Genomic DNA, 287,771 nt, shown 5'->3' with positions numbered 1-287,771 from the left:
TGTAAATAGAGACAGTGCAAAAAAAATGTAATACAAGGGTCAACTCACATAGGACGTTTAGACATGTTGTTAGCTATTTGGCAGTTGTATGGCTTGGGGATAGAAGCTGTTCATAAGCCTGTTTGTCAGAGAGAGAGAGAGAGAAAGATATTCATAAAGTACCTATCTAATGGTCAGTTGTCTTTTCTTCACCCGAGGGGAATACATGAGTCTTCAGACTTGTGGTTGTTCTTCTAGTAAGTGCACCCAACTGACTGGTTCTAAGCCATCAGAAGCCACACATCACCTGGACCAATTTCATCCTCTGACAGTAAGCTAATGTATGGGGACATGAGTGACAGTTGCTTAGATTGAGGTCGTTTTTTCAAAACAAAGTGTGGAGTGAGTGTTAATGTATGACTGTGCAGTGGATACTGTAGGGTTGGAAGATAAATTATCAAAAATGAGAATAGGGATCCATGTTCATGTACAACATGAGTGTGTGTGTGAGTGTTGGGAGGACCAGGACACCCCTGGGCTTGTGCCGTGACCTACATTGGGGCCTGATGCGCCCAAGGCTGGTAGGGAGTGTGTGTGTGTGTGTGTGTGTGTGTGTGTGTGTGTGTGTGTGTGTGTCTGTGTGTGTGTGTGTGTGTGTGTGTGTGTGTGTGTGTGTGTGTGTGTGTGTGTGTGTGTTTGTTTGAGTACACATGTGCGTGCGTGCAGTATGTACTGTACTGATGAGATGAAGCTGCATGGCTGCATTAACTGTGTGACTAAGAGGCTCAGCTGGACAAGATACAAAGGGATGAATGTGCACACGCTAAGAGGGATCGTACAGATGCATATAAACACTAATGCAAATGAGTACAGAATACTGAAGGAAAATTCATACCTAAAGTTAACTGTACAGACAAACCACAATGGTACACAAAATCATTAAGATGATAGTGCATATATAGCAGTGTGATGTTGTTCCCCTAGATTATGCACCAAGTTGCACACAAGGACCAATTCAAATAGGCCAGGTCAAGAGGGGATGTTAATAATTTGATAATAATAATAATAATTCTGTGTGTTTTTTCAAATTTACTTACAGCATAGCTAATGCTATTTTTTGGTGTACAAACACTTTTTCATATCAATATTGTACATAGACATGATTGTAAAAGTTTTGTATATTTTGGTTTGGCCCATCGCGGCTTATCTGTATTTCCGTACCCCCTTATTATTCACTTTTGCCTGACCTTCGGCTAGCAAGGTGCCTGAGAGCTGTGACTGCGCCAAGGGCTAAAATATTGTGTGTTGTCTCTTCGTGTGCAGGGCAAATAAAAATAATCCAACCAGCAGACCTCCAGTTGTGGCAGTGTCCTAATTAAAAGTACACAACGCAGAACGAACCACGCTACAGATACATAAAAGTACATTAAGGGTATAACACACCCAATTTTCTCTCTGGAATGCCTAGATACAGTATTAATCTGTAACTCACACTCTCAGATCTCCTTGTGCGCTTTCAAACATATATGAAACACAGACCTGGGTCAAAATAACATTATGTTTTCTTTCAATTCATTTAGGTGCGCTTGATTTAGCTCTGATCTGCTGGGTGGGCAGTGTTTGCCCCTTTGGGACAACTTCATGGGTTTCATTGGGCCATTTACCACTTTTAGCCAAGTCCTGTAGCCAAAGAGCACTACTATAAACCACTAAATCTTTCGGTTATACTGTCCATGCAAATATAAATTACTTTCGCACAGGATTGTGGTCAATTCCATATCAAATACCAAATACAAATATACACCTCCTTACAATATTTAACTTTATAATCACTCCACGCAATAAAGCGTTTATAATGGGTTAGTAAATAGTTTGATTTATCACTGCTCCATTTATAAGATATTTAATATAGGTCCTTATAAACCATTTACTAATCATTAGTTTAGTCTTTTTTGCGTGGCCTCATCTAAAGTGTGGGCTACTCATATTTTATAAAAACGAATTTTTTTTCAGTGTAATTTCTCATAAAAAGATGAACATGCCACTGGTAGACATTCCAACAGTACCTGATGCTCCTTATGGTCTCAGAATAGCCTAGAACATATCAAATGGGAAATTAATAAGCACACAACACAGGATGTTCAAGGAAATATATTGAACATTTTAGTCACAAAAACTGTTCATAAACTAATCATAAAACAGGTATATGCAGCCTACACACAACAGTTTTTCTCTAATGGATTTTTATTCCTTCATTTACTACTGATATGTATGATTTGTAGGTAGAAATGTTAAATGTATAACACTTAAATGCTTCCAGAGCACTTTTAACTGGAGACTATTTTCACACATGGCTTTGTTTTGTGGCACCTTTACTGGGCCTTTAAAGGTAGTAACTCTTTAAACATAATAATATATTCAGATGTTTTGTTTCTTTGCCTCGTAAACAGTCTATGGACTGCTTTTAAATCTCAATGCAGAAAATTATCAGGTATTTTTTGTCTAAGAGCTGTTTGAAAAGACCGCCTGAATTTTCAGCCTGTTTTGGTGGGATGGAGTTTTGGCCTTCCTGGTGAAATTACCATGCGGTAAATTAGTTAATAGACCAATAAAAATATAGTTCCAAACCTCTCTGCCAATAACAGCAAATTTTCTGTTTCCCCTCCCCGCTCAGACTACTCCCACCCAGACAGTCCTAGCAAAATTCTTGCTTTAGAAATTGTCCTTTGCTAAGAAGCTATTTTTGTTAATTTTTTTAACATTTGAATTGAAAACAATCACAATAAGGTACTTAATTGTTACCCAGAAATGATTTCAGGGAGGAGACTTCGCAAAATAGAACTCTCAATTTCTAACACGTATGGACCCAGAACTTAATCATGCAGCAGACTAAATTCCTCCAGATTTTATTTTTGGGTTAACCGAGATTAGACTGCTCTAATACCCTGACAACACCCACACCGCGCGCCAATGTGCGTCTGCGTTGCCAAGGGCTAAAATAGAAATCATTCCTATTTCTGACGCAGATCGCCCTGCAAGTCCTGCCTCTCCCATCTCCTCATAGTAACCGGAAGGTTGCAAGTTCAAATCCCAGAGCTGACAAGGTACAAATCTGTCGTTGAACAGGTAGTTAACCCACTGCTCCTAGGCCATCATTGAAATAAGAATTTGTTCTTAAACCTGTTAAGGCTATGGCAGAATACTGCCCCCTTCGGAGGAATGCGTGCCCATAGTAAACTGACAAAAAATCTGTAAAAAATTGCTAATATATGCATATAATAAATATTATTGAATAGATAACACTCTAAAGCTTCTAAAACCGTTCAAATTATGTCTCTATGTAAAGCAGAACTCACAGGGCAGCCATTCTTCCAAACTCTTCCTGTCAGCAGAAAAGTTGGCCCAACTTTGACGTCATCGCCCCCACCCTTCCCAACCAGCTACAGATCTGTGAACAGTTCCTATCTCTTCAGCGCGATGTCCTCTTTCAATGGGGCGCTTCATTGTGAAGATTGCGCGCTCCCTCACCCTTTGGCGGGAAGAAACCCTCAGGTCACGCAATAATACGTGCGCGCCTCGGCCTTTTTCTCTCTCTGTTCCAAGATCCACCAAACGATATAGGCTTGTCCTTTCGGGCTAAGGATTTGTATGTATGATTATAACATGTTTTAGCTCGAATCTGAACTTAGTTTGACCAGTTTAGTCGACATATAATATGTAATTTTGAAGTTTTGATGCGCAACCCATAGAATTTTGAGTGCATTTCAGCCGAAATTAGTCGCGTTTGATAACCCAAAGACACACATTTGAAAGGCAAACGCTGGTTTGGTAAGTATGACTTCTTCCACGACTTCTGATCGAACAACGGCAAAGGTAAGGGAATATTTATGTGGTTATTATGTGTTTCTGTGGACTCCGAAATAGCGAAGCCATATTGCTAATCTATGAGCGCCGTCTCATATTATTGACAAGTGAACGAATTCTGTAACGTTAAAAATAAATGTAACACAGCTGTTTTATTAAGAAGAAGTGTATCTTTTTAACTATATGTAGAACATGTATATTTAGTCAACGTTTATGATGTGTATTTCTGTTATCTGGCAGAGTTATCATAATTTCTCCGGACATTGTAGTAGCATTTTTTGAACATGACGTTCAATGTAAACCGTGATTTATGGATATAAATAGCATATTATTGAAAAAAACATAAATGTACTGTATAACATGTCCTATTCCTGTCATCTGATGAAGATTTTCAAAAGGTTAGTGAATTATTTTTATTTTAATCCTGCTTTTGTGATTGCATCTATTGTTCTACAAAATGGCTATGTAAATTAGCCTATCTTTTGGTGGTGGTTTGACATAAATATGTGCTATGTTTTCGCCGTAAAACATTGTAGAAATCTGACTTGCTGGCTAGATGAACAAGGTGTTTATCTTTCATTTGAGCTATTGGACTTGTTAATGTGTGGAGGTTAAATATTTCTAAGAATATTTTTGCGTTCTGTGCGCCACTGTGTCAGTTGAGCAGTGGGGGATGGTACCCCTAGAGGTACGTGTGGGGCCATGTAGTTTTAACTTACTTGCCTAGTTAAATAAAGGTAAAATAAAAATAAATAAAAAATTGGTTTATAGAAATCAGGTACCCACGTGCCATCTCCTCATTTGTTATACCCACGTGGGTGATTGAAAAACAAACTGTATAGCCTGTTGTCGTGGTAATACTATGAAAGTGTAGATGCCAATCCCCATATAAGTTCAAAGATGGAAAATCCTGGAAGGAGGAGAGATGACTAGAAATGATTTGGTTGACCGTTTTATGTGTGGATATCCTGTATAGGGGGTAGGGGGCAGCATTTTCACGTTTGGATGAAAAGCGTGCCCAGAGTAAACTGCCTGCTACTCAGGGCCAGGTGATAATATATGCATATTATTAGTAGATTTGGATAGAAAACACTCTGAAGTTTCTAGAACTGTTTGAATGATGTCTGTGAGTATAACATAACTCATATGGCAGACGAAAACCTGAGAAAAATCCATCCAGGAATTGGGAAATCTGAGGTTTATAGTTTTTTAACTCATTTCCTATCAAATATGCAGTGTCTATGGGGTCATATTGCACTTCCTAAGGCTTCCACTAGATGTCAACAGTCTTTAGAACCTTGTCTGATGCTTCTACTGTGAAGGAGGGGGGAATGGGAGCTGAATGAGTCAGAGGTCTGCCAGAGTGGCATGAGCTGGTCACGCGCACCCACGTGAGATTTAGTTCTGTTCCATTGCATTTCTACAGACAAAGGTTGGAACATTATTGGAGATTTATGATAAAAACATCCTAAAGATTGATTCTATACATCGTTTGACATGTTTCTACGAAACATGCGCGTCGTGAGTGGATTTGTGAACTGACCTCAAAAGGAGGTATTTGGACATAAATGATGGACTTTATCGAACAAATCAAACATTTATTGTGGAAATGATATTCCCGGGAGTGCATTTTGATGAAGATCATCAAAGGTAAGTGAATATTTATAACGCTATTTCTGACTTCTGTTGACTCCAACATGGCGGACATCTGTATGGCTTGTTTTGTTGTCTGAGCGCTGTACTCATATTATTGCATGGTTTGCTTTTTCCGTATTTGTTTTGTAAAAATCTGACACAGCGGTTGCATTAAGGAGAAGTATATCTCTAATTCTGTGCATAACACTTGTACCGTGTATTACTTTTTCTGTAAATTGATGTGGCTCTCTGCAAAATCACCGGATGTTTTGGAAGCAAAACATTACTGAAACACGCCTATGTAACACGCCTATGTAAACTGAGATTTTTGGATATAAATATGCACTTTATCGAACAAAACATACATGTATTGTGTAACATGAAGTCCTATGAGTGCCATCTGGTGAAGATCATCAAAGGTTAGTGATTAACTTTATCTCTATTTCTGCTTTCTGTGACTCCTCTCTTTGGCTGGAAAATAGATGTATGTGTTTTTGTGACTAGGCTCTGACCTAACATAATCATATGTTGGTGTATTGCACTTGTGAATGTATGAAAGTGACATATTTCAAAAAAATATTTTTGCATTTCACCTTTTCAGCGGAATATTGTCGAGGGGTTCTGCTAGCGGAAGAAGATAAGAAGATATATTGTTGGAGTAGATGACCTTGTGCATTTCAGGTAAAATAACAATTCAATGTCCACATCGACGGGACCATACTGGAGAAGGTGGAAATCTTCAAGTTCCTCGGCATACACATCACTGACAACCTGAAATGGTCCACCCACACAGACAGTGTGGTGGAGAAGGCGCAAACAGTGCCTCTTCAACCTCTGGAGGCTGAAGAAATTTGTCTTGGCACCTAAAACTCTCACAAACTTTTACAGATGTACAATTGAGAGCGTCCTGTCGGGCTGTATCACCGCCTGGTACGGCAACTGCACCACCAGCAACCTCAGGGCTCTCCAGAGGGTGGTGCAGTCTTTCCAGTCTACCGGGGTCAACCTTCCTGTCCTCCAGGACACCTACATCACCCAATGCCACAGGAAGGCCAAAAAGATCATCAAGGATAACAACCACCCGAGCCACTGCCTGTTCAACCCACTATCATCCAGAAGGCGAGGGCAGTATTGGTGCATCAAAGCTGGGACCGAGAGACCGCAAAACAGCTTCAATCTCAAGGCTATCAGACTGTTAAACAGCCATCACTAGCACACTAGAGGATGCTGCCCATATACATAGACTTGAAATCACTGGCCACTTTAATAAATGGAACACTAATCGCTTTAATAATGTTTACCTATCTTGCATTACTCATCTCATATGTACTGTAGATACTGTATTCTATTCTACTTTATCTTTATGTATACCGCTCTGACATTGCTTGTTTATTTATATATTCTTAATTCATCATTCCTTTACTTAGATTAGTGTGTACTGGGTATATGTAGTGAAATTGTCAGATATTACTGCACTGTCGTAGCTAGAAACACAAGCATTTCGCTACACCCGCAATAACATCTGCTAAACATGTGTATGTGACCAATATATTTTGATTTGAATAACTTCACCATGCTCAAAGTGATATCATGTCAGATTTTTTTTACCCATCTACCAATACATGCCCTTCTTTGCGAGGCATTAGCAACCCTCCCTGGTCTTTGTGGTTGAATCTGTGTTTGAAATTCACTGCTCGGCTGAGTGACCTTACAGATAATTCTATGTGTTGGGTACAGAAATGAGGTAGTCATTCAAAAATCATGTTAAACACTATTATTGCACACTGAGTGAGTCCATGCAACTTATTATGACTTCTTAAACAAGTTTTAGTCCTTAACTTATTTAGGCTTCCCATAACAAAAGGGTTGAACACTTATTGACTCAATACATTTCAGCTTTATATTTTTTATTAATTTGTAAAAAATAAATAAAAATAATAATAATAATAATTCCACTTCGACATTATGGGTTATCTCAATGTAATCAATTTTAACACAACACAACGTAACACAACAACATTTGGAAGAAGTCAAGGGGGTGTGGATACTTTCTGAAGGCACTGTACATGCTCTAGGATATTACGAACTTGCATCTTGGATGATAAAAATAGTCTCTGACAGAAAGCGATGTACACCTGATTACAGTAAATTATCCAGGTCCCATCTGTAAACACAGTGCCTTATTTATTCCAAACAGGAAATAGCCTGAGCATCGCCCAAATTCCAAAGTGGTGGACAGTAGAATAAATTATCTTGACCACAGTGCTCCTGAGTGGCACAGCGGTCTAAGGCACTGCATCTCAGTGCAAAAGGTGTACAGACCCTGGTTTGATTCCAGGCTGTATCACAACCTGGCTGTGATTGCAAGTCTCATAAGGCGGCGCACAATTGGCCCAGTTTCGTTAGGGTTTGACCGGGGTAGGTCGTCATTATAAATAAGAATTTGTTCATTTACTGACTAGCCTAGCCTCACTTAACCCTGACCGTGACCACTTTACAGGTAAGCCATCAACATCACCCAGCAATATTAAATTCAATCGGGAAGGCAATAACATGTAAAAAGACAGGACAAATGTCTTTGTGTTTAAGCACGTCTCGGTGAAGGACTATACTATGTCAAACAGTGTTCAGGTTTGTCTGAAGGTGGCCAGAACCGGCCTGGCTGACTGTAGGACCATGCCGTGTATCCAATGCCGTGTATACAATGAATCCTCACCAACTTCTACAGATGCACCATTGAGAGCAGTACAGGCGCATCAAAGCCGGGACTTGAGATGTGCACGATTAACAAAAGTTTATGTGCAAGTCTCCCATTGACGTCATTCAATAATTTACACAAAAATCTTGCCTCAACTTTAAATCGATAATTGGGCCATGATCACCACTCTGAATAAGATTCTCTGTACAATATCTTTGTTCAGATATGCTACATCAAATCCAGAGGCCACTGATTCATTTGTGCAATTCATACGCTGTAAACCTTTCAGATAACAGCTTGCAAGTACTATTACATTCTAAGTTCTATCAACCTGAGTGATACAAAACGTTGAGGGTTTGTGGGAACATTTTGTACAGTTACATGTGTACCCTGCGCCTTTCTAGAACTCGGCAATGTCCAGTGACAAAGCTCACTCTGCCAGGCCCCTGCACTCATGGGGGGGGGGACCCTTCCATTGTCGTGCTCTTAGTGGCCACCACTGCTGTCCTGCCAGCTCTGCCATCCTGGCTGTGATAAGAGATGCCGGGGTGTGGAAGCATGGCTGCCCGCCAATATTGTAGGTTGGCCACGGCTCGCCCCCCAATCTGGCTAGGGGAGTTCCCCTTTATGCTCTTCACATTACAGGAAATCTCCACGGAACCATTGTGTGAAAGAGCACCCCTGGTAGGCCCCCTGATCGCCATGGCGTTGCTGCGCCCAAGAGCCAGGTCCTGGGTATCAATGGTGATGTTACAGTTGATGGTCTAGGGACACGCCTGCATGTCAATGGTGAGGTGAAAGGTCACAAATCAAACAAAAGGTCACAAAATGGTGCAAACTAAATAGTACAGAGATGGGTCTATTTTCAAATGTGCCCAATTAGTGGTTACACTCTGGGTACACTCTCCCTGTTCCGTCATAAGACTTTAATGTGGGGGAACTGAGGGACTGTCTCTTTAGAATGAAACTTGCAAATGGAACCTGATCCTCTTCAAAATCACCTCACATTTCATCCAATGACATGTCAATATTAGCCCTAAGCCGGTGCTAATCTCTGAGGCCCTATTGTCTCTGTGGCAGGAGCCCAACATCGGGTTGGATGGTTCACGTGTCTGGATTCTTCCTGAACCAGCCCATCTCCTTGCGTCTCACCAGGCCTCAATGCTGAGGTGAGTCTGCCCAGCCAAAAAAGAAAGCACTGGTGCCACTTACCCACTCAGTCAGTCCAGCAGCCACCGCTGGACAGGGTGAGAAGATGGGTTAGCACACATACCTTACATACATACACCACCAAAAGAGACGTCTCACAATGTACAGTACATACAGAAGGTATTCAGACCCCTTTACTTTTTCCAAATTTTGTTACGTTACAGCCTTATTTTTTTTTATGGATTAATTTGAGTTTTTTCCCCCTCATCAATCTACACACAATACCCCATGATGATAAAGCAAAACATGTTTTTTAGAAATGTTTGCACATTTCTAAAAGCCTTTTTTCACTTTGTCATTATGTGGTACTGTTTGTAGATTGATGAGGATTTGTATTTTTTAAATCCATTTTAGAATAAGGCTGCAACGTAACAAATGGTGGAAAAATTTAAGGGGTCTGAATACAGTGTAGCTCAGTTGGTAGAGCATGGTGCTTACAATGCCAGGGTTGTGGGTTCAATTCCCATGTGGGACTAGTATGCACTTAGTCTAGTATGGATAGTCTAGTTGCTCTAGACAAATAGTATCTGCTAAATTATGTAAATGTTCTTTTCAAATGCGCTGTATACTGAGATGAGAGGATGGCCATATGGAATCATGTAGTATCCCAAAAAAGATTTAACACATTAAAAAGGAAAGAAATTCCACAAATTAACTTTTAACAAGGCACACCAGTTAATTGAAACGATAAGAATAAGAAATAAAAGTAACAAGTAGTTAAAGAGCAGCAGTAAAATAACAATAGCGATACTATATACAGGGGGTACCGGTACAGAGTCAATGTGCGGGGGCACCGGTTAGTCCAGGTGATTGAGGTAATATGTACATGTAGGTTGAGTTATTAAAGTGACTATGCATAGATAATAACAGAGAGTAGCAGTGGCGTAAAAGAGGGGGGCAATGCAAATAGTCTGGGTAGCCATTTGATTATATGTTCAGGAGTCTTAACGTTTGGGGGTAGAAGCTGTTTAGAAGTCTCTTGGACCTAGACCTGGCGCTCCGGTACTGTTTGCCGTGCGGTAGCAGAGAGAACAGTCCATGACTAGAGTGGCTGGAGTCTTTGACAATTTTTAGGGCCTTTTTTTCCAGGTGACTACCTCATGAAGCTGGTTGAGAGAATGGCACGCGTGTGCAAAGCTGTGATCAAGGCCACTTTGAAGAATCTAACATTTAAAATATATTTAGATTTGTTTAACACTTTTTTGGTTACTATATGATTCCATATGTGTTATTTCATAGTGTTGATGTCTTCACTACTGTTCTACAATGTATAAAAGAGTACAAATAAAGAAAAACCCTAGAATAAGTAGGTGTGTACAAACTTTTGACTGGTACTGTTAATTATGGCTGCCTCTGCCCCTGTTTCTACTAGGTCTTTCCTGCGGACTTCAGAGATGTTGAGGAGACAAGCGACTAGACACGGCCCATGGCACTGTGAGCCACCCCCCTGAAACAGACAAGGAACATACAGTGCCTTCATAAAGTATTCATACTCCTTGACTTATTCCACATTTTGTTGGGTTACAGCCTGAATAAAAAATGTATTACATTTATCCACAAACAATACCACATAATGATGAAGTGAAAACATGTTTTTAGAAATGTTTGCACATTTATTTAAAATGAAATACAGATATCTCATTTACATAGGTATTTACAGTTAGAATCCCCTTTGGCAGCGATTATAGCTGTGAGTCTTTCTGGGTAAGTCTCTAAGAGCTTTGCACACCAGGATTACGCAATATTTGAAAAAAAATTATCATATTTACATAAGTATTCAGGCCCTTTACTCAGTACTTTGTTGAAGCACCTTTGACAACGATTACAGCCTTGAGTCTTCTTAGGTACAACACTACAAGCTTGGCACACCTGTATTTGGGGAGTTTCTCAAATTCTTCTATGCAGGTGCTCTCAAGCTCTGTCAGCTTGGATGGGGAGCGTCGCTGCACAACTATTTTCAGGTCTCTCCAGAGATGTTCGATCAGGTTCAAATCCGGGCATTGGCTGGGCCACTCGAGGACATTCAGAGACTTGGCCACTCCTGCGGTGTCTTGGCTGCGTGCTTATGGTCGTTGTCATGTAGAAGGTTCACCTCTGTAGCAGTTTTTATCAAGGATCTCTTTATACTTTGCTCCATTCATCTTTCCCTTGATCCTGACTAGTCTCCCAGTCCTTGCCGCTGAAAGACATCCCCACAGCATGATGCTGACACCACCATGCTTTACTGTAGGGTTGGTGCCAGGTTTCCTCCAGACGTGATGCTTTACATTCAGGCCAACGAGTTCAATGTTGGATTCATCAGACCAGAGAATCTTGTTTCTCATGGTCTCAGAGTCCTTCAGGTGCCTTTTGGCAAACTCCAGGCGGGCTGTCATGTGCCTTTTACTGAGTGTTATGGATACAAGTATCCTGTGTGTGTGTCCTGTGTTTCTTTTCTCTCCTTTTCCCCCTCACAGGTGACAATCATCATTCCCCAATCAGTCATCAATCAGAAGACACCTGCTCCTTTTCCCTTACCCTATCACATTCCCTTTCCCTTGGTTTAAAAACCCTGTCAGTTGTTTTCTTAGGAGCTCGATCTCTTTGTGTTTCAATCTCTCTATGTCTCAATCTCTCGCAATCCCTCGCTCTCTCTGAGCTCTCGTTTGTTTTTACACCGACATGTCACTTTGTCCCACCTGTGAGTTTTGGTTATGGTGTTTGACTGTATGATGGTGGGAAAAGGGGGTACCAAGCCAAGTCGCTCATGGGCATATATTACCCGTAGGAATACTTTGTCTTAGAACACTAGTCAGAACTGGGCGGTGTAATTTTGGTTAGTTAGTTAGCTGTATTGAAGTAGGCTAGTCTAGTTTAGGGGTGTTTTTGGATATTTGTTTCTTTCCTTGGGTCCAGCTCAGCCCCTTTTCCTGCCCCCCCCCCCCCCCCTTTTTACAGTGTGTTTAAAAATTAACCATGAGTGTTTGACGGTAGATTTAAGTTGTCTGTGGTTATTTGTTCCCGCTGTTACTTTTTCACTGTTATAATTTGCATGAGTTATGTTACGGGTCTCATTACCATCCCCCCTAGACTGCCGGGCCAACGAGATTCGTAACACTGAGGAGTGGCTTCCGTCTGGCCACTATCATAAAGGCCTCATCGGTGGAGTGCTGCAGAGATGGTTGTCCTTCTGGAAGGCCTTTATGGTCTACACAGACAAACTCTGTATCTCTGTCAGTGTGACCATCGAGTTTTTGGTCACTACCCTGACCAAGACCATTCTACCCCGATTGCTCAGTTTAGCCGGGCAGCCAGCTCTAGGAAGAGTTTTGGTGGTTCAATACTTCTTCCATTTAAGATTGATGGAGGCCACTCTGTTCTTGGGGACCTTCAATGCTGTAGAACTTTTTTTGTACCCTTCCACAGATCTGTGCCTCGACACAATCCTGTCTCGTAGCTCTACGGACTATTCCTTCGACCTCATGGCTTGGTTTTTGCTCTGACATGCATTGTCAACTGTGGGACATTATATAGACAGGTGTGTGCCTTTCAAAACCATGGCCAATCAATTGAATTAACCACAGGTGGACTCCAAGTTGTAGAAACATCAAGAATGATCAATGGAAAGGATGCACCTGAGCTCAATTTTCGAGTCTCATAGCAAGAGGTCTGAAAACGTATGTAAATAAGTTAAGTACATTTGCTAAAATTTCCAAAAATCTCTTTTCACTTCGTCATTAAGGGGTATTGTGCTTAGATTGATGAGGAAAAACATGTATTTAACACATTTTAGAATAAGGCTGTACCGTAACAAAATGTGGAAAAAGTCAATGGGCCAAGAATACTTTCCAAATATCCTCACTACACGCAAATACAAGCATTTCTGCATCTCACAGGTACATTTCCTGGTTATGATAATATCCAGAACTCGTAGCGATTTCGGAACGTGGAGGACTGCCCCTTGGAGGAAATAACAAAATGTATGGGTTTGTATTTGTCACTGTCAGACAGAGTATTTCGAAACAGAACTGAAGTCTCAACTGATGGGGTTGCCATGATGACAAATGATGAATAGTGATATTATTGCATTGATTTCCCCCTTCGCTTTTAAAGAGGAAGGCATCCGATATGCCAAAATCAGCACAGAAAAAAAGAGAACAAGATGAGGTAAGGTAGCTAACGTTACATAGCTAACTAGCTAGCAAGCAAACTACATTTGTTTATCCAAACAAAAATCTAGCTAGCTGTCATAATAGGCTGGCTAGACATTCCAAAGCATATCCATGTCATTTGCCACCTGCTATCTGGGGATGTGATTTGTAACTTTGCAAGCTAACATTAGCTTTGTTAAGTTACATTAGCTAACCATTAGCTAGCGAGCTAACTAACAAGGCTAATGTGACAGCAGTCGTGGCCAAAAGTTTTGAGAATGACACAAATATTAATTTCCACAAGGTTGCTAGATATTTTTGTCAGATGTTACTATGGAATACTGAAGTATAATTACAAGCATTTCATAAGTGTCAAAGGCTTTTATTGACAATTACATGAAGTTGATACAAAGAGACCTCAAGATCTCTGCAATCCGCCCTGGCAGGCTGTCAATTAACATCTGGGCCACATCCTGACTGATGGCAGCCCATTCTTTCATAATCAATGCTTGGAGTTTGTCAGAATTTGTGGGTTTTGGTTCGTTCACCCGCCTCTTGAGGATTGACCACAAGTTCTCAATAGGATTAAGGTCTGGGGAGTTTCCTGGCCATGGACCCAAAATATCTATGTTTTGTTCCCCGAGTCACTTAGTTTTCACTTTTTCCTTATGACAAGGTGCTCCATCATGCTGGAAAAGGCATTGTTCGTCATCAAACGGTTCCTGGATGGTTGGGAGAAGTTGCTCTTGGAGGATGTGTTGGTACCATTCTTTATTCATGGCTGTGTTCTTAAGCAAAATTGTGAGTGAGCCCACTCCCTTGCCTGAGAGGCAACCCCACACATGAATGGTCTCAGGATGCTTTACTGTTGGCATGACACAGGACTGATGGTAGCACTCACCTTGTCTTCTCCAGACAAGCTTTTTTTCGGATGCCCCAAACAATCGGAAAGGAGATTCATCAGAGAAAATGACTTTACCCCAGTCCTCAGCAGTCCAATTCCTGTACCTTTTGCAGAATATCAGTCTGTCCCTGATGTTTTTCCTGGAGAGAAGTGGCTTCTTTGCTGCACTTCTTGACACCAGGCCATCCTCCAAAAGTCTTCACCTCACTGTGCGTGCAGATGCCATTTCTGAGCAAGCTCTGTGCTGGTGGTGCCCCGTTCCCACAGCTGAGTCAGCTTTAGGAGACGGTCCTGGTGCTTGCTGGACTTTCTTGGGCACCCTGAAGCCTTCTTCGCAACAATTTAACCACTCTCCTTGATGTTCTTGATGATCCAATAAATGGTTTATTTAGGTGCAATCTTACTGGCAGCAATATCCTTGCCTGTGAAGCCCTTTTTGTGCAAAGCAGTGATGGCACGTGTTTCCTTGCAGGTAACCATGGTTGACAGAGGAAGAACAATGATTCCAAGCACCACCCTCCTTTTGAAGCTTCCAGTCTGTTAATTGAACTCAATCAGCATGACAGAGTGATCTCCAGCCTTGTCCTCGTTAACACAGGTGTGTGTTGACGAGAGAATCACTGACATGATGTCAGCTGGTCCTTTTGTGTCAGGGTTGAAAGGCAGTGGAAATGTTTTTGGGGGATTCAGTTCATTTGCATGGCAAAGAGGGACTTTGCAATTAATTGCAATTCATCTTATCACTCTTCATAACATCTGGAGCATATGCAAATTGCTATCATACAAAATGAGGCAGAAGACTTTGTGAAAATGAATATTTGTGTCATTCTCAAAACTTTTGGCCACGACTGTATTCTATTTAGAGTCCGATCCCATCAACATCTTCAGAGACATTAACAAAAAGCTCAGCACCAGGAACTACTGTAAGTCAAATTATCATAGCTGTTGTGTTTACACGTAGGCTACAACTTCTACTGTAGTAGGTTCTCTGTATTATGGAGGCTTAGTTTAGTTGATTGTTCATGCAAGGCTTGAAGTCTACATTTGAGAAAAGAAGGTACAGTATTAGTAAGGAGGGGATGGTGTGGGTGAGTGGGTGACTGATTGGTCGTGCTGAGCGATTAACCAACATTTCTGTTATTTTTCATTTTTTCAACTACTAATTGATCAATGTCAATTAAATGATTTGAATTCCATTTTTTTCTGTGAGCTCAATGTACAGTTTCCGTAGAGATAAATCTGATCAAACCTCAATTCTGTGATGTAGTAAGGCCAATATTCTACATAGTTTAGCGCCGACGAACGTGGTAATTAACTACAAAGGCCATATTCCATTGTGTGCCCACTTAAATTTGTCTGGTCTGTGCAGAGCAGAAACTGCTGAAAATACATGATCTAAGTGATTGATAGTTGGTATTCAGCAGTCATAAAATGATGCCTTGTTTACTTTGAAGAACTACTAAAATAGTGATTTTGTCAGACAGCATAGGCAGCAGCTCTATAGAGATGAGATGATTACTTGGAATGAAATAAAGTCAAACAAAACAAAACTTCTAATATAATAATAAAAGCATTAATAAAAATGATTTCCCATTAATGCTTATCACTTACAGTGGCTTGCGAAAGTATTCACCCCCGTTGGCATTTTTCCTTTTTTTTGGCCACGACTTACAACCTGGAATTAAACTTATATTAAACTTAAAATAAAACTTAAAATATTTTTTATTGTGAAACAAGCAAGAAATAAGACAAAAAAACTGAACTTGAGCATGTATAACTATTCAACGCCCTTTAAGTAAATACATTGTAGAGCCATCTTTTGCATCAATTACAGCTGCAAGTCTCTTGGGGTATGTCTCTATAAGTTTGGTACATCTAGCGACAGGAATGTTTGCCTAAAACTGCTCCAGCTCTTTCAAGTTGGAAGGGTTTCGCTGGTGTACAGCAATCTTTAAATCATTCCACAGATTCTCAATTGGATTGAGGTCTGGGCTTTGACTAGGCCATTACAAGACATTTAAATGTTTCCCCTTAAACCACTCGAGTGTTGCTTTATCAGTATTGTCCTGCTGGAAGGTGAACCTCTGTCCCAGTCGCAAATCTCTGGTATACTGAAACAGGTTTCCCTCAAGAATTTCCCTGTATTTAGCACCATCATTCCTTCAGTTCTGACCAGTTTCCCAGTCCCTGCAGATGAAAAACATCCCCACAGCATGATGCTGCCACCACCATGCTTCACTGGGGATGGTGGTCTCGGGTTGATGAGAGGTGTTGGGTTTGTGCCAGACATAGCGTTTTCCTTGATGGCCAAAAAGCTCAATTTTAGTCACATCTGACAAGAGTACCTTCTTCCATATGTTTGGGGAGTTCTCACACATGCCTTTTGGCGAACACCAAACGTGTTTGCTTATTTTTTTCTTTAAGCAATGTCTTTTTTCTGCCCACTCTTTGGTAAAGCTCAGCTTGGTGGAGTGTACAGCTTAAAGTGGTCCTATGGACAGATGCTCCAATCTCCACTGTGGACCTTTGCAGCTCCTTGGGGTCATCTTTGGTCTCTTTGTTGCCTCTCTGATTAATGCCCTCCTTGCCTGGTCCGTGAGTTTTGGTGGGCAACCCTGACTTGGCAGGTGTGTTGTGGTGCCATATTCTTTCCATTTTTTAATAAAGGATTTAGTGGTGCTCCGTGGGATGTTCAAAGTTTCGGATATTTTTTTAGAACCCAACCCTGATCTATACTTCTCCACAACTTTGTCCCTGACCTGTTTGGAGAGCTCCTTGGTCTTCATGGTGCCACTTGCTAGGTGGTGCCCCTTGCTTAGTGGTGTTGTAGACTCTGGGGCCTTTCAGAAAAGGTTTATATATACTGAGATGATTTGACACTTAGATTGCAGAGGTGGACTTCATTTAACATATTATGTGACTTCTGAAGGTAATTGGTTGTAATTGGTTTAGAGGCTTCATTGCAAAGGGGTGAATACATATTCACACAGCACTTTTCTGTTCTTTATTTTTTAGAATTATTTGAAACAAGTAATTTTCACTTCACCAATTTGGACTATTTTGTGTATGTCCATTACATGAAATCCAAATAAAAATCTATTTAAATTACAGGTTGTAATGCAACAAAATAGGAAAAACGCCAAAGGGATGAATACTTTTGAAAGACACTAAGTCAAGTCCCGTAGAATGCTCTAACCTTATCATACTTCAAATGTTCCATAAAGGGACCACTCTGAACATTCAACAAAATACTTTTTCACCACTTACGTACATCTACGTGTGGGTGTGCAAGTTCTATATTATATTTTTTTATTGTTACTTCATCAGATCATCATAATAACCCATTATACTCAATATTATGCTACTTTAACTCTAGCAACCCATTATACATTTGTGTTACATCCCAAATTCCTCCTTTTGACTAGTGTTCTTTTCATACAGGGGTTTCGATATTTACAAGTTGTTCTATTTAACAGCATATTCGGAAGTAGTTCACTTCTTTCATATCTCCATACATAATAATGTTATACACCAAACTCCATTGATGAGACATGTTATCATCATAGTATCAGAATGAGTCATGTTACCCTCAGAAATGTTATCCTCATTACTAATCTCGACATGTAATCTAAACATGGTATCCTTGTTACTAATCAAGACATCATCTGAGACATGTTATCACTTATAAGATTTCCAACACGTTATCCTCTACTGTAGATAACATTATAGATCAGCTCACACAAAACTAGAAAACTCTGCTCACATTCACTCCATATTCAAACTGGAGCTAGTTCCCTTGACAGCGCTCATTCACTCAAAGCCGAATAGCTAAATTTCAATCTCTTGTTATTCAAATTCCAATCCAATCTTAATAGTAATAATTTCAATCCATGTATTATCCACATTTCAATCAGCACTTGTCAACCAAATATCAATCTTTCAGCTTAATATGTCATATCTCACAATTTTCCCATCCACATTCACTTAGTACTATTCCCAAACACACTCTATAAATCTCCCTTATTACCAATGTACAACTTCCATGGTTCTCTTGCAGCTACTTGCTATACATATACAGTGGGGAGAACAAGTATTTGATACACTGCCGATTTTGCAGGTTTTCCTACTTACAAAGCATGTAGAGGTCTGTATTTTTTTTAATCATAGTTACACTTCAACTGTGAGAGACGGAATCTAAAACAAAAATCCAGAAAATTACATTGTATGATTTTTAAGTAATTAATTTGCATTAAAAATCATACAATGTGATTTTATGGATTTTTGTTTTAGATTCCGTCCCTCACAGTTGAAGTGTACCTATGATAAAAATGACAGACCTCTACATGCTTTGTATGTAGGAAAACCTGCAAAATCGGCTGTCTATCAAGTACTTGTTCTCCCCACTGTAAACAACACACCATATTAAAAAATACCTTTCCATGGTACCGTTACACTCACTCTATTTTTCTAATAAAACTATGAATAGAACACAGAAATGAGTTATGTGAAAAGCACATCTACAAAATTTCCATCACATAAGTATTGTGTGTAGATCAGTGACACAAAATCTAAATGTAATCCATTTAAAATTCAGGCTGTAACATAACAACATGTGGAATAAGTAAAGCGGTGTGAATACTTTCTGAAGGCACTGTATTAAGCGATCTTATGTGTTATGTTACCAACTGTCATAACCTGGATATCTTGCTGGATTCTGATAGTTTCAGCTATCGGCTCAAGCGCTAGCGCAAAGGAGAAAGGGGACAGCCTTGTTTTGTACCCCTGGCCAGGGGAAAAGGAGCAGAGCATTGGCCATTAGTAATACCACAAGCTGCTGGTGGGTGACATGAAACCTGTATACTTTCAAGGAAATCTCCTCAAACAAATAATCCCACTCCACCCTATCAAATGCCTTTCCAGCATGTTGGCATACTGTCTTTAAGCAATAATATGAAATAGTTTCCACTTTACCCCTTGCAAGGCGATCAAGAAGTCTGCCCAGTTTATTGCTTGATTAATAGAGCCTTTGCCTGGCAAAGAAACGAGCAGATTAAGCTCATCTTGTTAGAAGTTGGTCTGAAGCTGAATTTCCTTGACAGTTTTAGAGAATTTGGTTTGAAATTCTTTCTCAATCTGAATTGTATTCTCTAGAAACAGTTGTTTTTTAATAGATTCCTTTTTTTGAGCTGATGTATAATAGCCCCTCTCATGTAAGCGTTTGGCTGTTTCTTACAGCATTGATGGGCTGACATCTGGTGATATAAAAAACATAAAGGTTTCATTGAATTGTGATATAATCAGTAAATGCCAGGCTGCTGAATATTGAGGGATTAAGTCACCAATAACAGCAGGAGAAATCATTATAAGGAGGACTGATAGTAATGGTAAAAGACAATGGTCAGATAGAGTACATATACCAACAGTACACATACACGTATACCACACATACTACATACACCCACACAAAAATCCATAATGATGCCACGCAAACAATGACACGTTATTCTGTCAGAGCTTTAAACTCAGGCAGTGAGACCCTCTCCTCCAGTTAAGTCTTTTGTATTTTGTTCCAAGACCAAGGAGTGTTGTACTGTAGGAGAAGGATTGTTTCCCAATTTCAGTCCTTGCCCTAGGAACTGAGAATGAGAGCACTGACTGAGAGCAGAGGCTGTAGGATGTTGTTGTTAGTGAGGAGCAACGATATGTAGGGAGTAGGCCAAGCACAGCCTTGTACACAGATATGTACCAGTGCTTAAGCCTTCTGGTATTCACTGTGTATTTATTCCTCGTGTCATTATTTCTCTATATATTTTTTTAAATCTTTAACTCTGCATTGTTGGAAAAAGGATCCAGTAAGTAAGCATTTCACTGTTAGTCCACACCTGTTGTTTACAAAGCATGTGACAAAAAACATTTGATTTATTCTAGAAATAAATCTGGTGCGGCTGAGAAAAGAAGGTAAAATCTCTCCCCCCGGGATGAATTATTCTCCAGGCGTCAAAACAACTCAATACATAGCTCTTAAGACTGGCACTTTTCCTAGCAGGCGACTGGTCAGGCAAGCGGTATGTAAGGAGTGGTAAATGAGGAAATATCAGATAATAATCTAGATTATTCTTTTTTTTTTTTTCAAAGAGTCGGGTGCATAAACACAGTCTAAGAGAACATGTTCTCCAAAAATAAACCCTGACATGAGAATGTATCAGCCCTCATGATCTTTAAATTTGACATTTGTCATTTAGAAAGTGAACATTATTAATAATAAGGGTTACATGGAGAAAATTGGACCTCTGAAATAAAAATAGATGGCCCTCCCTTCAGTAAAAAATATTTTACCTAAACCCTCCCTGAAAAGACAAGTGACCCTATCCTATACCCCAAATAATAATTTAAACAAAGTGTATAGCAGAGAACATGTCTACCATAGACCAGAGCCTTAGATATGCAGTTTAAGAAACTGTTTTTCATCCATTAAGCATAACATGCAAACGCAGGCATTTTTAAGTGCACAGGCCTGCGGGCCAGACTGTTGTAAAATTGCGAGTAGGGAGTAGGGATGGAAAGATCTCCTATATAGTAAAAGCATTGCATGAGTCTATCATCGTATTTGCAGATCAGAGAAAAAAATGGTATTTTATAAATATTTAATGCAACTCTATGTAATTTTACAAATCTGAGACATCATTAGGAATCTGAGCATGATACTTTAGGCCTACATTTTCAACCCAGACAGAGTAGGCCTACCAATGCAGAAAAATGTCATCTTTAACGGTTTGCTACTCTTCTTCCATGGCTTAACCCAACAAGAGGTCACAAGTGTTCACCTAAAAGCTGTCTGGGTTTGAACATCTTCTATTGTACAGAAAGTGACTAGCTTAATCAATTGATAATAACATAATTCGATTATTTTCTACATTGTAGAATAATAGTGATGTCACGCCCTGGCCTTAGTATTCTGTGTTTTCGTTAGTATTTTGGTGAGGCCAGGGTGTGACATGGGGATTTATGTGGTTTGTTTTGTCTGGGGTTGTTTGTAGTTAGAGTAGTACTCTAGGTAAGTCTATGGTTGCCTAGAGTGGTTCTCAATCAGAGGAAGCTCTTATTTGTTATTATTATTCATTTGTTTATCGTTGTCTCTGATTGGGAACCATATTCTTTAGGTCTCTTGTGGGTGATTGTTCCTGTCTTTGTGGCACCAGATTGGACTGTTTCGGTTTTTTCACGTTTCTTGTTTTGTAGATTGTTGTATTTTAATCTTTATTAAAGATGTACAAAAAATAACGACGCTGCATTTTGGTCCGCCTCTCTTACACCAGAAGAAAACCGTTACAAGTGAAGATATCAAAACTACGAAATAACACATATGGAATCATGTAATAACCAAGAAAGTGTTAAACAAATCAAAATATATTTTACATTTGAGATTCTTCAAAGTAGCCACCCTTTGCCTTGATGACAGCTTTGCACACTCTTGGCATTCTCTCAATCAGCTTCATGAGGTAGTCACCTGGATAAATGATGCCCTCTGGTGTATTTTGGACATTGAGAGCAGGCTCCTCCCGTCTATGATGAGTCACATTTATTTATTATGCAGTTAATTCTTTTAATTCTTTATTAATCAGTTACCCAATCAAATCAGGGTCCCCCAGTTACCCACGTGGGCCCCATACTTCCTCTCCTACCCCTATATTTTGATGTTATACAGTAGTTCCAAAAGTGCTGAACAATTGTCCCTGGAAATATCTGGATATTATACTGAACAAAAATGTAAACACAACATGCAAAAATGTCAATGATTTTACAGAGTTACAGTTCATAAGGAATTCAGTCAATTGAAATAAATTCATTACACCCTAATCTATGGATTTCACAACTAGGCAGGGGCGCAGCCATGGGTGGGCATAGGCCCAGATCGTCTGTAAGTCAAAGTCCATTCTGACAGCCGTACAAAATGAAAAAGCAGTGGCGCACTCACAAATATAATCAAGTTGTACAAGTCCACTACTGTGCCAATTGGTCTCAGCGAACAGCAATACATAACAATGGTGTTACAACAGTGAATCTCCTACAACTGTAATCAAGTCCATTTTTGTCACATGAACAGCTCATAATAATGTCTGGAACGGCACAAATGGAATGGCATCAAACATTCCGCCTATTCTGCTCCAGCCATTATCATCACACCATTCTCCCCAATTAAAAAGGTGCCACCAACCTCCTGTGGTAATCAAAGTCATACACCAGTTGAGCTCCTACACATAATCAAGTTGTACAAGTCCACTTTGTGCCAATTGGTGACAGCAGCACCTCAAACGTCTGTGTTTTCATTTGAAATGTCTTTGAACTGATGGTAATGATTACCAAACCAATGTAATGATGTAGCGGTGTTCAAGTTCTCCGTATGGATGACAGCATACATTGAGTGCTTGGCCGTGACTGGAGAAGTCCCTCTCCAAGACAAAGGCTATTGTGTGTGCCAGGCCGGTGACATCTCTATGGTAAACCTTGAGGACCACAAACAAGAAAGTCTTCGCACCTTTTTTGAACTGACATGTTCAGTTGAGGTCGACTGGCAGTTAGGCTTCATAACAATCCAGATTCAATGATCAATACTGAGAACCCCTTGAAGCATTTGTATATTATTTCATAACTTCACAGGTAGATGGGCTTTCATGTGAATGAATGCTCAACAGAGCACTTCCATTTCATGTTCTTCACTGTCAAAAGTGTGCCGTACTAGGACCGTCCATATATCCCAAAAATAATCCTCCTCCTGGTAACACTGTACAAATATCTCAAATGTTCCTGTTCATCGACTGCATTACTAAAAAGTTTCTGTCCATGATTCAGTGAATTCCATAACCTTTACCCACATCACTTCCGTAACCCCAAAATGTTTATCGTCCTCTCCGCAAGCATCTCAACGGCATATCCTTTCCTCATAACCGAAACCCATCTTTTCTATTATAAATCAATCTCTAATCACTTTGCCAAAGCTTTCACGCATATCAAAACATTCACCACTTTAAAAGCAAAGCATATTTAAATTTTATGTCACCCGTTACCAAAAACATATTTTTGTTAAGAGATGCTATCAATACTATATCCCATATATTCTTAATAAACTATATCCCATATAATCTTAATAAACCCATCTGAATCCAGTTAAATAAAAGCATGTAATGTAAAAAAAGCAATGTACATCTAAACAAACAAAACACCATCACATTATAGAATTATATTGATAATCAGGTTAGACAAAATGTACATAAAAAAGGGCATACAATAGTAATGACCAAAGTGAAAGGTAATTTGCCCTGAGACAAGGAGGAAATGGAATGGAGGGGATAGGACGGAATATATTCGCCTCCATACAGAGACAATCTGTTATGACTCCCAATATACAGTGAATTCGGAAAGTATCCAGATCCCTTCCCTTCTTCCACATCGTTACATTTTAGAATAAGACCAACGTATTAAATCAATAAAATACCTGATGACAAATCCCCCAAAAAAGAACTTATTTATTTATAAAAAAATAGAAATACCTTATTTACATCACTTTTCAGATCCTTTGTCCGTAGCGCTCCGAGAAAGGATTTTGTTGAGGCACAGATCTGGGGAATGACACAAAAACATTTCTGCAGCATTGAAGGTCCAAGAATAGAGTGGCCTCCAACATTCTTAAATGGAAGAAGTTTGGAACCACCAAGACTCTTCCTAAAGAAAGGCCTTGGTCAGGGAGGTGACCAAGAATTCAATGGTCTCTTTGACAGAGCTCCTTTGTGAAGATGGGAGAACCTTCCAGAAGATCAACCATCTCTGCAGCACTCCACCAAACCAGGCCTTTATGGTAGTGGCCAGAAGGATCCCACTCCTCAGTTAAAAGGTACGACTGCCCTCTTGGAGTTTGCCAAAAGGCACCTAAAGACTCTCAGACCATGAGAAACAAGATTCTCTGGTCTGATGAAACCAATATTGAACTATTTGGCCTAAATGCCAAGTGCCAAGGAAACCTGGTGCTATCCCTATGGTGAAGCATGGTGGTGGCAGCATCATGCTGTGGGAATGTTTTTCAGCAGCAGGGACTGGGAGACTAGTCAGGATTGAATAAAAGATGAATGAAGCAAAGTACAGAGAGATCCTTGATGAAAACCTGCTCGAGAACGCTCTGGACCTCAGACTGGGGCGAAGGTTCTCCCTTCCAACAGGACAACAACCCTAGGCACACAGCCAAGACAACGCAGAAGTGGCTTCGGGACAAGACTTTGAATGTCCTTGAGTGACCCAGCAGAGTCTGGATTTGAACCCGATCGAACATCCCTGGAGAGAACTGAAAAGCTCCCCATCCAACCGGACAGAGCTTGAGAGGATCTGCAGAGAAAAATTCCCCAAATACAGTTGTGCCACGCTTGTAGCGTCATACCCAAGAAGACTCGAGGCTGTAATTGTTGCCAAATGTGCTTCTAAAGACGTGTTTTTGCTTTGTCATTATGGGGTATTGTGTGTAGATTGAAGGGGGGGAACTATTTAATCAATTTTAGAACAAGGCTGTACATTAACAAAATGTAGAAAAAGTCAGGGTCTGAATACTTTCCAAATGCACTGTACCTAATTCCCATTAAGCTTTAAAGGACTCCTAGCCCTAAAAAAATGGAATAGCTTTTTAATGCTGATTAAAGGATGCAGATTAGATTACTTTGGTGAACATCAGAAAATACGTTGTTTTGAAGTTATACTTTAAAAAAAACATGGAATTAAAAACACTTCAGAGGACATGGTTATTTTCCAGTAATTCATAATGAATACCCAGATGATAAATAGAAAGTGCTTCAGTCACATTTGCCTTAAGCTAATAATTAAAGAGGAACTGACAACTTTGCAGAAACATTTGAGTAAGCATGGGTGTGGTGTGAACTGTCCATGAGTCACCTTTTTTAGAGCCCTCTTAAACCACTTCTATTACTGTGGAATTGTAAACCAGGAGAGTTCAGGTAAACAATAAATACTGCAATAGACAGAAAATAGCGTGACTCATTGGCTTACTTATTACGCAGGCCAAGGCTGGGTAATGTGTGCATAGAAAACCTGTCTTCAATGACGTGTTTTCAGATGTGGTGTGTTGTTGAGTGCCTAAGAACTAGACAAGGGAATGTCAGATGGAATGGAATGTAATATGCCACTCGGCATAAGCCATGGCCCGAAGCTGATGCTTGTTTGAGAATAGGGAGGTAATGCACATCTTGGGTCAAGCAATTAAGCATATAGTACGAGGATACTTTACTTTCACGAACTCAAATAGACTGATTTAGCTTGTATATGCACAGCTCAGTGTTCTTTTGAATGCTTTTAGCACAAAGTACTAAACACTTTGGGGCGTCTAAGAACACTTTTACGAACAACTTATTAGCCTTCTGGCAAAAATGGTCAAGTAATAACAATTCGCTGACTGTTTAAAATGTCTCTTAAAAGTTTGTGGAAAAACAGAATAGCATAGATATACCTGGTCACCCATTCTCTGTAAATTCAGGGACATAAATGAACCAGACAAAACAAAAGACAAAAACAGCTCACTATAAAATACTATTACTCATTAGATCACAAAGTAAGCTGGTTAACTTTGGTTTGGCCGGACACACTGGATACAAGTGAGCGGTAGAACAGAACAGGACTGAATAGCTCTTGGGTAGGCAACAGTGCTGCCTGCAGGTTCATTGCTGCATAAAACCAATAAAATCATAAGGGCAGGTCGCAGGAGGGGGGCGCTTGCGTCGCTCTTTCCCCCTCCACCTCAAACCGAAACCGTTTGGCGTGGGTGTGGTGCGAGTCCAAGGTGAAGTTCTCCTTGTCTTCTGGGTCCTCGGGTGGGGCGGTCCACTTGTTACCGCTGCTCCTCTCGCGGGGTGTACGTGGCGTGATGGGCTCGGTAATTGGGTATTGATGCCACAGCCAGGGGTGGGTCATGCAGTCGGCTGCACTGGACCTGTCCCTGTGTGGAGAGGGTGAAGACAGACCAAAGTGAACACCAAGAGGTGAAAGTTCTAGCTGAATTTATATCTCACAAAACACAAATATTTAAAATTAAAAAAGGTATAGTAAGTACAAAAACAAGAATTCATTAATTATCATCTGTATTGCTAAACACAATTTGTGACAACACTTCCAGTCAGTAGCAGTACTTCCCTTATTTAAATTGAATTCCCTGACCTTTTACTGGTCTGCAACATTCCCACTTACTCTGGTGTTTTGACCAGCAGCTTGCGGATGAAGTCGACGGCGAGCTCCGACACCCTGGAGAAGGCCTCTTGGCTGTAGTCCACATTGACTTGGGACACATTCAAGTACGTCTCCTGTTTGTCGTCCCCTGCAAACGGAGACTCGCCCGTCACCAGCATGTAGGCTATCACCCCCACACTCCTGAGGAACAACACACCCAGAACACAGTTTGACACATTTGTACTGAGTACACACGCGTGTTGACCTGCAAACACACAAGTGCCTCAGGCAGGCAGGGAGGCACATATCTATCCACAGTCACTGAATTTGATAGTGTTGATTGTGATGACTCACCACAGGTCAGTTGCTGTGGTGATAGGCTCATAGTTTAGAATTTCTGGAGCTAAGCTCGTAGTTTAGAATGGAATAACAAGGGAGAAAGAGAGGCCAGATCATTACATCGCAACATTGATAGTGTAGAAAGTCAGACATATTTGCAACTGGTTTAGGGAATGTTGGACGTAAGTTAAATGGACGTTGCCTTACCAACGTACTCGGGCGTGCCCAAGATCTCTCGGAGCTCTCCGACTGTGCCCAGTTTGCGCGCCAGGCCAAAGTCCACAATCTTTATGTCCCCCAATGGAGCCAGGCTGGTCAAGAGAATGTTCTGGGGCTGTAAGAAAGAGGGAAGAGTAGTCCAATAGGGTGACATAAGTTTGTGCAGGGTCAAAATACAGCTGTATACAGCACAATCCTTTCTGCATGTGATCATGTTTACAGGGGAGAAGTGGGGCGGCAGGTATCCTAGCAGTTAAGGGCGTTGGGCCAGTAACCAAAAAGTCACTGGTTTGAATCCCCAAGCTGACTAGGTGAACAATCTGTCATTGCGTCCTTGAGCAAGGCACTTAACCCCAACTGCTCCTGTAAGTCGTTCTGGTAAAATGTAAATATGCAGGTGGTGATGTAAAGATTAATAAAGGGAGCAAATAAAGTTGAGAAGTGTATTTTAGGTGTATGCACGTGTTGTTGTATGCGTGTGTGCGCAGTGCACTTCTGTTTGTAAACTAGTCTGTGTGTGTGTGCATTAAGAGGTGTGGAGGGACAGACCTTTAGGTCCAGGTGCACTACGCTGGTCTGGTGGAGGAGGTGGATGCCCTCCAGCATCTGTCTGATCAGGCGTGTGATCTGGCCCTCTGGGAGCAGCTCATCACAGTCACAGTAGTCAAAGATCTCACCTCCCGCCGCACTGTGAAACACGGTTGTCAGTACTGTCACAGTGTCTAATGCTAAATATCATAAATTGTTGCATTCTTACATTCATAAAACCTAGGTGGTTTTGGCTCTGATGAGCGTATAAGTCGGTTTCATATTATTTCAGGTTTGGCAACAGATAATTGGCTATTTCTAATAGTCTATTCCATCCCTTTCAGAGTTTACAAGGCACTCTGCTTTCATGGAAGGATTAGTAAAGCTTTCTTCAAAACTCAATGAAACAAATAGGGAGGGTTGAAACGTTTCTATTAGAGTTGGCGCTCAATACACAAGAGTGCCAAGGGTGGAGTTTAGGAACAACAGAACTTTCCAACCTAAGGACAGAATGTGGATTGAATTCTTTATCTCCAATCTACATTCTAGTTTCTGTTTTGCTGGATTCAGAGAAAAGGTGTACTCGTTCCAATGAAGTTCAAAGCGCAATCACTAGGGATTGTTAATGGTTAACTGGTTAGCCTCTGAAAATACATCTGGTCATGCTTAACGGTCTATAGGTTAATTTGTATAATTTTGTGGAATTAAATTGGCACGTGTTTGTCAGTCGTCATGTATAGGGCTGTTGCGGTGACTGCAGGGCTGGGCAGTCTTTCAAATGAATGTATTCCAAATGTCTGTATTGCACAAATCAAGGTTGTGTTATTTTTCATGTTTATGTCCGCTAGTTCTCGCGTTGTATTTTTAGTCTCGTCTCCTTCGCTGTGTGCACCTTCCCATTTACACCAGAGATCTGTGTATCTATCTCGTCATTATACACGTCTCCGCCCTAACAATGGGAATCATTGTCCAAAAGGCAGCAGACAAGCTAAGGTCCAAAATAAGCCCATACTGTAGAAATGCATTGGCCTTATTTTGGACAGATTTTAGCAAGAGTGAAACCTCTCGGTTTGCCTCTTCCTCTATGGTTTACACACACACACACACACATCCACCCTGAGCCCCTCCCCCTACCTCTCTCACCAACACAGTTGAGAGAGAGAGAGATCACGTCATCTCTAAAAAGCGGTTTCAACTCGCTATTTGCATTTGAGGTTTGGTCCAACAGAAAATCACATGGCCAAACACATTGAAACATTATTTTACTGTAATAAAGGAGAAGTTAAAAAGGGTATCATTATGAAAGTTGTCTCAATTACTCAAATTGCGTGGAGAGTAGTGACTAAAATGAGAGTATCAATGAATATTGATGCTGGAAAATGAATGCTCAGTTTGTCGCACTGCATTGGGGCACCAAATAACGTTATACTAGCTGTCAAGTCTGTTTTACAAATGTGCAATAAGCATAAAACACAATTATATATGGAATTGGCAACTCGTTCTCATTCTGAGAAATAAGGTAGGCGACTTGATTTCAACATCTGAACAGTGTACAGGCTAACATGCTTTTCAAACAGTTGGAGACAGACAGAAGGGTATGTTCATAACAATTCAACTGTTCAAATAGATCCAAGTTGGCTAAACTTGAAATACAAAGATTAGCTGGCTAATCACTAGCAAGTTGGCTTGAGACATTGTTGATGAGACCTGTGTTAATTTCTATAGTTGAATGCCTGCTACAAGAAGTTATCATTAGTGAATGTGCATTATGCATGGTTCTAGTTACATTTGTGACAAAAAAAAGGTGCATTTTCATAGACCGACTTGAAGGCCAGAAAGTGCTTATTTCAAAAGAAAAAGCAGGTTAAACTATTTTGATACAATAATTAAATTGGGACTAATGGTTGTGGATGGCTTATATTTAGGTAGAACTTCACAAGCCCTGATTATTGCTGACTGATTCAAATGCAGTGTGGTTGACCTTTAAAAATGCTTATTTAGAGAAAATATATTAAGGTGTACAGTATCATTCAAAAACATTTGGACACCTCATTCCAGGGTTTTTCTTTATTTTCTACATTGTAGAATAATAGCGAAGACATCAAAACTATGAAATAACATAAGGGATCATGTAGTAACCCCCCCCCCCCAAAAAGTGTTAAACAAATCAAAATACATTTTATATGTAGCCACCCTTTGAAAACTCTTAGCATGATCTCAACCAGCTTCACCTGGAAGGCTTTTCCAACAGTCTTGAGAGTTCCCACATATGCTGAGCACTTGTTGGCTGCTTTTTCTTCACTCTGCAGTCCAACTCATCCAAAACCATCTCAATTGAGTTTAGGTCGGGTGATTGTGGAGGCCAGATCATCTGATACATCACTCAGCCTGGAGGTGTGTTGGGTCATTGTCCTGTTAAAATACAAATTAATCTTCCCCCTAAGCGCAAACAAGATGGGATGGCGTATCGCTGCAGAATGCTGTGGTAGCCATGCTGGTTAAGCATGCCTTGAATATATATATCTTTTTTAAAGACAGTTTCACCAGCAAAGCACTCCCACACCATCACACCTCTTCCTCCATGCTTCACGGTTGAAACGACACGTGGAGATCCGCTCACCTACTACGCATCTCAAAAGACACAGCAGCTGGAACCAAAAATGTCAAATTCGGACTCAGACCAAAAGGATAGATTTCCACCAGTCTTAATGTCCATTGTTCTTGTTTCTTGGCCCAAGCAAATGTGTTCTTCTTATTGCTGTCTGTTAGAAGTGGTTTCTTTGCAGCGATTCGGCCATGAAGGCCTGATTCATGCAGTCTCCCCTGAAAAGGATGATGTTGAGATGTTTCTGTTACTTGAACTCTGAAGAATATATTTGGGTTGCAATTTTGAGGCTGGTAACTCGAATGAACTTATCCTCTGCAGCAGAGGTAACTCTGGGTCTTCCTTTCCTGTGGCTGTCCTCATGAGTGTCATCATAGCGCTTGATGGTTTTTGTAATTGCACTGGAAGAAACTTTCTTGTTCTTGAAATTTTCCGGATTGACTGAACTTCATGCCTCAAAGTAATGATGGACTGTGGTTTCTCATTGTTTATTTGAGCAGTTCATGCCATAATATGGACTTGGTCTTTTACCAAAAAAGGGCTATCTTCTATGTACCACCCTACCTTGGTCACAACACAAATGATCGTCTCAAACATTTAACAAGGAACACCTGTTAATTGAAATGCATTCCAGGTGATTACCTTACAAAGCTGGATGAGAGAATGGCAAGTGTGCAAAGCTGTCATCAAGGCAAAGGGTAGCTACTTTGAAAAATCTCAAGAATCTAAATTTTTCATTTGTTTAACACTTTTTTGGTTACTACATGATTCCATGTGTTATTTCATACAGTGCCTTCCAAAAGTATTCATCCCCCTCTGCGTTTTTTTCTATTTTGTTGCATTACAACCTGTAATTGAAATAGATTTTCATTTGGATTTCATGTAATGGACATACACAAAATAGTCCAAACTGGTCAAGTGAAATGAAGTCCCTAAATAAGATCTGGTGCAACCAATTCCCTTCAGAAGTCACATAATTAGTTAAATAAAGTCCACCTGTGTGCAATCAAAGTGTCACATGATCTCAGTAATACATACACACACACACATAAATACATACATACACACACACATACATATATACACACACACATACACAAATACACACAAAAATACATACAAACAAATACACACACATATACATACACACAAATACATACATATACATACACACACACACACAAACACTGCTCAAAAAAATAAAGGGAACACTAAAATAACTCAACCTAGATCTGAATGAATGAAATATTCTTATTAAATACTTTTTTCTTTACATAGTTGAATGTGCTGGCAACAAAATCACACAAAAATGATCAATGGAAATAAAATTTATCAACCCATGGATGTCTGGATTTGGAGTCACACTCAAAATTAAAGTGGAAAGCCACACTACCGGCTGATCCAACTTTGATGTAATGTCCTTAAAACAAGTCAAAATGAGGCTCAGTAGTGTGTGTGGCCTCCACGTGCCTGTATGACCTCCCTACAACGCCTGGGCATGCTCCTGATGAGGCGGCGGATGGTCTCCTGAAGGATCTCCTCCCAGAACTGGACTAAAGCATCCGCCAACTCCTGTGCAGTCTGTGGTGCAACGTGGCGTTGGTGGATGGAGCGAGATGTCCCTGATGTGCTCAATTGGATTCAGGTCTGGGGAACAGGCGGGCCAGTCCATAGCATCAATGCCTTCCTGTTGCAGGAACTGCTGACACACTCCAGCCACATGAGGTCTAGCATTGTCTTGCATTAGGAGGAACCCAGGGCCAACCGCACCAGCATATGGTCTCACAAGGGGTCTGAGGATCTCATCTCGGTACCTAATGGCAGTCAGGCTACCTGTGACGAGCACATGGAGGGCTGTGCGGCTCCCCAAAGAAATGCCACCCCACACCATGACTGACCCACCGCCAAACCGGTCATGCTGGAGGATGTTGCAGGCAGCAGAACGTTCTCCACTGCGTCTCCAGACTCTTTTACGCCTGTCACATGTGCTCAGTGTGAACCTGCTTTCATCTGTGAAGAGCACAGGGCACCAGTGGCGAATTTGCCAATCTTGGTGTTCTCTGGAAAATGCCAAACGTCCTGCACGGTGTTGGGCTGTAAGCACAACCCCCACCTGTGGACGTCGGGCCCTCATGCCACCCTCATGGAGTCTGTTTCTGACCGTTTGAGCAGACACATGCACATTTGTGGCCTGCTGGAGGTCATTTTGCAGGGCTCTGGCAGTGCCCCTCCTTGCACAAAGGCGGAGGTAGCGGTCCTGCTGCTGGGTTGTTGCCCTCCTACGGCCTCCTCCACGTCTCCTGATGTACTGGCCTGTCTCCTGGTAGCGCCTCCATGCTCTGGACACTACGCTGACAGACACAGCAAACCTTGCCACAGCTCGCATTGATGTGCCATCCTGGATGAGCTGCACTACCTGAGCCACTTGTGTGGGTTGTAGACTCAGTCTCATGCTACCACTAGAGTGAAAGCATCGCCAGCATTCAAAAGTGACCAAAACATCAGCCAGGAAGCATAGGAACTGAGAAGTGGTCTGTGATCACCACCTGCAGAACCACTCCTTTATTGGGGGTGTCTTGCTAATTGCCTATAATTTCCACCTGTTGTCTATTCCATTTGCACAACAGCATGTGCAATTTGTCAATCAGTGCTGCTTCCTAAGTTGACAGTTTGATTTCACAGAAGTGTGATTGACTTGGAGTTACATTGTGTTGTTTAAGTGTCCCCTTTGTTTTTTTGAGATATATATATATATATATCTCACACACGTTCTGAAAGGCCCCAGAGTCTGCAACACCACTAAGCAAGGGGCACCACCAAGCAAGCGGCACCATGAAGACCAACATCTACAAACAGGTCAGGAACAAAGTTGTGGAGAAGCACAGATCAGGGTTTGGATATTAACAAAATATTAGAAACTTTGAACATCCCATGGAGTCCCATTAAATCTGTTATATTTTTTTTTTTAAGAATATAGCACCACAACAAACCTGCCAAGAGAGGGCCCTCGCCCAAAACTCAGAGACCAGGCAAGAAGGGCATTAATCAGAGAAGCAACAAAGAGATCAAAGGTAGCCTTGATGGAGCAGCAAAGCTCCACAGTGGAGATTGGAGTATCTGTCCATAGGACCACTTTAAGCCATATACTCCACAGAGCTGGGCTTTACAGAAGAATGGCCAGAAAAAAAGCAATTTCTTAAGAAAAAAAAATAAGCAAACACATTTGGTGTTTGCCTAAAGGCATGTTGGAGACTTCCAAAACATATTGAAGAAGGTAGTCTGGTCAGATGAGACTAAAATTGAGCTTTTTGGGCATCAAGGGATGGCGCAAACCCAACACCTCTCATCACCCCAAGAAAATCATCCCCACATTGAAATATGGTGGTGGCAGCATCATGCTGTGGGGATGTTTTTCCATCGGCAGGAACTGGGAAACTAGTCAGAATTGAATGGATGATGAATGGCGCTAAATATAGGGAAATTCTTGAGGGGAAACCGGTTTCAGTCTTCCAGAGATTTGAGACTGGGATGGAGTTTCACCTTCCAGCAGGACAATGACACTAAGCATACTGCTAAAGCAACACTTGAGTGGCTTCAGGGGCAACATTTAAATGCCTTGGAATAGCCTAGTCAAAGTCCAGACCTCAATCCAATTGAGAATCTGTGGTATGATTTAAAGATTGCTGTACACCAGCAGAACACATCCAACTTGAAGGAGCTGGAGCAGTTTTGCCTTGAAGAATGGGCAAACATTCCAGTGGCTAGATGTGCTAAGCTTATAGAGACACAGCTGCAAGTGTCTTGGGGTATAATTGCTGCAAAAGGTGGCTCTACAAAGTAGGGGGGGGGGTGAATAGTTACACACAAAAAAACAGAACTTGAGCATGCGTGTCTTCTCGTTTGTTTCACAAAAAAATATTTTGCATCTTCAAGGTGGTAGGCATGTTGTGTAAATCAAATGATAAACCCCCCCCAAAAAACAATGTAGAAATGGTCCATAAAAAATAAAAAAAAGATTTAAACCCTGGAATGAGTAGGTGTATCCAAACATTTGAATGATAGTGTAAATGATGAAAAGATATGGTCATATCACTCAACCATAGATGGCTGTATTAGCGCCACACCGGCAGTAATGAGTCATAACTACAGTAAAATTCCACAGGACCGTTGAGCCACGGTAATCTCCTTTTATGCACTCTGGACTAGAGGTCGACCGATTATGATTTTTCAACGCTGATACCGATTATTGGAGGGCCAAAAAAGGCCAATGTCTATTAAATCAGCCGAGTTTTTTAAATTTATTTATTTATATATATATATATATATACACACAGTGCCTTGCGAAAGTATTCGGCCCCCTTGAACTTTGCGACCTTTTGCCACATTTCAGGCTTCAAACATAAAGATATAAAACTGTATTTTTTTGTGAAGAATCAACAACAAGTGGGACACAATCATGAAGTGGAAGGACATTTATTGGATATTACAAACTGTTTTAACAAATCAAAAACTGAAAAATTGGGCGTGCAAAATTATTCAGCCCCTGTACTTTCAGTGCAGCAAACTCTCTCCAGAAGTTCAGTGAGGATCTCTGAATGATCCAATGTTGACCTAAATGACTAATGATGATAAATACAATCCACCTGTGTGTAATCAAGTCTCCGTATAAATGCACCTGCACTGTGATAGTCTCAGAGGTGAGTTAAAAGCGCAGAGAGCATCATGAAGAACAAGGAACACACCAGGCAGGTCCGAGATACTGTTGTGAAGAAGTTTGAGGCCGGATTTGGATACAAAAAGATTTCCCAAGCTTTAAACATCCCAAGGAGCACTGTGCAAGCGATAATATTGAAATGGTAGGCGTATCAGACCACTGCAAATCTACCAAGACCTGTCCGTCCCTCTAAACTTTCAGCTCATACAAGGAGAAGACTGATCAGAGATGCAGCCAAGAGGCCCATGATCACTCTGGATGAACTGCAGAGATCTACAGCTGAGGTGGGAGACTCTGTCCATAGGACAACAATCAGTCGTATATTGCACAAATCTGGCCTTTATGGAAGAGTGGCAAGAAGAAAGCCATTTCTTAAAGATATCCATAAAAAGTGTTGTTTAAAGTTTGCCACAAGCCACCTGGGAGACACACCAAACATGTGGAAGAAGGTGCTCTGGTCAGATGAAACCAAAATTGAACTTTTTGGCAACAATGCAAAGCGTTATGTTTGGCGTGAAAGCAACACAGCTCATCACCCTGAACACACCATCCCCACTGTCAAACATGGTGGTGGCAGCATCATGGTTTGGGCCTGCTTTTCTTCAGCAGGGACAGGGAAGATGGTTCAAATTGATGGGAAGATGGATGGAGCCAAATACAGGACCATTCTGGAAGAAAACCTGATGGAGTCTGCAAAAGACCTGAGACTGGGACGGAGATTTGTCTTCCAACAAGACAATGATCCAAAACATAGAGCAAAATCTACAATGGAATGGTTCAAAAATAAACATATCCAGGTGTTAGAATGGCCAAGTCAAAGTCCAGACCTGAATCCAATCGAGAATCTATGGAAAGAACTGAAAACTGCTGTTCACAAATGCTCTCCATCCAACCTCACTGAGCTCGAGCTGTTTTGCAAGGAGGAATGGGAAAAAAATTCAGTCTCTTGATGTGCAAAACTGATAGACATACCCCGAGCGACTTACAGCTGTAATCGCAGCAAAAGGTGGCGCTACAAAGTATTAACTTAAGGGGGCTGAATAATTTTGCACGCCCAATTTTTCAGTTTTTGATTTGTTAAAAAAGTTTGAAATATCCAATAAATGTCGTTCCACTTCATGATTGTGTCCCACTTGTTGTTGATTCTTCACAAAAAAATACAGTTTTATATCTTTATGTTTGAAGCCTGAAATGTGGCAAAAGGTCGCAAAGTTCAAGGGGGCCGAATACTTTCGCAAGGCACTGTATATGTATATGTAATAATGACAACAATACTGAATGAACACTTATTTTAACTTAATACATCAATAAAATCTATTTAGTCTCAAATAAATTATGAAACATGTTCAATTTGGCTTAAATAATGCAAAAACAAAGTGTTGGAGATTAAAGTAAAAGCGCAATATTTGCCATGTAAAAAAGCTAACGTTTATGTTTCTTGCTCAGAACATATGAAAGCTGGTGGTTCCTTTTAAGATGAGTCTTCAATATTCACAGACAATACGGTTTAGGTTGTAGTTATAGGACTATTTCTCTCTATAACATTTGTATTTCATATACCTTTGATTATTATTGTATGTTCTTATAGGCACTATAGTATTGCCAGCCTAATCTCGGGGGTTGATAGGCTTGAAGTCATAAACAGCACAATGCTTGAAGCACAGCGAAGAGCTGCTGGCAAATGCAGGAAAGTGCTGTTTGAATGAATGCCTATGAGCCTGCTGCTGCCTACCAATGCCCAGTCGGACTGCTCTATGAAATCATAGACTTAATTATAATATAACACAGAAATACGAGCCTTAGGTCATTAATATGATAAAATCCAGAAACTATCATTGAGAAAAAAAAAAGTATTATTTCAGTGAAATATGGAACCGTTCCTTATTTTATCCAACGGGTGGCATCCTTAAGTCTAAATATTGTGGTTACATTGCACAACCTTCAACGTTATGTCATAATTATGTACAATTCTGGCAAATTAATTACGGTCTTTGTTAAGAAGCACTGGTCTTCACACAGTTCGCTACGAGCCAGGAAGCCCAAACTGCTGCATATACCCTGATTCTGCTTGCACAAAACGCAAGAGAAGTGACAATTTCCCTAGTTAAAAGAAATTCATGTTAGCAGGCAATATTAACTAAATATGCAGGTAAAAAAATATATATACATTTGTATTGATTTTAAGAAAGGCATTGATGTTTATGGTTAGGTACACATTGGTGCAACGACTGTGCTTTTTTCGCGAATGTGCTTGTTAAATCATCACCCGTTTGGCGAAGTAGGCCCCGTTTACGCTACAGCTACTCTCTGTTTATCATAAATGCATAGTCACTTTAACTATACATTCATGTACATACTACCTAAATTGGCCCAACCAACCAGTGCTCCCGCACATTGGCTAACCGGGCTATCTGCATTGACATGGGTCCCCTAGGATTCTGGTAGGAATGGGAGATTAGTTCTAGAGTCAAATTCAGGACAGGATCAAAAGTCTACAGGAAACGGCAGTACAAGAATAGTTAAGAGTTATACAGTGGGGCAAAAAAGTATTTAGTCAGCCACCAATTGTGCAAGTTCCCCCACTTAAAAAGATGAGGCCTGTAATTTTCATCATAGTTACACTTCAACTATGACAGACACATGGGCCCTCAATTGAGAATAGTCTGATCAGTGAAAATATGATAACTTGATGAGAGAACAGCTGTGCAGCCTGAGGCAAGGAACAGAGTGCAAGCTTTTTTTGTGCTACTTTCTCAAATCATCAACAGCCTATAGTTGTACCATGCTGTTTTGATTTAGAAGACAGTCTAAGGTTTGTATCATTCACAACTAAAGTTACAAATAACTCTCAATCTAGCATATAGGACCTGTTTCAAATGATAACTTTTACGCTCAATACAGCCACTTCATATGCGCACTCACTAATGGGAAAAATGTATTTATATTTTCTTCAGCTAAGTTCAATTATATGCCTCTTTCTATAAAATCAGATAAAATAATGGCACGGGACTTAAGCATATCTTGTCTTCTAAATGAACATGCCTACAGCCTATGGCATGGAGCATAGCCAGATAACATAAGCCAACAGTAGGCCAACTCATATTCTGTTCTTCTGAAATACAAGAGCTTCCTATCATGTTGCTTTAGAACTGACTAAAATAACTAATGGATTGATTGTGATGGTGTACATTAAATTTATTTATTATACTTATTTATTTATGTAGATGTTCAAAAGGAGTGCATCAGCAGCTTGTATGGGTAGAAGCCTGGAAATGCTAAACAGGTTTACATTAATAAACGGTCAATTACTGTGAGACCAGCATTCTTTTGCATGACAATAACATGCTGACAAAATTTCATGACCGCCACAGCCCTAGTCATACATCTTATGTATTATACTCGCACAGCATACAGAGCCTAGTTTGAGGAGCGGAATAGCCTATCACCTGTCAGACTGTGCGAGAGCACCTCCTGAAAAAGCTGGTACTGGAGTGAAACGTGCTTTTATAAACCCAGTCATTGCCCAATAAATAACCATTCTAAATGCAATCGCTATTAAACTCTTGATGACCACGATTATTTCTCAATCTCAACTCGTAATTCAAGAGCACCTCACATTCCCATTCGAGGCCATAGGCTATAGTCAACAGTAGGCAGGCTATCAGTGCGTCACCCACCACTTTGCAACGTGAGCTTGAGGCAGTATAATTGTTTGAAACCTGAACGTTTTACTTTACTTCAAATAATGAGCCATGTCTTACATTGCTTCAAAGTAGCCTAGCCAAAATCCTACCATAGAAACCTGGAGGAAATGTTATAAAGACATCCTCATGCCATTAGCGGCAGGTAGCCTAGTGGTTAGAGCGTTGGGCCAGTAACCGAAAGGTTGCTGGTTTGAATCCCCGAGCTGACAAGGTAAAAATCTGTCGTTCTTCCCCTGAACAAGGCAGTTAACCCACTGTTCTCTGGTAGGCCGTCATAAATAAGAATTTGTTCTTAACAGACTTGCCTAGTTAAATAAAGGCTAAATTAAAAAAAAATCTCTACTGTTTTATTGGTTTTTATATGAACTTTCTCTTGCTGTCCAGAAGCCTAAGGCACCATCCTAGCCATAGCAACCTATCCTAGTTGTTGGTATTAGATTCCCCATCTTTTAGGTTCTAACAGAGATTTTTTAGCTCTGTCATATATGGAACTGCTCACATTAGGTGCGCTGTTAAGAACTGTGTTTTTCCGCAAATTACATTTTGGCAAATATTTGAAAACTGCGTTTTATTAACTGCTTCATTACAGGGGTTGCATGCTCAATTATAGGATATAGCCTTTTGACTGTAAAATGATAGGCTTGCTATTGTTGCATGTTTCCATTAAGCTCTTAATGAAACATGTCAGTTCCTGGTATGCATGCATAGTATTTTCTGTTGGTCACGTCCCTTTAGTCTTGTAAAAAAAAATATAACCGTTTGCTGACCCAGTTAATGAGGGGGGGGTTAGTCAGAAGCAAAATGTGTCTAAATTACATGAGTTAAGGAGCTGACAGATGTAGTGAAGGAAGCTGATGGCGGTGTGAAGTGGATGTTGTGGGAACAATGAACATTTCAAATGTTACCGACTGAACTGATAGCATTGAGTGCATTTTTTTTTTTTTACGTTTTAAATAATAACTCACTATTCCAGCAGCAGGATTATGTCGTGGTCTGTCTCGTAGGCAGCTTGCAGGTTGACCACACGAGGGTTGTTGCGGGCCGCCTCCAGCACGGCCATCTCGTGCACCACCTCGGCCCGGCAATCTCGGCCCTGCCTCCGCTTCCGCAGGAACTTGGCGGCGAACATCTTTCCCGTAGCCTTCTCCATGCACCGCTTCACCACTGCAAATTTCCCCCTGGCACCAAGGACAGAGCGAGGGAGGGCCGAGTCATTCTTTTAAAAATCACACACTATCTGGGTAATTTTAGTCTTCTCTGAAGGAGACAACATTGTTACCATTTGAACATCAGTTCATACAGTACCAGTCAAAAGTTTAAACACACCTACTCATTCAAGGGTTCTTTATTTTTACTATTTTCTACATTGTTGAATAAAAGAATACATCAAAACTATGAAATAACAAATGGAATCATGTATTAACCAAAAAGGGTTAAACAAATCCAAATATATTTTAGATCCCTCAAAATAGCCATCCGTTGCCTTGATGACAGCTTTGCACAGGGGGAATTCTCCCAACCAGCTTCACCTGGAATGCTAATCCAACAGTTTTGAAGGACTTCCCACATATACTGAGCTCTTATTGGGTGCTTTTTCTTCACTCTGCGATCCAACTCATCCCAAACCATCTCAATTAGGTTGAGGTTAGGTGATTGTGGAGGCCAGGTCATTGATACAGCCCTCCATCACTCTCCTTCTTGGTCAAATAGCCCTTGCACAGCCTGGAGGTGTGTTGGGTCATTGTCCTGCTGAAAAACAAATGGCGCATCACTGCAAAATGCTGTGGTAGCTATGCTTGTTAAGTGTACCTTGAATTCTAAATAAAACACCGACAACTTCACCAGCAATGCAGCCCCACACCATCACATCACCACCGCCATACTTCATGGAGGGAACCACACATGCGGAGATCATCCGTTTATTTACTATGCGTCTCACAAAGATACAGTAGTTAGAACCAATAATCTCAGATTTTGACTCATCAGACCAAAGAACAGAATTTCCTCGGTCTAATGTCCATTGCTTGTGTTTCTTCGACAAAGCAAGTCTCTTCTTATTGGTGTCAATTTGACCATGAAGGCCTGATTCACGCAGTATCCCTTGGAAAGTTGATGTTGAGATGTGTCTTTTAGTTGAACTGAAACATTTACTTGGGCTGCAATTTCTGAGGATGGTAACTGTAATGAACTTATCCTCCGCAGCAGAGGTCTTCCTTTCCTGTGGCGGTCCTCATGAGAGCCAGTTTCATCATAGCGCTTGATGGTTTTTGCAACAGCACTTGAACTTTAAAAGTTATTGAAATATTATGGATTGATTGACCGTCATGTCTTAAAGTAATGATGGACTGTCATTTCTCTTTGCTTATTTGAAGTATTCTTGCCATAATATGGACTTGGTCTTTTACCAAATAGGGCTATCTGCTGTATACCACCCCTACCTTGTCACAACACAACTGATTGACTCAAATGCATTACGGAAAGAATTTCCACAAATTAACTTTTACCAAGGCACACCTGTTAATTGAAATGCATTCCAGGTGACTAACGCACAAAGCTGGTTGATAGAAAGCTTTGCACACTCTTGGCAATCATCAAGGAAAAGGGTGGCTACTTTGAAGAATTTCATATATAATATATTTAGATTTGTTTAACACTTTTTTGGTCATTACATGATTATATGTGTTATTTCATAGTTTTGATGTCTTCACTATTATTCTAAAATGTACAAAAAGTAAAAATAAAGAAAAACCCTGGAATGAGTGAGTGTGTCCAAACTTTTGACTGGTACTGTATGTAAAATGTACATTTAGGTCATTTAGCAGACGCTCTTGACCAAAGTTTTAGTGGCCCTCCTGTTGACAGCGGAGAGGAAATGTTGCAGTTTTAAAGCAAGTTTTCTGGATTTTACACATTTTCCATTGGGCGGAGAGAACATTTAACAATTTTATAACAAATTTCATTAAATTCTACTCATTTCACCATGTGGTAGTGGAAAATGAGCTGTTTTACAGCTAATTTCCTGCAATTCTACACCTTTTGCCACAGGATGGAGAGAAACATTTGCCGTTTTTAATATATCTGAGCGAGGCTGACTAACAAAGACAAGGGGGGTCCTGCGGCTGGTAATTCAACCATGATAATAGGTCTTTGTTTGGGCACAAATTCTTAATGTAGCCAACGTTTCCCCTTCAAACTTTGCCAACACCACCAAGAAAGAAAAAACACAAACTGGAAGTTGCCAGACATAGTTGATTTCCTAATTTCTTCTGTGGCTGAATTCAAGTCTGGTTTTCACATGCCCTTGCTTCCTTCCTCCTGAATTGCACTAGCAAGGTTGGGGACACCAGCAATGTGACATACCCTAATGGGTCCTTTATGATAGGCAACAAATGTTAGGTTTGGCTCATGTAGAGCACTTATAGCCACATCGCTTACAAAAGGACAATGTGGTAATCGTATGAAAATGGAACAAAAAATTTCCACCAAGTATGCATTTTCATGAAATTTCATAAAACGAAATGATCTTGTAAGATATGCCTTTCCATACATCTATGTGTAGACTTGCCTATTTGGTGCAATTTCTAACATTTAGCCTATCCAACAAAAACTCTAGGTACACCAAAACTATCTGATACACAATCTTAGAGGTAGCCTTGCTAGCTATATTGTAGGTAGGCATTTACAGTTGGTAAACAAGGTTCAAGCATCAATGTAGTTAAAAAGTCTTAACTGTTAGTCAACTACTATTGCTAACCACACTTGAGAGGTGCCATGTTATAGCTAATTTTAAGTATAACGTTATTTCTAATCATATTTGACGCGTTAGTTACTCAGTAGTATATTGTGATGTATCGCACTATAATTCAAGAGACCAGTGATGCATTGGAGTCAGAAGGTCAAGATGTGAGAAGAGAATGAAGGAATTAGAAAGCTTTAAAGGGGGAAATCGTAACGTTAGCATTGGCTCACCTGCCCAACTCGCCGGTGATTTCGTACATACTGTCCATCGGTTCCGTATTGATATGGGTTTGAATTTCTCCAAGTAACCCAGTAGGTCCATTGCGGTTGTCAAGCCGCCTCCGAGACATCGTTGTGGTTAGACTGACTGTAGGAATAAATTAGCGCCTGTTAAGGCTGTAGACTAGCTAGCGAAATGTGTTTAGTGCTAAACCAGTTAAGGTTAGTTGGCAGTTGTATAGCTAACTAGCGTTTACTAACATCGTTATAATAGCTGGATAACGTTACATAGCTTACTAGCTAAATAACTAGCTAGTTTTAAATGTTTTAGCTGTTGAGAACTTGTTAGCTAGTTGTAGAAAAGCTAGCTAACGTTAGTTACTTGTTTGACAAGACAGGTCAAGAACAACGGTTAACGTCAGCTCATCTACTGTACTGCAGCTAACTAAACAAGCAAACAACACTAATACGTTAGCTAGCTAACGTTACCCTTTTCTAGACAGCGAATTACGTCACTCACGAGTGGGGTTGATTGACAAACGTGCCGAAACTGTCCCTTGTGACATCGTTGAGTCATTTGCGACTTTAGTGTCTAGTTTGCTAACATCTGGCTAAAATCCTTCCCCTCGTCGATGTGCCCAAAACGTCTTCTATTTTTTACTACCAATCACCTGTCCACAGGTTTGATTTTTGCCGCTTCGTTATGCCCACAGCTTCTTCGTTGGTTTCATGGCGTTCGCACAATTTCTTTGTGCAATGCCGCCACCTGCTGTGAGGTATGGAAGGCCAAGAGCTTACCGGGAACACTTGTAATTATAATTTTTCACTTGCTTTTTTCAAGTGTCAAATGTAATTTTTCTATACTATCGATTTTTGTTCACCTGTCCAGTTCGTTTACAGGTGCTTTGAACGGTTGTTATGGGCATTTTTATATGGAAGGTCAAGAGTTTCAAATCGTGTTGATTTGAACGCTTGTTATGGGAAATTTTACACGAGTTCATTACAGCTGCATTTACAAGGTGATTAGAACTTTTGAATATTGTGCTTTCAGACACATGAAATTGTGCCACTGCACAAGAAAAATGTTTGCTATCTAGAACTTCAACAGTTATTCAGCTGTCCCTATTAGAGGTCGACCGATTAATCGGAATGGCCTATTAATTAGGGCCGATTTCAAGTTTTCATAACAATCAGAATTTTGGACGCCGATTTTGCAGATTTTTAAATTATTTTTTTACACCTTCATTTAATCTTTATTTAACTAGGCAAGTCAGTTAACATTCTTATTTTCAATGATGGCCTAGGAACGGTGGGTTGTTCAGGGGCAGAACGACAGATTTTTACCTTGTCAGCTCAGGGATTCAATCTTGCAACCTTACGGTTAACTAGTCCAACGCTCTAACCACCTGCCTCACGAGGAGCCCGCCTGTTACGCGAATGCAGTAAGAAGCCAAGGTAAGTTGCTAGCTAGCATTAAACTTAATCAATCATAATCACTAGTTTTAACTACACGTGGTTGATGATATTACTAGTTTATCTAGCGTGTCCTGTGTTGCATATAATCGATGCAGTGCGCATTAGCGAAAAAGGACTGTCGTTGCTCCAATGTGTACCTAACCATAATCACCAATGCTTTTCTTAAAATCAATACACAGAAGTTTATATTTTTAAACCTGCATATTTAGCTAAAAGAAATCCAGGTTAGCAGGCAATATTAACCAGGTGAAATTGTGTCAGGGTATATGCAACAGTTTGGGCCGCCTGGCTCATTGCGAACTAATTTGACAGAATTTTACGTGATTAAAGACATAACATTGAAGATTGTGCAATGTAACAGGAATATTTAGAATGATGGATGCCACCTGTTAGATAAAATATGGTGTCACGCCCTGACCTTAGTTATCTTTGTTTTCTATATTATTTTGGTTAGGTCAGGGTGTGACGAGGGTGCTTTGTTTAGTTTTTGTATTGTCTAGGCGTTTTTGTATTGTCTAGGGTTTTTTGTATGTCTAGGGGTTTTGGTAGTCTAGGTGTTTATATGTCTATGGTTGCCTAGATTGGTTCTCAATCAGAGGCAGCTGTTAATCGTCGTATTTAGGTAGCCATATTCCTTAGGTAGTTTGTGGGTTCTTATTCTATGTTTAGTTGCCTGTCTGCACTAGCCATATTTGCGTCACGGTTAGTTTTGTTCAGTGTTCTTTCTTTACTTCTTTAATATGTACGCTTACCACGCTGCGCCTTGATCTCCTCCATATGACAACCGTGACATACGGAACAGTTCCGTATTTCACTGAAAGAATAAACATCTTGTTTTCGAGATGATAGTTTCCGGATTCGACCATATTAATGACCTAAGGCTCGCATTTCTGTGTGTTATTATGTTATAATTAAGTCTATGATTTGATAGTCTATGATTTGATAGAGCAGTCTGACTGTGATGGTAGGCACCAGCAGGCTCGTAAGCATTCATTCAAACAGCACTTTTGTGCGTTTTGACAGCAGCTCTGCTGTTTATGACTTCAAGCCTATCAACTCCCGAGATTAGGCTGGTGTAACGATGTGATGTGAAATGGCTAGCTAGTTAGCGGGGTGCGCGCTAATAGCGTTTCAAACTTCACTCGCTCTGAGACTTGGAGTAGTTGTTCCCCTTGCTCTGCATGGGTAACGCTGCTTCGAGGGTGGCTGTTGTCGTTGTGTTCCTGGTTCGAGCCCAGGTAGGAGCGAGGAGAGGTACGGAAGCTATACTGTTACACTGGCAATACTAAATTGCCTAAGAACATCCAATAGTCAACGGTATATGAAATACAAATGGTATAGAGAGAAATAGTCCTATAATTCCTATAATAACTACAACCTAAAACTTCTTACCTGGGAATATTGAAGACTCATGTTAAAAGGAACCACCAGCTTTCATATGTTCTCATGTTCTGAGCAAGGAACTTAAACGTTAGCTTTCTTACATGGCACATATTGCACTTTTACTTTCTTCTCCAACACTTTGTTTTTGCATTATTGAAACCAAATTGAACATGTTTAATTTCTCTCCATTATTTATTTGAGGCTAAATTGATTTCATTGATGTATTATATTAAGTTAAAATAAGTGTTCATTCAGTATTGTTGTAATTGTCATTATTACAAATAAATTTGAAAAATCATCTGATTAATTGGTATCGGCTTTTTTTGTCCTCCAATAATCGGTATCGGCTTTGAAAAATCATAATCGGTCGACCTCTAGTCCCTATAGGATAACTTTTTGAAGAACCCTTGTTGGTTCCAGGTAGAACCCTTTTGGGTTCCATGTACAACCATTTTCACAGAGGGTTCTACCAGGAACTAAAAAGGGTAATACTATGGGGACAGCTGAAGAACCCTTTTTGAACCTTTTTTTCTAAGAGTATCTAGTTCTAATGCTATGTCCATATTACAGCCACAACATCATGATCATGTATTCAAGCATCTGAAGACTAACGAGGAGGGAAAAAGCCTGCTTTGGATGAGCAAGGAAGAACAATAACAACTAGCTATATCAGATAAACATGGTCAGGAAAAGCAGGGAGAGAGCAAGCTAGTCGTAGTAACATTATTATTTGAAACCTCACATGCGCATGTATCTTTATATTTAAGCAATTAGGTGCCTCAAAGGTTTGTGGTATATGAACAAAATATCACGGCTTAGGGCTGTTCTTATGCACGTTGCAATGCGGAGTGCCTGGATACGGCCCTTAGCCATGGTATATTGGCCATATACCACAAAACCCCAAGGTGCCTTATTGCTATTAAAAACTGGTTACCAACGTAATTACAACCGTAAACAAGTAAGATTGACACATACCCGTGGTATACAGTCTGATATACTATGGCTTGCTATTTGTCGCATGTTGTACCGATCATGAACAAGACTGAATTCTGTTGAATTGTCAACTTGTCTAAATTCTTCTTGTCTAAAATGTATGTTTTGTACTGTTACTTTTTACATGCTGAAACAGTCTCATTAGTTTTGAGCTAGACTATAATCAGGGAAATGTCTACTGTAAATGTCTACTACCCTTTTTTTAATTGTTGATGAATGAAATTAGCACCTCTTCTAATAGTTTGTTGCTTTTGTCTGGTGACGAAGTGGGTAACATGGAATTCATTGGAGGAGGAAGGGAGAATTAATGAGAATCAGAACTTGGACAATGTCAGGAAATAAGTAGGATAAATGTACATCCTAGCAATGACAAAATAAATTGCAGAGGGAGCCTTAATATAACATTAGATATGTGCATGTTATGTACTGGACAGATGGCCAGCCAGCTATTTTCAAAACATTAGATAACCAACATGAGCGGTGATGTCTCAGTTTGCACCATATTTTCACATGGACGTATATACGTATAAATGGCCGCGATCGGTGTTCAAAAATGCTGATTACCGATTGTTATGAAAACTAATTAATCGGCCATTCTGATTAATCGGTCGACCTCTAGTCCAGATGTGAAACAGGGGGCTCAGTCCATGGCAGGGGGCTGCCCATCTGAGGCCCAGGGAATGAAGACAGGGAAATGGGGGACAAGGATGAGGGAACGGGGAATACAGTCCATGGCTCCGGGGAACCACGCGGTGACACAGGGAGGGAGACTGGGTGAGTGTGCTGTCTGGAGCCTTGTATGAAGCGCCTGGGTGTGGGTGCCTGGGGAATGTCATTGCCAGAGAGGGGAATTGTGGGGGTCCCTGGGGTTTGGAGAGAAGAGGCCCCTCTGTATGGGGCTAACCTGTCCCAGGACAGTGTCACCTTTCTCCCCCTGGGAGACAGCTGCACCCGCTACACAACCTCCCCTACCCTCTCCAGAATGCTGCAGGGCCCCACTCAGTGGCTGTCCAACTTGGGCCATCTGCCTTTCTTTCTCAGGGGGCTGTAGACCCAGACCAGCTCCACAGACACAAAGTCCCTTCCCCGGGTATGCACGTCATAGTTCCTCTTCTGCCTCACACCTACATTCATCAGCTGCTCTCTGGCAAATGTGTGGGCTGTCTCCAGGCAGTCCTGGAGTCTCCGGCCCCGGGGGAACAGGAGGGCTATACAGGGGCCGACCAAACGCCATCTCTGGAGGGGTGCGGATCTCTCCCCAGCATGAAGAGGGCAGGCGTGCAGGTGGAGTCTTGGACAGTGAAGCGGCATGCCATGAGGACCATGGGCACATGCTTGTCCCAGTCATGCTGATGTTTGGCAGACACAATGGCCAGCTGCTGTCCAAGCATTTTGTTGAAGCGCTCCACAAGGCCATCACTTTGAGGATGGAGGTGAGCAGTGCGGGTCTTGTGCATACCCAGCCTCTCACACATGGTGGTGAACACATGGGACTCAAAGTTTTTGCCTTGGTCGCTGTGGATGGACTCCGCAGCTCCAACATCCCTGCTGTCAGGGTGATGACAATGGTCTCTTTCTCCTGGTCAGGCAGAGTATAGGCTACAGGCCATTTTGTGAAGTAGTCCATGGCCGTGAGCACCCAGCGGTTTCCACTACATCCACTACCACCCGACTGCAGTACAGGGTCAACGGGACATGGCGTTGGAGTGGCGTGCCTCTGCCCTGTGAAGTCGTACGGCTGAAGCTCCTCTAACCAGCGTGCAACCTGCCCCTCTGGCTCTTTGAAAGACATGAGCCACTGGAGAGCAGAGTGGTCAGTCCTTACAATAAAGGGCAGGCAACCCAGGTAGTACTTGAAGTGTTTGATGGAAGCCACAGCAGCCAGGAGCTCCCGCCGGGTGACACAGTAGGGGTGCTCATGTTTGTTTAATGTTTTGCTAAAGTATGCCACCACTGTCTCCCTCTCTGGCCCCAGCTGGGCCAGCACCCCACCCATGCCCACATTGCTCATGCCTGTGTCCAGGATAAAGGGCAAGGTGAGGTCAGGGGGGCAAGCACAGGGACCTTGATCAGTGCACGTTTGAGGCTGTTAAATGCCTTGTCTTTTGGCAGCATGCGGTTCAGGGGAGCAGCAACGCTTGGGAAGCCCCATACAAACCTCCTGTAGTACGAGGCCAGGCTCAGGAAGCTCTTCAGCTGATGCTGGTCATTGGGGGTGGGCCAGTTTCGGACAGCCCCCACTTTGTCCTCCATGGTGCTGATACCCTTCTTCCCAAATTGGTGGGCCAAGAAGGACACCTCTCTCCTCATAAAGTGGCACTTCTCGGGGTGGAGCTTCAGGCCTGCGACAGGCACCCTCGCCAGCACATACCGTTGCGCCCCCAGGATGTCGTTGAGGTACACCAGACACTCCTGTCGGGGGATGCCATCCAGCAACCCTGTCTATCAAACGTTCAAATGTAACTGGATCGTTGCACAGGCCGAAGCACAGGACCTTGAACTGCCAGTGTCCTCTGTTAGTGGAGAACGCAGTTTTGGCTTCTGGGGAGAGGGGCACCTGTCAATAGCCACTGCGGAGGTCCAGTGAGGAGAACCACCAAACCAGGTCCAGTGACTAATCGATATGGGGTATGAGACCATTACGACTGGTATTACATACGGAACATTTCAAGAACTTTGAAAGTTTCTTCAATTGCAGTCGCAAAAACCATCAAGCGCTATGACGAAACTGTCTCTCATGAGGACAACCACAGGAAAGGAAGACCCACAGTTACCTCTGCAGCAGAGGACAACTTCACAAATAAATGCTGAAGCCCAAATAAATGCTTCAGAGTTTAAGTAACAGACAAATATCACAATCAACTATTCAGAGGAGACTGTGTGAATCAGGCCTAAATGGTTGAAATGCAGCAAAGAAACCACTTCTAAAGGACACCAATAAGAAGAGACTTGCTTGGGCAAAGAAACACAAACAATGGACATTAGACCGGGGGGAATCTGTCCGTTGGTCTGATAAGTCAAAATTTGTGATTTTTGGTTCCAACCGCTGTGTCTTTGTGAGACGCAGAGTAGGTGAACAGATGATCTCCGCAATGTGTGGTTCCCACCTTGAAGCATAGAGGAGGAGGTGTGATGGTGTGGGGTTCTTTCCTGGTGACACTGTGATTTACTATCTACTTCAGCCCGAGCTGTCTGTTTAGCTCACATAGACCTCTGTACAGTAGTGTGTGCACCCCATAGAAAATGTGTGTGTGTGTGTGTGTGTGTAAATACATCCTTTGGGTAGGGGTTATGCACTGAGAAGTCCAAAACCAGGATGAAAACATGCTTTCAAGAAATCGTAAGCATCTGTGTTGGTGTGTAGTGCTTAAAAATGCTTCTATAGCTGTGTGGATGGTACTGAAGTACAGTTTTAACCATGTTTTGATGCTACAAAGTCTCTCGTTACAACTTAGTTTTTAGTCGTGACCCAATAGGAAATGGACGCATCCCTTCGTAAACAATGAATAAAAGTGTCTCTCATAACAAGGCACGAGTCCGATGCCACAGTCTCGGCTTCCATATTCCTCAATCAACCACAGTCAGCAATTGTACAAGCTACACTTTGTGCGGCTCTGGTGTTTCTTCTTTTTTGAAGGCTCCTCAGTCTTCCAACTACGGTAAGCTGGAGGTTCATACATTCACTCTTTTGTGATACATTGATCAGTTCACTGAATGGGAGAACATTTCTTCATTGAGAAATAAAGCCTTTTGTTTGGCAATGTCTCAGTGTGTGTGTATTTGCAGCCAGGTGATGGATTTGTGATTTTAAGGTAACTAACAAGTTGCCAAACCAGGCTGAAATGCCATAGAATAGAATGCTCTCTATGACAGCATGATAGAATAGGAGCATGTCCTTCTGTTTGACAAAAAAAAACCTGAACCTACTCAAAAAATTAAGTCATTGTTGGACCCTGGTGCATTTGTAAAAGTAGACCTGAGTAATATCCACATTATGGACCACCACAGGTGTGGTCGCCAACAGATTTGGGGTTGAAAATCATTTCCTTAGTTTGCTTGACATTTAGGATGAACCTCTGTATCTCTTACAAACCTCTGTTTCTCTGACCTATACACAGTAGTCGGTCTCTTTACATTAGACCCAGAATGGCAGTATCATCAGAAAACTGGACAATATAGCTATCAGTGTGAATAGGATAGGTTCGCTCTGACCTGCTGGGTCCTGTTGGTCAGAAATGAGTGATACCCCTTGATGGTATAGGGTTTGACTGACATTTTATGAGTTTACTGTGGAGGATGTGTGGCTGCAAGATGTTAAATGCTGAACCAAAATCCACAAATAGCAGTTGAGCATAGGCCGATGAGGATTGCTTCATCAGTGCCACATTTGTATTTGTAAGTAAGCTGATGAGGGTCCTTGAATACTCTTCATTTTAAGCTGCCCAATTCTATAAGAGTAATTATTTTGAGCCAAACACATTTGTCGTCATCATCTGACAGTCAAATAGATGCCATGAGTTATAATAGTCAAACGTAGATTTATTGGTAAAAACCTGTAGGCTGTTTGCTACCCAATTATTCAAGAGTAGTTATTTTTATTGGTAATAAATAAAGACTGGTAGACTAATAACTGACATCAAAATTACTTTTATTTTCGCTATACGTGAGGTGTTTTTTGTGTGTTTTGTTAACATTCAAATGGCACAGTATGATTCTCTATCAAGAATAGAGTGCCTTGTAGCTCTCCCAGTCTTGTTTCACACGGTCGGGAACCGACCAATAAAAATGTGTTAAGAAACTAAAAACAACACACTCAATTAAAACCGCCTAACCAATTACAGAGCACTGGTGTAATGCCTATCGCTGTGGTTCCTTCCACTTCTGTTGACACGCCCACTTTCAGACACACTCCACATACTGTATGCGGTTACCCATACTTGCAGCGCGTGGCTTCTCAAACACCATACTTACGATGAGGGGCTTCTTCAAACGGACGGCATCATCGATGTGAACCTAGTATCTCACAATGACAGGGTCATTCACACATGTATTGTACAAAAAGCTGTAAAGCATAAATACAATCATAGATCAGAAAAAAAAAAAAAATAATAAATGGGGCAATTCAATTGTTTAGCTGGAACTCTGTATTTTCATATTTTCCAAAATACTTTATGGAATGCAGAGTTAAAATAAAATGTGTTTGTGCATGTGTTTCTTTCTTTCTGCAAAAATAAATATAGAGAATAGAAAACCATGTCCATGGTATGCTGTAGATCTCTATATGCTGCTCTCTAAGTGTAATCCGTTTTGTCACCAAAGCCCCATATACTACCCACCATTGCGACCTGTACGCTCTCGTTGGCTGGCCCTCGCTTCATACTCGTTGCCAAACCCACTGGCTCCATGTCATCTACAAGACCCTGCTAGGTAAAGTCCCCCCTTATCTCAGCTCGCTGGTCACCATAGCATCACCCTCCTGCAGCACGCGCTCCAGCAGGTATATCTCTCTGGTCACCCCCAAAACCAATTCTTTCTTTGGCCGCCTCTCCTTCCAGTTCTCTGCTGCCAATGACTGGAAAGAACTACAAACATCTCTGAAACTGGAAACACTTATCTCCCTCACTAGCTTTAAGCACCAACTGTCAGAGCAGCTCACAGATTACTGCACCTGTACATAGCCCACCTATAATTTAGCCCAAACAACTACCTCTTTCCCTACTGTATTTATTTTATTTATTTATTTATTTTGCTCCTTTGCAACCTATTATTTTTTATTTCTACTTTGCACATTCTTCCACTGCAAATCTACCATTCCAGTGTTTTACTTGCTATATTGTATTTACTTTGCCACCATGGCCTTTTTTTTTTTGCCTTTACCTCCCTTATCTCACCTCATTTGCTCACATCGTATATAGACTTGTTTATACTGTATTATCGACTGTATGTTTGTTTTACTCCATGTGTAACTCTGTGTTGTTGTATGTGTCGAACTGCTTTGCTTTATCTTGGTCAGGTCGCAATTGTAAATGAGAACTTGTTCTCAACTTGCCTACCTGGCTAAATAAAGGTGAAATAAATAAAAATGTATTAATAAAAAGTGTTGTGCCCTACTGGCTGAGCCCCTGCTTCACCTAAAAAAAATACACAGAAAGGAAACACACATTCATGTATCGCTAATTAAAACTTGCCCTGTGCCATTGTCTTTTAATACAATCATTGGGGGTGAAAAGGAGAAATACAGGAGCTTTTGCATAGAGTGGAGTTCTGACAGTGGGATGTCCAATCCTATTGGTAATTGATCAGGCAAGGGGAGTGGTGGTGGGGGTGAGTTTTGTCCTTAATGGGCGAGAAGCAGACTGACTTTATTCTTATTGGACATTCGCAGCAGAAGAAAAAGCCATGGAAAATGTCTTGATTGGCAGAAATGATTTGAACCCCATTGTGAAAGGTTACTGCACATGCCACAAAGCCGCCCCTCCAAGCTTGAGGTGATGTGGGGATGTGTGGACGTTCGAGACTGGGGTCATTCCGTTAAACAGAAATAGGGAGACATGGTTGACTATGCGAGCCCCAAACCATTAGTACATTTGGTGCAAAATAAACAGTACCAGTCAAAAGTATGGACACACCTACTCATTAAAAGGTTTGTCTTTATTATTACAATTTTCTACATTGTAGAATAATAGTGAAAACATCAAAATTGAAATAACACATGGAATCATGTAGTAACCAAAAAAAGTGTTAAACAAAGAGAATGCCAAGAGTGTGCAAAACTGTCATCAAGTCAAAGGGTGGCTACTTTGAAGAATCTCAAATTTAAAATATATTTTGATTTGTTTAACACCTTTTTGGTTACTACATGATTCCATATGTGTTATTTCATAGTTTTGATGTCTTCACTATTATTCTACAATGTAGAAAATAGTAAAAATAAAGAAAAACCCTGGAATGACTAGGTGTGTCCAAACTTTTGAATGGTACTGTATATGTATACACAACAGGGACAGACATACAGTACATGTACAAGTATATACAAAGAAAAGTGCTCTCACTTCCTCTTCGTCATTCATTACACCCCTATTTGTTCTCTGTGTAGCCATGAACTATGACCCTTAACCTCCATCCTCCGATATATCGTCACGACAAGTAAACACTTGAATGTAACAAAACAATTTCCCTTAAAGCGTGCTGGCACAGTTCTTCAGTAACACTCGTCATAACCTGTCACATAAACAACAATGCCTGTTATAACATTTCATAGTTAGTGAACCCATACACAATGGGACACAAAACAGAGATATATTTGACGTATCCCTCGTCATGTCTTTGGACGTATTTATAACAGTGCTACGAACACATTATAGCAACATACCCTAAAGTACTGTCTGGCTCCTCCAGCCATTTTCTCCACATCGATTGCGATATCCTCATGCAAAATCTAATAAGGACAAACTTGTGTTGCACTATTTCGGCATGCAAATATCGAGCTATAACACAACACCATCTAGGGGTTCCCGGACTCAGTGCAGCTCACAGAGATGCTGAGATGGACCCTGCATGCAGTATCGAGCCAGGCTGAGATATGAAGGCTGCCTCCACAGTGCATCACAGTGGGGCTTCTATTACTATCTACTCCAGCCCGAGTTGTCTGTTTAGCTCACATAGACCTCTGTACAGTAGTGTGTGCACCCCATAGAAAATGTGTGTGTGTGTGTGTGTGTGTGTAAATAAATCCTTTGGGTAGGGGTTATGCACTGAGAAGTCCAAAACCAGGATGAAAACATGCTTTCAAGAAATTGTAAGCATCTGTGTTGGTGTGTAGTGTATGCCCCATGCTTAAAAATGCTTCTATAGCTGTGTCGATGGTACTGAAGTACCCATATATGATGTGCTGCCCTCTTGTGTTTGCATCCTGGAACTGTTTTGGAATACACTTAAAGCTAGAATCCTTAATTGAAAGAATAACAAAGTGTTACCCCGCCTCTGTTTTGGTAGAAAGCTGAGGGTTGGGCCTGGAGAAAAGTAACCCCTCTCAAATTCATATACAGAGCTATGGATGCAAGGACTGACCATGCATGATATAAAAAGTACAGTTTTAACCATGTTTTGAGGCTATACAGTTTGTTTACATTTACATTGTTTACAATCATTGGAGTAAAACAAGTTTATATTTTGGGTTCTGATGGGGTACAAAGTTCTAAGTTCATCATGAACTAAGTTCATGATGCATTTATAAGTTATATTCTTCAAGAATCAATGGGTATATATCATTAATTTATAGGTCCAAAAATAGATGTAGGAAGCAACTAAGGATTCTAGCTTTAAGAGTTGTGTTTTTTGTGTGTGACACAGATAAACCGTTTGAATGTAATTTTGAACAATCAAATAGACAATACAAAGTCTCTCGTTACAACTGAGTTTTCAGTCGTGACCCAATAGGAAATGGACGCATCCCTTCGTAAAACAATGAGTAAAAGTGTCTCTCATATCTCTCATAACAAGGCACATGTCCGATGCCACAGTCTCGGCTTCCATATTCCTCAATCAACCACAGTCATCAATTGTACGAGCTACACTTCGTGCGGCTCTGGTGTTTCTTCTTCTTTGAAGACTCCTCAGTCTTCCTACTACGGCAAGCTGGAGATTCATACAGGTTCATACACAGGTTCACTCTTTTGTGATACATTCATCAGTAAGTACACTGAATGGGAGAAAATTACATCAGTGAGAAATAAAGCCTTTTGTTTGGCAATGTCTATGTGTGTGTGTGTGTGTACATGCATGTGGAGCTACATGCGTCTATGAGAAAGTGCATCTCATCTATTTGGAAAAAGAGTGACCCTACAATTGTATCCATACGTAAGTGTGTGTCAGTTTTAAAGCCTTGCTCATGTAGTCTAACATAAGGTAAGTGCAGTGTGTTTTGGTGTATGACAATGCCTTTGGTGCCCCTTAGGAGCTCTGACATACAATTGAATCCCTTCAGAAATGATAACGGTCTTACTCATGAGGGTCATCTTGAAAGTGTGTGCGTTAGAAGCGTGTATGTGTGTATGTTCGAAGCCAAGGCATTAGTTCATTATGTATTATAGTGTGCATAGTCTGCAGCCCTAGAGTAGAAAATGAAACAGTTCTGAGGTCCAGAACACGAGGTCACTCCAGGAGGAAGCATAGGGGATTAGGATAAGGTTTCTCTGGGCTTGAAGTGCAGGCTGAACCCCTGAAGGAAGGAGGAGGACTGGAGATACAGTAACCAAGGCCATTAAACTGATAAGAGATAAAGCACAAGTGTGGTGGTTGTACGCAGGAATCGAATGGAGGGCATCAGTGTAGGTAAAAGAACAGTAACGTTATTCCAGGAAGTATGGGCTCATGGAGCAGGGAGGTATAGCAAAGCCAGGGGGTCAAATTGGGATTATCTTGTTGGTGAAATTGTCCCAAAGGTTGTTGTTTTTTCTCCACAATGATAATTTCTTGTCGATGTCTATTCAGTCTCCATTGTGTACTGTGAGTCCTGTCTCGCCTCAAGCTAAGGTGGTGGGGTTTCCTATCCACCATTGTTCTTACCCAATTCAACCCCTGGCTGTGGTGGACATTTTGGAAAGGTTACTCCAGGCCAAAGGTGCTGGTTTCCTCCACGGCCGTCAGCATTTTCTCATAGAGCATGGAGAACGAAGGGTACGGCGGGAGGTCCAGACGGTTAAAGCATGTGTGGGCCCTGTAGAGAGACAGATCCATAGTGAGGAGTAAATTGACAGAATATGCACGCACCCACGCATGTACAATGTGCATAATATACATTCTACTTTATATGTGCAACAGTGGCGGTCGGTGCCATTTAAGATGAGGACTCCATTTAATTGTTTTACGAGCATGGCCTTGTTTTTATTACAGCATATTGGATGACTGACTATTCCATTCACCTAACTCAATGCAACATCGATAGATCTAGGCTACTACATGATACTCGAATTTCCCAATACCCATCATGAGGTTGCTACAACCTAGCTTATAAATTAAAGTTTACAACTTCGGTGCACAGGTTGAGAGAATTTTTAGTAATCACGGTGACAGACAGTCACACATTCAATACCGTCATGCACACTCTTGCCTGTATCTAGCTGATCTAGGGTGTAATCATTAGTCCAACAGTTGCAAATGAGAGTTTCTATTGGACAAATTCAGGTATGTTTATCCCCGTTTCCTTCTGTTTGCTTCCATTTAAGAATCATTGTTCAACAGAATCAGCGGAATGAATACAAATCAAATCAACATTTTATTTGTCACATGTGCCGAAACCTTAACCAACAATGCAGTTGAAGAAATAGAGTTAATAAAATATTTACTAAATATAGTTTTAAAAAATTGAATCAATCAATAGGTAACACAAGAAATTTACATAACAATAACGAGGCTGTACACAGGGGGTACCGGTACTGAGTCAATGTACGGGGGTACAGGTTAATAGAGGTCATTTGTAAAGAGACTATGCATAGATAATAAACAGTGAGTAGCAGCAGTGTAAAAACAAACGCGGTAATGCAACCAGTCAGGATGCTCTCGATGGTGCAGCTGTAGAACTTTGAGGATCTGGGGACGCATACCAAATATTTTCAGTCTCCTGATGGGTAAAAGGTTTTGTCGTGCCCTGTTCACAACTGTCTTGGTGTGTTTGGACCGATAGTTTGTTGATGATGTGGACACCAACGAACTTGAAACTCTCATCCCGATCCACTTCAGTCCCGTCGATGTTAATGGGGGCCTGTACGGTCCTCCTTTTCCTATAGTCCACTATCAGCTCCTTTGTCTTGCTCACATTGAGAGGTTGTTGTCCAGGCACCTCACTGCCAGGTCTCTGACCTCCCTATAGTCTGTCTCATCAATGTCGGTGATCAGGCCAACCACTGTTGTGTCGTCAGCAGACTTATTGTGTTGGAGTCGTGCTTGGCCACGCAGTCATGGGTGAACAGGGAGTACAGGAGGGGACTAAGCACGCACCTCTGAGGGGCCCCAGTATTGAGGATCAGTGTGGCAGATATGTGGTTGCCTGCCCTTACCATCTGGGGGCGGCATGTCAGGAAGTCCAGGATCCAGTTGCAGAGGGAGGTTTTTAGTCCCATGGTCCTTAGCTTAGTGATGAGCTTTGGGGGCACTGTGGAGTTGAACGCTGAGCTGTAGTCAATTTACAGCATTCTCACGCAGGTTTTCCTTTTGTCCAGGTGGGAAAGGGCAGTGTGGAGTGCGATTGAGATTGCATCTGTGGATCTGTTGGGGCGGTATGCGAATTGGAGTAGGTCTAGGGTTTCTGGCATGATGGTGTTGATGGGGTGGCAGGGTAGCCTAGTGGTTAGAGCATTGGACTAGTAACCGGAAGGTTGCAAGTTCAAATCCCTGAGCTGACAAGGTACAAATCTGTCACTCTGCCCCTGAACAGGCAGTTAACCCACTGTTCCTAGGCTGTCATTGAAAATAAGAATTTGTTCTTAACTGACTTGCCTAGTTAAATAAAGGTAAAATAAAAATAAGTTTTAAAAAATGTGAGCCATGACCAGCTTTTCAAAGCACTTCATGTCAACCGACGTGAGTACTATGGGGCAATAATCCTTTAGGCAGGTTACTTTCGCCATCTTGGGCACAGGGTCTGTTTGAAACAGAGACTGGTTGAAGAGGTTGAAAATGTCAGTGAAGACACTTGCTAGTTGGTCCGTGCATGCTTTGAGTACATGTCCTGGTAATCCGTCTGTCCCTGCGGATTTGTGAATGTTGACCTGTTTAAAGATCTTGCTCACATCAGCTACGGAGATTGTTCACACAGTCATCCGGAACAGCTGGTGCTCTCGTGCATGTTTCAGTGTTGTTTGCCTCAAAGCGAGCATAAAAAGGCATTTACCTCATTTGGTAGGCTCGCGTCACTTGGCAGGTCGTGGCTGGGTTTCCCTTTGTAGTCATTAACAGTTTGCAAACCCTGCCACATCCGATGAGCGTCAGAGCCGGTGTAGTAGGATTCAATCTCAGTCCTGTATTGACACTTTGCCTGTTTGATGGTTCGTCTGAGGGCATAGCAAGATTTCCCATAAGCGCCCGGATTAGTGTCCCGCTCCTTGAAACCGGAAACTCTAGCCTTTAGCTCGGTGCGGATGTTGCCTGTAATCCATGGCTTCTGGTTGGAAAATGTGCGTACCGTCACTGTGGGTACGACAAGTCCATGCACTACATCCCAGAACATATTCAGTCTGTGCTAACAAAACAGTCCTGTAGCGTAGCATCCGGGTCATCTGACCACTTCTGTATTGAGCAAGTCACTTGTACTTCCTGCTTTAGTTTTTCCTTGTAAGCAGGAATCAGGAGGATATAATTATGGTCATATTGGTCAAATGGAGGGCGAGGAAGAGCTATGTATGCATCTCTGTGTGTGGAGGAAAGGTGGTCTAGAGTGTTTTTTCCTCTGGTTACACTTGACATGCTGGTAGAAATTGGGTAAAATGGATTTAAGTTTGCCTGTACTTCTGGATGAGCATTTTTCTTGTTTGCTGATGGCTTTATAGGGCTTGTTGAGTGTGGTCTTCGTGCCAGCATAGGTTTTTGGTGGTAAATAGACGGCTACGAATAATATAGATGTGAACTCTCTTGGTAGACAGCTTATCATGAGGTATTTTACCTCAGGCGAGCAATACCTTGAGACTTCCTCAATATTAGACATTGTGCACCAGCAGTTTTTGACAAATAGTCACACACCCTCTTGACAAAGCAGTATAGCCTTTGCGTCGGACTCATTAAAGAAATACAGATGAAGTCGGAAGTTCACATACACCTTAGGAAAATACATATAAACTAAGTTTTCCACAATTCCTCACATCTAATCCTAGTAAAAATTCCCTGTCTTAGGTCAGTTCGGATCACCAATTTATTTTAAGAATGTGAAATGTCAGAATAATAGTAGAGAGAATTATTTATTTCAGCTTTTATTTCTTTCATCACATTCCCAGTGGGTCAGAAGTTATCATGCACTGAATTAGTATTTGGTAGCATGGTCTTTAAATAGTTTAACTTGGGTCAAATGTTTTGGATAGCCTTCCACAATAATTTGGATGAATTTTGGCCCATTCCTCCTGACAGAGCTGGTGTAACTGAGTCAGGTTTATATGCCTCCTTGCTCGCTGTAACGGTTTTCGTCGTCGGAAGAAGAGTAGTCAGACCAAAGCGCAGCGTGGTAAGTGTTCATATTTTTCATAGAACTGAACACTAATACAAAATAACAAGAGAATAATTGAAACCGAAACAGTCCTTTAAGGTTCAAAACACTAAACAGAAAATAACTACCCACAAAACCCCTGTGGGGGAAAGTTACCTAAGTATGGTTCCCATTCAGAGACAACAATAGACAGCTGTCCTTGATTGAGAACCATACCCGGCCAAAACAAAGAAATACAAAACATAGAAAAATTACATAGAATGCCCATCCAAATCACACCCTGACCAAACCAAAATAGAGACAGAAAAAGCACTCTACGGTCAGGGCGTGACTCTCGCACATGCTTTTTCAGTTCTGCCCACAAATTCTCTATAGGATTGAGGCCAGGGCTTTGTGATGGCCACTCAAATACCGTGACTTTGTTGTCCTTAAGCCATTTTGCCACAACTTTGGAAGTATGCTTGGGGTCATTGTCCATTTGGAAGACCTATTTGCGACCAAGCTTCAACTTCCTGACTGGTGTCTTGAGATGTTGCTTCAATATATCTACATAATTTTCCTACCTCATGATGCAATCTATTTTGCGAAGTGCACAAGTCCCTCCTGCAGCAAAGCACCCCCACAACATGATGCTGCCACCCCCGTGCTTCACGGTTTAGATGGTGTTCTTCTGCAAGCCCCACCCTTTTTTCCTTCAAACATAACGATGATCAAAATAGTTATGTTTCTGTTTCATCAGACAGACATTTCTCCAAAAAGTACGCTCTTTGTCCCCATGTGCAGTTGCAAACTGTAGTCTGGCTTTTTTAATGGCTGTTGTTGTTCCTTGCTGAGCGGCCTTTCAGGTTATGTCGATATAGGACTCGTTTTACTGTGGATATAGATACTTAACTACCTGTTTCCTCCAGCATCTTCACAAGGTCCTTTGCTGTTGTTCTGGGATTGATTTGCACTTTTCGCACCAAAGTACATTCATCTCTAGGAGACAGAACGCGTCTCCTTCCTGAGCGGTATGACGTCTGTGTGGTCCCATGGTGTTTATACTTGCATGCTATTGTTTGTACAGATGAACATTGTACCTTCAGGCATTTAGAAATTGCTCCCAACAATGAACCAGACTTGTGGAGTCTACAATTTTCTTTCTGTCTTGGCTGAATTCTTTCGATTTTTCATGATGTCAAGCAAAGAGAAACTGAGTTTGAAGATAGGCCTTGAAATACATCCATAGGTACACCTCCAATTGACTCAAATGATGTCAATTAGCCTATCAGAAGCTTCTAAAGCTATGACATCATTTTCTGGAATTTCCCACGCTGTTTAAATGCATAGACAACTTAGTGTATGTAAACTACTGACCCACTGGAATTGTGATACAGTGAATTATAAGTGAAATAATCTGTCTGTAAACAATTGTTGGAAAAATGACTTGTGTCATACACAAAGTAGATGTCCTAACTGACTTGCCAAAACTATAGTTTGTTAACAAGAAGTTTGTGGAGTGGTTGAAAAACAAGGTTTAATGACTCCAACCTAAGTGTATGTAAACTTCCGACATCAACTGTACATCTTCATCCAGATTGAGGTGAGTAAATGCTGTCCTGATGTCTAGAAGCTCTTTTTGGTCGTAAGAGGTGGTAGCAACAATGGTGGCAGCAACATTATGTACAAAATGAGTTACAACAAATGCTAAATAAATAAATACATAGCACAGTTGGTTAGGAGCCTGTAAAACGTCAGCCATCCCCTCCTGCTCCATTGTCTTGTTGTACTCCTAATTCCACGCAAACACAGTTCACTTTCATAGCAGCCACATACAGCATGATCACTTTGCTTGTTGTAATTCATTCTCGCAACTATGCGCTCTCCTCTCTCACCTTTTCCCTTCACTTGTGGACTTCAGTGCACAACACATTAGCTGTCTGTGACCAGGCAAATAAAAGCTTTCCAAGCCCAACATTCATATCATCACCGCTATACACAACCTACATCATTGTCACCATCTCATGTCATTGTCAACATTGCTCATAGAACTAAACGCATTTGTAAACCCGCTACAATCATGCAGTACAGTGTACAGTCAGCAAGCACTTTAGCAGTTACACCTGTATGCCCAATGGCAATAAATTAATAAAAACAAAAGCTTACCTTGACTTGGAAGCATTCCAGTGTTTGATAGCAATATCCAGCTAGCTAACATACTCTAGCATTCCTCTGTTTGAGCAAGCTAAACTGGCTAGCTAGCTAAGTGAGTGAAAAAATAGGAATAGCTCTCCCTCTTGCTTTAATTTGTTCAAAACTTTTAAACTCTTGTCTTTCTCTCTCTTTGAGTCAACTACTCACCACATTTTATGCACTGCAGTGCTAGCTAGCTGTAGCTTATGCTTTCAGTATTAGATTCATTCTCTGATCCTTTGATTGTGCGGACAAAATGTCAGTTCATGCTGCAAGAGCTCTGACAGGTTGGAAGATGTCCTCCGGTAGTTGTCATAATTAGTACCATGAGCCTCCAATGTTTTGCATTAGCTGTCCTCCGGCTACACCATGGTGGTTCCCTACAAAGTGCTGTAGACCTTAATTGCAAAACAATGTGTTTTAATCAATTATTTGGTTACGTGAATATATTTAGAATAGTTTTATCTAAAAATGATAGTTTTTCTAACAGTGAAACTGTTTTAATTTGTATTAAATTCACTGAGTATGGTCCTCCTTTTCCTCCTCTGAGGAGCTTCCACTGATATGCGCACACACATCACATACACATAAACCTATAGTACACACAGGATAGTGACAGAAGCAGAACATTTTGAATAGCTCACACAAACAGGTAGGCAAATATACATACAGACAGACAGACAGACAGACGGGTGTACTGTACCTGGGCAAGGAGGTGATTTTGCCCCACTTCTCCACACAGAACCTGCGTGGTCCATTGCTACCTCTGAGGGAGGCAAAGCCCTCATAGGGAATACTGGAGGTGCCTGTCACAAACTAGGGAGAAATAAACAATGTCAACTATCCAATTTTAGGTAACACTATTTTTACAGCACCAAATATGGGCTCCCGAGTGGCGCAGGGGTCTAAGGCACTGCATCTCAGTGCTAGAGGTGTCACTACAGACCCTGGTTCGATTCCAGGCTGTATCACAACCGGCCGTGATTGTGAGTCCCATAGGGCGGTGCACAATTGGCCCAGCCCAGGGTTAGGGTTTGGCTGGGGTAGGCGGTGATTGTAAATACGAATTTGCTCTTAACTGACTTGCCTAATTAAATAAAAGTTCAATCAATAATAAGCAGGTATTTACATGCAATTATATACATTTTGCACAAAAATTACTTCTTGTCACTAGGATATTAATTGTACCAGGAAGCACCAATTTTAAGCAAGTAATTTCACATTCAATACCAAATAAATACCAGTGGTAACAGAGCTGTAAAATAAAGAGCTATTGTAAGTTAAGACTGGGGAGCTTAGCCTTTCCTAAGTATCAAACTCTGTTGGAGTTTCCCCTGAAAAGTAGTACCTGCAGCAGTCTCAATTTCTGCTCATTGTTGAACCTCTCCACTGCCGCCCAGAACCAGCGGATTACTATGTGGTTGTCATGGTACCCTGGGGAGAAAGATGGAAGGCATCTCAGTCAGCCGTAGATCAAAATAAGCCTCCTGTTCTTAAAAGTATCTGTAGCTTTCATGTCCAGTCAAAAGTGTTGCCCCTGCACTTGTTTGTAAACTGTGTGGATTGTGCGGGGCCAAGCAGTAACACCTGATTCCACTAATCAAAGTTATGATCTCATCTTTGATTAGTAGAATTATGGGTGTTACTACTTGGCTGGAGCAAAAACATGCCCCCACACCGTCTGACTGCCCACCACTGCTCCCGTCTCTACCTCCTCTGTACTCTGTGTTGTTCCTCCAGTCTGCCAGGTCGATCTCTGCAGTGCCAGCGATCACCAGCTCCAGCTCGCGGGCATCAAACACAGATACCAGCCGCACGTCCACCACCTAACCAATACATGTCACAATACTAACGTATTATCTATTACAGAGACATTCCCACCTGCCAATACATATTGCAATACTGATACACCCCTAATAAATTTAGAGTAACCACATGGAATGTTAATGGCCTGCATGATTATCCATTTGATTATATCTATTCAAGATACATTACCACCTGCTGCATCATTATCTATTACACAATACACATACTGTACATTACTACCTGACCAATACATACTGTATCACAACGTAACGGTGCATCATTATCTATTGCAGATACATTACCACTTGACCAATACATATCAGAATGATGGACCATTGTTGGTGTGTGTGATGTCATAGGGCCCTGTGTTTTGTACAATCATGTCACATGACCTAGATTTGAACCTTTATTTAAAGCTTTTTCATCAAACTGTCCCATTCTCTTTTTATTTAAAATGGTCCAGCACCATCCTCAGACAATTTCTTTCATTTTTGGTGAAACAAATTCCAGGATAAGGCTTAAAATACAGGATAAAAATCATGATACAGTGAGCTCCAAAAGTATTGGGACAGTGACAATTTGTGTTGTTGTTTTGGCTCTGTACTCCAGCACTTTGGATTTGAAAAGATACAATGACTATGAAGTGCAGACTGTCAGCTTCAATTTGACTGTATTCTTATCCATTTTGCATGAACCATTTAGAAATTACAGCACTTTTTGTACATAGTCCCTCCCATTTTAGGGGACCTAAGGCATTGTGACAAATTCACTTATGTATGTATTAAAGTAGTCAAAAGTTATGTATTTGGTCCCATATTCATAGCCTGCAATCAAGCTTGTGTCCTTACAAATTTGTTGGATTTGCTGTTTCTTTTGGTTGTGTTTCAGATGATCTTGTGCCCAACGGTAAATAATGTATTATGTCATTTTAGAGTCACTTTTATTGTAAATAAGAATAGTATATGTTTCAAAACACTTCTACATTAATGTGGATGCTACCATGATTACAGATAACGCTGAATGAATTCTGAGTAATAATGAGTGAGAAAGTTAGATGCACGAATATCATACCCCGCAAAAAATGCTTATCTCCCCCGTTACTGTAATGGTGAGTGGTTAACATGTCTTGGGGGTTTATTTGTGCAGCTGTAACAGTCGGCACTTTAACTTCATAGTCATTGCATCATTTCAAATCCAAAGTGCTGGAGTACAGAGCTAAAACAACAAAAAATGTGTCAGTGTCCCAATACTTTTTGGAGCTCACTTTATGTCACAAGATTGCACAAAACACAGGGCCCTACCTCATAGAAGCCTCGCACCAGGCTCTCCGTCTGCTGAGCCACACCCCTTTCGATGCGCCACTTAACCATACGCTCGATGTACTCCTTCTTATTCTTCTCTGACACTGGAATACCTGCCCCGCCTGGCTTCAGCTCTCTCTCTGTGATCTAAAAGGCCGTAGAGATTGATACACAATATGGGTGAAACCTAGTCTGGGTACCAGTCTTTTTAGCTAGCATTCCACTTCTTGACACTTCTATCATTTGCCAAAGAGACTGGCCTTTCTTCAATCTTCCAATATGAACATTCTATCATTAATGAGCGAGGGGATCAGAGGATTTGATCTTGACTCGAAAACCCTCACAGCTATCCTCCAATCACAAAGGTTATGCAGATATTGGAACTCTATCACTCTTTGTTCTCCACATGTCTGTTGGCAGTTGGTTGCTAAGCAACCAATTTTAGTTGTCCAGAGTTAAACCAGTCTGTCAAAAGTTGATAGCGCACATCTAAATTCTCAAACTAAATACATACTGCAATTCCAACCACAAAACATATTATACAACAACTTGCAAGAGTTAAATGTTGGTTTTTGACTTTTATACAGATGTTGGATGTTAACTTGATTACTCTTGTTGCTGAGAATTTTCCTGTTGGTTCAAGAAATTCAAATGAGCCTCGTGATTCCTTGAAATTGAGCATTTGGCCTGCCATCAAAATATTATATTTTGCTCACTCAGAACTAGGTCCCCTAACCGACTTGCCAAAACTATAGTTTGTTAACAATAAATGTATGGAGTGGTTGACAAACGAGTTTTAATGACTCCAACCTAAGTGTATGTAAACATCTGACTTCAACTGTAAGTGCCCCATGATCTCAGTATATATGCACCTGTTCTGAAAGGCCCCAGAGTCTGCAACACCACTAAGCAAGGGGCACCACCAAGCAGGCAGCACCATGAAGATCTCCAAACAGGTCAGGGACAAAGTTGTGGAGAAGTACAGATCAGGGTTGGGTTATAAATAAATATCCGAAACTTTGAACGGAGCACCAACGTTATTAAAAAATAGAAAGAATATGGCACCACAACAAACTTGCCAAAGAGACGGCCGCCCACCAAAACTCACAGACCAGGCAAAGAGGGGGTTAACCAGAGAGGCAACAAAGTTACCAAAGTTAACCATGAAGGAGCTGCAAAGCTCGCGGAGATTGGAGTATAGGACCACTTTAAGCCATACACTGTGTTCCTATGCGTCCCTATTGAGCAGTGAATGGGATATCAACCAGATTCCTTTTTCTATGTCTTCCCTAATGAGTCTAGTGTCACAAGACATAGTTTCAGGCTTTTATTTAGAAAAATGAGCGTGAAGGACAACATTGCGTGAGTGGTCAGCTGGTGGCTCTCAGAGTGATATGTGCGTAATAGACAAAGGCGGCCATTGTGCCTCTCGCTCCTACTGGGAAGCCAACTGTCCCGGTTGATATATGATCAAATAGATATTTAAAAAACACCTTGAGGATTGATTATAAAAAACGATTGCCATGTTTCTGTCGATATTATGGATCTAATTTGGAATATTTTTCGCCGTTGTCGTGACCGCAGTTTCCGGTGGATTTCTCAACCAAACGTGAAGAACAAAAGGAGGTATTTCGGCTATAAAAATAATCTTTATGGACAAAATTAACATATGCTGTCTAACTGGGAGTCTCGTGAGTGAAAACATCCGAAGCTCATCAAAGGTAAACGATTTAATTTGATTGCTTTTCTAATTTTCGTGACCAAGTTGCCGACTGCTAGCTGGACATAATGCTATGCTAGGCTATCGATAAACTTACAGAAATGCTTGTCTTGCTTTTGCTGTAAAGCATAAATAAAAAAATCTGAGATGACAGGGTGATTAACAAAAGGCTAAGCTGTGTTTCACTATATTTCACTTGTGATTTCATGAATATGAATATTTTCTTGTAATATTTTTTGTCTGTTGCGTTATGCTAATTAGTGTCAGTTGATGACAATTCTCCCGGATAGTTCCAAGAGGGGTAGTTACAAGAGGTTAAAATTATGTCTGTGAGTACAACAGAACTGATATGGCAGGCAAAACCCAGAGGACAAACCACCCACCCCAAAAAACAGCCATTGAAAAACTGTTTTCAATGGCTGTCCCTTTTATTTTAAGGTGAAATCCTCCCAGATTGCAGTTCCTAGGGCTTCCACTAGATGTCAACAGCCTTTAGAAAGAGTTTTGGGCTGGTTTTTGGAAAAATTGGCCAGAAATTCTTCTAGGTGGATCCCATTTTGGCTGTAGTGTTTCCAAGCTCGTGGAAGAGAGCGCGTTCTTTGGTATTTCTCTCCGGGTAAAGACAATAACGATTCTGCCGCCTTAAATTTGATTGTTTATTTATGTATTAGGGTACCAAAGGTTTGATTCTAAATGTTTGACTTTTTTGGAAAAGTTTATTAGTAATGTTTGGGATTCAATTTGTATGCATTTTAATGGAGGGAAACTGGGTGGATTATTGACTGAAGCGTGCCAGCTAAACTGAGTTTTTATGGATATAAAGGACATTATGGAACAAAAGGACCATTTGTGATGTATCTGGGACCTTTTGGAGTGCCAACAGAAGAAGATCAGAGGTAAGGCATTTATTATATCGCGATTTCTGACTTTCGTGGCGCACCTGCCTCGTTGAAATATGTTTTTCATGCTTTTGTATGCGGGGAGCTGTCCTCAGATAATCGCATGGTGTGCTTTCGCCGTAAAGCTGGATTAACAAGAAGTGAAGCTTTATTTTGATGTATTCCACTTTCCATTTTCTGAAAGTTAAATATTTATAATTCTGTAGTTTCAATTTCGCGCTCTGCAATTTCACCGGTTGTTGGCCAGGTGGGACGCTACCTGGTTTGGTGTTCGCCAAAAGGCATGTGGGAGACTACCCAAACATATTGAAGAAGGTACTCTGGTCAGATGAGACTAAAATGTAGCTTTTTGGCCATCAAGGAAAACGCTATGTCTGGCACAAACCCAACACCTCTCATCACCCTGAGAATACCATCCCCTGTGGGGATGTTTGTCATCGGCAGGGACTCTGAAACTGGTCAGAATTGAAGGAATGATGCATGGTGCTAAATAGAGGGAAAATCTTGAAGGAACCGGTTTCAGTCTTCCAGAGATTTGAGACTGGGACGGAGGTTCACCTTCCAGCAGGACAATGATCCAAAGCATACTGCTAAAGCAACACTCGAGTGGTTGAAGGGGAAACATTTAAATGTCTTGGAATGGCCTAGTCAAAACTCAGACTTCAATCCAATTGAGAATCTGTGGTATGCCTTAAAGATTGCTGTACACCAGTGGAACCCATCCAACTTGAAGGAGCTAGAGCAGTTTTGCCTTGAAGAATGGGCAAAAATCCCAGTGGCTAGATGTGCCAAACTTATAGAGAAATATCCCAAAAGACTTGCAGCTGTAATTGCTGCAAAGGGTGTCTCTACAAAGTATTGACTTTGGGGGGTGAATAGATATGCACAGTCAAGTTTTCTGTTTTTTTGGTCTTATGTCTTCTTTGTTTCCCAATAAAAAATATTGTGCAAAATATAGTGCAACATTTTACCACTTGGTCCTAGGGTTGGTGGGTGTTTCTAAAACGGCATTCTTCCTCCTCTTCTGAGGAGGAGTAGCAAGAAGAATCAGAGGACCAATGTGCAGCGTGGTAAGTGTCCATAACGTTTATTTTAAGACATAAACTAAACACTATGAAATACAAAACAATAAACGCAAACATGAACGAAACCGAAACAGTACCATGTGGCAACAAACACTCACACGGAAACAAACACCCACAAACCAAAAGTGAAACCCAGGCTACCTAAGTATGATTCCCAAACAGAGACAACTAACGACACCTGCCTCTGATTGAAAACCATACTAGGCTGAACTCAAAACCCCAACATAGAAAAACACACATAGACTGCCCACCCCAACTCACGCCTTGACCATACTAAATAAAAACAAAACAAAGGAAATCAAGGTCAGAACGTGACAGATCCATGTATCCGGGTAAGAGTCTAACTACATTTTCAGATATTATACGTTTCTAATTTTGTCAGAAAGCAGTTTTCATTGCAAGTTAAAGGGTACTGTTTGCTAGCTAGCAATGTTAATACATGTTACGTGTATTATCAGTGTAGTAATATTAAAATCAGAAATCCACTTGCATTGCTAGTTATATAGTTAACATTGAACCTAGTTGGTTAGCTTTAGTTACTTTCAGATTCATACTACAGCTATGACAATCAGTTCACATTGGTGGTTATAGTATGAGTTGGGATTATGACGGTTGATTGCTAGCTAGCTAGCTACCTAAATGTCTAAACAAAAGACTCCACTTTGCAGATGATTACATGACCCATCAAGTCAGCCAGGTGTATTTCATGTCTAGACAATAGTGACCCATCCACTTAGCTAGATGTGGCTGGGGGGTGTTTATATAATTTCTTTCACATGACCCATCAATTTAGACAAGTGTGTTATAATCTAATAATTATAAAATATTTTTATCAAGACACTTTCTGTTTTTGATATTGCTACTATGCAAATATACAAGTAACCATTTCACTGTAATGTTTACACCTTCTGTCTCCTGTGCATGTGGCAAATTGACTACTCACTCTCTTTAGCACATGGCCTCACATCTTAAAGAGATGGGTGGGGCGAAGGCTTAAGAGGGTGTGAACGATTCTTAATGAGTGTAGACAAAGAAGAGCTCTCCAGTAGGTGTACCAAAACATTCCAGGGCCATTTTCACAAAAGTAGGGTTACATTCCGGTTTATCAACTTTAATAGCAGAATTACTGTCCCATTATTCCTCAACTGTAATGTATGATATAGCATTTTCTAGCTCGGAGTCTCTACTTTTATCCAATGTAAAAAAAACAAGATTTAAAATGTTGCTACATGGAACCGAATCCAAGTGGTGTGTAAATAGGGGTGCTAATTTGCATTCGTGTAAAGTACTTAAGTAAAAATACTTTAAAGTACTACTTGAGTAGTTTTTGGAGGTATCTGTAGTTTACTATTTATATTTTAGGCAACCTTTACTTTATTACATTCCTATAGAAAATAAAAGTACTTTTTACTCCCTACATTTTCCATGACATTCAAAAGTACTCATTACATTTTGAATGCTTAACAGGACAAGAAGATTGTCCAATTCACACACTTATCAAGAGAACATCCCTGGGCGTCCCTACTGCCTCTGATCTGGCGGACTTATTAAACACAAATGCATCTTTTGTAAATTATGTCTGTGTGTAGGGGTGTACCCCTGACTATTCATACATTTTAAAACAAGAAAATGGTGCCATCTGCTTTGCTTAATATAACTCATTTGAAATTATTTATACATTTACTTTTGATACTGAAGCATATTTAGAACCAAATACTTTTACTCAAGTAGTATTTTACTGGATGACTTCCAATTTTACTTGAGTAACTTTCTATTAAAAAAGGTATCTATAATTTTACTCAAGTATGACAATTGGGTATTTTTTACACCGCTGCTAATTTGTCCCAAAATGTTAAATAGAATTATATGGGAAAGCTGTGCCTTCCTGGTGCTTTTCTCCACAGTAATGTTTTAACAGTGTTTAATATCTATTTTGGGGTGAACCTTCTTTTTAGTGATTCTTGTCTGCTGATAGTTACTACAGGGTTTTTGAGTCTACGAAGGCAGTAGGATCAGTCCAACTGTTGTTTAATTCTGAATTATATCGACTTTAAAATAGTTGTTAATCACTGTTGTTTCTAATTAACGCATTTGTATCTCTTTTAAAATTATAACTAGTTTGGCATGTATTCGCGTTGCGAGTGCTGTGAGGTTTGCCATGAAGTAGTGTGCTTTATTTGAGCTTAGTAGTTGTTGTAGTTGTTGGCTCGCTTCAAAAGTAAAAGATCATATTCCTGTTAAAAACATTTTTTTACCTTTACCTTGTAAATGTGTTTTATGGGCTTTTTCTAAGATAGCAATTCAAATGAAAGAGAAATAAATCACTAACTCAGATTTAACTTTTGCAGAGTATGAGATTATCATTTCCCTATATGTACGCCTTAAAAGCATCCCAAATTATATTAAACGTTGGCTTTTCTCTGTCCTCTGTCTACATTTGTAATGGTTTTTATTTTTTCATTTAAATATTTAAGACATTTTGGGTCTTGAAGATGTACTCTCTTCATTCTCCATATTCTGTCACTAATTGTATTTTCTGTTGATGTAATTAAGCATGAGATACAGGTGAATGATTTGATATGTCATGGATTTTATAACCAGTAAATTGTGTGCATTTTTGCAAGAAGCAAAAATGTAGTCAATTCTTGAATAGTATTTCTATAATATCTTTTCAATAAATATTGTTTTGTAGTTGGGAATAATAATCTCCAGGTGTCCTGTAAATTATTTGTAGCGATGACATTTTTCCGCATCACTGGAGGCTCAATGAAAACTTCTTTATTGCGACATCTGTCAAACTTATTGAATGTGTGATTGCCTGCTAAAATAATATTTCATGTTTGGATTTGATTTAATATAGCTTGAATTCTATCTATAATTAACAGATTTCACATTTGATTTGCATTCGCCTTCAACACACAATTCCAACAGTAGAACTATATCTGCAAAATAACGATCGTACTGCAGAAATATTTTATATAAAAAAAATGCAGTAGGTAAATAAAGTACAACTTGCCTCTGATCACATCTGACTACGAACCTACGAAACAAAAATATCCTCCAGGAGTGAAGACGTGCGCTTCACTTTAAGAGCCGAGGTGGAGGTACAGGGTTTGAAGGACAACTATGAGAGCCAATGGAATTAAGAGTTCTGATGACAAGCTATTTTGAAAACATTTCATTGTTGGTCAAGGGGTCGTGAAACGTTCATGCAGAATTAAATGAACAGAATTATACATATTTAAATAAAATAGTATTGATTAAAGTACAAAAATAGCACTCACTTCTGTCATCATGAAGTGCTCTGAGAGGCTAGGATCATATCACCTCCACCTTACCTGACACCCTAGACCCAATGCAATTTACATACTGCACCAATAGCTCCACGGATGATGCAATCGCCATCGTACTGCACACTGCCCTATCCCATCTGGACAAGAGGAAGACCTACATAAGAATTATGTTCATTGACTACAGTTCAGCCTTAAAACACCATAGTACCCTCCAAGCTCATCATTAAGCTTGGGGCCCTGGGTCTGAACCCCGCCCTGTGCAATTGGGTCCTGGACTTCCTGACGAGCCTATCCCAGGTGGTGAAGGTAGCCAACAACACCTCCACTACGCCGATCCTCAACACTGGGGCCCCACAAGGGTGAGTACCCAGCCCCTTCCTGTACTCCCTGTTCACCCATGACTGCATGGCCACGCAGGTCCCCAACTCAATCACCAAGTTTGCGGCCACTGTTGTGCCAGGTAAATAACCTCTCCCTCAACATCAACCATGCGAAGGAGCTGATCGTGGACTTCAGGAGACAGCAGAGTGAGCACGCACCCATCCACATCGATGGGGCCGCAGAGGAGAAGGTGAAAAGCTTCAAGTACCTCGGCGTACACATCAATGAAAATCTGAAATGGTCCACCCGCACAGAAGTCGCAATAGTGTCTCTTCAAACTCAGGAGGCAGAAGAAATTTGGCTTGGCCCATAAGACCCTCACAAACTTTTATTGGTGCGCCATTGAGAGCATCCTGTCGGGCTATATCACTGCCTTGTATGGCAACTGCACCACCCGCAACCACAGGGCTCTCCAGAGGGCCCCCTCCTAGTACCCTGCCCTGAGCTGTAGTCACTAGTTGGCTACCACCCGGTTACTTTACCATGCTGCTGACCTATGTATACTTAACAGAAATATAAATGCTGCAGGCAACAATTTCAACAAATCTACAGATTTACAGTTCATATAAGGAAATCCTTACATTGAAATTAATTAAAACCTAATCAATGGATTTCACATGACTAGGCAGGAGCGCAGCCATGGGTGGGCATAGGCCCACCCACTTGGAAGCCAGGCCCAGCCAATCAGTGTTTATTTTTCTCTACAAAAGAGCTTTATTACAAACAGGAATACTCTTCAGTTTCATCAGTTGTCCGCGTGGCTGGTCTCAGACGATCCCACAGGTGAAGAAGCCGGATGTGGAGGTCTGTGGTCTGCGGTTGAGGCCAGTTGGACGCACTGCCACATTCTCTAAAATGACATTGGAGGTGGCTTATGGTAGATAAAGTAACATTACATTCTCTAGCAACAGCTCTGGTGGACATTCCTTCAGTCAGCATGCCAATTGCACACACACTCCCTCAAAACTTGACATATGTGGCATTGTGTTGTGTGATAAAACTGCACATTTTAGAGAAGCCTTTTATTGTCCTCAGCACAAGGTGCACCTGTGTAATTATCATGTGGTTTAAATCAGATTTTCTTGGTATGCCACACCTGTCAGGTGGATGGATTATCTTGGCAAACTGAGAAATGCCCACTGACAGGGAAGTAAACATATGTGTACACAACATTTGAGTGAAATAAGCTTTCTGTAGGTATGGAACACTCCTGGGATCTTTTCTTTCAGCTCATGAAACATGGGACCAACATTTTACGTTTATATTAATTGTTCAGTAGACAGTCATGGAACTGGTCACTTTAAATAATGTTTACATACTGTTTAACCCCATTCATGTATTCTAGTCAAAGCCTATCCCATGCTGTCTAGGAGCTCTACGGACAATTCCTTCAACCTCATGGCTTGGTTTTTGCTCTGACAACTGTGGGACCTTGAATAGACAGGTGTGTGCCTTTCCAAATCATGTCCAATAAATTTACCACAGGTGGGCTCTAATCAAGTTGTAAAAACATCTCGTAACCAATTGTGTTAAAGGTCAAGGGGTCTGAATACTTTCCGAAGGCACTGTACACACACACACACACACACACACACACACACACACACACACACACACACACACACACGGTTGTTTGTATTTTTACTATTTTCTTCATTGTAGAAAAATAGTAAAGCGATCAAAAGTATGAAATAACATATGGAATCATGTAGTAACCAAAAAAAGGTTAAACAAATCTAAATATATTTTAGATTCTTCAAAGTAGCCATCCTTCGCCTTGACAGCTTTTCACACTTAGTATTCTCTCAACCAGCTTCACCTGTAATGCTTTTCCAACAGTCTTGAAGCAGTTCCCACTTGAAACAGGTAGCCTAGGGGTTAGAGTGTTGGTCTTCTAACCAAAAGGTTGCAAGATCAAATCCCTGAGCTGACAAGAATGTAATTCTGCCCCTGAACAAGGCAGTTAACCCACTGTTCCTAGGCTGTCATTGAAAATAAGAATTATTACTTAACTGACTTGCCTAGTTAAATAAAAGGTAAATAAATAAAAAATACGCTGAGCACTTGTTGGCTGCTTTTCGGTCACTCTGTGGTCCAACTCATCCCAAACCATCTCTTTGCAGCAATTCAACCATGAAGACCTGATTCACACAGTTGATGTTGAGATGTGTCTGTTACTTAAACTTTGTGAAAGAGTTGTTTGGGCTGCATTTTGAGTCTGGTAACTCTACTGAACGTATCCTCTGCTGCAGAGGTATCTCTGGGTCTTCCATTCCTGTGTCAGTCCTCATGAGAGCCAGTTTCATCATAGTGCATGATGGTTTTTGCGACTGCACTTGAAGAAACTTTGTTATTAAAATGTTACGGATTGACTGATCTTTGTGTCTTAAGGTAATGATGGACTGTCATTTCTCTTTGCTTATTTGAGCTGTTCTTGCCCTAATATGGACTTGGTATTTTACCAAATAGGGCTATCTTCTTGTCACAACACAACTGATTGGCTCAAATGCATTAAGGAAACAAATTCCACAAATTCACTTTTAACAAGGCACACCTGTTAACTGAAATGCATTCAAGGTGACTACCTCATGACTATTGTAGCTGGTAGCTGGAAACAGCTGATTATTAATGGAATATCTACATAGGCATACAGAGGCCCATTATCAGCAACCATCACTCCTGCATTCCAATGGCACGTTGTGTTAGCGAAGTTTATCATTTTAAAAAGGCTAATTGATCATTAGAAAACCATTTTGCAATTGTTAGCACAGCTGAAAGCTGTTGTGCTGATTAAAGAAGCAAATCAAACTGGCCTTCTTTATACGAGTTGAGTATCCGGAGCATCAGCATTTGTGGGTTCGATTACAGGCGCAAATTGGCCAGAAACATAGCCCTTTCTTCTGAAACTCATCAGTCTATTCTTGTTCTGAGAAATGAAGGCTATTCCATGCGAGAAATTGCCAAAAAACGTCAACAGTGAAAAGGCAACTCCGGGATGCTGGCCTTCTAGGCAGAGTTGCAAAGAAAAAAACAAATCTCAGACTGGCCAATAAAAATAAAATATCAAGATGGACAAAAGAACACAGGCACTGGACACAGGAAGATTGGAAAAAAGTGTTTGAGGTGTTCGGATCACGAAGAACATTCGTGAGACGCAGAAAAAATGAAAAGATGCTGAGGAGTGCTTGACGTAATCTGTCAAGCATGGTGGAGGCAATGTTATGGTCTGGGGTTGCTTTGGTGGTGGTAAAGTGGGAGATTTGTACAGGGTAAAAAGGGATCTTGAAGGAAGGCTATCACTCCATACCATACCCGGTGGAGAGCACTTAATTGGAGCCAATTTCCTCCTACAACAGGACAATGACACAAAGCACATCTCCAAACTATGCAATAACTATTTTGGGAAGAAGCAGTCGGCTGGTGTTCTGTCTATAATGAAGTGGCCAGCACAATCACCGGATTGTGGGAGCAGCTTGACCGTATGACACGTAAAAAGTACGTACCATACGTAAAAAGTGCCAATCAAGCCAATCCAACTTGTGGGAGGTGCTTCAGGATACATGGGGTGAAATATCTTCAGATTACCTCAACAAACTGACAACTAAAATGCCAAAGATCTGCAAGGCTGTAATTGCTGCAAATGGAGGATTCTTTGACGAAAGCAAAGTTTGAAAGACAATTCTTATTTCCATTTTTTTTTAAATCATTATTTATAGCCTTGTCAACATCTTGACTATATGTCCTATTCATTTTGCAACTAATTTCATGTATGTTTTCATGGAAAACAAGGACATTTCAAAGTGACCCCAAACTTTTGAAGTGTATTTTGATTTGTTGAAGACTTTTTGGTCACATGATTCCATATGTGTTATTTCATAGTTTTGAGGTCTTCACTATTATTCTACAATGTAGAAAATAGTAAACATAAATGAAAAAAAACTGGAATTAGTAGGTGTGTCCAAACTTTTGACTGTCACGCACGCTCCGGACTCAGATGTTGCTTGTCCTAATATTTAATTAAATTATTTTACTTTCATATGTGTGCATTGTTAGATATTAGTGCACTGTTGGAGCCAGAAACGCAATTATTTTGCTACACCCGCAGTAACAAATAAATGCCAAATGTGTATGCGACCAATAAAGAACAGTATGACTAGGGTGTCTGGAGTCTTTTTTAGGGCCTTCCTCTGACATCGCCTGGTACAGAGGTCCTGGACGGCAGGAAGCTTGGCCCAGGTGATGTACTGGGCCATATGCACTACCCTCTAGTGCCTTGCAGTTGGAGGCCGAGCAGATGCCATACCAGGCAGCAGAGGTGTGGACTCGAGTCACAAATATGACTTGCAACTCAACTTTGACTTGAACACCAATGACTCGTGACTTAACTTGGACTTGAGCCTTTTGACTTGACCTGACCAGATATAAAAAATTATGCTATGAAAAAAAAGGCTGCAGCGCATAAACTCTTCTAATTAACAGATTACAATTTGAATTGGAAAGCAGCCAATCAAATTATGCCAGCTGAGAAAAAAGTGCGTGTGGCAGTGCAGAGGAAAGTCGGCTGGTGAATTCAGATGGAGCCCTTGGAAAGATGATACCCAAAATTATTATTTTTGGATATAAAGACTACGCTGTATCAACAAAAACGAATTGCAACTTGCAAAACATGCGGGAAGAAAATTACAGACGGAGGTGCAACAATTTCCAACTTTGTTCGACATTTGAAGCTGCACAAAGAACAGTAATTTGTGGCAAATATAGCCGACAGCTATATAATTTATATATTTGTTAGTGTAGTATGTAGGCTAACATAACGTTAAATCAATGAGCCTCCACAGTCAGTGCAGGAACGTGAACATTGCACCTAAGATTGAGCTACAACTGGCTATGCAGTTGGTAGCCTAAATCCTGCCGGATGTTACTGCTGTTCCTAAATCCTTTGACATACGTTAGCCTAATGTAACCACACACAGGGAATGTGTGTGTGCGTGTTAAGTTTGGGAGATTGTGTACAAGCCTACGTCGCCCGATTGCGCCCAATAGCGATCCTCGATAGTCGATTTCTATGGGGGGTCTTTCTCATGGCTACCCATGTATTTCCATGGAAATACAAAGTTTATTTGGAAAGTATAAATACACTGCTCAAATAAATAAAGGGAACACTAAAATAACACATCCTAGATCTGAATGAATTAAATATTCTTATTAAATACTTTTTTCTTTACATAGTTGAATGTGCTGACAACAAAAATCACGCAAAAATTATCAATGGAAATCAAATTTATCAACCCATGGAGGTCTGGATTTGGAGTCACACTCAAAATTAAAGTGGAAAACCACACTACAGGCTGATCCAACTTTGATGTAATGTCCTTAAAACAGGTCAAAATGAGGCTCAGTAGTGTGTGTTGCCTCCACATGCCTGTATGATGTCCCAGATGTGCTCAATTGGATTCAGGTCTGGGGAACGGGTGGGCCAGTCCATAGCATCAATGCCTTCCTTTTGCAGGAACTGCTGACACACTCCATCCACATGAGGTCTAGCATTGTCTTGCATTAGGAGGAAACCAGGGCCAACCGCACCAGCATATGGTCTCACAAGGGGTCTGAGGATCTCATCTCGGTACCTAATGGCAGTCAGGCTACCTCTGGTGAGCACATGGAGGGCTGTGCGGCCCCCCAAAGAAATGCCACCCCACACCATGACTGACCCACCGCCAAATCGGTCATGCTGGAGGATGTTGCAGGCAGCAGAACGTTCTCCACGGCGTCTCCAGACTCTGTCACGTCTGTCACATGTGCTCAGTGTGAACCTGCTTTCATCTGTGAAGAGCACAGGGCACCAGTGGCGAATTTGCCAATCTTGGTGTTCTCTGGCAAATGCCAAACGTCCTGCACGGTGTTGGGCTGTAAGCACAACCCTCAACTGTGGATGTCGGGCCCTCATACCACCCTCATGGTGTCTGTTTCTGACCGTTTGAGCAGACATGCACATTTGTGGCCTGCTGGAGGTCATTTTGCAGGGCTCTGGCAGTGCTCCTCCTGCTCCTCCTTGCACAAAGGCGGAGGTAGCGGTCCTGCTGCTGGGTTGTTGCCCTCCTACGGCCTCCTCCACGTCTCCTGATGTACTGGCCTGTCTCCTGGTAGCGCCTCCATGCTCTGGACAGACACAGCAAACCTTCTTGCCACAGCTCGCATTGATGTGCCATCCTGGATGAGCTGCACTACCTGAGCCACTTGTGTGGGTTGTAGACTCCGTCTCATGCTACCACTAGTGAAAGCACCGCCAGCATTCAAAAGTGACCAAAACCTCAATCAGGAAGCATAGGAACTGAGAAGTGGTCTGTGATCACCACCTGCAGAACCACTCCTTTATTGGGGGTGTCTTGCTAATTGCCTATAATTTCCACCTGTTGTCTATTCCATTTGCACAACAGCATGTGCAATTTATTGTCAATCAGTGTTGCTTCCTAAGTGGACAGTTTGATTTTTATAGAAGTGTGATTGACTTGGAGTTACATTGTGTTGTTTAAGTGTTCCCTTTATTTTTTTGAGCAGTGTATATATATATATATTTTTTTAAAGCATTCATGATTTGCATAAATGTAATATACTATTACTCTTTAAAAAAATATGAAATGGTATTACATTTGGTGAAGAGCACATTATGACCTGTTTAGGACTTGACTTGGGACTTGAGTGCTAAGACTTGAGACTTACTTGTGACTTGTAAAACAATTACTTGGTTCCACCTCTGCCAAGCAGTGATTCAACCCATCAGGATGCGCTCGATGGTGCAGCTGTATAACTTTGAGCATCTGAGGACCCATGCCAAATCTTTTCAGTCTCCTGATGGGTTTTGTTGTGCCGTCTCCACGGCGGTCTTGGTGTGCTTGGACCATGTCAGTTTGTTGGTGACGTGGACACCAAGGAACTTTTAAGCGCCCAACCTGCAGCCCCGTCGATGAGAATGGGGGCATACTCGGTCCTCCTTTTCCTGTAGTCCACAATCATCTCCTTTGTCTTGCTCACATTGAGGGAGAGGTAATAAGTAATAAATGGAAAGCAAAGTTCTATTTTTCTCCCGCTGATCCGAACAATGAACCGATCCGTAAGTCAAAACTGCGATCCGATCCCTGAGTTTTGTAATCCGTTGCACCACTAAAATCTAATTTAACTGAAGTGATTTGGTAAAATGTCAAGGAGTAAAAAAGCAGGTTACTTCCTTCAGAAATTACTTGAGTATGAGTACAAGTACAACCCACAGAGAGTAACTAGAAAAGTACTAGTTCCTCCAAAAATTCAAAGGGCCAACCATGCCAACTCTGGCATATGTGTGCCGGGGTCAGCGGCTATAACAGCTAGACCACACAGGCAACCAATCATTTATTCGACCTATTGCTTTCCTTGAAAATAAAATAAAGCAATTAATAAATCATTCATATAATAAAACTGTTTTACCCCTAATGAAAAAAACATCTACACCTATACCCACGAGACCCACTGTAGCCTACAAACACTGCTTCCAGCTGCCCCCAGAAGCGACTCTAAACATTCTATATTCATTCAAATCCTGCTGCTGAAGGATTATTTTCCTCCTGCGACGAAAGGGGTGACATTAAGATCCGACATATGTATAATTCTAATTTTGAGGCCCCACATATTGTCATGGAAAGTGTTATTTCCAACAACCAACGAGCAACTCTGGTGGAAATCAAGCTGCACGTTGAGATTGCTGACAGGCCAGTCTCTTTGGCAAATGACAGGAGGGGCAAGGAGTGGAATGTTAGCTAAAATGACTGATAGGTGAATCCTACATTCCCATTGACATCAATGCATGACTAAGCAAAAATGTGACTTAAGTAGAAGTTAGGATTCAGCCACAAGTAAAGCACATTGCAACAAACAGTCAAATATCAAATGCAGGGCAATGTATTTAGTCTAAAAACCATTGAAGATGCATACAATATATTCATTAAAACAATCATGCATACACACACCTGTCCAAAGACCTCCTCGTTGACGGTAAAGGTGAGGTCCAGCATGTCCTCGATGTCATTGTCCTTCATCCACTGTAAACTCTGGTGAAACTCCTCATCCAGGAACTCCAGGTCACTTAGGTCACACGGGCTACAGGGGTCAAAGGTCAACAAGAGGAGAACAAGGGTAAATAGAGGTCAAAGATTGAACTCCTAACTCTACAACGAATACGTCTTACATTTCAGTCATTTAGAATGTGCTTATCCAGAGTGTATATCAACCACTTAATATAAGCATGGTAACTGAATTATTAATGCCAAATCCATTTAATCAACTTCTGTCGGTTCAGCTTCCACCAAGGTCAGTAGTTTTGTATAAAATATTTTACGTTAAAGCATAACTCGCTATTTGACATGGTGGTTGTGTTTCCAAAACCTATTAACAATGCGTGTTCATGACAATAGGAGCCCTAGCCAGCTGCTGGCTGGGGGCCTGATTGAGACACTCACATGCGCAGCAGGCCCTTGTAGAACGGGCGGGTAAAGAAGGCATCCAGCAGATACTGGTGGATCAGAGCCAGGCCCAGGATACGCCCACTGAAACGGAACCTGGAACACAGAGCAACATCACTGCTAGGTGTACAGTGCAGTGTGTTTATGATGACAAGTCAGATGTTATGGTTTTTGTGTCTTTGTTCTTTATTTTACCTACAGTAGGTCTATCCAGCATGTCTGTCTGTCTTCCTATATCCATCCACCCACTCACCATCCATATCATTGTTATGTAAACTTGTCACTCACCACTCATGATGGTTGTCCACGAAGGCAGACATGGGGCTGATCTGCACAGTGTAGGTGTCATTGGCGGAGTACTCAAACAGGCCATAGTAAGGGTTAAACAGCTCCCTCGACACTAGGAAGAAGAACTCCCTCGAGGGGCCGCTGTAGTCCAGTCTATGAGACACACAACACACTTTTGTAAACCATATATTAAGATTATGGAAAATATACACAACTTACACAGCTATGGGCTAGAGTTTAGAGCGTTGGGCCAGTAATGGAAAGGTTGCTGGTTCGAATCCCAGAGCCGACAAGGCGATCTGTCAATCTGCCCTTGAGCAAGGCACTTAACCCTAATTGCTCCAGGGTCACCGTCAATAATCTCTCATCCCTGGCCGTGACCCCACTCGCTGAAGGTGTCTCAGGGGGAGTTGGGAAATGCAAAAAACACATTTCCATTTGACACCAACACACTTGTAAAACACAGGACAAATATAAGCACCCACCTATCCGACCTTGACATAACAACCGATGCATATGAGCAAACATAAGGAAATGTGTAGCATATATGAAATACCTAAACCCAAACACTCACCCTTCCTCGCCCACAAAGCTGACGTAGAGCTTACTCCTCTGCAGGTCTTTGCGGGAGTAGCACATTATCTGATTGAAGGCATCCTCCAATAGGTGATCTCTACGAATGATCAATCTGGAAGGAGAAACACACAGACAGTCACAAACGTGCACACCACACATACACACAGTTTAACATTAAGCAATACAGGACGTATACGGCTGATATTTATCTGTTCTCTCAACCTGTTGAAATACGTCGTCAAACAGCAACAGTACTCACTTGACTTTCCCAGGTCCCTGGCCATAGCCTTTTGTCTCCAGCTTGCGATAGAAGTTTCTCAGTTTGGCCTCAAAGTCACGTTTGTAAGGGGCAGGGGCGCGTGCATTCGCCCGCTGAGTACCTGAGAGGGGGGCAGAAAAGGAAGAGCAGAGAGCAGAATATGTATTTTTTTGTCTAAATTCATCAGAAAATCTTCTCTCATTATTACAACTTTCATTAGAATAGAATTAGTTCATATGAAACACTTCACTTTACTGATTGAGAGCGCTAAAGCAACTTCTACGGCTCAAGGGTTATTCTCACTGTCTTGCCCTGGTTAGGATGGATAGTTTGGATTAGAAGCAAAGCTATGGGAAGAAAAGGCATGAGGAGAAAGTGTGTGCGCACGCGGCTTTGCATGTGTGTTCTCACCGGGGGAGCTCTGAGGGGAGGAGCAGTAGCTGGGGTGCAGTAAGGCATGAGGTGGCACATAGGACATAACCTCCTCTTCAAACAGGCTGAGGGAGAGAGGGGTGCTTAATAACACACACACTTATCACAAGCACACTAACAAACACAATACTCAAACATACAGTCACACACACATGCAACACCATCTCGCACACACAACAACACACTAATCACAAACAGACATTAACCCCCTGAAGACACACCTGAGCAAAATGACTAGATCAGCATCGCTAGAGAGACGAGCAAGCCCAGAAACACCCTCACTGCGAATGAACTGTAACCTTTCCCTGCAGACACACACAGGTTAACATTTGTGATACTGCTGTATGGCACAAACATAATATACTTAGAGGGTTAGGATTAAAGGTTAAATATCTGGTTAAAGGGTTCCCATGGTGATTGGGGTGACCTACTTGAGTGAGTGGTTCCTGACAAGCTCTGGCTGCCTCTCCTGCAGGATCTCAATGATGTTGGGTTGCCGTAGAAATGCCACAATCTTGTCGTTGTAGGCTGGGGAGAGACCTGTGTCAATATCAACATTCCTGGGTCTGTAACTGCATGTGTGCGTGTGCCGGCGTGTGTGTGTGTATAAGCCAGTGTACTCACCCACAGGCACCAGGTCCTGATTGCGAGTGGACCCACTGAAGGTGCTGGAGGGGCAGGGTACGGCAGGTGGGCTGGAGTGTCGCATGTCATCTACCACCTGCAACATAAGGGGACACACATTTTAGTCAATTCCATTAACCTGCATTATTGGTTTTACAATAAGCATTATGATTGATATTGGTCTTGTTAAAGCAGCTTAGTGCTGATCTCTGGCCTGTATTCCAGTGTGTCAGTAGTACAGTGGGTATAATAGACTACATTTAGAGCTGTGATGGCGAATTCCGTTGAGGCCGACTGAAAATACCATTCACTTTGGCAGTATTGTCTATTTTGGATGTGTAAGCTAGCATGTTCTTCAAATCAGCTAGCCAGGCAAGCTGCCAAGCCACATGTACTGTAGGGTAGTCCACTAGTTTGCATGCTGTCCGGTCTGACCATGTTTTGAGTCGCCTAAGGGAATTTAGCAGTAGTCTCACCTCGCCTGCGCTGTGGCTGCGTTGGCGGTTAAGGTGCTGTCGGTGGGCCAGCAGGCTAGTTGAGTGTGCACTCTGGAGGGGGAGCCGCGGGTCGATGAAGGTTGTGGAGCGACAGTTGTGATCCACAAAGAAGGGCTGTGGAGACACACAGCCAGCCACTTACATTAAGATAGATAAACTACAGTTTATAAAGGTGTACTGTACATACAGTTCCAGTCAAAAGTTTGGACACACCTACTCATTCAAGGGTTATTTATTTTGACCATTTGCCTTGATGACAGCTTTGCACACTCTTGGGATTCTCTCAACCAGATTCCCCTGGAATGCTTTTCCAACAGTCTTGAAGGAGTTCCCACATATGTAGGGCACTTGTTGGCTGCGTTTCCTTCATTCTGCAATCCAACTGATCCCAAACTATCTCAATTGGGTTGAGATCGGATGATTGTAGAGGCCAGGTCATCTGATGCAGCACTCCATCACTCTCCTTGGTCAAATAGCCCTTACACAGCCTGGAGGTGTGTTGGGTCATTGTCCTGTAGAAAAACAAATGACAGCCCCACTAAGCCTAAACCAGATGTGATGGTGTATCGCTGCAGAATGCTGTGGTAGCCATGCTCGTTAAGGGTGCCTTGAATTCTAAATAAATCAGTGTCGCCAGCAAAGCACCCCCACACCTCCATGCTTCGCGGTGGGAACCAAACATGTGGAGATCATCTGTTCACCTACTCGGCATCTCACAAAGACACGGCAGTGGAAACCAAACATTTCAAATCTGGACCAAAAGGACAGATTTCCACGAGTCTAATGTCCATTGCTCGTGTTTTTTGAACCAAGCAAGTCTGGTCTTACTGGTGTCCTTTAGTAGTGGTTTCTTTGCAGCAATTCAACCATGAAGGCCTGATTCACGCAGTCTCCTCTGAACAGTTGATGTTGAGATGAACTCTGAAGAATTTATTTGGGCTGCAAATTCTGAGGCTGGCAACTCTAATGAACTTATCCTCTGCAGCAGAGGTCACTCTGGGTCTTCCTTTCCTTTGGCAGTCCTAATGAGAGCCAGTTTCATCATAGAGCTTGATGGTTTTTGCGACTGCACTTGAAGAAAATGTCAAAGGTCTTGAAATGTTCCGGATTGACTGACCTTCATGTCTCAAAGTAATGATGGACTGCTCGACAAAGATGGCACTGATGGAGATGGCAGCATCACGACTAGCTCTTAGGAAAATGCAGTATTTCGTTTTTTATGTACTATTTTTACATTAGCTCAGGAAATGTTGTCATTACATACAGCCGGGAAGAACTATGGGATACTAGAGTGCCGACCAGAACTACCAGACTTCCCTGGAGCAGATCCTTTGTTCACTCTCCCCAGAGCAATTGAACTTATTACAGAGGCTGACACAGAACGTCACCGGCGGAGGAGAGGCACTCGACGCGGCCTGCTGGTTTGACCTAGGAGGAGTGCACACCATCCACCACTTCTGAGTATTTAACTCGCTAATGTTCGGTCTTTGGATTTTAAAAAAGTTGAGCTTAGAGCAAGGATTTCTATCCAGAGAAGAATTGCGTGCTTTGTTTCACGGAAACATGGCTCTCTCGGGACACTGTCGGAGTCCGTAAAGCCAGCAGGATTCTCAGTACATTGCACAGACAGGAATAAATATCTTTGGGAAGCAGAAGGGCAGTGGGGTGTGTTTCATGATTAATGACTCATGGTGTAATTCTAGGAACATACAGGAACTCAAGTCCTTTTGTTCACCCAACCTAGAATACCTCACGATTAAATGTTGACCATATTATCTCCCAAGAGAATTCTCCTCCGTCATCGCCATGGCCGTTTACATCCCACCTCAAACCGAAACCTCGACGGCCCTCAAAGAACTTCACTGGACTTTATGAAAACTGGAAACCACATAACCCGAGGCTGCATTTATTGTAGCTGGGGATTTTAACAAAGCAAATCTGAGGACAAGGCTGCCAAGGTTCTATCAACATGCTGACTGTCCTACCTGAGCTACTAAGACTCTCAAACATTGCTATTCAAACTTCCTGAATGCTTAAAAGGCCCTCCCCTGCCCTCCTTACGGCAAATCTCAAATCAAATCAAATTTTATCTGTCCACAACTCCATCTTGCTCCTCTTGCTCCTCCAGTCCTATAGGCAGAAACTCAAACAGGGAGTACCCATGCTTCGTACTATTCAACGCTGGTCTGACCAATCGGAATCTATGCTTCAGGATTGTTTTGATCAAGTGGACTGGGATATGTTCCAGGTAGCTTGTGAGAAAATAATCTAGACGCATATACGGAGACTGAGTTTATAAGGAAGTGTATAGGAGATGTAGTACCCACTGACTATTAAAACCTACCCTAACCAGAAACCGTGGATAGATGATAGCATTCATGCAAAACTGAAAGTGTGAACCACCGCATTTAAGAATATAAACAGTGTAGTTATTCACTCCACAAGGCAACCAAACAAGCTAAATGTCAGTATAGAGATAAAGTGGAGTCGCAATTTAACGGCTCAGACAATCACGGACTACAAAAGGAAAACCAGCCACATCGCCGAAACCGACGTCTCGCTTCTGGATAGGCTAAACACATTCTTCACACGCTTTGAGGATAACAGTGTCACCGACGTGGCCCGCTACAAAGGGCTGTGGGCTCTTCTCTGTGGCAGATGAGAGTAAAACATTTAAAATGTGTTAACCCTCGCAAGGCAGCCGGGCCCAGACGGCACCCCTAGCTGCGTCCTCAAAGCATGTGCAGACCAGCTGGCTAGAGTGTTTACAGACATATTCCATCTCTCCCCATCCCAGTCTGCTGTCCTCACATGCTTCAAGATGGCCACCATTGTTCCTGTACCCAAGAAGGCAAAGGTAACTTAATGACTATCGCCCCATAGCACTCACCTCTGTCATCATGAAGTGCTTTCAGAGACTAGTCAAGGATTATATCACCTCCACCCTACCTGCCACCCTACACCCACTTCAATTTGCTTACCGCCCCAATAGATCCACAGACGATGCAATCGCCATCACTCTGCACACTGCCCTATCCCATCTGGACAAGAGGAATACCTATGTAAGAATGCTGTTTATTGACTATAGCTCAGTATTCAACACCATAGTACCCTCCAAGCTCATCATTAAGCTAGCAGCCCTGGGTCTGGACCCCACCCTGTGCAACTGGGTCCTGGACCTAGGTAGGAAACATCACCTCCACTCTGCTGATCCTCAACACTGGGGCCCCACAATGGTGCATGCTCAGCCCCCTCCTGTACTCCCTGTTCACCCATGACTGCGTGGCCAAGCACGCCTCCAACTCAATCATGAAGTTTGCACACGACAACAGTAGTAGGCTTGATACCAACAATGACAAGACAGCCTACAGGGAATAGGTGAGGGCTCTGGGAGTGTGGTGCCTGGAAAACAGCCTCCCACTCAACGTCAACAAAGCAAGATGATCGTGGACTTCAGGAAACAGCAGAGGGAGCACTCCCTTTTCTACATCGACGGGACTGCAATGGAGAAGGTGGAAAGCTTCAAGTTCCTTGGCGTAAACATCCCTGACAAACTGAAATGGTCCACCCACAAAGTCAGTGTGGTGAAGAAGACGCAACCTCAGGAGGCTAAAGAAATTTGTCTTGTCACCTAAAACATTTACAGATGCACAATTGAAAGCATCCTGTCGGGCTGTATCACCGCCTGGTACGGCAACTGCAATGCCCACAATCGCAAGGCTCTCCAGAGTGTGGTATGGTCTGCCCAGCGCATTACCGGGGGCAAAATACCCACCCTCCAGGACCCAATGTCACAGGAAGACCAAAAAGATCCTCAAGGACACCCGAGCCACTGCCTGTTCACCCCACTATCATCCAGAAGGTGAGGTCAGTACATGTGCATAAAAGCTGGGGCCGTGAGACTGAAAAACATCTTCCATCTCAAGGCCATCAGACTGTTAAACAGCCATCACTAGCACATTAGAGGCTGTTGCCTATAGGCATAGACTAGAAATCACTGGCCATTTTAAGGAAATGAACACTAGTGACTTTAATAATGTTTACATATCTGGAATTACTCATCTCATATGTATATACTGTTTTCTATACTATTCTAAGGTATCTCATTCACTTAATGTTTACATATCTTGCATTACTCATATGTATATATTGTTTTCTATACTATTCTACTGAATATTAGTCCGTTCCGCTCTGACATCGCTCATCCATATGTATATAGCCTTAATTAATTCCTACTTAGATTTGTGTGCATTGGGTATATGTTGTGTAATTTGTTAGATATCACTGCACTGTCGGAGCTAGAAGCACAAGCATTTCGCTACACCCGCAATACATCTGCTAATCACGTGTATGTGATGTACCAATAAAATTTGATTTGACTATTTGACTTTGCTTATTTGAGCGGTTCATGCCATAATATGGACTTGGTCTTTTACCAAATAGGGCTATCTTCTACATACCACCCCTACCTTGTCATAACACAACTGATTGGCTCAAATGCATTAGGAAGTGAAGAAATTCCACAAATTAACTTTTAACAAGGCACACATGTTAATTGCAATGCTTTTCAGGTGACGACCTCATGAGGCTGGTTGAGAGAATGCCAAGTGTGCGCAAAACTAGCATCAAGAAAAAGGGTGTCTACTTTGAAGAATCTAAAATATATTGATTTGTTTAACACTTTTTTGGGGGGTTGCTACATGATTCCATATGTGTTATTTCATAGCTTTGATGTCTTCACTACTATTCTACAATATAATACAAGTAAATAAAAACCCTGGAATGAGTAGGTGTCCAAACTCTTGACTGGTACTGTATATCCACACACGCCCTACTCTTACACCCAACCCCACTTCACACACACCCCTACCCCCCACACACTGGTCCAGACCTTGCCGGTCTGGTCGTGCTTCATCTCCCAGCCCCTGGGTAGCTCCAGCTGGCTGTTGGTGAACATGTTGAGGAAGGCCACCAGGTCCCGATTGTGCTGGTAACGCTCATAGTGGTGGGCGTCCCGACGCACCTTACTGATCATGTGCTTCAGGCAGGTGTTGCTCGTAAACATGCTGTAGGCACTCTGGGGAGGGAGGGGGGGGGGGGGGGGACAGACTGATGAGGACATCAAAAGAGGGACATTAAATGCTGGGTTCTTCTGTAAATGGGGTTATTACTTTGAGCAAACACATTAAGGGAGAATGATGAATGAAAACCCAGGTAGCATGGCTCGTATTTATATATCAATTAACCTGATGAAGGCAACATTTGAAGTAAACGAGAAAAGAGCAGTTCACTCCAATAAGCTCTTTCCTTACCATACACACCTTTGCAGATCATTATCAACTACTGAGAGATATGACATGGTAAGGGTGACCTTGAGGGACCAAAGGTGATCCATAAGAAGGTGAAAGGTGAGAGTTGAGCGCCTGTGCAACCAGACTCACAGGGTTAGAATGCAGCACAGTAAAGAAGTCTGTGCTGCACAGGAACTTTGCGCTTGGGGACTGGAGCAGCAGAGAGAGACGCGACCGAGAGCTGGAGTGACCCACTGCGCTCTCTCTCCTGTACTCTACAACAGACAAAACAAAAACTGTTAGAGGTAAATATATGTTGGAAAGGGTGTGTGTGTGTGTGTGTCTGTGCGTGCGCTTGTATGCGCGCACATACAGTATGTGTGCATACCTCGTGTGTGTTATCAGTGAGTGTGTGTATGAATGTTAGTGTACAAGCACACCAGGGATGGTCTGGGGTAGAAAGTCACTCTCTGTGGGCTCTGGCGGGAGGTCAACTGTGTTCTCCTCAGACCTCTCACTGGTCATTGTCCTCCTGATGCTCTGATATCTGACAGACAGAAATAGAGTAAGAGGGAAAGAAGGACAGTGTGAGAAAAATAGGAAAGGGTGTGAAGGGTTAAGGAGAGAGAGGAAATGTAGAGGATTGAAGTTACAAAAGTGTGTGTTCACCTGAGTGTGTGAGGGAGAGAGAAGGTGTGAGTACGTATATGTACGTACATATATGTGTGCGAGTGTATGAGCGCATGGTGTGTATGTACGTGTGTGTGTGCGCCTCTACATGATTACAGACCTGCGGTTGAGCTGCTCCATCTGTTGGATGGAGCTGGAGCGGGTCAGACCCTGGGGAGCGGGGGGTCCGGTGGGGCGCTGCCACGTGGTGGTCCGGTTCACGTGATCGACAAAGAAAATACGACCGTGACTATCGATCCTCGCCTCCCAGTCTGAGGAGAACAAACACATGGCTTTACATTTGCAAACACACACTTAACATGAGACAGAGTCTATGTCCCAAATGGCACCCTAGTTCCTTTATAGTGCACTACTTTTGACCAAAGCCCATAGGGAATAGGGTGCCATTTGGGATACATCCACAGTCAAACTAAATTCACACATGGTTGACATGCAGATGCATTCTGACATAACCATGACACCTCGAATAGCATAAAAATACAGTATATCAAATAGTATACCATTGTGTATATAGCAGTTAGAAATGTAGGACAAGTCATAGATTTAGATAGACAGTTCTAATGACACAAAGCGTGTTTTAGCATGGGCAGTGCCATTGAGAACTGTCACCATTTTGAAGTAGATATGCAGGTCATAAGGAACGGATCAGACAATTAATTATACTCCTCAGCAAACATTCCATAACTGCATGTGGCAGTACATTTCCAACATTAGTTTTATACATGTTCAGACAACACACTCCAGGTGGCAGTATGCACCATTTCAGTTTCTCTATATACTTATAGAAGTAATAGTCAAAGAAGCCATTAAGGCACAAATACAAAGAAGCCCCCTCTATCAGCCTCTATGGAGCCAAATATACACATTGTATCAAGCAGCCTTCTTTCTCTCCTTTTTGTCATCTTCCTTCACCTCAAATACATACAGATATAGTATGTACAGACAGACACTTACTAGGAGGTAACGGTTCGTCCACTCGTTGGTAACGGTGAATGTCATGGCGCACTGAGGGGAGGCAGTGCACGGGGTGACCGTTCACTTGAGCACCTGAGGATACATTCAGGAAAAGAGCACATGAGCCTTTTTATAGTTATGGCAATTCACTATTAGTTTCTACATGACTGGATTAATTAATCATATTTAATGATAATTTCAAGTAGGGGTGTACGTGGATGCTTTGATGAATCCCACGGAAGCAAAATAGTAATATAATGTAGTTATAATTTCATCATGTAATTTCTAAGATACTACAAGGTAAATATTAGACTGCAAAATAAAGCATAAAGAAATTATTTTAAAAGTGGAGGTTACACACCGTCTTCTCCATCTGCCTCCATGGCAACTGCATCTGAATCAACAGATACGGCCAGCCCTGCGGGTCTTGGCTCCTCCCCCTCCTCATCCTGGGGAACATCCCCAGATACCTGTAAGCTCCACATCCGCTCACTAATCTCCTCCCCTGGCTCCAGCGCATTGGCAGACGGAGCGTCTCCTTCAACCTCATTGGCTGACGTATGCCCACCCCCTTCGTCATCTACGTGCTGGTGGGTGGGTGGAGTGCCAGTGAAGGAGTCTCCCCCTGGATCAATGGCAGCTACTGCCCTCTCCTCTGCCTCCTGCAACATGAGGGCTCAATGAGGTCAGAACAGTGTTTCCCAAATGATGGGTCAGGACCAGGGATGTAGTGGAGCATTAATAAATTATGTTAACACACCTTATTTGTTTTCGTGCACCTATAACACTAAAATGACATTGTTAGTATTTGCGCTACCTGCCGGCATCATCTCAAAAGGCGTTCTTGTTCACCCACCTTTTTTTAACCACTAACCACATCTCTGGGTAGGCCCCAATGGCGGGTTGTGGTTCATTCTTTTAGAACTGCAACTTTTTTATTTTTGATACCTTACTTTGTGAGGATTTTGTTTGCTGAAACAAGGTAAGGTCCTGGCTAGAAACATTGTTTGATGTAGTGTTGTATTAGCTCTGTTTTCAACCTCAGAATGAGAACCAATCCTGAAACAGGAAGACCACTCAGTGAGCAAGCAACTTTATAGCTTTAAATCCTGAATTGTTTCTTTACTAAATGTCTCATGGACAGACACGCATAACTGGTATCCTAGCATCTGTCAACAGACGGACGTCTAACGAGGAACTTTGATCCGATATTTCATCAATCAACTTGCAAAGAGAGCTACCGCCCTGCTTCCACTCCTCATTCTAGCATATTTTCTAACGTGTCGAATTTGATCGAGCATCTGACACAATCACGCAAGATTTTCGTTCTGGGTGTCCGTGATTGTTCCTTGACTTATTACTACAGATATATTACAGGCTTTTTTATGTATTGCATAGAGAACCTTTAACCACGGGTATGATCTACTCACTTAACCACCAGTCACTCACCTCAGCCGTGGACATTGTGATTGGGCAACTCTCTGAGGAAGAGAAGACTGTCTGTGGGGCCATTGCCATGGAGCAGGTGTCAATCGGCATCAAGGGGTTGTCAGCGGGCCCCTGGCCCTCCTCTGGCCCCTCCAGGCCCACAGTCAAAAGACTCTGGGACAGTGCCTCTGAGAAGAAAGGAACTTCCTCCACCTCCGAGAAAACATCAGGCTCTGAGGAGTCCTCGAAGTCGAGGGCCAGGTCTAACTCAGGGGCCACATTGGATTCACCACCAGGGGCACCATCTTCACCCGTTACCACCAACTGTTCATCTCCCGCCACCCTGGGTTCCAGCTGCTCAGGGTCAGGATCCTGCTGTAGCTCTGGGACAACGTCTTCTTCTTCAGGCCCCTCGGGACCCCCGTTGAGCAGCAGGGGGGACCCGGGCACCGGGTAAATGTCAGTGGGCCCCGAGCGCTCCTCATCTTCGTCTGAGTCAATGTGCAGCATGGCACTGAGACGTGTGTGAGTGGGAAAGCTAGAGCGCAGCTTCGGTGAGGCGGCGCCCAGGGGCCTCTCTCCGGGGCCCTTGGGGGCCTCGATGGCATCCAGGCCTTCGCTCAGGGACCTCTGCAACCGTAGAGGGCCAGAGTAGGATTCACCCTCTGTGGTTCTGCCCTCTGTACCGCTAAAGTCCCTGTAGTCTGGGACTGGATAGGCTGTGGCCCCGCCTTCCCAGGACCTCTGTGAGCCCAGGGAGCCAGTAGGGGAGGGGCCTCCAGTAACCACCCCCGGGAGTAGGTGGGGCAGATCCTCGTCATCTGATGGAGTCCCAGGGGCCCCGTTATTGGGCACACCGATGATAGAGTCTGGAGAGGCCCCTGAGCATGAACGAGATCAAGATTCATAATTCTGTAATACCTTTTTATTCCATTACAATTCAGCAGTGTGTACTTCAATTAGGTATTGTTGTTTACAAACACAATAAATTACAGGCAATGGCCCTCACCGTCAGGTCCAGTGGATGTGAGCTCCACCCTGAACTGCATCTGGCCACTCACGTGCTCAGTGGGCAACCGTCGACACAGAGAGAAGCTCAGAGGCTGGAGACTGAGGATAGACGGACAGACAAACAAACAACCAAATGCAATTACTGAACTATAGTTAACACGCAATGATAAAGTATAGAGAACAATCAATAATTATGAGCATGGGTCTAAATGAGCATCATTAAAAACACGTCTTTGAGTGTGTATAAATTGTTTGTTTGTTTTAAAGCACATTTTGTGTGTGTGTGTGTGTGTGTGCCCGTTTTCCAGGTTACCTACCCAGGTATTTTCTCAATCAGCCTCTGCACAGGAATGGTCAGCTGACCAAGGAAGCGTTTGATGATTGGTCGACTTTTGGCAAACTTGTCCTTCACCTCGATGTTCAGAATGTCTGTCATCAATGCTACAAAGGTGTATTTCTACAGAGAGAGGGAGAAACAGACTGTTAGCTAAGCACCATCTGACCTTTCTAAGTAAAAGTGATTTGCAGTGAGCAGAGGATTAGCACCAATTTAAGTGGACAGCAACTTAATTGGAAATCTGAAGTGCAACTCCATGACAATCTGAGCAAGGAGAAGCCTAGCGGGGAAGGCTCGCTCGGCTCCCCATGAACTCTATATTTCGCTTCTTCAGCCATATTGATTTCAAACGTTTAATCGTTACAATATTGTAAATAATAGGGAACACATCTAGTGAGTGAACCAGTGATCTATGAGTGGAGTGAGTGTGCACGTTTGTGTGTATGTCTGTGCACGTGTGTGCGCGTGTGTGTGTGTGTACATGCATGTATATAGATCACCTCTCCGCGCCACTTAGGGTTGGTGGTATTGGCGATGATGGCGGAGCGTCTCTCCTGTCCGTGGTGGCTGAAGGTGGGGAAGCCACTTCTCTTCCCAGGGTGGATGGACATCTTCAGGTAGGGATCCGGGTTGAAGAACATACCCTTCTTCAGCCCCACAGCATGCATATCTACACAGAGGATGATCGTCATTAAATCAGGGGCTGGATATGTCAAAAGTCTCCGAGTAGGAGTGCTGACCCAGGATCAGTTTAGCTTTTTTAGCTCACAACGAATAAGACTACATGAAAGGTGTGGTGGGAGGGGACATCACTCCTACTCTGAGACCAACTACATTACCTTGTTATTTAACCTTCCAAAATGGACATGTCAAGCCATTTCAATAAAGGCTTTTATCTGCAACTGCAGTTTTGCCCAAGTCCAATTGTTAATGTCACAAGCCAGGGAAATCAAAGAGCAGCTTACCATTTGAACTCATATTGCAAACGAAGAGTTGCAGAAACTTTGGCTTTTTCACTAGTTGTCGGAGGTTTATTGCAAGGGAAGGATGACATACATACACATTCATTCGGTTCTACTTTTGTGATAGAAATCCGTGCTCGAGGCCAATTGGAAGAAACTTTAGTCAACGATTGAGGCTGACTGTATAACTGCATGCATGTCGGATGTTAGGAGCAATGCAAAGTTGGAACTTATTTTCAAGTGGGAATAATACATGTAAGGAGGAATAAAAAGGTCAAATAAAGAAGTAGTAGCAGATTGTAATAACGAGTTAATTGATAATGGAAAACTTTGACGCTCTTCTATTAAAATATTTGAATCCGAACTATAGAGGGCACCTTTTCTAAGTCAGAGTCAATGAGGACATCTTCCTGGTTTTAGCCAAACCACATCTCACCTGTCAAAGTAAAGCTGATTAGTTTGCGAGGATGATCTGTGGATGACTGCCCCTCACTTTGACCTTCTCCCTGAGAGACACAGAGAAGTTGAATGTAAAACACACACACAGACACACCACACACACACACAACAAACCATAAACACACAGGCAGACACACCAGGACTCCAGGGTTCTTCACAGTGATGCAGGGGGTGGTTGCTCTCAGGGCTCCACTGACGCCGTGATAGTACTTGAAGCAGATCTTGGTCTCAGCTAGAGGGAAAACAGAGAGATGCATGATATGAACACCATCCCTCGTTTCTCTCTTCACCCACTCTTTGGCTGGCTGAGCCTCAATTATGAGACGTGACTTGTAATGTTCTTACGCAACAGGGAAGTACGTACATGGAGTAATGCAAAACGTACAAATCTTGCTCACAATTACTTGTGTTTGCATGTATTATAGAATTAACAAGTCAATTAAAAGTACTATACTGTGTAATTGCAGTGTAATTACCTTCCCATTAGTTACCCATGGAATAATGCCACTACAGTTGTTCCCTATAGGCCCTGCTCAAAAGTAGTGCACTACGGGGCCTCCCGAGTGGAGCAGCGGTCAAAGGCACTGCACCCCAGTGCTAGAGGAATCACTACAGATCCGGGTTCGACCTATAGCGACAATTGGCCCAGCGCCATCCAGGTTACGGAGCGTTTGGCCGGATGGGATGTCCTTTTCCCATCAAGCTCTAGCGCCTCCTTGTGGAGGCCAGGAGGATGCACGCCGACTTCGGTCGCCAGCTGTACAGTGTTTCCTCCGACACATTGGTGTGGATGGCTTCCGGGTTAAGCAAGCAGTGTCAAGAAGCAGTTTGGGTGAGCGAGGTCGTGTTTCGGAGGACGCAAGGCTCTCGACCGTCGCCTCTCCCGAGTCCGCACGGGAGTTGCAGCAATGCGACAAGACTAACTACCAATTGGATATCACGAAAGGTACAAAAATAAAATTGCGCACTACATAGGGAGCCATTTGGAATGAAACCAATGTCAATTATTAAGTATTGTATCTCCCCCTTTCTTAATCCTGTCCCATTGTAATGAGTGTGGTCCAAAGACCTTTTGAAAAGTAGTTTCGACATTATACTTGATCATATTTCTCACTGTATGAATACCACTGATGCTTTCTCTCCTCTCCTCTCACCGTCCATGAAGTAAGGCCCAGGCTCCAACCGCCAGACGATCTGGCCCCTCTGTGTCCCATTCACCCCACGGTTCTTACAGTCCCACACATTGGATGGGCTGATTTCATCTGGGCCGGCGAACAGAAAGAAAGCGCCATCAGTCCAGTCAGTATGTGTTTGGGGTTCTAAATGAGTACATGGTTCTAAAATGTGAGTGCGTGCGTGTTGTGTTCTATGAAGACATGACAGGGCCCCCCAACCTCCTAATTATTGTCCAACTTTGAAAATGGTTGACCCCAAATAACATTATAAATGTTATGGTCAGATGTTTATTGAACAGCACTTGTCTATGCTCCACATTGCAGCCTTATCACAGCTGTTGTTCCATGTCTGTTTGGCCTCATGTCATATAACCATGACAGATACCTAACTTCAGACAATTTTCCTTTAATCCATAAATGTAGTGCCTAAAATGCATTCTCTACAACCTCTAACACAAAGGACAAGAAATTGTAACCTACCGTGGTGTTAAAACTGAGGGAATTACGCTGTACGTAGCACTTTCACCCCCCCAATAATGAACCACCACTTCAGGCTGAACTGAACGAGCACGAAGCAGCACAATGGGGGGGGGGGGGGGGAATAGAGGAGGAGGAGGTAAGGTGATATCATTGAATGTCTGCTTAGTAGTGGAAAGTGGGAGAGCACGGGGCACCCCGGGGGATTAAGACCCTGACGCTAGTAATGAAGTGCATGATGGCCTCGTGATCGATAGCCACGTGGCCTGGCGCCCTCCCTGCATGCTTTCTCTGCTTTCTCCTGTCTCTCATATTTCAACCTTACAGTGAACCATTGGGATCCTTCTTCCTTAAAGGAGGGAAGTCCAGTGAGGTCAAGGGGGGGGTGGATAGAGGACTCATGGAGCGGAGTGTCTAGAGGTCGACTGACTCGTCCGACAGCCAATTGTATATATTGGTAAACCGGTAAATGAGTATTAGAGTCAATCATAATGTGGTTGCTCTAGCTTTCTGTTAAATAAATACTAGAGAGTTTGTTGGCTGAATGTCTCTAGTGGGTATGCATAATTGCATAGAACCGAATTGGCCATACTGTAGTTTCAAACAATATGTGGTTCATAATATGAACAAATATGAATATGCTAGATAAGTTGCTTTTCACTGCAACAGGGGGACATTTAGGCTTAGTAGCCTTATGCAGTGTGCTGCTAAAGCAGGGCTATCATGTTGGGGACCACCCAGAATAGTCTAAGTGTATATGGTATACGTGATGGTGTGCGTGTAAAGCCTATCTCATGTTTCCCAGTCAAAACAGGTTGACAATTATTATTATGACAATTTGTGCAACGTTTTGGTTCATTTTGGTGTTCGGCTGTTTATCGGCTGCACAACGTATTTTCTTGAGTCAAGTCGAAGTTTGGTAGCCGTAGTCTATGCCCCTTCATCGTTGATTGGTCAACAGTACTACTGCTAGTAGGAGTGGGAACTATGGACGGGATTGTTCAATTAAGTGTTTGAGAGACGTCTAATTTTCATGCACGTTTTCTTAGTTGAGAATGTAGTTATATGTCAAATCTGCAACTAAGAACTCCCCTGCAAAATTATTATAATTTTTTTTAAATCAAGAAATCTTAGACTAATTCTGACTATATGAGGAAGTGTATACTGGCTGTGTTGTTGCTATGGCCTCTCAAGAGGGACAAACAGTAATATTGCTGCTTTCTTCTAGTTTTTCATGCGTATGTCTTTTAAGAGAGCATGCGTGGTGGCACACATTTAAGTCACCTAGCTGAGTTCTGCTAGGAGCAAACAGAACCTAGTATGCGGGCGCCTTTATAGTACACCAAGTCAGAAGTATTTCATGTTGACTCAGGCCTCCCTTCTGTGGAATTTCAACAGCTCCAGTTTCAATATGGACTCTGGAGACTCCTGCACCAGAGACTTGCTATTCTCAACTCTACAAAACTAACTAGAATCAGCCGGTCCTACAGAGCAGCTATCTGTTCAGTCAGCTCAGTACAACTAGTTAATCAAAGAAACACTACTGTTATATAATCAATGAATATGGAACATTTCTTTCAACCTTACATTCCATGCTCCACCAGTAAATGGACATGTTTCTCAACTCCAGTTCATTTTTATTCAGGCAGATACTAACACTCCCAATTCAACAAATCAATGGCTATATTATTAGTTGAGAAGTTGAATCGTACTGGATTATGTTCGTGCTGGAGCAACCAGTACAGGTGTTCTACTTTAAACTTTCCTAGTTATGAACTACACCATTGTGAAATGAACATACTGAATGTCTCACCAATGTGATACAGGCCGATCCAGTCGGTGGCATCCACCTCCTCCTTGATGTCCCAGGAGATGACCAGGTTCTGGCCCCTCCCCAGCGTGAACTCCAGTGTGGATGCAGTCAGCGACGAGCGACCCTGCGAGGTCACCAGGTCTGTGTCGCTGTTGGCCCTCGGGAGACCCATGGGGCTGCTCACCACAGAAGCCGTGTCCCTGGCGGCACCGCCTCGCTCCGCCAGGCTCCGCAGGTTCTCTGGGCTGAGCGTGTGCCGCAGGTGTGGGCTGCGCCTCCGTGGTGCCGACAGGTGCTCCCGCCCCACGTGTGCAGACAGTCCGTGTGCATTGTGGGGGGGGGCTGTGTGGGGATGGTTACGGGTCCTGGGAAGGACCGCGAGTGAGGGACGCATGGTGGCTGCGGAGGAGGGACCAAAGCAGGAAATTTAACGTTTGGCAGGGTTACGGAAGACGGCAAGGTGTTGATGGGGCACAGATAACCGGAAACCCTTGGTCTTAGTGGTTGGGTTAGGCATCAAAGATATGGCCTACCTCGGCCACTTAACTATAGTAGCTTGCTACAGCTTTAGCTTTCCGATGGTGGTGTCAGTAGTGTTTGGTGTGGAGGCTGCAGACCTTATCCTTCCATAGAAGCTCTGTGGTGTGTTGTACCTAAAGTTCTGACCATTCTCTCTCTGGCCAATGTACAAACAGAAAAATGTCTTGAGTGCAGTATGCCATCCAGGAGCAAAGACAGGTTGAAGACACAGCCAGCATTGTCCACGCCGCTACCCCAAATTGACACTGTCCAACAAGCAAAGATCAAGAGAGAGACCTCGAGGCTAGGAAAGAACAGAACAAGGCAAGATGGAGGGGAAAATGGAGGGACAGAGGCAGACAGATGTCAGTATTCCTAACAAACGAAATTCCTAACAAACACGTCAGTATTCCTAACAGATGCCCTATACACACAGCAAATGTAGTGGACACTGCTGTCAAAGATCCAGTCACCTTGCCTGGCTACCCAAACGCTACCTAATGCCCACGGACATGACTGTCTTCCACGCAATGAGTCTGGATTCGAGTAGCTCCCCAACAATATCTAGAATGGAAATCTATTTAGGACCATCCGATTGGTTCCACACGTGGGTAAAGCAGTGTTTTGAAAATTCGTCATTGGCTTTGATACTCTGATTGGTTAGAGATACAGTTACTGATGACTTTGTTTTGTACAGCACCCCTCATTTTGACACCACCACATGACTTCAATGACGGCAGTCTCCGACTGAAGTATGTAGCGAACGATAAGAGCAGCAGAAGAATTTCGTTTGAGGCGACAAGCACCAAGTCACCAATGCAGTACTAGACGTAGCCATTCCAATTTACACACCGCGTCATTCTCTACTTCTTAAATCAACCTTCCAAATGAATCAGGAAATCTGTGTGTGTGTGTGTGTGTGTGTCTCAGATTGACTGCCCCAGAAAAGGCAAGTGGAGAAAGGCAGCTGTAACTGCTTCTCTGGAAGCTCCTAATTCAGCAAAGGCAGCTGGGGGATATCAGGTGGGGAGGACTATCTGATTGGCTGTCGGATTCTGAACCACAGCCGTTTAGTAGGAAAAGGGGGACATGCGACTTAATGATCCAACAGGAGCTTATTTTAGATGTGCTGAGCAACAACCAAGGCTTTTTGAAGCTTGGGTATAATTTGAGCTAATGCTAGCGCAAGTCATTTTTGATTTGGGCTGATCTATGCTGGGCTCGTCTCGTCGGCTGGTCAGCACTATTTTAGCCGACTATGCTGTTCTGGCTGCTTGGAGACCATTGCATAGTAATGTAGCTCCTCTGTAAATTGAGGCGATTTTTGACGAGCTTAAGGGGTGCGAGCTAAATCAAGTACCTAAACTATCTGAAAGAATAAATGTTAGGAGCCAGGTCTACAGCCTTCAGAGTCAGCGATGAAGAGGCGACTCCGGGATGCTGGCCTTTTAGGCAGAGTTGCTCTGTCCAGTGTTAGTTCTTCCCCCCCCCAATCTTAATATTTAATTGGCCAGTCTGAAATATGGCTTTTTCTTTGCAACTCTGCCTAGAAAGTCAGCATCCCGGAGTCACCTCTTCACTCTTGACGTTGAGACTGGTGTTTTGCGCGTACTACTTCATGAAGCTGTCAGTTGAAGACTTGTGAGGCATCTGTTTCTCAAACTAGACTATGTACTTGTCCTCTTGCTCAGTTGTGTACCGGGGCCTCCCAAGCTTTCTATTCTGGTTAGAAACAGTTTGTGCTGTTCTGTGAAGGGAGTCGTGCACAGAGTTGTACGAGCTTTTCAGTTGCTTGGCAATTTCTCGCATGGAATAGCCTTAATCTCTCAGAGCAGAGAATAGACTGACGAGTTTTGGAAGAAAGGGCTTTGTTTCTGGCCATTTTGAGTCTGTAATTGAACCCACAAATGATGATGCTCCAGATACTCAAGTAGTCTAAAGGCCAGTTTTATTGCTTCTTTAAATCAGAACAGTTTTCAGCTATGCTAACATAATTGCAAAAGGGCTTTCTAATGATCAATTAGCCTCTTAAAACTATAAACTGGCATTAGCTAACAACATGCCATTGGAACACAGGAGTGATGGTTGCTGATAAATGGGCCTCTGTACACCTATGTAGATATTATATAAAATAAAATGTGGTTTTCAGCTACAATAGTCATTTACAAAATTAACAAGTGTCTACACTGTATTTCAGATCAATTTGATGTCATTTAAAAAATGGACAAAAGTGCTTTTCTTTAAAAAACAAGGACATTTCTAAGTGACCCCAAACTTTTGAACGGTAGTGTAGTTTAGAATGTTTCTGAAATACACATGATTGCCAGTGTTCTATTTGTGACACTTAGGGTGTGGGTTGATGGTCACTAGACTTGATGCCCTGATGTTATAGACTGTTCTCATATCTGTAAGTAGTGCTTGACACCAGAGCAAGTTACTGAAGGTCCAAGGACCGAGGACACACAGTTTATTCACTGTTGCATTGATGACATTATGTGGACACGGATGTTCTGATTACTTTGTGACTGCCCTTTGATGTAATTGATTACTGATGATCGTCTGACTACTGTGATCTCTATTGTGGTTTTCTGTAGTAGCTGATGTTTGTAACTCTGTAGCAGGAGACAAAGGTCACTGCTACACTGGGTTTTCTATAAGCCCCTAGGGCTAATGCTGTCAAAACAGTTTCCTGTCTGATTGGGGTATAAGGGCTTGTTTAGAGAAGGCCAGGTAGACTTTATTTGCTTCTGTGCTGGGTGGTGTCTCCCTGTTGCAGCTTGTAATACACAGAGTGATTTTTGATTGCTCTCCTTTTGTTCAACTGGACATTCCTATAACAGACACATACTGTGCGTATGTGTGTGTGATGATTGCCTGTGCTTCCAGACTGATGCTGAAACTGGAGAAAGGGATGCCTGCATGGATGTCCCGGAATCAACCAGACTATATAACTGGGGCACACACACGCACAAACAGATATGGGCACAGCTACATGCACACACTTACTTGTGGGAAGAGGAGCAATTTCAGTAAACAATCAGAGGCTTTACAGTCGAGAGACAAAAGTCTGTACACTTGCATAGAAGTTATGTAACTGTTCTTGAGGTCAGTGGCGCAGCTGTGTAAGGCACTGCCTCTCAGTGCAAGAGGCGTCACTGCAGTCCCTAGTTCGAATCCAAGCTGCAACACATCCGGCCATGAATGGGAGTCCCATAAGGGCAGCACACAATTGGGGTCGTCCGTCACTGTAAATAAGAACTGACTTGCCAAGTTAAATAATGGTTCAATAAAAAAATAAAACATGTAAAACAGTCCTCAGATTCTATGTCTGTGTTCTGTTGTTTTCACTGATCTGAGTGGGAGAAGTCTGGGTTGTCTTTGTCACTGAGCTAACGGGATAAGGAGTCTGTTTCACTACCTCTACACACAGGGCCATGACCTGAAGATCCTTCTTCCCTTCCTTGAAATAATTACTGATCTATCATGACTGGATGAAAGCTTCCACTACACTGCTTTCATCCATCATGTCATGTGAGATCTGTGATTGATTGACATCTGAGAAGAAAAGGAAGCAAGGATGGTGGTAGCCATCTCTGTTTAGGACAAGAAATGCAGGTTTGAAAGGTAGGTGAAATAAAAAGGATGCTCTTGTGTAGTGGGACCCACAGATTCCATCTAGTGCCTTGAAATTCTGGTTATAACTGCATGAAACAGTGTATTATTAGGCCTATAAATAAATAAAAGTTTGATTTTGCGCTCATTGGACGCCAAGCTTATGGTAAAGCCATAGAATCTTTTTGTTGGACAAGAATACCAGAGTGACATTTTGCTTGGCACAAATACTGGTAATTTCAACTAAGAAAATATTTTTTTCCCTCCTGATAGCGTTGAATCAACGTGGAAAACTGACTGGATTTGAAAGTAGTCATCGACATAAAAAAGGAATTTTGAAAACGTGTGACTTTTTCCTCAACCAAAGTTTAACCTAAAGCCAATGGCATGGTTCCAATTTTTGTCGGTATCAATTTGAAATTCCAAACTAGATTTTGAACCTCCATTCCTTCTTTCAAGGAACGTCACTGATCTGAGTAGATCGGTGAAAGATATATCGTTGACTAGGTACGCTTTCTCCGGTTCAGTCATGCTAAATCAATCATTACTTCAAGGAAATAAGAAAGGAAGGCGAAAGGGAGATACATGCAACGTTTTGTATCGAACGACAGGGGTGAGTATAGATATTACCCTTCGGGAGTTTATAACATCACTGCACGTCAGTATTACAAATCCCGCACACCTCAGACCTGGGACCCACTTCCAATGGCCACACAGTGTACCATCCCACTTCGAAACACCAATGCAGTGAAGAATGGGGTTGATTAACTCCCTGAGAGCGGATGGAGCCATGGCTGCCTTACTCCAAAAGGAAAAGTGCTAGCAACAAACCTTGGTTAAGTTCACAACTACAGTATTCATTCAAAACGGGAAGTTGGTGAACTGTTGTATTCATCGCATGTGACTAATAAAATTTGATACGAAATAAACTATTAAAAAAATAGAATGCCTGGAATAAGGATATTGCCTTTCTTGGCAATTGACCCGCATTCTACCAACACCACTGGACACTTAGTGGGAAAGGTATCACTCCCGCTCTACTTATACATCTGTGTCCCTGCTGGAGGGTGGTTGGCCCTGTGAATATTGATTGACAGCGGTCTATCTTCCAGGCTTCCTGTTGATAGTCTGTCCAGAGGAGACCGGGGCCTCTCAAAGACTGAAACACTCAGGGAGGATAGATGACAGTATGGAAGAGTGCACACACACACCTCTTGCCAAGGAGAAGTGCTGAATCTTCACAACGCAAGGTGCTGTATACAGCACTCTTTTGCAGCACACACACACAAACTTGCACTCCCATTATGTCATGCGCATGGGTGTGTGTACACACTGACAGTAGTATGTTAGCAAGTGTGTGCACATTATTGTTTTTTTAACTGACAGCACAGACCTGTATTGTTTATCAAATACTGTAATGGAAAAGAGTTTGTGCATAAATGTGCATAAATCAATGTCTGGGCTTGAGTACAATATGCTCCTCCTGTGATGTCAGCAAAGGGGTTCCTTTACTGTATGTGTGTTGATGTCAGCATAGGGACCCCTCAGTGCTCCTGTGGAGGTGACTGCAGCACTTTCCTGCTTGACAGAACAGGCACCTTGGGGAGCTGGCACGAAGAGTGTCACCAGGATCTAAATGTACCTCAAACACTTTCAGTAAGGACTCAGACATACAGCCAGCACACACACAGGCATATGACGCATTCACATATGGCACCCCCAGAATCACACACAAAACCACGTGCAAAATGTGCTCATAGTCCACACAAAACACAGCTATGAGTATGACATGTTGTAAAATGAACTATGCTAACATTACTGTAGATGTAGGCTAATCATTCATGGACCCATGCACCATGGGTAACGCAATGCACCATGGGTAACGTAGTTCATCTAAACATGTACATTTTGTCAATGCACAGAGACCTCATAATACTGAACGCAGTTCTTACTCACAACGACAGTCTGTCTGTTCCCGAGTATTCCCAGCAGTATGCCATGGAGTTACAGTCAGGGCTACTTTGCCGGCTGCTTCCCAGTGAGAATATGTTCTTGGAATGAGTCACATGCTGGGAGGTATCCCAGCAGAAAAAGTATGACAAATGTATGCACTCACTACTGTAAGTCGCTCTGGATAAGAGTGTCTGCTAAATTACTTCAAATGTACGTATCCCAGAATGACCTGCAGTGTGAGCGAGCACCACGGAAGACGCTCCATTCACGCTCACTTTCTGTATTCATGAAGGATCACTTTAGAACGCAGATATAGTTATAAAACACAATGGAAGTGAAGGCTGCTAACATATGCACACTTCACAGGAATCTGTACCTTAAATGTTACCTTTACTGTAGACGTACACACACACACACACACAGTCAAAAAACACATGAAACAAGCATACAAACTGTACAGCCAACCCCAATTTGCTGTCATTACTCAACTTGAGGAAACCAGCTACACTTAACGTCTGAGCCGTTTAAGTGATTTTGTAGTCATTACTCAAACCGATACAGTCACTGTGACCCTGTAGGAGGTCCAGATGTGAGTTGTATCAGCTTGAAAATGTTGACTAACTCCCCCACTAAGCCACACCTCCAATTTCATTTCCCAGTGTGCCTTGCCCTTGAGTAAATAATTTAAAAACACATCTATGACCATGTCTCTATTTTCAGTCCTTTGGCCTTCACTCAGTGAGTTCCTAGGCACATATCATTAAACTCTTTATGACAATACATTACATATCGCATAAGGTCTTATTTTGAGGCCTAGATGTATTGTAACAGTGGCCTGAAACTCATGGTTTACAGGGCACACCAACCCTACTTGCGAGTCACATTATACTGTCTTGCAAAATTATATGTAATTCCCATTGGAATCCAGCCAGAATTAGGATATCCAACAAAATTTTATTCACCCACAACCTGCATTCATAAATGACTGCCAGGGACAGGAACAATGTGAAGAGACTACATAAGCCATTTAAACTGGAACAACTATTTCAGTAACACGTGCAAAAAACTAAATGATTGGATTCATTTATATTTTCATATATCTTTGTCTTGCATAATCAATCACTCAATGTACATGCAAAAACTCATATTAAAAACAATGAATTTTTTACCTGTAGTAAAGCATGCTAGTTCAATTAAATTATCTTTTTTTTAATTTTTATTTATGATGTGACTTCATTTAGTTGAGTCAGTACCACAAACATTGGAAGTAATAATTACTTTTCATTGACCGAGTTCAACTTACTAGAAGTATTTGAGTTCAAAATGCCTTGGGGTTTACAGGTCATTGTTCTTACTCTCCCTACTTACTGTACATCACTGTGTCCGACTACACCTACACTGTAGGACTTACTTTCCCCGCAAAACAGATGGCGACAAAGACAGCCAGAGACAACGAGGGACAATAACATGCAAACGTTACCACTCTGGGTTGCCGATAGGCACAGACCTAGCATCAGCTTTCTCATCTCTGAACCGTGACCTTAGAATGGCGTCGCCCAAACGTCGTTATGTGTTTTTTACCATTTCATTTTGAGTTCAATTTCGTTTCCTGAAATGGGTTCAAATGTAAATGATCATCTCGACCCTGTTGGTGACTGCATTCGTCCAACCAAGTGAGGCTTGGCAGGACTTAGAAGTTTGTGAATATGGGCAGTTCCATCTATACTGAACAAAAATAAAAATTCAACATGTAAAGGGTTGGTCTCATGTTTCATGAGCTGAAATAAAAGAGCCAAGAAACTTTCCATATACACAAACAGATCATTTCTCAAATGTGTCACACATTTGTTTACATCCCTGTTAGTGAGCATTTCTTCTTTGCCATGATAATCCATCCACCTGACAGGTGTGGCATTTCAAGAAAATTACCATGCTGTTTAATCAGCATGGTCATTACACAGGTGCACGTTGTGCTGGGAACAATACAATAAAAATGTGCAGTTTTGTGACAACGAATACAGTTGAAGTTGAAAGTTTACACACACTTAGGTTGGAGTCATTAAAACTTGGTATTCAACCAATCCACAAATTTCTTGTTAACAAACTATAGTTTTGGCAAGTCAGTTGGGACATCTACTCTGTGCATGACAAGTAATTTTCTCAACAATTATTTAGAGATTATTTCACTGTATCATAATTCCATTGGGTCAGAAGTTTACATACACTAAGTTGACTGTACCTTTAAATAGCTTGGAAAATTCCAGAAAATGTCATGGCTTCAGAAGCTTCTGACAGGCTAAATGACATAATTTGAGTCAATTGGAGGTGTACCTGTGGATGTATTTCAAAGCCTACCTTCAAACTCAGTGCCTCTTGTGGACCTCTGCAAGTCTGGTTCATCATTGAGAGCAATTTCCAAATGCCTCAAGGTACCACATTCATCTGTACAAACAATAGTACGCAAGAATAAACACCATGGGACAATGCAGCCGTCATACCGCTCAGAAAGGAGACACGCTCTGTCTCCTAGGGATTAACGTACTTTGGTGCAAAAAGTCCAAATCAATCCCAGAACAACAGCAAAGGATCTTGTGAAGATGCTGGAGGAATCAGGTACATATGTATCTATATCCACAGTAAAACAAGTCCTATATTGACATAACCTGAAAGGCCGCTCAGCAAGGAAGAAGCCACTGCTCCAAAACCACCATAAAAACAGAGACTACGGTTTGCAGCTCACATGGGGAGAAAGATGGTACTTTTTAGAGAAATGTCCTCTGGTCTGATGATACAAAAATATAACGGTTTGGCCATAATGACCTTCGTTATGTTTGGAGGAAAAAGGGGAAGGCCTGCAAGCTGAAAAACACCATCCCATCATGTTGTGGGGGTGCTTTGATGCAGGAGGGACTGGTGCACTTCACAAAATAGATGGCATCACGAGGTAGGAAAATTATGTGGATATATTGAAGCAACATCTCAAGACATCAGTTAAAGCTTGGTTGCAAATGGGTCTTCCAAATGGACAATGATCCCAAGCATACTTCCAAAGTTGTGGCAAAATGGCTTAAGGACAACAAAGTCAAGGTATTGGAGTGGCCATCACAAAGCCCTGACCTCAATCCCATAGAGAATTTGTGAAAAAGTGTGTAAAAAAACTGAAAAAGTGTGTGCAAGCAAGGAGGCCCCTACAAACCTGACTCAGTTACACCAGCTCTGTCAGGAGGAATGGGCCAAAATTCACCCAACTTATTGTGGGAAGCTTGTGGAAGACTACCCAAAACATTTGACCCAAGTTAAACAATTTAAAAGCAATGCTACCAAATACTAATTGAGTGTATGTAAACTTCTGACCCACTGGGAATGTGATGAAAGAAATAAAAGCTCAAAGAAATGTACAATTTTTCTGACATTTCACATTCTTAAAATAAAAGTGGTGATCCTAACTGACCTAAAAGAGGGAATTTTTACTAGGGTTAAATGTCAGGAATTGTGAAAAACTGAGTTTAAATGTAAAACTGAGTAATTACATGCTAGGGTCACCTTTGGAAGTGATTATAGTAGTCTTTCTAGGTAAGTCTAGCCATAGATTTACGTCAAAATTGTAACTAGTTCACTCAGGAACATCATATGGCATCTTTGTAAGCAATTCCAGTGTATAATTGGCCTTGTGTTTTAGGTTATTGTCCTGTTGAAAGGTTAATTTGTCTCCCACTGTTTGTTGGAAAGCAGACAACCAGGTTTTCCTCTAGGATTATGCCTGTTCTTAGCACTATTCCATAGATTTCTATCCCAGAAAAGGTCCTTGTCGATAACAAGCATATCCATAACATGATGCAGCCACCACCATGCTTGAAAATATGAAGTGTGTTACTGAGTGATGTGTTATGTTTGGGGCAAATCCAACACAACGCTCTGTACTCAGTCCGCCATTGCATGACCAAATCTGAAGCAATCATAGACGTCCATGTTTCACAAGTTTGGACATCACAGTACAGTATAACACAGTTGAGAACAGCACAGTAAAGAAAAGTACAGTACAGTACAATACTTAACATATTTTTACTATACTCTACTGTAATGTACTGAACTCTACTGTGCCGTCTATGTTTCAGATTTTGTCTGGTCTGGCTCAACAAGAAGTGGTCTTGTTTGGGGGCAGAGCGCATTACAATTGCCAGTGTGTAGAAAGAAATACCCAAATATGCAATAGAAGGATATTGCATATATATTGCACATACCTGTTTGTAGCCATAATTCTGTATAGTACAGATCAGGGACCTATGATGTAATTCCGTTACCGGCTGTTGATCCACTTCACCTACTGTAGTAAAATAACCAAAATGTATTATATTTTTTTTACTCAAAGTGTCATGTCATAACTGACACCATATTCTTTCTTTAGACATCTTTGAATCTTAATTCAGAACAGATAACAGGTTTTGGAAAATGTGGTCGCAAAAATTTTACTCGTCATTCTGTTACCAAAGTTTGCATCTGCACAGGTGTTCCTGTAAATGTGTTTTATGAAACTTTGTAAAACCGCTCAAAGTAGTCCTTGTGCATAGAGTATTGTTTTTGTTTTCTGGTCCATGTCAGACTTTTCATACCCGAACCACGTCCATGCAACCAAAGTAGCCCCTCTTAGGGACGAGTGCTGTGTCTGCTTTGTGTCACATTCACTCTCGTCCATGTTTGTTTGTGTTGCACATTTCCTTCCATACGGCACGCCAAGCGTCGTCCAATTGGTGAAAAATATTGCCATAGAGTGATTTGCGACAACGAAATAAACGACAGAGCATATATATTTTTCAATTGTCACACGATATATCGTCATAGCGCCCAGCCCTAACAGGACAGTTAATTTACGCTGCCTGAATTATCTATAGACGGTTCCAACTTGTCAATTTCAAATTACTTTAACAGGTTTTATTTTCTAACAGTTGAAATTGAGATGTGTGCCACCTCATTAATTCGCATAAGTAGGCCATTTTCACTGTTAGAGAGAAGTTTGTCTGGCTCCGTAACACCTTCGACGAGAACCCAAGCACTTCCCCAGATCTAGTATCTCTAGTCAGAACAGGCCTTGCAAACTTTTCCCTCCTGGCCAGTGATGTAAAGTACTTAAATAAAAATACTTCAAAGTACTACTGAAGTTGTTTTATGAACTTTTACTTTACTACATTTTTGAAGAAAATGTGCTTTTTACTCCATACATTTTCCCTGACACCCAAAAGTACTCCTTACATTTTGAATGCTTAGCAGGACAGGAAAACTGTCTAATTCACACTCATCAAGAGAACATCCCTGGTCATCTCTACTGCCTCTGAGCTGGCGGACTCAAAACACAAATGCTTCGTTTGTAAATGATGTAAATGACGGGATATCCCGTAGGTCAAAACATATTAAATTAAAAGCCTTCTGGTTTGCTTTATATAAGGAAATTGAATGTTATACTTTGATAGTTAACTATATTTAAAACCAAATACTTTTGAGTTTTACTCAAGTAGTATATAAACTGGGTGACTTTCATTTTCTATTAAAAAGGTATCTTTACTTTTACTCAAGTATCAAAATTGAGTACTTCTTTCACCACTGCACCACTGTCTGGCACCCGCATTACCTTATTTATTTTACTCGACTGACTTGTGCTTTCACGACAACTGGGAACTCTGAAAATACGAGGTCAAATCATGATGTCAGTGAGTTTCAGATCGGAAAGTCAGATCTCTAACAAGAAGCCAGAGTTCCCCGGATGGAATTACGAGTTGGATAACCGTTAAACGATTTTTCCCAGTCGATGCTCGTTTTTGTACGAGTTCCCAGTTGTCTTGAACACGCTGAAGTCAGAAATTGGAGATTTCCCAGTTGAGGTGTTCAAGACATCAGATTGTTACTATGGTACCTCAGGGTTGCCAGCGCAGAGCCCCCTTTCCAGGGGTTTATTTAGCATGAACTTCTGTGTTTGCCCCCCTTTTATTGATAAATCCCCTATAGTAATATTTCCTGCATGCATTTGCTCTACTGTTAGGCTAGTATTTGGGGTGATGATCTGTGAGGTGATAACATTTCATTTGCATTGCGATTTGTCTAATACTGTAAATGACTTGTCAAGTCATGTCCTCCGGTTCTTGTATATACAGTAACAAGTACATTGAAGATGTGCATTATGCTGAAACGTGACCAAAGCTCAATTTTCAGGCAACGGACACAGCCATCTTTGACCGTAACTTTGTTCATTTGCGTGTTATAGTGAATAGCATTCTGGGATTGAGTTTTTGCTTGTCAAAAATAAACAACCATGGCTGCCATCAAAGAATTCAGCTGCTGTTAGCTTAGCTGACAGGCATCTCTTTCTAAACAATATAAAATTTCTCCCATCTGCTCACCAGAGATGTTAGGCCGCTAACTTATGTTTTGTTTGTTGTTGTGGGAGAAAATCATATACATGATTATAGTAATACAAGAGAAAGATACACGTATGGGTTAATTTCCTGTTCTGGTAAAATGCATTGTCTATTGTATAGGACAGAAAGCCGAGAAAGACCATGGGAGTATGGAACAGCTGGGAACACTAAAGTAATGCAGACACATAGACGCTTAGAATGGCTGGACATACAAAGGTCAGAGGGATATACGAAGGAGGGGGTCAGCCAAATGACCAACTGATGGATTATAGACATGACTCACATATCCTTAGGACATGAAGACGCTGAAGGAATGACAGGGGAGACCCACAGTCTGCTGACCCTAGATAAAACACAAACAGGAGAACGCATTAAGCTGAGTGAAGGGACAAAGCAAGGGTCTTGTCACCATTAGGATCTAATGGAAAGCAGATGTGGGCATTATTGGGCTGAACAAGCAGGATGCACGAAGTAGGATGGACTCATGGATTGTGTGTATAAAAAGTCAGAGCGAGTGCTCTGAAAAAAATGTGTGTGTTCCGCGGACCGCTCCGGCTTATGATACTGTTGTATTAAAAGTCTACATTGATTTTCACAAAGTTCTTGGTTGTGTCATATTTGAACCGATTTGCCACTACATTGTCAGCGCAACCTGTTATTTAGACTGGTTAATGGAATGAATTTGGCTGTGGATGTGTTCCATGTGATGCTTGGATGATGAAATTTGCATTTATATTTTACAATAAAAAGGTGAAATTGAGGAATTTATGTTGTGAACACCTTTATTTCCCATCAGTACAAAACATTGTTTAGATGCTTTTCAGACAACTCTTCCAAACACATATTTGCAATGGTATGCTGCAGGGACCACTCAACAATGATCACATATGTAATCGTACACAAAAAGGGTTAAAAACATTTAAAACCAATAATGAAAGAAATATACAATGTTGACACTGGTATGTTGAGAATATTGGGCTGAGTAAAAGCTTGTTGAGGGGGTGGTGGGGGGGTATGTCCCTAAGGGAGCAGCAAGTAGCTGACTAGTGGTGGCTATTTAGCGGTCTAAGGGTAGAAACTATTGGCCAGTCTCCCAGTTTTTGCCATGATGCTCCTGTACTGCCCGTGTCTGAGTGATTGAATCATGGAAAACAGGGCATGGTTTGGGTGGCTGGGGTCCCTGATGATCTTCTTGGCCTTCCTGCAACACCTGGTGTTGTAGGTGCCATTTAGGGAAGGCAGTGCACACCCAATGGTGCGGTCGGCTGCACGTGTCAACCTCTGAAGCACATTCCGGTCCGCGGCGGAGTTGCCGTACCAGGCTGTGATGCAGACTGACAGTATGCTCTCGATGGTGCTCCTGAACACTGAGGGCCCTCAGGGAGAGGCTGAATTTCCACACTTTCCTGAGGTTGAAGAGTCGCTGTCATGCCTTCACCACGGTGTCCGTGTGGTTGAACCATTTCAGGTTCTCCAAGATGTTTAAGAGGAGGAATTTGAAGTTATTGACACTCCACGGCGGCCCTGTTGATGAGGATGGGGGCGTGTCCAGCCTGGTTTCTCCTGAAGCCCACAATCAGCTCCTTTGTTTTACTAACATTAAGGGAGAGGTTCTTTACCTGGCACCATTCCGCCTACATCCTCCCGGTAGGCTGTCTCATCGTTGTTGGTAATCAGGCCTACTACTGTTGTGTCATCAGCGAACTTGGAGTTGGAACTGTGGGAGGCCACAGTTGTGCGTATACAGAGAATACAGGAGGTAATGTTGCCTACCTTCACCACCTGGGGGGGGGGGGGGGGTCAGGATGTCCAGGACCCAGTTGCATAGGGAGGAGTTCAGACCCAGGGCCATGAGCTTTGTAATGAGCTTATAGGGCACTATAGTACTGAAGGCCGAGCTGTAGTCGATGAACAGCATCCTCACATATGCATTCCTTTCTGTGAACCTATCAGGGCGGCAGGCGAATTGGAGAGGGTCAAGGGTGTCGGGGAGGGAGATGGTGATATGGTCTTTAACAAGCCTCCCAAAGCACTATATGCTGATGGAAATCAGTTCAGTTCAGTTACTTTCCATTTTTGGGAACAGGGATGATAGTGGACATCTTGAAGCGGGTGGGTATTAGCGGCCCGAGTTTGGGAGAGATTGAAAATGTTTGAGAGCACAACAGCCAGCTGGTCTGCACATGCTCTGAGGGCCGACTATGGATGCAGTCTTGGCCAGCAGCCTTGCGAGGGTTAACATGTTTGAATGACTTACATATGTCCTCAGTGGAGACCGTGGGTAGCCCACGTTGTCAAAGGGGCTCTCCTCGGCAGCCATTATCCTCGAATCATGAGGGTGTTTAGCTTCTCCGGTATGGTGGCGTTGGTGAATTTGATGTGGCTGGCTTTTTATTTCTAATCCGAGATTGTTAGGAGCCCCTGCCACTTACGCCTTGTGTTCGATCCGCTAAATTTCTTCCCCACTTTTTTCCCTATACTTGTATTTTGCCATCTTGATCGATCTGCGTAGTCGTATTTGTATGGTTTAACCAAACAATTGTCCCTGGTTACCTTGCCCTGTTTATAAGCAGCAGCTCACTCTTTCAGGTTTTCCTACAAGGCTGCTATCAATCCACCATTTTTTGAGTCTGGAACGTTTAGAAAGACATCGGTATCAAGTCATCTATGCATTTTTTGAATCCGGTGACTGTCGATATATTCATTGATGTTATTCATCTCCAGAGGCAACCCAGAACATATTCCAGTCCACGTGATCAAAACAGTCTTGGAGAATGAATTCTGAATGGTCGGACCAATGCTGTGTAGACATCACCACAGGAACATCCCTCAAGTTTTTGTTTGTAGGTGGGGAGAAACACGATGGAGTTATGGTCGGATGTGCCGAAAGGAGAAATGGTCAAGAGCAGAATGAAAGTTGGACAGTCAATGTGTTGGTAGTAATTACTTGTTAAATTCCCCCACAACAATGAATGCTGCCTCCAGGAATGCGGTCTCCAGTTTGTTCAGGGTCCAATTAAGATCTTTGAGAGCCTTTTTTGTTTTGGCTTGGGGCGGGATGTACTCGGCCATTGCGATAATCCCTGAGAACTCTCTCGGAAGGTAAAAAGGGCGCCATTTGATGACCAACTATTCCAAGTCGGGGGAGCAGAAGCTCGCAAGCTCCTGTACGTTTCCTCTGTCACAAAATGGGTTGTTGGTCATAAAGCAGAGCCCACCACCTCTGCTCTTGCCAGAGACAGCCCGCTTACGATCTGCTTAAAAAACAGTAAAACCCGCTGGTTGTATATAATCCGTTTGGATGTCAGAGGAAAGCCAAGTCTCAGAAAAACAGTATGTTGCAGGATCTGATGTCCCTCTGGAAAGAGATCCTCACCTCAAAGTTTGTTCATTAATGGTTGAACATAGGCGAGTAGCATGCTTGGTAACTGAGGATGGGTCACCCGGCGTCTTAATCTTATTAGGACCCCGCCACATCTACCTCTCCATCAGTGTCGTCGCTTCGTACTCTCCGGTAAGACTGCCAAGCAGCTCAGCGCCTAGTCCATTGTTCCGCCATCTCAAGGATTCCGGGGATGTTGAATGGACAGTGATTACCCAGCGATTTTTATTCCAAAAGTTCTACGAAGATGTATGTTGTAATGTAGTAAAACTGATTAACATTTCAGAAAATGCACACAAAAAAGAAGTAGAAACCGGCAATGTTTTATCGGCGCTCGAGACGAGACACCCTTCGTCGGCGCCATCTTAACCACCTACACATCACTAGAGCTTGGGATGTGTATAACAGTCAAAGCTCTGCTCTTCGATCACTCTCTACAAGCCAATATGTATCCCATGTACAGTACTGTGGGGCAAAAAAAGTATTTAGTCAGCCACCAATGGTGCAAGTTCTCCCACTTAAAAAGATGAGGCCTGTAATTTTCATCATAGGTACACTTCAACTATGACAGACAAAATGAGAAAAAAATATCCAGAAAATCACATTGTAGGATTTTTTATGAATTTATTTGCTAATAATGGTGGAAAATAAGTATTTGGTCAATAACAAAAGTTTATCTCAATACTTTGTTATATGCCCTTTGTTGGCAATGACAGAGGTCAAACATTTTCACAAGGCTTTCACACACTGTTGCTGGTATTTTGGCCCATTCCTCCATGCAGATCTCCTCTAGAGCAGTGATGTTTTGGGGCTGTTGCTGGGCAACACAGACTTTCAACTCCCTCCAAAGATTTTCTATGGGTTTGAGATCTGGAGACTGGCTACGCCACTCCAGGACCTTGAAATGCTTCTTACGAAGCCACTCCTTCGTTGCCCGGGCAGTGTGTTTGGGATCATTGTCATGCTGAAAGACCCAGCCCCATTTCATCTTCAATGCCCTTGCTGATGGAAGGAGGTTTTCACTCAAAATCTCACGATACATGGCCCCATTCATTCTTTCCTTTACATGGATCAGTCGTCCTGGTCCCTTTGCAGACAAACAGCCCCAATGCATGATGTTTCCACCCCCATGCTTCACAGTAAGTATGGTGTTCTTTGGATGCAACTCAGCATTCTTTGTCCTCCAAACATGACGAGTTGGGTTTTACCAAAAAGTCATATTTTGGTTTCATCTGACCATATGACATTCTCCCAATCTTCTTCTGGATCATCCAAATGCTCTCTAGCAAACTTCAGACGGGCCTGGACATGTACTGGCTTAAGGGGACACGTCTGGTACTACAGGATTTGAGTCCCTGGCGGCGTAGTGTGTTACTGATGGTAGGTTTTGTTACTTTGGTCCCAGCTCTCTGCAGGTCATTCACTCTGTCCCCCCCGTGTGGTTCTGGGATTTTTGCTCACCGTTCTTGTGATCCTTTTGACCCCACAGGGTGAGATCTTGCGTGGAGCCCCAGATCGAGGGAGATTATCAGTGGTCTTGTATGTCTTCTATTTCCTAATAATTGCTCCCACAGTTGATTTCTTCAAACTAAGCTGCTTACCTATTGCAGATTCAATCTTCCCAGCCTGGTGCAGGTCTACAATTTTGTTTCTGGTGTCCTTTGACGGCTCTTTGGTCTTGGCCATAGTGGAGTTTGGAGTGTGACTGTTTGAGGTTGTGGACAGGTGTCTTTTATACTGATAACAAGTTCAAACAGGTGCCATTAATACAGGTAACGAGTGGAGGACAGAGGAGCCTCTTAAAGAAGAAGTTACAGGTCTGTGAGAGCCAGAAATCTTGCTTGTTTGTAGGTGACCAAATACTTATTTTCCACCATATTTTGAAAATAAATTCCTTAAAAATCCTACAATGTGATTTTCTGGATTTTTTTTTCTCATTTTGTCTGTCATAGTTGAAGTGTACCTATGATGAAAATTACAGGCCTCATCTTTTTAAGTGGGAGAACTTGCACAATTGGTGGCTGACTAAATACGTTTTTTGCCCCACTGTATATTACAGGGTATTACATTGAGGGCTATGGATGGGGTAGAGAGCAAAGCGCTGCTGGATATGTACGACACATTCCCTCTCCAAAACTACACATATTTGATTAGTAGTGACCCTACTGGGTATTTCCCACCCCACTTTAGCTGAGACAGGTAGAAAAGTTCTCTACAAGACAATAAGTATCCCATATACCGTGTATTGCATTGCAGTGAATGGCGTGCGAGTATTAAGGAGTCACCAGTGCTCTGTATTAAACCGGTTGCCAGCACAAGAGACCATTTAAGTTTCAGAGTAATTCTGTATGGAGTAATTCCAAATAACACATTTGTATTTAATTGAAAGTGTGTTTATTTTAATATTGCCTACACAACAGCTTTCAACCACAGGAGGTTGGTGGCTCCTTAATTGGGGAGGACGGGTTCGAGGTAATGGCTAGAGCGAAATAAGGGGAACTGCATCAAATAAAACATGGTTTCCATGCGTTTGATGCCATTCTATTTGCACTGTTCAAGCCATTATTTTGAGCCGCCCCTCCCCTCTGCAGCCTCCATTGCAAATATCAGTATTTGTGTAAACTTTCAAAAGAAATGCAGGTATAAATACAGTATTAAACTTCAACAAATTATCCATTTATTTTGTCAAATGAGGTTGCAGTGTTGTGAATAAATTGTACTGCACTAGAGTCCAGCCCCCCCAATTAAAAAAATATATATATCGATATTCCCAAAGTTCAGCATGTCTTTGCAGGGGGACTCTTATTTTGAATATAAAAATACCCGATCGTGCTGCAGGCATACTATCCTGCTGCTAGGAACACGGTAATGCAAGTACTACCGACATCGATTAATTTGCATGTCAATACGTTTCTGTGGTGCGTCGAGGCCACAGGATCATTACCTTGCAGACAATCCTGAATAGGGACTGTACTGAACAGTATGCTACCAATACTTGCTATTGGGTTACTCTGGGATTTCCCTACGTCATTTCTTAATGCACATCTCATTAATAAGACGCAGGCTTTAAATCAATCACTTTCACTTCATTGAAACTGATCAAGACATGCACACATGACGCTTATACCAATGTAGTGGTTTGACTATAAACATATTTAAATTCCTTTTGTTGAATGGTGACAATGAACGATAATAAAATATAACATTCTGACCACGGGTGCATCGGGTAGCCTACCCATGACTTACCTTTTGCGCAGAGGTACGAGATAATAGACCCACAAAAATAAAAGTGAGCACAGCCTTTATCCGCAGTTATGGTGTTGATATCACGATGAATTAATTCGTTTCCGTTTTGTGCAGTCTCGGATTTATGGACGGGCGGGGTACCGCTTTAGGGGGCCCAAGTCCACCGCAGGGGTGTAGAAGTACCCTGGGTTTGAGTCACGTACAGCGTCGGCATCACTCCATCGGTTGGCAGCACCTTTGGTGTGAAATTTTCGGGTTGCGGAGGCAGGTCGGCCTTTTTGTAGCAAAATGTCACCGTGTCTAAAGGTGCGCGCTAGCAACACCATTCTCCTTAATTATTACAACTACACGGTTCGTTTTGTCTCCTTTTCAACGTATCCCCCCCATATTTGCTTCTTCATCGCAATGCGCCTTCTACACCCTCACGAATAAGGTCCTCCCTATCATCTTCTCTGGCAGCAGATTCTCAAATCCGAACGCCCTGTCCCGCAAGCAATGCAGGTTTGGAGCCAAACCTACCGAGTAAGATGGCGAATGTAGCCAACTTAATTATCGCAGTTTGGTTATGAGTCCTTTTTCTATCATTTTTTGAAATTATGCATAATATACCTGATGCGTGAGCCGTTCCTCCTCACTGTTGATATGGTTTCATTATATTATGGGGGAGAGCACAACGTGGGCGGTGACTTAAAAGGGACAGACCAGCGTTTCCCAAACTCGGTCCTCGGGACCCCAAACGGTGCACCTTTTGGTTATTGCCCTAACACTACACAGCTTATTCAAATTATCAAAGCTGGATGACTAGTTGAGTATTTAAATGAACTGTGTAGTAATAAGATATAAACCAAAACGAGTTTGGGAAACCCTGGGATAGACCCATCCTGCAAGAGTGTGTGTGTGTGTGATATTTTATAATTCATTGACGTGGTTTAGGTTAATATCTCATCCATTGTGGGCTCTGCCTGCCATGTAGCTAATGGTATATAGCCAGCAATCCCATCCAGAAAAGCAATAATTTGAAATATATATGGTGGAAGGGCAAATTGTTTTTTTAAAGGTGACAGGCTAAAGTCTCCATGTAAACCATAACACTTAATAATAATGCTAATTTAGGCTTCATTAAAGGGGCAATCTGCGGTTCTAACAATAACAATGTGGCAACTGATTTTGTAAATAGCTGAGGGATGTGGCTGGAGAAATGTAATCACACTCAAACCCATGGACAGAGCTATGGATACAGGGACTGACCATGCATGAAATCAAGATGATAGCCTTAAAGCATGGTTAAAACTATAATGTTTGTTTACATTTATATTATTTACCAACAAAGGTGTAAAACAAGCTCATATTTTGGGTACTGATTGGGTATGACAGTTGACCTAAACTCATGAAGCATCTATGGGTTATATTCTTCAATAATCAATGGATACAGTGGCTTGCGAAAATATTCACGCCCTTGGCATTTTTCCTGTTTTGTTTTCTTACAACCTGGCTTTGTATAATTTAATGTACACAACATGCAAAATATTTTCTGGGGGGAAACCAACAAGAAATAAGACAAAAAAACAGAAAACATGATCGTGAATAACCATTCACCTCCCCAAAGTCAATACTTTGTAGAGCCACCTTTTGCAGCAATTACAGCTGCAAGTCTCTTGGGGTATGTCTCTATAAGCTTGGCACATCTAGACACTGGGATTGTTGCCCATTCTTCAAGGCAAAACTGCTCCAGCTCCATCAAGTTGGATGGGTTCTGCTGGTGTACAGCAATATATAAGTAATTCCACAGATTCTCAATTGGATTGAGGTCTGGGCTTTGACTAGGCCATTCCAAGACATTTAAATGTTTCCCCTTCAACCACTCGAGTGTTGCTTTAGCATTATGCTTAGGGTCATTGTCCTGCTGGAAGGTGAACCTCCGTTCCAGATTCAAATCTCTGGAAGACTGAAACCGGTTTCCCTCAATAATTTCCCTGTATTTAGCGCCATCCAGCATTCCTTCAGTTCTGATCAGTTTCCCAGTCCATGCCGATGAAAAACATCCCCACAGCATGATACTGCCACCACCATGCTTCACAGTGGGGATAGGGTTCTAGGGATGATGAGAGTTGATGGGTTTGTACCAGACATACATTTTCCTTGATGGCCAAAAAGCTCAATTTTATTCTCTGACCAGAGTACCTTCTTCTTTTTTCTGGCTACTTTTCCACAAAGCCCAGCTCTGTGGAGTGTACAGCTTAAAGTGGTCCTATGAATACATACTCAAATCTCCGATGTGGAGCTTTGCAGCTCATTCAGGGTTATCGTTTGTCTCTTTGTTGCCTCTGTGATTAATGCCCTCCTTGCCTGGTCCGTGAGTTTTGGAGGGCGTCCGTCTCTTGTCAGGTTTGTTGTGGTGCCATATTCTTTCCATTTTTTAAGAATGGATTTAATGGTGCTCCGTGGGATGTTCAAAGTTTAGGATATTTTGTTATAACTGTAACGTTCTGGGTGTCGTGAGTGGGAAGTCAGGTGCAGGAAACGGAGAGTTCAATATAGTGCTCTTTTAATGCACACACGGTGAACAACGGCCACCCCACGAAACACTGGGTACTCAAAACAAATGCCCCAGACACGGGGGACGAAAACTGTCCAGCAAACTCCACGAACATAAAGCAACACGTTCGTCTACACCAAACACAAAGGTTACAATAATTAATCCCGCACAAAGAAACGGGCGGGCCGGGTTTACTAATAAAGCCCAACTAATTACAACAAACTCAAAACAGGTGTAACCAATAAACACATAAGGAGGGGTTGGAAAGAATCAGTGGCAGCTAGTAGGCCGGTGACAACGACCGCCGAGCGCCACCCGAATGGGAAGGGGAGCCACCTTCGGTCGGAGTCGTGACAATAACCCATCACTCATCACTCATTCATATATCAAATCAAATGTCACATACACATGGTTAGCAGATGTTAATGCGAGTGTAGCGAAGTGCTTGTGCATCTAGTTCCGACAATGCAGTAATAACCAACGAGTAATATAACCTAACAATTCCAAAACTACTACCTTAAGCACACAAGTGTAACGGGATAAAGAATATGTACATAAAGATATGTACACTTCTAACTTCCTAGGAAACTATGCAGTATTTTGTTTTTTTACGTGTTATTTCTTACATTGGTACCCCAGGTAATCTTAGGTTTCCTTACATACAGTTGGGAAGAACTACTGAACATAAGAGCAACGTCAACTCACCATCAGTACGACCAGGAATATAACTTTCCCGAAGCGGATCCTGTGTTCTGCCAGTTCAGAGATGAACGTACTTTCGTGTGAAAAGTGCAAATCAATCCCAGAACAACAGCAAAGGACCTTGTGAAGATGCTGGAGGAAACAGGTACAAAAGTATCTATATCCACAGTAAAACATGTCCTATATGGACATAACCTGAAAGGTCGCTTAGCAAAGAAGAAGCCACTGCTCCAAAACTGTCATAAAAAAGCCAGAATACGGTTTGCAACTGCACATGGGGACAAAGATTGTACTTTTTGGAGAAATGTTCTCTGGTCTGAAGAAACAATAATAGAACTGTTTGGCCATAATGTCCATCGTTATGTTTGGAGGAAAAAGGGTGAGGCTTGCAAGCCAAAGAACACCATCCCAACCGTGAAGCATGGGGGTGGCAGCATCATGTTGTGCGGGTGCTTTGATGCAGGAGGGACTGGTGCACTTCTCAAAACAGATGGCATCATGAGGAATGAAAATTATGTGGATATATTGAAGCAACATCTCAAGACATCAGTCAGGAGGTTAAAGCTTGTTCGCAAATGGGTCTTCCAAATGGACAATGACCCCAAGCATACTTCCAAAGTTGTGGAAAAATGGCTTAAGGACAACAAATTCAAGGTATTGGAGTGGCCATCACAAAGCCCTGACCTCAATCCTATAGAGAATTTGTGGGCAGAACTGAAAAAGTATGTGCAAGCAAGGATGCCTACAAACCTGACTCAGTTACACCAGCTTTGTTTGAAGGAATTGGCCAAAATTCACCCAACTTATTGTGGGAAGTTTGTGGAAGGCTACCCAAAATGTTTGACCCAAGTTAAACAATTTAAAGGCAATGCTACCAAATACTAACTGAGTGTATGTACACTACTGACCCACTGGGAATGTGATGAAAGAAATAAAAGCTGAAATAAATCATTCTCTCTACTATTATTCTTACATTTGACATTCTTAAAATAAAGTGGTGATCCTAACTGACCTAAGACAGAGAATTTTTACTAGGATTAAATGTCAGGAATTGTGAAAAACTGAGTTTAAATGTATTTGGCTAAGGTGTGTGTAAACTTCTGACTTCAACTGTAGATGGATAGGTAGATATACACCAAAAAAGATGTGTGTATATACACTACTATTAAAAAGTTTGAGGTCACTTAGAAATGTCCTTGTTTTTGAAAGAAAATGCATTTTTTGTCCATTAAAATAACATAAAATTGATCAGAAATACAGTGTAGACATGGTTAATGTTGTAAATGACTATTGTAGCTGGAGACGGGAGATGTTTTATGGAATATCTACATAGGCGTACAAAGGCCCATTATCAGCAACCATCACTCCTGTGTTCCAATGGCACATTGTGTTAGCTAATCCAAGTGTATTATTTTAAAAGGCTAATCGATCATTATAAAACCCTTTTGCATTGAACATCTTGACCATGTTCTGTTATAATCTCCACCCGGCACAGCCAGAAGAGGACTGGCCACCCCACATAGCCTGGTTCCTCTCTAGGTTTCTTCCTAGGTATTGGCCTTTCTAGGGAGTTTTTCCTAGCCACCGTGCTTCTCCACCTGCATTGCTTGCTGTTTGGGGTTTTAGGCTGGGTTTCTGTACAGCACTTTGAGATATCAGCTGATGTACGAAGGGCTATATAAATAAATTTGATTTGATTTGATTTGATTTGCAATTATGTTCGCACAGATGAAAACTGTTATCCTGATTAAAGAAGCAATAAAACTGGCCTTCTTTAGACTAGTTGAGTATCTAGAGCATCAGCATTTGTGGGTTCGATTACAGGCTCAAAATGGCCAGAAACAAAGCCCTTTCTTCTGAAACTCGTCAGTCTATTCTTGTTCTGAAAAATGAAGGCTATTCCGTGCGAGAAATTGCTAAGCAACTGACGATCTGGTACAACGCTGTGTACTAATCCATTCACAGAACAGCGCAAACCGGCTCTAACCAGAATAGAACAATGAGTGGGAGACCCTGGTGCACAACTGAGCAAGAGGACAGGTACATTAGTGCCTAGTTTGAGAAAGAGACGCGTCACAAGTCCTCAACTGTCAGCTTCATTAAATAGTACCGGCAAAACACCAGTTTCAACGTCAACAGTGAAGAGGCGACTCCGGGTTGCTGGCCTTCTTGGCAGAGTTCCTCTGAAAAAGCCATATCTCAGACTGGCCAATATAAAGATTTACATGGGCAAAAGAACACAGACACTGGACAGAGGAACTGTGCCTAGAAGGCCAGCATCCCGGAGTCGCCTCTTCATTGTTGACGTTGACGCGGGTACTATTTAATGAAGCTGCAAGTTGAGGACTTGTGAGGTGTCTTTCTCAAACTAGATACTCTAATGTACAAAACACTCCAAGGCCCTTTTCTCAAAAGTTAATCAACTTTCACAGCAGAATTATTTTCCCCTTGTTCCTCAAAAATGCAGCGTATGATATACCATTTTGTACTTAAAAAAAAAAATCTAATTTAGCTACAAGTGACCAAATCCAGGTGGTGAGTCACATTTGTTTATATCAAATGAATTCCCATAATTTAATTTAATAATTTAACATTAGTGAACTCTGTAGTTAGTCTGTCAGGCAATAAAGCAAGAGTGGGTTGGAGAGAGAGTGTGTGGAATGGGAGGTGTGTTACTGTATCATACTATTTATTATTAGGAAGAGAGTATGTGTATGGTTGAGAAAAAGAGAGGAAGGAAGAGAAAGAGTGTGAGAGGGAGATTATGTTCCTGACCGCAGTTGTATCCTATTTGTTGCTCCTCTCCCTCTGTTCCTCTTGGTCAGTGAAAGTGAGGGAAGTGATGTTGAGAGTCAGGGCTCAGCAGAAAAAGGAAGGGAGGAAGATGAGTTATGGTGATTAGATGAGAGAGATTTGGAGCAAGGAGGGAGGAGTGGAGTGAGGGGAGAGTGAAGGGAGAGAAGAAGAGGAGAGTGAAGGAGGGATGACTGGAGGTGGAGAGGAGAGTAACAGGGAGAGGAGGAGAAGGGAGAGTAATAAGCAAAGGGAGAGGAGAAGGCAGAGGGAGTGGAGGAGGGAGAGGAGGAAGCGGAGGAAGAGCACACCCGAGTATGTCTGCCCCAAGTCCCACCATTCGCCCTTGTACCACACAGCCTGGGCCTAAAGTGAAAGTGGCAGGGGTTTTGGAGTTGTTTTTGTAAGTGGTAGGAATGTATCTGTTCCAGAGCTTGTAATAGATTACAAGAAGAAAATTGGAGGTGTTGACCATCTTGCCCAATTGAGGAGCTATTACAATGTTGGACGCTCAGGCAGAAAATGGTATGTGTTTTGGGGGATGCTCAACATTCATCAATGTGTACATTGTGTGGGGGACCCTGCAAAGGCCCCTTCCCAGAAACCGCAGGCGCTGGTCCCTGAAGGCATTCAAAATTCAGCTTGTGCATTCACTTTGTGATATGGCTACAGTGGCAGGAAGGGGAGTGTGGCACCAGGGTGTGTGGACCGAGTAACTAATTTGTGTGGTGTTGCATCCGGAGTGGACGCAGGGCAAAGAGTGGGAGATGTGTAGAAACCTCCTTTGGGTGCTATACGTGTTCTGTGGCACTTTGCAGGATGGGGCTGTGCTTCCAGAAGTTCCATGACATGTTGTAGACTAAATGCAAACTCTAAAGTGACCGTGTGAAATATGAATTTGTCCTACAAACATTTTATTGTCTCTGAACAGTTGTTGTATTTTGTATCTTCTCTCTTTATCTGTCTCTATCTAATACTTGATGCATTCACTGAATTATTGTCAGTGTAGGCTACTATTTGTACATTGTGTGTAAGGCCTGGCCTGTGCTAAATCTAATAGAGAGAGGTTACCTAAATAGTTGTTTGCATTTTTACGTTGTTACAGAAGTAAGAATCGTTGTCAATCAAATTACCTACTTTGTGTGGGTTTTGAAATACTTTCTGGATATTGTTCTCTGGTCCCATTGTATAAATGTATTTATTTATATGTAAATATTATTTATAAGTATAATGAGTGAGTAATTTATTCAAATTTACTACAATTTAATTACTCTAGGGTTTTTTGTTGTGTTAGTTGCTTTTTGATAGTGAGTGTATTTACACAATGGAAGACAACATTTGTGTTATTCCTATTGACATGAATGTGGTATCATATTAAAGAAGAGGTTGTGCTTTTTAAAGTTAAGTTAACTTGAAATTGGCATTTGTTCTTTGTTTTAGAGCTATTTCTGTTTGTTTGAAATGTGTGAGAAAATTAGTTTCATCTTGAAAATTCTCAGTAATCTACAGCAGCATTCTAGAATTCTATTCGGGTCTACAGAGAGTAAATTAATATAAAAACCGCAATAGGCTATACATTTACAGTAAAAGTTCAGTAAATACACTCAGTGTAGAAAACATTAGGAACACCTTCTTTTGCCCTTCTGTTGCACTCCCTTTTGCCCTCAGAACAACCTCAATTCTTCGGGCATGGACTACAAGGTGTCAAAAGCAATCGGGGGAAGCTTTTCAGGGATGCTGGCCCATGCTGACACCAATGCTTCCCACAGTTGTGTCAAGTTGGCTGGATGTCCTTTGGGTGGTGGACCATTCTTGATACACATGGGAAACTGTTGATCGTGAAAAACCCAGCAGAGTTGCAGTTCTTGACACACTCGAACCGGACCGGTGCGCCTGGTACCTACTACCATACCCCAAACAAAGGCATTTAAATATTTTATCTTGCCCATTCACCCTCTAAATGGCACACATACACATTCAATAAAAGACAGTATTGTGCAGCTGTCTTCATCGACCTGGCCAAGGCTTTCGACTCTGTCAATCACTGCATTCTTATCAGCAGACTCAATGGCCTTGGCTTCTCAAATGACTGCCTTGCCTGGTTCACCAACTACTTCTCAGATATAATTCTGTGTGTCAAATCGGAGGGCCTGTTGTCGGACCTCTGGCAGTCTCTATGGGGGTGCCACAGGGTTCAATTCTCGGGCCGACACTTTTCTATGTATATATCAATGATGTCGCTCTTGCTGCTGGTGATTCTCTGATCCACCTCTATGCAGACGACACCCTTCTGTATACATCTGGCCCTTCTTTGGACACTGTGCTAACAAACCTCCAAACGAGCTTCAACGCCATACAACACTCCTTCCGTGGCCTCCAACTACTTTTAAATGCTAGTAAAACTAAGTGCATGCTCTTCAACCGATTGCTGCCCGCACCATCCCGCCCGGCTAGCATCACTACTCTGGACGGTTCTGACCTAGAATATGTGGACAACTACAAATACCTAGGTATCTGGTTAGACTGTAAACTCTCTTTCCAGACTCACATTAAGCATCTCCAATCCAAAATTAAATATAGAATCGGCTTCCTATTTCGCAAACAAATGCCGCCATCACTCATGCCGCCAAACATACCCTCGTAAAACTAACTATCCTACCGATCCTTGACTTCGGCAATGTCATTTACAAAATAACTCAGCAAACTGGATGCAGTCTATCACTGCATACACTGCATATATACTACCCACCACTGCGACCTGTATGCTCTCGTTGGCTGGCCTCACTACATATCCATTGCCAAACCCACTGACTCCAGATCATCTATAAGTCTTTGCTAGGTAAAGCCACGCCTTATCTCAGCTCACTGGTCACCATAGCAACACCCACCCGTAGCACGCGCTCCAGCAGGTATATTGCACTGGTCATTCCCAAAGCCAACACTTCCTTTGGCCGCCTTTCCTTCCAGTTCTCTGCTGCCAATAACTGGAACAAATTGAAAAATCTCTAAAGCTGAAGTCTTATATCTCCCTCTCTAAGGTTAAGCATCAGTTGTCAGAGCAGATTACCTATCACTTTACCTGTACACAGCCAATCTGTAAATAGCACACCCAACTACCTCATCCCCATATTATGACTTACCCTCTTGCTCTTTTGCACCCCAGTATCTCTACTTGCACATCATCATCTGTCACTCTTCTACATTGGCACACACTGCACATAGATTCTTCTATTTTTCTTTTCTTTTGTGTTATTGACTGTACGTTTGTTTATGTGTAACTCTGTGTTGTTGTTTTTGTAGCACTGCTTTGCTTTATCTTGGTCATGTCGCAGTTGTAAATGAGAACTTGTTCTCAACTGTCCTACCTGGTTAAATAAAGTTGAAATGAAATGAAATAAATAAATAATTGCTTCAAGGCTTAAAAATCCTTCTTTGGATAGGACCCTTTTTTTTCACCTAAAATGACATAGTCAAATCTAACGGCCTGTAGCTCAGGACCTGAAGCAAGGATATGCATATTCTTTGTACAATTTGAAAGGAAAAACGTTAAAGTTTGTGGAAATGTTAATGTAGGAGAATATAACATATTAGATCTGGTAAAAGATAATACAAAGCAAAAAAATGTGTGTTTGTTTTTTCCGTCATCTTTGAAATGCAAGAGAAAGGCCAAAATGTTATATTCCAGGTTAGGCGCGATTTCGACTTTGGCCACTAGATGGCAGCAGTGTATGTGCAAAGGTTTAGACTGATTCAATGAACAATTGTATTTCTGTTCAAAATGTTGTTTCAAGACTGCCCAAATGTGCCTAATTGGTTTATTAATACATCTTCAAGTTCATAACTGTGCACTCTCCTCAAACAATAGCATGGTGTTATTTCACTGTAATAGCTACGGTAAATTGGACAGTGCAAAATTGAATCTTTCTACCCATGTCAGATACGTCTATGTCCTACGAAATATTCTTGTTACTTACAACCTCATGCTAATCACATTACCCTACGTTAGCTCAACCATCCCGCAAGGGGAACACCAATCCTGTCTCATTTCTCTTCATCTACACTGATTGCAGTGGATTTAACAGGTGGCATCACTAAGGGATCATAGCTCTCACCTGGATTCACATGGTCATTCTATGTCATGGATGTTTGGTACACTCAGTGTACAGTGGCAAGAAAAAGTATGTGAACCCTTTGGATTTACCTGGATTTCTGCATAAATTGGTCATCAAATTTGATCGGATCTTCAGTCACAACAATAGACAAACATAGTGTGCTTAAACTAATAACACACAAATTATAGTATTTTTCTTGTCCATATTGAATACATAATTTAAACATTCACCGTGTAGGTTGGAAAAAGTATGTGAAACCCTAGGCTAATGACTAACCCCTAGGCTAATGACTAATGACTAGGAGTGTCAGCTAAAGACTTACAAAAATCTCTGGAACGTCCTAACATCTCTGATGACGAGCTACGATACATAAAACACTAAGCAAGAATGGTGTTCATGGGAGGACACCACGGAAGAAGCCACTTGCTGTCCTCAAAATAACTGATTGTCTGAAGTTTGCAAGAGTGCATCTGGATATTCCACAGCGCTATTGGCAAAATATTCTGTGGACAGATGAAACTACAGTTGAGTTGTTTGGAAGGAACACACAACACTCTGTGTGGAGAAAAAAAGGTACAGCACACCAACATCAAAACCTCATCCCAACTGTAAAGTATAGTGGAGGGGCCTGGACAGCTTGCTATCATCGACGGAAAAATGAATTCCCAAGTTTATTAAGACATTTTGCAGGAGAATGTTAGGCTATCTGTCCGCCAATTGAAGTTCAACAGAAGTTGGGTGATGCAACAGGACAACGACCCAAAACACAGAAGTAAATCAACAACAGAATGGCTTCAACAGAAGAAAATACGCCATCTGGAGAGGCCCAGTCAGAGTCCTGACCTCAACCCGATTGAGATGCTATGGGATGACCTCGAGAGCAGACATCCCAAGAATATTGCTAAACTGAAACAGTTTTGTAAAGAGGAATGTTCCAAAATTTCTCCTGACCGTTGTGCAGGTCTGATCCGCAACTAGAGAACCTGTTTAGTTGAGGTTATTGTTGCCAAAGGAGGGTCAACCAGTTATTAAATCCAAGGGTTCACATACTTTTCCCACCCTGCACTGTTAATGTTTACTTGGTGTGTTCAATAAAGACATGAACACGTATAATTATTTGTGTGTTATTAGTTTAAGCAGACTGTGTTTGTCTATTGTTGTGATAAAATTCTATGACCAATTTATTTCGAAATCCAGGTATATCCAAAGGGTTCACATAATTTTTCTTGCCACTGTATAACAGTAGTTTATGGTCCAACAATGAGACAATTATTAGAGACTGTTGGAGGGTAATATACTGGACTGGTCTGCCTTGTTGTTCAATGGAGTCTAATGAAACCCGTCTTTCAGGAGTGGGCACCAGAAAAGAAAAGCAAAAAAGGGAAGAAAGAGTCACAGCAAGCCACAATAGAGGTGAGCATGTCTCTATCTATCTTCATGACCTCATGCTACAGTACAACCTTATTTCAGTGATGCTAAATATTTGGAGTCATTCAGTACTCATATACCATCTCATTATGATGAATCATAATTTCCTAATTATTATTATTATTATTGACTGGTTTGGTAATTGTTTGTAGATAGTGTGGTGTATCTGTGTGTGTGTGTGTGTGTGTGTGTGTGTGTGTACATAAGGATATGGAGCGGAGTGCTGGGTAGGCATGGTGTAGGCCAGGTCAATGAGAATGACATGAGACTGCTAACTCTATGTGCCGAGTATGATCTCATCGTCACTAAAACCTTGTTCCAGCAGAACAACAAATATAAAACGTAATAGATTCACCATTGACACTAATTCCATCCTGCTGACACGTGCCATGAGGGGTGCAGAACTCTGGACAGATCACCGTATGATACTGGCTAAACTAGTCCCCCCTAACGCCTGCAGAACACTGTGCCCGGCTTGAGAAAGCTGCAGTAAGGGACGAGTTCCATCGATCTCTCGCTAAAAGGCTGAGGGAGATTGAGGCTATTCTGAGCGCAGAGGATCCCATTGACCGGAAGTGGGCATCTATTAGGTCAGTGATTTATCAGGCAGCGGCCCACTCCATTGGCTACAGAGGTAGGAAACATCAGGACTGGTTCGATGAGAACTAAGACACCATCACAACCTTACTGGACTATATGCATAAAGCACACAGGGCTACTCTCAACAGCCCCATATCTACTACTCTCCGCCAGCAATGGTGTGCATCACGCAAGGAAATGTATGCAGACAAAGACAACATGCTCAATTTCTACAACTTAGCTAAAACTATCTTTGTCCCTAGAAGTCGCTCCATCACCCCCCTGAAAACAGCTGATGGTCTGACTCTCTTGAAGGACCAAAACCAGATCCTGCTGGGCTGACCGCTTTGAAGCACTACTCAATCAGCGCTCTCCTACAGACCACTCCATTCTGTAAGAACTGCATGACCGTCCACCCATTCAAGACCTCAACCATTTGACAACCTTCCAAGAGGTGTTATCAGCTATCCATTCCCTCAAGAACAACAAGACTCGTGGCACTGACAGCATCCCGGCAGAGCTACTTAAGAAGAGAGGTTAATCCTGCACCAGATCGCTCCACCAGTACATCACAGAGGTTTGGGACCAAGAGATCGCCCCAAACAGTGGCAGGATGCAAACATTGTCACCATCTATAAGAGCAAGGGTGACAAGTCCATCTGCGGAAACAGCAGGGGGACATCCCTTCTGGCTGTTGCCGGCAAGGTCCTAGCCAAGGTGATGCTACACAGGCTGGCTAACAACATCACAGAGGAACTGCTGCCAGGGTCACAATGCAGCTTCAGAAAGAACAGGATAAATGCCGTGAACAACATCAGGACCTTTTCATGGCCTTTGTCAACCTCTCCAAGGCCTTCCACACTGTGAGCACGGAACTACTATGGGGCATTATACTCTAATTTGTCTGTCAACATCCTTTGCCAGTTCCATGATGGGATGATGGCACGGGTGGCCATACGAGGGCAGGAGTCAGTGTCGTTTGGAGTAAGCATCGGTGTGAGGCAGGGGTATGTGCTGGCACATGTACTCTTTAACATCTCCCTCCTATGTGTCACACAGCTTCTCCATAAGGAGTTTGAGGACAGCAGTGGGGTTGTGGTGGACTTCAGGCTAGATGGAAACCTATACAACATCAGGAGGTTCCAAGTAACCACCAAGGTTTCGAGGGAGCGTGTTCTTGAGCTGCAGTGTGCGGTTGACTGTGCTCTTGTGGCCCACACTCAAGACGACCTTAGCAGGATGGGACTGTCTATCAACACCACCAAGACAGAGGTGGCCTGCCAATGGAGATCCAGCCTTCCACCCTCCATGCTTGTCTTCACCATTTAACACAAATCACTGGCAATAGTCCCGTTATTCAAATAACTTGGCAGCATCCTCTCGGAAGATTGCAGCATCGACCTCAAAATTAATAGCTGGCTCAAGCAAGCATCAGCTGCCTTCGGGACCAAAGTCTGCATCACCATACAGCTGTGAAGCCTGGGTCACTTACAGTCGCCACAACAAGCAGCACAAGCGATTACACATAAGATGCCTGCAGCACATCCTGGGAATCACCTGGTACAACCGTGTGACCCATACAGAAACACTTGCTAAGACCAACTGCAAGAGTATGGAGGACATGGTCACCCAACACCAATGGCGCTGGCTTGGGCATGTCATTAGAATGTATCAGGACCGCTTGCTGCGGAAGATCCTGCATGGCCATCTACACCTTGGCCGGTGGTCTGCAGGGGGGCAGATTAAGGTGTCATGATGTGACTACCATTAATGTGATGACTGCTATTCATCAAATAGTATCTCCTACATTTAATTTGAACCCGATTTAAATTAATCATGTAAAAATTAGCTCATTAGGAATCTGGGTCACCATGGGAAAATGTTGTTTAATGAGTTACCATTTCCCGAATTAACTCAAGAATATATCAGAATTAATCGATATCATACCAGTCATCAATTAATAATTTCCTCATATCAGTCTCATTCTGAACGTCGTTCACCTTGTAAATCTGCATGAACCCTAGACTAAGTGATGAATAAGCGATATTGGCTTAATTAATATTTAGTAACCAATTTAAATAATCACGCAGAAATACATACACATACCCAGTATAGATTATCGATTACTAACATAATGCATATGAAAAATCCCTAGTGTGCTAACCCGATATGATGGCTTGTTACACAATGAAAAGGGGGTGGGGAAAAGTAAAGAACGGGAGAGACAAATAGAGTGGACTTATCGTACATACATGTACATGTGTAAGCTATGGTCATGGGAATAGATCATTTGCACATGAAAGACCACTCATTCAGAAAATAAACACAACACATGTTTATGCGTAGATGTCTTTCTCTGTCGTCTCTCTGATGAACTCGATGTTCTATGGGTGTTATCAAGGGATGCGAGACTCTGGTTGTGTAAGTCTCTGGTTGTCCAAAAGAGGTCACAATGTCCTTTGTAGTTGTAGTAGGCTTCTTTGTCTCAGAGTGATTGTTAGACTAGATATTCCAGATGTTAGAATGGGTCCTTCAGAGGTACCTATAGTGAAAGGTGGTGAAAGGGATCTATTTTTCCCCTCTCGTCTTCGGTTGAGTTTCCAAGACTACCAGTACTTAAACAGCTGTGAATGTTCCGGTGTAGTCTTTATCTTCTTCACTCAAGAGTTTCAGAGGGTTTTACCATTTTCTGGTCTTGTAGTTTTAACCATTTCCAGCTGTGTAGCCACCGCTCCACGCAGTCTGGTATGTAGAGATTTAACCATTGGTAACCTATTCAACTCGCCCTGCACCTAGACTGGTCTCAATGGTTGATTATTCAATGTACAGCTAGGACCACTTTACACACCGGCAGCAACCCAGCATGTTTTGGTCTAATGTAAACTTGCGTTTTTACATTGGATAAAAGTAGAGACTCAGGGCTACAAAATGATATATCATACACTAGAGTTGAGGAACAATGGGAAAGTAATTCTGCTTTTAAAGTTGATAAACTTGTAAAATGGTCTTTGAACGTTTTGGTACTACTACTGGATAGCCCTCTTTGTCTACACCCATTCAACATCATTCACACCCTCTTAAGCTTTAGCCCCACCCATCTCTTTAAGGGTTGATCCGAGCGTTCTGTACTAACAATAGCAGTCAAGCACCCAAGCTAACTTGCTAGCTACTTCCAGACAAATGAGAGAACAGCTCATTGTGCATTACTCACCCTAGCAGGGCTGGTTAGATTGTTATGGTATCCAAAGCGTTGGTGACTGCAACTGTGCTGTCAGATTGTCTGTTCGTAAATTCAGAGCGTTTCGCTCTTGGAGCGTACAGAGCGCACACTGGACACTGGCCGATGAGTAGGGTTGATCCAAATGTTCTGACCTCACAAAGGCAGTCAAGCACCCAAGCTAATTGGCTAAAATTGGCCAACTTGCTAGCTACTTCCAGACACAATTGAGAGAACATTTTACTCGCCCTAGCAGAGCTGGTTCGGCTGTTATCAAGTTATCCAGAGCGTTGGTGACTGTAAATGTGCTGCTGGCAACAATTGAATTAAGCTTTTTTTGCTGACGTTTACTGACACCGGCCATATTCAACGGGGGTTGACCGTTTGTAAATTCATTCGTTATTCTGCGCTCTGGCAAACTCAGACGAGAGTGCTCTGAAGTTGGTGTAGATGGTAAACAATGAACCATAATCCCAACTCATGACGTTACTACCCTGCATGAATCTGCATGTAGCTAACCAATGAGGTTCAATGTTAGCTAGCTAACATTAGGCTATAGCTAGTCAAGCAAAGGGCTCTGTGATACAAATAATAAGATCATACACATATCGTTAGCGAGCAAGTCAGCCATATAAGATTAGCTAGCTAGCTAAGAGTACTCTTTAACTTGAAATGAAGCCACTTTCTGTAAAAATTAGAAATGTGTAATATCTGAAAATGTAGCTAGACTATTTTACCCATATACATCATTCATGGATGGATGCGTCTCCTGTTGGATGCCATGGTTGCCCTTAGTTTGAAGATGTAATCCGGAGACGGTGTTTTCTACATCTCCTGAGCTATCATACTTGAATTCCACTAATTTCAAAACTCGGCTTCATCAATAAGTGCATCGAAGACATCGTCCCCACAGTGACTGTACATACATACCCCAACCAGAACCTATGGATTACAGGCAACATCTGCACTGAGCTAAAGGGTAGAGTTGCCGCTTTCAAAGAGCGGGACCTTAACCCCGAAGCTTATAAGAAATCCCACTATGCCCTCCGACGAATCATCAAACAGGCAAAGCGTCAATACAGGACGAAGATCGAATCATACTACACCGGCTCTGACGCTCGTCGGATGTGGCAGGGCTTGCAAACTATTATAGACTACAAAGGGAAGCACAGCCGCGAGCTGCCCAGTGACACGAGCCTAGAGACGAAAGAAACGCACACCCATTTAGGCGAGGCGCTGAGTAGCGGAGTGGAACGCTTTTTAAAAAATTAAGGAGAGCTGCACACTCTAGGAGCTCAGAAAATATAATACATCAAAAATATTGATGTCCAACGTTTCGACAGAAAAGCTGTCTTCATCAGGGTATAATGACAAACACTGCAGGATGACTAATTTATATGACTAATTTATGTCAAAAGACACACAGGTGTCTGTAATCATGGCCGGGTGTGGCCTGATATCATTGGTTAATTCTCATATATTAAAATAGCATACAAAAAACATAAATGGATAGCATACGATCATAGATACGATTTGGCTACATAAGCCTACAAACATTTAACAAAATCACAAGAATGGCTTCAGATCAAAGTCTACGTTGAGATCGAAGGGAGCAAGGGTCTTGCAAACTATTACCAACTACAAAGGTAAGCACAGCCGAGAGCTGCCCAGTGACACGAGCCTATCAGACGAGCTAAAAAACTTCTATGCTCGCTTCGAGGCAAGTAACACTGAAACATGCATAAGAGCATTAGCTGTTTCCGATTGTGTGGTCACGCTTTCCGTAGCCGATTTATGTATGACCAGGTCAACATTCACAAAGCTGCAAGGCCAGACGGATTACCAGGAAGTGTACTCCGAGCATGTGTTGACCAACTGGCAAGTGTCTTCACTGACATTTTCAAACTCTCCCTGTATGAGTCTGTAATACCCACATATTTCAAGCAGACCACCATAGTCCCTGTGCCCAAGCACACGAAGGTAATCTGCCTAAATGACTACCGAGCCGTAGCACTCAGGTCGGTAGCCATGAATTGCTTTGAAAGGCTGGTCATGGCACACATCAACAACATTATCCCAGAAACCCTAGACCCAATCCAATTTGCATACAGCCCCAACAGATCCACACATGATGCTATCTCTATTGCACTCCACACTGCCCTTTCCCACCTGGACAAATGGAACACCTATGTGAGAATGCTATTCATTGACTACAACAACATAGTGCCTTCAAAGCTCATCACTAAGCTAAGGACCCTGGGACTAAACACCTCCCTCTGCAACTGGATCCTGGACTTCCTGATGGGCCACCCCCAGGTGGTAAGGGTAGGTAACAACAACACTGATCCTCAACATGGGGGCCCCTCAAGGGTGCGTGCTCAGTCCCCTCCTGTACTCCCTGTTCACTCTTGACTGCATGGCCAGGCACGACTCCAACACCATCAAGTTTGCAGATGACACAACAGTGGTAGGCCTGATCACCAACAACGATGAGACAGCCTATAGGGAGGAGGTCAGAAACCTGGGGGTGTGGTGCCAGGACAACAAACTCTCCCTCAGCGTGAAAGACAAGGAGATGATTATGGACTACAGGAAATTGAGAACGGAGCACACCCCCATTCTCATCGACGGGGCTGGGAGTGGAGAAGGTTGAGAGCTTCAAGTTCCTTGGTGTCCACATCACCAACAAACTATCATGGTCCAAGCACACCAAGACAGTCGTGAAGAGGGCACAACAAAACCTATTCCCCCTCAGGAGACTGAAAAGATTTGGCATGGGTCCTCAGATCCTCAAAAAGTTATACAGCTGCACCATCGAGCGCATCACTGCCTGGTTTGGCAACTGCTCGGCCTCCGACCGCAAAGCACTACAGAGGGTAGTGCGTACGGTCCTGTACATCACTGGGGCCACGCTTCATGCCACCCAGGACCTCTATACCAGGTGTTGTCAAAAAATGTCAAAGACTCCAGCCACCCTAGTCATAGACTGTTCTCTCTGCTACTGCACGGCAAGTGGTACTGGTGCACCAAGTCTAAGTCCAAAAGACATATTCTACCCCCAAGCCATAAGACTCCTGAACAGCTAATCAAATGGCTACCCCCCCCCCATCTCTTTTACGCTGCTGCTATTCTCTGTTATCTATGCATAGTCACTTTAACTCTACCTACATGTACAGTGGGGCAAAAAAGTATTTAGTCAGCCACCAATTGTGCAAGTTCTCCCACTTAAAAAGATGAGAGGCCTGTAATTTTCATCATAGGTACACTTCAACTATGACAGGTAAAATGAGAAAAACAAAACCAGAAAATCACATTGTAGGATTTTTTATGAATTTATTTGCAAATTATGGTGGAAAATAAGTATTTGGTCATCTACAAACAAGCAAGATTTCTGGCTCTCACAGACCTGTAACTTCTTCTTTAAGAGGCTCCTCTGTCCTCCACTCGTTACCTGTATTAATGGCACCTGTTTGAACTTGTTATCAGTATCAAAGACACCTGTCCACAACCTCAAACAGTCACACTCCAAACTCCACTATGGCCAAGACCAAAGAGCTGTCAAAGGACACCAGAAACAAAATTGTAGACCTGCACCGGGCTGGGAAGACTGAATCTGCAATAGGTAAGCAGCTTAGTTTGAAGAAATCAACTGTGGGAGCAATTATTAGGAAATGGAAGACATACAAGACCACTGATAAACTCCCTCGAACTGGGGCTCCACGCAAGATCTCACCCCGTGGGGTCAAAATGATCACAAGAACGGTGAGCAAAAATCCCAGAACCACACGGGGGGACCTAGTGAATGACCTGCAGAGAGCTGGGACCAAAGTAACAAAACCTACCATCAGCAAGGGCATTGAAGATGAAACGTGGCTGGGTCTTTCAGCATGACAATGATCCCAAACACACTGCCCGGGCAACGAAGGAGTGGCTTTGTAAGAAGCATTTCAAGGTCCTGGAGTGGCCTAGCCAGTCTCCAGATCTCAACCCCATAGAAAATCTTTGGAGGGAGTTGAAAGTCCGTGTTGCCCAGCTACAGCCCCAAAACATCACTGCTCTAGAGAAGATCTGCATGAAGGAATGGGCCAAAATACCAGCAACAGTGTGTGAAAACCTTGTGAAGACTTACAGAAAACTTTTTTCCTCTGTCATTGCCAACAAAGGGTATATAACAAAGTATTGAGATAAACTTTTGTTATTGACCAAATACTTATTTTCCACCATAATTTGCAAATAAATTCATAAAAAATCCTACAATGTGATTTTCTGGATTTTTTTCCCTCATTTTGTCTGTCACAGTTGAAGTGTACCTATGATGAAAATTACAGGCCTCTCTCATCTTTTTAAGTGGGAGAACTTGCACAATTGGTGGCTGACTAAATACTTTTTTGCCCCACTGTACATGGTACCTCAATTACCTCAACAAACCGGTGCCCTCGTACATTGACTCTGTACCGGTACCCCTTGTATATAGCCTCGCTATTGTTATTTTACTGCTGCTATTTAAATATGTGTTACTTTTATTTCTTATTTTTTACGTATTTTTCTTAGAACTGCATTGTTGGTTAAGGGCTTGTAAGTAAGTATTTCGCTGTCAGGCTGTATTCGGCACATGTGACAAATAACATTGGATTTGATTTGTATCTCTGTTAGTCTAATGGCTGGGATGCCAGTAAGATGTTAAACTAGAATACGTACTGAGTCAACTCCACCTGTGGCATCCTCTACATCTGCTATTCCCAAACTGGGGGATGCGCAATGACGTCGGGGGGACGTCAAATAAAAATGTGATTCACATTTTCAAACAGTCCATTTAGATTTTCCAACGGGGCTATACATTAGTGTGATGTTTTTTCTCACCTGAGTAGTCTCATTTCACTGCAAAAAAATAAAATTAAACCATCGAGTGTTCAGCAAAATAACAACACGATGTTAAACACAGGTAGCCTTGTCAAATAATCAACATCCAATCACATTAACTCTCTCACGGGAATTGCACTAACGGTCCATATGTAGCCAAACGTAGCTGCTGCTCATTCCGTTTGCTTGAAAATTGATGAATGGTTAAAAAAAGCAAGGCCTACCGTCCATAGATGCACATACCTGCACCTGTTGATGACACAAGTTGTTCTGCTTCCACGAGCACATCCAATGCTAGCATTAGTAATTCTACATTTGTTGCTAGCCCAACTAGCATGGACACTAATAGTTGTGAATCTAATGCAGCCGAAGAACTACTGCCCCCTTACACTGGAAAGCACCGAACAACAGACAGGGACGTTGGGCCATCGACGAGGCGCAAATATGATTAGAACTACATTGATTTGGGGTTCACATATATTGGGATTAGCCCTTTCCTCAGCCACAGTGTGTGCAAAAGTACTACAGTTGAAGTCAGAAGTTTACATACACCTTTTACATACACCTTAGCCAAATATATTTAAACTCAGTTTTTCACAATTCCTGACATTTAATCCTAGTAAAAATTCCCTGTCTTAGGTCAGTTAGGATCACCACTTCATTTTAAGAATGTGAAATGTAAGAATAATAGTAGAGAGAATGATTTATTTCAGCTTTTATTTCTTTCATCACATTCCCAGTGGGTCAGAAGTTTACATACTCTATACTCAATTAGTATTTGGTAGCATTGCCTTTAAATTGTTAAACTTGGGTCAAATGTTTCGGGTAGCCTTCCACAAGCTTCCCACAATAAGTTGGGTGAATTCTGGCCCATTCCTCCTGACAGAGCTGGTGTAACTGAGTCAGGTTTGTAGGCATCCTTGCTCGTACACGCTTTTTCAGTTCTGCCCAGACATTTTCTATAGGATTGAGGTCAGGGCTTTGTGATGGCCACTCCAATACCTTGAATTTGTTGTCCTTAAGCCATTTTGCCACAACTTTGGAAGTATGCTTGGGGTCATTGTCCAGTTGGAAGACCCATTTGTGACCAAGCTTTAACTTCCTGACTGATGTCTTGAGATGTTGCTTCAATATATCCACATAATTTTCCTACCTCATGATGCCATCTATTTTCTGAAGTGCACCAGTCCCTCCGGCAGCAAAGCGCCCCCACAACATGATGCTGCCACCCCCTGTGCTTCACGGTTGGGATGGTGTTCTTTGGCTTGCAAGCCTCTCCCTTTTTCCTCCAAACATAATGATGGTCATTATGGCCAAATAGTTCTATTTTCATTTCATCAGACCAGAGGACATTTCTCCAAAAAGTACGCTCTTTGTCCCCATGTGCAGTTGCAAACCGCAGTCTGGCTTTTTTTATCGTGGTTTTGGAGCAGTGGTTTCTTCCTTGCTGAGCGGTTCAGGTTATGTCGATTTTGGACTTATTTTACTGTGGATATAGATGCTTTTGTACCTGTTTCCTCCAGCATCTTCACATGGTCCTTTGCTGTTGTTCTGGGATTGATTTGCACTTTTCACACCAAAGTACGTTCAACTCTAGGAGACAATGCATCTCCTTCCTGAGTGGTATGACGGCTGCGTGGTCCCATGGTGTTTATACTTGTGCACTATTGTTTGTACAGATGAATGTGGTACCTTCAGGTGTTTGGAAATTGCTCCCAAGGATGAACCAGACTTGTGGAGGTCTACAATTTTTGTTCTGAGGTCTTGGCTGATTTCCTGTGATTTTTCATGATGTTGAGCAAGGAGTCACTGAGTTTGAAGGTAGGCCTTGAAATACATCCACAGGTACACCTCCAATTGACTCAAATGATGTAAAGTAACCTATCAAAAGCTTCTAAAGCCATGACATAATTTTCTAGAATTTTTCAAGCTGTTTAAAGGCACAGTCAACTTAATGTATGTAAGGTTCTGACCCACTGGAATTGTGATACAGTGGATTATAAGTAAACAATTGTTTACTTATTTACTTTACTTGTGTCATGCACAAAGTAGATGCCCTAACCGACTTGCCAAAACGATAGTTTGTTAACAAGACATTTGTAGAGTGGTTGAAAAATGAGTTTTAATGACTCCAACATAATTGTATGTAAACGTCCGACTTCAACTGTATCTCACTGCTCTATGAAGCCTTCATGCTTGCACAGACATTTAGAGACGAGACATGTTAATTTGACAAATAAGCCATGGGAGTTTTATGAGCGAGAATTAAGACTACTTTCGGGTAGTAAGGCATGTATAAAAGCAACAGACACCATTAATAAGAAGGGGCTAGAAGCATTTTATATGGTGAGCTACCGAGTGGCTAGGACAGGTCAGCACCATACTATTGTGGAGGACTTACTTATTCCTGCTGCCGTGGATATGGCTGGGGAAAAGGCCAAAAAAACTATACAGACAATTACTTCATCAAACAACATTGCTTCACGACGTGTCAGTAACATGGCAGGAGATGTTTTGAAACAATTACTGCTTCGCATACAAGCCAGGGAATTCTACAGGGAAAATGGTTAACTTTGTTAAAGCAAGGCCCCTGAACTCTCGTGTATTTTCTGCATTATGCAATGATATCGGCAGCAACCATGTAACGCTTTTACAACATACAGAAGTGCGCTGGTTATCAAGAGGCAAAGTATTGACATGTTTTATAAAACTTTACTGACCATAATATTCACTTGTCTGCATGATGACGAGTTTCTCACACGACTGGCCTATCTGGGTGACGTTTTTTCTCGCCTGAATGATCTGAATCTAGGATTACAGGGACTCTCTGCAACTATATTCAATGTGCAGGACAAAATTTAAGCTATGATTAAGAAGTTGGAGCTCTCTCAATCTGCATTAACAAGGACAACACACAGGTCCTTCCATCATTGTATGATTTTTTTGTGTGCAAATGAACTCAAGCTTACAGACAATGTTAAATGTGATATAGCGAAGCACCTGAGTGAGCTGGGTGCGCAATTACTCAGGTACTTTCCCGAAATGGATGACACAAACAACTGGATTCGTTATCCCTTTCATGCCCTGCCTCCAGTCCACTTACCGATATCTGAACAAGTGGTTCTGTGAAAATGTTATTTAATCAGAAGTCACTGCCAGAATTCTGGATAGGGCTGCACTCAGAGTATCCTGCTTTGGCACATCACGCTGCGAAGACACTGATGCCCTTTGCAACCAGTACCTTTGTGAGAGTGGATTCTTGGCCCTCACTAGCATGAAAACTAAATACAGGCACAGACTGTGTGGGGGAAATTATTTAAGACTGAGGGGCTTATACAACCCAACAATGCGGAGTTATGTGCATCCTTTCAAGCACACCCTTCTCATTAACCTGTGGTGAGTCATTCACAATTGTTGATGAACAAATAAAGTTTTATATGTAAAATGGCTAAATAAAGAGCAAAATGATTGATTAGTATTATATTATTATTTGTGCCCTGGTCCTATAAGAGCTCTTTGTCACTTCCCACGAGCTGGGTTGTGACAAACTCACACTCACTCTTATGTTTAATAAATGTATCGTATAGCGTATATAAATGTATCGTATATAAATGTAGTGTGTGTGTGTGGCAGGCTTACAATGATGGCAAAAAAACAACATTTGAGAGTGGGTTGACCCTGGTGCTAGGGGGGTACGCAGCTGGAGGTGGAATGTTTGAAGGGGTACGGGACTAAACAAATTTTGGGAACCACTGCTCTACATGTACACGTGAGTATCCTCCCCTCAGCTCCTCAAGCGCTCCTCAATGTGTTTTTTAGAAGGTTTAGTAAGCAACCCATTTGCATTCAAAATACCTGTATTTATACTGGTATGCCTTACTGAGTAAGACCATGTCAATTTTCTCTCCTTCCCATTTACCCCTCTCCCCTCCATTAGTTCCTCTGGAGAGGCCTGCCTCGGATGAATGAGGCAGAGGGCAACCCACCCAATACCACCACCTCATCTCACTGAAGAACGAAGAAGGCAAGACTATGAGGAGTACATGTAAAGTACCATGGTCTAAGAGAGAGAGGCGAAATGAATGAGTAGTGCCAAGGGCAAGTGGGTCACGAGAGGAATCGCACTAATACATGATCACGTTCAAACGTGTAATAGAGTTAAGAATGTGCCGTTTACCTCACTCAACAGCTAGCTTGAAATGTCGCGGATGGTGCCATCCAATTGGTACCTTTTGGGTGGCTCAAACTGTCGATAGGTTGTCAAGGAGGATGCTCATGTGTGTTTGGGAATAGAGGATCACTGGTTCGAGCCCAGTGTGGGACAGGGACAGTGGACACACCTGACTCAAATCATTGACACTTGATAAGTTGATCATTTGAATATGTTGTGGAGGCAAAAACAACAATGTGCACCCCTTTGGGTGCCCAGGACCAGCCTAAGAAGTGCTGTTCTATCTAGACTAATCAAATCAAATCAAATCAAATTGATTTATATAGCCCTTCGTACATCAGCTGATATCTCAAAGTGCTGTACAGAAACCCAGCCTAAAACCCCAAACAGCAAGCAATGCAGGTGTAGAAGCACGGTGGCTAGGAAAAACTCCCTAGAAAGGCCAAAACCTAGGAAGAAACCTAGAGAGGAACCAGGCTATGTGGGGTGGCCAGTCCTCTTCTGGCTGTGCCGGGTGGAGATTATAACAGAACATGGCCAAGATGTTCAAATGTTCATAAATGACCAGCATGGTCGTATAATAATAAGGCAGAACAGTTGAAACTGGAGCAGCAGCACAGTCAGATGGACTGGGGACAGCAAGGAGTCATCATGTCAGGTAGTCCTGGGGCATGGTCCTAGGGCTCAGGTCCTCCGAGAGAGAGAGAGAAAAAAAAAGAGAATTAGAGAGAGCATATGTGGGGTGGCCAGTCCTCTTCTGGCTGTGCCGGGTGGAGATTAAAACAGAACATGGCCAAGATGTTCAAATGTTCATAAATGATCAGCATTTTCGAATAATAAGAAGGCAGAACAGTTGAAACTGGAGCAGCAGCACGGCCAGGTGGACTGGGGACAGCTAGGAGTCATCATGTCAGGTAATCCTGGGGCATGGTCCTAGGGCTCAGGTCCTCCGAGAGAGAGAAGGGGAGAATTAGAGAACGCACACTTAGATTCACATAGGACACCGAATAGGACAGGAGAAGTACTCCAGATATAACACACTGACCCTAGCCCCCCGACACATAAACTACTGCAGCATAAATACTGGAAGCTGAGACAGGAGGGGTCAGGAGACACTGTGGACCCATCCGAGGACACCCCCGGACAGGGCCAAACAGGAAGGATATAACCCCACCCACTTTGCCAAAGCTCAGCCCCCACACCATCCTGAGACAGGGCCGAGTATAGCCCACAAAGATCTCCGCCATGGCACAACCCAAGGGGGGGCGCCAACCCAGACAGGATGACCACATCAGTGAATCAACCCACTCAGGTGACGCACCCCTTCCAGGGACGGCATGAGAGGGCCCCAGTAAGCCAGTGACTCAGCCCCTGTAATAGGGTTAGAGGCAGAGAATCCCAGTGGAAAGAGGGGAACCGGCCAGGCAGAGACAGAGACTAATCACATTCCCCACCTCACCTATCCCTGGAGACCGTATGTAGACATGATACAACTCTGTGAACACATTGACCATACTATAATGAATGTTTGTTACGTGTGCCTATTTGCTTTTTTTGCCGACGACAAGCATGTAGGTTAGATATGAAAGCATTGCTTGGTTTAAAAATGTGTTGCTACCGTTTGCAAACAAAGTAACTGTGCCACTTGTGTTTTTAAGGTGATTCCCTAGAGGACTCTAGTCCTCGGAATGCAATTAGTTTAATCAGGTGTGTTAGCTGTGGAGGACTGGAGTACAACGATGAGGATGATCAGATCGAGATGGAATCAACAGATTCAACGCAAGAAGCAGCTTGATCTGATACATGGCTCTACTGATTCTAATAACTAGCTGGTTGATAAGCTGCAGGAGGGTAACTTTCCAGGAGTTCTGAACCTCCACCTAGTCCCCCCACCCTTTTCTCTTGTAACCTTTCTCCCTCTACTGTAGCCGTGTTTGGTGATTGGACTGAGAGAGATGTAAACACAGACAGCTTGCAGCGACCACGTTACATCATAATTTAAACTAAAGTGAATAATCTTTGTTTCATATTGTTGTTTGTTTGTGCTAAGGTTAATTTGAAAAGTACTGATGAATGTATTAAAAGTTGACTTGAGTGACATGTGTTTTTTATGTTTTGGTATTGTATTACATTCTGTAACTGGTGTCATCACCTGTTGCTTGCATTTCAATAGCTAAGTTGTTTTTGAATTACACACAGGGGCAGCTCTAGCTTTTTGGAGGCCCTAAGCAAGATTTGGTTGGGGGGAGGGGGCCCACTTACATTTGATCCGGACATCAAGTCTGGAGGCTCTGTACAGAGGTTGTGATGCAATTACGACAAGACACCCCCAATAAAGGAGTGGTTCTGCAGGTGGGGACCACAGACCACTTCTCAGTTCCTATGCTTCCTGGCTGATGTTTTGGTCACTTTTGAATGCTGGCGGTGCTTTCACTCTAGTGGTAGCATGAGACGGAGTCTACAACCCACACAAGTGGCTCAGGTAGTGCAGCTCATCCAGGATGTCACATCAATGCGAGCTGTGGCAAGAAGGTTTGCTGTGTCTGTCAGCGTAGTGTCCAGAGCATGGAGGCGCTACCAGGAGACAGGCCAGTACATCAGGAGACGTGGAGGAGGCCCGTAGGAGGGCAACAACTCAGCAGCAGGACCGCTACCTCCGCCTTTGTGCAAGGAGGAGCACTGCCAGAGCCCTGCAAAATGACCTCCAGCAGGCCACAAATGTGCATGTGTCTGCTCAAACGGTCAGAAACAGACTCCATGAGAGTGGTATGAGGGCCCGACGTCCACAGGTGGGGATTGTGCTTACAGCCCAACACCGTGCAGGACGTTTGGCATTTGCCAGAGAACACCAAGATTGCAAATTCACAACTGGCGCTCTGTGCTCTTCACAGATGAAAGCAGGTTCACACTGAGCACGTGACAGACGTGACAGAGTCTGGAGACGCCGTGTGAACGTTCTGCTGCCTGCAATATCCTCCAGCATGACCGGTTTGGCGGTGGGTCAGTCATGGTGTGGGGTGACATTTCTTTGGGGGACCGCACAGCCCTCCATGTGCTCACCAGAGGTAGCCTGACTGCCATTAGGTACCGAGATGAGATCCTCAGACACCTTGTGAGACCATATGCTGGTGCGGTTGGCCCTGGGTTCCTCCTAATGCAAGACAATGCTAGACCTCATGTGGCTGGAGTGTGTCAGCAGTTCCTGCAAGAGGAAGGCATTGATGCTATGGACTGGCCCGCCCGTTCCCCAGACCTGAATCCAATTGAGCACATCTGGGACATCATGTCTCGCTTCATCCACCAACGCCACGTTGCACCACAGACTGTCCAGGAGTTGGCGGATGCTTTATTCCAGGCCTGGGAGGAGATCCCCCATGAGACCATCCGCCACCTCATCAGGAGCATGCCCAGGCGTTGTAGGAAGGTCATACAGGCATGTGGAGGCCACACACACTACTGAGCCTCATTTTGACTTGTTTTAAGGACATTACATCAAAGTTGGATCAGCCTGTAGTGTGGTTTTCCACTTTAATTTTGAGTGTGACTCTAAATCCAGACCTCCATGGGTTGATATTTTTGATTTCCATTGATAATTTTTGTGTGATTTTGTTGTCAGCACATTCAACTATCTAAATAAAAAAAGTATTTAATAAGAATATTTCATTCATTCAGATCTAGGATGTGTTATTTTAGTGTTCCCTTTATTTTTTTGAGCAGTGTATATACCTGTTAAAAGTGAATGCAGTTTTTGTGAACTAGAAACGGAATCTATTGAACACTTATTCTGTCATTGTTTACTTAGTGTTCTGGACTGATGTAAAACTACATCTTGGCAACAAAATGCATACAACCACTGATATATCTAAGTTTGACATTATCTTACTACACTGATTCCACAATTGAACATGAGTATGTCATAAATCTCTTTATTTTTACTAGGAACATTTTTCATACACAAATCAACATTCATGAAGAAAAATAACCTTTTCTAAATTTGTGTTAACTATTTAGAATCATTAAAACATATACAAAACAAAATGTAAAAAATATATATATATTCGCCACTTTACTCTAGTCTCTATTTTAATGGATATGTGGAAATCTATTATTATAATTTGTATTTCTTTATGGAATCCCTCTGGCTGTTCTGTTTTTTGTGTTTTGCATGTTACTGTAAAATGTTACTGTTACTGTACATGTTACTGTAAAATGTTACTGTTACTGTACATGTTACTGTCAAATTAAACAAAAAATAATAATATTAATTAAATGCAGAAATCGCTCTGCCATTTCCTGGTTGCTTACATATTAATAGTTTGCCTAATTTCAGTTTATATGACAAAACAAGCAAGTATAGTGTAGACAATCATTGTACCAGGGGCGGGACTTTCACTGAGGACGTGTCGTCCCACCCCCCCGCCACATTCTGAAAACCCCCCCAGTTTTATCATTGAAATGTGATACAAAACGAGGCTAAGGAGTGCTGCATTTGATTCAGCACTCCATCACTCTCCTTCTTCGTCAAATAGCCCTTAAACGGCCTGGAGGTGCGTTGGGTCATTGTCCTGTTGAAAAACAAATGATAGTCCCACTAAGCGAAAACCAGTTTGGAGGTGTATCGTTGCAGAATGCTGTGGTAGCCATGCTGGTTAAGTGTGCCTTGAATTCTAAATAAATCAGACAGTGTCATCAGCAAAGCACCATCACACCTCCTCCTCCATGCTTCATGGTGGGAACCACACACGTGGAGATAATCTGTTCACCTACTCTGCATCTCACAAAGACACGGAGTTTGAACCAAAAATCTAAAATTTGGCCTCATCAGACCAAAGGACAGATTTCCAACGGTCTAATGTCAATTGCTCATGTTTCTTGGCCGAAGCAAGCCTCTTCTTCTTATTGGTGTCCTTTAGTGGTTTCTTTGCAGTAATTCGACCATGAAGGTCTGATTCACACAGTCTCCTCTGAAAAGTTTATGTTGAGATGTGTCTGTTACTTGAACTCTGTGAAGCATTTATTTGCGCTGCAATTTCTGAGGCCGGTAACCTCAGATCAATGTAACCTCTGCAGCATTGTAAACTCTGGCAGTCCTCATGAGAGCCAGGAGTGTTTCGGTCTGTAATAAAGCCCTTTTGAGGGGAAAAACGTATTCTGATTGGCTGGGCTTAGCTCACCCATGGCTGCGCCCCTGCCCAGTCATGTGAAATCCATAGATTAGGGCCTAATGATTTTTATTTCAATTGACTGATTTTCTTTTATGAACTGTAACTCAAGTGCTCATAACGCAACTTTATGTTTTCAATAATCTGTCTGTTTTGCCCATAGTTGTGCAGATGCTAAAACAACCAACCCATCTATTATAAGTCCATTAATTGACCTCATTCTCTAAATAAGCAGTTGATTAAACAACAGAAAAAAGAGCAAATGAGGTACAAAAGACACCTGTGGTTGCCATTTCTTCTCACAACTTTATTTAAACAGAAACAAATTGCACAAATATGTTATAATAACATTAGATAAAAAATGTTTACAATATAAAAAAAACACCAAAGCAATCTCTTTTTTTGTTGCGACAATGCTAAAACCTGAGAATTGAGTATGCCGGTCCTTGTCACTTGACCTATAACCTAACTGTAGAAACAGACTCCAAACATTCACTCAGGCAAGGTCTTTTTGGGGTCCAATTACATTTTTGGAACATTTCTTGTTCAGCAAAGGTCAGCAAGAGACCATCTTCACACAACGAGGACCAGTTCGAGATAGGAGGTTATAGGTTGAAAGTCACCTGGGACAGAAACAGCAAGAGACCGCATCAGTAACATGACTATCAGCGTGTAATGACAGTTTGGTAACACTTAACTGGATGTTCACTTCCCTATAGTCAACAGATCATCAAAGAGCAAGTGGAGACGCAAACAAACTTTTAGCATTCATCTGGACTTTGCAGCTGCCGAACTAAACCCACCAATCTAGTTGAATATGTATGTTGGGACATTTACATGCAAGTATTTTGTCCTTGGGTGTGAATCAAAAGTAGTAGTGGGGGGGGGGGGGGGGGGGCGCTGTGGAGTTGAAGTCTGTCTAGCATCCTAGTTGCAACAGTAAAGCTACAACAGCACGAAGCAACAGCAATTCACTTCATTGGACACACAATATGTACAATTTGGAGACACTTTCCTTAAAATCATCAGCTATATCCTTGGTATAATCAGTTGTCATTCCACAAGCAGCCACCATCTACACCGTTACTCTTAATGTGATCATATACATTTTCAGGCAATCATAACGTGAATTATGTCTGCTTTTAATAACAAACAACTGTTATGACCACTTACAGTTGCAATAAACAGATTTTAATTTAAAAAAATGATGACTGCTAACATTACAATCATAACAGCTATGAATGCAAACAGGCATTTCGGGGTTCAAGGAACAGTATTCCATACAATGATTATTATTTATTTAACTTGTGTAGTGCTTTTCATTACATAAAAATAATCTCAAAGAGCATAAAAAGCTTAAACAAACATATTTAAAATTGAGATATGCTTGTGGCGACAGCTTCACTCTGGATGGTTACGTTAGAACATGAGTAGTTGCCGAGGTGTCAATCTCACTTCAGAAATCACGGGCACCGGTCACAGTGAACACCAATAAAAAAGGAGAAGAAAAAGAAAATCTAGCATATTCATAGAAAACATCTGCCCATTTCTACTAGTTTTACCACAAAGTTTCATCTACATAAATCTGGTCACAATTCACATTTGGAGTGAGGCAGAGTATGTACGTTTCAAAGCACTAAAAACTGCACCACATTGACATACTATAGTTTAGTACACACAAAGCACCCGCACTAAAGGTCTTACGTACTTATGCACACACATACAAACAAACAGGTACATTCACAGTGCAGGTGACACGGGGGGGGGGGTCGTCGGGGAGAGTGTGTAGGATATGCGTGTGTGTTCGTGCTGGAGTGAGTTTGGTCTCTTTAAATTGAAGCTAGCTAGGATGGACAAAGGTGTTCAATTCCTAGCCTGTCTTGTTGAGCTTGAAAAGTCGTAACACTGTACAAGAACCAAGCTGCCTTTACCTTGACATAACACCGTTGTGGCTTTGTCAAGTCATTTAACATACACCAACATAACCTGTTCCATTCCATGTAACCATTCTGTATTTGAAATCGGTTCTGTCTTGCAAATACAAGTGTTAAGACAGCTACAAGCAAGAGTTATGCTCACTACTGTTGCACTCAGATGACCAGATTAGTCACTTGTCAGAGATGCTGGTCTATGTCACAATCTTATGCCCTATACTAGGGAAGTGTCTTGATTGACAGGCAGATAGGAGAGTGAATGCGTGGAGGGGGTGGGGGGGGGGAAATCGGCAGAAAGGCACTAGCTGCTTTGTCCAAGGGATGCCAACAGAGTTGGGGTCAAGGGGTGCTGGTGAGCATCAAAAGTACACGTACAAACACAGACACTATTGGTTAATTCTTACAAAACAATTGTCAAAAAACACCACTAACACAATCCACTGTGTTGTACATTGGAGTGGAGCTATGGCTGATAGGGTTTTACGCAAACACACCCACCTTGAATTAGCAAACAGTAGAGGGTGAAACAGTCTAAAGGCACCATCTCTGGTGCCTCCATGTATCGGTGGCAATAGGGCTCCTTCATCTGATCCTGAAGATCTACAACCCTGTGCTTTCATTACGACAATGAGGGTAATACACATTTATACATGTGTCTGCCTTGTGGAGACCAAGCCGATGTCAGTTTATCAACTGTATTTCAATGCAGGAGCTATGTGTCTTTAGAAAGTCCAGTTTGGAAAAATGTGAGGTAACTGATTAAGGCAAATGGAAATACCAAGTGCTGATGTTTTCCAAGTAAGTAACAACTCTTCTAGTAAATAATAGGGGCCATGGCCTCTTAACGACATCAATAAAATAAAAAAAAGCCAAAGATGCCTTTAAAGCTAGCTCTTCAAGCGGAGGACATTTTGTTAAATCAGAAATAGACAGTAGCTTGTAACAGAATAGCAGAGTCACATGATAGGCCTGTTTGCAAGGTAATATCAGATCTAATATATTCTAGTATGGATAACATCAACCTGGACTCCGTCCATAGAGATGCACAGGAAAAACTGCTCGAGTAGTTATGTTACGACATAAATACAATGTCAAGTTATACCCCCAGTGATCTGATGTGGAATAGCATCCAACTCCATATAACCTTCCTACAACATTGCACAACTAAATTAAGCTATGGTGTGCAGGGTCATCCATTCCTCATGATATCCTAGGTAGTAAGGACCCGGTCACTTTAGATCGAGACTAACCAATAACATTCATAGCTATGGCCACATACTGCATAATAAAACGACCATACTTGGCTAAGAACAGGTTATGTAGTTAGGAGCTCCACTTTCAAAAACGCATCATCTGTGCTTTGAACAGGACGATAGCAACGTAATATAGCAGTTGAAGAAGGTTTGAGGGTGTGATAAGAGTTTAAGAAAACCTTTCAAATCTTTACACTGTCAAAAGCATGACGGAACATGTCCGGTGCAGTTACAATAGCTAGCCAAGCAAGCGAGTTAGCCACGGTCATCTTGCATACAGTACAGCTAGCTGCACGACATCAATGTAACTAAGGTTGCAAAGGGAGGGAATGTTACTGGTAACTTTCAAAATTGACCAGTAAACTACCAGACTTTTGAAAAGTTTAATGTTTTTAATAAATTTTCATAGCATGTAAAATATATTTTTTAAATTGTATAAATGGTAAATTACAGGTAGGTTTGCAACCCTAATTGCAACACTTGACTGCTTATGACATCTTACTAATGACAGAGTAAAGGTAGCTAGCTTCATGAGTGTATTCAAAGTTACCAATAAGACAGGCCAAGAGGTTTAGGGCCAAAAAACAGAATCCAATAAACACGAGACAAATCCCCTCATACTCATTATTACCACAATTATACTGTACTGAAATAGGTTAAATTACAGTTGTATGAAAAACAATAAGAGCAATATCCTGTTGAGAACCACAAGTATCAGGCGTGACATTTGTTATGAAGGAGTAATCGCGTCATGCTCCTTGAAGACAGAGCCATATATATACAGAGTAAGGCAAACTTGGTTAAGACTGGGAATTCCAATGGTAGCCATGTTGGCACCAAAAGCTTGGAACACTTGGAGACAACATGGCGGACAGTTTCGCAAACTATGTATGTCTATGGCTCTGCTGTAGGGTTGCCATCGTCGCCCCCTTCAGGGCCTGAAAGGGGAGTGCAAATCCCAGGCCAGACTAGCTTTGACCAGTTTGGGGACCTGACCCGGGTGATAGGCCCAGCGCAGGTACCAGCAGAACTCAGAAGAGACAGGAAACAGCCAGCGGAACCAGGGCTGCAGACACAAAGTAGTTTACACGGTATAGATGGAGTGGGGAGAAAGACACCATGGCAACGGAGAGAGGCAACAGCAGGCGGGATGTGATAGGCAGGGTTTTACTGAAACACAAGAGCGCAAAACCCAAGTTAAAAACACACCTGGGTGAAAGGACAGCAGTGAAGACAGACATGAAAGATGTGCGCGCATGTGAGACAGACGGAGCAGTATAATACAAGCACCTGTAGCTGAGAGTGAATGTGTTACAGTTGATGAGCAGCAGAGAGGCGATGAAGAGAGGCACAGAGTGGGGCCAGCAAGGGTCAGGATCCAAACGAGCAACAGAATATCTGCAAAGAGAAAAGGCAATTAAAGGAAGGGGGAAAATCACAGTTCTACACATGGACATACACACAGTAGAGTTAGGGAAGTAGAGGGTGGTAAGGGCTAGACACAAACACACTCTAGTACCTGAGGTTGCGGGTCCAGTGGATCAGTGATGGGGCACAGAGCATGACTGGTAGAGTGAGGAGAGCAGACAGGCTGACGTGCAGCTGCAGGTCATCTCTCACATCCTGCAGTACCGAGTCCGAAAGCAGGGGGGCGCCGTTACATTCTTTAAGTTTGCTGTCCAGGGCCTCACTGTTCCCGGTGCCTTTCTCTTTTTCCCCAGTGCCTTTCTCTTTTTCCCCAGTGCCTTTCTCTTTGTCCCCAGTGCCTTTCTCTTTTTCCCCAGTGCCTTTCTCTTTTTCCCCAGTGCCTTTCTCTTTTTCCCCAGTGCCTTTCTCTTTTTCCCCAGTGCCTTTCTCTTTGTCGGTTTGTTTCTCGGGCGCCTGGAAGGGTAGTTGTGATTATAATCAATATATGAATATTTTAGAGAGGTCATTTTTAGAGGGCAATAATTCTGACTCTTACCAGGTTCAGCATATGACTCAGAGACCTCTCTGTCATCTGTAGCCTTAGAACCTGGACAGAAACATAGGCACACATCAGTAAACCACAGGAAAACTAACAAGTTCAATGAGTAAGTATTTAACTGGTCCCCTAGACTCACTCGGTAGAGATGCAGCAGGAAGGTGGCTGTGATTGACAGGGCTCCACAGGAAGCCCATCCTAACACGCTCAGACACAGGATGAGGAGCAGCTGAGTCCGCCTACGCAGGGTGCCGCAGTCCCGAGACACAGAGGGCCTGAAAGCAGACACCCACACACAGACTAAACTAATTCTAATTCCATGGAGTTCAATCTAATGCATGAGGGGAGCGGGCATTCATTACCTGTGAAGCGGGGCCAATAGCAACGAAAGCAGCCTTAGAAAGAGGCGGAGCAGCACGCTGCCCCAGAAGGCAATGGCTGCTCCCAAAACATACAGCAGGGGGGACAGGAGGCGTGGCCAGTCTTCGTTTAGGGGCAAGCCCTCCTGTGTCATACCATCTGGGGAGGTGGCGGGGAGAGCATCTAACGGCGGGAGATGAAGAGTGGACCAACCATCCTGGAACCAGCTATACCTGGATACAAATAGTGGGATGAAGGAGGATAGAGGGACTTTGTATGGTGTGGTGTTGTTTCATGTAATACGAGTGGTCTTTCACAGTGTGTCTGTGTGCATGCGTGTGTGTGTGTGTGCGCACACCACAGGAGGTTGGTGGCAGCTTAATTGGGGAGGACGGGAACGTGTTAATGGCTGGAGCGAAATCCGTGGAACAGTATCAACAACATGGTTTCCATGTGTTTGATGCCATCCCATTCGCGCCGTCCAGCCATTATTATGAGCAGTCCTCTCCCTCAGCAGCCTCCACTGTTGCACACACATGCATGCTTGATTGAATAATAGGTCTACCTGAGCAGCAGATGCAGCAGGTAGACGGGAAGGTCCACCTTGTGGGGCTGCAGGGATCTGGCCACGGCATGGCTCATCTGTAGGGGGCGCCCCATCCTCACGACAGAGGACATCTGCCCCCCACAGGCCAGTAGGAGCGCTACAGCCACGTATACCGGCAACACGGGCCCACAGAACCTCAGCACCTGGGAGGACAGCAGGGTAGAAAATTCCGTTCACTAGTTAGTCATATTGGTGTGTTTGAATTTAAGCTAGCTAGCCTCCATTTCACACAAAGCTAAATTACCCAGGAGTACGACAACGCTCATAACTCTGTATGTCAGGGTGAGAGCTGAGCACGACAGAGTATAGGTCTTACCTGTCCAAGCACCCTGGGAAATGAAGTTCTCACAGATACCTGGAGAGGGAGAGATGAGAGAGAGATTCAGCCAGTCTTAGAGAGAAAGGAAAGTTTAATTTAAAAAATGTTTTAAATTAAAAACCAAACGTGATTCAGCTTGAAGCCTGTATAATGGTTTAATGCCTCACATTAATGGGCAATACCATGTTGAGATAACAGATAAACAAAAAGTATCCCATTTAATTTTGTGGGCAGTACCTTATAGAGGCAGTTGGGGGCAGTGTGGAGCTGCAACAGGACACCAGTGGAGTTGTCAGGACGACTCGTGTGGAGCATTCCCGATATCTCTGTTACAGAGGGAATACTGAGAGAGATTGCAGGGATAGAGCAAATAAATAACAGTTTTCCATTGGGTTACTGGTAAATACATTAGATACACATTTTTTTTTTAAATAGCCAGGATTGGTGGACAGACAAACAGATGGATGGACAGGTGGTAAAATCTTGCCTGGACGTGGTAACGGAGTCCTCCCTAAACCACGGCACCTTCATTATGTAGACATTGGGCAGTCTGTCTGTACATAGAGACAAGGACTTTCAATCCAACATTACTGGTACTTTTGCAATTTGAACCATTACCAAAATCATAAATTAAAAGATGGATTAAGAGCAGCTGTCAACCAAACTCACACAAACACGCACCCCATCAGTTGATAGAAATGTGCTGCAAAACTGTAGACGGCTGCTTACCTGCTTTGGTTACTTTGCAGTGGCTTACGACTGAAATTCTGAAAGCCTGATAGACCTGAGGATACAGTGGTCAGAAAGTATAAGACCAAATACCTTGGTTTTGTTCTGCCAGTACTGTATGTACGATGTTCAACCTCCTGATAGAATGTACTGGACTGCAAGTAGTGGATAATTACTTGACCAAACTTATTATAGAAATATACAATTCAGATGGACTTACCTGATGAAAGTGCTGCAGCTCAATGGTGTGCCGAAGTCCGGTGGAGTTGAGAGTGACGTCACTAACACTCATGCCTGAACGAGCGAGGACCCACAGAGTTCAGCCATAGGGAGCCAGTGTTGCCCACCGAATGAGAAACGTCAACAAATTCATTACACCTAACTAACTAGCTCTTGCAAAATAAAACTGAGCAAAATACAGACTTTCAGACAAACCAGACTGCAAATATAATTGTTTCTACAGGGAGGAATTAGAGAAAAGGAGGACTAACCGAAGGAGAGAACGTGTGGTACTGGCACAGAGACGGTCTGAGACTCCTGTCTCTGCCACTCACACTCCACTGTGAACTGTGGGACACAGAGTAGAAAAGATGTTCACATGAAGGGTACTACAAAAGTGCCTCTACTTCTCTTCACATTTATGAATATGGAATGGCGCTACCACTGAGATAAATGTAGTTTATTTATTTATATTGTCACTACACCTTATGGAAAATAGTGTTTCTCTACCTGTATCCGTATTTGTTAATAACTAGGGCACATAAAGTGATATCAAAATCTGTGCACAGTGTACCTGTCTACCGTTGAGGTTGGAGGCAACCACAATGAGGTGAGAGACAGAGGACAGCTCACTGAGGCTCAGAGTCAGAACCTGGGGGAGGGGGGGGGGGAACAGACAGCGACCAGTGAAGCAACAGTTCTGAAGATTTATTTTGATCTACACTTAATTATTATATACACTTATTTATTTTGGTCAACACGGTTTGAGTGCAGTGTCAAGTCATGTCACATTGTACTTAAAGTACATTCCACAACACAAGAAACAGAGAAATGAAAAACAGGAGAAACAGCAGACAGCACATTGACACAACAACATGTCCGACTTCAAATAACTGACTAACCGCTAATATTTAGTGGTGGTGTAAATATGGGAAGTTAATGCTTACCTTGTAAGCTGGGAGAAGCTCTGTTCCAAAAGACAGATCCACTGCCTGCACACTGGGGAAAGAATAGTACAGTCAGAGACAGCAACGAAGGGAGAAAAGAAGAAGAGAAGGAGCATGGAGAGAGAGAGAGAGAAAGAATGGTACGTCAGATGTCAGAAAGAGCCAGCAGTAAGCTGAAGCAGAGATAAAGGCGAATGAACGAGGAGAAAGAGAGAGAGAGAGAGACAAATGGAAAGAGTGCATGTCTGACATGGCCAGTCAGTACTCACCACTAGGGATGTGACAAATGGGGGAAGAAAATCGAAACATTTCAACAGTCATTTTATCAGTTTTCTGTTAAAACGATAAGAAATGTTCATAAAATTACATGTGAATTCACAATGCAGCTGCGCTGCTGGCAGCAATGGTTTGGGTCTCACGGTTTGGGTCTCCCTTTCAGATGTTTAAGCATGGAACCTTTACTACCGTTACAGTACCTCAAATCCACCTCGCAAAGTTTGCATTTCCTTCCCATTTAACTTAGCTGGTGTTGCTTGCCTTTCGCTGCCATAGTGGTGGAGAGCCGACCCAAAATAATTGATTCCTCGGCTCCTTGCCCGTCAACTCCCATTTCTGAGTATCAAGATTCAGTATTTTTGGAACGGAGGAGACTGATTGATTATTGTCTGTACCTTCGAGAAAACAACACTTGCGTCTTTCATAGCGAGCGACGAAGAGAGAAGGGATGGGCACAGTATAGGCAGATCGGCCACCAGGCAGACAGAGTCAGAGACGTGCACAAGGCCTATCTATCGGCAATCAAAAGCTGTATCTCGCAATGGAATGCTGTATCTTAAATTATTGGCTTGTAATGTCCCGCAACTTCAGTAAAGCAGGGCCTATCATCAATGAATAGGCTAGGATATTCTACACGCCACAGGGTTCCAGAGTGGCGCAGCGTTCTAAGGCACTGCATCTCAGTGCTAGAGGTGTCACTACAGACCCTGGTTCGATTCCAGGCTGTATCACAGCCGGCCGTGATTGGGAGTCCCATAGGGCGCTGCACAATTGGCCCAGCGTTGTCCGGGTTAGGGTTTGGCCGGGGTAGGCCGTCATAGTAAATAAGAATTTGTTCCTAATTGACCTGTCTAGTTAAATAAAGGTTAAATAAAAACAGACTGAAGACACACTCATATCATTAGCGAAAAGCAAGAGCAGGCAAGCCAGCGTGAGGGAAAGAGAAGGCGGCAGGCAGAAAGAATGTATTGGTAATCTGTATCTTGCAATGTCTTGTCACACAAATTCACCAAAGTAGCCTAAAATTTGCCTTTTGCTCTCTAGTTTTATTTAAATTACACAGCTTCCTCCAGGCCTTTATAGCCTACCGTCTAGTTGGGCAATAACACAGAAGATAAAGTTTTGTGATAACTGCACTGTGATTTTAATTTTGTGGGGGGCAGGGAACAACAAAAACATTTTTCTTTAACGTTAAGGATCCCAACTTATCCACACCCCTACTCACCACATGGATCCGTTCATCTGTGTACAACCGTAAACCCAGCTAGTCATTTCCTGTTGGAGAGACTACAAACATTGGCTCGGTAGTCTCACAAAATGCAGTATTCTGCTTGCAAGATTCACCTTATACTGTGTTCTCAACTTGCGGACTTACTCACATCATTAGTCTTATATATCAAAAATCTATTATGAATGGTGGCAGAAGTGGGATTCATAACCAGTGGGAAGCACCAGTGTTATCTTAAGAGCATATATTGTATATTGGTTTGAATCCCATTAAAGCAGCAGAGCTGCCATCTCAGTCTCACCAGGTTGTTGCTGCGACAGTAGAAGTGGCTGTAGGCTCTCCTGCGACTGGAGAGGGCAAACAAGAAATACTTGGCTTGTCCTTCCTGCAGAGAGCAAAGAAACAATAACTCCAAGCCATATTTTCAGAAGACATGGATCTGTAAATGATGTACGATCAAGGCCCAGCTCGTTCTGGGCCTGGAAGCGCAATTTAGCCTACTAGAAGACTAAGTGGCTCAATAAATCACATGAATTACACCAATCTAGTTATTTTAGGTCTGTGATGACCAAAGTGATAGGAGCTATGTGAAGGGTCTATGGACCAAAATGGACCTCGGCCCTGGTGGTAATGGTGTAGGCTTACTTTGGGAGCACTGTACGCCAGACGGAGTGTGTTCACCTCGCTCCACGTTTTAGGAGACCCTGGAGAATGTGATAAATAAGAGAGTGGTCACACACCCGGTAATACATATGTTCTGTAAAAGGACACAGCCTAAAAAGTGACAAGCAGTCACACCGTTCGGCCCTACTACAAAACACACTATAGCACTGTAACCCACTGACCTGAGAGGGAAACGGGCGTCTCTAGCTGCTCACCCAGCACACGTACAGGGTGTCTGATAAAATGATGGTTCAGAATGGCCATTCTCCTCTCTGGATCGTCTGAAAACTGGTAAAAAATAATAAATTAAAAGACATCAATACACAGTACTTAGCAACTTCAAATGGACAGACAGTGTTCCAATTTTCTTTCCTTCATGGCCACTTAAGAGTTGAAAAGACTGGGCAAGATTCTAGACTAATTATTTCTCCTATCAAACTCTTCTCAGATCAATTAGGGAAGTAAGCGGCACACTAAGATTAATTGAGCCACAATTCCGGTGTACATCTAGTCTGCATAGGCTTTCTCTTGGTCTGCTTTCCTTCATCTGCTATAACCACGTTTCCACCCAGTTATGCGAGTAAAGTCATACCGTATAAAAAATTATAATAATAGGAAAAAAAATAGGTCATTTCGGGAACATTTTATAAATGCAGACATCATTTGTTCGTTCGACACGGTGTGAGAAATTGTGGTGTGAGAAATGGTGGTGGAAACACCTTCATGTGCAAATATAGATATATAATAACCATCATATGGAAGTAAACGTGGAGTCACGCAATGATATGGTATGTGGTCCTCCCATTAAGACCCGGGAAACCATGCAGTCCATTAGACTAAAGATTAAATAAGTTAATGATGAACGTCACAGGGTGATGAATGTGCACAGAGATGAGTTTAATGCTCCTTTCCAATAAATATCGAGAGTCTTATTTTGGTGACATGATGATCGATGCTTGACTGCTGTTTGACAAATAAAAATGTATCAATATTAATCTCATCATCTAGACTAGCCTACCTGCACTGTATATGCAAGCTGTTGTTGTCTAGAGCGCACGTGCCAAGATAAAAGTAGGCACATTTGTTATTTAACAGTTAGTTACAAAACTATCGGTAGAGTTGAAAATGAAATGGAAACACATTGAACTTTTGGGTTTTATTCAGTACATGAAAACTTAAGTCAAAAAATATTTTTTGTGCAATACTTAATTACGCACAGAGTTGGTCTTTTTGTTAGAAAAAACACTAATATTTGAATGAAAATCTGTCACCAATTGGATTGAAACCGAGCTACTGATGCGAAATAACTGGATAGTTGGAAGCAAATTCCCAAATGGCATCCAAAATGTTGCCTATCCTGTGTTTTTGAGAACAGTCAAGGAGGCCCCGCCTGGTTTCCAGTCTAGGGAGCCAGTGTGATACTCACCTGTCCCGTTTCAGGTTCAATGAGGTCAAAGAATGCCCGCACAGTGGCCAGAACCAGCTCTTTGCACCTGGAAAACAAACACAATAAGCAAAAGACTTGCATATTTATGGAAGAGGGTCTGGAGATTACATCAAGCAAGCTCTAAAATTGAATTCCTCTACTTACCAAACAATGGACAGGTGGTCCGTGGACACCCAGGTCCTAGGAACAGCAGTAACCTTCATAAAAGAAAAACAGAAAAGGATATTAACCCTATCAGTTTGAAATTGAATGCAAGGCTGAAGGACTTGGGGCAATCGAAATTCATCTGGGCTATCTGAATGAAACGCACACTAAGCATAAAAAATTTAAAAAACTGACCGACCAGGTGAAAGTTATGATCCCTTATGTCACTTGTTAAATCCACTTCAAATCCCTGTAGCTGAAGGGGAGGAGACAGGTTAAATATGACTTTTAAGCCTAGATTGTGTATGTGTGCCACTCAGAGGGTGAGTGGGAAAGACAAAAGACTTAAGTGCCTTTGAATTGGGTATGGTAGTAGTTGCTAGGCGCACTGTCAAGAACTGCAACGCTGCTGGGTTTTTCCACTCTCAACAGTTTTCCATGTGTATCAAGAATGGTCCAATACCCAAAGGACATCCAGCCAACTTGATACAGCTGTGGGAAGCATTGGAGTCAACATGGGCCAGCATCCCTGTGGAACGCTTTCGACACCTTGTAGAGTCCATGCCCCGATGAATTGATGTTACAAGGGGTGGGGTGCAACTTAATATTAGGAAGGTCTTCCTAATGTTTAGTATACTCAGTGTATATTGTTTTTGGCATGTGGCCAACTAATTGGGCGGCAGGTAGCCTAGCGCTTAGGGGCACTGAACTGCAGCTGACCCATTGCTTCCAGCCTCTTGGGGTGTGTGTGTGTGTGTGTGTGTGTTAGGTTGGGAACATAAAAATACAAATTTCTGTTTTCAGTAAGTTAATAGACAATAAAGCATATATCATCTTATAAATGTAAAGATTGAGTGGACAATTTTGTCTCAAGTGATAGAATAGTTACAAAGCTTACAGCAGTTCACAAGGCTCGATTTGACCGTCAACAAACAAACGTCAACAAAATAAATGTGCAGATAAAACATGTCAAATGTGAATGCAGCAGAAACTTTGACTTTGTTGAGTCTTACCACCAGAGACAGCTTGCTTGGGTCGTCCTGGGGGCAGGGCAGGGACGTGAGGCCGGAGCGTACCTGGTAGTCACGGTAACCACCCCCCACGGAGAGAACTGTCACGTTGCGCAGGTCTTCCGCTCGACCCACCCAGCGCTGTCTCACAGCAGAGTAGAACTCTACACACACACAGAGCAGAAAGGAGAGAATACAGACAGATCACAGTGCTGGGGGTTACTATACTTTGTTAGCCCTAGTGTGTGTGTGTGTGTGTTCCATACCCAGAAGGTGTGCGTCGAGGGACAGCACGGGGGCCTGGTGAGGGGAGGCCTGGGTGATGATGAGGCTGACAAGGCGAGGGCTGAAGCGGGGCAGGGTGAAGAGGGCTCGGGCCACCACTCCCCCCATGGAGTGACCCACCAACACCACACTATGAGGGGGGGCTTCATGATCCTGTGGAGAAAGAGGTAGGTGTGGGATTTAGTTCATCAGTCTAATGCCCAATCCCAAATTGATCCTTAGCCCCGAGGCACTTGTGTTTATCTGAGAGGATTGGATAGTTTAAGCAATATGGCAAAAACTCCACCTGCCCTCTCAGACAAGTGCCTAGGGGGGGGTAGGGGTTGATTTGGGCTTGGGTGTAAGTCAGTTGTTAGCCATTTTTAGTTAGCATTTATATATCTGATGTTTTTAAGAGAGCTCACACAACATTTTCTTATATAATATACCTTGTAGAGGCGCAGGATGGCCTTGATGCTCTCGTGTAGGAAGTGGGTCTGCCGGCGCAGGCTGCCTCCATACAGGGCCACAAGCTCCTCGTTGAAGTCGATGGTGAACACGTTGAGGTGGACCCCTCCTTCCAGGGCCTCAGCCTTCCTCAGAGCCACCGAACCCAGGGAGCGAGCTGGTGAGAGGACATAAGAGGTCATAAACCGATTAGAAAGCTGTGAGAAGATTAACACTGAAGGATAAGATTTTAAAAATATATAATAACCAGAAGTTGGGCAAGGGAGGACACGTAGCTCAGGGCTATGCAGTTACAGCCCTCGAACGATGTTCGGTTGGAACAAGTTAATAGCTTGACTATTCATAGGGGTGTGTAACTAGTGTCACTAAATGGTCATTGTAGAACGGACATAATTGCCATGTACAGGTCAAACCCTACTCCTACAGAACACCATGTGCGTGTCATAACTTGGGTAGCTAGCTAGCTAGGTAGGTAGCCATCTAGTCTAGCTAGATAGCTAAGTTAGCTAAACAACTACAGGTAGCTATATCTATGACTAAACATAGAAGAGGTTTAACAATCTGAGATATATTGTAAACAGCAAGCTAAAATGTTATACAACCAGCCACTTAAAGCTAGGTTTACCAGCAAACATTACCACATGACTGGAGCTGGCAAGCTAGTTAGTCTGGCGCCTTCTAACTTGTTAGCAAACGTGTAACATTAGCAACTGTAAATAATTTTACTAGCCAGCTATGTAACATAATTGACAAAGGTTGACATTGGTTATGACCGTGGATGCGTTTCAATCTCACAAAATTATAGGCATGATGCAAGATTGGAATCCTAACAGATGTAACAATTGACTATCCAGCTAGCTAGCTAAGAGGACAAAAATTAATACAACACTTTACTGTTGTAAATCTCAAACTGAATCTGGTTTTACTATAAATATATTTGCCTAAGCATGCCTGATAGTATCTAGCTACAGCCATGTCTGTCTGTCTGTCTGCCGAGGCACATTTGTACAGTCTGGTCACTGTGCAAAGGTTGAGGGTTATGCTATATTTATTTCTATTAGGCTAGATATTGTTCTAAATGTAATATCTCTGCCTGTGCATATGTTCAACTTCTCTACCCTAATGGTGATGTTATGCTGGCATAGTTCAACTGTCGTTCAAACTGTACAATAGAGTATAATTCATTATATTTGTTTGTCTTATAGACAATACCTTGTGGTGCCTGGGCTTCTTCCTGGAGTGAATTCTAGATACAGAAAAATAATTCCTTTGCTTGTGTGTGTCATTGTGGCAGAACTGTTTCCCTCTTGGTGGATTGGACATTATGCTGTATTTCAAGCAGAAGATGACTCAAGAGAATGGCAGTTTGATAATGACCACTCCCACAGCCGTACAATTATTCCCTGAACTTTACGACACTGTTCACTCTTATCTTACTGCATGTTCCTTTGTGAATGTCAATTTCATCATGACCACCTCTCCCATCATCTGCTGATCGCCAGTTCTTAGCTATAGATTATAAAACCAGATAATGTGATTTAACCAAAGATTGTTCTTACTGGGAGTTACTGGATAGGTACTCTTTGGTATATCACAGAGGATTTTCAACCAACCTTAGTGATGCCGTCTTCGTTTAGACACCCAACTGTCTCGATCAATGAGAGAAGGCTTGAAATAGACAAGGTGGTGGCATACCCTTTGTTGGATTACTTCGTGGAGCAAAACAAATATTTTAATGACGGAGCATTTTCTAAATTCAAAAAGGACCCCTGCAACTAGACACAGACATTTTGAGACTTGTGTTCCCAGAATCGAGCACGAAGGCAGTATTGCTAAGCGAAGGCTGGTCGAAAATTCTCTGTGTTACACCAAGCAGTACCTATCCTGTAACTCCCAGTAATGGATACCGAAAATATTTGGTTAAATCACATTATCTGATGTAACAATCTGTAGCTACAGTTTTCTACACACTGAACTGTACTACATTGTTCATACTGTATTTGTGTCTGCTACTTTTACCATAAAACATTCTTGTTGAATACCAAGTTCTCTTTTTGAGTTAGCATTAAACAGTGTACACTCCCCTGTATAGTTTACAGTGCATTCGGGAAAGTATTCAGACCCCTTGACTTTCTCTTAATTTTGTTACGTTACAGCCTTATTCTAACATTGATTAAAATGTTTTCTCTGATCAATCTACACACAAAAATTCATAATGACAAAAGCAAAAACAGAAATACCTTATTTACTTAAGCATTCAGAACCTTTGCTATGAGATTATTGATGATCCTCGAGATGCTTCTACAACTTGATTGGAGTCCACCTGTGGTAAATTCAATTGATCGGACATGATTTGAAAAAGGACACACCTACATAAGGTCCCACAGTTGACAGTGCATGTCAGAGCAAAAACCAAGCCATGAGGTAGAAGGAATTGTCTGCAGAGCTCTGAGACATGATTGTGTTGAGGCACAGATCTGGGGAAAAGTACCAAAACATTTCTGTAGCATTGAAGGTCTGCAAGAACACAGTGGCCTCCATTATACTTTTAAATGTTTTTATTTATTTAACCTTTATTTAACTAGGCAAGTCAGTTTAGAACAAATTATTATTTTCAATGACGTCTTCAATGGGAAGGAAGAAGTTTGGAACCACAAAGACTCTTCCTAGAGCTGGTTGCATGCCAAACTGAGCATTCGGGGGAGAAGGGCCTTGGTCAGGGTGGTGACCAAGAACCCAATGGTCACTCAGACAGAGCTCCAGAGTTCCTCTGTGGAGATGGGAGAACCTTCCAGAAGGACAACCATATCTGCAGCACTCCACCAATCAGGCCGTTATGGCAGAGTGGCCAGACGGAAGCCACTTCTCAGTAAAAGGCACATGATAGCCCGCTTAGAGTTGCCAAAAGGCCCCTAACGGGCTCAAAGAACGATAAGAAACAAGATTATCTGGTCTGATGAAACTATGATTGAACTATTTGGCCTGAATACCGAGCACCACGTCTGGATGAAACCTGGCACCATCCCTACAGCATGGTGGTGGCAGCATTGCTCTGGGGATGTTTTTCAGTGGCAGGGACTGGGAGACTAGTCAGGATCGAGGCAAAGATGAATGGAGCAAAGTAGAGAGAGATCCTTGATGAAAACCTGCTCCAGAGCGCTCAGGACTTCAAACTGGGGCAAAAGTTTCCCTTCCAACAGGACAACGACCCTGAGCACACAGCCAAGACAATGTAGGAGTGGCTTCGGGACAAGTCTCAATGTCCTTGACTGACCCAGCCATAGCCCAGACTTGAACCCGATCGAACACCTCAGGAGTGACCTGAAAATAGATGTGCAGCGACGTTCCCCATCCAGAGCTTGAGAGGATCTGCAGAGAAGAATAGGAGAAACTCCCCAAATACAGGTGTTTCAAGCTTGTAGCGTCATACCCAAGAAGACTCAAGGCTGTAATCGCTGCCAAAGGTGCTTCAACAAAGTACTGAGTAAAGGGTCTGAATAGTTATGTAAATGTAATATTTGAGTTTATTTTTTACTAGATTAGCAAAAATGCTTCAAAACCTGTTTTTGCTTTGTGATTATTGTGTATACATTGATGAGGGAAAAATATATATTTAATCCATTTCAGAATAAGGCTCTAACCTAACAAAATTTGGAAAAAGTGAAGGGGTCTGAATACTTTCCGAAGGCACGAACTCATTTTCGTGCTCGTTTGTTATTAGCACAGCTAGACAGAACACCACACAGGCATGATGAAAAACACATGTTTTCAAAAATATCTTGCCTAGAGAAGATCTGAGATTACTGTGTGTTGGTCGTTAGAAGTAAATAACACCATCATCCAAGTTTGTAGGGCACCCCCCATCTACCTAGCAGGGCGGTATCTGCATTCACTATGAATGGGGGTGGCAGGTAGCCTAGTGGTTATAGCGTTGGGCAAGTAACCGAAAAGTTGCTGGATTGAATCCCGGAGCTGACAAGGTACAAATCTGTCATTCAGTCCCCTGAAAAAGGCAGTTAACCCACTAGGCCATCATTGTAAATAAGAATTTGTTCCTAACTGACTTGCCTAGTTAAATAATGGTAACATTGATTAAAAAAATATAAATATATAAAAAATATTTTTTTAAATGAATGCTGGACTATGTTGTTTAGCAGCCAAATACAGGAAAAAACTAAACTTTCTACTAGTGAAATGAAAACGTGCTCGTTCTAGCTTGTGGTTTCGATAATCTTGATGTTTATGATAAAGAACGTAATGTTGTTAATATAGTAATGACTATGTGCCGTGGCAGAACCAGGGTGAAATTTCCTTTTAATTTCAATTTTTTGGCTTATCCCTGACATCCCTGACATTCATCCACCACATCCCTGAACAGTGGCTGTCCCCCCATGTGAGGATTAAGGTTGACCAAAGCTCATGGATATCAACACAAGATGACCTCTGAATAGACTAGATTTACTATTGGAGTTAAGTAATCTGATTAGCAAAACAGAGGGCAGTGTGTAGATTATGGATTTAAGCATCCCTTCAATTTACCTGTGAACCTGGACCTCTTTTCACCTCCCTATGAACAGTAGCACTCCTTTTAACGGTTTAAATCAACTCTGATTAAAGGGATAATTGTGGATACCACTTGTATGTCTCTGCGTACAATTTAAAATAAGTTTCTAACTAGAGTTAGTGCAATTGCTAACTACCATTAGAGCAATGACTGGCAGTCTATTGTAACAGCTAGCTGTTAACATACTATTACCAGTCATTGTGCTAATGCTAGTTAGCATTGGCTTGCATAATTACCTCCAACTTCTTTCATAGTGAATGCAGACATAAAGAGTATCCATGAGTTAATCTGACTCTGTGGAAGTAGATAAAGCTCTTCATTGCCAAAATCTCAAAGTATCCCTTTAAGTGTGTTTAATGTAAAACTAGGTATTAGGCTTGACAGGCTTTAAAGTAGCCTAAACATAGCCTACTTAGTGCTGATGTTGTTGAATGTAAAACATCTAAAGATCATGAATCCAAGATGGCCCCTTGTATATAGCCGGTCTTTTATCGTATACATCATAATCTCACTTCTATCTTCAAACTAAATACACTTTCCTGCAACCCACCTCACCCAATGTGGAACGGATCTGATATTTTTATTCCTTATAACTGGAACTTCCATTCGGAGCTAGCCAGCTAACTAGCTACTAGTCTTTGTTAGCCACGGCGAGCTGTCCTCGCCTTTTCCCCCCGGAATCAGCCAGCCTTAGCTTGGACAATCACCTGCCAGTCTGCACAGCGCGATATCAACTCAGACCATATCGGACTGCTCTTCTCTACCATATCACCGGATTACTGCCACTCTGGATCATTACTCCTAGCTAGCTGCAAACGAGTGGCTACTGTTAGCTAATGCCTCTGTTCGGAAGCAAGCACCAGTTAGCCTCGAGCTAGGCACATATACCAACTAATTCTATGGTTACAACCACCTAATTTGCCAATTGGCCTGGAACCTTTATTGTCGACACGGAGCCCCACTGATCCAACACGACTGGACTGCCAACGTGATCGCCCGATGTGGTCTCAACTAGAGGTCAATCGATTAATCGGAATGGCTGATTTCAAGTTTTCATAACAATCGGTAATCTGCATTTTTAGACAGATTTTAGTAGTCCTATAATAACTACAACCTACAACTTCTTACCTGGGAATATTGAAGACTCATGTTAAAAGGTTCTGAGCAAGGAACTTAAACATGAGCTTTTTTACATGGCACATATTGCACTTTTACTTTCTTCTCCAACACTTTGTTTTTGCATTATTTTAAACCAAATTGAACGCTTCATTATTTATTTGAGACTAAATTGATTTTATTGATGTATTAAGTTAAAATAAGTGTTCATTCAGTATTGTTGTAATTGTCATTATGTATATATATAAAAAAAAAAATAATAATAAATAATATAAAAATTACATTAAAATTCTATATTTTTTTGTATTATTATTATTATTTAAAATCGGCCGATTAATCGGTATTGGCTTTTTTTGGTCCTCAAATAATCGTTATCGGCGTTGAAAAATCATAATCAGTCGACCTCTAGTCTCAACAGGCTATTCTGTTATGATATCGCCACAGAACCATCTACTAGCCCTGGCCCATTAGCTTTTTCTGAATGCTGTGCCCCCTGCTCGCCGAGTGTAGTAGTGAATACCGTACAGCACCCTGTCTCACCTATTGCTACTCTTTTGACCCTATGATCAATCGGCTACACAGCTGATGCCCCCTGGACTGTTTCAATAACACTGTACCCCATTTTGTTTACCTTAGCTCTCCTGATCAACACCTGTGATTGCTTTATGCCTCTCTCTAATGTCAATATGCCTTGTCTACTGCTGTCTTGTCTCGTTTTTATTGCTTTATTTCACAGCCCTCAGTCCCGCTCAAATTGTCTTAGATAGCTCTTTCGTCCCACCCCACACACATGACGAGACCTCACCTACATTAATTAATGCCTCCAGAGACTAAACCTCTCATCATCATCACGCATAGGTTTACCTCCACTGTGCTCACATCCTACCATACCCTTGTCTGTACATTATGCCTTGAATCTATTCTACCACACCCAGATATCTGCTCCTTTAATTCTGTCCCCAACGCACTAGACGACCAGTTCTTATAGCCTTTAGCCGTACCCTTATCCTACTCCTCCTCTGTTCCTCTGGTGATGTAGAGGCCCAGGCCCTGTAGCCCCCAGTTCCACTCCTATTCCCCAGGCGCTATCATTTGTTGACTTCTGTTGACTAACCGTAAAAGCCTTGGTTTCATGCATGTTAACATCAACTACAACATTTTCTGACAAGATAGAACTTTCCAAAGGGGCTGGAGTTGCAATCTACTGCAGAGACAGCCTGCAGAGTTCTGTCATGCTATCCAGGTCTGTGCCCAAACAGTTCGAGCTTCTACTTTTAAAATTCCACCTTTCCAGAAATAAGTCTCTCACTGTTACTGTTTGTTACAGATCCCCCTCAGCGCCCAGCTGCACCCTGGACACCATATGTGAATTAATTCCCCTCCATTTATCTTCACAGTTTGTACTGTTAGGTGACCTAAACTGGGATATGCTTAAACCCCGGCCGTCCTATAATCTAAGATAGATGCCCTCAATCTCACCCAAAATTATCATGGAACCTACCAGGTACAACCCCAAATCCATAAACTCAGGCACCCTCATAGATATCATCCTGACCAACCTGCCCTCTAAATACACCTCTGCTGTCTTCAACCAGGATCTCAGCGATCAAATCAAAGTTTGTCACGTACACCGAATACAACAGTGAAATGCTTATTTACAGGCTCAAACCAATAGTGCAAAAAAGGTATTAGGTGAACAATGGTTAAGTAAAGAAATAAAACAGTAAAAAAAGACTACTAGGTTATATACAGTAGTGAGGATATAAAAGTAGCGAGGCTACATACAGACACCGGTTAGTCAGTCTGATTGAGGTAGTATGTACATGTAGTTATGGTTAAAGTGACTATGCATATATGATGAACAGAGTGTAGCAGTAGCGTAATAGAGGGGTTAGCGGGACACAATGCAGATAGCCCGGTTTGCCAATGTGCGGGAGCACTCGTTGCGTACTCACTGCCTCATTGCCTGCATCCGTAATGGGTCTGCGGTCAAACAACCACCCCCTAAAACACTTCAGCGAGCAGGCCTTTCTAATCGACCTGGCCCAGGTATCCTGGAAAGATATTGACCTCATTCCGTCAGTAGAGGATGCCTGGTTATTGTTTAAAAATGCTTTCCTCACCATCTTAAATAAGCATGCCCCATTCAATAAAAAATAGAATCAGGAACAGATATAGCCCTTGGTTCACTCCAGACGTGACTGCCCTTGACCAGCACAAATACATCCTGTGGCATTCTGCATTGGCATCGAATAGCCCCCACGATATGCAACTTTTCAGGGAAGTTAGGAACCAATATACACAGGGAGTTAGGAGAGCAAAGGCCAGCTTTTTCAAACAGAAATTTGCATCCTGTAGCCAAAACTCCAAAAAAGTTCTGGGACACCGTAAAGTCCATGGAGAATAAGAGCACCTCCTCCCAGCTGCCCACTGCACTGAGGCTAGGAAACACTGTCACCACCGATAAACCTACGATAATCGAGAATTTCAATAAGCATTTTACTATGGCTGGCCATGCTTTCCACCTGCGACCCCTACCCCAGTCAACAGCTCTGTACCCCTCACAGCTATTTGCCAAAGCCTCCCCCATTTCCCCTTCACCCAAAACCAGATAGCTGAAGTTCTGAAAGAACTGCAAAATCTGGACCCCAACAAATCAGCTGGGCTAGACAATCTGGACCCTCTCTTTCTAAAATGATCTGCCAAAATTGTTGCAACCCCTATTACTAGCCTGTTCAACCTCTCTTTCGTATCATCTGAGATCCCCAAAGATTGGAAAGCTGCCACGGTCATCCCTCTCTTCAAAGGGGGAAACACTAGACTAAAACTGTTACAGACCTATATCTATCCTATTCTGCCTTTCTAAAGTCTTCGAAAACCAAGTTAACAAACAGGTCACCAACCATTTAAAATCCCACCGTACCTTCTCCGCTATGCAATCTTGTTTCTGAGCTGGTCATGGGGGCACCTCAGCCAAGCTCAAGGTCCTAAACAATATCATAACCACCATCAACAAAAGACAATACTGTGCACCCGTATTCATTGACCTGGCCAAGGCTTTTGACTCTGTCAATTACTGCATTCTTATCGGCAGACTCAACAGCCTTGGTTTCTCAAATGACTGCCTCGCCTGGTTCACCAACTACTTCTCAGAAAGAGTTCAGTGTATCAAATCAGAGGGCCAGTTGTCCAGACTCTGGCAGGCTCTATGGAGGTGCCACAAGGTTCAATTCTCGTGGCCGACTCTTTTCTCTGTATACATCAATGATGTCGCTCTTGCAGCTGGTGATTCTCTGATCCACCTCTATGCAGACAACACCATTCTGTATACTTCTGGCCTTCTTTGGACACTGTGTTAACTAACCTCCAGACGAGCTTCAATGCCATACAACTCTCCTTCCGTGGCCTCCAACTGCTCTTAAATGCAAGTAAAGCGAAATGCATGCTGCTCTTCAAACAATCGCTGCCTGCACTTGCCCACCCACCTAGCATCACTACTCTGGACGGTTCTGACTTATAATTGTCCACATATTCTAAAACCTAGGTGTCTGGTTAGACTGTAAACTCTCCTTCCAGACTCACATTAAGCATCTCCGATCCAAAATGAAATATAGAATCTGCTTCCTATTTCGCAACAAAGCATCCTTCACTCATGCTGCCAAACATACCCTCGTAAAAAACTGACTATCCTACCGATCCTTGACTTCGGCGATATCATTTAAAAAATTGCCTCCAACACTCTACTCAGCAAATTGGATGTAGTCTATCACAGTGCCATCCGTTTCGTCAACAAAGTCCCATATACTACCCACTACTGCGACTTGTATGCTCTCGTTGGCATATTCGTCCCCAAACCCACTGGCTCCAGGTCATCTATAAGTCTATGCTAGGTAAAGCCCCGCCTTATCTCAGCTCACTGGTCACCATAGCAGCACCCACCCGTAGCACACGCTCCAGCAGGTATATTTCACTGGTCACCCCCAAAGCCAATTCCTCCTTTCCTTCCAATTCTCTGCTGCCAATGAATGGAACAAATTGCAAAAGTCACTGAAGCTGGAGAATCATATCTACCTCACTAACTTTAAGCATCAGCTTATCAGAGCAGCTTCCTGATCATTGCACCTGTACATAGCCTATCTGTAAATAGCCAATCCAACTACCTCATCTCCATATTGTTATTTATTTTATGTATATATATAAAAAATGTTTTGCTCCTTTGCACACCAGAATCTCTCCTTGGGCATTCAACTTCTGCACATCTATCACTTCTGTGTTTATTTGCTAAATCGTAATTATTTCACCACTACGGCCTATTTATTGCCTTACCTCCCTAATCTTACTTCATTTGCACACACTGTATATAGACTTTTCTATTGTGTTATTGACTGTACGTTTGTGTATTCCATGTGTAACTCAGTGTTGTTGTTTGTGTCGCACTGCTTTGCTTTCTCTTGGCCAGGTCGCAGTTGTAAATGAGAACGTGTTCTCAACTAGCCTACATGGTTAAATAAAGATAAATAAATAAAAATCATGCCTGGGTTGAGGTTTGCTTGGTTGAGGTATGTGATTGTAACCATAACATGTAAATAGACTAATGCAACAGAACCCATGATGGAGGACACTGAATACCATCATGCACATAATGGTAAAATAGCAAACTATGTGCATGTTGCATGTGTGTATGTGGGGGTGGGTGGGCGTACGCATGCAAGATTGAGAGTGAGAGAAAGAGAGCGTGGGTGTTCTACTCCCACCAGCAGCCACTAGCAACACCAAACCAGAAGAGGATAGATCTGCATTAGAGTGGGCATAGAACAGGGAACATCAACTAAATTCAGCCAGAAGATCAGGAGGAAGAGAACATAATCACAAATCATTTGTAAACCTCAAATTGACCACACAGATATAATATTTAACTAAAACAGAATCATTTGAAACCTTGTACACGATCACACACACACACACTGTATAACTCTCTTATGCGTGGGAATACTTTGGAACAGATTTCCAGAATTAAAATCCCTTGGAGCTGATTTGCTGGTGTTTTTCACACACACACACACACACACACACACACACACACACACACACAACCCCCCCCCCCCCCCTTTTGGATACAAGTAGTGCATTTTGATGCCCAAAAAATATTCAACAGATATATATTTTTTATTTTATTTATTTTGCTTAGAAAACTTGGGGTACAAAATAAAATCACCGCCAGTTGGGAAACCCTTCCATAAGATATTTCTCAAATACAAGACTTTCACCAGCCTATGTACAATATGCAACCGAATCAGATATTGTACATTATAAATTCTTAGCTTCCATTGTTAGAGCAATGGAGAGAGCAAACTTGTGATATTCCCTAATCTGAGTTGAGTGGGTATGTTCGATTCGAGCAAGTTTGAAAAGTGGATTACTTTGGTTAATGGTGATAGAGGCTCACCTTGTTTGTAGCTGCCTGCGTTTCCAGGTAGGAAAAGAACAGGGGCCCCGGCTAGTTTTAGTCCGCGAGTGTCCTGAGCGTACTGGCCCTCTCCGTACAGGTAAAGCCCATACGCTGGGTACTGGCGGGCCACGCGTCGGGGCAGGGCAATACGCTGTCAACACACAAACATAGTGAGGACACACACATCCCTGATAGAGCTCGTACTCTCCGGGCCTAAAGTACAACACACTAAGGATACACACACACCTCCCTAGAGGTAGAGCCATATGCTGGGAACAGCTGAGCCACACTTCTAGGCAGATTAACACATCACAGAGAAGAAGAAAAAAACAGTACAGTGAGAAAGCATTGTTGTGTGTGTGTGTGTGTGCATCCTGAACGACAGGAGAGGTGTGGCACCACGTGGCCAATACTGACTCTTGATTGAGCAAATCAGAACCGAGAACAATTTGGGGTAATAAATATAATAGCTACTTCTAATAGATTGGGCCAATTCTTCATATTTTATCAGCACCATTGTGAGCGCAGACAGACCACACAGGGCCATATGGTTGTGCCAGGCACTCAATGGGTGGAATAATCACCTTATAGTACTTATCATGGATCAACTGCAGCTTCCAACACAAGGTGTGATCTCCTGAGCCCTGATGTAACATACAATGACACCACACACACTCACTCAGCATCCTCAACATACAGTAACTGCCTACCATGCCACCTCTCTATTGCAGCTAGTACTAGAAATAATGTACAATTCCATGGTAAATGTGAAACGTAGCTAGGTGTGCATGACACAGTCTGTCGACACCCTCAACAAGGAAATCGTCCTGAAAATCATGCATGAGGCGCGATGTTGAAATTGGAAGCCTAATGCAGGTGCTTTACGACAACAGGTAGCTTGAGCTTCAGCATGATATATCGGCCATGGGCTAATTTATAGCTAGCCATAACCATATTATGGCTCTAAAAATCACAGCTGGACATTGACAGCTGGGGGGGGGGGGGGGGGGGGGGGGGATGCTAGCTAGTCCTGAAAAGGATGGACACTAAAATAATGTTACGCATTTGGCAGCAACGTTCCGAGTGTTGTTGACAGTGCCGAGTGATTACGCCGAACCGAAACCGAATCGCGCACGGTGCCATTTGTTTGAGGTCAATAGGCAAACTACTCACCCGGTACTCGGGGTACTCGAACATATAGGTCATTGTGCACCTATTCTCTTCAAATCCCGAAAACATTTCTCGCAGGCCCATCGCCAGAAGACCCAGTGCACACCCGTAAAAGGCCACAGTGGCGACTCTCATGTCTACTGTCTTTAGGATTTTTGTCTATTTACAGGTATACTGTTTCCATTTTTCCTTTTGCAAACCCTCTCTCTGTTAAACCTGATCTTCTTCTTCTTCTTCTTCTGTGGATTCTATATGGCGGTTGGCAACCAACTTTAAGGTGCGTTACCGCCTCCAACTGGACTGGAGTGTGGAGCGAAGGTCTAAATCCTACCCAATATTCTCGTCTCCCGAAGGAAACGAAATACACAATGAAATACCACATCCCCTGAAGATTTCCACAGCAGTTCACTTAATCCTGGCTCTTCAACCCCATTACTCCTCAAATCTAATAACAATCGCTCCCTTTCTCTCATCATATTTCTGGCACTGAAATAGAACATGTTCCCTTGTGTTCATCTCCTCCTGACAATGATCACACCTCCCAGTCGGATGGTTCCCCACCACTTTCAATGTACTATTTAGCCTTGTGTGTCCCAGACCCAGCCTTGTGACTACACTTTCCTCCCTCGGGCCTGAGGACCTCCCAGCCCCCACCTGTTCCTGGATCTTATACAGATGTCTTCCCTTACTCTCCCTCTCCCACAACACTTGCCACTTATTTTGAACCACTGTTCTTATTAATCCCTTGGCTTCTGCTTTACTGATTGACAATTCCATCTCAACATTAGGATGTTTAGGAGCCTGCTTGGCAATACTATCCATTTTATCAATTCCCTCTACTCCCACATGAGCTGGTACCCAGAGGAACATCACAATCTTTTTCACCCTATACAAACAATGCAAAACCTCATACAATACATCCTGTCTGCTCTGAGACACACATGCATTTAAGCTCATCAGTGCTGCACAGGAGTCAGAGCAGATGACTAACCTGTCTGGCCTCACCTCCTCCACACACTCGGCAGCCAATAGTATGGCCAACAACTCCATTGTGTTGTTGCTGCTCTCCTCCCTGTTTTAGGGTCCTTAGGTCCATCTTATGAATATATTCTAGAAAGCATAGTATTGTGTTCACTTTCCCAGCACTCTAGGAGCACCTTTTTTTGTAGGATGTGTAAACTTAAGTCTTCTTAACTTTAACCGCATCTCTCCCAACTCTACCTGCATCACTGCCACCGGGGAGGTCCTGATTTATCCAGCTTGATAAGTAGGCCTTCCTTCCACAGCATATCATAAGCCTTCTTTTACATCAAAGAAAACGGCTACCACCACCTCCTTATTTTCCTGTGCCTTCCGTATGACTTGACTCATAGTATAGGATCCATCGTTCCCCTGCCTTTCCTGAACCCACTTTGATCTGGTGACATTAGTCCTCTACTCCAGAAAGTAAGTCAGCCTTTCTATAATCATCCTTTCCATAGGTTTACATACATGAGATGTAGTGATGCACCGATTTGACAATTTTGACCGATACCAATATCCGATATTTTCCTTGCCAAAAATACGATACCGATAACAGATTTTTAAAAAGTGTGGCCTTTTAAGCATTCTAGTACAGCTAAATAGTTAACACACACACACACACGGACGCAGAGGTCTAAGGCACTGCATCTCAGTGCAAGGGCCGTCAATACAGTCCCTGGTTTGAATCCAGGCTGTATCACATCTGGCCATGATTGGGAATTGGCCCAGCGTCGTCCGGGACGTCATTGTAAATAAGAATTTGTTCTTAACTGACTTGCCTAGTTAAATAAAAACATATTTTTTAAATGTATCTACGTTATATAAGTATGCACCGATATTGATGTTGACATTTTTAGCTAATATCGGCCAATTCCAATATGTTCACCGATATATCGCGCATCCCTAATGAGATGTCAACTCTATCGGCCTGTAGTTTGAAGGACTAGTAGGGTCTTTCCCAGGTTTCCTTATTGGCACCTCTACCGCTTGCTACCAACTTCCAGGCAATTTCCCTTCTTGCCACACCTTATTGTAAAAGCCCAATACTTTCCCCATTGAAGTGTCACTGAGATGAGCCATCATGATGTAACACATCTCATCCTTCACAGGAGATGTTACCCCAGCTTTAGCTAATGCTCTCTTCATCATTCAATGTGTCCGCCACCATCTCTCTCTGATCCAGGACCCCCGGATGTTCTCCTCTGACCCTCTCTCTCCCATGCTTGCCCCTCTTCTGTCAGATTCTTTGATGTGTGCACCATTACAAATGCCTGGGCTAACATCTCTCACTGCAACAATCTCCCCACTTTTCAGCACAAGGATATCCCAATCTCTTCTGACCCCACTCATCCTCTTAATCATCCCCCATACCTCTCCCACAGGAGTGGTCCGGCCTATGTTTCCACAGAACCGGGACCAATACTCCCTCTTAGCTGTCCTAATGATCCTCCTTGCTACTGCTTGTGCAACATTCTGAAAGCGCTGTTCCTACTTTTCACTGCCTCTCTACACTCTTCACTCCACCAGGGGACTGTGTTACTCTTTCTCCCCTCTGTACCCATATGAATCACTTGCCTTGCAGACCCTATTATTGCTCCTCTTATTCCCTCATTGACTGTTTCTATATCTGAATTAAGATCTACCTGGGACAGCTTCTGTTCACAACTGACCCCGCTCCACTTTCCCAAATATTCATCTCCTCAATCCATTTCCTTCTGATTCTTCCTCCCTCATTCCTACAGTACACATGATAGTATAGTGATCACTACCCACTAACTCCATCTGCCTGCCGTTGAACTTGAAATCAAAGTAAGATCCAGAGCAGGTTCATTTCCAGTTACTGGATCAATCCTGGTTCCCCGGTCATCATTAAGACTAACAAGCCCTTTCTCATCCAGTAGTTCCTCCAACACTTGTCCATTTATATCAGTCCGTAACCATCCCCAGAGCGTACTATGAGCATTAAAATCCCCACACCACATTACCCGTCTCCTATCTTGACCTTCTACATTCCCAAGGGCCAGCAACTCCTTGATTCTACCTCCATGGTATTCAGAATTCACTTCAACCTCTGTTTCCGCCATCTTTCATTCTTCGATTCAGTGGGAGGAAATTTCAATAGTGGGCAGAACAGGCAAGGAGGTGGGCAAAGCCCAGCACGAGCTAGCAAGATCCTATTGGCATGTTGTAGCATATATTTGCATATTTAATTATTAGGGAACTGTCACACCCTGATCTGTTTCACCTGTCTTTATGATTGTCTCCACCGACCTCCAGGTGTCGCCCATCTTCCCCATTATCCCGTGTATTTATATGTGTTCTCTATTTGTCTGTTGCCAGTTCATTTTGTATGTCAAGCCAACCAGCATTTTGTGTCAGCTCCTGCTTTTCCCCAGTCTCTCTTTACTCGTCCTCCTAGTTTTTGACCCTTGCCTGTCCTGACCCTGTACCCACCCGCCTGACCACTCTGCCTGCCCCTGCCCCTGACCCTGCACGCCGTCCTGTGCCTCTGGATTGCTGACCTCTGTCCGACTTGACCCTGAGCCTGCCTGCTGTCCTGTACCTTTGCCCCGGTTGCTGTAATAAACATTGTTATTTCGACAAGGTCTGCATCTGTGTCTTACCTTGATACCTGATTGGAACACCTCTGTGAAGTGCGCGTGTGAACAAACTCAATTCAACCTTGCAGTCCCAAACAACGCTATTCTTTAAAACTCTGGCAAAGCATCAAGTCTATAAAGTTCAGTGCACTGTGTTCGTAACAGATTGTAGATTTGGGAACAGAAAAATGTATTGAGAAAATTAGCAGAATGTTGGCCCAGTTTCACCTTGCTCCATCCTCTCCCACAACCCGTGACTGGACTTCCTCTCTCGACCATGTTTGGTGGTGAGAAAACGTTCAAAACAAGGGATCATCAACTAGATTCAGCAGCGGGCCGATTTGTTCTTGAGCGGATGGTCAGGGGGGCAAAACACAAAATCAAACATAATATTTAAAAAACACCAACACATAGTCATAGCAAGTGTGTTGTGTGTGGGTATTTGCAAACCTTAAGGTAAAAACAAACAAAAATGGCCTTCTTTACAGTGCTTTGCAAAAATATTCATCCCCCTTGGCGTTTTTTCCGTTTTTGTTGCATTACAACCTGTAATTTAAATATAATTTTATTTGGATTCCATGTAATGGATATACACAAAAATGTCTAAATTGGTGAAGTGAAATGAAAAAAATGTAGTTTAAAAAAATTATGCAAAAAAACAGGCAAAATTGTGCATGCATATGCATTCACCCCCTTTGTTATGAAGCCCCTAAATAAAATCTGGTGCAACCAATTACCTTTATAAGTCACATAATTTGTTAAATAAAGTCCACCTGTGTGCAATCTAAGTGTCACATGATCTGTCACATGATCTCAGTATATACGGTTGAAGTAGGAAGTTTACATACACCTTAGCCAAATACATTTAAACATTTTTTTTTACATTTTTACATTATTATTATTTTTTTAAATTCACAATTCCTTACATTTAATCCTAGTGAAATTACCCTGTTTAGAGTCAATTAGGATCACCACTTTATTTTAAGAATGTGAAATGTCAGAATAATAACAGAAAGAATGATTTATTTCAGCTTTTATTTCTTTCATCACATTCCCAGTGGGTCAGAAGTTTACATACACTCCATTAGTATTTGGTAGCATTGCCTTTAAATGGTTAAACTTGGGTAAAACCTTTTGGGTAGCCTTCCAAAAGCTTCCCACAATAAATTGGGTGAATTTCGGCCCATTCCTCCTGACAGAGCTGGTGTAACTGAGTCAGGGTTGTAGGCCTTGCTCGCACATGCTTTTCAGTTCTGCCCCCCCAAAATTCTATGGGATTGAGGTCAGGGCTTTGTGATGGCCACTTCAATACCTTGACATTGGTGTCCTTAAACCATTTTGCCACAACTAAGTACGCTTGGGGTCATTGTTCATTTCGAAGACCCATTTGCGACCAAGCTTCAACTTCCTAACTAATGTCTTTAGATGTTGCTTCAATATATCCACATAATTTTTGTTCCTCATGATGCCATCTACATTGTGAGATGCACCAGTCCCTCCTGCAGCAAAGCACCCCCACAACACGATGCTGCCAACCCCCGTGCTTCACGGTTGGGTTGGTGTTCTTCGGCTTGCAAGTCTCCCTCTTTTTTTTTGTTTTTCCCTCCAAACATAACGATGGTTATTATGGCCAAACAGTTCTATTTTTGTTTCATCAGACCAGAGGACATTTCTCCAAAATGTACGATCTTTGTCCCCATGTGCAGTTGCAAACCGTAGTCTGGCTTTTTTATGCCGGTTTTGGAGCAGTGGCTTCTTCCTTGCTCAAGGGGCCTTTCAGGTTATGTTGATACAGGGCTCGTTTTACTCTGGATATAAATACTTTTGTACCTGTTTCCTCCAGTATCTTCACAAGGTCCTCCAATACCCTACTCAATAAATTGGATGCAGTGCCATCCGTTTTGTCACCAAAGCCCCACATAATACCCACCACTGCGACCTGTACGCTCTCATTGGCTGGCCCTCGCTTCATACTCGTCGCCAAACCCACTGGCTCCAGGTCATCTACAAGACCCTGCTAGGTAAAGGGCCCCCTTATCTCAGCTCGCTGGTCACCATAGCAGCACCCACCTGTAGCACACGCTCCAGCAGGTATATCTCTCTGGTCACCCCCAAAACCAATTCTTCCTTTGGCCGCCTCTCCTTCCAGTTCTCTGCTGCCAATGACTGGAACGAACTACAAAAATCTCTGAAACAGGAAACACTTATCTCCCTCACTAGCATTAAGCACCAGCTGTCAGAGCAGCTCATAGATTACTGCACCTGTACATAGCCCATCTACTGTATGTGTTAGTGAGTCTCAACTTCTGATGATGGGGTAGACAACAGTTTGGATGCTACAGACAGAAGTTAGCAGATCAGTGGTACCGACTTCAGACTATTCCTGTGACACTTCTGGGGGTCGTAGAGCAGAACGGAGAACTCCACTGTGTTCGTGAGAGTCTCATCTTTCCAAAGAAGGGTAACATTTTTGTAGCCCAAACAGTTTGGACGCTACAGATGTTTTCATGTGAAGACCGCTTTTCTGGATGCCTCCTGGTCTGACAAACACCAGAGATGCAGAAGGCAAACGCTGGATTTAGACGCAGCCATTAAAACAAAACAAAAATGATTTTGATAGGGATTTTTAAAAATGCTACTTAAATGTTAAATTATATTTTCTTTCATGAATATTTACGATATAGCCAATGGTAACAGCTGTGGTAACTGTTGGGGGTATCACTGCCTGGTACTGCAACTGCACCTTCCGCAACTGCAGGGCTCTTCAGAGGGGGGTGCGGTCTGCCCAACCCATCACTGGAGGCACATTGCCTGCCCTCCTGGACACCTACAGCAGCCAATGCCAAAAAAATCATCAAGGACATCAACCACCCGAGCCATGGCCTGTTCACCCCACTATCATCCAGAAGGCGAGTCCAGTACAGGTGCATCAAAGCTGGGACCGAGAGCCTGAAAAGCAGCTTCTATCTCAAGGCTATCACTGTTAAATATCATCACCAGTAGGCATCCACCCAGTACCCTTCAATAAACTTAGTCAGTGTCACTAGCCAGCTACCACCCGGTTACTCAATCCTGCACCTTAGAGGGTTCTGCCCTGCGTACTAAGACACGGAACACTGGTCACTTGAGTAATATTTACATACCGTTTTACTCATTTCATATGTATATACCGTATTCTAGTCAATGCCAATCCAACATTGCTCGTTCTAATATTTATATATTTCTTAATTCCATTATTTTACTTTGAGATGTGTGTATTGTTGTGAATTGTTATTATACTGCACCGTTGGACAAGAACACATGCATTTTGCTACACAAACAATAATATCTGCTAAATATGTATATGTGACCAATAAAATTGGATTATTTATTATTATTTGACTCTGTTGGTCATCTATGAACATTCGAACATCTTGGCCATGTTCTGTTATAATCTCTACCGGCACAGCCAGAAGAGGACTGGCCACCCCTCATAGCCTGGTTCCTCTCTAGGTTTCTTCCTAGTTTCTGGCCTTTCTAGGGAGATTTTCCTAGCCACCGTGCTTCTACACCTGCATTGCTTGCTGTTTGGGATTTTAGGCTGGGTTTCTGTACAGCAATTTGAGATATCAGCTGATGTAAGAAGGGCTTTATAAATACATTTGATTTGAATCATATGTAAACCATATTATCTTGATATATATAATATTAACATGTATGTTGCATGTTTACCAAACTTCAGTGTATATGTTTTGGGAAGGAAAGCACAAAACACATACATTTCAACATAATAATTTCACTAAAATGTTAATTGATTTATAACAATGAGTGACTGCCAAAGACAATTGCACAATGGACTGAGAGTAGTTTTCTACTGACACACAGACACACACTTTTCATGTGAGTCAGTGGGAATGCAATCGCATCACTACTAGTCATGTGCACACAAAAGAGTACTCACTGTACAAAAGAAGAAACATACAGTTGAAGTGGGAAATTTACATACACCTTAGCCAAATATATTTAAACTCAGTTTTTCACAATTCCTGACTTTTAATCCTAGTAAAAAGTAATTGTCTTAGGTCAGTTAGGATCACCACATTATTTTAAGAATGTGAAATGTCAGCTTTTATTTATTTCATCACATTCCCAGTAGGTCAGAAGTTTACATACACTCCATTAGTATTTGGTAGCAATGCCTTTAAATTGATTAATTTTGGTCAAACGTTTCAGGTAGCCTTCCAGAAGCTTCCCACAATGAATTTTGGCCCATTACCCCTGACAGAGCTGGTGTGACTGAATCAGGTTTCTAGGCCTCCTTGCTCACACACGCTTTTTCAGTTCTGCCCACATATTTTCTATAGGATTAAGATCAGGGCTTTGTGATGGCCACTCCAATACCTGGACTATGTTGTCCTTAAGCCATTTTGCCACAACTTTGGAAGTATGCTTGGGGTCATTGTCCAGTTGGAAGACCCATTTGCGACCAAGCTGTAACTTCCTGACTGATGTCTTGAGATGTTGCTTCAATATATCCACATAATTTTCTTTCCTCGTGATGCCATCTATTTTGTGAAGTGCACCAGTCCCTCCTGCAGTAAAGCACCCTCACAACATGATGCTGCCACCCCCGTGCTTCACGGTTGGGATGGGGTTCTTTGGCTTGAAAGCCTCCATCTTTTTCCTCCAAACATAACGATGGTCAATATGGCCAAACAGTTCTATTTTGTTTTTCATCAGACCAGAGGACATTTCTCCAAAAAGTACAATCTTTGTCCCCATGTGCAGTTGCAAACCGTAGTCTGGCTTTTTTATGGCAGCTTTTGAGCAGTGGCTTCTTTCTTGCTGAGCGGCCTTTCAGGTTATGTTGATATAGGACAAATTTTACTGTGGACATAGATTCTTTTGTACCGGTTTCCTCCAGTATCTTCACAAGGTCCTTTGCTGTGGTTTGCACTTTTCGCACCAAAGTACGTTAATCTCTAGGAGACAGAACGTGTCTCCTTCCTGAGCGGTATGATGGCTGCGTGATCCCATGGTGTTTATACTCGAGTACTATTGTTTGTGCAGATGAACGTGGTACATTCAGGCGTTTGGAAATTGCTCCCAAGGATGAAACAGACCTGTGGAGGTCTACAAAAAAGAATGTCTGAGGTCTTGGCTGATTTCTTTTGATTTTCCCATGATGTCAAGCAAAGAGGCACTGAGTTTGAAGGTAGGCCTTTAAATACATCCACAGGTACAACTCCAATTGACTAAGATGATGTCAATTAGCCTATCAGAAGCTTCTAAAGCCATGACATCCTTTTCTGGAATTTTCCAAGCTGTTTAAAGACAGTCAACTTAGTGTATGTAAACTTCTGACCCACGGGAATTATGATACAGTGAATTATAAGTGAAATAATCTGTCTGTAAACAATTGTTGTTAAAATTACTTGTGTCATGCACAGAGTAGATGTCCTGACCGACTTGCCAAAACTATAGTTTGTTTACAAGAAATGTGTGGAGTGGTTGAAACAAGTTTTTAATGACTCCAACCTAAATGTATGTAAACTTCCGACTTCAACTGTATACTTTCAGTCACCAACAGTAATTGGTTATCACTTATGTTCAGATGGACTATTCTGGTGACAGAGCACATCTCAAGAAATGGAAACAGTAGCTATAGTAATTTTTATGGCATAGTTGGAATTCATCCTCTCTACATAACTATTGAGTGTGTGAAAGCAAGAGTACAAGGAGGTTTGAGAAAAGTTTGCTCAGGGCATGCTTGAATTATCATCATTTTGTTTTGTTTACATCTGAAACCTAAACAGAAAGTGTGACATTTTCTTCAGTCTGTGTGCACGCTCTACTTGAAGACACCAAAGCGTGGACAGCAGCAGATCGAAGACAGAATCTCAATATGGTGAATCTCAATACAGAGCTAATTTTCACACTGTCTGTATGCCCCTTGTCTACCCTCCCCATTAAACAAAATAATGAATCTCAGGCCTTAGAGGCAGAACTGACAAAGCCTAGTTTTGACCACTGATTGCGGTGCTTGCTGAGACAAGGGCAAAAAAACTCAACAACCTGGTCTTACACAGACTTCCGTATAGTAGTACAATTATGAACAGACATGTTTGACTTTTGCTATTTTTCTACAGTGGATAGTATGTAACTTCTGGCAGATAGAAAGTTTGCCCTGAATAATTCCCATATATTTTCTGGTCTTGAGTTTTGAGAGCTATTTTGCTCCTGAGGAGCATCTCAAGATTTTAGCAGTTAGGGGGATATTCTTGTAGGGTCAGGAAGAAGGATGGTCTTCCATTCTATGTCTCTCTACTACTCTCCATTTCCACCTATAATCTCCATTCACAATCCCAGTTTAATCCAGCAGCTTGGAGTGTTCTATCCTGGTGATGGTCCAGTCCGGCGGCACCCCCTTAGTAAACTCCCTTTGGAATCTGCAAAAAGCCATGATGGATAAAAGGGTTGTTAAACAGGAAGTGTAAACATTAAGCACGTGAGACACTTGACAGTCATTCAAAGGAGGTTACTGCAGGTAGTTGTTTCCTTGGGAACAGATCTAGGATCCAAGACTGTTTGCAGACTTAATGCTTTCTATTTGTCAGAGAGATACTTGAATTGCTTTATCACAGCCACTTCCAACTGCAGACCATTAAATCAAATGTGAACATTGTACTTTAGCAACAATAACAAACAAAAAAACTCACTCATAGTTCGCTGTGAGCAATCTCTTAGTCTCTGGCTCACCCTCACCACCTATGGCCACCTGAAAGATGCGTGTTCCCTCCAATGATTCCTCAGGCAACCGGGCACTTGTTAGATACCAGTACCTCATCAGAATACTGACAAACTTCCGCCCTGAAAGAATAGAGATTAATGTTTTTGTAACAACAACAAAACGCCTACAGTAGGGCTGTGACAGTCATATAATTTTGGATGATTAAAATCAAGATGTAAAAGCAGGAAGTGTACCCATCATTATGCTGTGATTTGTTGATTCAACTTACTTGACCTTACAAAAAATAAATGTCATTGCATGAGCCATGTTAACATAATTTGAATGAATATTTACATTACCATGGAAATCATTGCATCACAATACCAGGCAGCCATACTCCGAGTCAATATTTACGTAATAATAACAAATTCCCCTCGACCACGCCTACAAATTGGAGAAAACAACATTCTTTCCCATTGACCCCAGTTTAAAAGAGCCAACTTCGTCGTTTATTTTTTTGTTATACAGAAATAACAAAGCATGCTGAAAAGCTGCTGTGTTGTTCAATGTACATGTAACCAGATCAAAATTCCCACCTGCGGTTCGCAATGGGTGGCAGGGTAGCCTAGTGGTTAGAGCGTTGGACTAGTAACCGGAAGGTTGCAAGTTCAAATCCCCGAGCTGACAAGGTCTGTCGTTCTGCCCCTGAACAGGCAGTTAACCCACTGTTCCTAGGCCGTCATTGAAAATAAGAATTTGTTCTTAACTGACTTGCCTGGTTAAATAAAGGAAAAAAAACAAAAAAATAAAATGCTAGCTCCACTCCTATTCCCCAGGCGCTCTCTTTTGATGACTTCGGTAACTGTAAAAGCCTTGGTTTCATGCATGTTAACAGAAGCCACACTCTGCCAACCCGGATGTTCTAGCCGTGTCTGAATCCTTGCTTTTGAAGACCACCAAAAATTCTGAAATGTTCATCCCGAACTAAATTTTCAGACAAGATAGAACAGCCAAAGGGGGCGGTGTTGCAATCTACTGCAAAGATAGCCTGCAGAGTTCTGTCCTACTATCCAGGTCTGTACCCAAACAATTTGAACTTCTACTTTAAAAATCCACCTCTCTAAAAACAAGTCTCTCACTGTTGCCACCTGCAATAGACCACCCTCTGCCCCCAGCTGTGCTTTGGACACCATATGTGAACTGATTGCCCCCCATCTATCTAGCAGCACGAGCTCTGAAGGCGACCTAAACTGGAACATGCTTAACACCCCAGCCATCCTACAATCTAAGCTTGATGCCCTCAATCTCACACAAATTATCAATGAACCTACCAGGTACCACCCCAAAGCCGTAAACACGGGCACCCTCATAGATATCATCCTAACCAACTTGCCCTCTAAATACACCTCTGCTGTTTTCAACCAAGATCTCAGCGATCACTGCTTCATTGCCTGCATCCGTACTGGGTCAGCGGTCAAACGACCTCCACTCATCACTGTCAAACGCTCCCTGAAACACTTCAGCGAGCAGGCCTTTCTAATCGACCTGGCCGGGGTATCCTGGAAGGATATTGATCTCATCCCGTCAGTAGAGGATGCCTGGTTATTTTTTTTTAAATGCCTTCCTCACCATCTTAAATAAGCATGCCCCATTCAAGAAATTTAGAACCAGGAACAGATTTAGCCATTGGTTCTCTCCAGACCTGACTGCCCTTAACCAACACAAAAATATCCTATGGCGTTCTGCATTAGCATCGAACAGCCCCCGTGATATGCAACTTTTCAGGGAAGCTAGAAACCAATATACACAGGCAGTAAGAAAAGCCAAGGCTAGCATTTTCAAGCAGAAATTTGCTTCCTGCAACACAAACTCAAAAAAGTTCTGAGACACTGTAAAGTCCATGGAGAATAAGAACACCTCCTCCCAGCTGCCCACTGCACTGAAGATAGGAAACACTGTCACCACCGATAAATCCACTATAATTGAGAATTTCAATAAGCATTTTTCTACGGCTGGCCATGCTTTCCACCTTGCTACCCCTACCCCGGTCAACAGCACTGCACCCCCCACAGCATCTCGTCCAAGCCTTCCCCATTTCTCCTTCTCCCAAATCCAGTCAGCTGATGTTCTGAAAGAGCGGCAAAATCTGGACCCCTACAAATCAGCCGGGCTAGACAATCTGAAGCCTTTCTTTCTAAAATTAACTGCCTAATTTGTTGCCACCCCTATTACTAGCCTGTCAAACCTCTTTCGTGTCGTCTGAGATTCCCAAAGGTTGGAAAGCAGCTGCGGTCATCCCACTCTTCAAAGGGGGCGGACACTCTTGACCCAAACTGCTACAGACCTATATCTATCCTACCCTGCCTTTCTAAAGTCTTCAAAAGCCAAGTCAACAAACAGATTACCGACCATTTCGAATCCCACCATACCTTCTCCGCTATGCAATCTGGTTTCAGAGCTGGTCATGGGTGCACCTCAGCCACGCTCAAGGTCCTAAACGATATCTTAACCGCCATCGATAAGAAACAGTGCAGCCGTATTCATTGACCTAGCCAAGGCTTTCGACTCTGTCAATCACCACATCCTCATCGACAGACTAGACAGCCTTGGTTTCTCAAATGATTGCCTCACCAACTACTTCTCCGATAGAGTTCAGTGTGTCAAATCGGAGGGTCTGTTGTCCGGGAGGGTGCCACAGGGTTCAATTCTTGGACCGACTCTTTTCTCTGTATACATCAATGATGTCGCTCTTGCTGCTGGTGAGTCTCTGATCCACCTCTACGCAGACGACCTCATTCTGTATACTTCTGGCCCTTCTTTGGACACTGTGTTAACAACCCTCCAGGCGAGCTTCAATGCCATACAACTCTCCTTCCGTGGCCTCCAATTGCTCTTAAATACAAGTAAAACTAAATGAATGCTCTTCAACCGATCGCTGCCTGCACCTGCCCGCCTGTCCAACATCACTACTCTGGACGGCTCTGACTTAGAATGTGTGGACAACTACAAATACCTAGGTGTCTGGTTAGACTGTAAACTCTCCTTCCAGACTCACAACAAACATCTCCAATCCAAAGTTAAATCTAGAATTGGCTTCCTATTTCGCAACAAAGCATCCTTCGCTCATGCTGCCAAACATACCCTTGTAAAACTGACCATCCTACAGATCCTCGACATAGGAGATGTCATTTACAAAATAGCCTCCAATACCCTACTCAATAAATTGGATGCAGTCTATCACAGTGCCATCCGTTTTGTCACCAAAGCCCCACATACTACCTACCACTGTGACCTGTACACTCTCATTGGCTGGCCCTCGCTTCATACTCGTCGCCAAACCCACTGGCTCCAGGTCATCTACAAGGCCCTGCTAGGTAAAGTCCCCCCTTATCTCAGCTCGCTGGTCACCATAGCAGCACCCACCTGTAGCACGCGCTCCAGCAGGTATATCTCTCTGGTCACCCCCAAAACCAATTCTTCCTTTGGCCGCCTCTCCTTCCAGTTCTCTGCTGCCAATGACTGGAACGAACTACAATAATCTCTGAAACTGGAAACACTTATCTCCCTCGCTAGCTTTAAGCACCAGCTGTCAGAGCAGCTCAAAGATTACTGCACCTGTACATAGCCCATCTATAATTTAGCCCAAACAACTACCTCATTCCCTACTGTATTTATTTATTTTGCTCCTTTGCACCCCATTATTTCTATCTCTACTTTGCACATTCTTCCATAACAAATCAACCATTCCAGTGTTTTACTTGTTTTTTTTGTATTTACTTCACCACCATGGCCTTTTTTTTGCCTTTACCTCCCTTCCCACCTCACTTGCTCACATTGTATATAGACTTATTTTTCTACTGTATTATTGACTGTATTTTTGTGTTATTGTATGTTTCGAACTGCTTTGCTTTATCTTGGCCAGGTCGCAATTGTAAATGAGAACTTGTTCTCAACTTGCCTACCTGGTTAAATAAAGGTGAAGGGGGGGGTAATTTTATTTTCAGGACAGTTTTCATCCATAAACGTCAGTTACACGGTAATAGTGCCAGCCCTAAAAATGCCTATGCCAGGTCATTCAGTTCTTATGGCAAATGCATTTATTGCACACCAGGCATACAGGCTCTGGTGAATGAGACTACTGTGATAACTAATTTCCTTCCCTTGATGAGCTCCCATTTGTCAATATGAAATGTAATGGCACAGTGCTTACTAATCCAATCACTTATTCAATTCTTACAGATATGCAATCGAAGTCTATACAGAAGGAAATACATTATTTTATTGGAATCCACCCACATTTAGTTAACATATTACTGACTGTTGACAGTCATAGTAAAGGAGTAGGTGGTTTAGTGTGTTGTTTTTTGCTGTGTAGACATAACCTGGCTCTTACCATCATCATCATAACAGATGCCAACATCCCCTGGTGTTGTGTACATCAAGTCTTCCAGATCAGCAGAAAGTGCTTGCAGGTGGCTGGGAGGGAGCAGAGCACATTTCTCTTCCAGTTTTGCAATCAGCTTTGAGGGAGAAAATGCAGAGGGGAAATATGAGAAAGGGCCTAATGCCTGCAGATAACGTGGTATACATTTATATTTGAGTTATTTAGCACAGTAGTTCGGCAGTCCGGCTAACAACCTACCCCTGAAAGTTGTAATAGTTGCACAAGGTGCAATTTCAAAATTGGGTAGTGCATCGTCAGTTTTCCTCTCGTCATGTCAGTCATTGCACACCTTAGAGCAGGCTTTTCCAAACTCGGCCCTGAGTTTGGGAAACCCTGCCTTAAAAAGACATTTATATCTTGTAAGAAATGTCTAGATGAACTAGCCCATGTCAGCGACATTTAGCCCATAGGTTATGTTGTAATGTTTGAGTCACTCAAATATCACATGAATACACATTAGACATGGCAAAATGTATAGAATTGCAAGAAAGAAAAAAAACAGAGGGGTGTGAACAGTTTGTGTCATGAAGAGTGGTTGTGCCCATAGAAACTGACGTGGGGAGAAGATGTTCCCCTAATGCTGGAAGGGGGGCGGAGGATGTTCCCCAATGCTGGAAGGGGAGGCTTGAGTGAAAAAGCTTACGAACCCCTAATTTAACAGACGCTAGTATCCAGAATGACTTACAGAAGCTATCAGGGTTAAGTGCTTTGCACAAGGGCACATTGGCATATTTTTGACCTAGTCAGCTCGAGGATTTGAACCAGCAACCTTTTGGTTACAATGTTCTAAACCGCTAGGGCTAGCTGCTACCCCCCAACCCACTAGCAGCTCTCCTATCAATTCTACACTGAAATGACTTGTGCAAAAATGTCTGAGAATATAATACTCACGTCTTTAGCAACCAGACCTTCAAGAGACTCAAATTGACTCCCTGACAACAGTCTTGAAACATGGGAGAATGCCTGCAACAACATATTATATTTTAGCTATAACACAACGTAACAATTATGTAAGATGCACTAAGGAACCAGTTCAACTGTTCATGATTACAAGGGGAAACAGTCAAACATTTCACAAGAACTGGATTGTGTACAAAATTTAGCTTGCAGTAACGCCCACGTTGTTTTTCTTGGCAAGCTGCGGTATTAGTAAAGCATACTTTAATAAGAAATGAAGTATTTCTGGTCTAACTAGCTAGAGACTACTTATTCCACGGACTGTAGCCTACCTACCTGTTTAGATCCCTCTGTGAATTCTTCGATTTTGAATTCCTTGTCAAAATAAACCCGAATCAAAAAATAGTATATTCGGGTTCGAAACCATATGAAAGGGTTGGGGATGCCAACCACAACCACCTTCTGGTTTTGTTTACCTCCACCTCGATCAGAGCTGTAAGATCGGACTGTGGAAACGACACCAACGGACAAAGTTGGAGCCAGGCGAGTAGTCTTGTTGGACTGGGGCTGCACAACGTGATCAGGTTTCAAGAAACGAATCAGTACTGAAGGCGGCCTGCTACGGTAGCAACCTCTTAACATGGGCAGCGCCATCTTTTCCTCCCACAGCAACTCGGTCCTTTAGTCTGCATCGTCCGAAAGAAAACATGGGTACACATTACTTGGTTTCTTTATAACCTCTGACGATAAAAATCAAAAGCAGGAAGGTTTGAGATATAATTCCTACATTACTTAATGTGTACTTTACGTAACATATTTGATATTTATATTTTTTATCTTTGTATTTTTAAGTAATATAAACACAACATTCACCCACTGATGGCTAGTATACTACGGTTCCATTTTTGCGGAAGGTAAACAGTGTCACACTGATACATGCTCGCATATGGAACTTCAGCCATAATATCTGTCGAGTTCAGGTCTATAAAATTAAGTTATGGAACACCAGGAGAAAGTTTCACTCCCTGTTTTTACATGAGTGGATAAAGACAATTTTGCACGAGACATTTATACAATAGTAAGCCATCTCTTTCGGAAATAAAAAATCTAGTTAAATAAATAAAAAGTTTATTGGTCTCTTACACAGTTTAGCAGCTGTTATAGCGAAAGCTCATGCTACTATATCCTAACACTGTGTAGTAAAATGTCAAACAAGTACACAAATAATTAAAATGTACAATACAAATAAACTATAAATCAAGAACTTCTGGGCGAATCCAATTAACAACCCAGATAGCACTGAAACTAATCAACATGCAATCAACAGGATCACACCTACTCATTCAAGGGCTTTTCTTTATTTTTACATTGTAGAATAATAGTGAAGACATAAAAACTATGAAATAACACATATGGAATCATGTAGTAATCAACAAGGTGTTAAACAAATCTAAATGTATTTTATATTTGAGATTCTTCAAAGTAGCCACCCTTTGCCTTGATGACAGCTTTGCACACTCTTGGCATTCTCTCAACCAGCTTCGCCTTGAATGCTTTTCCAACAGTCTTGAAGGAGTTTCCACATATGTCGAGCACTTGTTGGCTGCGTTTCCTTCCCTCTGCGGTCCAACTCATCCCAAACCATCTCAATTGGGTTTAGGTCGGGCGATTGTGGAGGACAGGTCATCTGATGCAGCACTCTCCTTCTTGGTCAAATAGCCCTTACACATCCTGGAGGTGTGTTGGTCATTGTCCCAATGAAAAACAAATGATATTCACACTAAGTGCAAACCTGATGGGATGGAGTATCACTGCAGAATGCTGTGGTAGCCATGCTGGTTAAGTGTGCCTTGAATTCTAAATAAATCACAGACAGTACCACCAGCAAAGCACCCCCACACCACCTCCTCCATGGAGAGCCAGAATGTTGTTGTGCTCCATAACCGCAAGGTGTCTGCTTCCACATGTAGCCAAAATGTCCCTGCTTTGGGGTATTTTTCAGCAGGTCACTGTGGAATGACTCCAAATAGCTTGAATTTGAACTAAAAGAAAAGGTAAAAAGAGAAGAGGGGTAGACTAAATTGAGTACATTGTCTGGAAGGTACTCTGTGCCCCTCAGGTTACATATAACCACCTGTAATCCAATAACACAAACCAAACAACCTACAACAATACACAATGTAACCACCCCAGTAATTGTATTTATCTCTATTAGACTGGCTAGCTAAGCATACCTAACATGGACATTTCAATATTTTTAACTTGCTGTTAGCTAACTAGCGTCACTAAATTGGCAGCAAGATTGCTAGCCAGCCGAGACTGGCTGAGGACCAACTTACCAACCAAAGACAATTTATACACATTCATCATTGCTACCAACACACAAACAGAGAGTGAGTTAACTATAACAATTATATTTTTTGTGTTTTCCAGACAAGGGTGGAATAGACGGCTACCAAATTGAGATACCAAATAAGAGTAACATTAGCCAGTTTACGTTAGCTAACATCAGTCAAAGATGGAACTGAAATTGTGTTGACAGTGTGTATACCAAACGATATGATTTAGCTGATGTCTTTCAGAGTTCAATACAGGACTGACACATTAGTTAGCTAGCTAACGTTAGGTTAACTCTAATTGAGAATTGTCCGTTTTGTTGTGGAGGACCATAATCTATGGTATCACATCATTTCTCAATTGACGTCGAAATGGATTCCCCCCATCGGTTCAGTCTGAACATCCCTCTGATAATCTTTAGTCACCGCATCATTCTTGATGGCCGCAAGCCACTAGCAGAATCGGGGTGAATCTCTGGTAGGTAGAACCGTAAAGGGTAACTAATTTTCACCCTTGTGTGTAATTAGTACAGCCAGGCACAGAACACCACATGGGCATGATGACAAACATTAGTCAAAAACTGTTTCCCCCAAAAATTATCTAGAGAAGTTGTAAGATTACTGTGTTGGTCATTCGAAGTAAACAACTCCATTATTCAAGTTTGTGGGAAGCAGTGTTGCCAACTCCTCAGTAAGGAAATTAGCTATTGGCTGTCCTAAAAGTCGATAGAAGGCGCTTAATGACGTCATCGTCTAATTTGCATAATTTGCCATGTGCATGTAATTGTGATGGACGCTGTAGGAGAGAGGAATAACTTCGTGGGAGAGACAAAAAGTGAGTAAAAAACACCCTAAATAATGTTTAAAATTACAAAGGAGCTTTCTTCTGTCGATAAGTTTTTATGTCACAATTCCAACCCTCCTCCTTCATCCGGGCTTGGGACTGGCAAAAGTGACCCAAAAGAGACACTCTGGCGGAGTTTTTATTTGATTTTTAAAAATTTGATTTAATTGTTTACATTTTTTTGTTTAGTTTTCTTAATTTGGTTTGGTTTTTAACCTCATGGTGCAGTTAGGAGCCTACAACAAGTCACAGTAAAACATTAACATTTTTAACCATAATTTTTTGTTGTTGTATACAATCCACATTAACAATATAAATGGACCAAAAAGAGACAATAGAAATAACTGTCAATGGCAATGTGAGAAAATTATGGTAACTGGCCCTAATTCAGGTTAATAGCATAAAAAAAACTTTTAAAAACTAGGGCGGGTTCAGCCAGCGGCGGCTTCCCGCATGCGCGATTCATTTGCAGTCTGGACGCGGAGAGGAAGAAAGATCTCCAATAACACCAGAAAATGTCGCTAGTCGCTTTTTTGAAAATGTTTCACTAGAGTGGTCTGAATACTCACTAAATATAGCGAAGCCCCCACAACCGGGCGGCCATTATTGGCATTCGCTATGAATGCCGGACTTTGGTTCACTATGAGCAGACGAATACATAGGGAGTCAAAACTTTGAGTCTACAAGTGAAATGAAAATGTGCGAGTACCATCTTGTGGTTTGGATAATTGTGATGTTTATGATTGAAGCGTAGCGTTGTTAGTATAGTAATGACTATAAGCCATAAGAAATTCCCCTTAAAGGTAGCTAGGTGGGACAACAACACATCACAGACATAGTAAGTACATTTTTCCTCAAAGTAGCTATCAGAAAAGTCTGAGCTAGTAAGGGGGGAAGAAAGTCAATTTAGAGTGGTAGTTCACAATGTTTTTTTTGTGAGGTGGCGGTGCGAGGGGGGATTTATTTAAATTACTCTTAGAAGAGGTATGGTTTCAGATGTTTTCGGAAGATGGGCAGGGACTCTGCTGTTCTAGCCCCAGAGGGAAGCTGGTTCCACCATTGGGGTGTCAGGACAGAGAAGAGCTTGCACTGGGCTGAGTTGGAGCTGCCCTTTCATAGGTCTTGTAGTGGATGCGAGCTTTGACTAGAAGCCAGTGGAGCATGCGGAGGAGTGGGGATGACATGGTAGAACTTAGGAAGGTTGAACACCAGGTGGGCTGCAGCATTCAGGATAAGTTGCAGGAAGGGATGGCAAAAGCGGGGAGCCCAGCCAACAGCGAGTTGTGTGAGGTAGGGCTGTACTGCGTGGATGTTGTAGAGCATGAACCTGCAGGAACAAGTCACTGCTTTTATGTTTGCAGAGAATGACGGGGTGTTGTCCAGGGTCACGCCAAAGTTCTTTGCACTCGGAGGGGAACACCGTGGAGTTGTCAACCGTGATCGAGAGGTCTTGGTGCTGGCAGACCTTCCCAGAGAGGAAGAGAAGCTCCATCCTTTTGAGGTTATGCTTGATGTGGTGGGCTGACATCCAAGCTGAGATATCTGCCAGTTGTGCAAAAATGGGTGTCAACAACTGGGTGTCAGAAGTGAGGAAAGGAGAAAAATCAGTTGAGTGACATCTGCACAGCAATGATAGGAGAGACCATGTGAGGATATGATGGAGCCGAGTGACTTGGTGTATAGAAAGAAGAGTGGGTCTATAACCGAGTCCTGGGGGAGAACAGTAGTGAGAGTACGTGGTGCAGATCCTCTCCACGTCACCTGGTTGGAGCAGCCTGCCAACACTAACCACTAGGCTACCTGCTGCCTGCCTCCGTGACACAGAGAAGAGCAGTCTTGGTTGAGTGACCAGCCTTGAAGCCTTGAAGCCTGGTTAAGATCAAGAAGTTCTGAGATAGCGAAAGACTTGGTCAGAGACAGCACACTCAAGTGTTTTGGAAAGGAGATAAATAAGGGATACTGGTCTGTAGTTTGACGTCAGAGGAGTCGAGTGTTGGTTTCTTGAGGACTGGAGCGACTTGGGCCAATTTGAAGTCATACGGGATGCAGCCAGTGGTCAGGGATGAGTTGATGAGGAATGGGAGAAGGTCTCCAGAGATGGTCTGGAGGAGGGAATGGGTCGAGCGGGCAGGTTGTCGGGCGGCTGGACCTTACTAGTTGCAGGATTTCATATGGAGAGAGGGGAGAAAGAAGTCAAGGAGTAGGGTAGTTCTATGTTAGTGGGACCAGTGGACTCAATAAGCTGAGTGAATGAGGAGCGGATGTCGTCAACCTTCTCTTCAAAATGTTTGACAAAGTTGTCCGCAAAGGGGAGTAGATGGGGGGGGGGGGGGGTAGAAGGTGGAAAATAGTTTCCGAGGGTTAGAGGCAGAAGCTTGAAATTTAGAGTGATAGAAAGTGGCTTTAGCAGTGGACACAGAGGAAGATAATGTAGAGAGGAGGGATTGAAAGAGTGGTAGGTTCTCTGGAAGTTTAGTTTTCCTCAATTTTCGCTCAGCTGCCCTGTTCTGTAAGATCGCAATGAATCACTCAGCCACAGAGCAGAAGGGGAGGGCTGAGCCCGCAAAGAAAGGAAACAGTTTGAGTTATAGGATGCAGAAAGGGAGGAGAGTAGGATTGAAGAGGCAGAATCGTGAGACAGGAGGTAGACAAAGGAGAGGATTGAGATGATTGCGGACTACAGGAAAAGGAGGACCAAGCATGCCCCCATTCTCATCGACAGGGCTGTAGTGGAGTAGGGTGAGCTTCAAGTTCCTTGGCGTCCACATCACCAACAAACTAACATGGTCCAAGCACATCAAGACAGTCGGGAAGAGGGCACAACAAAACCTATTCCCTCTCAGGAGACTGAAAAGATTTGGCATGGGTCCTCAGATCCTGAAAAGGTTTTACAGCGCACCATTGAGTGCATCCTGACGGGTCGCATCACTGCTTGGTTTGGCAACTGCTCGGCCTCCGACCGCAAGTAACTACAGAGGGTAGCGTGTAAGGCCCAGTACATCACCGGGGCCGAGCTTCCTGCAATCCAGGACCTCTATACCAGGCGGTGTCAGAGGAAGGCGCTAAAAATTGTCAAAGACCCCAGCCACCCGAATCATAGACTTCTCTCTACTACCGCATGGCAAGTGGTACCGGAGCGCCAAGTGTAGGACCAAACGGCTTCACAACAGCTTTTACCCCCAAGCCATAAGACTCCTGAACAGGTACCACACCCCCAACCCCTCTTTTACGCTGCTGCTACTCACTGTTTATCATATATGCATAGTCTCTTTAACTATACACTCAAGTACAGTTGAAGTCGGAAGTTTACATACGCCTTAGCCAAATACATTTAAACTCAGTTTTTCCTGACATTTAATCCTAGTAAAAAGTCCCTGTCTTAGGTTAGTTAGGATCACCACTTCATTTTAAGAATGTGAAATGTCAGAATAATAGTAGAGAATAATTTATTTCAGCTTTTATTTCTTTCATCACATTCCCAGTGGGTCAGAAGTTTACATGCACTCAATTAGTACTTGGTAGCATTGCCTTTAAATTGTTTAACTTGGGTCAAAAGGCAGCCCCGAAATACATCCACAGGTACCCCTCCAATTGACTCAAATTATTTCAATTAACCCATCAGAGGCTTCTAAAGCCATGACATAATTTTCTGGAATTTTCCAAGCTGTTTAAAGGCACAGTCAACTTAGTGTATGTAAACTTCTGACCCACTGGAATTGTGAAACAGTGCATTATAAGTGAAATAACCTGTCTGTAAACAATTGTTTGAAAAATTACTTGTCATGCACAAAGTAATGTCCAAACTGACTAAGAAATTTGTGGATTGGTTGAAAAACGAGTCTTAATGCCTCCAACCTAAGTGTATGTAAACTTCTGACTTCAACTGTACATACTACCTCAATTAGCCCAACTAACTGGTGCCTGTATGTAGCCTCGCTACTGTATATAGCCTCGCTATTATGAGGATTCTGTGTTATGCACTATAGCCCGTTACCATATATGTGATTGAATATTATCTGCTGTTGGCTTGTGTGGATGTATGTATGTGTTATGCAACATGGCTGACTTGAATCATTGTTAACAGTTTCAGGGCCATGGGCCTTTCTCATGATGGAAAAATACAGAATAACATGAAGACAGGAACTGTGCAATGAGTAGGGGGGGCACATTCAGAACATAGTGTTGCGAGAACAAACGGTCTTTTGTTAGATAACAGGAGCCAGGTGCCTGATAACTGCATATTCTACACAGCTACAACACTGACCGCTGAAGCGCTTAGGGGGCTGGGACCAGCTCTGTGCCAACAATCAACGATAGGCTGGGTGAGTCTAAACCACGCCCAGTCTCTACTCTGACAGGCCGGCTCGGAAGCAGGAACTATTTCTGTCAGAGTATATTTATAATATCTTTGTCAAGAACAAGTCAGTTCTCTGTTTGCCCTGCGAGGTGGGACCGAGAGCCCGTATATACGAAAATTGCATTTACCACTTATTGCTTAGCTAATAAAAAATACATAGTATACAATCGGTGACTCATTGTCATATTTATCTTGATACCAGATTCGAAATAACGCAACTCTAACTACTGTTATTTTTCACTGTCTTTTTACTGTTGTTTATTTCTTTACTTATCTATTGTTCACCAAATACCTTTTTTTTTTTTTTACTCTAAGATTGCACTGTTGGTTAGGGCCAGTAAGTAAGCATTTCACTGTAAGGTGAACCTGTTGTATTTGGAGCACGTGACAAATAAACTATGATTTGATTTTAGTTGAGTTACCCTTTAACATTATAATTACTCCACAATACTGACGACGGTTAATATCTCTCTAGGAGCTTATCACCTATGGCTGCAAATATTGAGGCGGATAATTCTAATACTTATGTAAGGGATAATCAACGAGGGGCTGTGCGTGGAAAATAATGAACGACGTGGAATGTGTGTTCTACGATGCGCTAGCGAGTAATTAAGTTACTAGTAACTAGCAAGTTTACTAGATAGCTAGCTACAGTAGTTGCCGTGGTAACCAAACAGACTTTCTAGTTTAGCTAACCAAACTATCAGTCCTGGCTTGCTATTATGAAAATTGAATTCAACAGTACCAACACTGTTTTTAATTGAACTTTTGCTTTTAAAAGCAGCTTAAACAAAACATGTAAAAATGAACTATAGCCATTGAATTCGACCGTGCAAATATACTGTGCATTATAGGGAAATAATGCACGCTCTAGAATGTCCTTCAAGCCAATGCGAAAGGAGTATTCAACAATGCCATGGTATAACCTATAATAATACACTATGTCAAGATTTGGCACATCAGTGTGCACCTGACAACTTGTGCGCATGTTGATTGTGTCTATCCCCACCGGGTTGAAACACAGGTGAAACATTCATGGACATTTAGCTAGCTAGCTTGCTGTTGCTATCTATTTTGTCCTGGTATAGAAACAGTGAGTTGTTATTTTACCTGAAATGTACAAGGTCCTTTTTTTGCTGGATCTTTCTAGAATTTTGACCTATTTTGAGTCACACGTGTGTTCTCTACTATGACAATTAATCCACAGATAAAAGGGGAAACCTAGTTACGGCAACCAACTGGACTGGATTCTGGACTTTGAAAGATGAACAATCACCCACACTTGGGTATATGCTGCTAAAAACCAATTGAGGAGATGGGAGAGGCGGGACATGCAGCATGTCAAGCATCTAAAATAGAACCACGGTCTATTTCAGCGCCTGGCTATGCAGACGATCGTGTTGACCTGCAAGTAGTTTGGATGAAATTATTGAATAACACGTACAGTATGTGTACATTTGTTTTGCAGTGCTCGTGCATGATCTCATGCCAATTCATTGCTGTGACTACGTCAACATTGCTTCCATACTTGTTAAAAAGGAAGTTAAATATTTAGGAATTTATCACTAAAAACCTGAAAAAACAATTTAATTAAAAAAATAATTTCAGATAGAATCTTTAAACATTTCGTTAAGTCAGTGGCTGCAATGTGATTTTGGGTCGTATTCTTTTGACCAAGACTGATGGTTTATCTAGAATCATTTACCCAAGTCAGTCTTCTTTTTAAAAATTCTAATCACATAAAAAATCAATTGTTATTTTGATTTATTTGGAGCATTAAAACTCATTACATTCAGAATTCTCAGTTAGTGAAAGACTGATTGTGGAGGTTTACAGGCTATTGATTTGTTGAAATATCTGTCTAATTCTACCTCCTTTTTTAAAAACCTTTATTTAACTCTGTTGTATCATACCCCTAACAGTCTGTTTAATAAACTTGGTGGACTTGAATTCCTAATGAAAGGTGATTTATTTTGACCCTCAAATTACCTGTGAAATTGTTTCACCAGCTAATTTTATTTTTCTGGAAAATGATATTCAAGCACAACTTTTCCCCCATTAAAAAAATATTTGGAACAATAGAGTTATTAACATTAATTGGAAATCCATTTAAGGTCTTTGGTTTGAAAATGATATACAGTTGAAGTCGGAAGTTTACATATACCTTAGCCAAATACACAATTCCTGACATTTAATCCTAGTAAAAATTCCTCATCTCAGGTCAGTTCGGATCACTATTTTAAGAATGTGAAATGTCACAGTAATAGTGATTTATTTCAGCTTTGATTTCTTTCATCACATTCCCAGTGGGTCAGAAGTTTACATACACTCAATTAGTATTTGGTAGTATTGCCTATACATTTGTTTAACTTGGGTCAAACGTATTGGGTAGCCTTCCACAAGCTTCCCACAATAAGTTGGGTGAATTTTGGCCCATTCCTCCTGACAAGGCTGGTGTAACTGAGTCAGGTTTGTAGGCCTCCTTGCTTGCACATGCCTTTTCAGTTCTGCCCACACATTTTCTACAGGAGTGAGGTCAGGGCTTTGTGATGGCCACTCCAATACCTTGACGTTGTTGTCCTTAAGCCATTTTGCCACAACTTTGGAAGTATGCTTGGGGTCATTGTCCATTTGGAAGACCCATTTGCAACCAAGCTTTAACTTCCTGACTGATGTCTTGAGATGTTGCTTCAATATATCCACATAAATGTCATTCCTCACGATGCCATCTATTTTACGAAGTGCACCAGTCCCTCCTGCATCAAAGCACCCCCACAACATGATGCTGCCACCCCTGTGCTTCACGGTTGGGATGGTGTTCTTCGGCTTGCAAGCCTCTCCCTTTTCCCTCCAAACATAACGATGGTCATTATGGACGAACAGTTCTATTTTTTTTTTATCAGCCCAGAGGACATTTCTCCAAAAAGTACAATCTTTGCTCCCATGTGCCGTTGCAAACCATAGTCTGGCTTTTTTATGGCGGTTTTGGAGCAGTGGCTTCTTCCTTGCTGAGTGGCCTTTCAGGTTATGTCGATATAGGACTTGTTTTTACTGTGGATATAAATACTTTTGTACCGGTTAACTCCAGCATCTTCTCAAGATCCTTTGCTGTTGTTCTGGGATTGGTTTGCACTCTTCGCACCAAAGTAAGTTCATCACTAGGAAACAGAAAGCGGTATGAGCGGTAAGAAGTCTGCGTTGTCCCATGGTGTTTATACTTGAGTACTATTGTTTGTACAGATGAACATGTTACCTTTCAGTTGTTTGGAAATTGCTCCCAAGGACGAACCAGACTTGCAGAGGTCTACAATTTTTTTTCTCTGAGTTCTTGGCTGATTTCTTTTGATTTTCCCATGATGTCAAGCAGAGGCACTGAGCTGGAAGGTAGTCCTTGAAATACATCTACAGGTACACCTCCAATTTACTCAAATGATGTCAATTAGCCTATCAGAAGGTTCTAAAGCCATGACATAATTTTTCAAGCTGTTTAAAGGTACAGTCAACTTAGTGTATGTAAACTTCTGACTAGAATTGTGATACAGTGAAATAATCTGTCTAAACAATTGTTGGAAAAATTACTTGCTCTCTCTAATTATCTCTCTCTTCTTTCTCTCGGAGGACCTGAGCCCTAGGACCATGCCCCAGGACTACCTGGCCTGATGACTCTCCTTGCTGTCCCCAGTCCACCTGGCTGTGCTGCTGCTCCAGTTTCAACTTCTGCCTGCGGCTATGGAACCCTGACCTGTTCACCGGGTGTGCTACCTGTCCCAGACCTGCTGTTTTCAACTCTCTTTCGACAGCAGGAGCGGTAGAGATACTATGAAAACCCAACTGACAACCCCTGTGAATATTATTATTTGACACTGCTGGTCATCTATGAACATTTGAACATCTTAGCCATGTTCTGTTATAATCTCCACCTGGCACAGCCAGAAGAGGACTGGCCACCCTTCATAGCCTGGTTCCTCTCTAGGTTTCTTCCTAGTTTCTGGCCTTTCTAGGGAGTTTTTCCTAGCCACCGTGCTTCTACACCTGCATTGTTTGCTGTTTGGGGTTTTAGGCTGGGTTTCTGTACAGTACTTTGTGACGTCAGCTGATGTAAGAAGGGCTTTATAAATACATTTGATTGATTGACTTGTGTCATGCACAAAGTAGATGTCCTATCGACCAAAACTATAGTTTGTTAATAAGAAATTTGTGGAGTGTTTGAAAAACGATTTTTTAATGACTCCTAAGTGTACCTAAGTGTATGTAAACTTCCGACTTCAACTGTATACCATGAGTACCTTTCATATAACCATTAATATAGTGCTTAGCTTTAATCTCTTACAGCAATAAGAACATAAAACTTAGTCAAAATGCTTTACACTTTAACTACAGCACTAGGCTCACGTGGACAGAACAATACCTAGCCTGGGCATTGCAAAGGACTTTACACAACTACGACACCAGGCTAACATGGACTGAACAATAACTAGCCTTGGAAATGCAAAGGACTTTACACAACTACGGCACAAGGCTCACGTGGACTGAACAATAGACTAGCCTGGGCAAATGAAAAGTACTAGTGCTTACACCTGCGTGTAATTTCTTATAAAGGAATCTAAAACATAAGTGTTCCAAAATGGATTATGATATTAGCTAATCACATCTTATAAAAGTATGAAAACTAAAATAGTTTGCATGGGCATCCGTGTCGCTTGCTCAAATCTTCTGCAAAGCGAATGCCCTTCTCCCTGCAGATAAGCACCAGCTTCGCAGCTCTCCACAACTCGTCTCTCACGTTTCTCAACGCTAACATCGTGATGACCTATGTCTGTTCTTCTCCTTTCTCTTGTATCCGAGACGGTGTGCAACATCTACCGCAATGTACAGGGTAGCAGGGGGATATGGAACAAACTTCCCAATAATGACAATCCCGTTGATATTCTCCCCATCAGTTTCAGGTAGCCTTTTCAGTCTCAGCCCCCATCAGCGCTTGTATCGGCCCTGTTCAGCACTGGCTGTGTGCAGCTCCTCGTTTTCTTTTGTCAGGGCAACTTAATTTTTTCAACATTTTCACATCAGTGGAGATATCCTTAATGACTTCTGCATTAAACTCTGTAGGTTTGGAAATGTTTGCAATCAAGAGGTTATTTTTTATTTATCCTCTCATCAAAGCCATTCAGCGGAATAGCTAGTTCTTGTTTAAACCCTGGATTGCCTTAAATATGGCTTCATTGGTGATGGGCTGGGGTGTTTGTAGTCTCTTCAGGTTGGGGGGTTTCAAAGGTGTTATTTGGACACCTGTACTAAAGACTAATTATTACGAACCTCAGTACCGTTACTTCTGGGGGAGTGTCAAAATCTTCCATATCTCAGCTAATGTTACCAGCTAGTTAGTTAGCGCCGATTTCCTGCTAGCTAGTCTTGGCTGAACTTGCTTGAAGTATAACAAAGTGGAAAAGTGATGTTCTTTAAACCACCAAACTATATGAAAAAAAAAAAAAACAGTATGAAATGTAACGGTGTTCGTCGTCTCCAGGCCTGGGGTGGTTCCTGGAGTTTGTGCTGGAACCTGGAAACTTGCTCTTCAACCCTGGTATTGGAAGACGATGATGTAAAGAGCTGTATCTCAAGTCAAAAACAAATTCAGTTCAATTTGACCCCAATACAAAATAGTACGGAATATACATTTCCTGGGAAACAAGTGTAATTGCCTGAATCTACACTGTAAATGTATTTAGCTATACACTGTAGCAAAGTAGTGTGTACTTCCTGTACAACAGTTCAATATCCTCCCTCTCCTTCAGCCCTGTGGTTCCATAACACCCTGGTGTTAGTTTGGCGAGGGTGTCAACATCTTTTGGTGCCACCTGCTTGCAGAAAGTTACAAGGACCCCTACGGTAATAAGAACCCTGTGGCACCTGCTTGGACCTTTCGGGCACTGGAGAGGGCATTACACATTCTGAAATTAACTGCCACCAGACTATCAGGACTTCTATGGCTGTCGCATGGGTCAGAGCTACGCATACTCCTCCCTGCCAGCTAGGGTGGCACGGGCTGTCGGAGACTACGTTTCCCTGCAGCCCAGTAGCTCATCTGGCTCTGAAGCTCAGTCCATGTCCAGAAACAATCTCCACCCCCTAGACACTAGTGAATTAATAGGTATGTAAGGGGTAGGCACTAGGGTTTCTGGACACTGCCTTGGAGTACACAATTCATAGGTTCACATGACTGCCACATTAGCAGCTTTAAAATATGAATTTGAGACACCATGGACCTTAGATTAAAGAAGCCTCTATGAATGTGTGTAAGTGAGCCAGTTTATCATAGAATTCTATTTCACCTTCCTTCATGTTGAATATCATTGAATATGGGGAATAATTTGATCCTTGTACTTGTAGAAAGAACTAAAATTGAGAGTGGGCACAGCAATCTTTTTATTTTTTTATTTTTTTATTTCACCTTTATTTAACCAGGTAGGCTAGTTGAGAACAAGTTCTCATTTGCAACTCATCTATTGGAGGTCAATTATTTAGACTCTCAGCTGCCGGTACAGCATGGTTGGACATTTTATTGCACAAATATTACAATTCCTTACAAACATTTTAAAGCTTTGTAAACAGTGAAGCAGCATCTCCCTAGAGAGTGTGTTTGAGGGGGTCTCCTACCAACGTTCCCTTCCCCTTTTTATGTAGTCTTTTTCATCACCATAAGCATCATCAGCACTAGCATGTCTCAACAAGCAAGAGTATGTGAGGTGGCAGGCCAACCAATGACTTTATTGCTCGAAACTGAGGGAGAATCTCAGTTACATACTCCTAGCCTCCTTAAAACCCGTTGGAAGAGGCCGGAGGGGAGGGACCTCTGGCTTTCTCATCAAATGGGTTTTGAGGAGATAGGACGCAAGGAGTATGCAATTGAGATCTTCCCTGAGACAAACTTCAATGGGGCTCTACCAGATTGGAGGGGGGATACGCAGACTTCATGTCATTGGCTGCTCTGAGCCTAACTCAAAGCTGTGGCTGTAGTAGATTGGTTAATTAGTTTAGTCAAGCTGTTTAGGACCTAACAACTGTGTCCTGTTCATTAGGGAACTGTAGCAAAAGGATTGCAACAGAAAATGTGTATTTTATTGGACAATTTCAGGTAGTCCCTCCCTGTTTTACAATTTATTGTTTGGTGCCTAATGAACATGATCTGGGTACATTCAAAGACAAATCTGTAAAAAAAAAAAAAGAAAAAAAGAATCCGAGTTAGAAAAATGGTTGAAATCACGTCGGCATGTAAAAACATTCTGTGTGACAATTATTATATTGATTGTGGTAATAGAGACGGTGTAGCCTGGGAAGGTGGGATGCACACACAACCTTCCATGGCCTTTAGACTACACAAGCCCTTGGACTTCAGACACAACAGGTAACAAACATACACACCCAACCACGGTAAAATGTGCTCATACTTTGGCTTTAGGACACAGATGAGAGAATATAAGAGCGGGATAAAAAAAAAATCAAAATCATACACGTGCACACAATAAATGCTCTCATATACACAGCACACCATGTTCACCCAGTTTAGGCCATGTCCTCTCGGTTTAGTAAATGTGGACATAGGGGGTTAAGTGAGGAGGCGGATGGTTCAGGACAGAGGGACATTCAGTATTAGTCTGTACACTGGGGATGTGTGGTGGATAGGAGCGCCATGTAGCCCAAGCAGCCAGTGCGGTCCAAAGAACCCCCTCCAGTCCCAAGGCGCCCCCCTGTAGCGCCACATTTCCTATAATTCTCTGGTGCAGAGCAGCGCCACCCCCTGGTAGAGGAAGTGAGGCAGACAGGCACATATGCCTATGAAGAATTCTCATTGGAAAAAACAAAGACATTAAGAAAATGGCACATCGCGCATTTTTGTGTGTTGTGCGCTTCAGCGATTAGGATATCTCAAATTTCTCAAGGTTCTTTTCATAAGGTTGCGAGGCAGATGGAGAGGAGAGCTCAATGCAAGGTCGGGCACTCCGTCATATGTGGACAGCCATTGGTGGACAGACAGGATAGGGTCGGAATTATGCTGGCAGGTCATCGTTAGGGAGTCGGTGCCGTGGTGCGATTGGCCTTCATCTTGTCCAGCCGCTTGGAGAGGTGGCTGTTGTTCGACTCAAGTTCGTCAATCTTATCCAGCGTTGACCGCAACTGCCATCAAGGAAGGAACAGAAGGCACAAAGATCAATCATTAACTTTAAATCGGAGACGCTATTATTCAAGATCAACAATGAATTAGTAACATACTGCTCCAATGTTTTTGTATTACAATAAATGTTGTACCTTACAGCCCAATTCCCTTACTTCACCGTCTACCAAGTGTGTGTAACAGGGTTGGTTATGTTTCCGCTTGCCTCTAAAGAAATGCGAATTTAAATGTTCAAGCGCTCTTATTGGTTGGTTCAATTCCGATGACAATAAGGCATGTTGTTGCCCCCCTTGCAGATAGGGAGAGATCGTGATTGTCAGGTCTCCCCAGTATGAAAACGTGATGCAAGGGGTAAGTTACGTTCTGAATACTGTATTCTATTTTTATATTTTACAATGTGTACAAGTTTGCTGTACAATCCTGGATTATACATGTGTGGGTATATGGTACCTGTTAGGGATTAAGGGGCTTTCTGGGATGTGCTTTGGTATACGAGTGTGTTAGCTAGCATGCACTGATGTAATGGTCACATAAGCTCACTGCTAACACAGTTGTCATGCTACATATTTTACCATTGACAGCCATCAACATCATTAAGCCCTGCACAACTAATGTGCTGTTTCCTATTTAATCACAGGTAATAAAAAATGCTCAACTGGGACCACTGGCTGGGGTGACTTCTTTGAACTAAACACAACGCAAGGAGAGTACAATTAACATCTGTTACATCAGAAGCAATGTTCTGACGATTGTAGGCCCCTGACATCTGGTCTCTGCATAGCAGCTTGATTCAAGCCACATGACCGACAGCTGGGGGCCATACCTCTCTCTGCAGCTTGCGTTTCTCAGCCTTCAACTCGTCTTCCACTTTCTCTGCATTCTCTGACGCACCCTTGTAGCGGGTCACCTGACCCTCGAGCCTGGTAACCTGCAGATTGGTGAGAATCATGAGAATCTCAGCCAATAACGAGTCAAATTAATAGTAACTATCTGTGATGATTATCGCTCTGCAATCAACCAGGTTAATGGCAGTACACTTACATTCTGTTCCAAAGCGGTCACCTCTTGCTCGGATTTTACAAGTTTGAACTTCAGGTCACTAAGTTGCCTGCTGGCATCTCCTGCAAATGTGTGGGGGGGCAGACAAGATCTGATGTGCAGCATATGAATACTATGGAAATCGCATTGTTAGGACTAACATTAATTTATGTCTCGAGTTATTAATTTCATAGGTCACAACATTTCAGGTGTGTGTCAGATGCCAAGGAACCAAAAAGCCTGCATTGGAGCTGTGGCTCTTACTCTGCAGGTCTTGTATGTGGGGGTCTGTGCCGTTCTCCAGAACCTCACCCTCTGGGCTAGAGCCCTCAGTCCCGTTCCTCAGTTTCTTTTGCTCTACTTGGGCCTTCAGTTTCTTCACCTATAGGGAGGACCACATTCAGAACATAGTTAAAACATCTGTCTGTGAGTGACTTCACATTGTACAGTGACTTCAATTTAGTCCAGTCACCCATGCACCTCGGTTTATCGGCCTATCATTTCAACCAAGCATGATTTAACGTTAGTTAATCTCTACACAATTTAGCTGCAGCAAGTTCATTTTAGGTCCTACAGATTCAGATTGAGAAAAGTTGCAGCCCTATAAAAAACAATAAATAGCAGCAACACCAATGTAGCCAATTCAGTTGGGAAGTTCAGCTAACGTAACAAGTGACCCAGACAGACTATGGATAGATGTCCTACCTCACCTGTCCTATCAAGTTCTCCCGCTCGTCAACCAGCTTCCTCAGGCGGATCTCTGAAAGAAATACAAGCAGATCGAGATTTAGAGCTCATCTGCTTCACTTCAGTATTACAGAAAATGTTGGACAACTGCTTACAGTACAGGATCAGTCTCACATTAAATACACATTAAAAGTCTCATAGAACTTCTCACAATTATCAGTACAACTTTATGAGTAAGCATCTAACACATTTATTACACAAAATTGCATTAGGTTCATGCAAGAACAATCATAACAACAACTTGTAAAACCAATGTTGACATACCAGGGGTGGGAGGAGCCAAGTACATGGACAGGGAGGGGCTGAGTCAGAGTGGGAGGAGTTTAGAGTCCCTTGATGCATGCAATGGAGCAGGTGTCCATTGGGAGAGGATATGTGAGGGGTGGGGCTATGGTTAGCATGCAGAAACTGTGGAGAGGACACTCAACCTATAGGGCATTTTTATGCTAAACAGCGAATGGATGAGGGAAGATAAACATAAGAGATTTGCTTGTGCGTCAATGACAGGCAGACACCACTACATATTATACTATAATGCATAAGAACTACAGTTCCTTTCTCAAAGCTGGTAATGACTTACTTTATTCATTAAGGAAAAGGTTCAAGGTATTTCCTTACAAAAAGTGCACATGAAGAAACATTTAGACCAGAGATTAACAAAGGATTCATATTCTTACACTGTGTACAACTTGTCTAGCAGTCCTATCATTATATTAATTCAGCACACATGGCATACAGTGCCTTCGGAACGTTTCTGACCCCTCGACTTTCTCCACATTTTGTTATGCTACAGCCTTATTCTGAAATGGATTTCAAAAAATGTTGCCCTCATGAAATCGACCAACAAAACCCCATAACGACAAAGCGAAAACAGGTTTAGAAATGTTTGCAAATGAATTAAAAATAACAGTAATACCTTATTTACATAAGTATTCAGACCCTTTGCTATGAGAATCGAGATTGAGCTCTGGTGCATCCGGTTTCGATTGATCATCCGTGAAATGTTACCACAACCTGTTTGGAGTCCACCTGTGGCAAATTCAATTGATTGCACATTATTTGGAAGGGCAAACACCTGTCTATATAAAGGTCCCACAGTTGACAGCGCATGTCAGAGCAAAAACCAAGCCATGAGGTCGAAGGAATTGTCCATAGAGCTCCAAAACAGGATTGTGTAAAGGCACAGATCTGGGGAAGGGTACCAAAAAATGTCTGCAGCATTGAAGGTTCCCAAGAACACCGTGGTCATTCTTAAACGGAAGAAGTTTGGAATTACCAAGTCCCTTCCTAGAGCTGGCCGCCCAGCCAAACTGAGCAATCGGGGGAGAAGGGCCTTGGTCAGGGAGGTGACAAAGAACCCGATGGGCAGACTGGAGCTTGTCAGAGTTCCTCTGTGGAGATGGGAGAACCTTCCAGAAGGACAACCATCTCTGCAGCACTCCACCAATCAGGCCTTTACGGTGGAGTGGCCAGACGGAAGTCATTCCTCAGTAAAAAGGCACATGACAGCCCGCTTGGAGTTGCTAAAAGGCACGTAAAGACTCTCAGACCATGAGAAACAAGATTCTCTGGAAACCAAAATTGAACTCGTTGGCCTGAATGCCAAGCACCACGTCTGGAGGAAACCTGGCACCATCCATACGGTTAAGCATGGTGGTGGCAGCATCAGGCTGTGGGGATGTTTTTCAGCGGCAGAGACTGGGAGACTAGTCAGGATCGAGGAAAGATGAACGGAACAAAGTACAAAGAGATACTTTGAGAACATGCTCCAGACCACTCAGGACCTCAAACTGGGGCGAATGTTCATCATCCAATAGGACAACAACCCCAAGCACACAGCCAAGACAATGTAGGAGTGGCTTCGGGACAAGTCTCTGAATGTCCTTGAGTGACCCAGCCAGAGCCCGGACTTGAACATCTCTGGAGAGACCAGAAAATAGCCGTGCAGCGACTGTGATAGCGAAATTACAAGATTGTTATAATGCTGTTATTGCATCAAATGGTTGTTTTATGGAGTAGAATGGGGTTTTTGGAACACTCATCTGTGCGTGGTCTTCTAAAATTGGGCCTCTGGGGCTAAATGCTTCCAGTAGATTTACAATGCCTTAGCCCATATTCCATTCATGTGAGGGAGATGACTACGGTTTGACTGGAAGGTACCATGGAGAGATGGCTTGGGTATGGGTTTCTACACAATGAGAAGAGTCTTTACAGCAGATACTGCCTGCTGTAAATTATTAGTATCATTCATACAGATCCTAACCTTGTGACCCATTCCATACATCTGTTGTTTGTCATGAACATTCAGGAGGATGTACTTTGCTATAAAATGCTGTGGATCAAATCTGCTCGTTGGGCTCTCAACGAATAACCTACGGGTGGGTCGTCGACCTGCTTCATTACTGCAATAATTAATCTGTGTTATTAATACGTATTGAATAAAGTAATATCCTGATTGGTCTCTCCTCATTATTGATTAGAATTTCCATGACACAATGCTCCCCATCCAACCTGACAGAGCTTGAGAGGATCTGCAGAGAAGAATGGGAGAAACTCCCCAAATACAGGTGTGCTAACCTTGTAGCGTCATACCCAAGAAGACTCGAGGCTGTAATCGCTGCCAAAGGTACTTCAACAAAGTACTGAATAAAGAGTCTGAATACAATTGTTTTTTATTTTAATACATTTGCAAACATTTCTGAAAAATATATTTTTGCTTTGTCATTATGGGGTATTGTATGAGGGGACATTCTTTTTTAGAATAAGGCTGTAACATAACAAAATGTGGGAAAAATAAAGGGGTCTGAATACTTTCTGAATGCACTGTATACTAAACACAATGCATTTTTACAGTTTGCACATACAGTAATAGCCCTGGGCTTGGATTTCACCTGACATAGCCTACATGGAATTGACTTGTATCAAGGAGGATTTTTCAGCCAATTATTTTATGGCATTAGAGACTTGAGACAACCGCATCTGTTCGTTTTTTTCTTCAAACGCTTTTTCCTAACCATACCACCAATGCTAGTAAATATATTTTTTAGTTCTGGGTAACATTGACATTGTGAAGATTAAAGGTATTACAATAAATGATGTGCAATTAATTGCTACAGCATTTGTTTCTCGTGGTAATTACACAATATATAGATGCTTTATCATGCATTGATGTAACACCGTCCCTTGAATAGATGAAAAAATAAGAAAGTCATTCAAAAAAAAAATCTACCAATATTATTACATTATATAGGTGCTTATAGGAGAGTATGGGAGATGTACCCTGCCAGGGCCAATGTGTTCCAGGCAAGCAGTAACACACCTGATGGATTCAACTTATCAACTACTACAACTAGCTTTCTTAGTTGAATCAGTTGAGTTACTGCTTATTTGGGGAAAAAGTCTGCATGGTAAGATTACCCATACCATTTTATGACCAACTTCCCAAAGCACTTAAGCAAAAAAAAAAACAAACACCTGGAAAACACTAATGGTGCATTTCACATAGGAAAACGCATTGTACAATATAAAAGGACAATAATACAGGGACATAAGCATAGTTTAAAGAAATATATAATCCACTGCAATATTGTCTTCTCAACGTCATTTTACCCATGTTGATCTACAGGATGTCATGCACATTAACATCTATTCAAGATAATATAGAACAACATCTCAAGACAATTATAGATGATTCTGCACAGCATTTCACCTACATTTTTTTTTATTGTGTCACCCTTTACACTCGTGGGAATTGTCCTATATGGATAGGGATAAATTGAAATGTTTCTTACAGAAGAAATCATATGCATAACCATGGTAGCAATTGAAAAGGAACAGTTGAGATGGGACAATTATTAGACCAAAAGGTGAGTACACAACTGTTCACCTGACAATACTGAATCCTAACATTACACTGATTTTATGTGCATTTTACATTTACTGTACTTTTTGCCGCATTCGTTAACGAATTCAGTAACATAAGACTATTCCTGGAGAATGTGGGGTAGGTGCAACATAAGACAAAAAAAATGACAAGGGTTTGAGTGAGAGGACTAACTGGTGTCTCCATTGTCTCGGAGTTTCGAAATTGTTAGATATTACTGCATGGTCGGAACTAGAAGCACAAGCATTTCGTTACTCGCATTAACATCTGTTAACCATGTGTATGTGACTAATAAAATGTCATTTGAAATGGCCATACACCTCTCCAAAGTGTGCACAGTTCCTAAGCAATTTCCAATGCACTTTTATGACACAAAGACGAGTCTTCAACTACAAAAGGTACTTTTTGGAGTTCTCCTAGCTGTGCCGTTGAGGAACTAGAGTAAGTACACTTGTAGTTGTTTCATTTGGCACACAACACTTCATCCCCACCATCACACAAGCTAAGTTATAAAATACAATTTCACAGTGTTAGGCTTTCACAAGGCAATTCAGAGAAACTTTGGTGCACGTAAAAAGGAGTCATGACTGAATTAAGGTGCGTGTGCCCTGGCAAATTTGCTTCACAATAAACATAAGCTCATTCTGTCTAGAATGACCCAGGGTATAACGCCATGTCATCTTACAACTGTACATCAAACATAGTGATCATAAACGTTGACACAGTATATGACATGACTTTTATGATTTGGAAATTTGAAGTTCAAATTTGGACTCGGGTGTTTGGCTTGCTTGTATGATGCCAAAGCGTTATTATAAACCTCAACGTCTCATCTTTCAAAATACATAGTAATCTTAAATTTAGAGCTTTTCCCTCACTCGGACAACCAAAAATGTACAAGAGTTGCCCAATTACTGGGAGGAATGGGGGAAACGTCTTGTCACGCACTGTGCTCATGTTCAGAACGGCTGTTCGTTAAACCCCATACAGCGTTGTGAACTGCAGAGCCAGAGCTCTGACGTCATGTATAGCATGTTACTGTGCAGCCCAATTTAGGCACTTATTAGTGCCCAATTCTGCAATTTTCAACCTGTATATGGGTATGAGTGTAAAGGGTTAATCGAAATGAGCTAAAATACCCACAAACATCTCTCTGATTGCTTTGGAATTCATTTTAATTGAAGGTGCTTCGGCTCCAGCAGTTTAAACTCTGCAATTCCTATCATAAATATTTGCAGTTTCTATTGAGGGCAGACCTAAAAAACTAGGTCATTCATCAGTCCTTCTCTTTCCCCTTGCCTTTTCCTTTCTTACTGACCTTTTTCGAGCCTGACCTAGATTGCTTTGACTATGCTCTCTTCTCCCCTACTTTGACCCATACGGGATTTCTCCTCCTCTCCTGGCAAAGCCCCTACCTCTGTTGCATTCTGCAGCCTCTCACCTACACATTGTTGTTCAGACACACACACTCCCTCTGCAATGTCTTTCTGTTCGTATATTACACAAATAAGTGATTAGTTGTTGTTCTTCATTGGCATTCTGGCCTGCAACTCTGGTTTGTGCTTTTTCTTCAGGGCTTCGGAGCTATTCTGGTGCACTCTGACCCCCGTTCAAGTGGCTGCTTTGCCACTATTGTGCTAACTCCATCTACTGTGCCCTGCGGTTTTCCTGTTGACTTGTCCCAGTCTTCCTCTTCCTTGATTGCCTTCTCTCTACCTGGCTCTACCTCCATTTTGTTGCCTTCCATCATTCTCACCTCCTGGCTGACCTCTTGGGATGTTACTGGAAACACATTTGCAGAAACCACCGAATCTAGGTCGTTAAAGTCAAATGATTGACCCTCATCAATATCATCGTCCCCCTCATCATTCCCCTGCTCACTGGGTCCAGGTACTTTGTTACCCTCCAGCTTGGCCTCAATGGGATCGTCTTGCTCTTCTGCTTCGGCCACCATAGTGCATGGTTTGCTTTCTTTGGAGCCCTGTTCCCTAAAAGAGTCAATTGTCTCCGGAGTTTCTTTTACAGGGTCCTGTAGTCGTGTTTCTGTATCATCCAGCTCGGTCTCTGTGGAGATCCCTCCATTTGATGCCTTTTCTTCATCAAGTGTAACTGGCTCGTTGTTGTCATCTAAGTGCTTGTCAGCGACTGGACAACCAGGTGGATCCATCAATTGTTCAGGCTGTCTTATGGTCTCAGCGGCAGGGCAGTTGCTGTCGAGCGATGTGCCACAGTTCACTCCTGATACATTTTTGCATTTATCTACACTTGCTGGCAATGCTATGGAAATGTCTTTATGTTCAAGTGCATTTCTACACTCATCTGGGCTCCCATTTTGTTCATCCTGACCTGCCACTTTCAGGTATTTTATGGCATTTTCGGTAACATGCTCTGGGTGAGTAATGACACCATCATTGGCGATAAGGTCTTCAGGTACCATGCGCTTCTCGAGCGCCGGTCTTAGAACTATGCGACTGTGAAAGTTAATTCCCTCTTCCTTTGTGTCTTGGATTGTTTGAGTCTCATCAACTGAGACCTTGATTGCATCTTCTTCTTTGACATTGTTTGAATTCTCAGCAGTGGACTCTTTCAAGTCCAATGGACATTTCGGGTCAGCTGAAGAGTTCAGGCAGTCTACAAAGTTATCAGGGTTGGTTGTGTACCCTGACTCGTCTTTTTGGGTACCAGTATTTGTTGTGGATTCTAATTTCTCTTTAGGGTTATCAGCACTGGTTACACAATTGGTTATACATTGCTGGTTAACAGGATCCACAATACCAATGTCGCACTCATGGCATAATACTGATATCTCGCCTTCTGATTTCTCTGATTCCATGGAAGGTTTTTGGTGGTCCTTTTTGACAACTTCCTCACTCTTGGCTTGGTCCGTCAGAGATACTTCTGGGGTTTCAATGGGAGGCTCCTCACTCTTAACCTCTACTCGGCCCTCTGCTAGTTGTTGTTCTTCTTCCTTCAGGTTCCCTCCCTCAGCTATGGTTTGTGCTTTTTCTTTAGGGCTTTGGAGTTCTCGATTTGGTGAACTACCGGTCCCCTCCTCTAGAAGCTCCTGTGTCTCTATTGTGATAACTTCCTCCACTACTGGCTCCTTATCTGTTGAGACTGAGTCCACATCCTTTTCTGTTTTGCTCCTCTTGTTATCGTCTCCCTGGTTTTCATCACCTTGTGTCTCTCCCTTCTTGCCTTTCTTCCTCTTTTTGCCTCCTTGGGCCAGTGGCTGCATATCAGTGGCCTCTGGCAACACTTTAGCCTTTGATTCGACTGGGCTCTTAGTAGTATCAAGGTTTGTTCTTTGGGGAATCTGTGTGCTATTTTTCATGGAGACTACACCCTTTTCTGTTGTGCTCTTCTTATAGTCTTCCTGCTTTTCATCACCTTGTCTCTCTCCCTTCTTGCCTTTCTTCTTCTTCTTCTTGCCTCCTTGGGCCTGTGGCTGAGTGTCAGTTATCTCTGATAACGCTTCTGCCTTTGTTTTCTGAAGCTTAGGTTGAGGCTTACATTCTGATCTTATTGCGCTCTTACTAGTATCATGGTCAGTCCCTGGGCTAATCTGTGTGCCATTTTGTATGGTGTCCTCAATGGTTTCCCTAGGGTGAGGACATGAGTCTATACTTTTCACAATCTCTTTCCTCAATGCTATATTATCTTGTTCAGCTAATGCACCATATTCTGAGGTAGGCTCTTTTGTGTGATCACTACTCTTGGTGACTTTGGCCTCCATATCATCTGCCTTGTCATTTTTTATTCCCATTTCCCATTTGTTTGTGGCCTCTACTCTCCCTTGCACTGTCCCCTCCATGCCTGCTGGTTTGTATCCCTCCCCTGTAAGCTCTTCCTCAGGAACTGTTACAACCACAATTACCTCAGAATCGCAAACCGGTCCATGCTTGACCTCTACTACCAGTATGCCATTGTCAGAGTCTTTGTTGACATTACTGCATTCAATCTCAACCTCATCCCCCAATTTGGGCGAGCATGGCCGAGCCTCCACAGAAGTTTCGGTTTCAGAAACACCAGCGAGGCTACAGGGAGTGGGCGAGGTCAGATGGTTCTCTTGAACCGCCTCATGTGTTTCCACTTGCTGCCTGGACCTTCCTGGAACCACCATCTTATCTCCTCTACTTCCCAATTCCATATCCTGAGCTCTGCCTAAGAGATCATGAGGGGAGAACGTAAGGGTGATACAGGCCAAACACTGGTCTGGTGTTTCAAGAATTGTCATTTTTCTGATGATCAAGATCTGTCAGTTGAAGCTGGGCCAATTAGCGCAAAGCAGAATTTGAAAGAATTTGGCCAAAATCTATCCAAAACAGAAGAGAAGAAAGGGAAGAAGAATAGGAGATCACAAAAACAAAGCTCTTGAACGTAGATTAATTGTCAAAGCAGAGGAATAGGTCAGAGGCATATTGGTACCTCAAACTTTGGCAAGCTGCAAATCTTTTAAACTTTGAAATGTCTGCTGTGGTGTTATTTTGCTTTGGGGGTCACGCTTACTTCCACATATCAGACAACCATATGACCATCTCAATATGAAACCACTATGTAGGATACACATGGCACCAAAACAAGGGTGTTAACCACATGTGCTTTAAATCATGGTTCAGATGGATTAATTCAAATGAATCAGGTGTAGGGGTTTCAATGGGTTGGGAGGAGAATCAGCAGTGAAAGCTTAAAAGTTAGTCGCCGAAGTCCCAAAAAATTGTATCAGTCAACCAAACTCATGTTACGTATACAGGTTTGCATTAGATTGGGTGTGGGCATGATTTAAGTTTTCAAGTTAGCTATAATTTGTCAAAGCTATGAGGTAAGCAAAAGATGATTACAACATATGGCGATATTTGTCCCGTAATGGTGCTTACCGAGCATGATGTTCCCCCCTTCCGTGGGTGACGTATGGGAGTCCTGAGCCAATTGAGAAGCTGGATCTCTACTAGCTGACCTTTCAGTTACCATCTCCACCTTTTCCCTATTGGTGGTCAGGTCAGGTCCGAGGACAATTCCATGTTTCTGGGTAGGACATGAACACAGACTGATGACAGGCTTTTGGGTCTCACAACAGTAAATTATAGCTGCATAACTGCAATAGATAAACCTCATTTCAGGGGCCACTGTATCATATTCAGAGCTCCGACTCCCATGAGATGACAAGGTACCTTCAGAATATCTTTCAGCTGGACCAGCTCATCCCTGAGCTCATCTCGCTCATTTTTGACAGCGTCCAAATACCCCTTTTGTTGCTCTAAGGCCTGAGCAGTGCCCCCAGTGGTGGGGAGGAGGAAATGCAGGTGAAGAACAAAGGAGTGATATGGGTGATGGAAGTGAAAGTGAGCATACAGAAAGTGAGGGTACAGTATACAGTTTCAAGTATTCATGCACTTGGCTAAAGTTAACTTCTCTGCATAAGTGAATAATTGTATTTTAAGACGACAACACAGGTGCACATATCACAATTGTGTGCGGGGGTTTACACATGCATACACCAAATGTACTAACAAAGTAAATGGATCAGAGTTCACAGGGCATACCCCAATCTTTTCATCCTTCCACTCTACAGTTTCCTGCAGGTCAGATATTTCCCTAACAAAGCTGTCCTGCTTGAGACGCAACTGACAGATCTCCTGGACAGTAGAAAAGCAGAAGATGGAACAAATAGGAGAGAAGGAGAGTGTGTGGGAGAGGAGTGAAAACAGTAGAAGATCAGCATGCAAGTAAGGAGACCGGGGAAATTCTGAAATAAGAAAACTGAAAGGTGGCAGTTAAGGTCATTTTGGCTGATCTGACAAGCTTGGGGTTTTCCTCTGAGGACTCACCGTTAGTAACTCCTCGCTCTGTTTTAGCGTTTCTTTCATCACGTTGAACTGGAACTGGAGCACGCCGTAGGCATGTTTCTCACACTCAAAGTCCTGGGAAAGATGACAGATGTTTGAAAGGCCTAACAATATGCAGTGATCATTTTGGCCCTAAACAGCTGCCTTATAATCCAGGAAGTCGCACTACCTACATCAGTTGTGGATTAAATCAATTTGGATAAAGGGCATTTTACACTATGAATTTAGGGATTTTGTCGGCCATAGAAATCCTTGGTCGGACCGCCTAAGCATTTATTTTTGTTGGATCGCCTAAACCCAAACAGCGTAATATATACACTGAACAAAAATATAAAAAACGCAACAATTTCAAAGATTTTGCTGAGTTACAGTTAATAAGGAAATTAGTCGAATTAATTAATTAGGCCCTAATCTATGGATTTCCCATGACTGAGCAGGGGCGTAGACCTGGGTGGGCATAGACCCACCCACATGGGAGCTAGGCCAACCCACTGGGGAACCAGGCACAGCCAATCAGAATTTGTTTTTTTCCCCACAAAAGGGTTTATTACAGACAATTTGCGCTATAACAATGTTCTGTGAAGGCTTTCCACTAGATGTTAGAATATTGCTGAGGCAACTTGCTTCCCTTCAGCCACAAGAGTATTAGTGAGGTCAGGCACGGATGTTGGGGATTAGGCCTGGCTTGCAGTCGGCATTCCAATTCATCCCAAAGGTGTTCCATGGGGTTGAGATCAGGGCTCTGTGCAGGCCCATCAAGTTCTTCCATACCGATAACCAACCATTTCTGTATGGACCTCATTTTGTGCACAGGGGCATTGCCATGCTAAAACAGTAAAAGGCCTTCCTCAAACTGTTGCCAGAAAGTTGGGAGCACAGAATCGTCTAGAATGCCATTTTATACTGTAGCGTAAGATTTCCCTTCCCTGGAACTAAAAGGGGCCTAACTGGAACCATGAAAAACAGCCCTATACTATTATACCTCCACCAAACTTTGCATTCAGGCAGGTAGCGTTCTCCTGGCATCCGCCAAATCCAGATTCGTCTGTCGGGCTGCCAGATGGCGAAGTGTGATTCATCACTCCAGAGAACGTTATTCCACTGCTCCAGCATCCAATGGCGGCAGGCTTTACACCACTTCAGCCGACGCTTGGCATTGAGCATGGTGATCCTAGGCTTGTGTGCAGCTGCTCGGACATGGAAACCCATTTCATGAAGCTTCCGACAAACAGTTCTGATGCGGCTTCCAGAGGCAATTTGGAACTCTGTAGTGAGTGTTGCAACCGAGTACAGAATTTCTTACACGCTAGGCAGTCCTGTGAGCTTGTGTGGCCTACTATTCTATGACAGTGATCACGTTGAAAATAACTGAGCTCTTCAGTAAGGCCATTCTACTGCCAGTGTTTGTCTATGGAGACTGTATGTCTGTGTGCTAAATGTTATACACCTGTCAGCAACAGGTGTGGCTGAAACAGCCAAATCCCCTAATTTGAAGGGGTGTCCACATACTTGTGTATCTGTGTGTATATAGTGCATTCGGAAAGTATTCAGACCCCTTCACCTTTTCCACATTTTTTTTAATGTTACAGCCGTATTCTAAAATGGATTAAATAGCTTTTTTCCCTTCAACCTACATACAAGTGTGTGAGTGTATAAAAAAAAAAAAGGAAATATCACATTTACATAAGTATTTCACACCATTTACTCAGTACTTTGCTAAAGTACATTTGGCAGCAATTACAGCCTTGAGACTTCTTGGGTATGACACTACAAGCTTAACCTGTATTTGGGGAATTTCTCCCATTCTTCTCTGCAGATCCTCTCAAACTCTGTCAGGTCTCTCCAGAGATGTTCGATCAGGTTCAAGTCTGGGCTCTGGTTGGGCCACTCAAGGACATTGAGACTTGACCCGAAGCCATTCCTGCGTTGTCTTGGCTGTGTGCAAGGGGTCATTGTCCTGTTGGAAGGTGAACTTTCACCCCAGTCTGAGGTCCTGAGAACTCCAGAGCAGGTTTTAATCAAGGATCTCTACTGTGCTCTGTTCATCTTTCCCCTCTACCTTGACTAGGCTCCCAGTCCCTGCCGCTGAAAAACAACCCCACAGCATGATGCTGCCACCACCTCCACCACGCTTCACCATAGGGATGGATTTGGCCAGGTGATGAGCAGTGCCTGGTTTCTTCCAGATGTGACACTTAGCATTCAGGCCAAAGAGTTCAATCTTGGTTTCATCAGACTAGAGAATCTTGTTTCTCATGGTCTGAGAGTCTTTTGGCAAACTCCAAGAGGGACGTCATATGATATGAGTGGCTTCCGTCTGGCCACTACCATAAAAGCCTAATTGGTGCAGTGCTGCTTATTGTCCTTCTGGAAGGCTCTGCCATCTCCACAGAGGGACTCTGGAGCTCTGTCAGAGTGACCATCGGGTTCTTGGTCACCTCTCTGACCAAGGCCATTCTCCCCCGATTGCTCAGTTTGGCTAGGCAGTCAGTTCTAGGAAGAATCTTGGTGGTTCGAAACTTCATTTAAGAATGGAGTCCACTGTGTTCTTGGGGACCTTCAATGCTACAGAAATGTTTTGATACACTTCCAAGATCTTTGCCTTGACACAAATATTGTCTCGGAGCTCTACGGACAATTCCTTCAACCTCATGGCTTGGTTTTTACTCTGACATGCACTGTCAACTGCGGAACCAATTTAATTTACCACAGGTGAACTCCAATCAAGTTGCATAAACATCAAGGATGATCAATGGAAACAGGATGCACCTGAGATCAATTTCGGGTCTCATAGCAAAGGGTCTGAATAAATTAATTTAAATCAATTTTTACTTTCCGAATGCTGTGCACACACAGTACCAAGTCAAAAGTATGGACACAACTACAAATTCAAGGGTTTCTTTATTTTTACAATTTTCAACATTGTAGAATAATAGTGAAGACATCAAAACTGAAATAACACATGAAATCATGTAGTAACCAAAACTTAAATCAAAATATATTTTAGATTCTTCAAAGTAACCACCCTTTGCCTTGATGATAGCTTTGCGCACAATATTGGCAGTGAAGTTCAATCTCGTGCTTCTCTCTGTGGGCTAACAGATCTTCTGCGCTCTGAGTCCTGGGGAGCTGCCCAGCAGTTTCAGGCTACTGCACAGCTTAGAGGGAACATTGCTTGCAGCTCCAACTTTTGCCCTCAGAACAGCCTCAATTCGTTGGGGCAGGGAATCTACAAGGTGTTGAAATCATTCCACAGGGATGCTGGTCCATGTTGACGCCACAGTTGTGTCAAGTTGCCTGGATGTCCTTTGGATGGAAGACCATTCTTGAGACACATGGGAAACTGTTGAGCATGAAAATCCCAGCAGCTTTGCAGTTTTTGACAAACTGGTGCCTGGCACCTACTACCATACTCCGTTCAAAGGCACTTCAATCTTTTGTCTTGCCCATTCACCCTCTGAATAGCACACATCCGCAATCCATGTCTCAACTTAAAAATATTTTACAATAGTTTACCTGTCTCCATCTACACTGATTGAAGTGGATATAACAAGAGACATCAATAAGGGATCATAGCTTTCACCTGGATTCACTTGGTCAGTCTGTCATGGAAAGAGCAAGTGATCTTAATGTTCTGTATAATACTGTGTTTGGTTTTCGCCAGGCTTAAATGGGACCCATGTCACCCAAAAAGTTATATTTTTGACTCATCTGAAAATAGAATGTTCTAAGAGTCTTGATGATCATCCAGGTGCTTCGAGGTACGTTTTGGCAAACTTGGGTCAAGTTTTTGGATGAGATGGGTCCCATTATGTCTGGTGAAAACCAAAACACTGCATTTCACAGTAAGAACCTCATACCAACAGTCAAGAATGGTGGTGGTAGTGTGATGTTTTGGGGATACTTTGCCGCCTCAGGACCTGGACAACTTGCCTTAATAAAAAGGAACCATGAATTCTGCTCTGTATCAGAGAATTCTACAAGAGAATGTCAGGCCATCTGTCTGTGAGCTGAAGAGCAGCTGGGCATATACAGTGCCTTGCGAAAGTATTCGGCCCCCTTGAACTTTGCGACCTTTTGCCACATTTCAGGCTTCAAACAAAGATATAAAACTATTTTTTTGTGAAGAATCAACAACAAGTGGGACACAATCATGAAGTGGAACAACATTTATTGGATATTTCAAACTTTTTTAACAAATCAAAAACTGAAAAATTGGGCGTGTAAAATTATTCAGCCCCTTTACTTTCAGTGCAGCAAACTCTCGCCAGAAGTTCAGTGAGGATCTCTGAATGATCCAATGTTGACCTAAATGACTAATGATGATAAATACAATCCACCTGTGTGTAATCAAGTCTCCGTATAAATGCACCTGCACTGTGATAGTCTCAGAGGTCCGTTAAAAGCGCAGAGAGCATCATGAAGAACAAGGAACACACCAGGCAGGTCCGATATACTGTTGTGAAGAAGTTTAAAGCCGGATTTGGATACAAAAAGATTTCCCAAGCTTTAAACATCCCAAGGAGCACTGTGCAAGCGATAATATTGAAATGGAAGGAGTATCAGACCACTGCAAATCTACCAAGACCTGGCCGTCCCTCTAAACGTTCAGCTCATACAAGGAGAAGACTGATCAAAGATGCAGCCAAGAGGCCCATGATCACTCTGGATGAACTGCAGAGATCTACAGCTGAGGTGAGAGACTCTGTCCATAGGACAACAATCAGTCGTATATTGCACAAATCTGGCCTTTATGGAAGAGTGGCAAGAAGAAAGCCATTTCTTAAAGATATCCATAAAAAGTGTTGTTTAAAGTTTGCCACAAGCCACCTGGGAGACACACCAAACATGTGGAAGAAGGTGCTCTGGTCAGATGAAACCAAAATTGAACTTTTTGGCAACAATGCAAAACGTTATGTTTGGCGTAAAAGCAACACAGCTCATCACCCTGAACACACCATCCCCACTGTCAAACATGGTGGCAGCATCATGGTTTGCCTGCTTTTCTTCAGCAGGGACAGGGAAGATGGTTAAAATTGATGGGAAGATGGATGGAGCCAAATACAGGACCATTCTGGAAAAAAAACCTGATGGAGTCTGCAAAAGACCTGAGACTGGGACAATGATCCAAAACATAAAGCAAAATCTACAATGGAATGGTTCAAAAATAAACATATCTAGGTGTTAGAATGGCCAAGTCAAAGTCCAGACCTGAATCCAAATCGAGAATCTGTGGAAAGAACTGAAAACTGCTGTTCACAAATGCTCTCCATCCAACCTCACTGAGCTCGAGCTGTTTTGCAAGGAGGAATGGGAAAAATGTCAGTCTCTCGATGTGCAAAACTGAAATATCCAATAAATGTCGTTCCACTTCATGATTGTGTCCCACTTGTTGATTCTTCACAAAAAAATACAGTTTTATATCTTTATGTTTGAAGCCTGAAATGTGGCAAAAGGTCGCAAAATTCAAGGGGGCCGAATACTTTCGCAAGGCACTGTATAAAAGTAATACAAAAATAATTTGAAACTGTAGGGTTACAAACATTTTGTTAAAGAAAAAAGTTAATCCAACAAGTCCGAGCAGGAATGCAATGCATAAAGAAATGTTGATGTGCAATACCTAAACCAGTGATTGGCATGAAGTGTATGTAATGTATGTGTGTGTATGTAATGTATGTGTGTGTATGTAATGTGTGTGTGTTTGTGTGTGTATGTAATGTATGTGTGTGTATGTACAGTGGGACAAAAAAGTATTTAGTCAGCCACCAATTGTGCAAGTTCTCCCACTTAAAAAGATGAGGCCTGTAATGTTCATCATAGGTACACTTCAACTATGATGGACAAAATGAGAAAAAAAATCCAGAAAATCACATTGTAGGATTTTTAATGAATTGATTTGCAAATTATGGTGGAAAATAAGTATTTGGTCACCTACAAACAAGCAAGATTTCTGGCTCTCACAGACCTGTAACTTCTTCTTTAAGAGGCTCTTCTGTCCTCCACTCGTTACCTGTATTAATGGCACCTGTTTGAACTTGTTATCAGTATAAAAGACACCTGTCCACAACCTCAAACAGTCACACTCCAAACTCCACTATGGCCAAGACCAAAGAGCTGTCAAAGGACACCAGAAACAAAATTGTAGAACTACACCAGGCTGGGAAGACTGAATCTGCAATAGGTAAGCAGCTTGGTTTGAAGAAATCAACTGTGGGAGCAATTATTAGGAAATGGAAGACATACAAGATCACTGATAATCTCCCTCGATCTGGGGCGCCACGCAAGATCTCACCCCGTGGGGTCAAAATGATCACAAGAATGGTGAGCAAAAATCCCCAAACCACACGGGGGGACCTAGTAAATGACCTGCAGAGAGCTGGGACCAAAGTAACAAAGCCTACCATCAGTAACACACTACGCCGCCAGGGACTCCAATCCTGCGGTGCCAGACGTGTCCAGGCCCGTCTGAAGTTTGCTAGAGAGCATTTGGATGATCCAGAAGAAGATTGGGAGACTGTCATATGGTCAGATGAAACCAAAATATAACTTTTTGGTAAAAACTCAACTCGTCGTGTTTGGAAGACAAAGAATGCGGAGTTGCATCATTGCCAACAAAAGGTATATAACAAAGTATTGAGATAAACTTTTGTTATTGACCAAATACTTATTTTCCACCATAATTTGCAAATAAATTCATTAAAAAATCCTACAATGTGATTTTCTGGATTTTTTTTCTTCTAATTTTGTCTGTCATAGATGAAGTGTACTATGACAAATTACAGGCCTCTCATCTTTTTAAGTGGGAGAACTTGCACAATTGGTGGCTGACTAAATGCTTTTTTGCCCCACTATGTATGCATATGTGCATGTGCGCACACACACACACACACACACACACACACACACACACACACACACGCATATATATATATATAAAAAAAAGCTGAACAGATGAACATGTTTTTAATTTGCGGGGGGGAGGGGGGGAGATTGCATTAAATGTCATTATTAATTTCCAATGATTTACTGTCTGTATGGTCTGGGTGCCGCTAGTATTCTTAAATAATATCATCTTTGAGAACTAACAAAGCAACAAAATAAACAGCTCGACAGTCAGGGAGAATTGAAAATTACAAAAACGAATGTATTTAGCATTATTGATTTTGTTAATATGTTTGAGCAAAAGAACAAAGCCATGGCAAAATGCATAGAATTGCAGGAAATTAGCTTTAAAACTTCACACATTTCTCTCAGTTCCAAAGCAGTATAGAATCACATAAAATGTGCTTTAAAAAGGGCCAATTTCCACACTGTGAAAAAATGCCCTTGTAGTGTAAGAGCTGTTTGAAAAGACCACAGAATTTCAGCCTGCTATAGTGGGAGGAAGTTTTGGCCTTCATGATGACATCGACATGCAGCAAATTAGTCAATAAACATAAGAAATAGAGATCCAAACCTCTCTGCCAAATGCCAACAGCTATTTTTCCCCTCGCCACTCCCAGACAGTCCTAGAAAAATTATTTGAGAAATTGCTCTTTGCTAAGCAGCTATTTGTTTCTTTATGACTTTTATCAAATATAATAATAATCACATTAAGGTACTTAATTGTTAATGATTTGATATTGAGATAAAAACAGCTATAATTGACATTTAAAACAGAAACATTTTCTCATTTGCTTTAAAACATTTCACTCAGTTACATGGACATTTTCTAGTGGCTTTACATGGCTTACAAATAATATAAATACTTCTCTACACCACCAAGATGGGGACAGCTAAAATATTCTTTAAACATCAGCCGCGCTGACCATGCCCATTGCCACACCCCCTAAGCCCCTTTTCGATCCAGAAAAACACCCAGGAAATGATTTCTTTACAGCTCATGTATATAATCCTCCATTACTGCATTGGTACAGGCAGCTATAGTTTCCAAAAGGCACCACTTGGCTAATGTCAGTCCCAGTTTTCACCTAATATTGCCCTCCTCTATAGTCTACCCCTTACTCTACTAACTTGGCCTCCTTTCCCGTCATCTCTCATCTTACTGTAATTGTATATTTCTCTTGATCTGGCCCTATCTTTTCTCTGCCTCTCCATCTCTCCCTCATCTCTCCCATACCTTGTTCTTTGCATCATACTCGCGGCGTGACTCGGACAGCAGCTCTTCCAGCTCCATGAGCGAGTCCTTCAGCCCATCTACCTGGTACATCAGGTTGTTCTTCTCATTGTCCAGCTGGGCGTTGGACACCATGGCCTTGCGGTACTTCTCCTCCACCTCCACAAGGGAATCCTAAAAGGAAGAGAAATGCCTGTTGTTGGTGTCATGATGTTGGCCTGTTGTGTGAGGTTTATGACACCAATAAATACCTTTCCTCCCTCTCTACTCTACAGAGGGACTGTTGGAAAGCCTTTTCTTAACATAGAGAGTTCGGGTAACATCAAAAGGGTGATGAACAGAACCATATTTCAGTAATTCAACCAGTTGAAATGATGTGTTTTTACTTAAAGAATATGAAACCAGATCAGTTGTCATCGGAGACATTATTACTGGATGATAGGATGACAAACTATCTTGGAAAGTCTACACATTATAGTTCAGATTCACATGGAATTGTTGTGCAATTTAAATGTTTAAATATGAAACACTGAACAGATGAAATGTAATTTTAGCTTCTAAATGAGAGAATTGGTTTTCATAAGTGAACTAGGCTCAACTCAGTGGTCCCGCCCATGTGAACCGACATTGGTTGTGAACTATGAAACACACCCTTCTCTCCCTACTACATAAGCCCTTTATGAAAATGTAACATGTGTTCCCGAGGACGACGGTCCATACGTTAAAAGGGCTAATATCAAACTACGGAACTAAGCCAACTTCAGCGTGAGCTCAAAGTATGGCAACTTGGTATGAACTTTGAACTCTTATTCACTAAAGAAGTGATACCTCTTAGCCGTTGAGTTTTTTTGTTTGTTTTTACCTTTATTTAACTAGGCAAGTCAGTTAAGAACAAATTCTTATTTTCAATGACTGCCTAGGAACAGTGGGTTAACTGCCTGTTCAGGGGCAGAATGACAGATCTGTACCTTGTCAGCTCGGGGGTTTGAACTTGCAACCTTCCCTTACATACCTAATGCTCTAACCACTAGGCTACCCAGCAGCAGCTGTAAATGTGGGCTAGGAAAGGACGGACAAAGTATCTGTTCTACCACACAACGACGGTACTACAACGTATGCATAAGATTCTGTATTTACGATAGCTGCATTGCAGTCCGATAGAGACCCAAATTCCTTTCATTCAAAACCCATCCCCCTTTGTGTAACCAGCCATCATATCTGTACCGTCCTCTAGGGACGTTTTCTTTTATGACATAATTAGTAATCAATGTATGACCCATCCTGTGTATGTGTAATTTTGTGTGATTGTTTAGGTATTTAGTAAATAAATAAAACCAAATGTTGTATTGCTGATTCAACTTGTTACCCAGGGTTCGTGAAGATAAACAATAATTCTACGACTTCAGATGAGACTGAATAAGGTGACGATTAAGAATTGACTGCTATTGATGTAAAAGATGACCAGGTCTTTAAAAGTTTATTCGGAAGATAACAGCTCTATAAATATTATTTCGTCCCGACTTTCTAGTTAATAACATGATTAGTTCAATCAGGTAATATTAGAGAAAATATCACTTAATCCAGCATAGCAAAGACACGACAGTGTATGCACATGTGAACACACATACGGACAACATGACAGACATACAGTAACAAACGCTCACAAAAAAAATGAATATACAAAATAACACACCCCCATATAAGACACACCAATAACCAAAAAGGGGTATTGTATCAAGCGCTGCCACTTCCATTCTCTGTACTCATTCGGGTGGTTTCAACTGGGAGGAAAGGTCAGAAACGTGATAGAGAATGGAAAGGACATAATTCGTATTCAGGGAAATTATGTAAATGTTAGACCCAAGCAAAAGCTGTCCACTGCATGCCAGTGGGGTTAAGCTCTTTTGTAGCTTTGTCAACTATGTGTGTGTTTTCTATACCTGTTCGCACCTCTACCTGAAGGCTTTATAGACATTCCCCACCCTTGGCTGCAACCTTTCTAATTTAGTGTACCCTGCGCGCACAACCCATGTGGAATTCCAGATCTCTGGCAGCGTTTGAAACTGCCGATCTGCGGTCAAGAACGCCAAGTTAACCTCTGACTTCAGCCCCTTGAGTTCTTGGCTCTGATGGAGACATGGATCACCCCAGAAAACACACTGCTCTTTCTTCATCTGATTAGGTTGTTTTCTCTCAGTCTGAGAGCATCTGGTCGCGGTGTTGGCACAGGTCTACTCATTTCTCTTAAGCAGATTCTTTTTCCCCCTCTCTCACCTGTTCATCTCCAATTTTCAATTCCACCCGGTCAGTTGTCCACTGAAGCTTAACATTATTGTCATCTATCGCCCACCAGGTGCCCTTGGAGAGATTCTCAATGAGCTTGACACCTTGATAAGCTCATTTCCTGACGACGGCTCACCGCTCTTCGTACTTTGTGACTTCAACCTCCTGATGTCTGCCTCGATTTAATTTCTTTCCAACACTCCCTTTGCCCTCCTTGCACCGCACCCTTTCCCAATCCCTTCCAAATCACAAGGCAGGCAAGACACTTGACACTCGTCTTCACCCATCTGGAGTACTGCAACTCACTGTTGGCTGGGCTCCCCGCTTGTGCCATCAAAGACCTGCAACTTATCCAGAATGCTGCAGCCCGCCTGGTTTTCAACCTTCCCAAGTTCTCTCATGTCACCCTGCTCCTCCGCACACTCCACTGGCTTCCAGTCGAAGCTCGCATCCAAAACAAGACCATGGTGCTTACCTATGGAACTGCCCTTCCCTAACTTCAGGCTATGCTCAAACCCTATACCCCAACCCGAGCATGCCATTCTACTATCTTGGCCCTCCCAGCTCCCACTCAGCCCAAGCTCTTCTCTGTACTGGTACCCCAATGGTTGAAACAGCTTCCCCCTGAAGCTAGGACAGCAGAGTCCCTGCCCATCTTCTGAAAACATCTACCTCTACCCCTCCTGTACTCCCTGTTCACTGACAACTGCATTGCCCCCCCCCCCTCCACTGTTGTCATCTATGCATATTCACTTTAACTCTACCTACATGTACATACTACCTCAACTAACCAGTGCCGCCGCACATTGACTCTGTACCCGCACCCCCCTGTGTGTGTGTGTGTGTGTGTGTGTGTGTATGTGTATGCATCGTTATTTTTTACTACTGCTCTTTAATTACTTCTCTTATTAACCATATTTTTTTTAACTGCACTGTTGGTTAGGGGCTCATAAGTAAGCATTTCACTGTAAGGTCTACAACTGTTGTATTCGGCACATGTGACTAATAACATTTGATTTTAGTCTGGATAAGAGCATTTGCTAAATGTTATTGAATTTGATATCAGGACAGCATAACTTGTTGACTGATTTGAAAGGAAGCTGAAAAATATATGGGAAAAGATAGGCAAGCCATCTAGCCTGACAAGAACACTGTAAATGTGGCACTTGTCGCAAGTTTTTATACTGCCAAATATCCTACTGATCTGGACTTTCAACATCACTAGACAGAAATCACAGAGCATCTATTACAATTAGAGGGGTCCCAGCCTCAGGAAACCATTTAATAGCAAGGTAGGAGTCTAAAACTATCTGTAGTTGAAATGGGATAGGTAAGAAAATAAGTCTAAAACGTTCATTAACCTGTCTAGGACTGGGGTTCCCTCCCAGCCAATGAAATTGCAGGGCGCCAAATACAAAATCAACAGAAATCTCATTAATCAAATTTCTCAAACAAGTATTAGGCACCATTTTAAAAGATAAAATTCTCGATAATCCAGACAGTGTCGGATTTCAAAAATGCTTTACAGCGAAAGCTCCACAAACGATTATGTTAGGTCACCACCAACTCAGAGAAACCCAGCCATTTTTACAGCCAAAGAGATGAGTAACAAAAAGCACAAAGAGATAAAATGAATCACTAACCTTTGATTATCTTCATCAGATGACACTCATAGGACTTCATATTACACAATACATGTATGTTTTGTTCGATAAAGTTCATATTTATATCCCAAAATCTTATTTTACATTAGCGTGTTACGTTCAGTTGTTCTAAAACATGCAGTGATATTGCAGAGAGCCACATGAATTCACATAAATACTCATAATAAATGTTGATGAAAATACAACTATTATACATTAAACTTTAGATACACTTCTCCTTAATGCAACCGCTGTGTCAGATTTAAAAAAAACTTTACAGAAAAATCATAATCTGAGAACGGCGCTCAGAGCCCAAACCAGCCAGAGAAATATCCGCCATGTTGGTTAGTCAACATTATTCATAAATAGCATTAGAAATATTAACTTACCTTTGATGATCTTCATCAGATTGCACTCCCAGCAATCGCAGTTCAACAATAAATGCTTGTTTTGTTCGATAATGTCCATTTATGTCCAATAGCTTCTTTTGTTAGGGCGTTTGGTAAACAAATCCAAAAGTGCGATCTGGTCCATTCGGACAAAACATTCAAAGTTATATTACAGGTCGAAGAAACTTGTCAAACTAAGTATAGATTCAATCTTTAGGATGTTTTTATCATAAAAGTTCAATAAATGTTCCAACCCGGGGAATTCAATTGTCTGTAGAAAAGGAATGGAACAAGAGCTACCTCTCAAGTGAAAGCGTGTGACTGAGAATGAGGCTGTAGGCAGACCCCTTAGTCAAACAGCTCCCATCCAGCCCCCCCTTCACATGAGACAATGGTCTAAAAACGGTTGCCATCTAGTGGAAGCCTTAGGAAGTGCAAAATAACCAATATCCCACTGTCTATTCGATAGGGGTGAGTTCAAAAACTACAAACCTCAGATTTCCCACTTCAAGTTTGGATTTTTTCCTGAGGATTTTGCCTGTCATATGAGTTGTTATACTCACAGACATCATTCAAACAGACATCATAGAAACTTCAGAGTGTTTTCTATCCAATACTACTACTAATAATAATAATAATAATAATAATAAATAATAATAAATAATAATAATATGCATATATTTGCATCTGGGACTGAGTAGGAGGCAGTTCCACATCAGACTCCACATCTTGGATCTGATCCTTCAGCTCATGAATCTCCTGGGGTGAAGAGCATGGAAGGGGTGAGGAAAGAGAGAAGCATGCTGCAACAGGGTTTATAGATGAAGTGATGAGCACAATGACAGGTAGAGAACAACATCTGCAGAGCAGTGTGTGTTGTACAGGTATGGGCTCTTAGAGTGGACGTGAGAGGGTGCTAGAACACCCATGGCTTTCTTACCTTGATCTCTAGTATGGAGGTCTCTGTGTCGCCAGTCATTGACAATTCGCCACTTCCTCTCCGGGAGGAAGACCCGCTGAGTGAAGCGAGGGTAGCTGCCGTTAGGGTGGAAGCAGATTGAGATCCCTTTTCCAGGAAATCTCTGTCCTCCACCTGGGAACAAAGGGGACATACTGATATAATAGGGACCACATCATGCCTTTAAAAAGGGGCAAAGTGCCATGGATTCACAAGGAATGGGGGAGAAAAAAAACAGACTCTTCTGCCACAAGACTGCACTCAATTTCCCCATCACATCTTTGCCTTTCTCCACTTTGGCCAATCACATTATCCCTTCAAAGTTTTGGGGACAGTCCGCAGTCTTCCCATCCAATCATAAACCACAAGCAGTTTAAATGCTGTTGCAACAACAATTGCTGGGTAAGTTAAGAGTGCATGCCTAATTGTCAGACTGGTCTGTGAACTTCAGTGGCATGCATTGTTCATATCTGTCACAACAACTGACATTACTACATATGGAATAGTATTAGACATGCTATGTTAGTCATATTGTTCACTTCCCATGCCTATCAAATCAGCATCAATACTGGTTACAGGAGTTCTTGGAAAATAGTTGACAAAAGTAGTTCTAGTCCACGACACACCATATTGTTGTTAGTCCCATTTATCCCCTTCTACAACACTAATTTGTTTAATCAACACACCATCCAACTTTACGCTATATAATTGCAATTTATATTTTTTATTAACTAGTGCCAGTGTTGACATCTCATTAGTTCTAAAAGCACTTTAAGGTCTCCTCTTTCCCATCTTGCCAATGACCATACAATCCAGGTCAGACAGTGGTTACTCTCTCTAGGTCTACCCTCCAACTCCACACGAAAGCAGACAGTCTCTCTGTGAGAGTTGAGACCATACTGCCATGACTCTGGGAAGGCAGTACCGCCCCACTCACATCGGATAAATTGTGGATGGTCATGTGACCCAGGTCCTCCTGGCAGGCTACTGCAGGTGGCCGGGCAGGAAGCTGCAGTCATCATAGTGGCCCACTAGAGGGCGCAATGCCACAGGGTATATTTCAGGGAGGTCACTTTCTCTCACATGCACATAAACACAGAGCTCTCTATATAGCCCAATACTCGTGTATAGCCAAATACGTGTATATTGCCTCTTTCCAACCAGAACACACAATAAATGGCTAAACTGAGAATGTGTCAAATGGACTCTAGGAACAAGGATCAGCCTACAGCTGTATAGAGTAATGAACATCCCAGACAGTATACACAGCAGCCCACATGCAAAAGGATTCCTGTAAAGAAATAATTTAAAGTTTGATGATATGTAAAAAGGTAGGATGACTCAGCGTACCAGACATCAACTAGTCTTCATATTCTTGCCACTGGTTAATAAAATATTTGCCCTGAGTTGACAATTTAAACAAGTTGCTTTTCTGGGCAACCTCTCAACACAATAGGAGTTACAACAGACATCACTTTCTCTGTAACAATTATAATCTGAAAGATGCCAGTTATATATTTATCTACTTCTATCCCTGTTGTGTCAAACAAAACCCAATCACAAAAGGCACAGGGCAATCGCTGATATTTATTTTGGCATGATGCAGCATAACCCTGTAATGCTTTGCCAATCACCACTAACAAATTACCCGAAGGCCTTTGAGATGGTGGTTATTGTGAAATATGGCTGCAATTGACTACTGTTGACAACTGACCTTCCGATTCTCAATTAATTCCTTATGGACAGAACAAGCAAATCAGGAGCCAAATTGTCAATGCCATAGACATAATTGAATTGCAATGGACAAAGACTTTAGGAGATATGTGGTTAGAGCATTGGGCTGGTAACTGAAAGGTTGCAAGATCGAATCCCTGAGCTGACATGGTAAAAATCTGTCGTTCTGTCTCTGAACAAGGCAGTTAACCCACTGTTCCTAGGCAGTCATTGAAAATAAGAATTTGTTCTCTACTGACTTGTCTAGTTAAATAAAAGGTCAAATAAAAATACATTTTAAAATGACAGAAAATGCATAAACCATTCAAGTCTTATATCACCATGAATTTAAAAAACTTAACTGAAAAAAAAAAAAGTACAACTATGAAGGCTTACTTTAACTCAAGACAATACGACTAGTCCACTATAAAAGTCGTCAGTCTGTGACGTGTCACTCTAATAAGGTTCCATGGCTGGACAGTGTGACTGAGGGGTGCTCACCACTGGGGCTGGCATGGACTGAGCTGGCTTTAGAGGACACCCTGGACCTGGTGCCACGATAACTACTGTACTCTGAAGGCTGGGGATGGCACACTCACCCACCAGCATCAATGTGCACGCACACACACACGTGACACGCATAACGTCACAAACCCTGCTGCGGTCATTCAATGGACATTGGCATATGTTCTTCAAAGAGAGGATATGGTAAGGAGAGAAATAATGTTGACCAAGCTACTGAAAATAGGCCCTTAACAAGACTAAATTGAGACAGGAGCATTTGTGTGTGTGTGCCATTTAGAGGTTCATTCAAATAATTTAAACTTGATGAGTTGATTATTTGAATCATCTGTGTAGTGCTAGCAGGACTAGGCACAGACACAAGGACAACAGACACACTGGTCTCTACATTGCAGATGAGCTGAAGGCAGTCAATGACCTTGGACCACACAAGGTATCTGCACTGGTGACCGACAATGCTGCGAACATGAAGGCTGCTTGGTCTAGAGTGGAGGAGTCCTACACTCACATCACACCCATTGGCTGTGCTGCTCATGCATTGACTATGCTCCTCAAGGACATCATGGCACTGAAAACAATGGATACACTCTACAAGAGAGCCAAGGAAAAGGTTAGGTATGTGAAGGGTCATCAGCAGCAATCAACCTCACCAAGCAACATGAGAAGAATAAGAGCACCACATTGAATCTGCCCAGAAACACACGTTGGGGTGATGTTGTCATCATGTTTGACAGTCTCCTGGAGGGGAAGGAGTCTCCCCAAGATCTGGCCATATCACAGTCTGCCAATATGGACAGCCCCATCAAGAGGATTTTCCTGGATGATGTATTTTGGGAGAGAGTAGTAAGCAGCCTGAAACCTATAGCAGTAGCCATTGCACAGATTGAGGGAGACAATGCCATCCTGTCTGATGTTCAGACTCCTTGGCCTAGGCTACTATTCTACGTGGCAGGGATTGGAAGGTATAATTTTTTTGGTCTTGCTTAGGGCAGTATATCAGCCAGAACCGAGCCTGATCACCATTGATTAGTCTAGAAATTAAGAAAAGATTCCGTACCAAATTATACCATGCCAGGTTGGAGAGGATTGTCGCATTGTCCATTTGAGACAACATTAGCACATTTTAGGCTCAGAGCCAGAACAACCTCCTCTACTGCTGTTGAATAATTAATGAAGTCAGATTCAGCCAAACATTAAAAGACAGATTTATTTATTTGCTAGCAAGCGATGAAAACGTGTATCGTATAAAAGAAAGTCCACACCAACATTTTGTTTTTACTATAGTGCCATAGCCTATAGCGGTCTGCACCCCCGCACATCTAGCAGATTAGCTGCTTGTGCATCAAAAGACAGTTGGAAAGAGGAGGAGCTGTAGAAGGTTTAGACAGACTAAGTAAGCAAAACAATTGCTTATAATCTTTAGAAAACACTCCAGCTATTAGGTAAAGTTTATCTACATGAAGATCAAGCTAAAAACTTTTTAAAAAACTATTTAAACGGTTTTTACAGTAATTTTGTTCATGATGGCGTTCATCCATAACCGTCGGTTATTCAATTACTGTCACAGCCCTGACTAACGGATAACTTTTTTTGCCTTCTGTAAGTTTAAGAAACATTTCCTTGAGAATCCATTACCAAAAACCAACATATCTAACCTCTCTCCCTCATGAGAGAGAAGATCAAGTTCACAGAAGTAACAAGTAAATATAGATCTATCAATTAGTTAATGTGTTTACTGATGTCAATTAAGTGATTAAAACTAGAAATTCCATTACCAAAATCAGTAACGGAATTTCTGATAAATCTGAATGGAATTGGCTATCATAGTAGTAACAAACCACAGTAGGGTTCACAAGTTTGGATAGCACATCAAAGAAGAGTACAGTTCAGTACTATAAATGTACTCTTCTGTAGCTGTACTCTACTATATTTTGATGTCCAAACTAGTGAAACAGACTATTGGTTCAGATTTTATTTTATTAAAATAATAGCTAGTGTGTAGAATAATACCCAAATATGCAAAGTAGGATATTACATATTTCTACCTTTGTGTACCTATTTATGACTCATCACCATGAAGAGAATGACATTCATATCCATAATTATGTATTTCTGTGTAGTACAGATCAGGGACCCATGATGAAATTCCATTACCGCAATTCCGTTAACTAGTGTAAATCCAATTCACTTACTGTAGTTCAATTTTGTCAATGTGTCGTGTCACAGTAACACCTCATTATTTCAGAAGACATAGTTTAATCTTAATTTGGAGCAGATAGAGTTTTTGGAAAACGTGGACACAAAAACAGGAGTTTTTGCAGAAAATTCTGTTACCAAACTTTGCATCTGCACATGTTTTCCATTAAATGTTATTCTGTGAAATGTTCAGGTGTAAATTGTGAACGGTAGTCAGAGTTGTATGGCTTGTTAAACTTTGAAATCAATGGTTTTTAAGTGAAAAAACAGTCTCTCAATTCTGTTACACAATGGGAGTCCTACACGAGAACTGGAGCCGATGACCCTTCGAGACCAACTATACACTGTCCTCATATAAAGAGCCCTGCAGGGGTGGGATCGGATGTCAAACACACACAAAACAACATTACATTCTTCGAACCAGTGCTCTCAGATCATGCTTGCTAGTCCACATGACTGACAATCATAGCCAATTTTCTCCAGTGCAGTTACTTCTCCAATAAAATAGGAACATCCAAAAGTGAAGTGATTGCTGCAATACAGTAAGTTTGATCAGAACGTCTGGTTTACCAGAGTGGCTTATTATTAAGAGCTCATGTTGAAAAAACATGTATTTAGTTGACTGTAAGGAAAGTGTGTGTTACAGCTGGCATATACAGTGCATTCAGACCCCTTGACTTTTTCCAAATGTTGTTACGTTACAGCCTTATTCTAAAATGGATTAAATAAATAAAAATCTCCATAATGACAAAGCGAAAACAGGTTTAGACATGTTTGCAAATGTAAAAATATATATGTATATATATATTAACATAAGTACTCAGACCCTTTGCTATGAGACTTGATATTGAGCTCAGTTGCATCCTGTTTCATTGATCATCCTTGAGATGTTACTACAACTTGGAGTCCACCTGTGGTAAATTCAATTATATATATTGACAATGTATGTATCGATTACAGTAATTTTACCGTAAATCAATCAAAATCAATAGTTTATTGATTATATATATTTATATATATATAAATCAATAGTTTATTGATTATATATATTTATATATATAAATCAATAGTTTATTGATTATATATATATATAAATCAATAGTTTATTGATTATATATATATATAAATCAATAGTTTATTGATTATATATATATATAAATCAATAGTTTATTGATTATATATATATATAAATCAATAGTTTATTGATTATATATATATATAAATCAATAGTTTATTGATTATATATATATATAAATCAATAGTTTATTGATTATATATATATATAAATCAATAGTTTATTGATTATATATATATAAATCAATAGTTTATTGATTATATATATATATATATATATATATATATACGGTAAAATTACTGTATATTTACGGTAAAATTACTGTAATCGATACATACATTGTCAAAATTAATGAAACGGAAGGCTACCACATGGGCATTCGTAAAAGTGCGTTGTGGCTGACACTATATATCCTAGGGTACTACAATTGACAATCATTAAAATAGGAACTATTATAATTTTGAATGGGTGTTAAAAAAGACTTAAAAGAAAGCAGACACATGCTCATTGCTCACATGGAGCGGGTAAATGATAGTATGAAATAAACCAAAACTTGTTTCTCACAAGTGTAACCGGTTGTGAATGGTTGGAGTGGTTTAAGGCTAAGGTTGAGATATATATATATATATATATATATATATACACACACACACACACTAATCAATGCTGATCAGGCCTGGTCCTGGCCGCTATGCCGTTCTAGGCCAGACAAAATGCTGCCCTCCTATCCTCACAAGGTAGGGTAGTACCCTAGGATATATAGTGTCAGCCACAACGCACTTTTACGAATGCCCATGTGGTAGCCTTCCGTTTGTAAAACAGGAAATTTACCATTATCGCTGTCATTTGGTTACATTAATTTTGACAATGTATGTATCGATTACAGTAATTTTACCGTTCTCATTCTCGGAGTGGAAACGTTTGTGGAGTTCACAACCGGTTACACTTGTGAGAAACAAGTTTTGGTTTATTTCATACTATCATTTACCCGCTCCATGTGAGCAATGAGCATGTGTCTGCTTTCTTTTAAGTCTTTTTTTAACACCCATTCAAAATTATAATAGTTCCTATTTTAATGATTGTCAATTTCATCTTCATACTATAGCATAGCTGTGCCCTTCATACTTTCCTTGTCAATTCATTATCTTATAGCCTCAGCGCGAGTTTGCTGATTCTCTCCATAGGCCTTTATGTCCAATCAGAAAGTCTCTTAAAGTATCCTTCTGGACTCCATCTCTTCAATAAGAAAACGTTCATGTCATGATTTAATCTTGTAAAAATGCCTATTTTCAGTAGCTTAGGCTGGTTTTGTGTGTCAAATTAGGATCTGTATTAAAATTATATATATATGCAAAAGCCAACAGATCCTATCCAACCTGGCATATCTTAGGTTTGGTGATTCATATTTATAAGTAATAACCTGAATAATAATAATAATAATAATAATAATTAAAAGCCATGATAATAACAAGGTGTAATGGCTTGTTTCGAATAGGTTTTATTAAGAAGCATATCCATGTAAACAAGTGGTCCTGGCCGCTATGCCGTGAATGTAAAGATTTGAATGTAAAGAAGGCTTTCCCATCAAATTGGTTTGGATTCTCCAAACTCTGGTGCGCTTCACCCTTAGTTCGGTTAGTTTGGACTGGTGAGAAATACTCCATCTGCCCTCGGGAGCGCACAAAACAACATCCAATTCCATTCCTACCGTAGTGCGGTTCGCTGCAGGTGAGAACACAGGAAAATATTCAGAGGTGCGCAGTATTATTGGCTGGCTGTGAGTATTTGATGAAATGCACGCAGTACCATAACTTGATACCTCAAACATTGTGTTGGTAGCAGCACATTTATGAGCGCATCCTATGCAGATTAGGGGAGACGGGGGCTATAGGCTATTCACAAATCTGATGTATGAGACGCACAAATATTTAATATGACCTTTTTTTAACTAGGCAAGTCAGTTAAGAACAAATTCTTATTTTCAATGACGGCCTAGGAACAGTGGGTTAACTGCCTGTTCAGGGACAGAACGACAGATTTGTACCTTGTCGGGGATTTGAACTTGCAACCTTCCGTTTACTAGTCCAACGCGCTAACCACTAGGCTACCCTGCCGCCCGTGACATTATGCTTCTTGATAATCAGATGGGGGGGGGGGGGGGGGGGGATACAAATGTAACAAATAATCAAACTAATAGCTAAGAACTGTGTGTGAAAATACAAGTGCTTGTTTAGCTACTAAGCATCGAAACAAGGCTCAGAGTAGCAATCATTAGCAGTTCAGATGGTAAATGGTAATAGACCGTGAAACTCTACTTTAGAACACAAATGTCAATTAGTCAGGCTTTGTGTCACACAGCCGTGCCAACTTTCTCCACTGAGCACACACCATTATGTCTGAACACAATTAGTCCTCCATGCTAATGTTTGTGACACACACACGAACCCAACACTGCACACCCATCCAATCTTCCAATCACACATTAAAACACATGGTTAGTAACTATCACGTCAGCAGTTCAACTGATGGAAGGTTTGAGTTCATGTAAATAAATGAGCCAACCGAACAATCTGTAGGTCTTCCTGTGAAGCTATTTTGCCATCGCCAAGAGCAAAAACTCCCGGGGCATAATTGCTGCCTAATCCTGGTATACTTAATTTTCTCCTAAGAGGACTGTCATGTATTGGTACTCCATCTTTACCTTGCTCTGAATAGTGTTTAAATTATAAAAACGAATGTTACCGACAAAAGGACCATTATGGCATGCAAGGGTGAGCGATTACCACTCCTCCGTAGGCCTCTATTGCATCAAGATCCGACTGCTCAATTACATAAAAGCATTGTCACCAAGGGTTTAAGCACCAAGGGATGGTTGTACATTCATGCGTAAGTTAATAGAAATTGCCCCCAACCACTGGTTCAGGGTCAGATGTTTATTTTTACTGTCCTAATGGCTAAATTAAAAAAGGCACTCACACATCTGAGCAATCTTATTTGCAGGTGCATGGCAACAGCTGAACAAGGTGAAGAAAAAGGAAACCGCACACTGCGATTGATAGTATCATTGATATTTAATAAGCTTACAATATATCAGTGACACTATCAAGAGCAGTGTGCGGTTTCCTTTTTCCTTCATGCGGTCCTAATGGCTAGAGTTAGGATGTGGAACTAGAAAATCTGATCCTGGATCTGAGGTTAGGGGTAATTTCGACCTCAAGTCTCTTAACTAACAAGGCCAGAGTCTGTGCAATTGGTTTGAAATTAAAGATGACGGAGTTTGAGTGATACTGACCCTCAGACTGCCTCGGCTGCCCACCAACATCTGCTCATCGTCGTCTGAGATCTGTGTGGGAAACAAAAAAAGGATTTTATTTCCCAGAACATCTGTATTTGGAACAAATGTTTTACTATTGGCATGTGGTTAATCAGTCAATTAAAGAAGTAAACTGAAATGCCAATTCATTTTTGAACCAAGAAGATCGGAATTTCAGTTTACTTCCTGAATCTAAATGAAATTGACCCCAACCCTAGTGTTTAACATGGTTAATTGAAACATGATCTGTCCTCGGTCTATAAAATGACCTGACAATGACCTCTTTCGCTCTGCTGTCCAGCCCAGATTAAGTGCCTGAGCACACAGCTCAATGGCCCAGGGCACTGGAGTCAGAGTGGGCCACAAAATGACGTGACATACATTCCAACAAGCCTACTACATGATGGCGATGTATTGTCAATCGACCCATACTAAATAGTATGCTAGTATGGATTGGATATTGGAACACTATTCGAGTATATTGACTGATAGGATAATAAGATCATCAATTGACTCAAGTGGATCAGTATCTGACCGGAACAAAAGCCTGCTGACATTGTGACTCTCCAGCACCCGAGTTCAAGGTATCCCAGTAATGGTTCCAAGAAATTAAAACTGCTTTTTTTTTTTTCAGATGGCGAGAAGGTTTAAAAAGGGAGAGGGGGAAAATAATACACACAGAGCTATGTCTCTGTGGGGCAAGAGTACCTCTCACTGTCCTCCTGGAGGAATTAAAAGGAAAAGAGGATACACAGATAAAGATTAAAACGTCAAATGACAGGACAGGAGGTGACACTTAGGACAAGGTCAACATAGGTGTTCATATAGGCCTGTCAGAGAGGGGTTTCAGCAAGAACCCAAATGTAAACTCAACAGCACACTTACATGCAAAAACACACAATGATTCCAAATGAGGACTTCTAGCACATAAGCTCACTTCTTCCAAGTCAACTCACTGTGGCTATTAAACTGAGAATTGAAAGAGAAGGGTAATTGCCTGCTGAACTTTGAAAGTGAACCATTGTCAATGGTCAAGTACACCGCATCCATTCCTTAGGCAGCCATGCATGCAGATCAACATATCACTTTGGCCATGGATAGTAATCCTGTCACCCAACCACTCAAGCGGGAAACATTGTCACACACACAGATTAGCTTCTGTCCTGCAGCGGCACCTCTCATACCTCCTACATGCTGTGGTTGGTTACCTGGTACTGATGTCCGATACCGTCACATCATTTCGGTATATCTTTTAAAAACACAATGACAAGAGACGCATGTCACACAGCGTCCAGTCCGGTGGATCTGAACCACCCAGGTAAACTGTACAAGAATAAGATAAAATCGCTTGGCAGTACAACAGGATAATCAAAACCCATGCAGTCCACACGAAAGGGATAGGACATGCAGATCCAAACCCAATCAGCATGCACATACATTTCCTGAACGACTGGATTATCATTAGATGTGTGACCTTATAAAATCAACAAGCCGCTCTAGAACTTCTAAGCTAAAAGGCACATTGCACACAAAAGCCTCTTGGATAAAAACAAATGCAATACAGGTTTAAGATCAAAGCCCATTTTTTTAATCTCAGCTATGCCCTGTGGCTAACAACTGACATACCACTGGCAATCTGGCATTTCTAACAGTTTTGAATATTCAAAATGAGTACATTTCCATAATGCATTCATCAAAACAAAATGATTATTCCACAACTGCTAGTACAGCTAATTCATTCAGCAATGCATAGGTTTGCCAAAGATGAATTATTGTTATTGACCACCATAACCAGGAAGCGACTGTACCATCCAGTGCGTGACGTGTCCCCATTCACTGTCTACTTTGCTCTCCAAGCCATAATATTTCTGAGGAAAGAGCAGGAGAGGAAGGGTGGAGGAAGGACACACAGCTCAGACTTCCATTATTGTCTAGTTACAGTACCAGACAAACGTTCACACCTACTCATTCAAGGGTTTTTCTTTATAATTTACTATTTTCTACATTGTAGAATAATAGTGAAGACATCAAAACTATGAAATAACACATATGGAATCATGTATTAACCAAAAAGGGTGCTAAATCAAAATACATTTTATATTTGATATTCTTTAAAGTAGCCACCCATTGCATTGATGACAGCTTTGCACTCTTGGCATTCTCTCAACCAGCTTCATGGGGTAGTCACCTGGAATGCATTTCAATTAACGGGTATGCCATGTTAAAAGTTAATTTGTGGAATGTCTTTCCTTCTTGATGCATTTGAGCCAATCAGTTGTGTTGTGACAAGTTAGGGGTGGTATACAGAAGATTTCCTTTTACCATAGGGCAAGTCCATATTAAGGCAAGAACAGATCCAATAAGCAAATAGAAACGCCAGTCCATCATTACTTTAAAGACATGAAGGTCAGTCAATAAGGAACATTTCTAGAACTTTGAAAGTTTCTTCAAGTGCAGTCACAAAAACCAAGCGCTATGATGAAGCTGGCTCTCATGAGGACCGCCACAGGAAAGGAAGACAGTTACCTCTGCTGCAAAATAAGTTCATTAGAGTTAAATTGCAGCCCAAATAAATTCTTCAAGTGACAGACATCTCAACAATTCAGAGGAGACTGTGAAATCAGGCCTTCATGTCTAATTGCTGCAAAGAAACCACTACTAAAAGGACACCAATAAGAAGAAGACTTGCTTGGGCTAAGAAACACGAGCAATGGACAGTCGACTGGTGGAAATCTGTCCATTGGACTGATGAGTCCAAACTTGAGATTTTTGGTTCCAACCGTATGTGGGAACTCCTTCAAGACTGTTGGAAAAGCATTCTAGGTAAAGCAGGTTGAGAGAATAGAAAGAGTTTACAAAGCTGGCAAAGGGTGGCTACTTTGAAGAATCTCAAATATATTTTGATTTGTTTAACGCTTTTTTGGTTACTACATTCACTATTATTCTACAATGAAGACAATACTTAAAATAAAGAAAAACCCTGAAATGAGTTGGTGTCCAACATTTATATGGGAATGCTTTTAAAAACATTTTTTTTACTACTTAGCATTTGAATTCAAGCACATTTTAAAAAGATAATGAAAGTAGAAAAACAGTACAGGAATTAATTTTATAAAGCAAGTAGCCACAAGCCTCCCTTATGAACCTGATAGATCTATAGAAGCGGCCAGGGCAATTGAGGAACCAGGGAAACAAAGGGAAAGAATAAAACAAGTGACTTTGGGAAACAGAAAGAGAATAGAAAATACAGTGCCTTGCGAAAGTATTCGGCCCCCTTGAACTTTGCGACCTTTTGCCACATTTCAGGCTTCAAACAAAGATATAAAACAATTTTTTTGTGAAGAATCAACAACAAGTGGGACACAATCATGAAGTGGAACGACATTTATTGGATATTTACAACTTTTTGAACAAATCAAAAACTGAAAAATTGGGCGTGCAAAATTATTCAGCCCCCTTAAGTTAATACTTTGTAGCGCCACCTTTTGCTGCGATTACAGCTGTAAGTCGCATGGGGTGTGTCTCTATCAGTTTTGCACATCGAGAGACTGACATTTTTTCCTCCTTGCAAAACAGCTTGAGCTCAGTGAGGTTGGATGGAGAGCATTTGTGAACAGCAGTTTTCAGTTCTTTCCACAGATTCTCGATTGGATTCAGGTCTGGACTTTGACTTGGCCATTCAATTCAATTCAATTCAAGGGCTTTATTGGCATGGGAAACATGTGTTAACATTGCCAAAGCAAGTGAGGTAGACAACATACAAAGTGAATATATAAAGTGAAAAACTAAAATTAACAGTAAACATTACACATACAGAAGTTTCAAAACAGTAAAGACATTACAAATGTCATATATATATATATATATATATATATATAAGTTTTTTAACAATGTACAAATGATTAAAGAACACAAGATAAAATAAATAAGCATAAATATGGGTTGAATTTACAATGGTGTTTGTTCTTCACTGGTTGCCCTTTTCTCGTGGCAACAGGTCACAAATCTTGCTGCTGTGATGGCACACAGCAGATAAGTAGATATGGGAGTTTTTCAAAATTGGATTTGTTTTCGAATTCTTTGTGGATCTGTGTAATCTGAGGGAAATATGTCTCTCTAATATGGTCATTCATTGGGCAGGAGGTTAGGAAGTGCAGCTCAGTTTCCACCTCATTTTGTGGGCAGTGAGCACATAGCCTGTCTTCTCTTGAGAGCCATGTCTGCCTATGGTGGCCTTTCTCAATAGCAAGGCTATGCTCACCGAGTCTGTACATAGTCAAAGCTTTCCTTAATTTTGGGTCAGTCACAGTGGTCAGGTATTCTGCCGCTGTGTACTCTCTGTGTAGGGCCAAAAAGCCTGTGTACTCTCTGTGTAGGGCCAAATAGCATTCTAGTTTGCTCTGTTCTCCATTCTAACACCTGGATATGTTTATTTTTGAACCATTCCATTGTAGATTTTGCTTTATGTTTTGGATCATTGTCTTGTTGGAAGACAAATCTCCGTCCCAGTCTCAGGTCTTTTGCAGACTCCATCAGGTTCTCTTCCAGAATGGTCCTGTATTTGGCTCCATCCATCTTCCCATCAATTTGAACCATCTTCCCTGTCCCTGCTGAAGAAAAGCAGGCCCAAACCATGATGCTGCCACCACCATGTTTGACAGTGGGGATGGTGTGTTCAGGGTGATGAGCTGTGTTGCTTTTACGCCAAACATAACGTTTTGCATTGTTGCCAAAAAGTTCAATTTTGGTTTCATCTGACCAGAGCACCTTCTTCCACATGTTTGGTGTGTCTCCCAGGTGGCTTGTGGCAAACTTTAAACAACACTTTTTATGGATATCTTTAAGAAATGGCTTTCTCTTGCCACTCTTCCATAAAGGCCAGATTTGTGCAATATACGACTGATTGTTGTCCTATGGACAGAGTCTCCCACCTCAGCTGTAGATCTCTGCAGTTCATCCAGAGTGATCATGGGCCTCTTGGCTGCATCTCTGATCAGTCTTCTCCTTGTATGAGCTGAAAGTTTAGAGGGAGGTCTAGAGCCAGGTCTTGGTAGATTTGCAGTGGTCTGATACTCCTTCCATTTCAATATTATCGCTTGCACAGTGCTCCTTGGGATGTTTAAAGCTTGGGAAATCTTTTTGTATCCAAATCCGGCTTTAAACTTCTTCACAACAGTATCTCGGACCTGCCTGGTGTGTTCCTTGTTCTTCATGATGCTCTCTGCGCTTTTAACAGACCTCTGAGACTATCACAGTGCAGGTGCATTTATACGGAGACTTGATTACACACAGGTGGATTGTATTTATCATCATTAGTCATTTAGGTCAACATTGGATCATTCAGAGATCCTCACTGAACTTCAGGAGAGAGTTTGCTGCACTGAAAGTAAAGGGGCTGAATAATTTTGCACGCCCAATTTTTCAGTTTTTGATTTGTTAAAAAAGTTTGAAATATCCAATAAATGTCGTCCCACTTGTTGATTCTTCACAAAAAAATACAGTTTTATATCTTTATGTTTGAAGCCTGAAATGTGGCAAAAGGTCGCAAAGTTCAAGGGGGCCGAATACTTTCGCAAGGCACTGTAGATAGACCGAGAGTGAAAGAATATAAAAAATAAAGTGAATCTGTATTCGGTATGTAAATCTACATAGGAGAGAGAACAGTACAGTAATTAGAGTAAGAGTCACACAGACAGGTTATTGCTAATGACAGTACAATAATTCTACTTCACGAGCTCTGCTGAGATTGGGAGAAGTGTCCAACACATCGCATCTGGCGGACACTGATGCAATTCTGATTCTAAGTATTTTTTATCTATTTGACCTTTTAATTTAACCAGGTAGGCCAGTTGAGAACATGTTCTCATTTACAACTGCGACCTGGCCAAGATAAAGCAAAGCAGTGCAACAAAAACAGAGATACAAGGGATAAACAAACGTACAGTCAATAACACAATAGAAATATCTGAATACAGTGTGTGCAAAAGAAGTAAGGAGGTAAGGCAATAAATAGGCCATAGTGATGAAGTAATTACAATTGAACAATTAACACTGGAGTGATAGATGTGCAGATGAGGATGTGCAAGTATAAATACTGGTGTGCAAAAGAGCAGAAAAACAAAAAATGGGATGAGGTAGGTAGACGTTTGGTTGGGCTATTTATAGATTGGCTGTGTACAGCTGCAGCGATCGATAAGCTGCTCTGACAGCTGATGCTTAAAAGTTAGTGACGGAGATGTGAGTCTCCAACTTTAGTGATTTTCGCACTTCGTTCCAGTCATTGGCAGCAGAGAACTGGAAGCAAAGGCGGCCAAAGCAGTTGTTGGCTTTGGGGATGACCAGTGAAATATACCTGCTGGAGTGCGTGCTACGGATGGGTGTCGCTATGGTGACCAGTGAGCTGAGATAAGGCGGAGCTTTACCTAGCAACAAATGTATTACCTGGAGCCAGTGGGTTTGGCGACGAATATGTAGCGAGGACCGGCCAACGAGAGCATACAGGTCGTAGTGTTGGTAGTAATGGTTTGATATTGTATGATTTCTTTTTATTGTCCATTTGGACAACTTAAATCTATATTCTGCTTTTCTAACTTAAAGAAATGTTTTTACAGGCTTATGAATTCATTAATTATGAAATGCATTAGCGATTGCAATCACCAAAGGAAGTCTGATGAACTCAATATGGGCATTTGTGTTTGAAGAGTCTCTTCTAAATAGCCTCCAGTTTACTTGTACTAACTTTTTGATCTGGTCTTGGTGGACGTCTACGTGCGCAAATAAGCAAACCAAACAAGATACTCCTACCGATCTGGCTCAACTACCGGTTTCAATTATCTGTTCTATACGTTGTACCTTGGAGCTCCGTCTACAAGCTGTGGTTGCTGAGACAAAATATCTCCCCAACACCAAGCCAACAGTGCTCCTCATACTTTTATGTAATGTAATTGAAGTTGGAGACTCACATTTTTATATATATAAAATTTTTGAGTCTCCAATATATATGAATATAAATTGACAGTTATGACTGAAGCCTGGAGATTTTTTTCTAGGCATTTAGATATTTCAACAAGTCCGGGCGACAACCGGCTACACCGATAACTCGAGCTCGGTTCCCAAGTTTCTAAGCCATACCAAACCATAATATTTGAATTGAGGAAGTGTGATCATAATTTGAATATTTTAGCAATCTGTAGTAGAAAACATCCTAAATGCCCCCCAGTCATCAGATGTGAGATAAACAGCACACCTGCACCTGACATGCATTTAATTTCCAAACGTTTAGCTCAATTGTGTGCTGATTTGCAATCTAACAGGAAGGCTTGCATTAGGCAATATTTTTTGAAGCATTTAGCAAACTTCAAATAATTAGCACATAACCTAGAAACAAAAGCATTCACTGTGAAAGTTGATTCATGTAGGCCCTTAGTACAGTTGAAGTCGGAAGTTTACATACACTTAGGTTGGAGTCATTAAAAGTCGTTTTTCAACCACTCCACAAATGTGTATATGCTAATTGTTTGACGGTCCGATCACATTCGGTCCCCTTTGAAAACTTTGGTGCCATCAAAGTAATGAGTCTTAATTTATGATTTCACTGCTTGACATCTATGTCCGTGCTTGCTCCATCGTTCTAGCCAAAAGATCTTGCCCCAACCTTGGCAAAGTCCCCTCGTGACAGATTCACTGACCCTTTGTTATGGTTAATGCCCGAGACCTGTCAGAAGAGCAGATATTGTTAGAGATCGACTTCTAAAGAGAAATGCTGACAAGTCTGTCACATTCAAGGACCGCCGAGCTGAACAATGTGTTTGTTATATTTTGGAGATTGAATGGCAAAGGAAAATCATATGTACTTAAATGAACGGATGTCCCATTGCCACATGTATGCCAAATTCTAAAATAAAAGCATTACGAAACCTCTTCTCCCAAACTTTGACTGCTGAACTCTGACCTGAGAGCACTGTATACAAAAGACACCTAGCTACTAAACAAAACCATGTGATAATTAGTTCTGTGGCACTGAGAGACACGTGGGAGTCGGCATTCTGGAAAAGATGCTCTGAGAACCAGCATGATTTAAGTGCCTCATTGCAAAATATCAATCAACAATCCGTATTTTTCTGGTGATTCGATTCCAGAAAATGTTTTGGATTTAAGATAATTTCAAAAGGAAACACCATTTCAAATGAAGGTAACACTATTCAAATCAAATGTTATTTATCACATGCTTTGTAAACAGGTGTAGACAAGAGTTAAATGCTTACTTACAGGCTCTTCCCAACAATGCAGAGAGAAAAATAATTACACAATGATTAAAGAAAACATGGCTAGATACACACACAGGGCAGCAGTACCGAGTCAATGTGCCGGTGTACAAAGTAATTGAGGTAGATGTGTACATATAGGTAGGGGAATAGTGACTAGGCAACAGGATAGACAACAAGCAGTTGCAGCAGAGTTAGTGCAAAGAGAGAGGGTTAATGCAGATAACCAAATAGCTACCCGGACTAACTATTTAGCAGTCTTATCAGAGATAGACAGAATATGGAAAAGAGCAAACATGTTCACTCCTTACTGATGTGGATACAGGGGAACTTGAAGCTCTCAACCCGCTCCACTACAGCCCATATATGTGGATGGGGGCATGCTCAGCCCTCCATTTCCTGTAGTCCACAATCAGCTCCTGTCTTGAAGTTGAAGTTGTTGTCCTGGCACCACACCGCCAGGTTTCTGACCTCCCTATAGCGAGTCTCATCGTCTTCGGTGGTCAGGCCTACCATTGTTGTGTCGTCAGCAAATTTAATGGTGTTGTTGCAGTCGTGGGTGAACAGGGAGTACAGGACGGGACTAAGCACGCACCCCTGAGGTGCCCTCATGTTGCGGGTCAGTGTGGCGGATGTGTTGTCTACCCTCACCACCCGGAGGCGGCCTGTCAGAAAGTCCAGGATCCAGTTACAGAAGGAGGTGTTCAGTCCCAGGGTCCTGAGCTTAGTGATGGGTGTTGAACACTGAGCTGTAGTCAATGAACAGCATTCTCAAATAGGTGTTCCTCTTGTCCAGGTGGTAGAGGGCAGTGTGGAGTGCAATAGAGATTGCATCATCTATGGATCTGTTGGGGCAGAATGCAAATGGGTGGGTCCAGTGTGTCTGGGATGATTGTGTTGATCTGCGACTTGACCAGCCTTCCAAAGCATTTCATGGCTACAGATGTGAGTGCTACAGGACGAGTCATTTAGACAGGTTACCTTGGCGTTCTTGATCACATGGACTATGGTGGTCTGCTTAAAATATGTAGATATTACAGACTGGGTCAAGGAGAGGTTGAAAATGTCAGTGAAGACACTTCCCGGCTGGTCAGCACATGCAACAAGTACGCATCCTGGTAATCTGTCTGGCCCTGCCGCCTTGTGAAGGTTAACTTGATTAAAAAGGTCTTACATTGCCTACACAGAGCGAGATCACAGTTGTCCAGAACAGCTGCTGCTCTCATTTATGGTTCAATGTTGTTAACCTCGAAGCGAGCATTTATGGCATTTAGCTCGTTTGGTAGGCTCGCGTCACTGGGCATCTCGCGGTTGAGTTTCCCCTTTGTAGTCAGTGATAGTTTGCAAGCCCTGCCACATCGGACGAGCATCAGAGCCAGTGTAATACGATAAGATCTTAGTCCTGTGTTGATGCTTTGCCTGTATGATGTCGGAGGTCGTAGCGGAATTTCTTACAAGCGCCTGTATTAGTGTCCCGCTCCTTGAAAGCGGCAGCTCTAGCCTTTAGCTCAGTGCGGATGTTGCTTGTAATCCATGGCTTCTGGTTGGGATATGTTCGTACGGTCACTGTGGGGACGGCGTCCTCGATGCACTTAAAGCTGGTGACTTGTTGTTTTAGATGAATCACTGAACATATTCCAGTCTGTGCTAGCGAAACAGTCGTGTAGCTTAGCATCCGCTTCATCGGACCACTCCCGTAATGAGCGCGTCATTGGTACTTCCCGTTTGAGTTTTTGCTTCTAAGCTGAAATCAGGAGGATAGAGTTATGGTCAGATTTGCTAAAGGGAGGGCAAGGTAGAGCCGTGTTTATGTTTGTGTGTGGCATAAAAGGTGATCTAGAGTTTTAAAAACCGTATCTAGTTGCACAGGGGACATGCTGGTAAAAATTGGGTAAAAACAGATTTCAGTTTCCCTGCATCAAAATCACCGGCCACGAGACGCGCCGCCTCTGGATGTGCTGTTTGCTTAAAGCCATATACAGTGTGTTGAGTGCGGTTTTAGTGTCAGCATCGGTTTGTGGTGGTAAATAGACCGTTATGAAAAATAGATTACAATTATCTTGGTAAATAGTATTGTCTGCAGCTTATCATGAGATAAACTTGAGACTTCCTTAACATTAGAGATCGCGCAGCAGCTTTTCTTAAGAGACACACCCATCCCCGAGGCTGCTGTCTGGTCTAGACTATGCATGAAAAAAACTAAAACAATGCGAGTTGTACAGTACATTATTGATGTCAGCCACGACTCCAAGAAACATAGAATATTATGATTCTTCAGGTCCCGTTGATAGGATAGTCTCGAGCGGAGCACATCCAATTTCTACATTTGCTAATAGAATGAAGGGAAGAGGCAGTTTATATGCTCGCCAACAGTCTCGTCAGGATCCCAGCTCGCTTGACGCTTGCACCTTGCAATCCCGGCGATTAGGGCCCGGTCGGGAGTAAGCAGAAAGTCCAGAGCTGCCGACTCGTTGAAGTAGAAAATTGTCATGCAAATCGAGGTTAATGATCGCTGTTCTGATGTACAGAAGCTGTTTTTGGTCATAGGTAATAACTAAAAAAGTTCAGATCAGCGTAAAATAAAACACAAAATAGCAGAATTGGTCAAGAGCACATAAAATGGCTGCTATCCTCCACAGTGCCATGCCCTGAACAAAGTATTTGATAAATGCTTGATAGGTTTCAAGGAGTGGTTTACTATTCCTGAAGTAAATTGATTTTCTTTAACGTAAATGCAATGTTATAGAAGGGTGCAGACACTTTTTTGGTGATTTCACTTGTTTTTGAAAAACTTACCCCTGCCGCAATAGACTTCCTCATTGCTTGTTGTGCACTGTGGGGGTGACCAAAGGACCTTAATAAAAGCCCCAAAAAACACCCAAATTACATTCCTTTTATAAAATGCGTGTAGCCCACGCAGCACAGCTGGTGGAAGAAACGGATCGAGTCACACTAAATGGAATATAATGACGCGGATAAAGCTAGGCATGACAATTTCATGTGTACAACATCCAAAGACCTACACCACTATAAGGAGAGCGTGTGTTTTTGGTCAAGAATGAAAAGCGTTACATAATTTTTCAAGTGTATATAAAACACGTAAATACTTAACTTGCCTCGCTCAGTGCAAGTCCATTAAATCAGATGAGTTACATTCACACAATAAGCTCAGGTACCGTACCTCCCGCTTCACGTCCCAACTAGCTTCAAAACATACCGAGCTCACCTTCCTATTTGGAGGGGTCCCCGGACGCCCACTCAGGGCAGCCCGGATCCCCCTCCCTGCCAACCGCCGCCCGGCCGTCCTGCTGCTGTCACGATGCAAACGTAGTGTGTGCCATATCGACGTCACCAATGATGATGGCCTGGCTTGCAGATGGGATCAGGGGAGGTTGAACGTTCCCGGGTCAGATGATGCTACAACGACGACCTGATGATTCAGGTTAGTTAGCGCTACTGTAGAGATACAGCTAGTAATCCACTTCTGGCTTGAGAGTTCCTCCAGTTGAAAAGTAGATCTCCTAAAGTTAGCATCCGGACAGTAGTAGAAAGCATAGCCACCCTCTGCTCGTGTTGTTCAGACTCGACGTTGTTGGAGCAAACCACTATTAGTCGACTAGAGGTTTCACTAAGGAGCACAGACCACTAAGCTACTTTGAGGCTTGGATTGAGGGTTTAAACTACACAAACGTCCTGACCAGACTAATCTGAACACTGACTGTTAATCTGTGTTAATTGAGTCACTGACTCAAAGCCACAAGAGGGTAGAACATATTTCAAACATTGCTTGATAGGGGGAGATGGTTGAAATGGTTTAGTCAACTTCCTCAATAGTTGGTCCAGATGATCCCCCTGCTCATGTATACCATAACACAGGGACGGTGCCATTTACTCAACCACGTGTCTTTTGAGTGTCTCATAGCTGGCATTTCTTCACATCTAAAAATGGGACAAGTGCTAAATATGACAAACTTAGAGGTGGGACTAAATCACTATTATTCAAGTCACAAGGTCAGAGTAGAGTCCAAAGCAGAACGGATCGAGTCCAAGTCCAAGTCGTGCATTCTAACAGCAAGTCACAAGTCAAGTAAAAACAAATATCTATAGCTTACATGCAATGACTTGTTCAACTAAAAATCTGGGTCTATTTATTGAGGCTACCTGTGTCTACGCCACATTTTTACTATGTAATACATTTTTAAAACAACAAATTCCAAATGCAAACGATCAATGTCAATTTTGACATACCAAAAGACCAGTAGACTTATGCTAGTAATCGTTGCTTGATGCCATAAGGCTGGTGAGCTTTCAACACACACAGTTAATATTCTTTATCACCAATTTTGTTGGAGCTGCATATTTATGGCTGCACCAAATCAGAAACTGTTCGCTAGCAGTGGTTCAAAGCTTGCGACACCCTTCGCACACACGCGTACAATCACAGCACAAATGAACAGTGACAGTTTAATACCTGCATTTTGAGCTGAAAGTAATTCATGTTAGCAGTCAATATGAACTGGGAATATCATGTCAAAAACATTGAAGGTTGTGTGATGTTACAGCCATCTTTACATAGTCCCCACCACTGAGGTATATACACACACAAACCAGTAATTATAACCCAACCAAACTTGGCCGATCTGAAATATGAAAATGATCAATGAAATTACCAAGTAGCCTATTGTTCTGGCAAAAATGCATCCGTAGCTGATTGCTAAACTATTTTATATGGATAATATGGGAGGTAGGATACTCTGTTTTTTCCAGGCAAAATACAATGAAAATTAAATAAGTGATTTTGGTTACTAAAAATGGATAGGATTATCTGTGTGCCCACCTTTGCGCTCCAATGATGATGACCAGGTGTTGGTCAACAGTCAAGAAGCACAACCTTTTGTATCTAAAGCACATATGAGGTTTTTGGTTTAGTTACAATCAAAAAAAGAAACAGATCTTCAGTTTCTTGGCAATTTCTCACTTGAAAAAAGGTGCTGTATAAAAAAAACATTTGCCACATTTATCTATTACAGAACCTTGATGTATACTTCTAACGTATACGTGAGCTAAACATAGAAATGCTTAAAGTATAAAGATGAGAACTAATGTTACTGTCCCACTACAAAACAGGTTATGAAATGTTCAAATGTATTACAAATGAACAAAGTTTAATTGCATAAGTATTCAACAATTTGATATGAGACGTGAAATTGAGCTCCGGTGCATCCTGTTTCCAATGACAATTCTTGAGTTGTTTCTACAACTTGGAGTCCACATGTGGTAAATTGATAAAATTTGGCATGATTTGGAAAGGCACACAGCTCTATATAATGTCCCACATCTGAGAGTGCATGTCAAAGCAAAAACCGAGCAATGAGGTCGGAGGAATTGTCCGTAGAGCTCCGAGACAGGATTGTGTCGAGTTACAGATCTGGGGAAGGGTGCCAAAAAAGCGAAGGTTCACCTTCCAACAGGACAACGACCCTAAGCACACGGCCAAGACAACGCAGGAGTGGCCAAACTGACAGTGCTTGAGAGAATCTGCAAATGCAGGTGTCCCCAGCTTGTAGCGTCATACCCAAGAAGACTCCAAGGCTGAAATCACTGCCCGGGAATGAACCCGGGTCAGTTATAATGCCTCTAGCACTACAATGCAGTGCCTTAGACCGCTGCGCCATTTTTTTTTTAATACATTTTCAAACATTTCTAAAAACCTGCTATTGCTTTGTCATTATGGGGTATTGTTTGTATATTGATGAGGGAAGCAAAACAATGTAATACATTAGAACCTTATTCTAAAATGTAACAAACTGTGGAAAAAGTTAAGGGGTCTGAATACCTTCCGAATGCACTAAGCTGGCAACTAGATAGTACCATATGCTCCAGAATATTCTAGATGTAAAGATTGCATAACTTCAAGATCACACTAAGATTAGACTAATCTTATTAAGAAATGATGGGTCCCAAAAGGCAAAACTAGGATCCCTTATTTCCTAGATCTAATGATTAATGTTCTTGGCTGTTGATTATACTGATGGTGTTAAAGGGATAATGTGACTTTTTTGGCAATTCATTTTCATGTCTCTGTGTAGTTTGAAGGTAGTTTCACAAGTGATTGCTAAATAACATTAGAGAAGACTTAGTCATTGTTAAATCTATGTGGTTAGTAATTGCGCTAACGCTAGTTAGCAATTTCCTTCAAACTGCACGCAGACATAAAAATAGTATCCATGAGTTCATCTGACTGAGTAAGTGGAAAAAGCGCTTAGTTGCCAAAGTCTCGCACTATGACTTAAGAGTGTATTCTAATTTGTTTGGTAGAAATGACCAGCTGTGCATTCTAGTGCAATGGAGATGGTACACCATTAACACTGGTGACCACTGGACCCACCCTGGCACAGGATGTTTAAGAATGAAACACTGTTCACAGGAAATGCCTTCAATAACAGACAGCGCTTCCCGACCTGACTCCTTGGTCATGTGACATGGGTCAAGGTGCCTAAAGCTTGGGGTAGTTTTGGGATTAAGTCTTTGTAAGGTACCTTACTACATCAGGTCTGGTTTTGTCTGTCCTTTCAAAACTGTAGTTGTTCTGTAGGTATGGATACTATTTGCATGCATGTTTGTGTGTATGTGTTCTATAAGATAAGTGTGTACATTGTGTGTGCATTTGGGTGTAATGTAGTGCTCTTTAGTTATACCTCCTCCTGTTGTCTCTCCAGCTCCTTCATACGGATTTCTCTGGCCTCTGCCCTGGCCGCCCTCTTCAGAGCAAGCCTGGCCTCTGCCTAAGTTAGAGAGAAAGATGAAAACAGGGAGAAGGAAACAGAAGACGAATAGAGAGCAAGGGAGAATGAGAGAGAGAGAGATCAGTTTAGCATGAACTCCAGCATCTATAAATGGAGAGGATGAACATGTCATCAGAAATCCTTTTCCTAGACAGGGCTCATGTTCCCAACTGTTTGACCACAGTATGTTGCAATGCACTGCTGGGAAGTTAACCACATCAACTTCCATTAATATCACAACATTTATTTTGTCATATTCTACAGTATATGGCACACAATGATGTAGGTCTTTAAATACATAGGAAAGGCAAACAGACACATTCAACCCTTGATAACCTTTTGTTTTTAAATCAAGGTATCATTTGGAAGGCTGATGTGCAAGTAAAATAAGCACCTGACTAAGTGACTATTAAAAGGATGTTACATTATTTATTTAAAGAGTCTATTACGGAAATAATCCTGTGTGTAAATTTACATTTTCTAGTTTTATTTGTCGTATGTACAGGATACACATGGTATTCGCAGTCCAATGAAATGCTTACTTGCAGGTTCCTTAGACAACAATAAGAAATAATAAAATACCACCTCTGGGATTAATTGAAATGCCAACTGCGAGCCAGGCCTAATCGCCCAACATCAGTGCTCAACCTCACTAATGATTGTGGCTGAATGGAAGCAAGTCCCCACAGCAATGTTCCAACGTCTAGTGGAAAGCCTTCCCAGAAAAGTACAGGCTGTAGCAAAGTGGGGACCAACTCCATATTAATGCCCATGATTCTGGAATGATATGTTTGACGAGCATGTAGTGTATTTACACGTGTTTTTGGGGAAGGAGGGATTGGGGGAGCAAGTGTTTAAATTGTGCAGTATGCTAAGTCTGGTAGCAGCAGTTGCAATGTGTGTAGCGTATGTGCCGAGAGTCAGTGCAGGTGGTCAGTCCAGTTCAAGTGGTCAGTCCAGTTCAAGTGTTCAGTAGTCTGATGGCATCAGACGCATGCTCCGGTACCATCTGCCTGACGGTAAGGGAGTGAACAGCTCATGACTGGGGTTTGTGGGGTCCTTGATGCTGTGGGCCTTCGTCAGGCACCGTTTCGAGTACATGTCTTGGTGATTTACTGGCCAGTCTTTACCACCCGTCGTTTTAGAAAGTAGAGACGCTGCTGTGCCCTCGACAGGACTGGTGGTGTTGCTGGTCCATGTCAAGTCCTCGGTGATGTGGACGCCGAGGAACTTAACTGCTGACTCTCTAATGCAGTCTTGTTGGTGTGTATCGGGGAATGTTCCCTCTGCTTGCTAAAGTCAACAAGCAACTCCTTTGTTTTGCTAACATTGAGGGAGAGATTGCTGTTCTGGCACCACAATGCCAGTTCACTTACCTCCTCCCTATAGGCTGACTCCTCGTTGTTGGTCATCATCAGGCCTACAACCATGGTGTCGTCATCAAACTTGACGATGGAGTTGGTGTAGTGCAAAGACACGCAGTCATGGGTGAACAGGGAGTACTGCAGAGGGCTGAGGACATACCCCTGGGGGGTCCCTGTGTTAAGAGTCAGTGTGGAGGTGTTGCCAATCCTCACATCCTGTGGTCTTCCCATCAGAAAGTCCAGGATCCAGTTACAGAGGGTAGTATCCAGAACCAGGGCTTGGAGGGAACAATAGTGTTGAATGCTAAACTGTAGTCAATGAACAGCATTCTCAAATTCCTTTTGTTCAGATGTGTTACGGCCATGTGTGAAATGGCATCTCCCATGGACCTGGTGGAGCAGTAGGCAAATTGGAATGGGTCCAGTGTGCCTGGCATGCTGGCCTTGATGTCGGCTATGACCAACCCCTCGAAGTTCTTCATGATGACCGGGGTGAGTGCAACGGGGCGATTGTCATTTGGGCATGTCACCTTGTTAATCTTGGGCACTGGGATGATTGTGGTCTCTGAAGTAGGTGGGGACTACAGCCAGGAACAGGTTGAAGACATTCGAGAAACTGCCTACTAGCTGGTCAGCACACATTGAGGACGCGGCCAGGGATGCCATAAGTACTCACTCTTGACAGTTTCTCACATCAGCCTCAGAGAACGAAAGCACCTGGTCGTGTTGTCTGCCTTGAAGCGAGCTTAGAATGTGTTAAGCTCATCTCAGAGGGAGGTTTCGGTGGGCACGAGACAGTGGATTTACCTTTGTAGTCCATGATAGTCTGTATTCCTTACCACATGCTTTGCGAGTGCGAGTAGCCAAAAATCAATTCAAAAGTTTGAGTCTATTGTCTTTTTGCGTCCCTAATGGATTTGTGGAGCTCGCACCTGCTTGTCTTGTATGCTTTGCGCGCCACCAAGTCATCAAGGTTCGTTCTGCTCACATTGAATGTGGCAGTACGGGCTCTCGTCATGGCACGGATATCTCCGGTCATCCAGGGTTTTTGGTTGAGGTATGTCCGGATTGTTATTGTGGGTACAACAGACACATTTCCTAATGAAGCCTGTGACTGACGATGTATACTCCCTCAATGTTGATGGATGAGGCCTGGGTGGATGAATCTTTGAACAGATTCCAATCAATATTCTCAAAACAGTCCTGCAGCATTGAGTCTGCCTCCTCTGTCCAGAACCACCGTTGGTGGCTCGCTCTTGAATTGATGCTTGTAGGTGGGGAGTAGGAAGAGGGAGACGTGATCTGATTGGATGTTTGTATGTACATTGGCCAGTATACATATTCGTGATATTTGGAAGAATGTTTTAAAACATGCTTGGTTAATATATCCCACAACAGTAAAGACTGCTTCTGGGTGAGAGGATTCCTGCACAGTTCGCGGAGTGCCACCTTGATATTTGTTGTGGCGGTATGTACACAGCTGTGAAAACACACGTGAATTACCTCAGCATATAGTGGGGTTGGAATTTTAGCATTAGAAACTTGGTTTCAACTTCGGTACACCAGGAATTGTTGATGAGGAAGCATACACCTCCTACCAGAACCTGATCCATACGGAAAATGGAAAAGCTGTCTGGTTGAATAGCAGAGTTGAGTGTAATGTCCATAAGCCAAGGCTCTGTACAAACAAAGAAACAGCATTCCCTGATGTTCCTCTGTGATTGAAGCCTTGCTCTGGAGTTCAAAGTTAATTTTCCAGCAATTGGACATGAGCCATCAGAATGAGGAAGAGAAGGCCGTGTAGCCCGTCTTTTCAGCCTAGCTCGGGAAAATAATTGTTGTGGGTATAGCCATGCTTTGTGTGTGTCGCATGCAGTTGGTGCTCATGTGTGTTGACTTGGAGCCACTTGAGTGAGAGCAGGGCCTTTTCCTTCAAAGTGACAGTGTTAGAGAGTGAGAGTGCAAGTGTGTGAGTCAGCACTTCCTTCCTGTCCCTGGGGCTGTCAGAATGTGCCTCTAGGTGGGGTCACTGTACAAGCTTGCACAGAATGCTCTAACGCCTCCTCCCTTGGCCCTCTGCGTTTCCCCAACTCTGGACCGTGTGTTTAAAAAAGGTCCTCGTCATTCACTTCTACAAAAAATGTAGGGTGACATTTGGTATTTTATTAGGATCCCCATTAGCTGTTGAGAAAGCAGCAGCTACTCTTCCTTGGGTCCACACAAAGCATGAAATATGACATAACAGGTCAAGGACAGAACTACAAATGTAAAAACGGGACATAGAGATTGTATGTATTGATATGTAGGCTGTGTCAAATACGGGAGAAGCGTTTTGCAGTGAGTTGTTGCTTGATCAGTTTTTTTTTAAACCAGGTTTGTGGGTTTATTTGAGCAATATGAGATGTGACTTCCATGCAATGGCTCTATATAATACTGTACACTTGTTAGAATTTGTTATGGACTTGGGGACTGAAAAGACCACTGGTGGCATATCTGGTAGGGCTAGTGTGTGTCAGAACTGTGTGTAAATTGACTATGCAAACTATTTGGAGTTTAACGTTTGTTATAAAAAGTGATGCAGTCGGTCTCTCTTCAACTCTTAGCGAAGAAAGACTGGCATGCATAGTATTTATATTAGCCTTTGATTACCACGAAGTGCAAGATGTGTCACTCTGTTCTGGGCCAGCTGCAGCTTAACTAGGTCTATTTGCGTCACTTGACAATAATAAAAGACAAAACTAGAGCCTGCAGGACTTGCTATTGTGTTCCATACAGGCAGTAGTGAAATTACTCTTCCCCCTGTCGTTGTGAAACATACCAGACCAGTTTATAGTCCACTGCCTTGACCTGTGAACTCCACAATGCAACCCTAGGCCCTGTTGAAATTAGTTCTGTCTTCCTAGTTCTTGAAGTAATCACTGCTCTCACAATTCGATAAGATGAAAGCTAGCCCAGCCGTCACCTATTCAACAGTGTGAGATCAGCGATTACTTTCAAGAATGGAGAAAGTTTGCATTTTCGATTGGAACAGAGCCTTTTTTTTTGTAACAGCATACACCACTGGTAGAGGCCGCAGAGTACCAATGAGGAAAGGTGGATGACGTAGTAGTGGTTTAGAGGAATGTAAATGTCAGCTCAGGAGGTTTACATTAGATTCCGGCAAGACCATCCACCTTAGTCTGTGCTTGAAAGCGTCTGGCATGGAATAATTTCCCAGAGAAGTGGAAGGCTGCCTAGTGCCCGACCAAGCGAGACCCACTTCTGGGAAATCCCTATCTGATAAGTGCTAAACAGCCATGAACAACTTGTAGCGATGCCAAGAATGGGTTCATCAGGATCATTGGTCATTAATAGTACCACACTACTTTAATGTGTTCTTAAAATGGTGTGATAGGAATGATTAACTGAGGGAGCAACTAAGTGTACTTGTAATTCTAAAGCAGTGTGTCCGGTCGGTTCAAGAAAGAAGATTAGTGGATCTTTTTGGCATGCCTTTACTTCACCGATCTCCAGTAAGCCACGTTGATCTTTCGTTAGCTCCCAGGGGAGAGTAGGAGTTACATAGAGAGCTCAGTGTCATGACATTTCTTGTTAGCTTCAGCCTTAAAAATCACACCAGAGGGCAGAGTTTTCCCTGTGGTATAGCAGTTGTCATTACCATTAGCCTAGCCTATCCCATTTAAGTCCCACTCTGACCACAAGTGGCTAACAAGCTAAGGACATGGTCATTCCATTTAGTGGTTTCTGTAGTTTACCCGTTTAAGAGAAATGTTTTTTTTTCTTTCACAAAATAATGTTTCAGGAACATTTTAACTGAGAATTTAAGCCAATTGATTGTACCAAAATTGGCCATTTCAATTTAAAAGGATTCTTATAATGTTCATTAAATATAATACCCAACATCCGATTTGGACCAAACCCCTTCTTAATGAGACGTAATGATGGCCATTAAATGGTCAAAAGTCGAGGAACAACTGACCCCCTCATCTTTATCAAAACAGTCAGTGCAGCCATAAAATGCACTATATGCAGCCATTAGTCATTAGCAATAGCATTTGCTGCTAATAGTCATTACCTCAAAGCATTACTCTAACCCCACCCGGCTACACACCCAGTCACCTACAAAGTAATCCTGGAGCCAAGTTCTGGTCACATGAGTTGATGTCCCCAAAGAGAAGGTAATAAGGTTGCAAGTTCACAACTGGGTAAAAGGAACAGCTGAAACAAGTTGGTTTATATCTAGTTTAAACACTAATTGTTAACTCAAGTACTGTAACAATTACAGGAAGGAGGTTAGAAAGCTGACAAAGTTGTTTGGTCTCACAACATCGGGTCATACTGGCTGACCCTTTCCGATACTATTCAGAGAGAACATCTTCCCACCCCATAGCTCTGTTGGGGTTTCACATTTATGTACAAATACAAAAGGCCTGCAGTGCACTGTAGACCACAAACACAATCGCACTGCATAAAAAATGTGGGATGCCGACACACACCTCTGTGCCATTTAACAAAGTGCTGCAGGAACCTTAACCTTGCCTGTCCCCAGAATTATCTACGTTTGTTGTCAGAAGTAAGATCCAAAGTGCATGTCGATGGTATTGCCGATGGGTTCAAGTTTGAATGGAGAACATAAGATGTGCAGCATGTTTATCGGGATCGAGAGGGAAAAAAATAAATTTAAAAAAATAAAACCTCTCCAGGTCAGTGTTAAGTCCACTATTGTGGCTAATCCTTATTGTGGCTAGCTTCACATAGATGGGTCCAACCACCATTAATCAAATAACGGTCTCATAAATTAGGGTTGTTAGATTATACATACATACATACATACATACATACATATACATACATTAGTTAGCTATAGCATAACATCTGTTTCAGTAGCTATGTATCGATGGATCGTTGTGACATATGAAATACGAGTGAGTGTGATACCTACGTAAACAAATGTAAGGCGTTAAATTATTGTGTGGTGTGCAGTCATATTCAGGTCCTGATTGGTCAACAAGCTTATTTCACGTCAAATAGTGTTATTTGGCACGCAAAGACCCAAAGAGCGTTCCAATAGTATGAAAAATCCTGGTCCGATTTGCAACTGCACATGGGACAAAGATCGTACTTTTTGGAGAAATACCCTCTGGTCTGATCACACAAAAATCAAACTGTTAGCCATAATAACCATCGTTATGTTTGGAGTAAAAAGGGGGACGCTTGTAAGCCGAAGAACATCATCCCAACCGTGAAGCATGGGGGTGGCAGCATCATGTTGTGGGGGTGCTTTGCTGCAGGAAGGACTAGTGGACTTCAAAATATTTCATTCATTCACATCTAGGATGTGTTATTTTAGTGTTCCCTTTATTTTTTTGAGCAGTGTATATTTTATTTCTTTCATCACATTTCCAGTGTGTCAGAGTTTACATGCACTCAACTAGTATTCTATAGCATTGCCTTTAAATTGCTTAACTTGGGTCAAATGTTTCAGGTAGCCTTCCACCAGCTTCCCACAATAAGTTTAGTAAATTTTGGCCCATTCCTCCTGACAGAGCTGGTGTAACTGAGTCAGGTTTGTAGGCCTCCGCTAGCACACGCTTTTTCAGTTCTGCCCACATATCTTCTATAGGATTGAGGTCTGGGCTTTGTGATGGCCACTCCAATACCTTGACTGTTGTCCTTAAGCCATTTTGCCACAACTTTGGAAGTATGCATGGAGTCATTGTCCATTTGGAAGACCCATTTCCATCCAAGCTTTAACTACCTGACTGATGTCTTGAGATGTTGCTTCAATATATCCACAATTTCCCCTTCTTCATGATGCCATCTACTTTGTGAAGTGAACCAGTACCACCTGTAGCAAAACACCCTCACAACATGCTGCCATCCCCATGCTTCATGGTTGGGATGGTGTTCTTCACCTTGCAGGCATCCCAATTTTCCTCCTAACAAAATGATGGTCATTAAGGCCAAACAGTTAGATTTTTGTTTCATCAGACCAGAGGACATTTCTTCAAAAAGTAAGATCTTTGTCCCCATGTGCAGTTGCAAACCGTAGTCTGGCTTTTTTATGGCGGTTGTGAAGTAGTGGCTTCTTCCTTGCTGACTTTCAGTTTATGTCGATATAGGACTCGTTTTACTGTAGATATAGATACTTTTGTACCCGTTTCCTCCAGCGTCTTCACAAGGTCCTTTGATGTTGTTCTGGGATTGATTTGCACTTTTCACACCAAAGTACGTTCATCGTTAAGCGACAGAACGCGTCGACTTCCTGAGCATGACGGCTGCGTGGTCCCATGGTGTTTACACTTTCGTACTATTGTTTGTACAGATGAACGTGGTACCTTCAGGCATTTGGAAATTGCTTCCAAGGATGAACCAGACTTGTGGATCTCTACAATTTTTTTCTGAGGTCTTGGCTGATTTCTTTTGATGTCAAGCAGAGGCACTGAGTTTGAAGATAGACTACATCCACAGTTACACCTCCAATTGACTCAAATTATGTCGATTAGCCTATCAGAAGCTTCTAAAGCCATGACATCATTTTCTGGAATTTTCCAAGCTGTTTAAAGGCACGGTCAACTAAGTGTATATAAACTACTGACCCACTGGAATTGTGATACAGTGAATTATAAGTGAAATAATCTGTCTGTAAACAATTGTTGGAAAAATTACTTGTGTCATGCACAAAGTAGATATCCTAACCGACTTGCTAGTTTGTTAACAAGAAATTTGTGGAGTGGTTGAAAAATGAGTTAATGACTCCAACCTAAGTGTATGTAAACTTCTGACTTCAAATGTATATACAACGAGTGATCATGCTGTTGATGTGGCTGCTATGAAAGTGAACTGTTTTTGCATGTGATCAGGGGTGTATTCATTCTGCTGATTAAGAAAGATTTAACAAACTCTCTTTTGTAACTGTTGAGTACACCCTAGATCAGCTAGATGCATGCAAGAGTGTGCAAGGCTGTATTGGGAAAATGTTAGTATCATGAAGTAGCTTAAACCTGTCAATATTAAATTGAGTTGGGTGAATTGAATATGAATGACAGTCATCCAATATGCTGTAATAGAAATAAGGCCATGCTCATAAAATAATAATAATCTTCCCTCATCTTAAAATCGTTGTCCTACATAGCAAGTCAACATTTCACATGCCTTTGTAATGAGGGGATTGATTAGGCAATATGACACAATTTCCTCTACAGCACTGACAGTACTGTTTATTCTTGACTTGTTTCTTCCTTCCTACAAACCAATCAACACAAGCATTAAGAGATTTTGACCAATGAACTGTGCTTGGGAGGGAGCCCAGTACAAGCAAATCAACAGGAAGGCGTTTGTGATAATCTCTACGGGTCCTGTGTGTGACGTCACCAAGAGGAAGCTAACACACAGTGCCTCCATATATGGAGACTTCCCTTTTCAGGGGTCAGAGCAGGTTAGGCTAACCGAACCCACTCGTCCATGTCTCAACATATGGAGGAAATGTTTGAAGTACTAATGTTTGCATCTGCATGTTTGTGTGAGCCTCAGTCTGCTTCTTTATTTGGCATACTTTTAGCTAAACTAATAGATTTGGAAATGCTGGAGTTTAAACAGGAGTGAAATGACATCATTGTTAAATTGCTTAATAATTTAGCCTGATTGTCCATAGGTATGCAGTTTTGAAATAAATCTCTGCTTTTATCTGTGTGTGCATGTGTACGTGACTGCATGCATGTGTGTGGTGTGCCTACGCACATGTGTAGGACTGCCAATTATCTGGCCTGTCCCATTGATGACAGTCAGATTAAGGAAGACGGTGTGTTGTGCCCCTCCTTGCTTCAGAGTCCCAGACTAATCCTCTCTTAACACTTGATTCACCCCCTCATCGCTCCACTGCCCCTCAGGCTGTCACTTAACGCTGACCTGGCAACTAAATCCGCGGCTTAAATTTGTCTCCCAACCGCACTCAAGACAAAACACACCAACGTCAACAGAATACTTGACAGCCATCAGCACCGATACAGACACTGGCCTGGTCAGAGGATGCCCTGCGTCTATATTTCCGTCCACCACTCTCGTGAATGGTATTCCTGCAAAGATGATACAGCAATCCAAGACATGCCGGTTTGTAAAGGAAGTGTCAAGCAGGAGCAGCAGGAACGAATGGGAACTTATTTGACACTCTCGGGGTTTCAATAGTTTCATCTTCTCTCACTATCACTTAGAAAGGCATTCCTAGTGGGGTATCCAGTGGTTATTCAACCTACACTAAAGCTTTCGCCTTCTACAGACATAATCCATATATCCTCACTGACAGTAGTAAAACAGGTTTTCAACATGCATGCATTCAGATTACTCAGACCATGTTCACACTTTTCACTATTTAACTACAACTGCAGGTTGTAGGACACCTATGCAGACAGATAAACAAGATCCCAATGTGACTAATTGTAACTTTTGCTAACCCCCCCCCCCAAGTTAGAACATTTAAAATCTTAATTCAGGGTCTGAACTCTGGAAATGAATCAAATGAAGCTAGTACTTGATGTCTAGCCATGGTCCCTAGAGTATGTGGATTTTACAGGGAGCCATTGCGGTCAAGAAATGAGTTGATAGCAGAATAGGCTACATTGAACAGGAGGTGATCATAGCACACGGTGGCACCCATGACAGAAAACGCGTGTGGAGAAAATTTATTCTGGAAGCTCCAATGGCAGTAGAAAGAATTCTAGCTACTTTTAAAAACAAACCAAATGCCTTAGAAATGTGCACGTATAATTGCACAATGACATTACACAAACAATGGACACTCATATGGGCTTGCACCCAGGACAATTAGCTTATTGTTTAAAAAAAAAAACACATGTGGTTCCACTACAAAAGCAGTAAGCCCTCTTGCCAAAGATGATCCCAAACTATTTACCTGACAAACAGTGCACTTAAAATGATTTTTTTTCTCCATTAGTCCACTGTAAATACAATCATATGACACAAAGGGTGTCACTCATGCAGGCAGAAATACAGCAGGTAAGTGCTACATCTTAAACTTGGCTGTTAACATGCAAACATTTTTAGGACTGTATTTACAAAAAAAATTTACTACCAAAAGATTGTTTGAGTGTCCCCTCAGCAAGTGTTAAGATGCTGTTTTGTGTATCAAATGTATGAGGTAAATCCCTCTACATCCATATTAATTCAAAGATGGAGTCTGTGCCTCCTTACAATCAACACTGGGTACTATTCCAAGACTCAATTGTGAGGACACCATCTGTGTAGAACATGTAATTGCTGATGGACTGCTTCATTCCCATATCCCAACCTTTGGTCTGAATAATACTTCAGAGTTTCTTGTATTGAAAACATAGTGGGCACGCTATTTGTTGTCCATAGAATATTACCACCTGCTCATGTGGGATATGTTTTGAATGGTTCATACGAGTAACTCTGGTGCAGCCATAAGATCCCTATTATTAACGGCATACAAATAGAAGCTTAATTCAGATCAACTGCCTCTGATTGTCAGGTTATAAGAATTAGAGGTTGACCGATTAATCGGCATGGCCTATCCCCCACGACAGACCCAATCTGAATGCAGTGTGCAGTAACAGCTGATATTTCAGGGCCTTTCTATTTTTAAAGCCTTTTTAGCAGAATCGGCCAGCACATCCGGACTGACAGACCATCCTGTCTGAGGGGCTGTCAGTGTGGGACTCAACCCAATCTGCACTTAAAAGGGCACCGTTTTTCTCTTTACTTTCTCGTTATAGTATACTGCATTTAGCCAACTGTCCTGAAACTACACCAAGCTACCTTCCAACAGCAAACAGTCCAATGACAATAGTTTTTTAACCAAACCATAAACTCAGGAAATGTGCAAAGGCAGCTATAGGGAACTGCCCCTTGACAAACTTTAAAAAAAATCAAAACCCTAAAACGTTCTGCCCACTGCACATTAACTACAGGAAGCAACAATGACTAAACTGCAGGAATGTGCAACTCCAGACAAATACCCTCAGACTGTAAAGTAAATAAAGTCTGCTAACTTGATACCAGAATAGTAAAACAGTCAAATAGCCAACAGTTACAGACTTTCCAAGGGTAATGATGAAGCAGCAGAAACTAGAGTGAGTCTGGTGTGTGAGGTGAGATACAAAGTTCATGCAACATCCGGTACGAGTCTGAACAGACCACACTTCCTTCTATTCAACAGTGGCGTTTCTAACCGTGGTGCATTGCAGGTCCCATTCTATTAGAGGGACCACACTGGTGAAGTACTCCACCCTCTAGGTCGTGTACTTCTAAAAACTGCCTGAGCTGTATTACCAAAAGTGTCTTAAGATGGTCGGCTCGGTACAGCATGATGATATGACCATTTAAGAACTAGAAAGAGTGTGCATTTGGCACCCTCAGAAAGTCACCGTATGTAGGGTGTCCAATCCAAAAACAAATGTTTTGACCAATGGGTAAAATTATATATTCATTGGTGTTGATAGTCCTGTAAGAAAACCAATGGTTCGAGCCACATGTCTTGATCATAGTCCATTCAAATGTTAGTTCAACAGTGAACTTTCTTCTAAAATCCAGAAAACAATAGTGGGGCTCCCAAGTGGCACAGGCGTCTAAAGCACTGCATCTCCTCACAAGAGACGTCACTATAGTACATGGTTTGAATCCAGGCTGTATCACATCCGGCCATGATTGGGAGTCCCATAGGGCGATGCACAATCGGCCCAGCTTTGTCCGGTTTGGCCGGAGTAGGCCGTAATTGTACATTTAATTTAACTAGGCAAGTCAGTTAAGAACAAATTCTTATTTACAATGATGACCTAGGAACTGCCTTGTTCAGGGGCAGAACGACAGATTTTTACCTTGTCAGCTCAGGGATTTGATCTAGCAACCTTTTGGTTACTGGCCCAACACTCTAACCAATAAGAAATAAGCTTTTTTTAAATTTTAATTAACAGACTTGCCTAGTTAAATAGTTAGATATCTAGTTAGATATCTATTTTGAGACATTACATAGTATTTTCATAATTTAGTATATATTGGAGGACATTGGATGCACCGGAGCTCAATTTAGTGTCTTGGCAAAGGGGTGTGAATATGTACAGAAATATCTAATTTATTAATTTAATACATTGTGTGTAGATAGATGTAAAAATGTAAGCAATTTTGAATTTAGGCTGTAACACAACATTTAGAATACATCAAAATATATTCCTGCCAGCTTGGAGAAAGGTGAAGGAAAAAGATGAGGGTGAAATAATATGAATACTGTCAAGTGGACATTGGTTCTACTGACCTCACCAATAACTGTGTGAAAAATATAGGCCACTTCCGTATAGTTTTCTACTAAAAAAAATTAAAAAGTACCTCTCTTGCAATGAGATTAAGGGTATCATCCTCGGCCGTCGACCTGTCCTTAATGTGATTTCTTTTACGTCCTGTGCCCTGAGTCCCCATGTCTTGGTTTCTGCCCGGTAATTAGGCTACTGGTCCAAATCGTTGAAGGTAGAGGAGGAATCCAAAGCACGTCTCAAGGAAAGAAAATACAACTAGCCTGTCACAATGTTGGGAGAAACATTTGTCAAATCACAAATGACTGGGCAAACCGTTCGTTACCACTCGCGACATTGGTCATTGGGTTACATCCGTCTTCAAGACCTCTTCCTGTGAGGTTTCTATCCAAACGCTAAATTGGACATTTCTAACAAACGTTGCAGTCGTTTGTATCGAATCCGCCCATTTGTAACACGTGAGTTGCCCAGAGGAAATCACAAATAGTTGAGTACCCTGGTAAACACGCATAATAAAGATAAATTGACTGGCAATATATCTATTCAGATATGGAATCCAAATAATTTAATAGGCTATGTAAGATTTGTTTTAAACATGAAAATGCAATAAATAAATAAATTACCTATATTTGTAAATCCACTTGGTTAACACGCTTGGACAGAGACGCGATGCTGTCAGAGCAGCCTTTAAAGTAAATGCATGCTTGATATGAAAGGCTTCGTATGGCGGGTGTGACGCAAATTCATTTTCCGGGGCTCATGCAGGCAGCGACCAAATTGCCATGGGACGAAAGCAGTCTCTCACACCCTCGCCACAATTCTTTATGATGAGTTTTGAGCGCTAAAACAAATCTTGTCGTGTACGTCTTAAAGGCAAGGACTATGACAAATGGCTATGCATATTTCACAACAATAACATTATATTTGATCCACTTATGTTCAAAAGCCCCCATTTGTTGTGAAAACGATCTATAGAATATTATTATATTTTCTTTCCCTCCATGTCCATTCAATTAATTTCCTATGAAGTATCTGAACAGTGATTGGGTTAGGCCTATTTGTATTTATTTGGAATTATATAATGTGCTTTTCAAGTAATATTCAGATTGTAGACTAGCCAAAAACAAAATATGATAATATTGTAACTTAAAGGGATACTTCAGGATTTTGTCAATGAGGCCCTTTATCTACTTCCCCAGTCATATCAAATCAATCAAATCAACCTTTATTGGTCGCATAAACATATATTTTATGTTAGTGCAGGTGCAGCAAATTGCTTGTGTTTGTAGCTCCAACTGTGCAGTAATAACTAGCAATAAATAAAACAAATACACACCTAATTCAGAAAAATGTAAAGTTCTATAGAATGAGCCATGACTAGATACAGTATATACGAATAACGTGGGTGAAACAGTATGTAAACATTATTAAAGTGACCAGTGTGCAATGGCTCTATGTACATAGGGCAGCAGTCTCTAAGGTGCAGGGCAGAGTACCGGGTGGTTACCGGCTAGAACAGTGACTAAGGATCTGGGCAGGGTACTGGTGAAGCAGTTTCTCAGTCTCTCGGTCCCAGCTTTGATGCACTTGAACTGTCTCCGTCTTTTAGATGGTAGCGGGGTGAACAGGCCATGGTTCGGGTGGCTGAGATCCTTGATAATCTTCTTGGCCTTCCTGTTACACCGGGTGCTGTAGATATCCTGGAGGGCAGGAAGTGTGCCCCTGGTGATTTGTTGGGCTGACTGCACCACCCTCTGGAGAGTCCTGCGGTTGCAGACAATGCATTTGCTGTACCAGGCAATGACACAGCCCGACATTATGCTTTCAATGGTGCATCTGTAGAAGTTTGTGGGGTCTTAGGGGCCACGCCAAATTTCTTCGGCCTCCTGAGGTTGAAGAGGCGTTGTTGTGCCTTCTTCACTATGCTGTCTGTGTGAAGGGACCATTTCAGGTTGTCAGGGATTTCCATGCTGAGGAACTTGAAGCTTTTGACCCTCTCCACTGCAGCCCTGATGAACACATTGATTAAAAAAATGATATCTATGCGTGCAGTTTGAAGGAAGCTGTTAACTAGTGCTAGTGCAATTGCTAAGTTTAGTTAGCATTAACTCGCAAAACTACCTCTAACGTATTTCATACTGGACACAGAGACAAAAACGTCAGAATCATTGCCAAAATCCTGAAGAATCCCTTTAAATTCTATTGAGTTATGGTTGTTCCTCCATAAGCCAAACTGTTGCCTAATTGTTGATCCATGTTGCCTTATTTGACTATTATCACTATAGGAAGTCAATTAAACTCATTGAATTGATCATAGAAGCAATACAACCCAGACAATAGCATATTTAGAAGTGTAGTTCAAGTTTTTGGAATCTGTAACACTGTCCATTAACTTGGAAATCTCTCAAAACGTTAGGCTCATAAATTTACTTAGCCTACAAGCAATGCCTTCCTCTGGTGTTGGTCACATGTCTTGCAACAAACCAGAGAGATATCTAGACCTGACAGACTTCACTGAGTAGACACAGGGTTGACCATTGAAAAACTCGGACTTGTTTCACTACATTGGCAAAAATTGGGTTTTTTGTTTAATGATTTTGATATAATTCCAATGCAATATCAACATACCTGTTTTACAGGGTAAAACCACACATTGTCCTTCAGGCCAATATTGGGTTTTATATAAATCTTTCATAACAAACCACATAAAACAATCAGGCCATACATTCCTGCAGGACATGCAAGTGTATGAGCTTTGCTGATGGTTGTATACACATTTTTGTATAATCAGCAATATAGTAGTAACCACCCACTGGGCACACATTGAATTGATGTCTGTTCCCAGGGGGGCAGTCAACTGACTCACTTGTTTTTTGTATTTCACATTGAAACATCCTTCATTGTTGTAATATAGTGCATTCTGAAACTTTTTCCACATTTTGTTAAGTTATAGCCTTATTCTAAAATGGATGCAATAGTTTTTTCCCCTCATAAATCTGCACATAATGTCAAAGCAAATTAGGTTTTTATAAATTAAACCTGAAATATCATTTACATAAGTATTCAAAACAAGCTTGGCACACCTGTATTTGGGGAGTTTCTCCCATTGTTATCTGCAGATCCTCTCAAGCTCTGTCAGGCTGAATGGGGAGCGTCGATGCACAGCTATTTTCAGGTCTCTACAGAGATGTTAGATCGGATTCAAGTCTGGGCTCTGGGCTCTCATTCAGAGACTTGTCCCGAAGCCACTCCTGCATTGTCTTGGCTGTGTGCTTAGGGTTGTTGTCCTGTTGGAAGGTGAACCTTCGCCCCAGTCTGAGGTCCTGAGCGCTCTGGAGCAGGTTTTCATCAAGGATCTCTCTGTACTTTGCTCCGGTCATCTTTCTCTTGATCCTGACTAGTCTCCCAGTCCCTACCGCTGAAAAACATCCCCACAGCATGATGCTGCCACCACCATGGTTCTCTCTACCAATGCCACCAGATTATACTTTCTATTGGTGTTATCTATTCGGTAACATTCCACAAGTAAATGTAATAAATAATTTAAAAAAATACATGATATAGGTTAATTAAATAATTGAAAGATGATATATTATATTGAATGATATATTAGCCATGTGGATATAAGTATTTTAGGCATATCATGTGAATTAGGCCTCATGTAAAATCATTGTCAAAAGTGCAAGAGATACTGTTGCATGACAAACAGGTGCTATTAGATTACAGTATAATTTATCTGACCGTTTGGAACAGTGTAAACCATACTAAATAAAGTTGAAGTAATATCAGAAAGGTTGTTCTATGAAAAAAAAATTGTAAAGCCTTTAATACAGCACTGCAAAGTTTAAAAGTAGCTGAATTTGTGAAATTGCTTTTTCTGACATTTTGCAGTTGTACGAGGCTTGGTAATGATAGAATAAGTAGGATATTAAATGAACACTCAAATAGGCAACAGAAGCTAGAACAGCATAGGGCTGAGTGACTCACTCATTCCTGGCTTTCGTTCAAAAATGTTCAATTATAATGCAGGGTTAAAGACACATTCTTTCTGATTGTCTTTAGAATGCAGTCTCTCCTCTCGCTACAGCTACTTTTGCTTGAATTATTATGTTGATTATAATAAATTAATATATTTGTAGGGGTTGATGCATTTTTCATTAGGGTACATCTGGTCTGTGATATTGAGTTAGAAACGTATAACTTTAGAGTACTTAAGCATCGAATACATTGCAAGTTTGCCCTATTTTGGCTGTTAGGCTACACTTCACAATAGGAGAGAAACAAAATGGTGCAGTTTGAGGCCATGTGGTGGAGAGTGATGCAGGTGCTGGAGATGGGGGTGTGAGAAGGCGGGTCTGGGCAGGTGTGATGTCGTTTGTATGTGTATGTTTTGTATTGTCTAAAAAGATCAAATAAAATCTTACAAAAAAATGTAATAAGGAAAAATGACAAGCTTGCAGCACGTGTCCTATTATTGTCACGCCCTGATCTGTTTCACCTGTTCCTGTGATTGTCTCCACCCCTTCCAGGTGTTGCTTATTTTCCCCAGTGTATTTATCCCTGTCTTTCCTGTCTCTCCGTGCCAGTTTCTCTTGTATGTTTAGTCAAGTTAATCAGTGTGTTTTTCCCCATACTCCTTTTGCTATTCTCCTTTTTCCAGTTCTCCCGGTTTTCACCCTTGCTTGTTTCTGGACTCTGTACTCTCTACCTCAAATAGACGCGGCATAAGCTCAAAACTTTTAATTAAGAAACCACTGTAGTAGCCAATATCAGGGTTACAGTCACAGTAAGCACAAGCATACAACGCATGAAGCAACAGTACACCGATCATAAATGCTTTTAATTTTAAAAAAGTAATCGTCAGTTTTATAACTGAAAATGTACAATTATTTGTGTAAAACTAACATTGAAATATGTCTCAGACTCAAGCAGAAGTCCAAACTCTCATGATATGGTAGCTCAAATGTATGGTAGTTGGGTGGTAAGAAATGGAAGAAAAAAACGCAAAATCAAAACCGTCTATAGCGGAGCGCTACGACACACCCACTCCTTTCCACATGCCCACTACTTACTTTTTGACACACCCACTCTTTTCCACACGCCCACTACTTTCCTTTTGACACACCCACTCCTTTCCACACGCCCACTACATTCCTTTTCGACACACCCACTCGCCCATACTGCACTTGTGGCTGCTCTCTCTTTGTCTCTGGGGAACAAGGTCTTGTTTTTTATTTAACACTAGTATTGTCTTTAGCTTGACACTTTCTTACACTTTCTTTAGTGTTTCTTCAGGTGATATCAGAATTTTCTTTGGCTTTATTCTTGTACAGCCTAGTTGGTGTGGGGTATGTACAATGAATTCATATTGTGGTCTGCTCTCCAAGGCTGGTCTTTGGTTTGATCTTCACCTACAATCAGCCAAATTAGAGAGACAAACCATCATAATTCTGCACATTCTTTCCTGGCCTCACATTAACTTGTGCCTACTTGTGTGCTTGTGAGTTCTTAAGCTAAAACTACAACACCATATATTCTATTCCATGACTCGCTGGCTTTGTCTGTACCAGTAACAGAGAGGCCAGGACTTGACTTACAATTCAGGATGAGTTTAAGTGCACTTTACCCACCGTAGGCTGTGAGTACACATACGTGATGTAAAACTGTCATTGGTAGTACTATGGTTGCTGCAAGTGTATCGGTATCATATTAATGGCTATTTCAGCATTATGGTCATAGTGCTATGTGGCCAAAGCTATGTCCATACTCACCTGGCATTTTCTTTCAGCTGTGCAATTTTTGCATTTTTTTCTGGAACTTGTTTTTTCATATACTGTAGTAGTATCTTATTTCAAAACCACAAGCTAAGTTGTCTCTCTGGTATATTTTTGTCATGAAAATGTTTTGCCATGCTGTTTTGCTAAAAATGTACTTATTTCACAAGGTTTGAAAAGTAACTGCTTATAATTTCCTGTATGTATTAGGGGGTGTGGTATAAGTTTTAGTAACATTTTAATACTGTCACTGGGCTCTACCTCAGAGATCTGGTTGAAGAAAGTTGCCTCATAGGGTAGGTTACTGTATGTCTTTATTCTACCTGGCGTCACAGTATATTCTGTCCCCCCCAGGTGCCTACCTCACCCAGGTGGTATGTCTGAATGATGTCACACTTCGCTTTGAGATCTGGGATAATCCGGAGGAGCCCACAATGCACTGGTGGTGTACGATATCAGCAAACAGGTAAAACTAACACGCACATGCACAAATGCACACAAACACACACTGGATGTAGATTGCTTATACCAAATGCATGTCCTGTGTGTGTGTGTGTGTGTGTGTGTGTGTGTGTGTGTGTGTGTGTGTGTGTGTGTGTGTGTGTGTGTGTACGTTTAAGTGCACTCGCGTGTGTGTGTGTGTGTGCACGGGTGGGTGTGTGTATTTAGGAGAGCTCCATAAGGTCCCAGCTGTGGCTTAGGGAGCTGGAGAAGCACTGTATCCCAGGTTCCATCGTGAGGGTTCTACTAGGGAACAAGGGGGACCTTTCAGAGCTGCGCCAGGTGACATTACAGGCACTGTACTCACTGTATACAACAACACACACACACAAATACATGTACACACTCTTGCATAGTCAGACTTGCACCCACCCTCATAACACACCCACATACACTGTACATGTAACAGCACACAAACACATTCACACAGACTATAGGGAGACTGTAGGGAGTCATGCATATGTCCTACGGGGATATTGACAGCATTCCTATATGATGACCATTCTGACATAATCATCCCTCTCCCATCCCACAAACCTATACACATTGTACTGTACTTTCACAATGGTCACCACGTGACAGCAATGCATTTTCCCACTCATATTCACTCATATACTATTTTATCCTCTCTATTTATTTCATAGGAAGGACATAGTCTTGCCATTGACTGAGGCTTGCTTTTTATGGAGACCATGGCCAAGTCAGGGGGGCGGCAGGGTAGCCTAGTGGTTAGAGCGTTGGACTAGTAACCGAAAGGTTGCAAGTTCGAATCCCCGAGCTGACAAGGTACAAATCTGTCATTCTGCCCCTGAACAGGCAGTTAACCCACTGTTCCTAGGCCTAGTAAAATAAAGGTAAAATACAATAAAAACTGAGGCTTGCTTTTTATGGAGACCTTGGCCAAGTCAGGGAATCAAGTCATTGTACTCAATATATATATTATTATATTTCTCAATTTCTGTTCTTTGATATTCAAAATTGTGACATAAAACATTGTCTCACAGCTTTAAATGTGTAGGTCGGAAGATACACCACTAGAGAGCAGCAGATACAGACAGAAACATATATTATCCATATATCTTATAATGGAACATTTAGTCGATACAGAAGAAAGGTGAGAAAGCAGCAATGTTTGGTGAGGAATATAGATGGATGCGGAGTGTGTGATCCCTCTCTGTCAGCCCAGGGTGAAGAGGAGTGTGATTCAGCAGCAAGTCAGTCTGATAGAGTGGCAGGAGACAGTTGGTGAACCTGCACTACTCTGAGAACCTACATCAGCCACTGGCAATCTGTTGCCCCTCCATTGGACCCTTATGTGTGTTCTATGTGGATAGGTGTATAGGTTTGTGTGCATGTGTTTGTGTGTGTGTTGTTGTTAAGGGAGATGATAAGATTACAGACCGGATGGAACTGCAGTTCCCCATGCCCTTTTAGTTTGATCACCCAAATGTGAAATCCTTAAGGACAGAGGAGAAACTATGTTCAAAGATTTAAGGTTAACCAAAATCAAACTTTTCCTTACTTATGTACAGTGCATTCGGAAAGTATTCAGACCCCTTCTCTTTTTCCACATTTGTGACTCGTTTCAGGAAACTTGGCGTATGTCGCGCGTCACTGCTTCACAGGAGTGCCATTTTATCGTAAACCTTCTTTAATCAAAATGCATTTTGGGGCAGAAATGCCTTCTGTAACTTTCATGTGCCTTAATAGCAAACTTGTATACCATCTGTAAATATGAATACAATTGTTAAATTATGAGCCTAGTAGGTTTAGCCACAGAAAAAGTCAGCAACCTTCCCGCTAGACATGAGTGGACTGGATATGCCAAGAGTTGAGTTCGGATTGGTCTGTCATGTAGCACACTTCTGTCTATAACATGAGCTGGTCAGTATGTGTAGGTATTCCTTTCTAACGCAGCTTTTTTGAAAGATATCACGTAGTAGAACTGCATAAGTATTGATCTCCACTTTCTGGAGGACCAGAAATCTGTGGAAATAGAGTGTGATAGCTAAGGAGATGATGAAAATTCTGCCGTTTGATTGCAAATATGCAGATGGATCGAAAAGAGAACACACAGAAGGCTGTTGTATAAAACACCTGTCTCCGGATTACATCTTCAAACTAAGGGCAACCATGGTATCCATGACAGAAAGGGAGAAGCGTCCGTCCATGTATACGGTAAGATAATCTAGCTAGCTACCATTTCAGATATTACACATTTCAAATTTTGCCAGAAAGTAATTTTCATTTCAAATTAAAGTGTATTGTTAGCTAACTAGCTAACATTAGCTGGCTGGCTAGCTAGCTAATGTTAAGTGTATGATCTGTGTTGTAATATTATTAACATCTCAGAGCCATTTGCATGGCTAGTTATAGCCTAATGTTAGCCAGCTAACATTGAACATGGTTGATTAGCTACCAGCAGATTCACGAAGGGTAGTAACGTAATGAGTTGGGATTATGGTTCATTGTTTAGCCAGCAACTCCAGATGAAATTTAGGAACACATCCACAGTATAAGCCAGCCTTTAGTCTTGAAATCTTTGATTGTTTAGCACATATCCTCACATGTGAATCATTTAAGAGATGTGTGGGGCTAAACTTAAGAGGGTGTGAATGATGCTGAATGGGTGTAGACAATGAAGAGCTCTCCAGTAGGTACCAAAACATTCAAGGGCCATTTTCTCTAAAGTTATGTTACAAGTTTATCAACTTTCAAAGCAGAATTACTTTCCCATTGTACCTCAACTATAGTGTATGACATACCATTTTGTAACTCTGAGTCTCTACTTTTATCCAAAGTAAAAAACACCTTTTCAAATGTTTTCTAATAAGACCAAATCGAGTCGGTCGGTCACATTTTGTTACGTTACAGCCTTATTCTAAAATGGATTAAACAAATGTTTTTCCTCATCAATCTACACACAATACCCCATAATGACAAAGTGAAAACAGGTTTTTAGAAATGTTTGCAATTTAAAAAATAAAAAATATAAAAATATATAAAACAGAAATACCTTATTTACATAAGTATTCAGACCCTTTGCTATGAGACTCAAAATTCAATCAATCAAATGTATTTATAAAGCCCTTTTTACATCGGCCAATGTCACAAGGTGCTATACAGCAACCCAGCCTAAAACCCCAAACAGCAAGCAATGCAGAATCACGATGGCTAGGAAAAACTCCCTAGAAAGGCAGGAACCTAGAAAGACACCTAGAGAAGAACCAGGCTCTGAGGGGTGGAGATAATAACAGTACATGTTCAAATATTCATAGATGACCAGCGGGGTCAAATGTAGAGGGTGCAACAGGTCAGCACCTCAGGAGTAAATGTCAGTTCGCTTTTCATAGCCGATCATTTAGAGTTTGAGAGAGAGAGAGAGAGAGAGAGAGAGAGAGAGAGAGAGAGAGAGAGAGAGAGAGAGAGAATTTAAATATTTAAATTCACACAACCTGATAAGACAGGAGAAATACTCCAGATATAACAGACAGACCCTAACCCCTGACACAAACTATTGCAGCATAAATATTGGAGGCTGAGACAGGAGGGGTCAGTAGACACCGTGGTCCCGTCCGACGTTACCCCCGGACAGGACCAACCAGGCAGAGATAACCCCACTCACTTTGCCAAAGCACAGCATCCACACCACTAGAGGTATATCTTCAAACCACCAACTTACCACCCTGAGACAAGGCTGAGTATAGCTCACAAGATCTCCCCCACGGCACGATCAAGTGTCGCACCCCTCCTAGGGACAGCATGGAAGAGCACCAGTAAGCCAGCGACTCAGCTCCCGTAATGGGTTAGAGGCAGAGAATCCCATTCGAGAGAGGGGAACCGGCCAGGCAGAGACAGCCAGTGCGGTTCGTCGGTCCAGTGCCTTTCTGTTCACCTTCACACCCCTGGACCAGACTACACTCAATCATACGACCTACTGAAGAGATGAGTCTTCAATAAACACTTAAAGGTCGAGACTGAGTCTGCATCTCTCACATGGATAGCGAGACCATTCCATAAGAATGGAGCTCTATAGGAGAAATCCCTGCTTCCAGCTGTTTGTTTAGAAATTCTAGGGACAATAAGGAGGCCTGCATCTTGTGACCATAGCGTATGTGTAGGTATGTACGGCAGGACCAAATCACAAAGATTAGGTAGGAGCAAGCCCATGTAATGCTTTGTAGGATAGCAGTAAAACCTTGAAATCAGCCCTAAGAAGCCAGTGTAGAGAGGCAAGTACTGAAGTAATACTTGTTTCTTGGAACCTAGAACTAGCATCTCTGTTTTGTCTGAGTTTAAAAGTTAACAAAATTGCCGCCATCTACTTCCTTACGTCTGAAACACAGGCTACCAGGGAGGGCAATTTTGGGCCTTCACCATGTTTCATCAAAATTTTACAGCTGTGTATCGTCCGCATAGCAGTGAAAGTTAACATTATGTTTCCGAATGACATCACCAAGAGGTAAATATACAGTGAAAACAATAGTGGTCCTAAAACGGAACAGAAGACAAACCATCCACAGAGACAAACTGATATCTTTCCGACAGATCAAATCTAAACCAGGCCAGAACTTGTCCGTGTAGATCAATTTGGGTTTCCAATCTCTCCAAAAGAATGTGGTGATAAATGGTATTAAAAGCAGCAGTAAGGTCTAGGAGCACGAGGACAGATGCAGAGCCTTGATCTGATGCCATTAAAAGGTCATTTACCACCTTCACAAGTGCAGTCTCAGTGCTATGATGGGGTCTAAAACCAGACTGAAGCGTTTCATATATGCATTGTTTGTCTTCAGGAAGGCAGTGAGTTCAAATCAAATGTATTTATATAGCCCTTCGCACATCAGCTGATATCTCAAAGTGCTGTACAGAAACCCAGCCTAAAACCCCAAACAGCAAGCAATGCAGGTGTAGAACCACGGTGGCTAGGAAAAACTCCCTAGAAAGGCCAAAACCTAGGAAGAAACCTAGAGAGGAACAAGGCTGTGGGGTGGCCAGTCCTCTTCTGGCTGTGCCGGGTGGAGATTATAACAGAACATGGCCAAGATGTTCAAATGTTCATAAATGACCAGCATGGTCCAATAATAATAAGGCAGAACAGTTGAAACTGGAGCAGCAGCACGGCCAGGTGGACTGGGGACAGCAAGGAGTCATCATATCAGGTAGTCCTGAGGCATGGTCCTAGGGCTCAGGTCCTCCGAGAGAGAGAGAAAGAAAGAGAGAATTAGAGAGAGCACACTTAAATTCACACAGGACACCGAATAGGACAGGAGAAGTACTCCAGATATAACAAACTGACCCTAGCCCCCCGACACATAAACTACTGCAGCATAAATACTGGAGGCTGAGACAGGAAGGGTCAGGAGACACTGTGGCCCCATCTGAGGACACCCCCGGACAGGGCCAAACAGGAAGGATATTGTTACTGCGCAACAGCTTTTTCTAAAATCTTTGAGAGAAATGGGAGATACGATATAGGCCGATAGTTTTTAAAATTTTTCTGGTTCAAGGTTTGGCTTTTTCAAGAGAGGCTTTATTACTGCCACTTTTAGTGAGTTTGGTACATATCCAGTGGATAGGGAGCCACTTATTATGTTCAACATAGGAGGGCCAAGCACAGGAAGCAGCTCTTTCAGTAGTTTAGTTGGAATAGGGTCCAGTACGCAGCTTGAAGGTTTAGAGGCCATGACTATTTTCATCAATGCGTCAAGAGTTACAGGATTAAAAACTTGAGTCTCTCCCTTGATTCTAGGTCCTGGAAGTGGTGTGCACTCAGGACAACTGAGCTTTGGAAAAATACACAGATTTAAAGAGGAGTCTGTCATTTGCTTTCTAATGATCATGATCTTTTCGTCAAAGAGGTTCATGAATTTATCACTGCTGAAGTGAAAGCCATTCTCTCTTTGGCAATGCTGCTTTATAGTTAGCTTTGCGACAGTGTCAAAATAAATTTTGGATTGTTCTTATTTTCCTCAATTAAGTTTTAAAAATAGGATGATCGAGCAGCAGTGAGGGCTCTTCGATACTGCACGTTACTGTCTTTCCAAGCCAGTCGGAAGACTTCCATCTGGAAGGGCATCTAGGAATCTTTGGGATGTTTGAGAATTTATAGCACAGCTTTTGATGATCCTTGGTTGGGGTCTGAGCAGATTATTTGTTGCAATTGCAAACATAATAAAAATGGTGGTCCGATAGTCCAGGATTATGAGGAAAAACATTAAGAGCCACAATATTTATTCCACAGGACAAAACTAGGTCCAGAGTATGACTGTGGCAGTGAGTAGGTCTGTAGAAATGTTGGACAAACCCCACTGAGTCGATGATGGCTCCGAAAGGCTTTTGGAGTGGGTCTGTGGACTTTTCCATGTGAATTGTGGAAGGACCACCAGAGGGCAGGCTGGGCTCATGGATAGTAGCCCAACAAGGCATGGGAGACAAGGTAACCAGAGGCAATTAAGCACAGCTGACGGTACTAATGACATACTCTCCTTCCCCTATAAGAGAGAGAATGGAACCAGCAGAGAGGGGGGGGGAAACTATCTTTGGAAGATGGCCACCGAGAGAGAGGAGCTATCCAGGAAGAACCACTAAGACGGTGACAATCCCGTGACTTTTTGTTGTAGTTTAAAGATAATCCTATTGTGTTCCTGTTTCATCTGGAGAAGAAGATGTATGTTTTTTTCCTTAGAAGATTTTCATTGATTATGTTGGAGTGTTTGTGTTGACCAAATGCCCTCAATAGAGAACTGTGTTCAATCAAGAAAACCTACTCCTGACTCGTTTATTCCACCTTCCCGCTTTAGAGTGATGCCCAATTACTTGGTCCGCTCACATTGGTGGAGAATGCGGGCATTAGGTGGACGAGTGACACAAGGATAAGTGAGTAAATCAAGATTCTTCCAGTAAACCCGGAGGAACCATTCAAGAACGATGGATAACGCCCTACTACAACAATTGATCACGGCACAGCAGACAACCAAAGAACTCCTGCAACAACAGCTGAGCCGACGAGAAGAACCTAGAGTTAAGCCAAGAGCGGCTGCTCACGCCATCTTACCTCGTCTCTCCAAGGAGGATGATATTGAGGCCTTCCTCATGACCTTCGAAAGGACGGCCACATTGGAAGAGTGGCCGCCCACAGAATGGGCGAGCGCATTAGCCCCTCTTTTGACCGGGGTGGCTCAGGAAGCCTATTTTGACCTGGATTCCCGCGAAGCTGAGGACTATGGGCGACTAAAAACCGAGATCCTGTCCCGGTACCAGCTGACTGTCAGAGATAGGGCTGTAAAGTCCCATCAATGGACCTATACAGCTGATCAACCCGTCCGTGCCCAGATCTTCGCATTGATACGACTGACGAAACAGTGGCTAGAACCTGGAAAGGGAGTAGGACATGTGATAGAGACTCTCGTAGTGGACAAGATATTGAGAGAATTGCCCAGTGACTTAAAAAGGGTTGTGGGGCAAGCCAACCCGTTGTCAGCCGACGACATAGCCCAGGCGGTGGAAACATATCGGTCTACAGGGGAGTTGTTAAAAAGTGACAAGGAGGAACGGAAGGAGTCTTCCAATCCCGTACCACGACTCACCCCGGTGCGCCCGCCACCGAAACGTCCAAGCCCCCCCCGGAGGTGGGAGAAGTCAGCCACCACACAGCAGGGTCGGTGTTATAAATGTCAGTCTCCCAACCATTATGCCCCACAATGTCCTAGCAAGGATGAGCCCATGGTCACGGAGTCATCACTGCCTACCCCCACACATCCCGTTTTGAGGGGGCAGAATCAACACTGTTGGTTAGCAGAGATAGCTCCAGCCTCAGAGATTCCGGTGCGAGTCGAAGGACAAGATGTGGTAGCTATTCTCGACTCGGGAAGTATGGTTACGTTAGTAGAGGAGCGGATGGTGACCTCCGCAACACTGCTACCAGACAAAGTAGCCGTATCCTGTATCCATGGAGACACCCACTATTACCCCACTGTGAATCACAAGCAATGTTTGTGAAATCACCATTTAAAAAGCACCATGAAGATTAAGTGTCCATATCGATGTACTATAATATTTGCACTGTTAAGCATACTGTAGCTGCAACTTTATAAACCTCCAATTGTCCTAATATTCCACCCATTAAAATCTCCTCCCATATCTAGGTCTGTTGTCACTAAGACCATCAGACCATTTCCCTGACCTTTGCGTCCGAAAGGAAAACCCTTGGCCGCCAATTGGCGTAGGCCAGAGGGAAATACGGGCAGTTCCATGATAATATAATTCAATACTAACACATTCAAAGCCCCGGGAAGTCTATTGCATATCTGAGGGTGCTTTTTAAGAGAACTAACCAAATAACATGGAAAACAGTCAGATTTTTAAAATACTAACAATAATATATTAATAGAAATAATAAAAGCACAATATTATAAACTCATGCTCATATTTAGAAAGTCCTTGCAAGGCTATAAGCATGTCAGCCCAGCCTGCTCAGTTCATTGGATCCAATTGTTTGAAAAAATTTGAAAAAATTAAAATTAAAAGATACCTATACACTACAATCCAAAAGTTTGGGGTCACTTAGAAATGTCCTTGTTTTTGAAAGAAAAGCAAATTTTTTGTCCATTGAAAAAACATCAAATTGATCATAAATACAGTGCAGACATTGTTAATGTTGTAAATGACTATTGTAGCTGGAAACTGCAGATTTATTTATGGAATATCTACACAGGCATACAGAGGCCCATTATCAGCAACCATCCCTCCTGTGTTCCAATGGCACGTTGTGTTAGCTAATCCAAGTTTATAATTTTAAAAGGTTAATTGAACATTAGAAAACTATTTTGCAAATATGTTAGCACAGCTGAAAACCGTTCTGATTAAAGAAGCAATAAAACTGGCCTAGAGACTAGTTGAGTATCTGGAGCATCAGCATTTGTGGGTTCGATTACAGCCTCAAAATGGCCAGAAACAAAGACTTTCTTCTGAAACTTGTCAGTCTATGCGTCTGCTCATGAAGACATTTATAATGCTTGTTTTTGGAGGCTTTGCCTAAACAAACCGTGCGCACTATAGGCTTGCTTATAACCGATTTGTTTTTCATCTCAAGCACTGGCCCCTAATTGGCTCTGATTATGGTTAGCAGTTTTACCTGTAGGCCTATCCAATTTAGTATTTTGACATTTTCAGGATCCTGCACACATTGATAAAAGACACAGGTGCTGAGTATAGAATATATGAATATTCTATATATGAGCATATGAATATATAATCTCTATTATAGTCTCTTTTATAGCCAATAATTGAGATTGGCTGTGCTTGTCACTGGGTGTACTATTGTTTTGGAGAGCTTGTTCCCTGGTCTCGACACAGAAGTATTTTCAACAGAACTCCACATGGCGTATCTACATTGGCTGGTTACCTATATAATTAAAAGTTGGCATTTCGAGAACAGAGGCGTAGGATGGGAGGCTACAGGATGCAAAACTCTCTAGCTCTGCTGTTGAGGCATGGTCAATTCCAAACCTACCTAATACAGCGTGAGTTTTTTAGGTTATGTCATCCTGTGTGTCCTGTTGACTTTTTTAGTCGACTTTTCGCTGTTCTTCTAGACTCCGCATTGCCTGCTAGCCTACTGTCAAGTAAGTCGACCAACGAACGCCACACGAACAGGCCACCTCTCCAACACCCACACAAGGATCTTTACCTCGAATCTCAGAATGCCAATACACCTACTACCAGAGGTGTGGACTCGAGTCACATGACTTAGACTCGAGTCACAAATATGATGACTTGCAACTCGACTTTGACTTCAACACCAATGATTCGTGACTTGACTTGGACTTGAGCCTTATGACTCGACCTGACTTGATACCCTCCCCAAGTCCAAATATTAAAAATGATGCTATTAAATAGTGTGCAGCGCATCAAGACTTAATTTAACGGATTACATTTTTAATCGGACAGCAGCCAATCAAATTGTGCCAGCTGAGAAATGGTTGTGTGTGGCAGTGCAGAGGAACGTCGGTGGGTGAATTCAGATGGAGCCCTTGGAAAGATATAAAGACGACGCTGTATCAACAAAAAAGGGATTGCAACTTGCAAAACATGCGGGAAGAAAATTACAGACAGAGGCGCAACAATTTCCAACTCTGTTCGACATTTGAAGCTGCACAAAGAACGGTAAGTCGTGGCTAATAGAGCCGACAGCTATATATTTTATTACTTTACTAGTGTATCATGTAGGCTAACCTAACGTTAAATCAATGAGCTTCTACACAGTCAGTCAGTGCGGGAACGTGATCATTGCACCCAAGATTGAGCTACAACTGGCTAGGCAGTTCCTAAAACCATTGACATTCGTTAGCCTATTGTAACCACACAGAGAGAGAGAGAGTGTGTGTCTGTGTGTGTGTTAAGGTTGGGCGATTGTGTACAAGCCTACATCGCCTGATTGCGCACCATAGCGATCCTCGATAGTCGATCACTATGGGGGGTGTCTTTCTCATGGCTACCCATGTATTTCCATAGAAATATAACGTTTATTTGGAAAGTAATAAATATATAGATATTTTGAAATGTAACAGTTGTCTTGGATGGAAGAAGGAGAGGACTAAAGCGTGGTTAGTGTTAATCTTTTTAATAAACAACTGAACACTTCAAAAATACAAAACAACAAAGTGACAACCGAAACAGTTCTATCTGGTGCAGACACACAAAGACTGAAAATAACCACCCACCAAAACACAAAGGAAAACAGGCTACCTAAATATGGTTCTCAATCAGGGACAACGATAGACAGCTGCCTCCGATTGAGAACCATATCAGGCCAAACACAGAAATAGAAAATATAGAAAAACTAACATAGACCGCCCACCCCAACTCACGCCCTGACCATACTAAATAAAGACAAAACAAAGGAAAAGGTCAGAATGTGACATTAAAAGCATTCATGATTTGCGTAAATGTAATATACTAACTATTACTCTTGTTAAATATATGAAATGGTCTTACATTTGGTGAGAGCACATTATGACTTGTTTAGGACTCGAAACTCAAAGTTTAGGACTTGAGACATGACTTGATACTTGACGGTCTTGACTTGAGACTTGACTCGGACTTGCCTGTCTTGACTTGGGACTTGACTTGGGACTTGAGTGCTAAGACTTGAGATTTACTTGTGTAATGTTAATTGATTTCAGCCCCGGTCCTCTTTCCTCAGCGGTGCTTTAGAACCCTGCACCACAATGTTTTGAATTCTGTGTTATGTCCAGGGCCAGGTTTCCCAATAGCGATGGAATTTAGGCTTAATATTGTTTTAATGGTCATTAAGTGTGTCGTTGGAGCATGTGTCGATACTTATAGGATCGAAAGAAAGGGAGTGCTGCTCTCGGATCAGCTTTCTCCATTAGTCTTTCCTTAACATTAGAATTATCTCACAATACTGACGACAGATACGCTCCAAGAGAGATATTGCTACCAACGGTTGCAAGTATTGAGGCGGCTTATTCTAATGCTTACCCAATAAAAATGCACAAAATCACCAATTTGACACATCATCATTGCGCACATGTTAGGCTACACATCATGAAATGCACTGAGGCAGATTACACACAGTAGCCTACAAGTAGAAGAACATACTGAACAAAAATATTAATGCAACATGTACAATTCTGGATTTTGGTCCCATGTTTCATGAGCTGAAATTAAAGATCCCACAAATATTCCAGATGCACAAAAAGCTTATTTCTCTCAAATGTATTTACATCACTGTTAGTGAGCATTTCTCCTTTGCCAAGATATTCCATCCACCTAAAAGGTATGGCATATCAAGAAGCTGATAAACAGCACGATCATTACACAGGCTCACCTTGTGCTGGGAACAATAAAAGGCCACTCAATGCCACAGATGTCTCAAGTTTTGAGGGAGCGTCCAATTGCCATGCTGACTGCAGGAATGTCCACCAGAGCTGTTGCCAGATAATTTAATGTTAATTTCTCTACCATAAGCCGCCTCGAATGTCATTAGAGAATTTGGCAGCCTGACAACCGCAGACCATGTGTAACCACGCCAGCTTACGACCTCCACATCCAGCTTCTTCACCTGCAGGATTGTCTGAGACCAGCCACCCGGAGAACTGATGCAACTGTGGTGTTGCACAAATGAAACATTTCTGCACAAACTGTCAGAAACGTCTCAGGGAAACTCATCTGCATGCTCGTCATCCTCACCAGGTTCTTGACCTGACTGCCGTTCAGCATGGTAAACGACTTCACTGGGCAAATGCTCACCTTCGATGGCCACAGTCACGCTGGAGAATGGCGACTGGCATACTTTGTTCTAGTGTGGCTTAGTTGGTAGAGCATGGCACTTTCAATGCCAGGGTTGTAGGTTTGATTCCCATGGAGGATCAGTACTAACAAATATGAAAATATACACTCACACTGTGAGTCAGTCTGCTGAATAAGTAAAATGTTTATTTTTATTTTTTTAAGAAGTATGCTATTCAAAGATGAAGAGCATACTTATGGTTTGGGCAGGCATAAACTACGAACACAGTTGCATTTAATCTATGGCAATTTGAATGCACAGAGATACCGTGACGAGATCCTAAGGCCCTGTATACAATTCCTGGAAGGTGAACATTTCCCGATTTTTTTCATAGCATGCATACTCACAAAGAATGTCACTCATGAATCCTGTCTGGGATGCTCTGGATTGATGTGTTCAACAGCGTGTTCCCGCCAGTATCCAGCAACTTCGCACAACCATTGAAGAGGAGTGGGACAACCTTCCCCAGGCCACAATCAACAGCCTGATCAACTCTATGCGAAGGAGATGTGTCGCACTGAATGAGGCAAATGGTGGTCACACCAGATACTGACTGTTTTTCTGATCCACGCTCCAACTTTTTTGTTGTTGGTTTCTGTGACCAGCAGATGCGTATCTGTATTGCCAGTCATGTGAAATTCATAGATTAGGGCCTCATGAATTTATTTAAACTCACTTATTTCCTTATATGAACTTTAACTCAGTAAAATTGTAGAAATTGTTGCATGTTGGGTTTGTATTTTTGTTCGGTGTGTAGAACTCCATTTGATTGAACATGAAATGTATTTCATTGTGATTGAAATAGGCATGCATAGCCTAGTGTTTTATATTTTAATGCAGCCATCTCAGTTTTCATTTAAAGCATCTTTTTATACATTCCCTGTTTGTATCAATTACAAATACATTGGCAATTTTGTATTTGCAGTCAACATTGTTCGGTGGTCACGGAAAGACGGATAAACTATGTTTCCCTGAGATATTCTGTGTATAAAGTGACATGGGAGGGGGAAAAGCATCTAACGACACACTTAGCTGTTCTACAAGTGGTCTGAGGCAGGCTTTAGGTTACGAGCATTTTCAAGTGCAAAGTTAATAACGGTGGTTTTAGGAAATGGCTTGGAGAACCTACAAATTTTCTAGAGATTAATTTAGCCTAGAGATGCTTTTAGGAAACCAAAACCTGAGCTAATTTTCTTTTTACTGTATGATGTATTTGTTTTTATGTTTTGTGTATAATGTTTCCATGTCTTGATGTTCACCTTACTGTATGCATGTCTTGAAGTCTTAGGGTCTGCATAATCTGGTGTGACATGTTTTCTTAGTGCTCTTCGGCTTATGTTTTTGTTGTGCATTTGTACATTGTAAATGTTTTTAAAAAATGTTTTATTGGCCTCAGTTTCCTTTTAGCCCACAAATATATACTGTAACTAACCCTCTACTGCACACATTTAGGTTTTTTATTTAAAAAAAGAATGTGTCCATCCCCAATGACCTGGAGGAAACGCCCCATTACGTAAAAGCGCAAGGCTGTTAGAAGCTGCACGTGCTCAAAGTTGCAGCGGGTTGGTCAGCTGATTGAGGGAGACACACCCTCTCCCCTCAGCCCTAAAATGAAGTGGACACTTCTGATGACATATCATGACGTCTGACGAGGTTACACTTGCAGGGCAAGCGGCGAGGGAGGAAGGAATTAATTCATTTTAAATGGACCGCCTGGAAATTTGTCACTCCTGATTGTGTTTTCAGCCACCGGAAGCTTGTGGGTGCTTTATATGTGCTACAGTCAATTATGATTACATGTCTACTTATATTAACTATATACAGTAGTTATTAATTTACGCCTACTGTATTATAGCTATCAAATTAATTAGCTAACTAACGTTAGCCTGCCTAGCTGGAACTTCTGAAGGACATTTTTTTATTTCTACAATTTCCAAAAGCTAGCCAAACAAAAGCATTACTTTTACCAGATGTGTTTGTGCTGTCATGTGTATTAGTAGCACAATTTCTAACTTTTTTCCATTCGTTTTTACTTACACTTGTATGTTGACTTCTCCATATTGATGTTGAGGTTTTAAGTTTTGCTGAACTTTTCTTAGCGGATGTACCTTCATCACTAATTGAATTATGGGGCGTTTCAGGCCCGGAGTGAACATAATTGTACACTCGCAAACTCAATCAAAAAACGAGGGCTGAGGGGCTTTGGTTGCCAACTCCGTTTGCTTGGCTAATTGTTTGGACCGACGGCCAAGATGGCCTCGGGGATTCCCCCAAGGGCTTAAGGAGAGGGTAAGTGGAGGAGGGTGTGTTTTTTATGAGTTTGAAACTCAGCCAAGGTCGAGCAGTCTGAGTATCTCGTGGGACCCTGTATTTCTGAAGGACAGCCCCATCATTGTCTGCAACAGGCTCAGGTTGTTGTGAATATGGGCATTTGACACCAACACCAATAGTATTCCGGGTTTTTCCAATTTGTGGCGGATAAGATTCAGCTTGGGATAAAACTAAGCTTGACAAAATGTTACAAATACATATTTTATTTCAAATATTACATTAGATCCTATACATTATTACACAAATTAAACATTTATCATTGTACGATCATGCCCATTCACACAAAACAATTATACATTGTTTTAGAATGACATACTGTGAGGTAAGGCAGAAAATAAGCCTAACGATGCCCTTTGGCTGCTCTACGAGTGGTCTGGATCACTTGTAGATGTGCAAAGGTTATTAGGAGCCACTTTACTAACGAAGGTACATCGTAATGATGATCTTAAAGCTACGAAGGCTCTGGGAAACGAGGCCCAGGGCCATCGTTAGAACCATAGGACCCCTGATTTTGGGAAACCGTGCCATGATCTTTATGCGCATCGGAGAGTTTCAAAGGGCGTGTCATATGCTGTCTGTGGACAGAGCTAAGTTTATATATCATACCTTATTATTGATGTAGCTTATAGGTTCATCACAAATGGCCAGATCCTGACATTGGCAAAACTACAAACTGTTCTCAATGGGTCATAACCACTGTATAGATCATTGGTCAATTTGCGAATTTCACTGGACTGGTTATGTTGTCTAAGCTCGTAGGAACTGAAGCTTGTGGTGAGTGTTTTTTTTCTCCTTGCTCTGCTGACAAGTATTTTTCTCTGCTCATACAGAAGTAATAAAGGCCTAGTGCACAAATTTGGTGGAATTTTTTTATTTATTATTCTTTATATGAAATATTTTTCATTGTGATTTGTCAGGGGGTGCTGTGGCACCCTCAGCACACCTACATGAAGAACTACCCATTTATAACGGGTTGAACCACCACACACTCACCTGCAATGCACTTCTCACCTGCCCCCTTTCCCCTGCCTGCCACATACTTACTCAAACACCTAAGATTTAAGGAAGATTTAGGTCTG

The 287,771-nt window shown here is 42.1% G+C and overlaps 5 protein-coding genes and 1 long non-coding RNA gene across 19 annotated transcripts; 1 reads left to right on the top strand and 5 right to left on the bottom strand.

Moving 5' to 3' along the window:
- Nucleotides 1-21,983: 21,983 nt before the first annotated feature.
- Nucleotides 21,984-43,413, bottom strand: LOC109902334 (serine/threonine-protein kinase 17B-like). Of its 2 annotated transcripts, none has more exons than XM_020498613.2 (8): nt 43,222-43,413; nt 42,714-42,849; nt 39,710-39,922; nt 27,743-27,881; nt 27,182-27,308; nt 26,990-27,038; nt 26,657-26,836; nt 21,984-26,408 (listed from the first exon to the last, which is right to left on the bottom strand). In XM_020498613.2, exons 1-8 carry the CDS (start codon nt 43,265-43,267, stop codon nt 26,156-26,158), a joined length of 1,143 nt encoding a protein of 380 aa, XP_020354202.1. In that variant the 5' UTR covers nt 43,268-43,413; the 3' UTR covers nt 21,984-26,155. The 2 variants fall into 2 exon arrangements, with proteins under 2 accessions (XP_020354202.1, XP_031649652.1); XM_031793792.1 differs by having other exon boundaries at nt 26,990-27,002; nt 43,222-43,412.
- A 7,767-nt stretch (nt 43,414-51,180) lies between these two features.
- Nucleotides 51,181-117,928, bottom strand: LOC109904103 (E3 ubiquitin-protein ligase HECW2). Of its 3 annotated transcripts, XM_020501238.2 has the most exons (31): nt 117,287-117,928; nt 110,942-111,001; nt 98,168-98,990; nt 95,857-95,964; nt 94,840-94,934; nt 94,680-94,749; nt 93,782-93,951; nt 93,262-93,401; nt 92,943-93,043; nt 91,955-92,814; nt 90,867-91,167; nt 90,506-90,598; nt 89,652-89,802; nt 89,302-89,408; nt 89,012-89,136; nt 88,462-88,647; nt 83,550-83,684; nt 83,074-83,170; nt 82,881-82,977; nt 82,671-82,754; nt 82,429-82,514; nt 82,018-82,138; nt 81,757-81,870; nt 81,183-81,335; nt 80,892-80,990; nt 80,403-80,532; nt 65,025-65,171; nt 63,629-63,743; nt 63,266-63,351; nt 62,621-62,733; nt 51,181-56,271 (listed from the first exon to the last, which is right to left on the bottom strand). In XM_020501238.2, exons 3-31 carry the CDS (start codon nt 98,559-98,561, stop codon nt 56,160-56,162), a joined length of 4,590 nt encoding a protein of 1,529 aa, XP_020356827.1. In that variant the 5' UTR covers nt 98,562-98,990; nt 110,942-111,001; nt 117,287-117,928; the 3' UTR covers nt 51,181-56,159. The 3 variants fall into 3 exon arrangements, with proteins under 3 accessions (XP_020356827.1, XP_031649640.1, XP_031649641.1); XM_031793780.1 differs by lacking the exon at nt 110,942-111,001; XM_031793781.1 differs by lacking the exons at nt 110,942-111,001; nt 117,287-117,928 and having other exon boundaries at nt 98,168-100,252.
- Nucleotides 117,929-147,132: 29,204 nt separating this feature from the next.
- Nucleotides 147,133-173,226, bottom strand: pgap1 (post-GPI attachment to proteins inositol deacylase 1). Of its 2 annotated transcripts, none has more exons than XM_020453759.2 (26): nt 172,980-173,226; nt 171,804-171,957; nt 160,659-160,834; nt 160,212-160,383; nt 159,949-160,109; nt 158,936-158,988; nt 158,771-158,837; nt 157,527-157,632; nt 157,327-157,385; nt 156,983-157,066; nt 156,679-156,740; nt 155,178-155,229; nt 154,805-154,882; nt 154,503-154,578; nt 154,232-154,305; nt 154,012-154,066; nt 153,770-153,836; nt 153,520-153,625; nt 153,280-153,318; nt 152,922-153,106; nt 152,359-152,589; nt 152,136-152,271; nt 151,997-152,047; nt 151,553-151,914; nt 151,324-151,431; nt 147,133-151,203 (listed from the first exon to the last, which is right to left on the bottom strand). In XM_020453759.2, the coding sequence occupies exons 1-26, from the start codon at nt 173,109-173,111 to the stop codon at nt 151,065-151,067; spliced, it is 2,985 nt and encodes a 994-aa protein (XP_020309348.1). In that variant the 5' UTR covers nt 173,112-173,226; the 3' UTR covers nt 147,133-151,064. The 2 variants fall into 2 exon arrangements, with proteins under 2 accessions (XP_020309348.1, XP_020309356.1); XM_020453767.2 differs by having other exon boundaries at nt 156,679-156,728.
- LOC116354402 (uncharacterized) lies at nt 160,288-162,718 on the top strand. Its single transcript, XR_004203617.1, has 3 exons — nt 160,288-160,397; nt 160,666-160,837; nt 161,972-162,718. It is a non-coding gene; the product is annotated as an uncharacterized LOC116354402 (long non-coding RNA).
- Nucleotides 173,227-182,232: 9,006 nt separating the features above from the next.
- On the bottom strand, nt 182,233-189,577 carry LOC109865505 (m-AAA protease-interacting protein 1, mitochondrial). The gene is made up of 6 exons (XM_020453748.2): nt 189,527-189,577; nt 188,986-189,335; nt 188,644-188,715; nt 187,702-187,828; nt 183,298-183,448; nt 182,233-183,027 (listed from the first exon to the last, which is right to left on the bottom strand). Exons 2-6 carry the CDS (start codon nt 189,301-189,303, stop codon nt 182,949-182,951), a joined length of 747 nt encoding a protein of 248 aa, XP_020309337.1. The 5' UTR covers nt 189,304-189,335; nt 189,527-189,577; the 3' UTR covers nt 182,233-182,948.
- Nucleotides 189,578-202,717: 13,140 nt separating this feature from the next.
- lrrfip1a (leucine rich repeat (in FLII) interacting protein 1a) lies at nt 202,718-266,569 on the bottom strand. 10 transcript variants are annotated; one of them, XR_004203605.1, is made up of 15 exons: nt 266,397-266,569; nt 265,850-266,036; nt 253,041-253,127; nt 238,058-238,108; nt 229,242-229,394; nt 223,990-224,160; nt 215,853-215,945; nt 215,568-215,660; nt 215,196-215,288; nt 214,902-215,049; nt 206,105-214,188; nt 205,659-205,776; nt 205,398-205,477; nt 205,180-205,284; nt 202,724-204,358 (listed from the first exon to the last, which is right to left on the bottom strand). XR_004203605.1 is itself a non-coding variant. In XM_031793765.1 (14 exons), the coding sequence occupies exons 1-14, from the start codon at nt 265,937-265,939 to the stop codon at nt 204,251-204,253; spliced, it is 1,392 nt and encodes a 463-aa protein (XP_031649625.1). In that variant the 5' UTR covers nt 265,940-266,276; the 3' UTR covers nt 202,718-204,250. The 10 variants fall into 10 exon arrangements, 2 of the variants coding, with proteins under 2 accessions (XP_031649625.1, XP_031649622.1); XR_004203606.1 differs by having other exon boundaries at nt 265,850-266,011; XR_004203608.1 differs by lacking the exon at nt 266,397-266,569 and having other exon boundaries at nt 206,100-206,154; nt 206,406-214,188; nt 265,850-266,261.
- Nucleotides 266,570-287,771: the final 21,202 nt, after the last annotated feature.

Source organism: Oncorhynchus kisutch, linkage group LG2 (genome assembly GCF_002021735.2).
Source record: "Oncorhynchus kisutch isolate 150728-3 linkage group LG2, Okis_V2, whole genome shotgun sequence".
NCBI lineage: Eukaryota > Metazoa > Chordata > Actinopteri > Salmoniformes > Salmonidae > Oncorhynchus > Oncorhynchus kisutch.
Note: the sequence above shows the minus strand (reverse complement) of the source record. Positions and strands in the feature narration are given on the sequence as shown.

Coding starts and splice junctions, on each gene's coding strand:
- LOC109902334 (XM_020498613.2), bottom strand. CDS start 43,267: ATGTCACAAGGGACAGTTTCGGCACGTTTGTCAATCAACCCCACTC. Junction 39,923..42,713: donor ATCACCGGCGAGTTGGGCAG/GTGAGCCAATGC, acceptor CCTTGGTGCCAG/GGGGAAATTTGCAGTGGTGA. Junction 27,309..27,742: donor TAGTGCACCTGGACCTAAAG/GTCTGTCCCTCC, acceptor TCTTTCTTACAG/CCCCAGAACATTCTCTTGAC.
- LOC109904103 (XM_020501238.2), bottom strand. CDS start 98,561: ATGCGTCCCTCACTCGCGGTCCTTCCCAGGACCCGTAACCATCCCCAC. Junction 90,599..90,866: donor GGAGGCAGATGGAGAAGACG/GTGTGTAACCTC, acceptor ATGTATCCTCAG/GTGCTCAAGTGAACGGTCAC. Junction 89,409..89,651: donor ATGGAGCAGCTCAACCGCAG/GTCTGTAATCAT, acceptor TCTGTCTGTCAG/ATATCAGAGCATCAGGAGGA.
- pgap1 (XM_020453759.2), bottom strand. CDS start 173,111: ATGAGAGTCGCCACTGTGGCCTTTTACGGGTGTGCACTGGGTCTTCTG. Junction 171,958..172,979: donor TCGAGTACCCCGAGTACCGG/GTGAGTAGTTTG, acceptor GTGTGTTGACAG/CGTATTGCCCTGCCCCGACG. Junction 158,838..158,935: donor GACCACCTGTCCATTGTTTG/GTAAGTAGAGGA, acceptor TTTGTTTTCCAG/GTGCAAAGAGCTGGTTCTGG.
- LOC109865505 (XM_020453748.2), bottom strand. CDS start 189,303: ATGGCGCTGCCCATGTTAAGAGGTTGCTACCGTAGCAGGCCGCCTTCA. Junction 187,829..188,643: donor AAGGTCTGGTTGCTAAAGAC/GTGAGTATTATA, acceptor TCTCCCTCAAAG/CTGATTGCAAAACTGGAAGA. Junction 183,028..183,297: donor TTGCTCACAGCGAACTATGA/GTGAGTTTTTTT, acceptor GGCTTTTTGCAG/ATTCCAAAGGGAGTTTACTA.
- lrrfip1a (XM_031793762.1), bottom strand. CDS start 265,939: ATGGGGACTCAGGGCACAGGACGTAAAAGAAATCACATTAAGGACAGG. Junction 253,128..265,849: donor TTAATCTCATTGCAAGAGAG/GTACTTTTTAAT, acceptor TCTCTAACTTAG/GCAGAGGCCAGGCTTGCTCT. Junction 215,946..223,989: donor AGTATGATGCAAAGAACAAG/GTATGGGAGAGA, acceptor CATCTTTCCCAG/GACTTTGAGTGTGAGAAACA.